We start from the raw sequence: 243,793 nt of genomic DNA on the forward strand, positions 1-243,793 counted from the left end.
TAATTATATCTTGAACTCCCACTATGTGCTGGGAACACCAATGTCGCTGCCTTCACGGAGCTTATGGTCTCATGGAGGACACAGACAAAAATCGAATAAATAAGGGCAGAACACATGGCAGGTAGTGCTAAGTGCTGAGGAAAATAAATAAATCAGGTTCAAAAGAAGGAGGGTTGCAAGTGCTGCTACCTTACACAGCGCAGCTGGGGGAGGTCTTTCTTAGGAAATGGCATTTGACCGGGGACAGAACAAGGAAAAGACAGTAAGCTGTGCAGAGGTGTGGGGAGAATTCCAGGCAGGAGTAATGGAGAATGCGAAGATTCAGGGAGAAGAATATGTCTGGGGGTCGGAGGGAGGTTCGGGGAATAGAAGCAGCGCTACAGCGTCTGCAATGGGGACAGAAATGGGAGAAGGGGTAGGAAATGACTGCGGGAAGATGATAGCTGGAGGCCACATAAGTCCTTGTAAGGTGTGACAAGGGCTACAGTTTGGGGGTTTTTTTCCAAGTGCCATCAGAAGCCATTTTGGGGAAGATATGATTATGGGTCCTAGTTTTTCACCTACCTGTAACAGTACACACTCACCCCCTTTGCCGTGTTTCTTTGCTATGCCCTCCCACGCGGGGTGAGTTTACTTCCTCAAAACCATTAATGCATGTGACTTGCTTTGGCCAATGGAATGTTAGCAAATGCGACTCAGAGGCCTAAATGAGACGTTACCTTGATTAACAGTTGAAGAGCAGGGTGTCCCGGTCACCGACCCTTCCCCAAAGGGCCCCAGAGCACGATTCCCACGGCACACAGCGGAGCCACCCCAGCTGACCTGGGTGACAAAAAGCGAATGCTTAATATCGCAAACCACTGATAGGATGGTTTGTTACGCAGAATTATTGAAGCGAGAGCTGACTAATACCATTGGAGGGGTTAAATCCAAAGAATAAAGTAATCTGAATTATATTTTCAAAGGACTACTCTGACAGCTGTTTAGAAAGTAGACAGAAGAAAGACAAGATACGATACAGGAGACCAGTTTGGCGGCGGCTGCAGAAATCCAGGTGAGAGATGGTAGTGGCTGAGACTGTGGGGACAGGAGGGGGACAGTGATGGAGTTGACAGCGTTTGTTGATGCACGGAACGGAAGGTGTGAGATAAAGAAGTGTTATAACATCGGCTCACAGCAATTCTGTCATCCAGCTTGTTATTTTATCCGTCCCACCAGCTCAGCCTACGTTTCTAAGCATAAAAATCAGCATATAAAGAGTGTTTTTGTCAACTGCTATATATCCAGGGACACAGTTGCTATAGCAGCCAAGCAATTCTCTTTGGGCAGCCAGGTGGAAACCAAATCGTCTTGAAGAATCCTAGAGCTGAACGGGGAGATGTTTCTCCAATATCACATGACAAACTTCATAATTGCCCTTTTTTTTTTTTTTTTTCTTTGTACAAGACTATCTAAATCAGGATGCTCTGGTCTGGCACATAATTATCTTTTCTGGAACAAAACTCTGTTTTTCCATTTTGCAGTTTGTGCCAAGGATTTCATGCATGTTGTGTTCCACCAGGCTAACTCTGTCAAAGGCTAGGCATGTCCCTCCTCAGCTGAATGAGTGCCGGTCCTTGGGCTTCTGCCATGGCCCAGCCCTGCATAGCCAGGGTTTTGCCTCAAATCTAGATCTTCTCTCCTCGCCTGGGAAATCAAGTCAGACAACACTGGAGCCTGAACTACCACCTGTCCTCCCTCTTGCCACTCTGACTTCCAGCTGAAAGCCGAACTAATCTTGCGAGTATGATCTTCCCATGCAGCTCACCTCGCTAAAGCCAAGATCTCACACCTGCATAAAGTACACCCAGCTCAAAGTCCTCCCCATCTGAATGACAAAGGAATAAAGACAGGCACCAAGACACCTACAAGTATAATCCCCTCACCTCTCCCATAGAAGCTTAAGTCTCTTACGCCCATGGCCTGAGGGACACGTTATCCTGTAGTGCATCCCAACACCACCTGCATGGGTATGTAACCCCCTTCCGTATTTCCATGTCTACTGCACCCACGTGGTCTTTGACGGACATTTGCGCTCTTCACTGCTCAGGAGATTGGAATGAGGGAGGACCAGTAGGTACCAACACCGATGAACTTCTCATTTCTATTTCTGATACCTACTTACATCATAGTAAATTAAGTACTTTTTACTGTTGTACCTTTGACATTCAGAGTCAAGCAAGTTTTTTTTTTTTTTTTGAGACAGAGTCTCGCTCTGTTGCCCGGGCTAGAGTGAGTGCCGTGGCGTCAGTCTAGCTCACAGCAACCTCAAACTCCTGGGCTTAAGCGATCCTACTGCCTCAGCCTCCCGAGTAGCTGGGACTACAGGCATGCGCCACCATGCCCGGCTAATTTTTTGTATATATATATTTTAGTTGTCCATATAATTTCTTTCTATTTTTAGTAGAGACGGGGGTCTCGCTCTTGCTCAGGCTGGTCTCGAACTCCTGACCTCGAGCGATCCACCCGCCTCGGCCTCCCAGAGTGCTAGGATGACAGGCGTGAGCCACCGCGCCCGATCAAGCAAGTTTTAAAATGCCTAGTATCCACCTACCAGCCTGCAAAGGGGTTGGTCTGGTGGACTCTAATAAAGAACTGGGCTCGAGAGCTCGTGGCTGTTCACAATAGAAAGCATTAACGCGAGAAATGACAAACAGCCATTAAATTCATTAAAGTCCGAAGAAACTCCAGTGCTCAAAATAAATTACATTTTGGCACAAAGAGTTTAAGGAGAAATCTCTTAGGGAAGAATTTGAAATTTGCCTGCAATCTGTAGGAGGGTTACATTTCCTGCATTTTGAGAAGAAATCTCACAAATGTTCTAGAGAGATTTATTGTCGGTGGTTTCTGTGCAGCCCGTGAGTGCCAGGTAAACAAGACGCCTTATTGGTAAGAGCTGTTACTTGTTCCTGTATCCTTGGTGAGTACAAACATGCTACCATAGGGCAATTGAACCCATATTTGGAGATGCTAATTAGGCACAAAACCTGCCTGATGCAGTCACACTCTATGGACTTCACAATTCTCTTTTCCTTCCTGTTCAGGGAAATGTGTGCCACTTTACCTCTTCAGTTGCATTCAAGGTCCCAGAGGACAGGTGGCCCTAAGTGTCTCATCTAGAGTCCCAGGAATCTATATAAACTAAAGGGCTAATGGCACAGGTTTTCAAGACAGCCCAACCTTCTCTGGAAACAATGTCATTAAGACATTATTATTAGAGCTTGCATGGGAGAGAAGAGATGGATTCTTCAACATGTTTAGAGAAAGTCAAACTATATTTGTCTGATGCTCTCTTGAGATAAAACTTTGTGGAATCAGACTATGTAGTTAAATTCCACTGTTAATTCCCAGAGGACCTGGAGCAATTTCCCCATCCTTGACTTCTGTGGTGGGGAGTGGTGTGCGTTTGTGCTGAGTGATGAGCGGGGTGTTGTGCTCCTTCTCAAGGAGGAGGTCAGAGTGCAGGAGGGGCGGTGGGTGCCGACGCCTTGTGAACTTAACTTTTCTCTTCTTGATTCTTACCGTACAGCACCGAGTACACTATGGTTAGATGGTACAAAAGATGATAAAGGCTACTATTTGTAGAAAATAAAGCGTAAGAAACGCCTCATAAATTTGTTCTAACACTTTTAAAATCAGCATACATATTTGGAAGAATGTTTTGAAACATGGAAGATATACACATGACCTCTGTCTCCAACTCCCTGTTAGACATTTCTACCAGCATGTTCTTCAGCTGTTCCATCTCAACATGTTCAGACCATACCTAGTATTTTTCCTTCATGCGCAAAGTCTTCCTTCTAAGGTCCCTGTCTCAACATTGATTTCACCCGATCAGCCCAGCCAGGAGCTGTGTCATTGTCCCGTACTCCTCTCTCCTCCACCTACTGTGTCCAGCTGCTCCATAAACCACGGTCATTCTGCCTCTAAGAATCTCTCACATTTAGTCCTTCTTTTTCATTTCTATAGTCATTGCCAGACTTTCGTCATCTCTCATTTGGATTATAAGGAAAACATGCTCAATAGAGTCTTGGCCACCTGTCTCTCATTTCTCTCCAACCCATCCAGCCCAGCTGCCAGAATTATCTTGCTGAAACGCCGATCTGATAATGTCATTCATGACCTTAAAAACTGACTTCCGTGACTGCCCGTTGCTTGTAGGATAAACTCAAAGTCATATCAACAACCATGTGTGAGTATCTACTGCTGTGAGCCAGGGGCTCTGCCCTGCAAAAAGCTATACCATCCACGGAGGTCCTGTGCTCACGCAGCCAACCTTGTGGCCCCCAACTAAGGGTCATTCCCCCGACTCCACCCCAGTGGTGACCTTCAGGTAAACTTGTTAGCAAGGGTTAAAATTTCCACTTCATCTTCTCCTGTGAAAAGAGTTCCCCTAAATCACAGCCTCCTCTTTCTGGGAGTGGCATCCACCCTCCTCCCCTCCCTGGAGATACCATGCCTACATTTAGTGGCTACAAGAAAACTCCATGGTTTACAAGTTAAAGAAAGAAAAACACATCAATTCAATCATGTTAAAGATCTTTTCTTTTTTTACAGTGCAAGAATATTTTTGGAATCTAATCTTTCTGTAGGCATTAAAAATTCTACCTTCATTTCCTAGACTCCCGTGTGCCCCCAGTTCCTCATGGGAACATGAGGACAGCAATAACTCCCGCTTGGGAGGAATGAATGACTTAATAGATGAAAAGCGCTTTGAGGCAGAAATGCCATTTTGGAGACTATATTATATAGACATAAAAGCACTAGTAAATGGTAACATATAAGGATGTTCAGTGCAACATTACGGTGGCAAAAAATAAAACTGGAATGAACATAAATATCCACCCAGCTGTGTCTAAACAGATGTGGTGCATACACACTATGGAACCTTACGCAGTTGTCTTAGACATCTCTTGGGTATCGTCTTACGTCCTTTCAGTCCACATTTTACCGCAGCTGTTGCTGTAGCAACCAGCTGCGTGCAGGTGTGACTGCCAGCGCTGTGATTCAAGAGCATGCACACTTCTCGCTTTATGCTCGAAGTCTCTCTGTCAACACTTGGGACATTGGTAGGTGAGCACGCAGCCATTCTAGCACACCTGCAACCTTGCGATTGCAAATTGCGTGGGGCATACTCGGGCCACGACAGAGTGGGAGCCGGAACATAAGTGGCTTCTTTTCTGTCTCCTGGGAAGACAGCCGCGAGACGCGTTCTGCACTGCCCCTCCAAAGCCCAGCAACCCCCGGTTCTGAGCAGCTGGGGAGTCAGCCACTGGTTGACTTTCCCTCCTCCCCTGCTTCACTCTTCCCAGTTCTCCACTCCTGGTCCTTGGGATCTATTTTCCAGAACAATCTTGTCGCCAGGCAAAGCCCTTATCTGAAGTTTTTTGGGGGGGAGGAATCCACATTTAAAAATGAGCTATTTTAATGAGAAATGCATCTGTCTGTTGACCTGCAGGGCCGTGCATAGTGGATTGTTAAATGAGGAAAAGCAAGTTGCAGATTAATACGTGTTATGTCATTTATAAAATCAAATAACACTAAAGTGTGTGTGCGTGTGCATGCGTCTATAATCTTGGAAGAAGGTTAAGGGATTCATGTCATCGTTGGCATTGGTCTCCTCAAAGAATCGGAAGGAAATCTTTAGCTTTTCCTTAATCATTTTTCTCATTGTTTCACTAGCTACAGTGAGCACACTTCAATTTCACAGTTTAAACTACTTGGAAAAGAAAAATGATGTTTAAAATTAACATCAAGTCAACATCCCAGGAAAAAGAACATCCACCCGGGTGATAAGGAAGATAACAAGACTGTCACAACTGAGCTGAAATACAAACTCTTCCATTTGCTTTTTTATTAACCTTGAACAAGGAAACAATTTCTTGCTTGAGGGTGTCTTTGTAAAACAAATACCAAAAACTACAGTCACAAAACTAGCACACTGCTTGTGACCGAGGTACACTCCAGAGATCACTGAAGAACGAGCCACCCAGCAAGACTGAGAATGATTAATAGATAAACCAGTGGAAGTCGGCTCCGGCAGCGTGGCCAGAGGTGTGTATAGCAGGCTCGGTTGCAGAATGAGAACAGCAATTCTTAAAAAAGAGCCTGAGGCCGGGCGCGATGGCTCACACCTGTAATCCCAGCACTCTGGGAGGCCGAGGCGGGTGGATCGCTCGAGGTCAGGAGTTCGAGACCAGCCTGAGCAAGAGCGAGACCCCGTCTCTACTAAAAATAGAAAGAAATTATCTGGCCAACTAAAATCTATATAGAAAAAGTAGCCGGGCATGGTGGCACATGCCTGTAGTCCCAGCTACTCGGGAGGCTGAGGCAGGAGGATCGCTTAAGCCCAGGAGTTTGAGGTTGCTGTGAGCTAGGCTGATGCCATGGCACTCACTCTAGCCCGGGCAACAAAGCAAGACTCTGTCTAAAAAAAAAAAAAAAAAAAGAGAGAGCCTGATTGCAAAAATTAAGGATCTCACAAAATAAATTTGAAAACTGCAGCACTGCTAGCATTATCTGCAAGATAAACTCCTTCAAACTTTGCATAAAGAAGCAAACAGTAAGATTCCATACGAGAGTTTATAAAAAGTTAAAATCTTATCTGAATAAATTTCCATTAGTCTCATTTGTTTTTACTCCTTTGTGGGTTCATTATGAATCACTTCAAGGGAAAGAACACGGACTGTATGAATGTGTTTTAAGGAGGAAGCTTTTGAATAATTCCCCAAAGGCTGGACTTCAGGCTGAGCATCTGGTTCCACTAGTTAAATATGTATGAGGTGAAGGGAAAATATCCTTTAAAATCATAAGGCACAAAAGCATGAAAGAAACATTCTCTAAAAGACATGCTCTGTCAAGAAATTGTTGACTTATGCATGACATGCAATTATAGGCATATTTTTCTATGGCACGAAATAAGTGACCCGAATTGTCAAACCCCGTGATGATTTACTACTGAATGGTTAAACTGAGGCTTCAACTTGGGTGAGCCACAGTGGGCAGGCATTTGGTCAAACATAATTATGGATGTTCCTGTGAGGGTGCTTTTGGGTGAGATTAACATTGAAATCTGTGGACTTTGAGTGAAGCTGATTGTCCTCCATCATGTGGGGGACCTCACCCCATCAGACGAAGGCCTGGATGAAACAAAATGCTGACCCCACATGCAAGAAAGAATCCTCCAGAAGACCACTCTGTGCCTTAGTCTCAGCTCTTCCCAGGTCTCCAGCCAGATGCCTTTAACTGGAACTTTCCTGAATTTCCAGATGGCCAGCCTCCCCCATCAGACTTTGGACTCCCCAGGCCTTCACAATCATGTGAACTAATTCTAAAATAAATCTCTCCATGTATATATGTGTATACACACACACACACACACACACACACCCCCTATTGGTTCTGTTTCTCTCCAGACCCTGACTAATGCAACCACAATGTATTCAAATGCCCTAGAAAGTGAATTTCAGCATTAATATAATTCATGTTAATGACAATAGCAAATACTCGTTGAATGTTGGCCATGTTCCAGGCATTGTTCTAAGTGCTCTACAGTTTAATTCATTTATTCATCACAATAATGCTAATGAAGCTGTCGTGCCCATGTTATAGTTGAGAAAACTGCAGCAGCACAGAGCATGTTGTTCATTGTTAAACTGCTCAGCAAACAGCAGACATGTACGAACTCATGGGTGGTGTTTCATTGCCTACACTCCTGACCCTGACAGTAATGATTGTCCCCCAAGACATAACTCTGTGCAAAGACACAATCCTAAAATTAAATTTGATAGCCTTTTTCTCTTGAATTCAAAATCCCCGGATTCCTAACATCAGTCTGATAGCTTTAGCCTCAAAAAGTAATATCCTACTTTGCAAGGAAACATATTTTCATTTCAGGGACTTTTTTTTTTTTTTTTTTTTTTTTGAGACAGAGTCTCACTCTGTTGCCCGGGCTAGAGTGAGTGCCGTGGCTTCAGCCTAGCTCACAGCAACCTCAAACTCCTGGGCTCAAGCGATCCTCCTGCCTCAGCCTCCCGAGTAGCTGGGACTACAGGCATGCACCACCATGCCCGGCTAATTTTTTGTATGTATATATTTTAGTTGTCCATATAATTTCTTTCTATTTTTAGTAGAGACGGGGGTATCACTCTTGCTCAGGCTGGTCTCGAACTCCTGACCTTGAGCGATCCACCCGCCTCGGCCTCCCAGAGTGCTAGGATTACAGGCGTGAGCCACCGCGCCCGGCCTCAGGGACTTTCTAAAAACAAAATGCCTCATCCAATGATAAGTAAGACTCCACACGCTGGGGTATAATAGACCTTCTATTGCCTGTACCTTACTTTCCACGCCAAAGAGCTCACCTCACAGGAGCCTTGCCCGACACTCTAGCAGAGTAAAAATTCTCAGGAAAAGCACAATAGGAAAAGAGAGCAGAATGTGGAATTCTCACCGCAGGAAGGAAACCAAAGGAATGCAATTGGACATTTTCATTTTAATGGCACTTTGGAACCAATTGTGTAAAATTCATCTCATAGTTTCTTTTTACATCTGTCTATGGTACTGTGATTTGTCCAGTGATGCAAGTTGAAAATGCACATTGATCACAGATTCCTCACTCTCCCTTGTAATTTCATGATTGATAATGAAATTGTGTCCAGGCACCGCATTTACATCTATCATCTTTCACACCCATTCCTCCCACACCGCCACACGGTAGACACGCTACCCTCACAGACCTTTGGACTCCATTCAACTGAACGTGCACAGCACTATACACTCTTCTGAGTTTTCTGATTCTTACAACTTCATGCATTGTAGATAGCTAACAAAAGCGCAAAATACATTTTGCCTATAGATATGCAAATAAATCCTGTCCAGTGGAGAGACAGTCCTCCCACTCCAAAATAACAGTTTTGCCTTCATTGAAACATGCATTTCAATATTCCTGATCAATACATGTGTCTTGCCCGTCTGTCCTTTGGATTCCCTTTTGAATACCTGCCTTGTCCCTTACTATAAGTTAAATAATCTTTAATGAATGGTTACTTTCTATTTCACAAGAGAGTCATGATTCCACCTTTCTTTAACAGGTATTTTTAACATCATGTCGGTTGTCCACTTACAAATTCTCAGTGCGTCTTTGATGCCTTAGCTCCAACTTCTTCAACTGGCATTCAAGCTCCTTTACTGCCCAATACCAGCTATGCTTCTCATCTTTCCTCTACCTTTGCCCTGACACACACCTTCCTCATTAGCCAGGAGGACGTATCTCCTGTCCTGACCAGGTCTTGATGTTACGGTTGTGCCTCTGGATTTCGTGAATTGTACACTAACCTCCTATTCATCCTCCATGGACAAGCTCGACTCTTACCTCTTCTGTTAAATCTTTTTATTTATTTATTTATTTATTTTTTTTTTTTTTTGAGACAGAGTCTCACTTTGTTGCCCAGGCTAGAGTGAGTGCCATGGCGTCAGCCTAGCTCACAGCAACCTCAAACTCCTGGGCTCAAGCGATCCTCCTGCCTCAGCCTCCCGAGTAGCTGGGACTACAGGCATGCGCCACTATGCCCGGCTAATTTTTCTATATATATATCTTTAGTTGTCCATATAATTTCTTTCTATGTTTAGTAGAGATGGGGTCTCGCTCTTGCTCAGGCTGGTCTCGAACTCCTGACCTTGAGCAATCCACCCACCTCGGCCTCCCAGAGTGCTAGGATTACAGGCGTGAGCCACCGCGCCCGGCCTCTTCTGTTAAATCTTTCATAACAATCCCAGACCAGTTCCTCTCTGTAAAACATTCAGTGTTGTTAGTATTCTTCTGAGACGCTGTACGTTGCCCATTATTCTTTTAAATGTATATGTTTTTGCCCCAGGAACCATATACTGCCAAAGTACCTAACCCAATGCCTTGTACTATGCCTCAATTATCGGTTAAAGAATTAATCGACAGGACATATTAGGGGGGAGCTTCTGTCATGTGTCCTCTGCCCTTCTCTCACCCTACACCAAAACAAAAGTATCTGTTCCACTTATGAGACCTAATACTTTTTATACTTTAGAAAATTACTTTAAAAAAAGGTAGGTAAAAGACACACAAATGCAATAATAGCTTGATTACACTCAACAGGGAATGCATCTTAAACTCCTAGTTATGAATATTTTAATGAACAGTATCAATAAAAGCCTCTTACCCCTTGGCCTATTTGTGATGCTAAGGATTGAGTTAGTCATAACAGCTCTTTAAGGACAGAGAGAACTTAGAATAATTTATTTTTCAAGAGCATAAAAGGCAAAGAAACTTCAGGGAAGTTTTCTAAGCCACTGCCAAATAGAAATAATTACCAAACTTTCTGAAAGTGTGGATGAATTGTTAATTTTGATAAAAATAGATTTTTAATAGATTTTCCATCTGAGAAAAAATACAGTAGACAGACTTCTAGAAACAAAATAGTTGCCATTAGAAAGAGTCCCCAAGTTCTACAGAACAGCCGCAATGCTCAAACAAGGCACACTGGAGTATCTTGAGGTTTTCCCATTAGTGATGGTCACACATCTAGATTCAGAAGCTCTTGCCATGCTTATTGTCAATGCCTCCCTCATGCTCATCTAGAAAGCTGAGCAATTAGAAGTGTGAAATTGGTGGTCACGTCATAACTTTACCACTTGTGTTACCTGGAGCAAGATACTCAACCTTTCAAAGCCTTAATGCAGATGGAACACGGAGCACAGAGCTTCCCACACGTAAGCACCTAGGAGATGTCGCCTGTTATTGTGTGACATCACACATCACAGGAGAAAAAAGGAAAATGCTTTTGAAGAAGTAACGGTGGTTGCTGAGATGTATGAGATCTACAAAGCCAAGAGTATTTCAGCATTTCCCTGACACAGAACTCAGAGCAGCCAGCAGGCTTAATGAATCAGGTGAAGTGAGAAGATTCCAGTATGAATCATGACATAAGTTTTGAGGCAGCTTCCTTTACAGGAAGTTCTACCTTCTAACAGAAAATGGTAAGACAGAACATACTGGAAAACAGTCGGATCTCCCTGAGGCTTTAGTTCATTATAAATGACTTTATTTAATGCACACATGTTATAAACTGAAATCTCTACTGAATAGAGTCCACTCTAGCACTGAATTTAGTTTAGAGACGTGGTATCTTAACCAAAGGTTTTTAGTTACATGAAGTTCCATAAGGACCTAATTAAAATGTGGTTACAACTGTCATATATCCTCGTCTCTGAGGGTGGCATTCTAGGGAAAATCAAATATGGTATGTGATCATAGAATCATATAATTTAGCAATTGAAAGGTTATAGCAGAACTTCTCATCCAACGCCTCCATTTTTAGCTCAGGAAACCGAGACACGGAGAAGCTAAGTGTCTAGTGATGTTCTTTCGTTTAAATTCCAAAAGATGCAATTAAATCCAAAGATGTAAGATCCAAAGATCCAAAAGATATGACTGATTGTGACACATCTTCAGCCACCCCTTAGCAGAGCAGAACAGGCCAAGGACCATGTAAAAAATTCTCGGAGAGACATAAAAAAATTCTTAGCCGACATATATCTGGTTTTCTTCTTAAAACGTAAAATGCGGACCACATGGTCTTGCATTTCCTCACTTCCCCATCCTTGCTCAGCCTCAGCTTGTGGACCCTTCAGTCAGCAGTGAACCCCACTACTCAGATGCTGAGTCATTCCTGGTACGGGCAGATCGCCCTCGAACAGCATAGACGCCACCAACATATCTGGAATGAAGCTTGTGGTTTTAAAACTTAGAGCAAGCCCTAGTTCCACCAGCCCTCACTAATCACAGTTTTCTCCTAATCACCGGCATGTTTAGCTTCTCTCTATGGCTGGTCTTATTAACAGGAATAATAGCAACAATAAAAATCTTTTGTATGTTCATATAATGCTATGTGTATATGTACATTTAAGTATGTGAGCTATATGTTTATTTTATATATGTCAAGAAATCTAAAAAACTTTCACCAAAATATAATTAGTGATGTAAACATGTCTGCAGCATATTTAGTCTTGTGAACTACTTGTTAATTTTCGTCACAGTGTCTTAATACTTTCCTTCGACATACACATGCGGTTGTGTTGAGTGAAACTATTCCTAAGTCAAATGGGCACCCAACTACATTGTTTAAGAGGGTGAGATGTTTTACCCTGAAGTCAATACCATGTATTTTGAATGAGCTGCGTGAGACTCAGCAAGGTAATCTGGTTGTGTCCATTTTACCCAGGGCTGACTTATTAATGCTTCTAACTGGCATGTCAGCTCCCCTGCTAATAAGCGAATGTGCTGGAAACAGCACCTGCCATTTTGTTGTTCCTGGCAATATTGTAAGAGCATCATATCAAGAATTTGGCCTGAGAGATAACAAATGCATTTAAAACTACTTGACATATGATTTTCATGCATATTTGTGAAAAGAGTGAGTAGCTGACATAATATTAAAGATACCTGCATAAAATAAGGTGTTGCCAAGAGTGAAAGAGAGAGGATGTAGACACTAGGGCAATTTGTTTGTTTATTTTTGTATGCTTCATTTTTGTCTATATCATACCCCTAATGCAACACTTTCTTAAAGAAAAAAAAATGATTGCTTTGAGCATTTGCTACATCCTTCCCTCTTATGTGAACAGATTAAAAACATTTAAGTCAATGCCAAGTCTAAAAGTGGTAACTGTTAAAAATATTTTTCCAACTAGACATTATTAATGTCTGCAGTTCTAAGGAAACTTTTTCTCTTAGATACTGAGAGTCCCTGAAAGTCACGCATTTTGCCAAAGCCATAATTCTTAAGATGGAGCAATAGGTGCTTATTCCTCCTCGTAGATGTATTTCAGCACAATTACGTAATCACTAACCAGGTTTCTCTCTTCCGAACCAAAGTGACCTTTCAGAGGTAGAATGTGTAACATTCATCATCGTCTTTAATGCTTTTACTGAATATCCTTTTCGGACAGACATGCAGTAAAAGGCTTTAAACTTAGCCAGAAAGGAAAGTTCTAAGAATACTGATACCCACTGCATATTTCTCCTTAGAGGTTAAGGTGAAGAATTGTTATTTTCAGTAGCATCATTTGTAAACCCCTGTGGCTTTCACCATAAGAGTACACATTTTTAAAAAAAAGAAAATCAGTGTGGTATTTAAATGAAAACCAAATAGCAGAGGGGTTCAATGCCCAGGGCAAAAATTATCAGTGAGGAAATGCCGGAATGCTATGTCCACCCCCCCCCCCCATGGTGATTATCGTGAGTAACGCCTCACACCCTGCGTAGACTCAGGGTAGGGCAGAAGGTATTTCCTAAGCCCTGAAGCAGCAATGAGTAATGGAAACAGGCTGAGATTTAGAGCCAGAGAATCCTACACCTGGACACTGGTTCTGCCTCTTACCACCTGTGTGGGTAACAGATAACACCGATCAAGTTACGTGTGCACTCTGAGTCTTCAATTACTCTCCAGTTTAACAGGAGTACATATGAAACATGCAACACATTTCACAAAGATATAATTTTGCTACTTATCTCTCTCTTGGCTTGTGCCAATCAAAACACCAGAGTCTTAACTGTCACAGCTAGATGTGGGTCATTCCATTTAAGAATCCACATTGAGGCCGGGCGCGGTGGCTCACGCCTGTAATCCCAGCGCTCTGGGAGGCCGAGGCGGGAGGATCGCTCGAGGTCAGGATTCGAGACCAGCCTGAGCAAGAGCGAGACCCTGTCTCTACTAAAAATAGAAAGAAATTATATGGACAACTAAAAATATATATAGAAAAAATTAGCCGGGCACGGTGGTGCATACCTGTAGTCCCTGCTACTCGGGATGCTGAGGCAGGAGGATCGCTTGAGCCCAGGAGTCTGAGGTTGCTGTGAGCGAGGCTGACGCCACGGCACTCTAGCCCAGGGAACAGAGTGAGACTCTGTCTCAAAATCTAAAAAAAATGTATAAAATTAAAAAAAAATCCACATTTAACAATATCTGTAAGACTTAGTTCATTGTGAACTTTATGAAAATGGCAAAAGTATTTATTTAAGTGAACTGAACCCATACTCTATAAATAAAAATACACCAAGTTGACTGCGCAACCTCATATACCTGTACATGTAGGAGATGTTAGTACATCCTCCTAAAGGACTTGGTATTTTTTAACTCATTGCTAAGATGGATCCGATTTCTATGTCACCTGTGGGTCACTGTCCAACTAAATTGGATCTGGGGTATATATTTCCTTCTTCCAGGGGTCTTATTCATGGGTTTTATTGTGTTTACGCAATTGATTTCTACGGAAGGCTTTAGGCTGAGCTGATGAGCCCTAACCTACCGGCAGTGTGGCCTGATGCCTTGTTCTCAGACCAGGATTAGCGTCTTCTGCTCTAATCATCCCATCCTCTCTGCAGGACCAATATTCCTCTCCATGCTGCGGGAACTTTACAAGGGTTTAAACACCTTTAGGCAAAAAAGTAATTTCCTTTTGGAGCATAAAATGAAATCAGACCCATATGCTCAGCACCATTATGCTTTCAGCGCGACACATGAAACACTCCTAGCAACGGTAGTTCAAAGTCATTTCTGTTTAATCATTTCACGCTCACTCTCTCTTAGCGGACATGAAAAGCGATAAAGAAAAATCCTGGTGAGATAATATTTTACTGTAAGTGCACAGCTTTTAATCCCTGTTTTTGCAACCAGACAGGCATTGAGTGGTGAGTAACAGAAAACGAACAGCTAATGGATTTTGGGTAATGTGAGGGAGGAGAGGCGAGGTGAAGGGCCTTAGACCTGGGGGGGCCACACGCAGAGGCCACGGGGATGTGCCCCAGTGGACAAGTGTGGCTGGGCCTGTCCTTCAGCCGCCGACCCCACGTGCGAGGCACGTGCATGAAGAAGCCACTGGATGACCCCAACCATGACCCCCGCCGTTGTGAGACATAGGAGAGCCAGCCTCACCGTGGCCCTTTCCGAATTCCCGGCCCACAGAGTCCACGAGCATAATGGAACTTTTGTCACTGTATGCCACGGGGTCTTGGGATAGTTTGTCATGCACAACAGATAACTGGGAAACGTCTTACATACAGCCTGTCGATGTACCCTTAACCGCTTGTTACTGTCTCGCTCAGGACAGGCGGGGTCACCCTGAGGTGGGTGACACCCCAGTAATCCGGGTGATCGTAGGTACCGAGGCCCGTGCCTCAGTCGCGCTGCGAGCCCGCCGTGGAGCAGCTGGAGGGTCGCCTCGTGGGGGGACTCGAGCTGACGGTCACTGTCGGTCGCTGCCCCAGAGGGCACACCGAGCTCTGGAGGGGCTTGCACGCCTAGCTCAGTGCTGCGCCTGGAAATGACACGTGTCACTTCTGCTCGGAGCTCATTGGCCGGAACAGGGGACGTGGCTCCTCCCACCCAGAGAGGTGCCGGAAGTCTACGTCCTGTCCCGCACTCGGGAGGGAGAGAGCGGGAAGGACCTGGGAAGCAGCGCTAATGACTACGGTCCGAGCTCTTCCCTCTCAAAGCCATCCGCCTGGGCTTCCAGCCGAGCCCTGCCTCAGACTCCCCTGCTGTCACCTGGGGCGGCTCTTCCCACCTCCCAGGTCCAGTAGCTTTTTTTTTCTTTTTTTTTCCTACCATTTCACCATCAGGAACTATATGGATAGCTAATCTTCATGCCTACCCTTCCTGCACGGTATCTGCATACAAAGCAGTGGCAGTGGGGGTCTCTATGGCAACCAAGACTCTAGTGCTTTTGCTAAACCCCTAATCATGGGGTGTTTTTTATTTCTTTTCTTTTCTTTTCTTTTCTTTTCTTTTTTTTCCTTTCTCGCTCCCTCTTTCTGTCTTTTCTTTATCAGAGCCAAAATCGGGCCTCCGTAGAGGGCTCACCATTCCTCTTTCCCCTCACATAAAAAGCCCAGCCTACACTCACCTCTCTGGCCTGCAATGATTCCTGCGCAAGGTGTCCATTAAAGACACTTACCATGTGAATAAAAGGAGGACTGGAATTAATAGAAACGTAAGAAGGAAGACAAGATGTTTTTAAATGAGAAGACAGAGACAGATGTCAAAGAAGGAAAGGGAGAGTCAATAAAGAAGGGAATGTTTTGGTGCAAATTCTTGACTCGGTGTTAAATTCAAGCCCCAACTCTTCCCTTTCTCACTTTTTAACATTTGGCAAGTTTAGGACCCTTGCGTAAGACCCTCGTCTGAGTAAAATTACATTCAATAGAAGTGCCATTCAGTTCCAAAGTAGGAGCATTATGTTCGTTTTAAACAAGCGTAAGAATGATGAGCAATGTTAAAGAAGCTCTGATGGTTTTAGGTTTGTAAAAGGTCTTAGAAAGTCTCGGCTTATCATGTGGCTCAACTCAAATGCTGGAGACTTCTAGGCCTGTGCTGGTGACTGACAAGCACAATTAGTACCATGGAATGGGATAACACAAATGAAACAGTTTGAGGGAAGTCTCGCCCAATGCCAAAGTCCAGAAACATCCTTCCCCTGTTAAATGCCTTTGAATGGTACCAGTGACCCAAGCAGTATACAGTAGGCTTCCATCCACCCAGATCTTGAGATTTTAGCAAAATTTAACTGACCCTGCTTACCAGTTCCTTTTGAAATGCACCTGTTTAGAAGTCCATGACCGTAAGCGTTTTTTTTTTTTTTCTACGTCTTCTGTAACGCATCCTTGTAACAAATCCTCTTCTTTCCTGTCTCCTAAATATAGGTACTTCCCTAAGGTTTGATAATCTGTTTCCATCCATTAAAACTACTTCGACTAGCCATGCTTCAAGGATGACATGCAAAACTCTACTTTTAGTCCTAGCTGCTCTAACAAGCTCTAAACTCATATTTCTTTCTGCCTACTAACAACAATATCATGAGTACAAATATTGAAACACATTATATCATGCCCCATGAGAAGAATTTTACATAAATTATCTCATTTAATTGACACACAAACCTATATTTAGGTGCCAAACTTATCTCTATCTTACAGATAAGGAAACAGGCTTGGGGAGATGAAGTAATTTACTCAAATACATTCTGGCCTAGGTGTGCTTACTTCAGAGCCTGATCCCTTTATTCCTGTGGTTTAAATTTGTCTTGGTAGACTCACTGGTTCATACCTGTAATCCCAGCACTTTGGGAGGCTGAGGCAGGAGGATCACTTGAGGCTAGGAGTTTGAGACCAGCCTGGACAACATAGCAAGACACCCATCTCTACAAAAAATACAATGAGCCGGGCATGATGGCACACACCTGTAGTCCCAACTATTCAGGAGGCTGAAGTGGGAGGATCCTTTGAGCTTAGGAGTTCGAGATCACAGTGCGCTATGATCAGCCCACTACACTGTACCCCAGCCTGGGCAACAGCAAGATCTTGTCTCTAAAAAGGAAAAAAAAAAAAAAAATCTTTGGAAGACACTGTCAGCATGTCAAAAATCAAGATACCTAAATTAAAAAATCCAAACCCCAAATTTTGTCCTCTCTTTGCTATTTCTGTCAGTGTTATGAATGTTTTGCTAATCACCCAAACTTTAAACCTAGGAATTAATGTAAACGTCTCCATTTTCCTTTCACTCCCCAACACCTCACACCAATACAATAAAATCTACAGATTGTCTTCCCAATATTTCATTCCATTCCTCCTGCCATCCGGCTCACGCCTGCATTCCCACCGTCGCCTCCCGACCGTTCACTCTGCCCCACGTCTCTCCCCGAACTCTGCTCCCAGACTGATTCTCCTCAAGCACCGTTTGGTCCTGCAAACCCTTTAGCCTGATGCTGCAAGCGTATGTCTGATCTGACCCCAGACTTAGTTTACAGCACTTCTTTGTAAGAATCCAGCTCAGGAGATGTAGTCACTATTTCTTGAACATTCCTTTCTCTCCTCTGCCTTTTTTTCATGTCACTCCACCATCTAACACCTCATCTCTACTTATGAAAATCCTACTCATCATTGGAGCTCCCGTCCTATACTACTTCCTCTGTGGGCCCAGCTAGGTCTTCCCAATAAGAAGAGGTCTGTCTCTCCTCTGATCTCTTGAATACTTTGTTTATACTACTATCAACGTGCTTAGTGATGCTACCTTTAATTCCAGTTCTCTGTGATTTTCTTATTCTCCAATACTGTAATTACCAGGGAGGAAAATGCCTTATTTTATATATATTTGTATTTCTTAGAGTCTGTAACACACAGTGCATCACACATAGTGGGAGAAAAACCAAATACTGCTTGAGCAAATGAGAAAGAAGAGTTCAGACATGGAGCGTATCTTCAGAAAGATATCCTATAAATCATAGAAATGAACAGCTTATAAAAGGCTTAAATTGACATTTTCATATGCCTGGTATATGCAGTGATATATGTATTAGTCATCAGTGACTGTGTTCAAGTATTTACCTTCCAGAAGCTATAACTCAGGCGGGAAGGGATTTTGTTTTGGAGAGTCTGTCTTAATTAAAGAGTATTTGCTAGATCTCCAGCAGTCAACATTGGAGAGAAAAAGAAGTAATCATTTCCAAATTTTTCTACATTGCCTAATATGACCGTGCTTCATGCCAAAAAAAAACATGCTGCCTATTCTGTGTGCAATGGTAAATTAATTTATTTGGCATACAATGGCGTTGAGAACTAAGCTTCTGCAAATTTCAACAAAACAAAACAGCCTTTGGAGCATCAGATGTTAAAAATAACATAAACTATTCTCTACTTTTTTTATTCAGTCTCCCAATTTCTTTGCTAAGACATCCCAGCATGTTCAATGTAAAGCCAGAAAAATCTATCACAGCAACTTCAAAATCAAAATGAAAGTGCCCAATATACCATTTTCAGTTGTATTATTATTTCTTAAATGTGTTATGGTTCTTTTTAGAAAATAGTTATTATTTCCATGCAAAAATATTTTTAAACCACTGTCCCTTTGAGATTTTTGTTGTTGTTGTTGTTGGAAACGTTCACCCCAGAAGTTGTAGAGCGGGAGGGAAACTTAGAGGTCACCTCATGCCTGGGATTGACGCGTGAATTTCTATGCGTCCCTGACAAAGGGCCGTGTGGCCTCAGAACATTTCCACCTGAGGTGCCTCTCAGGGTAATCTATTTCATTTTCAAACAGCAGCCACTGCCAGAAACTTCTTTATTTGACAAAATTCTACCTCTGCTCTCTGGAGTCCTGAACAATAAATAGGCCTGATAGTTCTTTTATTTGTAGCCTTTTAATTATTTGAAGACAGTTATCACATATTCTCTCTTGCAGACAAAGCGTTGTGAGAGAGGGGCTTACTTTTAGTTCAGCATTAGAGGATGTAATTATTTCAAAAGCTTTAAACAAGATCTGGGACCACGTGGTTTTGATAAGCCTTCACTAGGAATTTTGTCTGAATCACCTCACCTTCCCACCTCTGCCGTGGACACTAATCACATGTTTCTGCCTGCTCCATCCAGGCAAAGCTACTGGGATTTGTTCCCAATACGGGAAACCACTGGAATGCCCAGTGTTAGAATTCCATACATTTGTCGCAAAACATTACCATAGTTACGGATTCCGTCTTGCTGCTATTCCCACCTGTTCACCTGCAGACTGGCTCATCTCTGACCAGTTTCTTTGAACTCCTTCCTACTCTTGTGCCTGATCACAACTCACTATCCCACCTTCTGTGCCAGGGATCTTCCCATCTTGACATGGTGGCACGATGCTAGCTCATCCGACTCCAGATATCTTCCCATCTGCTTTACTAATACAGAAGGAATATACCTCAAAGTATTAATGTGTGTGTTTTCTGAGCATTGTCTCAGTATTTTGGAGGCATTTTTCCTAATCCTTGACTCCCTCCAACCAAAGAATGAAGTCATTAGCTACTGCTTGAAACAGGAAGATGGGAAATCGGTTTGAAGGCTGAATTTTTCTGCTCCTGGTAACAAGATGATTCAAAGGGCATAAAAGGAGACGTACTTGGTGGAGAAAGTGGAGAAGCAGCTCATAGGAGGGATGGGGGGGGTGGAGAAATCTGAGCCTTTGAAGTGTGAGCGGGGTCTGTGGATGGTAGGGGGGGGGAGGGGCGGGGTCAGTACCAGGCAGGAGAATACTGTTCCATCAAGGGGACGCAAAGTGACAGCCTAGCTGTGACAGTCACCAGCAGCCATCCTTATCCGGTGCTCAGAAAACTTCATCTGTGTATCTTTCATTGGTAACATTTGACGAATCATAATTTTTACATTTATTCATGCTTATTCGATTGGTGGATGCCTCTTTCCGCCTAAGACAATAGTTCCATGAGGACTGGACTATGGCTAGTTGCACTTATTGTCTATCCAGACACCTAGAACAGTAGGCATTCAGTACATGTTTATTAAATGAATGAAATATAAAAACAAGGGATGCCATTGTAGAGAGATTACAAATTAGTTAAGGATAGGTAATTATATGTGTATGCATAAGTTAACTATTAGGAGCACTGGTGTATGCTTGAATATAACGTTGTTTAGATTTTCCTCAACTAGTTATTTTGTTGTATTTGCCAATCCTTCATTAAATAACCTACTTAGGCATGGTACAACAAGCACATTTGTAGTGGATAGAAGCATCCGACCACCTGGAGGCCAGCAGCGTAGGGTTCATTAAAAGACAGCTACACCGTTGGCATCTTGGCAGGAATAACCGCACACATGGTCTCTAAACACGGACCATTCCAAGTGTGGATAAGTCAAGTGTTACATAATGAGCGAGGGTCATCCAACGTGGGCTCTTCCCAATCCTATCTCTAGATTGCTCCAAAGCTCATTTTTGAGCTATCTCAATAATTTTTTTAAATCTTTTTTCAGCCAGTTTGAATATTCAAAGTAATAGGAAAAAAAAAACCTCAAAGAAGTTGATTACATTCCAGTTTTTGTTATTTGAAGCACTTAATCAAGTGATTATGTATAAATTGTTTCTTTGAATGGGACTAATTTTTAAAGGAGATGTTTAGTTTATGTGGAGTCCACACGTACCTCCTTTGACCTTGAAGCCTGGCCAACCAGACCATTTTTTTTTCTTCTTCTCTGTTTGACAAAGATCAATTGGAATCTCAGGCCTGGTGTACATTTTTGGTAAAAAAAAAAAAAAAAAAAGAGAGAGAGAGAGAGAGAAGGACTTAACAGCAATTATTTTCTCTCATGTAGCAGTTGTCAGTACCATTTTTAACATTAGTCATGTAGGAGGGCATCTTCCCATAAGCTCTTCTTTAATAAAAGGTTTTCATTTTGCTGTTGTTTTGTTTGTTCTATTTTTTTCATTTTTTTTTTTTCCTGCTTAGATTTGAGATGGAGGAAGAAATGAACTAGAATATTGCACTTTCTGTCTGTCACAAGCCTTCTTAGCACCTTTGCCTCAAACCCTTTCCATATTCAGTCTACCTAAAGCATCACTGTAGGTTGGGAAGGAGCCACAAAGAACAGGGCAGGAGAACACAGGAGTCTTGTGGAGCGACAGTGACCGGGGTCTCCTGAGATTCTGCACCGGCTCAGCAGGGAGGGACGGATCTTGTTTAAGGCTTTCGAAATAATTATATCCTTTAATGCTCCACTAAAAGTCAGCCCCTATCTCACAACACTTCTTCTGGAAGAGAGAAGATGTGAAAGCTGTCTTCAAATAAGTAAAGGGCTGTACTGTTAGCAAACATCAGAGCTGCTGTCTGTGACCGGCATCAGAGGAGGGGTGGAAGGAAATGCTGGTTGCCTCAATCCCCCTCTGTTCTCCCTCATCTCATGTTCCCACTGTTTTTCCCCTCACTCATTCCATGGTTAAGCAACATTTGTCACATGTCAACCTATTCACAAAATAATCTCTCCACTTCTTCCTTCTAACCAAGGTCACGGAAGCCCCTGCAGCGGAGGCTGCGGATTCTCTCAAGCCTCGTGTGCCTCGCTGGCTAATGCTGCTCCTGCCTCCCTCTGCTCTGCTGAGATTCAGGCCGCACAGCTGTCTCAGCTTCTGCTCTTCGTTGGTCCTTAGTGATTGCCCTGCATTTCTTACTCCTTGGAACCTGGTTCATTCTGTTATCTACGAAAATTTCAGGGTCATATTAGATTGAGGGTTTTTTCCCTTAGCAACGGAGGTGGGCAGATCCTAGGGGGAATTCACGATCTGCATCTCCTGGCATTCACATCTTGGTGTCATCCCCGTCTCCCTTTAGTCACAGGTGGGGCCAGTGACTTCCTCCTAACCGATAGAATATGACAAAGATGGTAGGATGGCAGTCTGGCATTTTTCTCCTCGCTGGTTTGAAGTAAGGAGTCTTATGGGGAAAAGTCACAGGGCAAAGAGGTACAGGTGGCTTCTAGAAACTGGGGGCAGCCTCTGGATGGTGAGGGTTGACTCCAGGAGCTGAAGCTGTAGCCTTCCACCCACAGCCCGCATAGACCAGAGCCCTCAGTCACACAGCTGCAAGGAAATTCTTCCAATAACCTGAGTAAGCTAGGAAATGGATTCTTCAACAGCCAAAGGTCAGACGCGACCAAGTTCAGCCAACATACTGATGGCAGCACTGTAAGACCCTAACAAGGAGAGCTAGTTAAGCAGTAACTGGACTCATGACCCACAAAAACTGTGAGATAATAAATGCTGCCTTACCCACTGAGTTTGTGATGAGGTGTTACACAGCAGTAGAGAACTCGTGCAATGATTTTACTTTGCATTTCCTCCGATACAACTACTCGTTCTCATAACTTTATCCTACATCTTGTCATTCTCTGGAAACAGAAATTTCTGAACGTTTTGGCTAAGCTATGTTACTGCACAAACATATTTTTTATCTGTTCTTCTACTCTTCACTGCTAAAAGTTGGAGACTTCCAAGCATTTGGTCTCTCTCAGAAATCCATCTCTTTTCTTTACCAACTTTAACGATTTTCTCTCTTCATTCCCCACGCATCCTGGACCTGGCTGATCATCTGAATTTTTATCTCGTTTGCACAATTGATTCTTTCATACATCCATCCTTTCCTGTCCTTGTCAAATCAAATCATAAAAATGGTAAATTCCAGGTTGCATGATCATACGCACCTCTGCATGAATGAATGTGCTACTCAAAGAAATCACACCGGCATTCACACTGGCACCTCTACGGCTTTTAGGATCTTTACGAAGAGATTGCTTCTCAATCCCAAACTCCAATTCTGAGAATTCAGCTACAGACACTCACAGCATCCTTACTCATTTTACTTTAATTCCTCGTCTTGCTCTTTGTAAAACAAATGCCTTTTTGTAAGAAATAGGTAGATTATCCTGACTGATCCAAGCATTGTTTTTTGAGGGTTCTTGTAAATGTGTTATTTTGAACTTAGACTTTGTTTTAACTCTTAATCTGCTTATATTTGAGATACAAACAAGCCTTCAAACCCTCTATAAAGTCTCACTCCTGATATATTTAAATTCCCTGGAGTTCTTGTTTCGATGATACTTTCACCTTTAACAAAATTCTCCATAAGCTATTCCTAAGCTATTATTATCCTAAAGAAAATGTTAAATTTAAGGCAAGGAGCTTGAAGCAGAGATGTGAAAATCTATTGGAAGAAGACATCATATTCTCAACTTACTATATATTGTCCTATCAAGCTTATTTTTTTCCCAAGGAAGATTGTTACACTAATGTGAAAAAGGATTGATGTGATATAATTACTGAAAGGTATTAATACTATTTTTTTTGAGTTAGGGAAAAGATGTTAGATGATAGAAAGTCTTCTGAAACTGAATTAAACACTGTTAAGAATAATGAACTCATAAGGACTCTTTGAAAGAAAAGATGACTTGTGGTGTTTCTTTAGGAGGCATTTCGTGAGCATGGCCCATGGATGAGGAGTTTAACTCTCAGGCTGACTTCTAACACACCCTTTGACATCTGGCCCATCTTTGTTTATCTGCATTTTATCTTCAAGAAATGATAACTATATGTGCCCTACAATATTTTCCTAAATGCTTAATATCTTAAAATGAAGGAGTCTAAACAAAGGAAGCAATTTCATCACAAATATGGGTAGCGTATAAACACCAGAAAAATTGGGTATTTTCTAGCCCCAAGAATAGCATTATTTAGAAATTCATCACCTACAGATGGCCAAGAACAAATCTTATTAATGTATATTTTTGACACCGTTAACATCCATCAAGATCCAGAGGGTTGCATTCTTTGAAGTGACAGAATTGATATAGTACCTGTTGTCTATGTTAAAACAAGACAATTCCTTGATTAGTTAATCAAAGAAATTGCTGGGAACATTTTTAACTTGTTAGAGTTTAACTTCCCGTTGGATCTAACGATCAAGTAATATTATTCTCATTATTCTGAGCAATGTAACCATAGGGCACAGACATTTTGACCTACAACTTGTATCTTCTCTCTCCAATAAGTCTAAGAAATTTCAACAACGTGTCCGCAGTCAACAGTTCTTTTCTTTCTCTACTTTCAGGATGGCAACTTTAATTAAGTAGTTTCTCCTCCTACTTTCATCTGCTCTCTGTACAGTAATATGTTACTTGCAATTATTTCAGCCCTCCTACTGATTCCATTAAAGAGTGCGCCAGGAGCAGACTTTCTCTGACTCAAGTTCTTGGTTCCCCCTTTGTTTTTCCTGGCAGATACAGCTCCCTTATTATATACAACACCTACAGTAATAGCTGTTGTTCCAGAAAAATCTGTACACTCTTTTCTGAATGTTATTAAGATAGAAGGAAAAAGTCTTCGCAAAACTGTTCTGTTGGTTTTGTTTACATGCCAGCATTCTCTGTTAGGAAAAAAAAACAGTCAAAAGCTTTTCACCCTGGTGTCTCATTAATTCTGACAACACCCCTGGAGGCAGAAAAGTGCCGAGAACCATTATTCTTGTTATGGAGGAGAAAACACTGGAAAACCCAGAGCGGTTAGATATCTTGGTTGAAGGTGACACACACTTATTGGGAGGCTGGAGGGAAGAAAGCAGACACCCAAACCTCCTGTGTGTGACCCCCAGTCCTTTCTCAACTCTGCTCGTAAATATCTGTTTGTAAAGTTTGCTTTACTTTTAAATGTTGCAGGTAATTAGTTATGTGGCCAAAAAAAAAAAAAAAAATATGTATGGTAACTCAAAACCCAGAAAATCCAATACAACCCTGGACAAATGGTTCCATGTCCGGACTTACCAATATGAAGTATTCTTCCCAGCAAAAATTCAAGCAGGAAGTACAAAAGGCATCTTAGCATAATGGAATGGCAAATAGTAAACACCGGATTGCTAAGACTTTATCCTATCCTCCTGGCGTGCCGTCGTGCACAGGCTGGAAACCTGAAAGCTACATTTTCTCAGACTCCTTTGCAGTTAGGGTTCTGAGTGCAGCTTTGGCCCTGATAATAAGATGCATCCAGGTTCCATAGTTTGCTGTTGCTAGGAAACATCGTTAATGGAGATGTTTAGTGTTTTGCAGCAAGATACAGCATCCCAGACGTGGAGAGGTAGTTGGACTGGCAAAGCCAGGCCAGTCCTGCGTGGAGGAATCCGCTGCAAATCTGCCCGTCCTAGCAGCAGTAGCGTTTGTCACTCTCCAGCCCATAGAGCACAGCTAAATGTTTCTGTTTCCTGCTTACAGGACTTGCATGATGCAACTGGGAATGTCACTGACTTAAGAAGGACACAGAGTTAGAACAGACCCGTATATTCTGCCATTGCCCATTATTCACTTTCCAGGTATTAGCAGCTTAACTTCCCTGTGTGGGGGAGGCGGGGCTCAGTTCCCCTGTCTGTAAAATGAGAATGATGCTGCTTACTCTGAAGGACTATCACGAGCATTAGCGTGAATCTACACTGTTGGTGGGACTGCAAACTAGTACAACCTCTATGGAAAATAGTATGGAGATTCCTCAAAGAACTAAAAGTAGACCTACCATTTGATCCAGCAATCGCACTCCTATGTATTTACACAAAGGAAAACAAAAAGACATTTTATAAAAAAAAAAAAAGACACTTGCACTAGAATGTTTACAGCAGCACAATTCACAATTGCAAAGATGTGGAAACAACACAAGTGCCCATGAAATTCATGAGTGGATTAATAAAATGTGGTATATGTACACCATGGAGTACTACTCGGCCATTAAAAAATGAATTAATACTTTTTGCAACAATCTGGATGGAACTGGAGAGCATTCTCCTAAGTGATGCATTGCAAGAATGGAAAAACAAACAACACATGTACTCACTATGAACTTGGACTAACCAATCAGCACTCGTGTGCACAGATGGAAGCAAAACTCAACGGAAATCATGCAGGTGGGAGGGGGAAGGAAGGGATGGGTGAAATCATACCCAAGAGGCACCATGTACACTACCTGTGTGATGGGCACACTTATAACTTTGACGCAAGCACTACAAAAGCCATCCTGTAACCTAGACATTTGTACCCCTGTAATAGTCTGAAATTTCAAAAATAAATAAAAAATAAAAAATAAATTCCTGGCTCATTGAAAGGGGAAAAAAATGCATTGAAATAATTCTCCCAGAAAAAAAAATCAGAAAGGACAGGGGTACATTCCAGACTGGCAATTCAAACTTGGTCGAATGAACATGAAGTTTTATAAATATGAGATACAGCATTTAAAAACAGAAAAGTACATCTTGCCATAACTCTTGTAGCGAATCCACCCAGGAGGCACTCCCTGTTCTTCTCTCTTGCTTCTCTGTGGGAATATTAATGTTCTGTCTGGTTTCTACTCCACGTTGCCATGCCTACTTGCATACTTGAGCACGTTTCTATTTAATCGACAGAGGAATATATAAGTGTTGAAAATAAATAAGCAAACCCAGACCTGGAGTGACATACTCTTCCCTTGGAGAAATGGAATGTATTTTGTGAGGACTGATGTTTCAATTGCAGCATTCCCCAGACTTCAGTCAGTCTCTTTCCAACAAGAGACAGAAAATCAATGATAGAATGTTGTAACTTTCCACTTCAGGGGGCACAACTTGTGTTTTAATGCTAGTGTGCCAGAAGTCTTAATTCTTCAATGCTGACAAATTGTCTGCATCAACAGAACTATGATTCAACTTAATTTATAAATGTGTATAACAGATAGGCCCCAGTGTTCTAAAGCTGTTTTCTAAGCAGTTTGTTAATATTAAAGCATCTAGATCTCCTCTGGCATTGTAATCTTTTCCCTTCATTGTAATCTCTTCCTTGCTTAAATAGAACAATATAAACACCTTAGTGTTTGCTAACTGTCCCTGAAATACTACTAGTGTTTGTGCATATTTCTTCCATCATTGGGATGAAAAACCAAACTGTCTACGACATGCTGTTTGCAAACAGCCTGGACATAGTCTTCCTCCGGAGGTCTTTTTCTAAAAGACCCTCATCAAAACTCACCATTTAGATTTCCTCTGCTGAACTTTATTCTGGCTAGGTTTTCTCCAAAAAGAAGTCACAAGAAACCAGGAAGCAGAAGGTGTGAAAAGGGGAGCTCAGAGAATTCTGTCATCGTGAACACAGTCTACTCTGCATGGGATGGTTTTCTAAATCAGATTGATTTCTAAAGTTGGCAGAATGCTACCTAATCTTCAGTAAAAGCACCTCGAGGGCTATGTTTGAGAGACTCCCTAACAGGCATTTTGGAGAACTTTGATATTCTTGTCATCTTATGTCCAAAGGAAGTATAAAAGGAAATGTAATGAATTGGTTCTCCAAAGAGACATTTTTAGATTTATATGATAGCATAGGTAGAATAAAAATGCATTTAAGAAGTCCTGATTATATAATGCTCAGTTGCTTTGCCAACTATCTCTCTGAAATTCATTTTTCTAACACATTTGTTCCAAAACACTTTTCACACAATAAGTATTCATTTCACCCAATATGGGGATGACTCCGTGGTTTATGTATGATGTAATCATTCCAGGGTCTCTTCCAAAGTACTAATTTGACTCACAAAACATTTTATTTTAAGCAGATTTCAAAGAGTAAAGGTTTCATTCTTGGCTTTTGCTTCTAGCAAATAACATGGTTTAAAATGTATTAGAAATGCAATAATTAGATACTTTAATCTGTTAGTTCTTTCTTGTCAATTTCTTACTTAATTCAGACCATATATAATAACATGATAAAGAAGTGTATTAAAGTATTGGCTAAGACAAAAAAAAATCTTTTGTAAGCAGAGGATAAAGAATTAAGCAATACTTTTTAAAGCTAATAAATAGTGCTTTTTAATTTTATCTCTCAATTTTAAAAAGTATCCAATTGAATGGCATTGTTATTTAAGTTAAGAAAAATGATTGCCCATAAAAAAGGCAAAACATCATTAGTACACAAAATGTTGGTTCATTTTCTTCACCAAATTATTCCTACCAAGGTAATGGGCAAAGGGAAATTTGCATTACTAAAGTGAGGGCTTTAAAAAGCAAGCAGTGGAAAATGGGAAGAAAAGAAATTCTGACCGTCAATATTTGATAACTTAAAATTTCAGATATGGGAAAACTCTTCAATAATACCATCAAAGTTAAACACCGACTGTGTACAATGTGCAAAATCATTCACCACCAAAATGCAGTGTTTCTCTTAAGGATAGTACTCATTCCCAGAATGCAGTTTGATTCAGTATGTAGTAATGCCACCAAGAAAATAAATAATGAAGATTACAGCACAGCGAAATGATTCCAGAAGTTAAAAGAGCCACGCAGTTCATTGAAACAAGATTCCTGACAGTCAACAAATTTCACATCTTTCAATAACTCATAAATCTTCATGCAACTCATTGCTTCAGTACTAAAGCAAAGTAAAAACTATATAGCTACACTTAGTAGCACATCGTTGCAAATTATAACTAAACATTTGCAAAAAAGAATCTGTGGGTCAGGAACTTCTATTAATATCCAGATAATCACTGCTAATGAGGGGATTATTCAGTGCCATTGTAATGAGAACGGCTGTAATTTAGATTTTATGCTCACCATTTCTCAAAATCCTCAGAAGATTTTTTTGTTATATCTTACTCTACCGGCAGAAAAGATCTTTTCTTCTTAAAAAAAAATGAGGCATAAAGAATTCTGTGAAAATTCAAAAAAGGAATGAATTAGAATTTATTTTAAAACTTGATATCTATAACAATAACCCCTAATAGCTGTAATTCAGATGCTATGCTCTGAGTCCTGACTCATAGAGTAATTTATTCTAAAATATAGTCTTTTTTTCCTACATTCACCCACCTTCAGGTGAAAGGACTTGGATGAAAAAATGTTCACTGGAACATTATGCTTGTTGGTGGCCCTTAGAACTATTCCCTTTTAAAGGGCAACATTGGGGGGGAAATTGCAAATGCAAATTTGGTGTGGCAGATGAGACGCTTCCATGCCCAAGAAATGCCTCACGAAGATTATGCTAGTTTGGGGACTGGCCAAGGCTCTGAAGGTGTGAGGAGCACAGTGCCCTGCCTGGAGGTGATGTGACACCTGGTGATGTAACACCTCCCCCTTGGGCCCACTTCAGAGCATGACCCAGGATGGGGACAAGTCAAGCCACCTAGGCTTGCAGCAAGCAGCATTCTGTCTTTTTCAGCAGCAACCTTTCTTCCTTCTTGCTGACGCTTTTTTCTATTTCCCTTTTAAAAGGCAACACAGAGGGGAAAATATTGCCATAATTGACAGCTGCCAGCTAGGAGAAAAGAATTTTTTTTTTTTTTTTTAGCTTTTTTGATTGGAGTTATTTAGGTCACTTCTAAATCATACATTGTAAGCTAACATTTTGGTGATAACTGTGGATAGTTAGGTTATTTTGTTTGCCTGTTTTTTTTTTTTTTGTTTTTGTTTTTTTTTAATGCAGCTATCCTAGGAAAAACAGTACAGGGCAAGCAAAATTTATCTCTGCTTTCTTAGGGTTTTTGGTTGGGTCTGAGAATTAAATTGATATAAGATAGATTAACAGGAGAAAAGCATACAAATGTACTTAATATAAGTTTTACGTAACATGGGAGCCCTTATAAGGAAATAAAGACCCAAAGAAGCAGTTAGAGTTGAACACTTATATATTGAACTGGACAAAGAGTAATACATTATGAAATATGACAAGATGACAAGGTAAAGAAGTCTGGGCAGGACAGTTATGATGGGAAAGTAACTAGGAAGAGAAGGGTTGGTTTAACAAGGTTTGTTGGCACAGATTTTTCTCAGCTTTGAACCCTTATCCCTGGTGATAAGATTGCTAGTATCTTTTTGGTATAGAGAGGACATCTTCCTTATAGGAGTTTTATCTCCTGCTTTTAGGAAGATGAAGGAGAGTGAGAGTGCCCGTCTTGCACTTGCTGTGGTTTTGTTTTTTTGTTTTTTTTTTCCTTAGGTGCCTTTAGCTCTAAATAATCCTGAGGCTAAAGTGGTATATTTTGGAGTGACATATTCTGCCACCCTTAAACATTCTCTTTCATTTTGTTTCCCTAGATTTCAAAATCACATCTATATGAAGATGGTAAAATTATATATAAGTAATATATTTCACTTAGACCATCACTTGGAATCGGTATTTGCTTGATAAAATAGTTGAGTTATTAATTTAAAAACTTCATTAAAAACACTTGAGTTTTTAGCTGTGTCCTTTTAATTTTTAAGTAATTTGTGCTTTTTAAAAATGAATAGATCCTATGAAAACAAGACAGAAGCTTTTAAAGACTCAGATACATTTTAGTTTAGAATTGTATGTAGATGTCCAATTTTTTACATGATGAAATGAGATAAATGTGGATGATATGATCCATCATGGTGCACGTATGGTATAGCATAGAATGAGTACAGTAAGAAATAATTTGCTATCTGAACTCTCAAACATGCAGTCTGAGTTGGAATATGCATTCCAGAGAGCACAGATATTCTACAATTATCATATTTAGTATCCTTATTTTTTTTAGCTTTGGGTAAAGCTAACGCACTTTTCATCTTCATGGTGCAGGGACAGTGAGAACATGAAGACTGCTACCCTCGCTGAAGCCCTTCCTCAAAGAACATGCGCCCATCAGTGGCGCCTGTTCTAGGTACCACCCACCCATTACTCCTGGACGTCTCCAATGGCCTTATGTCTGTCATTTACATCCCCCACCCAGACCACAGCTTTGGCTCCACTTCTGGCCTCTGAGTGAGGACATCCAGTCTACTGGCTGAGAGACACCAGTCGGATCACTCACAAGAATTTCAGTGAGAGACAGAGACTGGGGTCTGTGCACGAACAGCCAATATCCTGACCCAACGCAGCAATTCCAACTCCCTGGCTGCAATCCTGGGTCCCCGCACTCCTGCAGTAGGGTTCTGCTAGTTAATTTATTTTTAATATGCTTTCAGTTGGAGATTCTGTTTAACAATGCACATTGCATATAGAAGAGGCCACGCTATACAAATCACACGCGGTAGCAGTCCTGAGTATGCCACAGGGGAAAAACAGACAGCCTAAAATGCTGCATGTCCCTGAAAATGCCATAACGTGGGGGCAGGGGGAGCTAGGGACCAGAAATATTCACCAAATGTGGAAATTGGAGATGGAGAGATTTAGATCACAGAGGGGCAGACTCCGCACCTTATCCCTGAAGGTAAATTCAGCAGGTAAGACTGGAAAAGCTGGTAAGAATGGCGTGATTTCCCCAAAACACTTTGGGGGTGGAAAGCACAAAAGAATAGGTTTTCTCACTGCTCAGTATGTTGTCCTGAGATTCAGCTGACAACTTGGGAGCCTGCCCTGGGATGTTTATGAGTGTTCTTTGAGCTAGAAATTTTAAAGAGAACAAAATTAAAGCTCACAAAAGTGTAGTGACTTCCTCTCCACCCCGAAGCTCATAATGATGGAGCTAAGATCCACTTTCTTTTCCTGCCTCCAGGTCTGATACTTTAATGTCCCCGCCATGCTTTTGCAGGGGTCTGGTGGGTTGTGGGGTGGTGGGAGACACCACATCATTATTGCCTTTTTCGTAGGAAAAACCCTTCAACTGTTCGGCCCGTGGCTGCCACATAATCTTATACAGCAAGATGAAAACATTTAATTGCTTAAATGAACCCAAAACTCTTGTTTTATACATGAGAAAAATAAGGTTTAGGGATGTTAATTGATTTGCCCACGTGGCCATAGCTAGACAATGGCCAAGATTAGAGACCAGGTGTCAGACCTTTTAGTCCGCTACCTGGCATTCACCTAGTTGACACGATACTAGTTAGTTGTAGTGACAAGCACTTCACAGATAATGTGTATATCTACTGCATTAGGTATATTTATAGTAAATAAAATGCAGAAAATGTGCGCTCCCTTCTTAAATATGTCACAGAAAAAGAAATATTGACATTTGGAAATAAAATGCAGATGGCATGAGAGGCTCCTTTGTTCTGTGTTTAGCCAGACTCAGGACAGCTACGACAGAGAAGGTTTTCACTGCTGCCATCTCAAGAGATCTGCAGGACCCTAAATAATAATTACGTACACAGTCATGTCATCTTCATTCAGATAAAATGCCATACGCAAATAATAACCTTAAATTGCTGGCTATTATATACTCTTATTCTTCAGCTAATCCAGATTATAAATTTTTATATGGGCAGACAGAGTTATAGAGGCATTACAAAATCAGGTTACTGAATTATAGTGATCTAATATTCTAATTTTAAAAATCTATTTTCTGAACTATTTAAAATGTCATGGAACATTGCCAGTACCTAGTTTTCTGCCTATAAATTAATTACTTTTTTCCATAATAACCAATCACGCCATAATCACTCATTGCATACCCATGAAAGATGATGTTGTGTTCTCGTCATTGTAATCATTTCTATGCACCGCTCTTGTACTTGCCTCGGTAAATTTATTAAGCTTAGATAAAACTAGTGTCACCTAAAATCCATTTTATAATATTCACTCCATTTAATTGGTGGCCCCCTAACATTTTAGATATTTTTTCCATCTCTAAGTCCATTCATCAGAGTTATCTACATGAAAAAAAGCATTAGTACAAAGAAGAAAGGTCAAGACATTTTAGCACATCATTGCTTAGAAGTAACAAAACTCAGAACACGTTACTTAAATGAGTAGGACTTTTGAAAAAAAATTTTATTCACTTAATATTCTTCAATCGTTAATTTGGTTTGTTGTTTTCTATGGCTATATTTTACTAGTGAAATGAATTGGTTCTTCCACTGTATACTTAAAAACATGCCCTCTCCGACATCTTACTAGATATCCATTCACTGGGCTATCTTTATCCCCCAATAATAATAACATCCACCTTTGAATGTTGTTTCTCACGACACATATGTATTTTTAACATTTTAAGTAAACATACGACTCAGTGAATTATCACAAAGTGTACAAAGCCATGTAACTACCAAGATCCAGAAATCGACATTTTCCAAAACCCCAGAAGGCCCCTCATGCCCCTCCACCCCACCAACAGTCATCACTATCCCAATTTCTAACACCAGAGACTGGTTTTTATTTCATTTTAATCTTTATACAGATGGAATCACACAGAATATATTCTTTTATGTCTGGGTTCGGCCACTTAATATGATGTTTGTAGACTCCTCCATGTTGTTTTGGGGAGCAGTGGTTCATGCTTTTTTCATTGTTATATCATTTTTATTTGCTCATTCTGTTGATGGCCATTTGGATTGTTTCCAGTTTGAGGCTATCAAAATGATACTGATATGGACATTCTTGGGTATTTATTTTGGTGCACATATTTCCCATTTCTGTTTGTCGTAAACCTAGATTTCTGGGCCATTAGGTAACGTAAGTTCACCATTAATAGAGAAAGCCAAACAGTCTTCAAAAGTGATTGCACCGAAGTATAACCCTTTCAGCTCACATTCTTGCCAATGCTTAAGATTATCAGTTCCACTTCGGTAAATTTTAATCATTCCATAATGTGTGGTTTTAATCTGCTTTTTCTGGTTACCAATCAGGTTAATCTCCTTTTCATACATTTATTCACCACTAGGTTATTGTCTTCTGAAGTACCTGTTCAATTTTCCTGCCTATTTATTTTTTAATGGATGGGGGTCTCTCTCTGTTGCCCAGGCTGGAGTACAGTGGCCTGATAGTAGCTTGCTGCAGCCTCGAACTCCTGGGCTCAAGCGATCTTCTCTCCTTGGCCTTCTGAGTAGCTGGGACTAAAGGCAACACACCACCACACCCCACTAATTTTTTTTTTTTTTTTTTTGTAGAGACAAGAGTCTCATTTTGTGGCTCAGGCTGGTCTTGAACTCCTGGCTTCCAAGCAATCCTCTTAAAGTCTGCCTATTTTTTTATTGGCCTGTCTTTTGCTCTCATATTTATTTGTAACGAGTTCATTATAGGTTCTAGATACAAGTCTTTGGTCAGTTGTAAATGTCTTAAATATCTTCTCCACTTTGTGACTTATCTTTTCACTTCCCATTGGTGTCTTATGATAAATAAAAGCTTTGAATATTACTGTGGTCCAATTTAACAATCTTTCCTGTGTGATTAGTGCTTTGGGGGTCCCATTAAAGAAACCTTTGCCTATCTCAAATTTGTGAAACTATTTTTCTAAAATTCCTCTAAAAGATTATTGCTTTACCATTCACGTTTAGATCTACAAACTGATATTTGTGTATGGTGTGATTCACTTTGTTTTATATGGATATCCAATTGAGCCAGTACTATTTACTGAAAAGACACTCCTTTCTCCATTGTTCTGAAGTGCTGCCATTATTAAATACCAAATAACTATATATGTGTCTGTCTGGTTTTTGGACTCGTACCTTTGTCACTTGTCTAAGCTGGCACAAATGCCAGATTGACATTTCATTATATTCACATTTACATTTATATAAATCCTCCAACTTATTCTCCTTCTTCCAGGTTAACCTGGCCATTCTGAGACCTTTTCACTTCCATATAAATTTTATAACAGTTGGTCAATTTGTGTAAACATACAAATTGAAAGCATTGGGATCATGATTTGGAATGCATTTAACCCATAAATCACTTTGGGAAGAATAAGCTTCTTTACAATATGGTGGCTTCCAAACCATGAGCATGGTATGCCACTCCATTTATTTTGGTCCTTTTAAATTTTTCTCAATAGAAGTAATAGTATTAACAGCTTCATAGTTTCCTGAGCATAGATCTTACCTATTTCATTGTATGTATTCCCAGGTGTTAGATTTCTCACTCCACTCTAAATAGTATTATACTTTTGTTTTCTGAACATTTGATGGAAATTAGAATTCAATTGATTTTTTTAAATTTTTGAACAAAACTATGAAATGTATTTATTAAAAATTACAATATTTATTTACAGGGTTCATTTGAAATATTTATGTATACCACCCTGTCATCCTTTACATTTTGTTTCTTTATCTTCTACAAATTCAAATAATACATTCTTCCTTGGGATGACCTCTTGAGTTACAACTCGGCTCCTTTTGAAAAATTTCTTAGTAATATTGATGCTTTGACTTGTCTCAGCGCTTTCCCAGATTATTTGAATGTGCTCTTCAAGTACTAGAAGAGCACAACGTGTTGCAATGTAAACACCCTGGGCTGTTACATTTACAATCAGACCTTAATTTTGATTCCAGCTCCCAAATTTACTATTTGTTTTGCTTGAAAATGTTATTAAAACTCTCGGAGTATTTCTTCATCTATAAATGAGCATATGGTGTGCAACCTCTAAAATAGCCTCTAAATAGCCCCCAAGGATACCCACCTCCTGGTATTCATGCCTTTGTGTAAGACCCTCCCCTTGTGTGTGGGCTGAACTTGGTGACTCATTTCTAACTCATAGCATATGTAAAAATAATGATATGTTGCTTTCAAACTTATGTTACAAAGAGGCTGGCTTCCATTCTGATGCCTTCTCCCGCTCTCCCACTCACTCCTTCTGAGGGGAGCAGCCAGGATGGTGTGAGCTTCCCTGCGGAGAGGTTCACGTGGCAAAGAGCTGAAGCAGTCAAGCAGCCAACAGCCAGTGAGGAACTGAGACCTAAGTCCAAAAGCCTGCAAGGGACTGAGTCCTGCCAACAACCACATAAATGAACTTGAAATTGGATCCTCCTGTAATCAAGCCTCAAATGAGATCACAGCTGTGGCTGCCATCTTGATTACAGTCCTGTTAAAGAGTTTGTGGCAGAAGCACACAGCTAAGCCACCCATAGATACTAGTTCTGACCCACAGAAACTAGGAGATAATAAATCTTGTTGTTTTAAGCCACTAAATGCTGAGATTATTCGTTACGTAGCCATAGATTACTAACACAGAGTATATCCATCACAGAATATATGACCCTCATCAGACATTCAATATTTCTAGTTAATCAATGAACAATTTTTGTTGATCTTGCACAACATATAGAATTCAATAAAAATTTCTTCAGGTAATTGGATAAATAATATCTCTGACCTCCAGAAGTGTTGAAATAACCCTCCTAATACGTATACTTTTAAATACTAGAGGAACTAGAAATGCCTGAGATAGAAGAAACTTACTAATTTTGAAGGAGTGAACTGCTCTATCAGCTCTGGGGGACCACCCGAGTCCCACCACTGAACACATTTGGTTGTGGTGTTTAACACAAGAAAATTTCCCCCGAGATTAAGCTGTAAATGGATTGTTCTTGAAATCTCATTGCAGATTCTCCGTATCACAAACCAACTGCAGAACCCACATCTATCATGACTCCCCATAGAACCTGATTAATAGTTATTATAAAGATAGCAACTCATAGCTCCTTCAGTCTGTGGTTCTTTTTATACATAGTAAGGCCATAGTTATTTTTCTATCAAACCGTTGACTATAAGATTTAAATTTAGTTCCTTTATATGACATATAGATTGGGGTTTCTTTCCTTCATGTCTGCCCAAAAGCATTTTGGTCCGATCACAACTTTATAGAGATTTTTTTCTTCCCTAAGCAATACTTCTAAGATAGAATGGTTTTTTTAAAAAAATTATTTATAAGTACCTAATTTTCTAGGCTGCTTGAAGATACTTTACACTTGTAATTAAATTTCTAGAATAACATTGATAAATGACAGTATTTAAAACATGCAGTGCATATGATTCCGGTGGAAGTTATGGGGCAGTTCCTAAGAGTATAATATAAGGGTGATGAATAAAACTGGAAAGGAAAAGTAAACACGAAAATTAGCTAAACTGCATATTATTAAAAATATTTATTGCAATGATTAAGATGTTTATATTTGGAATCATAAAACATAGCCATTTGATTTAATAGAAATAATTCTACCTAAAGCTCTGTATATCTTCTCACATTCTTCATAACTCTTGGAAAAAATATCATCTAAAATGAAAACCACCAATAAGTTCATTAAATCATGTCGCTTTCCTTTTCTTTGTCATGATTTTGGCTAATAAGCTTTTCCCTTGAACAAGGAAAGCAAAAGATACGTGATGTGTTCAAGGTAACAAATTTTGTCTTATAAAATATGTCTTTTGCTTTTGTGCCTTTTTTATAGTTTTGAATTAGATGTCTTCAATGCTGGCATAAATTTTTAAAAATATATCCATCATGACTCAGATCCGTTCTGAATTCGGGCCTGTGGTCCAGGCATCAACATTTTTCTTTCCTAGAACATAAGAGGTCTCGATTTTGCCCGTCTTTCTCAGAGCAGAGAAGCCAACCTGCCAGCCAGGCAGGCCCTGCCCGTGGACGCAGGAAGCAGGTCTGTTATTTGAAGGTTTGGCTTGTCATTACTCTGGCTATAAAATAAGAAACATCAAGACAAAGAAGAACTTGGACTGTATGCTGAACTTACTCCCCAGCTGCTCAAGAAATCATCAGGATTCATCATATATGAACATGTTGGGAAGCAGTATCAGTTCATGTTAGCGGTCAACGTTGAAAGCAGAGTGAATCATAACTTCTCAGTTCTACCAATGATTCCTCTAGCTACATGACACTCGTGAAAAATTTTAGCTGTGTCTCAGTTCACTTTTTTAAAAGCTGTCAGTAATTAAATGTGTCTTGCAAATGTTTTTGAACACTTCCCACAAGACGGGATTGCTTCAATGCCCTTAGTTCATTTCTGGCGCTTGAAAACCTGTGGTTAAGCACAATATATTCCTAGGGGCTGTTAGCGTGTTAAACACCCAGTGGACTTCAAGTGGGTATTTTTAATCACATCATCACACTTAACTTCTTCTATTTTCCTAATGTCTTGGTCTATTGGGTGCTGCCGTGACAAAATACCACAGAAGGGGTAATCCATAATGAACATACATTTATTGTCTTATAATTCTGGAGGCTTGGAAGGCCAATAACAAGCTACTGGCAAGTGACAGGGACTTTCTTGCTGCGTCATCACATGGCAGCGGGTGAAAAGGCAGAGAGTGAGATGTAACTTAAGTACCATTCTCAAAGAGGTTGTGACCCACAAAGTTAAATTCTAATTTTACTGGCCTGGTTTCTTCCATACCCTTTTAATTATATAAAGAAGAAACTGCTGCACACTTTGCCTGTAAAGTTTTCAGATATACCTATGGAGCACCGAATGAAGTGAAGATTTGCAGATTATCTGCCTATTTGGATATGGTCCACCCACTAAATAATTTAAGATCCTGTGTTTTACTGGTTTTAGTCATTTTACTGAATCATTTGATTTAACTGGACACTTGGACCAAGTTAATTAGGTAGATGTTTAAACTATTAATAGTAAGGACCTACCAAAACTTACAACCATCCCTTGTTTCAAGAAATACTTGCCGGTGCCAATGTTACTTCTACTTGTATCCTAGGTATAGTTATGTTATGGTCACGCATGCAATACTGCAACTGAATGTGTCAATCACTGGGTAACTGGAATACATTTCTCTGTCCAGCTTAAATGTGATGCTTCTGTGAATTCCCCAGAAAATAAGAATAAAGAAGTAAGAAACTATGCCATGCAAAGAATAATTACTCTTTGCAACTCTATGTTCCCATCACCACACGAGGAACTCTCCAGGAAGAAATCACAGAGCTCACAATTTGTGGACTCCTTTTTGATTCTGGAATCCACATTGCAATACACAAATATATGTAAATTCAAACATTGTATCTCCATGGCTGGGCACGGTGGCTCACGCCTATAATCCTAGCACTTTAGGAGGCCAAGGCTGGAGGATTGCTTGAGGCCAGGAGTTTGAGACCAGCCTGAGCAAGAGTGAGACCCCGTCTCTACAAAAAAATTGAAAAGTTAGCTGGGTGTGGTGACGCGTGCCTGTAGTCCCAGCTACTCGGGAGGCTGAGGCAGGAGGATTGCTTGAGCCCAGGAGTTTGAGGTTGCTGAGAGCTAGGCTGATGCCATGGCACTTCAGCCCTGGTGACAGAGGGAGACCCTATCTCAAAAAAAAAAAAAAGGGTTGTATTTTTTTTTATAGCACTCATTTTACAAGTAGAACATATTCAGTTAAGGAAAATAAAAAAAAAATCTGGAAAACATTTATTCATATTTCTGCCTCCATAGATAATCACAGTTAACATTTAGAAAGTTTTACTTAGAGAATTTAATATCTATCTATACAACCAAACACAAAACTGGGGTTGAAATATGTGAACTCTTTAACAACTTTGATTTTTAGTTAACATATTCTGACATTTCCTATGCCAATACTTTCCTACAGCATAATTTAATGCTGCATGATAATAGCATATATTGTATGACTACGTCAGTGTTTGCGAACTGGTTGTGTTTACATTGTTGAACTCCTCACAATATTTTTAGACAGCCCATTAATAAAGCTTTACAAACCCCTTCCAGCAGAATACCATCTTAACAGAGTTTTAGTGTTTCAGAAGGAAGTCAAGGGTGAGATATTTATAGAATTTAAAATATGGTCTCAAGTGGGTTCAAGAAGTCTTTCAAGAAGGGGAATTGACTGAAAATTGGGCAAAGTTCATGATATAATAGTTTAAAGTTGGTGGATTCAGTGAAGTCAGTCTCCATAGCCAAACAGCTATTTGACCCAGTGGCAGGTTACTGTCTCTAATAACTTGGCCTGAAGGAATTTTCTGAAGCAAGCAGTAAAGTTAGTCATTGATTTACAGTCTTATATTTTCCGGGCAGAATTTAAAAACAAAAAAAAAAAAAAAAAGAAAAAGAAAAACGTCTCATGCTAACATAAGCGGTCCACAATTTTATCTCCTTTATATTAACACAGAGGGCCTCCATTATCAATGCTTTTTATTTTAATATGAATTTTCCAGGTATATTTTAAATATTCATTTATACTTATTTCCACCACCACTATCTAAATTCAAGCTATCATTTTCTCTTACCTTGCCTTTAAGCCGATCACTGTAGATTGTGAAAATTCACGTTCCACGAGGCAGCCAGAATGAACCTCATCACACAGAAATGGCACATCCGTTCCCAAATCCTCAGTGTGTTTCCGTGCTGTTCTGCGTGCAATGTCACGTGCCCCGTGAGACCCTCCGCTGTCTACTGCCCCACACTCATTTGCTAACCACACTGGCACCTCTTGGGTTCCTTGAATTTGTCATGCTCCAAATTCTTTTTCCCGTCCTTCTCTTTCATCTGGCTAATTCCTACTCATCCTCTGCATCTCACTGTACTCATCCTTTCTCAGAAAAACCTTCTGCGCCTACTCTATCAAGAAAAACATTATACATTCTCATAGTTCTCCATATTCTTCACATATATTACTTAAATTTCTCATGAATAATTGATTTCATGTCTATTTGCCCCACTCAAAAGTCAATCCTATAAAAGTGGAGACACTATTTTTTTCTACATTAGAGTCTCAGAGTACCTGGCCTAATACACACACACACACACACACACACACACACACACACTTATGGAATAAATGTTGCAAAACTAATGACACCATTCTTCACATTTAAGCTGCACAAGTACTTTGTTTTATTTTTTATGACTATGTTTTTTGACAACCCGGCCAGCTTCCACCTTCAAAAACACCTTTCACTCTTAAGTTGATGACACTCTTTCCTTGCTAAACAAACAAGTCGTTGTGAAAAAGAGCTGTTGTTCACAAATAAGCTGCTAATGGAGGCTTTCTCCTCCCAGGGAGATAATAAACGAAACAGAAAAGCATTAAAAACCAGAGAGCTTTAAAGAGAAATGTGTGTGGCCCTTCGCAATGGTATTGTCATTGCTTCCAGAACTTCAAAAAATCTGTTTCCCCTATTGACTGGAAATCAGGGCACGGGGAGAAAGTGAGAAGGCTAAACTGGTTATTTTATTTATTTAACCATACAGAACATAAGAACAAGTCTTATAGGAGTTGGGTCATTCTCCAATATAGCTAACTCTCAGTAATTACTACCTTAATGAATACTGTCATAACATGGAAAAAGAAAGTAGGGCCATGATCCAAATAACATATTTCCATTCATTCATTAATTATAATTTTTATTCTTAAGCTTTAAGTTCTAATGATAACTTACATTTGTACCAGACTTTTGATTTTAAGATTTTTTTTTTTTAAACACACTTTGTTTTAGATAGGGTAAGCTAAATTACAGAAACAAATAGAATCTTCAAAATTCAGTTCCGTAAAGAACAGAAAGTTTATTTCTTTGGTCCAGAGCAGAAGTTGTACATTGAGCAGCAGCTCTGCTGGGCGAAGTCTATCCAGGACCCAGGCTGACATTGGCTCTGCGATCTTCAACATGATACCTACGAGATGCTCCTAGAAATTGCCGTCCCTGTCATTTAGAACCTGTGAAGAACATTAAAGAACATTCCTGGGAGGGTTTTAGGAACCAGGTCTGGAAGTGGCGTATGTCACTCCTGCTCCATTCCTTTGCTAAAGACTTAAATCTCAAGTCAGGGAAATCTGGTAGCTGGATTCTAGCTATGTGTTCAATCCAAACTTTATTTGAATAGCAGGATGGATGAGATCTTGCTGGATAAGTTTAGCCACATGCATTATGTCATTAGGCAGACACTTTTGAAACCTTTTCTTGCTTTCTGAAGGAATGAATAAGCAAGTCTATAGTCAACTTGAGGAAACAAAAAGTAGAATAATAATAAATATCAGGGCCCTGGATGATTTAGAAAATGAATAAGTAGTACTTAAATAATAATAAATTAGCTGGACCTCTCACTATGTAAATAGAGCAGAGGTACTATAATTCTATAGGTTTGATAGTCAATTAAGAGCAAACATTCTAAAATCTTTTTTGAGTTCAGTTTGTACTATCTACCTGATACATAGCATGAGTTGAATCCTTGGCATTAGCCCTTACACGGTGAAAAAATAATGTTCAACTTTTGACAAAGGTGATTTAAAGTCTAAGCCATTGGTTTTTAGACAAAGTTAAGTTTTGAAAGTGAAGAATGGTGAGAGAGATGTTGCCCTCCTCTAAAGCTGCATGAATTAAGAGACGGGTATTGTCAAAGGAATAGACAAAAAGATGATTCTTTCAGCTGTGTGTAGGAGATGAAGAGAGCACAACTATTCACGCAGTTAAGGAGGCAGTTTCAGCAAACCGGTTGAGAGGAGATGACAGTTTGGTCTAGAATGCTGGTGCTGAGAAATGGAGAGAACTGGCTAGACAATTCTAGAAATGTTTAGGAATTACTTCTAGAGTATTGAACCAGATTGAGTGCTGGGCCAGAGGAAGATGTTTTAGTGATCGACTTCCATTCTTTTAGTTTTCTCCCGTATAATTTTTCAGATCAGCTTGTTGTATTTTCATTGGGACGATTTTAATTATTATAGCTCTCCCTAGTATTAAAATTCTTTTTCCCCAAGATTGGTAAAATATTGATAATTGTTAAAGTTAGACAATAAGTAATGGGGTTTGCTGATTTGCTATAATAATCTCTCCTTTAAGATAAACTGAAAAAAAAAAAAAAAAAGAATTAGGGTATGGAGAGAAGGGATTAGTATGAAATTAAGCAGTGTCCAGACCTGGAAATACCTTGCTATGCTATAGACTAAAGATTCTGAACTTTTTCTGAGGACGTACGAGGAGCTCACAATAATGATATCCACACTCAGAAGAGACACATTATATTTCTTCAGTGTGGATCCTCTGGAGAAGGGTGACCAAGTGCCTGAACCCGAGTCAGAAGTGGCGGTGGCCTAACCAAGGCACTGCAGTGGGAATGGCACGAGATCTGGGGACTGTGGGAGTAAGGAAGGGGGGCCGTGACAGATGACTCTCGAATTTCACTGGTGCAGGGAGAGGGAAGGCAGATTAACGTCACACATGTTGAATCAGAGGTGAAAGAGCCACGAGGAAATTTCCAGCAGGGAGCTGGCAGCACGTCTCTGAAGCTCTGGGACAGATGTCAGCCGTTAACATCTTGGTGTCTGGCTGATTCTGTTGGCGCTTTGGCACCCCACTCTCTGCATTCGCAGTTCTGTGCCAACACCCCAGTTCTGTGTGCACACCCCACTCCTGTACTCTTTGCTAACGACAGCCAGGACCTTCACTTTGCCCGCAGCGGCATACCCTGGAGCCGCTGAAAGCGTTCAGCCTGCCAGGAATGAGGGCCGGATGCTGGCGAAGGAATAGGAAAGCCCTTACCTCGAAGGGAACAAAACTAGGTGTAACATATACCCCGGAGCTTTCTGAAGGTCAGGCTGATGCTGGGACTTTGCACACGAAGGCACACGCTGCTTTGCTTTCTGCTTTTGTCCTATTTCCTCCATCTATTTACTGACAAAGAGTCTCTCCTTGACCAAATTTCAGTGAGACTCCTCTCCATCATCTTCCCTACCCTTGGTCTCGGGACTTTCATGTCCGTCTTGCATCAGCCCAGCGTTAGCAAGACTCCCATGTTGGGACTTGGGAAACAATACCCTAAAAGGAAACCCTTAGAAGCAAAAGGTTTTTCTCCGACTTTCTGCTGCCCTCTGTCTCTCAGTCTCATCCTCCCCCAAGGTTAGCCATCGAAACTAGAACCCCTGGTCCCCAAGGTGGGTTATAAAAACCAGAACCCTTTTGCCCCAAAGCCAGCCGTAAAACCTGAAACTATTACTCTAAATTTCCCTCTACCTTTCTGTGGCCATAAAGAAATTATCTCACCTACCTTGTTTGACTGTAGGCCGTAAGACCCCCATTCCAGAGAGGGTCCTGCCCCACACCCAGAAGGAAGGAATGCATGCTTAGAGAGGCCAGGAAGAATCTAGACAGACAGGCCTTGCTGGGTTTCCCCCCTCCGTTTATTAGCATTAGATCTTATCCTTTTGGTCCAATCATATTTCTACAAGGCTGTCCCATACTCTGTGGGAGCTAAGCATAAAAATAGACAATTTCCCTGGATCTTTGCATCTTTGTTCTGAAGGCTCATAAAATTTGTCTGCTTTTTCTCCAATTAATCTGCCTTTTGAGAGTTGATTTTTCAAGGAACCTTCAGAGGGCAAAGGGGAAATTTTCCCTTGACCCCTACACCTGCTAAGTTGTTTTATCCAGAATCCTCCAGCCTGACTTCAACAAGAATCCATTAGGTTAGTTTAGCCAGAATACGCCCTTACCCCTAATGTTTCCTCTTAGTAATTTTCCATCCACCTGCCTCTCCCCTCTCCCCCCACCCCGTCCTTGCTATAAATTCCCTCTTTTCTTTGCATTCGGAATTGAGTCCAATGTCTCTCCCCTACTGCAAAACCCTATGGCAGTTGTCCCTATACGTATTGGGATAGTCCTGAATACCGTGCTTTAGCAAGTGTCATTGAATGATTGTTTTCCTTTAACATTGTCTTTGTTCCTGGGATCACTGCCTCAACATACCCTTTTTCTATACATTCTTGTCTCATGGTCTACATTTACAGAACCAAATTTTAAGACACACGATAAGACAGTGAGAGTTATTAAAGTAGCCTAGGAAAGGTATGTAAAAGAAGAAAAAGGGCAACCTAAAACAGAATCCTGAAAGCACTACCGTTTACCACAAGACAGAGGAAAAAGCGCTCAGGAATGATATCGAAGAAAAGAGGAAGCAGCAATGTTGTGGGTGTGGGTGGGCGAGGAGCTAAGAATGTGGAATGTGGTATGCATGTGGAAATCCACAGAGAGAATTTCAGCTCAGGAGTATGAAATGATGCAGAGAAGTCAACTTGCTTCAGGATCACGAAGGATCTATTAAATATAGCAACAAAGAGACTTCATTACCATCTATTACAGATTAGGCACTTTTAATATTTTGCAAGACAAAGATTGATGATATTTAGTTTTTTCAAAGGTTTTTTTGAGCACCTATTTTTGCAAAAACCCTGGGCTAGTGCTGCAGTTGGGGGGACTGAATGACAGTCCCTGTCAAGAATGGTCTGATGGTCTGATTACAGTCCTGGGTGATGAGTGTTACAAAAGCAACAACACTTGAATCTCAGTGACGATCGTTACGGGCATACATAAGAAGAGTCAAAATCTGCTAATTTTTTTTCTTCAGTTTTTTAATGACTCCACAATCTTTTATACAGTTATTTTGATTTATACATCTTAATGTCTTACTGCAATTCTTTCAGCAGAGTGTTAGGTACCCACGTATCTTATTGCTTGGAAGTAATGGGAAATATACTTGGAAGTAATGGGAAAGTGCTACTTCTTCATTGTGTGGACATCGCTTATTTTCTTGTTTATTTACACATTTATTTTTATTTTTAGGAAAAAATATAATTATTTTAGCACCTGATGAAACAAAGAACATCTTTTCTATTATTAGCTTTTGTTTTATGACTAGTTTATTTCCTTATCTGCAAATTCATCTTTCACTAATAGATGGTCTGGTGAATAGATTACCTGTTCATTGGTTGATTATATCTGCTTGGCTTTATATGGTTAAGTTATCACAACTTGGAAAGATTAACTGGAAAAAGCAACAGCAAGTTGCTCTTTCTCCCTTGCCTCCAAATCTGCAGTGCAGACTGGCTACAATAGAGCCCTTGCTCAATTTTTTACAGGAATCTACTTATTACTGATGGATTCTGCACTTTGGAAGCTATAGAGATAACATTATCTCTTCATTGTTTCTTATCTTGTAACATCATAGCAAGAGAAATCAATGAATGTTACTATGTCTTTGTTAACCTAAGTATTAGAAACTTGTCCCTTCTGAGACTACTGAAGCCTTGGAATTTTTTAATTCCACGCAGTCAGAGAAAGAAAATACTTAGTTTTAATAATTATATTTCCACTAAACCCCACCCTGTTCGGTTTATCTAAGTCCCCAGTTGTCCTTGTTGGGCCAGTTGTCCTTGAAAGCAGAGTCCAATCTCTGTTCTCTACGGCAAGACCAGGTTGCAGTAGTCCCTACTCCCTTACTCTTTGAGTAAGTCTACCTTACTGTCTTCAGCAAGTTTAATGAATAATTTTTTCCTTACTAACTCCTCCTCTTTGCCTCCCTGCCCTTTTTGTTCATGGCATCAATTCTTTAAGTATGTCTGATAAAATGTAAATACATTTGGCATTAAACCAAAGAATAATATGCAGTGTTATTCTGTTTATGGACGTCTTTTTCTACTTAACTCTATTTTATATAAATAATGTTGAAGTGGGACTAAAAAAAACAACTTTGACCTGATTACTGTCTTGAGATTCAAACTTGAGGTTCAAACTTCAGAAATAACTGCAAATATTTGTTTAAACAAGAAAAATATTTTAATGAGTACAAAATATAGATCAAAGAACAGAGCATATGTAGAGGAAGCAGTGTTTGCATAAAAAAGTACATGTAATACATCAGCATTGAAACTCGTTATGTTTCCTTTATTGTACTGCACAATTATCATAACCATTTACAATTATTGGTAGTTTAACAGATAAATACTGTACTTAGATTTCATTACTTGAATATTTAAAACACATTTTCTTCCCAGTTGTAAAATTTTGTATTACTGTTATTTATTGTTTTAATTTTACTTTTTCTGTTTCATTTTTAGATTCAGGGAAGAATATTAATTAGTTCATTATAACTGGAAGCCATATTCCTAAATATTTGAGATATATATTAAAAATCTTCAGTCAAGAACAAATTGTTTTGTTTTCATTTATAGCCCAATTATAGTTAGACACCATGTTTCTTTTATACAGTTTTTGTTATCTTTTTCTGTATCACTACATTTTACACAAAGTTATTCTTGCTTTTCATGGCTGTGAATCAAAATATTACATACATATAATTTTGTCATAATAGGCGTTAACATTTATGAACATTTTCAGTACTTCAATAAAAAGTCAAAACAACGGCTTTCCCAAATCAGGAAGTAAGGGAATTAGGATTATATGTGACCATGAGCAAGGTAATTTATTAATTAATAGCAGTCTCTGAGAGCAAGCAACAACGCCATTCAATCTCAGATTCTCTTTTACTGCAAGTTATCTTTTCTTTTTCAGCTGTGAAATTTTAAGGCCATGATGTAATTTAATACCTTGCCAGTCTGCAAGAAGACTGCAAGGTTTTCAGGGTCCCCTGGTGTGCTGTAGAACAAAAGGCAGGAATTTGAAAAAGACCCTTCATAACGCTTTTGTTTTGGGTCTGCGTCCAAATTTGCAATTACATCGTTTATTAAAGACCTAAAACTGGAAATAAGGCCCAGAAGTTGTTCCAGCAATAGGCAAAAACGCATCTAATTTAAAGGTCATGCATCATTATTTTTTCTATGTCCTGAAATCAACGGCAGATATGCTAATGAGCAGGGCAGATTCCTGAACTGCCAAGTGGCTTTTCTGATAGCCATTTACGGGGTACCCTCCCTGGCCACTCTGGCCGGATCTTTACGCCCTCAAGCAATGCACACACGACCTCTCCTTTCCTTTTTTCCCTTTGCAAAGCGAAACAGGCTGGACGCGTTCATGTGATGCCAGTGACGTCAGCCCCCACCGGGTCGCGTGACCGGCACCCAACCTTCCTACTACCCCGCCCCCGCCGCCCGGGCGGGAAATCTCGCGAGAACTCGCCTTACTATCAGACCTGACCGAGGTTACCCGGGAGTTACTCTGAGGGGATGGGAAGGTGTGGCCGCGTGGCGGAGTTTTTGCTTTCGTTCTGTCAGTTCAATGCCAAAGCCAAAGCCTTTGGGGACCGCCCGAGTCTAAGCCCCCCAGCCTGGGAAAGGGCGCGGGAGGGGGACAGCGAGGGGCAGTCCGATCTGAAGTGAAGTGAGGTGTGGCGAGCGGGCCGGCAGGAGGGGAACCCGCGCCGGTGCTCGGCCGGCGGCGGGGCGGGCGCGGCTTGGGCTGCGCGGGGTGCGACGGCCGCCGCAGGCTGTGGGAGGGGGACCCTTCTGTGGAAGCCGCAACTGCCCACATCTGGCCCCGGCCGCGTCTACACTGGGGGGCGCCGAGATGAAGTCGTTGCCCCTCGCCCTGCTCCCTCGGCTGCCGCGGCCCGGAGTGGTCCCCAGTGCCCGGCGCCCCAAGCCGCGGCGCGGGGTCCGGGGCCGTCCACGAATCGCCCCGCGCCCTCCCGCTCGATCGCCCCACATCTGGGCAGGCTTCTTTCCGCAGGTTCAAACTGGTCACTTTGATGTGTCGCCTCATTCGCCTCAGCCACCTCCAGGTTTCTCCCTCGCACGCACGTCCTCCACCGTCCACCGGGCTTCTCCCTGGACGGGCCGCTCGTCGCGAGCCCGGAGGCGGGAGCGAGCCGCGGAGGGACGGGGCTGGAGTCGCTAGAGGGAGGTGTGGGGCCGGCGAGGAGGGGGCTTCGCGAGGAGCGAGCGCGGGCGGGCGGGCGGAGCGGCGGGGGAGGCGCCGGGGGAGGAGACGAGGCCCGGGGGCGGCAGACGAGGCTTCGCCCGAGCCGAGCGCGCGCTCTGTCGCCGCGCCGTCTGGAAGCCGCGCGGCAGCGGGGAGGCGAGGCCGCCGAGGTGCCGCCGCCGCCCGCCGGAGGGAGGCCCGCCGGAGGGAGGCCCGCCTCGGGCGCGCACGCTCGGCCGAGCCCCGGCGCGCCCCGCGCGGCGCCTGCTGACAGCTGCCGCCGGGCTCGCGCGGTCCGCTCCCGGCTCCGCGGCCGCGGCCCTCGGCTCTCCGCCTCCGCCCCCTCGGACTCCCGCCCCTCGGCTCAGCCCGCTCCTGCCCCAGTGCGGCTCGTTTCGCAACCGCTCGCCGCTTGCCCCGTGCCCGGCTGTTTTTCCATCCCCGGCCCCCACTTCTGGAGTACTTTGCCCCCTGCATTTGGGGAGAGGGGCTGGAAGAGGGGCGGGTGGAGCGTCCTGAGGAGAAGGAGGAAGCGAGGCCCGCAGGAGGCGGCGGCTCGGCGGACCGTGGGGAGGGGACCCCACGCCAGCCTGTCTGGCCGTCGCCCCGGCCGCCCCGCCCCTGCGCACACTCCCTCGCGGGCGAGCTACTTTCGGACGAGGAAAGTGAGGGCGGCCCTGGGTGACAGCGCCGCGGGGCCAGTCCCGGGCTTAGCCGCGCGTCTGCTCGCTCTCGTCCGTCGCTCTCCCAGCCGGGGCGCAGCCCGGACCGAGGATGGCTTCGACCACAACCTGCACCAGGTTCACGGACGAGTATCAGCTTTTCGAGGAGCTCGGAAAGTAAGCGCCTTTGCTCGGCATCCTCACGTCCCCTTTCCAGCAGAGGGCGGGTCGGGTGCCCCCGGGCCACCGGCCTCAGCGGGGCGAGGGAGTTCGGGAGCCCCGAGGAGCGGGAGCAAGGCCCCTGGGTTGTCAGCTTCGGGGGAGGCGCCGTCTCGGGAAGGGGGGAAGCGCGGACAGGCCAGGACCCTCACCCCGGCTGCGGCCAGTCTGATAAGCCCTAACCCCACCTCTCCGCTGCCCCAGCCCTCCTGCACCGGGGACTTAGCGAATTTATGATCTCTGCAGTTGTAGCTGTCATCCTCAGAAGTGTGCATGCGTGAGTGTGTGTGTGTGTGTGTGTCTGGCAGGGAAACCGGAACCCATGTAAAATGCAACATAGGTCATGTTTTCTGTAAATAGAGATGCGTCCTGCTTAGCCGGCGCGTCGGCGGTGTGACCCACGTACGGATGGGAACTCGCCGCCTCAGACGGTGCCATATTTATCGATGCCGAAAGTTCAACTTGGCGTAGACTCGTATTTCGCATCGCGTAGTTGTTCTGTCCAGGAAAAGGGCCACCCAGCAGAACCCAGCCCCCTGCCCCATAGCCACTGTCATTCTGAGCGCTGGATTGCTCGTCACCAGCATTCTTCCTGGGATTGACGCGTGCACCTTTGCGTTCTCGGAGGATTTGTTTATTTATGCAGGCAGCGGAAAAGCCCTCTGGAAACTGGGATTGCACTTCCCGAGGGAAGCCGGGCGTTGTGTAAAACCACCTCCTGCACCCCCCTGGCAAAACTACCTGGGGGTGTTAAGGAAGGAGACCGGAGACCTACTGAGGACCTAGGGGCCGAGCCATGAATGTTGATTTATGCAGCATCAAACCCAAGCCCAATTCCTCTATTGCTAGTTTCGACTAGTACTTACGAAGGGGGTGCGTTTCTGTGCACGTTATTGGCTTATACAGTTGAATTACAGGAAGCGTAAATGTTCTCAAAGGTAATGAAAATTATATATTTATATATTGTCTACTGTTAAAACATGGAGAATATGTCGGAAGAGCAGCTTAATTCAAATCTCTCCCTTCCCCCAGCCCAAACGGGACATAGAGAAATCACCATAACCAGTATTTGGTAAACCCCACAGAGGTGCTCAAGATTTGTATTTTAATGAAAATAATTGTTGCGTTTACTTACTTGGAGACGCATTAATTGTTTTTCCCCACTAAAATAAATAGGCAGCAGATTTTTGCTGCTGCTCCTCAGCTCTGTTCTTTGCAGGGCTTTTCTCGTAGCATTTGGTGCTGTGAATTGTAAAATGTTTTCAAATTTCGTGTGCAAACAAGAGCAGTCATAATTGGCAGTTCCTTTCATTTTGTTGATTAATAATGTGTGTTCCCAGTCAAATAAAATTTATTTTTATTCTTCAACATTGAAGAAGGCCTGGGTTTTCATGAAGAATTTTTCATTTTCTGGATATTACTGTAGTACACTGAGAATTTGACAGTTCACTAAAATCAGTAAAAATGCTCAGATTTTGTAAATTTTTAATAGCATATCAGATCTGATCATATTGATGACTTGCTAATTATTGGTTTCCAGGGGGGCATTCTCAGTGGTGAGAAGATGTATGAAAATCCCTACTGGACAAGAATATGCTGCCAAAATTATCAACACCAAAAAGCTTTCTGCTAGGGGTGGGTATTTTTAACCACATGTATGTTAATTTTGTGTTTGTCTTGTTGATTGTTGATTCTGTTGTATGTAAATATATTATGTAGTTATAATGAAATTTTAGACTTAGGTATCATATTACATATTAAGATTATTTCCTTCCTGAATGCCTCTTGGTCTGTACAGTTTAAAAATAAATGAGCAAATATAATTATTATTTAATAAATTGTTTTTAAAATTCTATCTGTCCTGTGAGCAGTAGCATAAATAATTATACTCTGAAGCAAATTGTCTCTCAAGTGCATTTTGCTTTTAGCTCTACTGTAAAATAACTTTTAGAAGTACCCTTGAACGGAAAAATGTAAGTCTCACAACTGTCATTATTCCCTTTTGCTTTGAGAAGAAAAATAGGTCACAGCTCAGTTGAATCATATGTTTCAATTGTAGTTACACTTGAACTTAATTCATCAAGGTATATTTAACAGTAATGGCTTTGAGAAGAACACATTTATGATTGCTATATTCTAGGAAGTTTAGCTTGATTTTGATGTTTCTGTGTGCAGTTCAGACCTTTACTTGGTCTTCCGCATTAAGGCTTTACACAGACTCATGTAATGTATTTTACACATGCAGTTTATAGCCACAAAGATAATTCATACTCATAAAATAGCTGTTGACATAAGCAGAAAACTTGGAGGGATCTCACTGCATTCTTTTTAGTTTGTGGAACTCATGTAAAAGCACTTATACTGCAATGTGAGGCATTCCAATTATTGTGGACACGTGTCTGAGGTATTTCCATGGGAATTTATGGTTTGATGAAATAAAAATGAAATTAAAATGAACAAAATACCATAGTGTAAACCCATCTCAGTGACCTGGTTTAAGTAATGAGAGAAGAAATTCCATTAGAGTTAGTTTTCCTCATTTAATATGTCTTGTCAAAAGTGCTTCTTACTAGTATCCTGGCATCATTGCTTTTGGTCCCTGCTGTGATTGGTTTTCTGTATTTATTGCAAATTCTACTTTTAAGATATACTTTAGGTGTAGGTTGGCATTTCAGCTTATTCATTTGAATGGCATTTGTTGTAATTTCCTTCATCTGATTTTAATGCTTCTAAGAAAGATCTATATGCTAAAATACCCAGCACCACTGAATCCTGGTATGAAAACTAATGAGAAGCCCGTTACGCTAATTACGCTCCCATCTCGGCCTCTACTCCGCAGAAAGGTTTTGACAATGAAAAGGAGTTGCGAAACTATAAATGACGTTTTAATAAATAAAAGAGAAATGAAAATGCGTAGTCAGATTCTTTCAGTACTTATATTATTCTCTCCTGTGTGCTAGGTACTTTTGGCAATGATGTGGGCATCACTTCTTTTGGGGGCGTTACAACACCTATCCCAAATCTGTTAGCAGCTGTAAATTTTCTCTCAAATCAGTGTAGTGCTTCAATTTTTACTAACTTCCTTCATTAGAGTAATCCCTCTTCACCCATCCCAATTGATACTCCCCACATCAAAATGACAAATACGCTTGGACCTGTTCACATACGTTTTACTCTCTTCTGCCTTCAGTTTATGGAAGATAAGTTTTCTCTATTCTGATGGCTCTTTCTCCTCCCTGCCCACCCTGCCCCTGGGTGTTGAGGGTGCTCACCTCCTCCCACTCTGCTTCAGAGAACCACCTACACGCAAAACCTTCATGCCCCTTCTGGATGTAATGATTGTAATTAGTCCGCATTTAGGAAAAGTAGCTAGGGTGAAGAGTTAGAAGACAGGTTTCTCGTTCTTTCTCTGCAATTTTTTTTTTTTTTCCCTGATGACTTTGGGCACGTTTCTTAACCTGCTGTCTGTTAACCTGCCTATGAGGGAGCCCATGAAGAACATCACTGGCACCGGAATCAGATGCTGTGGGTTTGAATTCTGATTCCCGTACCTACTAGCTGTGTGATCTTGGGCACTTGCCCTGTTTTCTCTGACCCTCAGTTATTTTTTTTTTTTTCAGTCTGTAAAATGGAATAATAGAACCCTTCCTTATAGGATTTTATGTGAAGCGAATGAATTAATATAGTATAGAATAGAACCTGGCACATAATATGTACTCAATGAGTATTAACTGCTATTATTATCCAACAGTCGTTATAATGATCAAATTAGATTACTTATATGAAAGAATTTGAAACTTAGAAATCCAGCGGCCCCCTTGATTTAGCTGTGAGAACTCAATTTGAATCTTAGCCCTACTACTTAGTTTGTAAATTTCGTTGTCATCAATCAAATGGGAAAACACTTATGGGGTCTCATGGGATGTTCTGTGGATTCAGTGAATTTTATCAGAATCGCTTCCTAAATTGCAAAATGCTGTCAGTTTTACCTATTACTATTGTTCACTTATAAAAATTACAGTATTTTTCCTTCAAAATGTTCAACAACTGAATTTTATATTGTCACACCAATTAACGCTGGCCATAAGATATTTGTACCTTTGGATGTATACATTTGTTTAACCTATACTCAAATTGCCTTATAAATTCTTGAAGAAAAAATACCATGCTTTTATTTTTGATATAGCATTCCATAGCATTGAGGACTTAGAAGGGGGCCAGTACAAAGTGATTAGGACCATAGGATCAAATGTGCTTATCAAATGATTTGTAAAGGAGTTAAGTACAGAATTTTCTCCTAAGAACAAGCAAATACTGAAAGGAATCCATAAAGTAGAAAACATTGTGAAGTAGTGTATAAAGAGCATATGCTTTAAAGTATGAATTCTTTAAAAAATACTCCTTTCTGAGAATGTAATGATCCAAATTAACTATTTTTGCAGAAAAATTAAAAAATAATATATTCAAAGGCAAATGTAGAATGAAATGCAACACAGTATGCTTATTTTTTTCTATGATTTTTGAGAGTTGCATATGTCAGGTTTTGTGGAACACATAATTTTTTTGTGCAAATTTTTGTTTATGTTATTTAAAAGTCCATGCCTTTGTAAAACCAGGCCTTAAGCCTATTTGTTTTAAAGACCAGGCAGGTCCTTCAATTCAACTGATGTCTGTAAATATAACATTACAACTGAAAAAGAAAGGGCCATTGTTAATAAATCTAAGACCAGGAGGGAATTGCCGAAAATTTGGCTACATTCCTGCATAAATTTGCACGTGCAACTCTGCTGTCCACCCTCCCCCACCCCCGGATTTTAGTGGATTTCCAGCAGTTTCAGTTGCATTTCCTCTCAGCTGTTAGTCACACACACCATGTTTGGGAAACTCAGAGTCAGTTGAAGAATTTCTTACCTTTTGTGTTGTTAGCCTGTGCCTGCACAGAACACCCATTGTGCTATACCCAGCAGGTAGGTAAGTACATTCATCATACATGATTCGGCTTCTTCTGAAAATAAAAAATAGTATAGGAACATCTCAGACATCTGATATTTTGTATATAATTTCTGTCTTCTAAAAAGTTATTTTTGTTAGGAATAGAGAGCATGCCTAGTAAATGGTGAATAGTGATAATAGAATGTTTGCCTTCTATTTGCACCATGAAAATTAGAAATTGTACCATTTTGATCCCAATTAGGTCAGTCCTTAACAAATGTCAACAGCTCTGCTGTTTGGTATTCTGTCTGTTTTGACATGTTTAGAGCTGTAAACTGTTGTCAGGTTATATAAAGTCCATGAAGAGCTGTGATCAAACAGTTTAGAATCCAGAACTGATGGTTCTGATAGCAGATGTCTTTAGAGATGGTACAGGTGATTTATCTTGCATTTTAAAGCCTTCCAGTGGTAAAAATATTTTATGTGGTAATAATGGCTTCTTGACATTCATCTTTCAGTGTATTTCCTGATCATCAGAAACTAGTTATTATTACATAGAGTCTCATATGCCACAAGTCATTGTTTTTGTAAAATATTACAAGTGTATTTTACCTCTACTGCATAGCTAAAGTTGAAAAGGGGTTTTATTTTATATTTCTGTAAAACTTCAAATATAATGCAGTTAAATCATTTTGATAGTCTTTGATTTTACTGATTTTATTGATTCCTGAACTGGTGATATCAGTAGAACATGAATCAAGACTTTCTACTACTTGACCATATACACAAATTAGGTCTCAGCTATAAAATCTAAATGTTTTATAAATATCCCTAAGTATTCTTTTTTTAATGTTATAAAAGAGATGTTAAAAACTAACTCTTGCTACTTTTTTTTTTCATCCAGCTACTCAAGATATTACTGTAATTTCTCAATCTCATGCTTACTTGTCTTGAATTAGAAATAGAATTGAAGCTATATAGATAAATCAAGTTGTTATGATTATTGATTTAGCAATTTGGAAAAATTTGGACAAATTAATGTATGAAAGTTTCTATGCTAGAATTATGTCTTAAGAAAAAACTAGTAAATCATTTTTATTTTGGTACGTGGAATTTCCACAACGCTTCATTTATTGGGCCTGGAAGTGGCATTGTGCCATCCTTACTATTTTGTGTCTAAAAACTTTAGTTACATTTAGTCATATTTACATTCTTACATAGGCCTTGATATTAGACATTTATTTTCTTCTTTTGGTAAATGAGAATATTACTGCTATTTAAAACTAGTTAAGAGGTAAAAATAATAAAAATATATATGCACATTTCCAGGAAATAATAAAAATCTTTTCTGTATTCTAGCATTATTAAGTAAGGCAAACCTAATAAAGAATGTGGTTGTCAGGTACCTCACTATGTTATTTATAACTAGTGCAAAACTCCACCTGATTGTATGAGATCAGTATCCCAGAAACCTTTGATTATTTATACAATTAGATTAATACTTTTCATTTCTATTGAAATATTGAATAAACAATGTAAAAATTAAAATTTAGCAGTAAATCACCTTGTAATGGGTCCTTTTAATGTCAATATTTATCAATTACTAAAAATCACCTATTTACTGGGCTTTTCTTGGGCATTTAATTTTTTTGTTAACTAGAATTTTAATTTATTTTTTAAAGTCTTTTCCTTGAACGGATACTGAGGTCGACTCACAGTGTCTCTAAGACTTAGTTGGTATTTTTTTTAACATCAGTCTCTCCCTATTATTCGGGTATAGTGTGCACAGCATTCTTATAAATCATTGGCAATTAATTAATGATTGTTTACTTGGAGGATGCGTTAAAGATTTTAAGTTACAATAATATTATTTAGTAAGCAGTACTGCAGTGCATTAAATGGAATATTAGTATTTTAACTCTAAAAACATAGTATCTCTGTAATAGTAACTTAACTTTCAAGTCACTTTATAGATTATTAAGCACATTGACTTGTGACTTTATTTTATATGTATTTATGTAATAAATATTGAGTGATTACAATGGGCAGGGTGTTAGGAAAAATAAATCCTATCTACACAAATAGACATTGTAGAAGATTTAAATGGTATTACAAGTCGAGCATAAATAAAGTACTATGGGCTTTCAAAGGAGGAAAAGATTATTTCTGCTTTGGGAGACAAAGGAAGGGTTTCCTATAATATGGATTTAAAGAAATTATGAAAGCCATCCTGCAGATGGGGCTTACCTACCCCTTGGAAAAAAAAACTCGAACAATTTGAGGAAGTTGTTCAAAATCATATCTGATTATAATGAACATTTTATTTTATTCATATGGTAAATTTGTTGCAATTATCAACATAGCTATTTTTAGAATAAAATTAAATTAAGTAGGACATTTCTTAGACAAAATTTCTCTGCTTCTAGGTAAGGTAGCTATAGCAGTACTTAAGGAGAAATCATAAAGCTTTCATCTGTCATAACCTGTCTCTTATTCTAGGAGTAGGACATTGGTAGATTTGGAGAGAAGAGAGGACAGCTTTGTTTGTTGTTTGGTTTTGTTTTTAAATCTCTTAACTAGCACTGTAATTATACACCATCATAGAACAGCACATTTTTAGTTACCTGAAGCCCTTTTCCGGTATTACAGTCTCATTTTAACTCCTTAGAAGAACTTTGCTTATTAATACCAAAATCAATAATGCCATCTTCATCAGCAATAATAATTTAGAAAAATAGAAATAGTAATAGCCATTGTTTAAAGAGCACTTTTTCAGTGACAACAGGTATTTATTTATAAGACACCTTTATTTTATTTAATCCACACTGCAGCCTCCCAGATGAACAATATTCTCTTTATTTTTTAAAAGAAGAAACTGAGGCTCTTGTAAAGCTTCAAAATTAATAAGTGGCAGAGTAAGAATTTCAACTTAGTTTCCTCTGGCTTTAAAGTCCATCTCTTTGCAGTATCACATCCCATTGATCGCTACTCTAAAGAACTTATCTTTCCATATTTACCTGTGTGTGCTTGACTGATCTTGACCCCACAACCCTTCATAAAAGGCCTAAGGCTTCTGCATTTTACATTCTCATTGCAATGTAGGGAATTGAGTATTTCTTTGGGAAAATATATTTAGAGTTCCAACTTGTGAGAGAAGATAGTGTTTTAATTGTTGCAGTAACATAGAATGAAACCGAACTTTCACACAGCCCCTTCATCCTATTTTCTGGAAGGAAAACAATATAGTGAAAAATGTTATTATTATAAAATGGTAGGAACATGATTAAAGAAGAGGTCAGTGTTTTAATAAACTTACTCGTTAACTGATTAAACATATCTTACTATACAGTAAGTTCCTAGGATTACGTCTTCTAAAGGACACACCTGTTACTACAAAGAAAAACTCAGCCCTTTAACCAAAGTCCAGAGAAAGCTACTTAGAAAGCTATTTTACTACCTTGTTTAACCAGTGAAGAACGAAAGGCAAATTTTTGTTGCTTTATAATAAGTTTCTTCTTGAACAACACTGTTGTATGTGACAAATTCATATAAAAATGTGGAAATTTAAAGAAAAACACAAAATTATCAAGTTCTATATTTGCTGGAAAAATAACCCTAAAATACACAGATAATATGTTGTGCTATAATATTTATTTACAGTTAATTGCTCTACCAAAGGTTCCCTACTTTTCTTTGGTAGATTGATTACATAGGGATTTAAAAATGTTTTATAAAAGTTGCTATATGCAATTCTCATATATATTTAATTTTAAAACAACCTCCACTCGATAACTGGAATGTTCCTTATACTTTTGAATCTACCTGTATGTCCCTTGTTAATTCCCATCCCTTGCATCTCTCCAAGAGTTGATCACTATCCTAACTTTTTTAGGAGAGAAGCCGCTTTTTATTTCTCCATACCCTGGGGTTTTTTTAAATTAACTGGATGATCTCAGTTGATCAGTCAGTTACCAATGGAAAAATCTATGCTCTCGTTATCTAGGTAAAATGCAGTTTATTTTATTATTTGTTGTATTTGTATAAACTCATGGAATTGAATACATTACTTCTCATATATTAGTGTACAATTTTACCCTCTCCCTTCAGGTCTAGGAAAGATTTAAATTATGTGGAAGTTTTTAGTAACAGGAAGTTATTTTCTTCTTATGTGTTTTTGAAGACATTTCAGGAATTATGATGTATGCACATTGAAATAAGGCAAGAATAACTTATATAAAACTAACCTATTGAGTGTAAATATAGTATGTGAAAATTTATCAGTTTTTTTATCCTATCTTATAAATAAATTATGGATAACTGAGGTATGTCCCAATATGCCATTAGTGTTTAATTTAAATTTGACGCTTTGGTGAGGAAATAAGCACCTCTGAGATACCTGGAGGCGATATTCTGGGTTTGAATTTCTGCTGAGGTGTATTCATTCCTAACACAGCCCCAAACCCTGCGTGTCCCCAGCGGACTCACAACTTCTCCCTTCTGTGAATGGTGCCGTGATCCTCCTAGGCTTTCAAGCATGCCTTATTTCCTTATTTTCCTTACCCCATCTCAGCACCTTTTGCGTGTCTTCCTTGTTTTTCACCATCCTGATTTGAGCTCTCTTTCCCTTCTGCTTCGACTCTTTTAAATAGCTTCCTAAGCGGTTTGCTAGCTGAGAGCCGCCACACTTTTTATTCATTGATTCAGCTCATCACTAGGCCTTTCGTACCCACTGTGCTGGGCATCTTGGTAAGTTTTAGGAACAGAGAGGCGAAAGAGCTTCTGTCTTCCAGTATCACCCGGTCTGTGAGTGTGGAGGACAGTCTGGCAAACGCAGAGTTGTGGTAGAGGTATACACACAGGGCCTTGGAGGGCGTGCGGATACGGCCTGGGGAGATGGGTATCACCAAAGGTTTCCCTAAGGGGTTGATGTGTGAGGTTGTGTTTTGAATAAGTTAGTGAGCCTGGTAGAGGAGGGAGAAATGGTTGTCCAGGAAAAGCAAGCAGCCTGTTCACAAGAAGGGAGAAACTTCCAGCTCCGCCCTCCACATAGAGTGAGCGCTCCTAGCCCTGTGGCAAAGCTCCCTCCTTTGAGATCCAGTTCAGGCCCTTTCTCCTCCACGAAGCTGTCTCTGACTTCCTCTCCCACATCTCCTTTCCTTCTCTAGCCAGAGTGATTTTTTTTCTCTCATTCTTTGCCCTGTGAATAGCTCTTTTATGTTTCTTATGGAGCTGGTCACATTTGTGTTGCAGTCATATGTGATGTGGCTTTCAGGTATCTTGTGGGCAGTTCTTGGCTTATCTTTCAATCTGTGCTTGGTGCAGTAATCACGATATTGCAGATACTTGTAAATGTTTGTTAAATGGACAGGTGAAGAATGACCACATGAGATTGTGTCTCTCAAAATCCACAGATGCTCCAAAGAGAGACCTATGACAGGTGAAGTAAATGAAAATTGAGGCTTCATGTCGCATGGCATACACTAACTCCACAAATTAATTTCCAGTTCACAAATTATTTCATAAGTCCCTGATGACAAAGTCTGCCTTGTTGGAAAGAGTTTTAGATAGTTCAGTAATTTTTTGAGCAACTACCTGCAAATTCTTACTGCTGCTTTTTATTTTTTAACTGTGTATTATGAAGTGGCTCATTACTGAGGGGTAACGTTTTCATGGTCTGTGTGCCCATCAGCACCACTTCAGTAATGCCAGACTCATGGCATCAGTACATTATTTTAAAGTGTTTGAGTTTAAAATTTTTTGATCCATTCTACAGAGATAACTGATTACTTGCTTTTTCATTTATCTTTTGGCAAAGCCCGTTTTTAAAGCATTTTGGTGACACCTTATAGAGTTTTGGATATGCAAATCACGGATGTTATTTGTTTTGAGATTATTTGACATTTTAGTAAAGGCAGTTGGAGGCCAGCTGTGACAACTGCAGTGTTTGTCAGTTCAGGAATTTGGTAAAAGGAAAGTGTGCTTGTTTCAATGTTGGAAGGATCTTAAAACAGAATGCGTGCTGAAAAGCACTTATTTGTGTTCCCTCCTCAATGGAACTTTCCTTGTGTGCAATCTATCGCTTTACAGTGCTAATATGTATATTAAATTAGAGATATATTTTAATGTGTATTATGATATATTCTAATATATATGGGTTATATATTAGAAAATATATTCTTTTCGTAAAAGCATTCTAATCATATTTTTAAATGGTGACTTAAAGGCTGTAATAAGAGTGACAAAAGCAATTTGGGAAATCAGTTCAGGTGTATATTTTGGCCATTTTGTAGAAGTTTTATGCATGATGAATCTTTTATTATTTTAATAAAGTGAATTTTATATACTTTTATATTAAATACTATATTTGCTAGGTACAGAGAGGATTGTAAACTTTGGCCATAAATCTTAATTGTTTATTATATCTGAAATAAATCTTTAATTATGTATTATAAATGTGTATAAATACCTTTAAAAATAATTATATCAAAAATATATATTCCAATTATAGAATTTGGAGAAATGTGGAAAAATAGAAAGAGAGAAAGACATATTCCTAGTTTATTCCCCCCAAAGAAGCACTATTAACATTTTGTCATACTTCTTTCTTTTTTTAAATTTGTCAGAATACTGGATTGAAATATACAATTTTGTATCTTGCCTTTTTACTTAATATTATAAAATATCCCTATATTACCATATATCTTTTGAATTCTTAATAACTGAATTATATTTCACTGAGTGAGTAGAATATCAATTAATCATTTTAGTTTTGCTGGTTTTTCTTTTTTTTAAAAGTTTTGCTTCTTGCTCTGATGGCTGACATAACTGTAAACATTGTTTTGTAAGACATTTTTGTATTTATGATTCTTTTCTTAGGAAATATTCATAGAGGAGAATTGAGGGGTTAGAGGATTGAATATTATCAAAATTCTTGTTGCCAGATTGCTTCCTGCAAGTTTTGTACATTTCTGCCAATGACATTTAAGTATGCTAGTGAAATTCTAAATTTCAATTTAACAAAAAATGCTTATTCACCATGTTTTAGTCCCTCTGCTAGGAGCTGGATAAATAAAGGTACAAAGATAAGGTCCTTCCTTTCAAGGTGAACAGAGGTGGAGTCACGTAAATTACCGTACAGGTTGATAAGTCTTACAGTGGGAATGTTTACTGGGCTCTGAGGTACAGGGAACTGTTGGGTTGATCAGAGGTCAGGGAAGACTTCCTAGAGGAGCTGATGTTTGAACTGGGTTTCCAAAAGAACCAGTTTTGAACTTAAAGATAGATACAAAAGAAACAAGTTAATAGGATTTTATGAAAAAATATTCATGATAAACAAGACAATTGGAAAGTACTACTAAAGAATGAACTTGAGGTAAACACTTTCTAACCCTTGATGATTGACTTACTGTGTATAGAGTTTCATGAAAGCAAGCAAAAACTGATGAAAAGAGTTGGAAATGTTTCCTTCTAGTGAATCAGTAAGCGTGGCAAGATCTGTTGGACAGTATGAAATAAGGTAGATTGTGGGATTTTACAACACTGAGTTATTAGGGATGAACAGCTGATAAGAGAAGAATAATTAACTTCTCATCAACCTTGCATTTTGTTTTATGGAGCCTTGAGGCAATACGAAAAAAGATTAAGAGTGACTAAGTGGAAAATGAACGACTGGAGGATAATTAGAGATATTTTTTTTAGTCAACCAATATTTTAAAAGTGTTTTGAGAATGCTGTTTGTATTTTATAAACAAGGAAAGCTAGTTCCTGCAGTTGCGATATTAGATTAATGACTGTTTCAAAATGTTTGTCGGTTTCTGTTCAAAACCCAAAGTAAGACATCTAAAAATGGTGTTGGCATTATTTACTGTCTGAATGCTCAGCGTCTAGAATAGTGCCTGGCACCATCACAGAGGTTTATTGAATAAATGAAGGAATAAATGACTCTCAAAGTATATCATCTTATGATTAATGAATACACATTTAGGTACCCAGAACTTTTAGCAGGAAGATTTACGTACACTATACCCAACTATTGCCTTTTTTTTTTAATTAAAGGAAAGCTCAAAAATATACTATCAGATTAATTCTGTGATATAGTTTATAATTTAGCACAAGCTGGTGGATAGAAAATAGTCATTTCTTTGTTCTCATGACTTAATAGAAAAATCTTCTATTCACTTAGAAGGCAACTTCAATTTAAATAGTTAACCTCCTTAGCTAGTCTCTGCTGTGCAATTATTCTCCCTGTTTTTAAAAGTTTTTAGCAGCAATAAAAACATTTAATATGTAAGATCTCCCCAGATTTATTGGTACTAAGGACTGCATAACTTGTAGTTTAAAGAGAAAAAAAAGATTATTGTTATGCTCAATGTATATGTATTATTAATAGGAAAATTTTTTTAGAGTTGAAGTAGGAGCTTTCAGAGTGGAGCTGAAAGCCTTCTATTGACTTCAAAAATAGACTCAAGGTTGGAATTGTCACTAGAAATCAGGTTGGAAAAAGTCCTAATTCCAGACTACAAACAGAATCTTAGGGTCAGAGTTCACTTCTATTTGCTAAATGTAGATCTCCTCATTTCAGGCCATTTTTCATTCTAGTAGAATTGGAGAAGAAAAAAAAAAAATCTGTGTGGGAGAACTATTTGCCTCCTGTACATAGGGTTGAGACCTACCTTTCTCTAATTTTGGAAATTATTTTTGGAAAAAAACATTCTTTGGTTGACTTTCCCCTTGTTCTCTATACATCTGTACGATCAGGAAAAGGAAAAACAAAATTTAATTGTTAATCTTATTTAAGTCTATTTGAAAAAAAAATAAGTAATGTCTTATATTGATAGAAAACCAGTTACTGGATTACTTAGAGCTCTGTATCCTCCATTTAGTGTTGATAATCAAGAATGTCTACAGTCTGCTGATGACTTGCATAGTGAAGAAATGACTCAGACATGAACAGGGATGGCCAAAGGGTCAGTGAGATGGTTAATCTTTTAAAATAATAATGATTTTTTAAGATGATAATGATTTTTTAAAAGTAGAGTTAATATTTCTTGACTTTTTACAAACTGTAAAGAAATTATTTTAGGTAGGAGGCTCTAAGGTATATGTTTGAAATAATCCGAACCAAATAAATCCAAATTTAGAAACACCAGTATTAGAAATATACAGTGAATGCACACAAGGTCAGTTTTAAAAATAGCACCTGGCTTTGGAGAGATACTTTCTCCTTCGCTCTACATGTAAATGATTTATTCAGACCTGTAACAAGCTGAACGGGGAGAGAGGGGACGAGGAGTGAGAGATGAATCTTTCAGAGATTTTTGTAGCTTGCACTAATGCTTATTTAGCATCTTTCATTCAAGAATCTTAAGACATTCCTGTGTCAGTCCCACAGTACTTCTGGGCTGTGGGTGAGGGACATCCGAGGACTCCTGTGCCCAGTGAGGCCTGCCGTCCCCAAGTGGCATGTCGCAGCTGTTTCACAGCGTACATCATCTTCCTTCTCGGGCCAGGGAAGGGAGGAGACAGCATTACCCAGCTGAAATAGCAGAGGGATTAGGGGACCAGGTGGATAGGAATTTGGCTCCGTCTCTGGGTCAGTAACTCTATTCCTATAAAAAATGTTCTATCTTTAAAACATTTTATATCCTGCTTTAGCCCCAAGAAAATAAACTATACTTCACTCTTCATCTATAGGATTATATATTTGGGAGCTTTCCATTTAATAGTGAGGACTATGATCGCCTGTATCTACTACTGATGAGGAAAGAAAGGAAGGTTAGTATTTTGTTTAAGCGATCAGAAGAGAACCCACGTGTTATTCCTGTCCAAAGTAAGCTGTGGGGGGCGTGAATGAAATGACACGTGGCTGGTTCCCACAGAAACTTACAGAGCGGTTTGACAAGTGGGAGACCCACGTGGGTAACTACAGAGGAGCTGAAGCTGAGTACCAGCAACAGTTGAATGAGAGTGCAGGGTGCCCAGCAATGGCATTTAGTTTTGGAAGCAGGAAAAGTAATACTGAGGAAGTAGAAATTGTGGTGGATAGAAGGAAGAAAGAAGGACAAAGATGGGAGCGTGCAGGAGTTCACATACTGTTCCGGGAAGAACCAAAAATGTCCATTTAGGCAAAGGAGAGACAATCTGTGTGGGAAATAAGGAAAGAAAAGCTTAAAAACATGCAAAGGTCTTTTACCAAGTTGAGAGCACTGTCTTGAATATATTGGAGACACATTAAAGAGGGTCTCTAGGACATTGCTTGGCCGCAGTGAATAAATAGGAGAGGTTGGCATAGAGGGTGAGAGACCCTGAGATTCTGAAACCTTAGGATGATAAGGGATGAGGAGGAGCGAGGACACAGGGGGACTGAGGTTTCAAGGTTGAGTCCCGGACAGAACTTCATGTGACATGTAGTCTTCATGTCACAACGTGAGAAGTGAGAATCAAGACTGATTTTGATGACAGAAGGTGATGAATTGACATGTGTTTGAGGTATAAGCAGCATATTCAGGTTAAAATATCTAAACGACCATTGAAAATTGAGTGTATTATTCCCGTCTGAAGCAAGTATTGTGATTAATTTGCACAGAGGTGATAGTAAAAGCTGTGCTAGTGCGTAAGATCACAGAGGACAGAGTGTAGAAAGGAAAGAAAAGAGGGCCTGGGACTGGGGTATGGGGGAATATTGCATTTTAATGGATGAAAGGAGGAAGTGGGGCTAGTTTAAGAGAAATGGAAGGATGTGTCAGAAAGGTAGGGCGTAAACTAGTATAACGCAGTGCTTTGAACTCCCAGGGAGGGAATTTCTGCAAAGGAGGAGATGGCTGGTTATGTTCAATGCTGTGGAGAGAGAAGTAGAGAGAAATGAAGGCTGAGAAAAGGCCTCTGTTTTCCATAGAGCAGAATTTCGGTAACGTTCACGACGAGGTCATGAGAATTTTCACACCCACATGGCATGAAATATAATAGGTACTTAATGTTTGCAGAATGCATAGAGAATAAATGACTGTTTCTTGGGATTAAGGAATGAACGGAGATAACCTGTAAAAACTCCCTTGTTTAAGAAACTAGGAAAGAAAAAAAGGGAGAGAGAGATTTGGGAGTAATTTCAGTGATTAGTCAGGACAAGGGAATTAATTTGGGGGTTAAATAAAACTGAAGCTTATTTGGAGGAAGAGGAAAAAGAGTAAGTAAGGAAGAGAAAGACTGATAATGCAAGGAAAGGGGGTAAAATTTATTGAGCAGAGTCCAGGAGGTTGTTGAGCGTGAGTGAGAATAAGAGATTAGTCTGGGGAAAGACATTCTTTTTCCTCGGGGAGCAGCGGGAGAGTGAGAAGATGGCACCGAGTTTTTGGGGGTTTTGAAAGGTTTTGGGGGGGAGAACAGGACAGTTGCCGTTCGGCTGAGAATAACAGACAGAGAAGTGGGGCTGAGAGTTTGGGAAGAACAGGTATGGGATAGTCTTTGAGGACTGTAGAAAGGGGTCGGCCAGAAGCATTGTGTAGGGGTGGTTGCGATCTGATCATTTTCGGGTACAGTTTACATGGCCTTGAATCTAGCACCAGAGTGTCCAAAGAGGGCTCACGGAGCCTAAGGCCTGGCAAAGTGACACTAGGGATTCTGGCGTGTTTTAAAGGTGTTAGGAAAAAGGTGTCTTTTTTTTTTTTTTTTTTTGGCATTAATTTTTTTCTTAATTCATACAGCTAGTGAGTAAGAATAGAGCAGCTAGAATTTAAACCCAAGGTAGGTAATAGCAAAAGCCCCTGCTGTTGTCATTCCATTATGTGCTTTCCAGGTTGCATCTAGCAGGAGAGATGAGGTGCGGAGAAAGTTAGAAAGCAGGAAAATTGAGAGGAAAATTTTGTTTTCCAGGAGCAGCTGCCAGAACGATACCCTATTGGAATGTTTGGTAGCACATTTCTTTTCCTAGCTGAAAGCAAAGCCTGAGAAGTCTTCAATTCACAGTCTACATTAGCTATTTCCCTTATTTCTATTCAATTTCATTCAATTTCTCTGCATAAACAAAGGACTCTGCAGGCAGCTTTTGATGGTTCAGAGTTGCACATAGTTTTATCAGCAGGAAGGCACCGTTTATGGGGAAAAATTATTATAGATCAGGAACAGGTAATAAATATTGTAAAGATGTAAGCTGGTTCATCCTGGATGTCCTATTATCAGAGTTTAATAGGTTCGTCATCATGAATACTCACTTCTGTGCCCATCCCCACATCTCTGGTTCAGTGACTATGATGATAAGGACTTTCGGTTTGTAAATTTTCCCGATAGCATTGGTATGCTTCATAGTTTTATTTAAAAATCTGTCTCTTTTTTTCAATTTGTTTTCCCAAGTTGATTACAAAGGCTTACTTTGTAATGGGGGACTACTGATTAGGAGACAGTTGAAGTCGGTGGGAGATGTGAAGGTGGCAGTAGAAATAGTGAGAAGGGTGGATTTTCGAGGGAGAAAGTACAGGACTTGGAAAGGCTGTGAGGTGTGAGAAGGTGAGGAGGCATGACTGCTAGACTCACAGCCAAACCGACTGTCTAATGGTGGCGCTGTAACTGAGCTGGCGAAAAGTGGAGCAGAATTAGATTGCAGTGGGAAATCAGGAGTTTGGATTTTGACATGTTAAATGTGAGATTCATTACTCCCAGAAGAAACCCCTCGCCTGCTAGCAGCTCTTCCTCATGTTCATCTCTTCTCCTTTCCCCCCAAATCCAGTCAACCATTAAATCTCTCTGTCTCTGTAGATTTGTTTATCTTGAACATTTCATATGAATGGAATTATATAGCATGTAGTCTTTTGTGACTGGCTTCTTTCAGTTAGCATAATATTTTCAGGGTTCACCCATGTTGTAGCATGGTTTATTATTAAATAATAGTTCATTGTATGGGTATACCACATTGTATCTATCCATTCATCAGTTGAAGGGCATTTGGGTTGTTTCCATTTTTTCTGAGTAATGCTGCTATGAACATTTATGTCCAAAACATGGGTTTTTATTTCTCTTATGTAAATACCTAGCAGTGGAGGAGATACTATCCGTATGCACACACATTCAAGAAATACAAAGTAAAGAGTTTACGAAATAGTACCCCATAGTTTATGATATAGACAGTACCTGATACAGACTGCACTATAAGGTACTGTCAATGATTACTAACCTGATTAATTTGCATAACACGTGCATATAATTAATAGCTAAGAAAGTATTGCAATTTAGATACTTTAAAGTGTGAAAAAGAAATGGAAGTTGAGTTTCAGAGTAAGAAAGTTAAATATGACCATTTTCCTTTTGTGATAAAGAGATATCACACCATGGAGGAAAGTATTTATTTAATCATTATTTCAAATTAGCTATGCCCAGAGTTGAAAGGAACATCTGATTCATGTCAAAGAAACATCAATTCAACCTTTTTATTATTGTCTGATTTCCTTATCCATGTCGATTATTACTAGAAAGAGTTTGGCAGGGGGATCTTTATTTGTATGATGGGTTTTTGTTAGACTATTGATGCAGATGGGTGTTTTTCTTTTAATTGAATGGAAAGTTTCATAATATTCTTGTACTGGGCCCACCCTTCCCGTCTTCCCTTTGTTGGAGAGGGCCTGCTTCTGCACAGTCCTTGCCGGGCCAGGCTGTGGCACATAACCACAGCCTATTGACCCTGGCATGCAGTTTGCTGGGCTTTTGCTTTTGGCTTGGGAAGTTGTGCTAGGGAGTGATGGGGCGCGGGGCTGAAGTTGTCTTTCACTAAAACCCTGGATTAGTTTGATAATCGGTGAGAAGTTTCCATTTTAATCTTTTAAATTGGAGAGTAAATTTAGGATTCATTGAAGGCCTGATAACATGATACCCTGCCTTTTCCAGTGAAATCTGAATGTTGATTTCCAGTTCTTCTGCAGCATTGTATTTTCTTGACCTTCCTGATAAACAAGATTAACACATCTATGAAGTATTTCCATTTGCTGTGATTCTAAGTGCTATGGACAATTTAAGAATAGAAAAGAACAAAGAAAGTTACTTTTTTTGAAGGGATATTCTAATTCACAGTTAATATTTATTTGTACAATGTCAAAAACCCTACACTGCAGTAATGGCAGGACATTTTTGGGACAAGTTATATATTGTTGTGTATATATTTATAATTTGATGTATATTTCTAAATGAATTAGTAAGTATTATCCCCCAATTATATATCTCATAAAATACTTAATTTTAAAGAGTAGGCTGGATTAATAGCTTTTTGAAGCCTTTCAGAGTTGACTTTTCTCGAGAAATTTTTGGTGACGTGGAGAAATTCATGTTGGAAAAATTTGCCTTAATACGTGAAATAGTGAATATCTACTAATGTTATTTCATTATATTTTTAGTGTTACATTCATTATATGGCTATCCATATATATATATTCACAAAGATAGGATTCCTAAGAAGGAGATACAGGAATTCTGAAAAGTCCCAATTATGTTTTGCCAGAATCCACTGAGAAGTATGACAACACATTAAAAATATTTTTTGCAATCACTCATTGTGCAATATCCTATTTTCATTTTTAAAAAATCAAGTTGGTAAGTCTACTGGAAATATGAGACTGCCTAGCTTTCCCACACATTCTTTCTCCCTTGTGGGTTTTTATATGGGTATATTTAAACAGCCACATGAAACCATTATTTTGGAGGATGGATTGGAAGGGAACATTAACAGACCATCTTGTATAATATTTAGGTCTAATTTAGGGAGAACTTTCAGGAAACTAAGTAACTTTATAGATAAGAATTTAATTTATTGTTTCATCTAACTTAATTTTTTTCTCCTCGCCATAGTGATTTTTCAGAGAAAATACTTTGATTCTTCTCTCATTCCTGTGGGGTTGCAATATATAAACACGGTGATTTATCACTTCATTTACAGAGAGTTAGAAACTTTAATTTCTAAAATCAGCAAGATGACTTTAGGCAATTAGCTTAACTTACTGTGATTTGAATAAACCTAATTTGAGGTTGTGAGAAAGAACAAGGAACTTAAAAGGCATATTGTCTTAGGTGTATACAGAGCATGTGATGATGGCTTTCCAGATGGAAAGAATAAATGAAAAATGTGTGGTTCTAGACCTACCCAAATTTGTCCCAAACGAGATCTCTCCACTATTTCCTAGTGCATATCTTATTTATTAGAGAGTTTGATGTTTTGTATTAGGTATCTTTTCAATTTTATTTATTATTATAAAGAAATATTACCTTTAGAAGATGAATATTTACAAGAAGAAGACATGAAATATTTACTAAAGCATTATAAAAATGCTGTTAGACCTTAACTAAAACATAAAGGAGAGCAGAGGATAGATGCAGTTAATGTTTTGTTTTATTGTGGAAAAATATGTAACATATAATCTACCATTTTAACTATTTTTAAGTGTACAGTTCAGCGGCAATAAGTACATTCACATTGTTGTGCAGCAGTTAACACTATTCATCTCCAAAAGTTTTTCATCTTCCCCAGTTGAAACTCCATAACATTAAACAGTTTCTCCCTATTCTTTCCTCCCGCATCCCAGCAACCACCATCTTACTTTCTGTCTGTATAAATTTGACTACTCTAAGTACTCCATATGGGTGTATATAATATTTGTCCTTTACTCATTAACTTATTTCACTTAGCATAATGTCTTCAAAGTTTATCTGTGTTGTAGCATGTGTCAGAATTTTCTTTCTTTTTAAGGCTAAATAATAGTCCATTTTATGTATATACCACATTTTGTATATCCATTCTTCTGTCGATGGAGACTTAGGTTGCTTCCACTTTTTGGCAATTGCTAATAGTAAAGATTTTTCAGAGTTCTATTTACAGAGATATATATTACTAAATTGAACATGCTAATTGGATAAAATAAAGAAAAGGAAGGAAGGAATATAAGTTATATATTTTAAAATAGTCAAGAGGAACAAGAGGCATATTTTTACCTTTTTATAAACTCTTAGTTTTGTAATATATATATTTTCTTTTGCCCGTGGTCTGGTTTTCATAGTTATTTTTCATTTGAGTAGTTTTATCATATTAGTTTTAATATGACTCAAGGGCCATAGTGTCTTTTATGTTTTCAAATCTAAAATGCCCTGCAATGTTGTTGAAGCAACTTTGGTTTGTTAAGTACTGCGTTTCAGTGATGTGGAGAGCTCTCTGGGCCCCAGCCTTACGGGGAATCTGCAAACTTCTTTCAACTTTTGTAGGTAGTAAGTTTGAAAGATATTAATACGGAGCATATGCCATTGCATTACCTGCTTCTTCATTCCGCTTGTTTTAAGACAATAAAACAAACCTGAAACACACTTTGATGCAGTCCAGATGATGAACTTTTGCAGTAAATTGCCTTTCTAAATCAGTACCTTTTAAATGCTGGAATATATTGAAGTATGATATACATAGTTTTGGTTTCTGGAACTAACTAGGTGAAGACTATAGAGTTTAATATATTTCTAGTGTTATACTTAATGTATAGCACTAGATACAGTAAAACTAAATTTAAAATATACCGGCATTGAAGAATAGCATTAAAAATTATATTGGAATAAGTTGGATGTCTTGGAAGATCTGATTTTATGTGACTATTTGAAGTAATATTATCTGTCTTGGGTCATTTTTGGAATCTGTTTTATTAATTAAGTTATAAATTATAACAGACATTTGCGATATAAGATAATAAAATATTCCAGCTCATTTGAGTTGATTTTGCTGCCTCTTATTTTTTTTCCATTTTCCTGAAGTTGTTTGGAGCAAAATTGGTGAAAAAATTGTTTGAGGCATTTTAAAAAATTAAGTGTAATGGTCACATTTTGCTCTTTTTTTCCCCTTGGTTTTCCCTTTGTATTAATATGAAGGCATATATTGTATTTAGAGAAATGTGATCCCAGTAAAATGTGTCTTCCCATCAGCTTTTCAAATTTGTTGTATCTTGTTGGTTATGAAAGTGTTGTCATTTTAATAACCAGTCTTTCTAGACTGTCAGCTAGTTATTGAAATGAGGAAGCTGCTTTGGCATTAATGCTCGGATTTCCCACTCCCTTATTGTCAGTAGATGATACTGAACAATTTGAACTATTTGATTTGCATACTCGTTAAGTGATCTGGATATATGCCATCTATTTGGAAAAGTTATCTTAGAGAAATCCAAGAGATTACTCTAAGAATGAAAAAGCAAAGCAACATAAAACATTCTGCTGTATTAGAATATTATGTAAATTTGTAAGTCATGATTCAATAAGTAGTTCTTTGACCTTCCCTTCAGTTGTTCCTTCCAAACTAGATCAAGTGAAAATTGTCATAGGGTTTTCTATGCCCATGTAGTGTTTTTTCTTTTTTTTAGAAAGATCTAATGAGAAAAAAGTAAGTCAAAACAACTAATCTCTTGTAACCAACATTCAGAATAAGACTGAAATTACTCCTAATCTTCTGTGTTTCTTAAAGATTTCATGTGCACAGATTTTGTTTTATGTCCTCAGTTGAAAGCTAAAACACATCCACTACCCCTATTTAAAAAACAAATTGTTAAACAGGAGGATTTAAACCAAAATTCACGTTCTTTCATTCTATTACAGAACTCAGGTGAGAATCCTTCTCATATTTAAAAATGGAAACAATTTTTTCCTTAAAAATAACATTTTTTTTGTTAGTTCAGTTTAAAGGCAGAATGGAAACTTGTTCTCATTCGTACATATTTGGCCTCCCCTCTGGCTTACCAGTGGTTGACTCATGAGCAAAGTTAGTTTGTGTATGTATTTGAAAAGGCAGATGTCAAGAAATCACCTTATAAAGAGGCCCATTATAATTAGAGGTGTGCATCATAGTTTACTCATGAAGAAAATGCCATTTATATAATTTCATACTTTAAAAGCTACATGCTCGAGCAGATTCAATATTTGTGTATTTAAAAAGTGAAAGGCAGAGTAGAATGATGGATATCAGAGGCTGGGAGGGGTAGTGGAGAGGGAGGGATAAAGGAGGGATGGTTAATGGGTGCAAAAATATAGTTAAATGGATAGAATGAACAATATTTGATAGCACAGCAAGGTGACTATAGTCAACAATAAGTTAGGGTACACTTTAAAATAACTAAAAGAGTGGAATTGGAATGTTCCTAACACAGAGAAATGATAAATGCTTGAGGTGATGGATACCCCAATTACCATGATTTGATTATTACACATTGTTTATCTGCATCAAACATCACATGTACCCTATAAATATATACAACTTTTATATAACCATAATAATTAAACATTTTTTAAAAAGGGAAATGGCTTTTTATCCTTCTGTAAAAAACGTGTCAAGCAACTGTATCTTTTTCCCGTAGCTCTACTGTTAGAATGGTATCTAAGCTTTCAATAGAATGCTATTAATTTCTGATAATTTCAACATTATTGATATTTTATTTGAGTTCATGCTTGAGCCTGATAACTTGACTTTTCCCTTCATTTGGGGATTTTGAACTCAACTGAAAACAAAAAGTGGCTGAAAAAAAGCAGAGAAAACACCAGATGTTCAGTTTAGCAATTAAAAAAGGATTTGTACTTACTGAGAACAGTTTTTTAAATTAGAGCAGCATCTAATTACTCTTTGATCTTTCATTTGTGTGCTCATGCCTAGACATTTTAAAACTAACTAAAGAAAAAATACTTGGGAGAAAAGACATTAAGGACCAAGACTCCTTTCATAAATGCGAGGCAATTGTTATTACAGGTACATAGGAGAGTCACAAAGATTTGTTTTGAAATCATTCAGAAGCCTCATTAGATGCTACTTTTCCCTATTCTGGTTTGCCAGCTAACACCGTGGGTCAATAAGCACATTGCTTCATCATTTCAGTCGCTGTCTCTTTGGCATTATAACACTCACCACCTGAAGCTCTCCAATAGTCTACCTCATCTTTCCCTTCAAAACTTCTTCAGGGGGCAACTTTTTGTTCAATTTATCCTTCACTGGTTCTTTTATTTAATATTTTCATTACATATTTAAATCAATTTCCACCCTGTATCCATTGGAAATCATTTGGAAATTATGAAATAGCTACTCTTAAGTCTTTTTCATTTATATTGTATAATGCTTCTAATAGAGCATATGTGTATTTCTGATCTATATATTTTTTGATATGGTGCACTGTGTAGCTGAAATGATAGTCATGAACTTTTCAAGGAGTCAGAGAAGCTAATAAAAACGCAAATTTAGCTCCTTTTATTTGAATAATGTATGGAAAGTCACACTTAAAATGTGATCAAAGAAAGATTGCTATAAAAAGAAAAAATTTAGTGTCCTTTAAAAGGGATATATTAAATGGAAGCTCTAGGGGAACTAGAATTTGTTTTGAAACCTTCTTAAAATTATTCATTTTTGTTGAATTTTAAAAGTTCTTAGTATATTTCAGATTACAATTCTTTATCAAATATGTCTTTTGGAAATACTGTCTCAGTCAGTGGCTTGTCTTAGCATTTTGTTCATAGTGTCATTCACAGAAATTTTTAATTTTAGTGAATTCCAGCTTATCAATTATTATTTTCATGGATTGTGCCTTTGTTGTATTAAAAATTCATTGCTGTACCCAACGTCATCTAGATTTTATCATAGGAAAAATATCCTACCTTCTAGGAGTTTTATAATTTTGCATTTTCCATTTTAAGTTAATTTTTGAGAGGGCTGGAAGATCTGTATCTAGATTTTTTTTTTTGCATGTCATTTAAGCACCATTTGTTGAAGAAACTCTTTTCTCCTTTGTTGCCTTTGTTGCTTTGTCTAAGATCAGTTGATAGTATTTATGTGAATGTTATTTCTGGGCTCTCTATTCTGTTTCATTGATCTATTTGTCTCTTCTTGCACCAATACCAAACCTGTCCTGATTACTGTAGCTTTATGCTAAGTCCTGAAGTCGGGTAGTGTCTGTTCTCTGAATTTGTTCTTCTATTTCCATTTGGTGCTGGCTGTTCTGGGCCTTTTGCCTCTCCGTGTAAACTTTACCATCAGCTTTTCAATATCCACAAAATAATTTGCTGGGATTTTGATTGGGCATTTCTTTTTGAGTTTTAAATTTTTCTTGGTTTTTAAAATTTTTGTTGCAGTATAATTTATACCAAATTTATAGTGAAATGGACAGATCTTAAGTGTGTACAATTCAGTGAATTATGGCAAACGCATACACCTGTGTAATCTACATCTTTGTGAAGGTAGAGAACATTTTCATTACCACAGAACGTTCCCTAGGGCCACATCCCGGGCCCTCCTGTCTGTGCCCTGCCCTCCTCTCCCGCCCCCCCAGCCCACCACTGTTCTCATTTCTATCACCGTAGATTACTTTTCTCTTTTAGAACTTCATAAAAATAGAGTCACAGACTATATTTGCCTCTTCTGGAACTTCATGTAAGTGGAATCATACAGCGCTCTTTTTTATCTGGTGTCTTTCATTCAGTGTAATGATTTTGAGATTCATTCACATTTTTGCATTTATCATTCATTTTTAACTGAAATGTAGTAATATTTCATTATATTATGGCTTGGTTTCAGTTTTTGGACATTGTGAATAAAACTATAAGGAACACTCTTAAACAAGACTTTTGGTGGACCTATGTCTTTTGGTCAGTGTTTTTGGGGGGTAAATTTCTAGGATGAAATTGCTGCATCCTCAGGTATATATGGTTAGCATTTAAGAAACTGCCAAGTAGTTCTCCAAAGTTGATATACCATTTCACATTACTGTCAGTTATATGTGTGTCAAGTGTTCTAGTTGCTCCAAAATCCTGACCAACATTTGCTATTACCAGTTATTTTATTTTGGTGTGTATGAAATTATATCTCATTATGATTTTTTTTTTTTTTTTTTTTTTTGCGTTTCTCTGATGCCTAATGGTGTTAATCATTTCGTGTGCTTACTGGCCGTTTGTTTACCCTTTTTGTAAAGTATTTTTTTATTTCACTTTATTTTAAATTGAGGTGGTTTACTTTTTGCTGTTTTACATATTATTTTTATTAGAGTTCTTCATATATTCTGGCTACAAGTCCTTTATCAGATTAATGTATTGTAAATATTTTCTTCCAGTCTGTGTATTGCTTGTTCATTTTCTTAACAGTGATCTTGATGAAAATAAGTGTTAAATTTTCATAAAATCTAATTCAACAATTTTTTTTTTCATGACCAGTACCTTCTGCATCTTAAGAAATGTTTGCTTACCTCAAGATAACAAAGATATTCTCCTGTTTTCTTTTAGAAGGTTTATGGCTTTAACGTTTATGTGTAGATCGTCTATTTTTGAGGTAATTTTTGTTTATGATGTGAAATAAAGTTCAGGGTATATTTTATACTGTATATTATCCAGTGATTCTACCACCGATTTTGAAAATGTTTAGAAAGAAAAGGTCTTTTTTCTATTTCATTGACTTTAGCTCTTCATTCTCTTCTTTTTATTCAGTTTAGGATTAATATGTTCATCTTTCTAGCTTCTTGAGGCAGAAGTTTAGATCACTGATTTTAAGCCATCTTTTTTAATATTAGCATTTAAAAATATAACTTTCTTTCTAAACATTGATTTATTTAAATCCACATTTAAAAAAATTCTACCTTATTCGGAGGCAATTGTAGATGCACATTTGGTGGTAAGAAATACAGAGGGGTTGTCTTTCCCCTTTACCCAATTTCTTCCAATAGTAACATCTAGCAGAAACTGCAGAATATCACAACCAGGAAATTAACGTTCATGCAAGGTACCAATTTTATTTTGTCTGTTTTACATATACCTCTGTGTGTGTGTGTGTGTGTGTGTGTGTGTGTATGCAGTGTATCACTGTGAGCAGATTGTATCCACCACCACAGTTGACGTACTGAACAGTTCCATCATAGCAAGGATATTTCCTGTTAGCCCTTTATAACCACGCCCTGCATTTCTCCGGTAAACTCCCGCCTCCCATTCCTAACCCCTGGCAACCACTAATCTTTTCTTCATCTTTGTAATTTTGTCATTTAAAGAATGTTACATAAATAGAATCATGCAGCATGTAACTTTTGGTATTGGCTTTTTTTACTTACCGTAATTCCCTTAAGATTTATCCAAATTGTTGCATGTATTAGCAGTTTGTTCCTTTTTATTGCTGAGTAGTGTTCTTGGTATTGATGAGCCAAAGTTTGTTTACCATTCACCTGTCAAAGAGCATCCCTGTTGTTCCCAGTTTTTGACTATTAAGAATAAAGCTACTAGGAACATTTACGTATAGATTTTTATGTGAGCAGAAATTTTCATTTTTCTGAGATAAATGCCCAGGAGTGCAATTGCTGGGTGTGTGGTAATTACATATTTAGTTTATAAGAAACTGCCAGACTTTTTCAGAGTGGCTGGACCATTTTACATCCTCACCAGCCACATGTGAGTGATACAGTTTCTCTGCATTTTGCCAGCGTTTGTCCTGTTTTTTATTTTAGCCATCTGGTAAGTGTGTAGTGAGACTCAGTGTGGTTTTCACTTGCACTTCCCTAATGGCTATTGATGTTAAACATCTTTTCCTGTGTTTATTTGCCATCTGATTTCCTCTTCAGTGAAATATCTAGTTCAGTCCTTTGCCCGTTTTCTAACTGAGTTGTTTTGATTTTTATTCTTGAGCTTTAGGAGTTCTTTATATATGTGGTTTCCAAATACTTTCTTCCACCCCTGTAGCTTGTCTTTTCATCCTGTTAACAGGATCTTTCACAGGCAAAAGTTTTTAATTCTGAGGAGGTCGAATTTATCAATTTTTCCTTTTATGGATGATACCTTTAGTGTAAAGCTCTTTGTCTAGCCCTAGATTCTGGTGATTTTTTTCTGTTTTTTTTTCTTTTAAGTTTATCATTTGAAGTTAGTTTTTTGTATAAGATATGAGGTTTTTGTTTTGGTTTTTTGCCTGTGCATGTCTGGTTGCTCAAGTACCATTTGTTGAAGAGGCTGTCCTTCGAATTGCTTTGCACCTTTGCCAAAAATCGATGGACCGTATTATGTGAACCTACTCTGAGTTCTCTTAGCCCGTTTTATTGATTTATGTGTCTAACTCTTTGTCAATACCATACTGTCTTCATTACTCTAATTATATGTTACATCTTAATATCATATAGAGTGATTCTTTCCACTTTATTCTGTTTCAAAATCTTTTAGCTATTCTATTAGTTCCTTTGCTTTTCTATGTAAATTTTAGAATAATGTTTTCTGTACCTACAGAAGTTCTTACTAGAATTTTGCTAGGAATTGCAATAAATTTTAGGTCAACTTGAGGAGAATTGACATCTTTATTACACTGAGTTTTCCAATTCATGAATATGTATCTCTTCATTTATTTAGGTCTGTAATTTCTTTCATTGGTATTTTGTAATTTTAGCATATACAGGTGCTGTGCATGTTTTGTTACGTTTATCCTAGGTAATCTAGTTTCTGAGCAATTATCAATAGTCGTATGTTTTTAATTATGGTTTCCACATGATCATTGCTAGCTAGAAATATGATTGATTTTCTTTGTTGTTCTTGTATCCTGTGCCTTACTTTGTTTTTTGTAGATTTCTTGGGATCCTTCCATTATCTCACATATTGTTAAAAGATTTCTCTGGCTACTTTGTAGAAAATAAATTATATAGGAGCAAGGGCAAAGCCAACACAAACAGTGAGGAGGAAGGTATTAAAATAATCCAAACAAAAGATAATGGTTATTTGATAGTCATTCAGTAGAGAGTAATGGTTAGATTTTGATGTATTTTGAAGGAAGAACCCATGGGAATTTTTAGGGAGAGAAATAGAGGAGTTAATGCTTCTCTGACCATTCAGAATTTTAAGTGTGTTATTATGTCATTATTATTTTAAAATGTCTTCACTAGAGGTAAGAAAACATTGAGGTGTATAAATGTTCCAGGGTTTGAGGAGATGATCCTTCGGTTGTTTAAGAGTGGTTAGGGCCATTGTAAAAAAATTGTCAGCAATGCAAGTGCCAAAAACTGTATCCAGGGCTTTGTAGGCATTTCAGAAATGTTTGTTGATAATAAATTAAAAGTGATTTGTTTTAAGCAGATTAAACCTATTAGCAGCTCCTAGAAGCTACTTGTGAACTATTTAGGGCAACAGAGCTTCACTACACATTAGTGGCTTAGAAAGACAGAAGGGCTCGTTCCTTTTTATGCAAAGTAAATTTGATATACAGCAAACAGTTTGCATTCATATTTTAAAATCTATTTTATATTATTAAGAGTAATTCATTTTCATGAGTAAAATTCAATAGGCTAGAGTTACAAAGTGCAACTTAAGAGATTCTTCGTCAAACCCTATTTCTACTCTGCAATGATAGTCACTATCTGTTAGTAGTTACCTGTGTATCCTCCCAGAATTATAATGAACATTTATCTTTTTTATCCATTAATTTCTAAAAATATGTATACCTAGATTTATACAAGATTTTGATGCTACTCAGTCTGAGACCTTCCTCCCACTTTCTGTCTTCAGAATTGTTACCCAGTCTATTTTCGTTTGATATAGTGCATTACCAATACTATATGTTAAGTTTATTAAATTAAAGCAGGTGTTAATGCATTTCTACTTTTAAATTTTCTCAGAAATGGATCTCTTGTAATTTAAAAACCATGAGTGGGGAAAATAGTCTTTATACCTAAATGCAAAATAGAATAAAATGAATGGAAAAACAGATTTAGTATGTCAAAGTCTGAAAGAGCAAATAATTTTGACAGTATTCGTTAAAGAAATTTCAAAACAAAAAAATGATTATAGAAGAATGTTTATATTGATCGAAGCTGTCATAAAAAGAAAAGCTATGATAGTGTTGAAAATGCATGTGTTCAATAACCTAATAACAAAAGGGAAAAGATGTTATCTAACATTACCGTAGGGCTTCATGATAGAAATTGAGCAAGGAAAGGTAAGAGAAAGAACTTACAAAAAACAAAATACAAAGGTACATAATAGAAAAAACTCAGGGGTATTTCTAGATAAAAGTGAAAGATGAATATTTGAAACAAGTAAACAAATAAACAAACAACCAATGCCCTGGAGTAAAAAATCAAGAGATTGGGAGGCTTTTTCTCCTATTTTATTCCTGCTTTATGCCTAGAATCTGTAGCCGGGCCTGGCCTGCAGTAAGTGCCCATAAATATTTGTTGAATACATGAATATTTCTTACATATTTTCAATAGATTAATGATAATTAAAAATAGAAATGAAAAGGAGAATATAATAATAAAGAAAAGGTGAACTGTTATAAGGGAATATGTGTACTTTTATGTCTAAGTGAACATCTGGATTCCAAATACAATTTTCAGGGTAAAAAGGGCACAAAAACTAGTAAAACTGAATATACCAATAATCAAAAAAGAAAAACATATAATTTTAAGACTTGAATAACAAACTGGTATATTTTGATTTTATTGTCGAAGCCCATATTTTATATCATATAAAGTAATTCAAAACACATGAAAAAGTAGGAAAATTCTTATTTCATTTTATGAAGGAAATCTCTTTATTCAAAAATATTAATATTAATTATAGAAATAAAGCAATTGTTTAAAATACTTTAATCCTGATAACAATCCTGTAAATTTAGTATCTTTCAGTGTTTTTGTTTCCCATTCTATGTTGTCTGAATGCCTTATGTATTATGTCATAGTTATTGAAAATGTATAATTTCAATTGCTATAATTTCTCCTATTATATATATATGTATGTATATGTATTCACACACATATATGTAAACAGAAAATTTTGCACAGTTTTGAAATCAAGTTAATCGCTCAGAATTTCTAACACTGGCCAGTGAGCCCAGTTTAGGTATGGAAGATAGCATGAAACCTCACTGAGTTGTTTGATTTTGTAGGCAGAAATAGTTTACAATTATTTTTGGTAAAGGTGTGCATGAAATAATTAATATTGTTTAAGCTGGTTTTTAGAGACTATAATATTAATGATGTAGTAAAGTAAATCACTTGTAAATATCTTTGAAACTCAAAATATTTTTCACACATGTTTTCTCTTGAATCCTCAAAGCAACCCTTTTAAGAGTTATATTATTTTCGTTTTGCACATGAGGGAATCGGCTCAGAAATAATAAATTACAAAGTTGTTACAGAAAAAAAAATTCTTCATTTTTAATATTTCCTTCAAAGTGAAGGGACCTTAATGAGTGCAATTACCAACCCTGCTCTCTCTCTTCCACTCCACCTCCCCCCAAATTCTGCTTTGGTGAAGATGAAATAGCTTAATGTGATTGATGAATTTGGGAAGAATACTCATTGGGCAAGTCATTTGGGAACAGGCTTGTCTGTGAGGAGCACCTGTTGGACTTAACGTCCAGGGACAGGTGTCAGATCTGTGGAGGGAGAGCTGTCTCCGTCCCGGCTGGGAAGTCCTGTGACGAGCGATGTCCCGTTTTGCCCAGGCACTTGCACTTCCCGTCTCTGCCTCGCGTGGTTATTGACCGCACCGTATTTCACTCCTGTGAGTGCTCCAGTTTAAACGATAAGCTACTAATACATTTTCACCTTAGTAAGCCTGTGTGCTCCTGCGGTACAGTATTGAAAAGCACATTGCTGCATATAAAAACCCATGGTCCTTTAATTTTGTCTTTATAAGTGTTATTTTGGCCTCTGTCTGCCACTCCATTGTTTCATTTCTCAGTTTTTTTCTGAAGCTGGGCAGGGAAGAGGAGCATTTTTGAGATCTGGCAATAGCTTATGACCTAGATTAGATTTTAGGTCTTTAGCTTCTTTAGTCAGTGAACTTTCTAGCATACCGTGCTGTTCCATACGAGATGTCACGTTAAAGATCAATGTGGTCAATTTAATTTCTAAGCAAGTTACTGTTTGAAGTCATTTGGCATCATGAAGACAAATAGCTGATTGGCTGTTTTCACCTTTTAGTTGTTTTGGTTTGGAGTTTGAGACTTTTGGAGGCATGTTTGAAGGTTGAGTGAGCGTAGGAGAAGAAAAACTTTTCCTCTCACCTCTTTGGTCTGTACCTGAGGGCCTGTGAATTAAACTGACAGAAGATTGATTAGCAAGAGACAAAAGCTTATTTATACATGCAACACACACACACACACACACACACACACACACAGGAGTTCGGTAGTGTTAGAATACAAAGAAGTGGTTAGAATTTGGAGCTGATATTCCTAACTTAGTAGAGGAAAGGGAGTGGGGAGAGAAGGCTCCTATAGGAAGAACAAATAGGTTTCTTTAGGAAAGACAAATAATTTGTTTAGAACAAACAGAAGATAAGACAATTTGTTTTAATGCTTGTGTATACTTGTATAAGTGGTCTTTATGTCTTCTCAGGGCCAGAAAACTCCCCCAGAGAAGGGATTCATGGTGTTTGTTCTTGGTCTCTCTGCTGGGATAGAAGCCTCCCAGAACAGGGAATTTATGGCAGAACATATTTCTCAGAAGTTTTTGCTTTCAGTCAGATAAGAGAAGCCCTGAGAAGGCTTCTTTGTGTAGCTGTTGAATCTCAAACGTCTTGGGCTTAAAATAATATTTATACCATCTCTGAAGTCCTGAGTGGGTTTCCACGTGAGCCTTGGTGTTCGTTTACTGCACCACTCTCGCTTTCCAGCTTGGGAAAAGAAGCCTAGTAAGTAACTTACTAGAAGTGACTTTGACCAAGTCACATATTGTATTAGTGACACAATTGGCTGTAGAATTCACCAGCCCTCAAATTACTGGGTAAAGTGTTTTTAAATTATATCCCTTGCTTCCCTTTTAGGGTAAGAATAGGAAACAATGAATAAGAATATTCTCTATTTAGAGAGCTGAATTAGAAGAGTAAATCTGATGTTTTTATGAAAAGCTGTATTAGCTATTACTTGAATATCACCTTTTTAAATATCTCACCTTGATCTGTAGAATTTTGATTAGAAGTCACATTGCCATTCTCTTAATTAAATTTAAAATTCACCTCTGTTATTGTGACAGCCCACTGCAGATGATTATCTCTAATAAGCTCCTTAGTCCCATATCCTAGATTTATTCTGTCTTGAATGAGTAATGATATTTATAGAAGTAGCATTAAAGTGAGTAAGCATATATCATTCTTTTACATGTACCTAGTCAAGTTTGGAAATGCGGCTTTTAATGTGCATTTCTTCGCCTGTTTATCTTTGTAGATATAACTCAATTACATCATAACATTTGTTTATGACAAGCAGAAACAAAATATTTCCTTGTACTTATTGTGTTGTAGTAATGGGCATATTCCACAAAATATGGAGCTGTAATACAATCGAACATCGTATCGAATTAAAGAAATAGATACAGTATGATAAATATGGCCATTTTTCTGTCACAGAATTTCATATTGAGAATATGCTATGTATTTGGAAGTCAATATAATTGCTAGGATTACTTGCCTCTACTTGAAAGGATAGTAGAATTTTTTATGTTGCAATTATAGTTTTATTGTCTAAACTGTTTTTTGCTTTTGGATCTAAACATGTTCTTTCATCAGAAGCTGAATGAATCTTGTCTGATAATAACCCATTTCTGGCTGCTTAGAGATTAGGGGGTTTTTTGATACCAGGAGATATCACTTTAGCATTGTTAGATGGCCAATATCCAAATCACCAGTTTTATTAAGGAAGATTTTAATACATTCCTACTTTTATATATTTTTTCAGTATGTTTACTGCCTTAGCAACAGGATGTTTGGATTCTGAATGGCTAAATCTATTAAAGGGTTTTTGGGTTTTTTTAGTAAATCGTGTGTGTGTTTGTGTATGTGGTGGCTGATTTCCCTTACTAAAAATTAATATTTTGGGGATAGAAAATACCTTTGAGTACTTTTAAAAACCCAACTCGGATTTGGTTACTCCCAGAGTTGTTTAGCAGAACACTCTAATTGGTGGTACAAGCTAAATTGTGGCCAACAAGACATGTGGCCATCCCCAAATAGACTAATTTGTGGCCTCTTCAAATGTTACACATTTGAATTATTGCCTGAGAACTACTGATAGCAGCCTCTGCTTTGCACCCTATCATGAGCAATGTAGCTTTGCCTTTAAATTTGCAATTCATACCCAATGGGTACAATGTACACTATCTGGGAGATGGCCGCACTTACAACTTCGTCTCAAGCAGTACAAAAGCAATCCATGTAACCAAAACATTTGTACCCTGTTAAGAGTCGAAAATTTAAGAAAAAAATTGGAATTCTGTTGTCCAAACCAATATCTTACAGTTGATATACCCACAATTCTTAGAATGTTAATTTAGTATCATATTATTCTAATCAACCATCTGTGGTTACAAAAGCCTGAGAGGTTTTAATCTCCTACCTTAAGCTACTTAGCCAAGTATGCTTTCTAGTTTCTTATATCATTCTCTCTCTGTTCTGCTATATATTTCTTTCTATTCTGTTACATTTTTCCTGATGTCTTAGATCCCGTATAGATCGGTACCTTGAGTAAGTACTTGGATGCCTTACCCTTTTATTTAGTTTTGGGATCCCTTACAAAACAAAAAGTGACCAAATTTAGGATTTGAACTAGATACAAAAAGTGAGAACAGGGATTTTAGAAGTTTATTCCTTCCCCATCCCCCTAAGGGGGCCTTAAATTTTTAGAGTTAGCTTGGTAAAGTTTTGTGAACTGTATGTATTTAGCTAGCCAACTACCAGTTGTGTTGCTTTCCATTCTATTTCAAAATAGTGCTTTGAGGATTGTCAAAAGACAAAATTTCAACAAATTTAGTTAAGGTCTAATTGGCTTTTATTAGCAATTTGTGAATCGGGCAGCGTCTCCTCTAAAACTTTACAAAAGGTGCTCCGAAAGGCATGGCAGAATCGTCAGTCTTTATAAGGTAGCTTGAGTAGAAACAAGGAAACACCATAATACAAAAGGCAGGTTAACATCAGGTCACTTCAGGTTACTTACCTTGTAAGGGTAAAGCAGAGGGACCTTCTTATCTTGCTGGCTCAGACTGGCCCATTGGGGAATTTGGCTGGCATCTCTCTCCTGATTTCTGACCTTCAGCACAAGCGGTTTGGTCCGTTCTGCTCACCCTAGTGCAGGAGCTCAGACAAAACCAGTGGCCTCCCATAAATGTTATTCAACAGGATTCATGGACATAGATGCAGAAAAATTTCAAGATGATAGATGGATGAGTCTATGTAATCATTTTAATTGTCACAATCCTATATTTACTTTATCACTTTACTTTTTTTTTTTTTTTTTTTTTTTTTTTGAGACAGAGTCTCACTCTGTTGCCCAGGCTAGAGTGAGTGCCGTGGCGTCAGCCTACCTCACAGCAACCTCAAACTCCTGAGCTCAAGCGATCCTCCTGTCTCAGCCTCCCGAGTAGCTGGGACTACAGGCATGCGCCACCATGCCCGGCTAATTTTTTCTATATATATATTTAGCTGTCCATATAATTTCTTTCTATTTTTAGTAGAGGTGGGGTCTCGCTCTTGCTCAGGCTGGTCTCGAACTCCTGAGCTCAAACGATCCGCCCACCTCGGCCTCCCAGAGTGCTAGGATTACAGGCGTGAGCCACCGCGCCCGGCCTACTTTATCACTTTACTTTTTTACTTGAGAATAAAAGCATATTATTGCTAAAATTATCTGTTCCTTTTATTTAATTTGTTTCCACTGATTTTTCTTAATATTTGGTGTTAATTACCTTTCTTTCTAAAAAGAGGTAATATATTACTATATGTTTTTTTCTAAAATTGAATTTATATTCATTTTTTGTTTCTTATTCTACTTGAAAAATATTTCCCATAGATTTGCTTTAAAAATGTACGTCTTCTCCTAGCTGTGACACTTAAGAGCTTCAATTTTATTGAAGACTGTTTTGAAAAAGTTAATGGACATTCAAGAGCATGATATAATATCTAATAAATAACTGTGTTTTAGTAGGTCATACTCTTAGATCTATATTGTAACTAAGATCTTAATCTGAATATAACTTTAATATAATTATATAACTTTAAGGTTTAATTATTTAACTAAAGCTATTGATTTAACAAGGGAATAAAACATAGTTAAGCATATGAACAATTCTCTGTCCAATAATCAAAGATTTTAGGAATGCAAATTCAACTCTCCCCACCTCCTTTGTAATTTAAAGCCAGAACTTAGAGATTTAGTAGAGTCATTTAAAGTTATAGTCACAAAAAGACATTTGGCTTTACCTCAAAACTCACTTTTACAGATAAAGATTTGTTTTTCTTTTGCTTGTGCTCATCATAAAACTACAGTAGAGTATTATAACTCAAGTTTCAGGCAGTACCAAATCCCTGAATTTGAAAATTCAATCAGGAGCATGCTATAAAAATTCATTACACTAGATTCTCCAAAAGGTTCCTGTATGATTTATTTTATCACCTACATTTTTTAAACTCATCTTGGGTGGAGACCAGCAAAGACAAGTTTTCTGTTAGCAAGGTGAGATTCTTCTTGTTGTTTTCTTACATTTTACTTTGTTTAGGTATTTTCTTTGAGTATTGATACTATTTCTAACTGATAGTGAAAAGGAATAGAAAAGACAGACAATTCTGCAAAATAAAAATGACACACAAATTAAAATTGATTGTTCCCCAGAGTATGTTTTTGTCTGGTTTATCAAAGATTAGATGGCTATATGAGGATGGTTTTACATCTGGATTCTCGATTCTGTTCCACTGGTCTGTGTCCCTGCTCTTGTGCCAATACCAAGCTGTTTTAATAACCACAGCCTTGTAGTATAGTTTGAAGTCTGGTAAATTAATACCTCCCATTTTGTTCTTATTGCTTAAAATTGCTTTTGCTACACAGGGTCTTCTCTGGTTCCATACAAAGCGTAGAATTATTTTTTCTGTATCTGTGAAAAATGATGTTTGTAATTTAATAGGGATTGCATTGACTCTGTAGATCACTTTGGGTAGTATAGACATTTTAAGAATGTTGATTCTTCCGATCCATGAGCATGGTATGGTTTTCCACCTGTTTACGTGCTCTGCGATTTCCTTCCTCAGTGTTTCATACTTCTCCCTGTAGAGGTCTTTTACCTCCTTGGTTAAATGTATTCCTAGGTACTTTATTTTCTTTGTTGCTATTGTGAAGGGTATTGAGTCTTTGATTTGGTTCTCAGTTTGACTGTTATTGGCATATATGAATGCCTCTGATTTGTGTGTATTGATTTTGTATCCTGAGACTCTACTGAATTCATCAGTTCCAGGAGTCTCTTGGTTGAATCCTTGGAGTTTTCTAGATAAATTATCATATCATCAGCAAAGATGTTATATTATTTTTTACACGATTAAATGATCACAATTAAAATTTAAAAATTTTAAAGTATTTAGAGATTTAAGTTTTTGCAGTTTTAAAATTAGAAATAGAAGAGGAAACTTTTTTTTTTTTTTTTTTTTTTTTGAGACAGAGTCTCACTCTGTTGCCCAGGCTAGAGTGAGTGCCATGGCGTCAGCCTAGCTCACAGCAACCTCAAACTCCTGAGCTCAAGGGATCCTCCTATCTCAGCCTCCCGAGTAGCTGGGACTACAGGCATGTGCCACCATGCCCGGCTAATTTTTTCTATATTTTTTAGCTGTCTATATAATTTCTTTCTATTTTTAGTAGAGATGGGGTCTCGCTTTTGCTCAGGCTGGTCTCGAACTCCTGAGCTCAAACGATCCGCCCACCTCGGCCTCCCAGAGTGCTAGGATTACAGGCGTGAGCCACCGTGCCCGGCCAGAAGAGGAACCTTTTGCAGTTGATCACTGTGGCTAGTTCCTTGATGTTTGAATGCACCTGAAACTTTCAAATTGTCTAATTTAAAGTGGGAGAAGTAATGGCATCCATCTTTTGCTGGTTCGTTATGTCTAAGTGAGCCAGTAGCAGCTAAATTCTTTAAATAGAAGAATATTTGTGCAATATCCAGTTTAGCATCCAGCTTGTGAAACAATTTCTCATCCGTTTTAAAGCATAACTCTATAAAGGTATGAATCTGAACCTAACTCTAAAGATAACGAGAAATTTAAAATAACAACAAACAACCATAGTCTTCCTGGGTCATTCTTGCCCACATTTTCGAGTAGGTCATTGTCAATTGTTGGCTTTCCTCAGGCTTGCCTCTGTCCGTTAGAAATTGGTGACTACATCCTTTCCTACAAAAATTGACTGTCATGAGAAGAGCTCGCAGATCCTACAGAGTAAACTTAAGTGACTGAGGATGCATCATGAGTTTCATTTCCAAGTGATATTTACATTTTAAGGAAGTTCAAAGACACTAAAATAATGAATTTATAAAAGTGGAAGTTGAGGCTTCCTTCAGGAGTGTGGGTGAGTAGGTGTGTTGACAAGGGCCTTCATGAGACCTCTGAAATCCATCCCCTAGAGCAGCAGTCCCCAGCCTTTTTGGCACCAAGGATGGATTTCATGGAAGACAGTTTTTCCACAGTATTGGGGAGGTGGGGGGGGGGCGGGGGTGGAGGCGGAGCTCAGGCTGTGATGTGAGCGGTGGGGAGCTGGGGAGCAGCGTAAATGCACGTGAAGCCAGATGGAGCTTTGCTGGCCTCCACCCTCTTCCTCAGTTTCCAGGCGTGGGGGTGAAGACCCAGTGACAGGTTTCCCCTAAGTTGACAGCCGAGTCCATTTCGGTGCCGTAGCCATTATCAGTAAATTCCTGGATCATTTATTTTCATGGGTCAACATAAAGGCTAGTTCCATGATGATATGACTCTGGGGAAATAATCATTTCTTTATAAATCAGTATTACTGTGTTATTTCAATTGAGTTCTGCAGTTGTTCTGAGGCCAAAGTTTATCAACTCATAGGAATTTCTCTTACAGTTCAAAGAGACACAAACCCCTGTGTAGAAATAGGTTCACATCTATACAATATAGCTTTGAGCATAGATTGTGAATTTATTTCTCAGTGTTGAATATTTTTTTAAGCTTGTTACAGTTTCCATGGAGACAGTTTGTATTTAAAAAATGGAGATTCAGTGGCATTATCCATGGCTGTGTTAGTATAAAATACATTGCAAAGGATAAGTTGGGAAATTCCAAAATGTGCATATATTACACATATATACACATATATTCAACTTTATATATGATAAAATAGATAGTATAAAACCACAGATGTATATAATGTGTTTTACATATTTATAAATATATAGAAGTAACATTTATATTTAATAAAATATAATAAAGATATATTTTTTATAAATTCACTGAAATCTAAAATTCCAAATAGGTATCAGAAGTTACACACTATTACAAAACTTTCTGGCAGTTTTACAGGATCCAGATTTCAAAGAGTTGAGCTAGCAGTAAGTATGTACAGCACATTCCAGAATGAGTCCAAAGAAGAGGCGCGTTAGAGAAACATTCAGTCCTTTACCGTAGGAGTTGTGCGCTTGATCAGTACTGAGTGCTTATAAAGGCAGTTTCCCATTTCTCAGTATGAACTTAGCATATCTTAAGTCAGCAGTTTTGATTCTGTATTTTCTCTGAAAATAGCCCAAACTCACCTTCCACTTCTGGCGTTGCCTCACGTCTAGTTGCCGCAGTTGTAGCGGCGGCAGCGGAGACAGCAGCAATGTGTCAATAGAAATAGTCCGCAGGATGGGGCCGCAGCCACACACAAGCTCTCAGACTTGTTTGAGGTTTAACACAGGCACATTCTGCCAAATCTGCTTTGCTGAATCAATTTAAATAGTTGTCTCTTAATTATAATCCCTTTATTTTCACTGTTCCCTGCATAAAAGGAAAAGGAATAATTGATTGACACTTAAGACTGATGGGAGGATGTGTATGTGTGTGTTTTCAACAGTATTTTCAGGTAGGTGCCAAAGAGAAGGTGTTTATTGCCTTTGTCGGGGAGTAGAAACACATGGCCTCAAATAGTCCTAGGAGCCCAGAATGGCTCTGTATTTATAACTTCGGTTCCTTGGCTTTTGTTCCTCCAGCCTTAAGGAGCAGTTTGCGTATCTTGAGCTTGTGCCAGAGACCTGATGTGAACATCCTCTAAGTTCCACAATTGTCCCCTTTCACTGAGCTCCTTAGTGATGCATTTCTAGCTTATGGTCTGTACTCCAGGAAATAAATATAACTTAACCTGCTGTCGTCTACATATTATGTCATTGAGATCTTTTGACTTTTTTTAAATGGCAGAAATTTATTCACAAATTTGTGAATAAATTTTGTCAAAGTATCCTAGTTTTTAAATATTCTGAAATATAAGTCTTAGAAAATCTGTAGTTCTGAGGTTTGGTGAACTCAAAAAGATTGGAGCTTTGAACAGTTTCCTTTCAAATATCACAGAAAAATCGGTACCATTCTGAAATCTGAGGCTGCTTTTGGCATAAATGAAAAGGGAGTTCTGCCTAATTAACTCCTGTTTATTTTCTGGGGCATTAATATTCGTATCCAAGTGCTCTCAAATATATCTCTGTATCTCTCATAGCTTTTAGCTTTTTGCTCTCCTCATGCAATAGTCTCCTTGAAAGCAGAGGAGATTGGACTATTGTTTATTTATGTAGTTACCCTGTGGTATTTGGTCTTTTGGACACTTTGGAACTAGGGATACATGGTATTTGGATAGCTGTCAGACTGCCGTGACTCTCTAGTACACCCTACAGAAATTCAGGTGATCAGCTCCCAAAATATTTAAGTCATTTTGCCCAATACCTTTCACCTTCTAGTTACATATATGAATATTTAAAAACAATCTTCTCTACTGGTTCTTCTGCTTGCCCTGTGTTGTAGTTGAATTGGAAGATGTAGGACAAATATTTTCAATACTTTTTTTTCAATTCTAAACCTGATATAATTCAGTGAATATTAATAGATTTAAGTTAAAAATACATAGCATTCTTAAATTGCAAAAAAAAATGATTATCAATCTTCATTTCTCGGGAATTGAGAAAAACATTTATTTTTCGTTAAATGTATTATAAAATTTCTCTGAAGGAAAAACTAGATTATAATGTATTAATAGATATTGAGAGTAATGAGATGATTTTGAGAAAATGTAATTTGTTTCATAGATGATGGGGTGATTTATTTTTAAAAACTAAACAAAAATAATTTTCTGTTTTATAGCCAAGTCAACTTGCTATGTTAATATTTTTCTGTCCTTAAAATTTCACATAGTTTGGTTGCATTAAAAAAAAAACCTTTTATTTTAAAGGGAATAAAACATGTTAACTTTGATAGCACATTTTATGAGTAGAGTGTAGACTGTCAGATTGGTTTAGCTTTTTCAAAAGATTATCCCTACAGCTGAGGAAAAAAAAAACTTTCTCTCACTCTTGATGTGAAAATTACTAGGTGATTTGCATGCAAGAATAATTTAACTGTAGCATTTATGAAGTGGTCAGAGTGAAGAGTTAAGCCCCGTTACCAGGCAACAGCAGCCTAAAAGATGTGAGCAGTGCCTAATATCACTAATTCTTCATTCATTTAATTGTCACTTAAAGAGACTCTCCAGCCAGACAGCCTAACTCCTGAGAGGAGTTTATAGAAATTGCTTCTGGAGAAACCTGTTGTCAAATTTTGTTTGCTGAGTGCTGAAGCACTTTAGAAGTCTTCAGAGTATGCCAACATTGACCTTGTCGTGGACCACTTAAAAAGTAAGCCACCAGGAGCCCTTTTGTACTACCACGATTTGCCTGTGATACAGTAACATGGTGATATTTAAAATAAGGCTCAAACCTGTGAACACCAGGGAAAAAGGGAGAGACAGGGAGGGGAGAGAGAATGCGAAGATGGGAAATTATAGACCGGAGAGAGGACTTTTGTGCTGGGTTGGTGTACACATACTTTCCCACTTTTCAGTTGTATGAATACTATGAGCAAACATTCAGGGAAATTTCATGGTAATAGTTTTCTTTATGCATTTTAATATAGTTGTAGAAAGAATATGTAGAAATTAGGGTTAAAAAGCATCTTGTAAATCAGACTATAGGTTTTACTCCTGTACCTTAACCACCGTAGGTACATTAAATACCTGTCTAGTTTTAAATAATTCTGGAAAAGGTTCCACAATTTTTCTGAATAACCTAAATCTGTCATTGCCTTGACTTAAGCCATTTTCTTCTGGTTTGTCCTAAATAGAGACAGAGAACAGCTGGTTGCCAATCCCAATATAATAACCCATATATTTGTAGAACATTAAAAAGCATTCCCCTAGCTTTTTCTTCACAGCCTGAATACTTCTCTCGATCTTTCTTCCTTTTCCAACCCTTTCATCATCTGTGTGGGCTTCCTTCCTTTTCATTTCTCTGCCTTCCCTTTCAGATGTGAGGATCATAACAGGGCATGGATATCCAACATGAGTCAAGCAGTGAGGAGCAAAATAGGAAGCTTACCTCAGAGTTTCTAAACTACTTTTCTATTTATGAACCCCAGTAATGTGCTTGCTTAAAACACAACAAGAATGGTGCTTGCTGTCATGTTTCACTTACAGATCTGCTGTGGGACAAGGTGTTTGCTGGTGTGGTTTGTTTGTTTTTTTTTTTCTGCTGTGTTTCACTTACTGCAATGGCCAGACCTTGCCGTGTATGCTGTATCTTATATTCTAAAACATATTATTTTGTAAAATTACAGAAAAGACCTGCACAAGTATGGGGACTATTTTGATGGGGAGAAAGGAAACTTTTAAAATATTTAATGTGTTGAAAATGATTGTGTTGTTAAAAATGCTTCGTTATTTCCACGCAATAGGAAATACTTCATTTATACCTAAACAGTTAAGGCAACTGTCGCAATTATTTTATTAATTACATAAGGGTTTTCTAAATTACCAAACCCATTTTTGAATACTATTCTAATCCACCAAAGTTCTTTCTTTGTGTCTATCTTATTTACTAATGGGAACCTGAGAAGCTTGCTGTCTATTCCATTACTTACTTTGCTGAGGAAATGTTAAATCATCCTAAATACCAAACCAAGTTTTAGTCACACCGTCTTTTAAAGCTCACTCCAGAATGCACATTCTTTGTTAAAATAGCCTTTTCCTTTCCACTTCAGAACCCTTGTAGTTTATAAAATCATGTAGCTTCTTAGGACATACTATCATAATACCCTTTTCCATTTCAGATTTGCTTATTTTGTTACTCCAGTTTATGCCAGTAATTTTCCTTTTTAGTTGTGGATAAGGGGTCAGAGTTCATCATTTTTATTTAGCCAGGAAATGTCTTGTTTTCATCTGACTTTAATGGAATAGTTTCTATTAATGGATCTGCCATTTTCATGTTGTCTCTTAGAGTGTTGTACGTTTGCAGATTTAGAATTTGCATTTTTCACACGTGCTTTTTTAGTTTAATTAAAAATTTATTCTCAGCAAGTTCTACATAAAGTACTTGACAGGATATTCATCGCTGGTTTTATAGTATTAAACCAATCCTCGATAGACATCAGCTTCTCTGTATGAGATGTGTCCCTATAATTAGCCATTTCATGTAGGAAAAAAAATACGTAGCTAAGCGCAACTCTTGGAAAAGCACTTCAAAATCTCTTAACTTCCCACCAGCTAGTTAGCGTTGTCTTTCCTTATGAATGACCCATTAAGTTGAATAGTTTTTCTCTCTTTTGCCTTCATCTTCAATGAGACAGGCTGCCTGTGTCTGGTCACTTCTGTCCCCTGTCGCATCACATGCAGCACTGGTGTATTGTGCCACAGGTATGATAGCTCTTCCTGACAACCGTGCGAGTCCTCTTTGCTTTCAGAAGGCCTCATTTAGAGACTGATAGAACCGTTTTCTCCTTTGTATTCTCGACACATAATTCCTTACTTCCTTTTAATGTGTTGGGGAGGCGTATTAGTAAGACAAATATATTTCTTCCTTTCAAAGTCCATTCACTATCAACTTTTAAGAAAATTCAATCTCCAGTCTAAGCAGTCTATGGAAGAAACAAAAGCTCTTACTGAATAGTCTAGTCTCTCTGAAGAGCACCTTTGTTAAAACTTTTTATTAATATTTTGTAATAATTCTACATTTGCAAGAGAGTTGCAAAGATAGTATGGAATGTTCTCATAGACCCAACACTTAGCTCAAAACTAAATCTTTTAAAGGCCCACTAGCTTACGTTGTCCCCTGCTGAAAGGCCAGATACTAGCTACCTTTTAAAGGCACGCGCAAAGGCCTTCGGGTGGTCCCGTCTGTAGGTGGTGGTGGTGTGGACTGTCTACCTGCTGGGCAGAGAAATGAGAAAAGTTGAAGCATCTGAGCAAGCTTTGAAGTAGGGAGTGCTAGGCTGATCAATCAGTTTTTAAGAAGGAAGAGGTATTTCTGGAAACCACCCTGGCTTCTGATCCAATATAGCCTGGTAACAGCAACTGAATGCCAAAGAAATCTGCTTGGCATCGTTCGTTTTACCTGCTATGGTTAGTTTGACCCTGCTCTAAACTCTTACTTTATTGAAACGACTTAGTCTCATGCAACATTAACTTACGGTAGCATAAAAGCCTTATTAATAATACTTTCTTGGTCATTTAACTTCAGGGCTTTATTCTTCACTGCTAAATTTGATCTACTTTATAGTGAAAAGGTTCTTATCTTGGAATAAATGAACTTTTGTGGATTTACGGTAGGTTTTATAGTGTATGTGAAAATTTGTGAATTTTTCTGAGAAGAGGATCCATAAGTTTTATGAAATTTTTCAAGAATGAATGCAATCACTCCCTGCCTTCCTCCACCCTCCCCAAATTAGTAACCTTTCTGCTCAGAAAATGTCAAGTGAATTAAGCTGACATTCCACGTTGCTAATGGGATTTTAAAGGTATATTTATCCTCTGTTAGTATATGTGACAATATATACATTTCTGGTAAGAATAAAATTTAGTTATGGACTTGCTTTAAATAAAATTACTTTGAGATAATAAAATTTAAATTGCTAGTCAAGAAAATTAATTTTCTCTCTCTTTTATTATAACAATAAAGTTAATTTTTTACAATTACTAAAATACACCAGAATAGCCCAGTATAATAAAATAGCTTCCAATCATGAAATTTCAGTAGGCACAAGGAAAAAAAAAATTGAAGATTAAGTTAATTTCATGCTAGAATTGTTAAGCACAAAATGTCTGGGAAGCTTGTTAGATTATTGGGGGTAAAGTGATGGAAATGCTAGTCATGTACATTTATAGAAAATATTCAAATTTAATGAAAGAAAGATATCTTTAAAATCTGAACATTTTAAGTTTTTAAAAAGAATATGATTTTAAAGAATCAGTAGGGCATTGGAGAAGTGCTCACAGGTTTGGTGACCAATTAAGACCTAACCCCTTTTTAAAATTTTACTGTAGCACTTTCTCTAGACCCCTGATATATCTCATTGTCATGATGTCATGTATCCCCTCACTAAACTCTGAGCCGCTTGAGGCAAAAATTGAATCCTACTGAATCCATAGTTCTCATATTTAGTGCAAATCAATCTGTATTCTCAAAAGCGAGAATTCAAATGCTGTTTAAATGAACAAATTCACATTTATGGAAACATCATCCCTGTATTTTTACCTGTGCTGTCCAATATGGCAGCCACTGACTACATTTAACTGATGAGCACTTGAAATGTGTCTATCTGAATTGAGATTTGGTGTAAATATGAAACACACTGAAGATATTCAAAGACTTTGAATATAAATAACTCATTAATATTTTTATATTGTTTCTTTCCATTTAGACATAAGGATATTGATATTGTTAATTAAATAAGATATACCATTAAAATTAAATTCATGTATTTCTTTTTGCTTTTCTTAATGTGGCTACTAGACTATTTAAAATATATACGTGGTTTACATTTGTGGCTTGCATTAAATTTTTGTTCAACAGTGTTATTAAGCAAAAGTGGGCAAAGGATGGCCCTTTTGGCCATATTTGGCCTGTTTTAATATGGTCAATGAGGTAAGAATGGTTTTCACAATTTTTAAAGGCTGTAAATTTTAAAAGTATATGCAGCAGGGGCCGTATGTGACATGTAAAACCTAGAATATTTACTGTCTGACCCTTAATATAAAAAATGTGCTTACCCCTGTTCTAAAGAAGTTATGAGGAGAGAACTCAGGGTCCTTACCCTCTAGCAGCTTACGTTTTAGTGAAAATAACATTTTAGAACTGTTATATGACACAACTGAAATGTTATTAAGTGATAGTGTTATGCATGTGTTCAGGCTATGTGATGTAGAAGTGACTACAGGGGGACTTGAAGGATGGGACAGTGTGGTCAGGACGAGTGGTGAATACAGCAATGACTCCCCAGACCCCTGTCTCAGCTGCTTTGTAAAGAGCCACCTTGTCCAAGGTCATACCCTTCCAGAGTGGCCCATATCCAGTGACTGGCGATGGGGAAGGTATAAAGACCTCACCATTTCAGCTAACCTGGCTGAACTCTGAAGGGCCATTTTAGTGCCGGAGCTCCCTGAGTTGTTGGCCAAGACTGTCCTTGGACCTGTGTCGTGGCGCAACTTCTCTCTGCCCAATTCTGCATCCTTCCTCTCCTTTCCTCGGGCTTTGGTCCCAAGGGCATTCTCTAATAAACTCGCATGCCATGCCCCATCTCAGCCTCTGCTGCCGGGAGCATCCAACCCGTACTGGGCAGAAAGGTGAATAGTGTTCCATTTGTTGAGAATTAAGTACACAGAGAGATGGAGGAAAGAATAAATAAAAGCTCCGTTGGGGGTTAGTGAGATTAATTTCCTGGACAGTGCACAGTGTTTATATTTGAAATTATAGGCTGTAAGATCGCCCAGAGGGCTTTATCCTGGGGAGAGCAGGAAGCTTTTTGAGCAGGGATGTAATAGGAAGAAAACAGTGCTTTAGGAGAATTAATCTAAAGCGAAGTATGGACTATAGGGAATAGAAACTATTAAAGAAAAATATATCCATTTCTCTGTTAATTTTTCATCAGTGCCTGATTTCATACCTCATCAGTAAATGATGATTGAATACATTATTTAACTAAAACCTTAGTTAATTAGTTGAAATTTGAGAATTTGAAATTATTCTGGTGATATATTGTTTTGGATCTTTTCTGAGGGCTGGATCAGGTCCCCTGCCTTTCGTCTGTTTCTGAAGAGGGTAGGAAAGGTGGCCCTCAGGGGTGTCCCTGGCTCATCCAAAGAGCTGCCTGGCATTTTACTCACTCCAATTTTTCCCAGTGCCAGCGAACACACCTCTGCCAGTTTGTTGTGGCTCTTTCTTTTCCTCTTCCAGGGGAGAAACAGAGTGGCCCACAGCCAGAATCGGAGGGGACAGCTGCATTGTGTGGTCTTCCTGGAGAGGGGGATGAAGCAGTTGACCCAGGGCCTCCTGTGTCTGTTTCCTTCACACTTTTACACTACTCCATCTGTTTGAGGGGAAGTGTTTTTATTTTTGTTGTTGCTGTTTCTCAATCTGAAGGAGCTGGTTATTGATACTACTATTTAAAGCCAAGGAGGAGAACCCTTTGTCACTAGGGCTGGGAAGTGTAGCACAGGACTAGGTTTTAGAGTCACGCAAACAGAGCCAATGTCAGTGACTCTTCTGGAGCTGAAATGGCCCACTCTCTTACCAGTGCTGCAGCCTAAAGAACCAGGAGGAAAAAGAAATATTACATCTGTGCATGGTAATTTTCTCAGCCTGATAGGATTTATCCTCCCTTGGCCTTTATTATTAATATGAATTGGCAGAATATACCTGACATAAATTTCGTTGACAAAAGCAAAGATGGGCAATATACTATTAGGAGCTTCTTAAAAATAACCCCATGACAGGCAGTGAAATGGTTGCCTGTTTAAAGTTGGCAGATTTTCTTAGGGTGTTTTATAAAAAGCAGCCTCAGTGGCTTTGGTCAGTACCTCTGAAGTAAACTCAGTTTCAGTGGCCCATTAAATATTACATACTTGTGTTTCCACAGAAACATTGGGTAAAATTCGATATTCAGAAAGTACCAGAGTTAATATTATAGACAAGTAGGATGCTTACATGCATAGTCATTTGAAATTAAATAAGCACATAGTAGAACTAGCTTCTTAGCATGATTCATATCCCAAGGAACATTTGCATTATGAAAGTACCTAGTAGGTTTTTAAAGAGAATGATTGTCTCTTGCTCATAAAATTATTTCTAAAAGTTGATGCCTTTGGTTTATCAAAATAATAAGCTTATATATATATTTTTTAATGAATTCAGATATATAGGTTTGAGTTTCTCAACTTAAATTTGCATCAGAACAATTTTGTGTCTGCATTCAAAATAATGTTTGATGTATACTCTATATATATACTGTATTGGAATTCCAAAGTATGTTTCGTTTTATTTTGATGAATGGCTGTTTTTTTATTTCCCATAAATTTTATTTATTTTTGTTGAGGATGGGAACAAGATGATTACAGATTATGTAAATCACTGATTAGACATAGAGAGAGATTGGAAAATGGGCAGAATGGAAGGGAGTAGGAATGTATTGTAGTAGTGTCATCTGTTTTCTGGTGCTTCTAGACTGATGTTAGATTAGAAGTGACCTCTTAGTAAATCTTAGATTATATGCTTCAGGGTCCACAACATAATGTGAAAAAGAATCAACATTACTTTAATATGTCATTGTTTTTCTGAGAATACATTGTCTGGAAAGATAAAGTCTTAGTAGTTCAGGTATGTGGGTGGTGTTATGGATAAAGGAGAAAGGGATGTCAGATAAGTGGAATAAAAGCAATATTTTTCATGATGGGTGTGGGCATATGAGAGAGAACCATTTGCCAGCAAATATCTCTGCACCTCTGGTCTGTGTGGGCTGGTTCCCTGGTCAGTCCCCTGTAGCTGCCTTTCCAGTGGATAAGCCCAGGGATCATGCCATATTTGTTCTTAGTTGATGGAACTCATTTATTTCTATTCTTACTAGATTAATGTAACCGTTAAGACTTTAAAAATATACCGCGGAGGCACGTCATTTTTACAGGTAATTTGGCGATATCTATCCGACTGAAATACGGATCTAGCCATTCATCCAGCAGACACACTTCTAGAATTTATTATCCAGACATAGCTCCAAAAGAGTGTGTGTGTGTGTGTGTGTGTGTGTGTGTGTGTCTGCCTGTCTAGGGGTGTGGGTTGCAATTTTAAATACGATGATAAGGAAAGACCTCCCTAGTATGGTGCATTTGAGAAAAGTTCTGAATGAGGTAAAGGAATAGTCATGTGTGTATCTGTGGGAAGAGCTTTCCAAGCAGAGGCGTGATGAGAAGTGGTTGGATTCTAGTTATATATTTTGGTTGCGTATTTTGAAAGCAGAGCCCACAGGAGCTGCTGACAAATTGGATATGGAGAATGAGGGAAAGAGTGGCACCAGGAATAGTTTCCAGCCTGAGCATGTAGAAGGATGGAGTTGTCATTTACTGAGATGGGGACAACTACAGGAACAATAGGTTTGGAGAGAAGGAACAAGAGCTAAGTGTACATGTTAAATTTGATGTGTGTTTTAGACATTCAGATGGATATAGAGAGCTGACCCTTGGATATAGTCTGGAATTCAGGGGAGAGGTCAGGGTTGGAGATATAAATTTGGGCTTGTCAATCTATAGTTTGCATTTGAATCATTGAGACTGGGTAGTGAATTATTTGGAAGTTCCTTCTGACCTTCTCACACCTTTTCCCCCCTTAGTTTCTCTTTCTTTATTTTACTTGTTGTTCTTGTCCGTCTTCCCATCCCGCAAATCCCAAAATGGCGGGTAGTATTGGCGGTTATCATCTGGCTTGGGAAGTGTGGAAGAACATTCTACTTTTCTTACCTTGAGATGTAATCAGAGTAAATACTTATTTTAGTGAGGTGAAGAGTCTTCTTGGTGACTGTCACGTTGTGATCAAATCATGTTATAAATAGATGGCTGGAAACTTATTCGATGTTCCTTTTGTTAGCAGAATTTATTTTTGGATCAGTTATCTGCTAATAATTCATGAATCAAACCGTAAGCATGTGTAGAATACTGTGTGCTTGTACTGTGGGTAAAATAAGTACTAAAAGTTTCTGGCCTCAAGAAATTTGTTAATTAGTAGAGAGTCCGCCTCACACAGGTAAAGCAATTAGAACACAATGTAAGACACCATTGAACTGTGCCTTAGATTGTAGAGTATGGCATACAAAGGAAAGCTTATTAAAATTTATCTTTTGAAAATTTTGACAGTTTCCTTTAAATGACATTCTTTTCATCGTGTGTGGATGGGATGGAGCATAGAGCGCACAGTAGGGGGATCTGCCCCTCCTGTCTGTCCCTTACCCCACAGATTTTGGTGATACCCTGGGAAGGGATTAGAGTCACACCTGCTGTTCCCTTCCCACTAAAGTCAGTGAGCATGTGACCCACATTCCCCAAACAAGAGCCTCCTGTAAGCCCGGAAGTTGGCTTTTTCATTCATAGAGATGTCTGCTTTTTGAGAAATAGACAAAACATTTTTTAGTGATTTGCAGGATGCTTTTTTTTTTTTCTTGATTGTTAACTTCTCAAAACATAAACACATTGGTGGCACTTGAAGGTCAGCTCCATTGCAAGAGCTGAAAGCATTAATGAAAGTTTGTATTAATGCTTCATTAATAAATCAGCAGTGGGTAAGAAACCGGATCTTCCTTTTCCTGAAGTCTTTAATGTATCTTCATGCTCCATTGGTCTAGGGGTCAGGAAACTCCTAAAGTTTGAGGTCAGATGATATCATATGGTATTTCCATCCTCTGGACAAATGGGCTGATTCTTACACCTACTGATTAATCCACCTACTCCCAGATAACTAGTTAGATGATGTGGATAATGAATGCATCTTTTATTTTCATGTAAGGCTTTTAACACATTAACTGCCATGTGAGTTGTATTCAATTTATGCTAGTTTTGAGTCCCAGACCTCGTGAAGCAAAACCCTACAGTCGGTTTGTGAAAATCTTACTTGTTGATATTCTTATTGTTACAATAAACATTGACTATTTAATTCTAAAAACATGGATTGCATTGCATATAATTCACACACAGCAAACAATAAAAAATTAGAAAGGATCGTTCTGTTTTAATAAAACACTGTGGCCCCAGGGAAAAAATTGTTTTCTAGTGTGGCAGTCAGTGCGCTAAAGAACAACAAACATGAGAAGCTTGTATTTAGAGGAGGAATTTTGGCTTTTGCCTGATAGCGCTCCTCTAGCGTGAATAAGTGAGGGAAAGTGGATACATTAAAACTCATTTTCATTTAGCTTTGAAATGTCTAATAAAAAAGTTTGTAGCAGGTATGTCTTCCTATTTGGGTTCTTTTGATAGATATTAAAATTAGAAAATATTATTTATGTAGGGTAAGAAAGTCTAAAATGTTTCCTTAGGAAACATCTTTAGACAAATGAAAACATTTTTATTGATAATAAAAGATTGTTTTAGTTTTATACTTGTATCTGGTTATAGCCGTATATGACCTCAGACTTCACAGCACATCCTTTAAAGTTATCAGTCTTGAGCAAAAATTTCCAGTGAAACCCCATTAACCTTTCCAGAACCAGACATTTCCATCCCAGTTGGAATTTAGGGAATATGAGAAACAATCAGACACAAGGAGAAGGGAAACAGGACATTCGCTCTTTCTCCTTTGGCACTTGCTGCCTTTACTTGGTTTACATTTTCTCTCTGAGGATCAGAACCAGAGGAGTATTTGGATCTTAGCAAGTGAGTAGCTAATCTTTAGCCAGGGCTTACCGGAAGCCAACCAATAAAAGGTAGTATTTTATTGGATCATCTCCAAATACCGTACACCAATAAAGTCTCAAAAAAAAAAAAAATGTTAGCATTTTGGAATTTAGCAGAACTAGCTAAGGCCCTCTTGGCTTTCTTGACTTCCAGGCTGGTCTCCTAGGAATTTTTTATGGGAGCTTTGGAGCCCGTAAACCTTACAAATGTTGCTTCTGACAACATAATGAAACCACGCTGGCGGGGACTGCTGCTGGAGCAGATTATTTAGGACTGGCTTCCTTGTCCTGCCCCTTAACCCAGAACACTTCCTGGCCCGTCGTTCTGTAGATGGCAACCTTCAGAAGTGTTAGCTTAGTACCAGCCTATGGTCGGCTGCTGCAAACCTGTTTTATTTATTTTTCACATTTCCTGCAGGTCAGAGGGAGCATGAATGGCTTCCTGTGGGTTCCTGCCTGAATAGGGAAGTAAAAGTGAAAACTTTCATAACCCTGTGACTTTATGAAAACCATTATAAACAGTGCTACGGATAAGATCAGTAGAACTTGAAGACAAAATTTGCTTTAAATGACAGTGAAGATAAATAATATTCCTAAGAATAATATAAATTCATATACTTGTGTTCAGGAAGTATATCAATATATATATGAAATATATATATTCTCAAATGTTTCATGTATGTATGATTTTTATGAATATTTAGGGCAGCAGGAATAATCTTATAAATGTAAACTATATAAATGTAATTCATCAAAATTTAATATTACTCAAAATGTTCACAAACTTTGAAAGATGGTAGACATATTTTTATTTAGTGAATGATATTATCAAATTGATGCTACTTATTTTAAATATATTTTACCAGGAGGTCTCAGGATAGTGGTTTACGTCCTCCCCAGATGGGGTTGAATTGATATTTTGATCTATGCATGGAAGAAATATGGTCAACAGAGAATTCTGATGCAGGGAAAAGGCTCCTGGGATTTATGAAAGAACCTGGAGTATTAGAGAGAATCTTTTCTTGGGGAAAATGAGGTTGAAGATTGAGACACTTAGGAAGGACTCTTAAATTACGCAGCATTTTAATTCTTGCTCATGTAATTGTTTCATGGTTGACTTTATTCTTCTCATGTATTGCTATTTTTCTTTGTCCTTTTCTTAGGAGTAGGAAGAAAATTTCATTATAGCACACACAGAATTATCTTCATTGGCCACATCTCATGGAAGATTCATTGCATCATTGGGCCAGTTTCCCTCACTGCCCATTTAAGCAGTGTGGCAAATATAATGGAGATTTCCCCAGCCATTCAGGAACGTTTATTCCTGTTAAATGTGGATATATCCATGGAATGACTGTAGCTCAGGAAAACCTACTCAGCCTGCTGGCATTGCCTTTATTCCCACCCCGGGGCTTCGTTCCCAACACTTTGCAGCCAGTTTTTCCATTTAGGAGGCGCAGTTATCTTCAACCTTATAAAGTATATACTTTCGTGTTCTAAATTATTGGTAGAACAGGTATGATGTCTAAATCTAGGAATCTATGCACAGTGTAGGATTTTCCGTCTTCGGTTTTTCAGTCAAAATCTTGTGATGGATGATCTATGTCTTTTTAATGCCAACAGAGAGTGTTACAGTCTGTTTTTTGTGACAGTGACGATGGTGAATTGCCTTAATGCATTTGGGTTGTTATAGACCGAGAGCATTTTATTAAGGAATATTCTGTGTTGTAAATCTCAAGACACTCATGAATCTTAATCATGCTCTCCTTGTAAAAATAACTTTTTTAGTGCAATAAATTAATCTTAGTTTACGTCTAAGGGTTTTGAGTCTCACGACATTGGCAAACAATCTCTTTCGTATTTCCTATGCCGTCTATTACCAGTATCAATAAATACGTCTTCAGAAAGAGAAGACAACTGACCCAAGACTATTTGGAAACTAATATCATATACAGGACAGCAGTACTTGAATTTTTATCTCACAGTAGCTTATACATCTAGCAAACTGCACAGTGTATAGTGAAATCAGTGAACAGGTATTGATTAATTCAAATTAAAACTTGCTTAGGATTTATCTGAAAATTGTTCAACATTAGTAAGACAACATTAGGTATTTTAAAGTGGGGGAGAAGTCTAATCATCATGATGTATGACCAAAAGATAAGGCAGTTGGTAGGAAATGCCCAACAATATAGACATCATTCAGTAGATATTTTGAAAAATACAACTTCTGTTATTAAATAGTAATTGCATTTCTAATTAAGTAGTATAGCCTCAATTTCTCCAAAGTGATACTTTTTTGGCAGCATGATACCAGAGATCAGTGTAGGAACACATCTGCCCGGCAAAGCCTCTGTTCCCACAATTGGGAGTTCATTTTTCTTTATTTCACAGATCACCTAACATCACTTAAACATCCTGGAACCTTCCCCTCGTAGATTTTTTTTTTTTTTGCTAGATGCTATTGGCATTCAGATGATATGTATTATTGGTCAGGGTGGCAGGGTTTATAGACCTATGGCCTTGTATTTTCCTATCATAATTTATCAACACCTTCACCAGTGTGAATTCAGGAATGGAGTTAAAGTTGCTTTGGAGGTGAATTCTACATCATGTTAAGTTGTTTAAGAATCTCCTGTTGTTTTCCTTGGTCATGGCATTTTGAAGTTTTCAAGGTTGGGCTCTTTTCTTTATTTTAACTCTGTTTTGTTCATGTTATCATGCTTGATTGGGCTTCATTTTGTCGTTTTGATGTGTGGTTTCTCCCGTGTCAGCTCTTGCCCCACCATGGCATTGGTAGTCTTCAAACTTCATGTAAATGCTTACGTAGTAGCTTAGCCATTTGTTCAAAGAATATTTATTGGGCACCTATTATGTGCCCGGCACTTTTGTAGACTTTGGAGAAACAGTGGTGGACAAGTTCCTTTCCTTCAAGAAGTTAATTTTTTAGTGCTGCGGTCCCCAACCCCCGGGCTGCAGCTCCGTAGCGGTCCCTGTTAGGAAATGGGCCACATATCACCGCCTACACTCTGCACCACCTTCCCCCAACCCACGACACCCCACCCTCCCACCCTCGGTGCATGGAAAAATTGTCTTACATGAAACCGGTCCCTGGTGCCAAAAGGGTTGGGAACCACTGTTCTAGTGGGAATGGAAGACTGGTGGGGGTTAGCAACATATTTCTTTTATGCAAGCAACCAAATGTGAAAATTTCAGGTTGTGGTAAGTACCATGAAGGAAATAAACAAAGTTATGGGACTCAGATGAATAAGATGATCGCGGGGCTGCTTGGGAAAGAGCAGGGAGAGCACGTTGTTAGCCTCTGAGCAGAGGCCTCCTGCTGCTTTTGGATGGCAAGCGTTTTGGACTGCTTTGGAACAGACATAGTTTTGGTAGATTACATTGGAGTGCAGAATTTTCTGGAAGGTTTTTTCAGATTTAGCAGCTATAAGAAATCAATCATTATTTAGTAATTAAGAGAATTAATTGTTCTTCCTTTGCTGAGCCTGATCCACCTAATGGCTGTTTTATTTGTGTGTGTGTGTGTGATTTTGCAAATGTAGACATTATTCGGTCATAGTGTTTTAACTCATACATCCATACATCATTTTGTAACAGAGACCTGTCTGAAGATTGCAGTGTTTGCGTGAGATTCCTGTGATGATTGAGACCAGAAGGGATGTACCAAACAGGGAGAGTGCCTGATGATTTAACATTTCATCTTAAGGACAAAGGAAGAATAAAAATAGCCCATTGGTATTTGGCTCCTTTTATGTTACTGACAAGAACAGTCCAAAGCTACCCATTTTCAATTGGTCATTGGGTGGCCAAGGAATTCTTGAGTTTCTTATTTCTTATAAAGCATATACCCGATAAACAGCTTTAGAAACTGAAAGTTTCCTGGTTTAGCCACAGGACAAACTCACTACTTTCTTGTAGTAGACTGTTTTATTACCTTTTGTCTGACTTGATTGGTGATTCTGAGTTGGAGGACAGTGCCCATCATCCATTCCAGTCACTAGTGCTCCTAATAAAGGGTTTGACAGATTTTTAGGCTAGCAGTGTTTTCGTGCTTAGTTAAACCATTTGAATTGGATTTGATAGATGTCCTGGCTTGCCTTAAGAAGATGGTTTGTGACCACAGGCCACAGAAATGACATGTGAGGCCAACTGATGTGTAGTCAGTTAAAAAACATCCTATCACCCATTTTGTGCAGACATTGCATTGCGAGGGGTTTTGCTACTGTTGATTATAATTTAGTAATGATTTGAAGCAGAATATGTGGGAACATACAAAATGGTCACTGCATGTTCCAAAATATTAATATATTTTCCTCCACTTCAATACCATATGGCTGAAAAAATCTAACATGAGGACTGATGAAATTAATTCTCTCAAATGGGGGATGGGAGGGAAGGTTAATAATTTCCTGTGTTCAGATTAGGAATGGTCACAATTGGTATAAATTCAAAGAAAAGAATGTATGTGTTCCTGGCGAGTTCCCAGGTGAGTTTTGCAAACATTTTATTATACACATAATGGATTTTTTTTTCCTTTCTGGGAAACTTCTTTACGAAATATGGAGTTTTGTATTTTGAAGCTATTCTTTTTCCCCCCTTTCACTTATGTTATTTTTAAAGGTACTTTTATTTTCAACGATAATCATTATTTGAGCAATTTTGGGTGGGTGTGTGTGTGTGTGTGTACCTGTATTGTAAACAAGAAAGGCACTTAATAAGTTTGTAGTAAAACCTGTGAAGCGTCACATAAAATCTCACACCACACTGACCAATATGGTTTAGAATGGTTCTCTTATTGAGAAATCAAGGATGAATGCCTTTTTTTCAGTGATCATATTAGAAATATTTCCAGAGCATCCTGGGACTCCAGATATTTGGGTTGTGTGGCTCAGGATTTTTGCAGATTTAATTTCCAAATTACTCAGGAAAGAAAGCGATTCCAGAAGTAAACTGTGTGCTTCCTTCTCAAGTATTAAGGTAAATATATCAAAGATATAGTAAAAACATCTCTTAAAAATATTAGAGATCCTAAGGAAATGTTGGAATAATTGTGGCAATTAGAAGGATAAATTAATTAAGATTTGGGCAATTTTGTTCTTAGCAAAAAGAAGTAAAAAGTTATGTACTGTTGTAAATTTCACACAGACAACAAAGGAACAAAGGTATGTCTCTGTGCCTTTTCAGATACTACTTAAGTTTGTTTGTTTTCTCCAATTTTTCATAATTCATAGGCTTAATTTACTGTCCTTCATGGACTTGTGAGTTTCCTGTCTAGAGTCTGAAATGTCAGTTGTATCTGTGCAAATGATGGAAGGCAGTATCAGGGATTCCTACACGTGATTATGGTCTGCGAAACTCATCTAACAGACACTAGGAGAGACGCTGAGCTGCCGGTTGGAGAGGCTGCTTCGTTTGGAGACTGTCCCGTCGTGGGTTTGTCCTCGCCAGGTGCCTTACTGCAGAGAATCGGCACAGAGGGGGACGTTGCTTAGCCTTCTCCGTCTTGGAGGCCTGTCTGGAAAACTGCAGCCAGCTGTCTGCAGAGAACTGGGAGGGGAAACAGGCTCACGCTCGCAGGGAACCCCCCACCCGCTGTAGGGGAGCCTCGTGCCACTGCTCGTGTCACTGTGCCGGCACGTTATTCGACCCTGACCTCAAGGCTTGGATTTGCTGAGCTTGTTTTCAGAAGTAATGACAGTATAGCACTTTGAGGGCTAGATGTTATTTCTAGACTGAAGAGTCATATTATTTTTCTGAGAAATAAATTTTTTAGAATTTTAAATGGATTTTTTTGGTAAAGATTTCTGAAGCTTTTGCAGTAAGTGAGACTTTCTGCAAGATGGGAGGCAGTGTGGTTCCCTGGTTCCTGCTGACCTCGGTCTCTGAGAGTCTGACCGGACAGGTGTCACAGAGCTGGCCCGTGGTCTTCCTCTTCCCTCATTCTGAGCAAGTCCCGTTACACAAAGAAGAAGAAAGCATTTGTTCTTTCCAGTCATTTACCTTCCCACTTATTGAATTTGAAATTATAATTGTGCATACATCACCTACAAGGTTGTCTATAAGGGAGTACATTTGTGTTTATAACTTGTAACCTGACATATCTATTAGTTTGCCTAAGAGGTTTAAACACACACACACACACACACACACACACGTATCTGGCTTTTTAATGTGCATATATTTTGGAGTTTGTATTAATTTATATGTTGCATATTTATTCAATATGAATATCTATACAGAGAAATGCCTACTCACAAGTCCATGCATCTAATTTTTACAGAAACAGTTTTCATTAGCCTCCTAATTGAAATCCCTGCCTAGAGTCTTTCCTTCTCTGGTTCTGTACCTCAACTCCATTTTTCTAAAGTAGCAAGGATAGCCAGCACTTTGGTGTTGCTTCCTATGTGCCAGGCACTTTCTGACTTTTTATGTATAAATCTCTCAGCAATTCCTTAAAGTGGGAGCTATTAATATCCTCATTTTCTAGAAGAAACTGAGGCACAGAGCGTGTCTTCTCTGTATGTCACCTCTAGCACTTAGAGACCCCGGGCAGTGCAACTGTAGAGTCTGTACCCTTCACCACGGTACTGCACCGCCTTGCCACCAGATCTGCCTGCCTCACCCCTCTGATCAAAGCCACATTTCCTGTAGCACAGAGTCCTCACCTCTTAGCGTGGGATTAATCTGTCAGCTCTTTATGGTTCTTCCCAGCTCACGTTCGAGGTTGTTGTCCACAGGCAAGCACATCAGACTATTTGTTGTTCTCCAAAACTTCCAAGTATTTTTTTTTCCTGACACTATGATGTTAATCATGCTATGCCTTTTATCTAAAATTTACTTCATCTTTGTCTAATTGGACAACAACTAGTTATTCTTCAAAGCCCGGATAGAACTTCGTATCGTTTATGCATTGTAGTAAAATCGTATTTTCTCTCGTCTGTGTTCCCACAGTACTTAATAAGTAACTCTGTTTCGGTGCTTCTCTCGTCGTATGGCGTCGTTTATCTGTGTTTTCCTCCTTGGCCTGCAAGCCTTGTTGAAGTCAGAGATCCTGTCCTCATCTCGTAGCCTCAGCACACCGAGCGCAGTGCCTGGTTCGTAGATGGCGCTCATCAAACACTGTCGGTGTTGCAGTTCAGCGTCGAAGCAGTTTGCATCCTGGAATTGCGAGAAGAGAGAGGCCATCAGAAAACGGCTGCAAACCCTATTGACAAGAAGCAGAGTCATGTGCCCTACACCGGAAGCACCGTGTCCCCTCTGTGGATTTCACTCAGCCGTCTAATGACCAGAGTCAACTCTCAGCCATGCTCTCGTGCCCTCCGTGCTGCTCTGGGGGGGCCCCCGTCTAGTTTTCAGTCACAGTTTCCTGTGCAGGTGGTGGAGGATTTTGAAATGCCTGAAACGGAACCATTACACCCACTTGAAATAGTTTCTCGTCTGTGTACGCGATAAGAGGTGGGTGGGGAAAAATCGGTGCTCACAGCCCATTACTTGGAGTTGAGATCACCAATTAAATGCCACGAATGGGGCAAAAATAACACATATTAGTTGTGTTTAGAATATTTTGCTCCTCAGACTTGTATTCACTTTAATTTATAGTGTCAGTTTCCAGATGTTGGATGAGCGTCTCCTAATTCCCCAATACCCTCTCTTATTCTGTTTTCTGGATTATAGATCATGTGACTTAAGTGTATTCAGAGTAACTGGCAGATGATTGGACATGGTGAAACTAAGAGCCTTTTATTTCTCTAAGTACAGCAGTGCATTCAGTCAAGTTTATTATGGTCACAGAACCCCATGAATTTTAGCCCTTCTTTGATCCAGCAAAACTTTGATGACTCATTTTTGCTTTAATTGAAGAATGTTTCTCATGTTTACTGAACTAAATGCTAAAATGATGTAATTCCCAATTTTAAATAATATGAATACCAAATTAAAGGTTTTTGCATGATTTCAGCAAAACAGAGGTGGGAGAGATGGAGAGTATTTGGGGATTCTAGGCACCTGAGTTGGAGTAGAAGAGTAAAAAGCAGGAAAGATGATAAACTTGGCCTACTCATAATTGCACTGTAATTTTCTTCAGTGTTGGCTTGGAAGTTAAAGTCTGAATGGCACTGAAATAAATTAGAGATTTGAATTAAAAAATATAAATTTGGAAGGTGCATAAAAATGGCAAATACTAATATTCTAGAATTTAGAAAAATTAATGAAGGTATAATTTTTAATTCCATTTATAAAAATATGAGTGTGTATTTTTCCCATATACCTTCCTCTGCTTTTGAAGTAGTTTGTATTTGGAAATTCTTTAAAAAAAATGAATACATTAAAACAAAATATGGCTTTTCCTTTTATATCAAAATAGCTAAAACATTTAGCTCCTATTCTGTGATACAAAGTTTCATGTATGTAATCTAATTTAATTCTTGCAGTTACCCTGTAAAGGTTTATTGTCTCCCATCATGCAAGGATGGAAAAAGCTCAGCAAATGCCCCAGAAGGGAAAAGGCGGAGTGGGATTCAAACTCAGGTCCACTGCTCCTGCTTCCCAGGTTTTTTCTAGCATATTGCTGGGTAGAGAATTTCAGTTTTGAGTACAGATATCCTTTGAGCTAGGGAGATAAGCCTATTAGAATTACAAAACTAATCAAATAACAAACTGGAACTGGAAAGGGCTGTTTTTTTTTTTTTTTTTTAAATCAGGTATGTCATCTGACATATAACAGAAGTCATCTAGATAAAATATTTATTCATATTTCATTTATCATTTAAATCTCAGTGGAGGGTTTGATTCAGTGGTGGGTCACACAGGTATCTGTCCATGATTTTTGCCCCTCGGTTTATTAGCACTTATTTCTATAGCATGGAATGAACTCTGCATAAAATTCAAGGTGAGATATTGTTATGCAAAACAGTCTTGAAGTTTTCTGTGGTTAGTGAATATTCTCTTGGAAATAGTCCTTTCACTCGCTATTTTTGCACTGAACATGAACAGTATACAGTATATCTCTTTTCATTTTTTTTACAGAAGTATCATACATAATAGATGGAAAGGAAAGAAATACAGCTCAAATATAGCTAGAAATAAAAGGGAATATTTGCTTCAGGAAATACAGTCAACAGGGAGCTGAGAGGTACCTGGGTCTTCTGTTACTTCCTTAATTTAATGACTGATTATAGGAAAGTTACCGAAATCCTTTTTTGCACTTCCTTCTTCCTGACTGTTAATTTAGGGAAATGCTCTTTGCAACCTGCCTATCTCACGGAGAGATGGCGAAGATTAATTAGCCCATGCCAGCCGGCTGCTCAGTGCTGCCCCAGAGAAAAGGGTTGCATAAATCAGACCTGTCGTTAAGAGGCTTTCATTTGTCTCCAGTCCTTGCCCAGGATGGAGCCATCTCTCCGTAGCCTAATGGGGGTCACCCGCATTCAGGCCAAGGACAGGTTTTCCCAAGACACAGAGAACATTCGTCCCTCTAGTTCTGTGTGACTGGGAAGATCGCCTCTTCGCCACAGTGTCCTCGTCTGTCAAAGCAGTAGCTCGTAGCCAGATAATTCCCAAGGGGAGCTTACTCGAGAGTTGCTCTAATTTATACGTCTTTCTGCGTCTCTTGTCCCGCCCCAGCTTCTTGAATTTACCAAACTATTTTTTTAAGCTCGTGTTCTATTGAAGAACCATGGCAGACGTGGAGACAGGCCATTCAGATCCCCTCTGCGGAGGGAGTCGGCGGAGCATCCGGTCGTGAGGGCCAGCTTCAGCTGAGGAGAGCCGGCCCTGCTGAGGGCATGTCCCTCCTGTGGTCCCCTCCTCTGGTGACCAAGCTGAGAGCCAACACGGGACAACTCTGATGGACGCTGTCTGCCCCAGAGCAGTGCCCTGGAGTGAGACATGATTGGGTTTGCCCCACAGTTCGATTTCTTAAGCTGCCTGGTCTTCCTTCCTCCCCCTGTCTTTCATGGGTCTAGTGACAGAATCTTACAGGTTTGGCTGTAGGTATTTTGTACCTCACATGCCATCTCCGCACCTGCTTCCACAGAGCCTGACCGATGGCAAGAACTTGAGCATAAAGTGAAAAAATGACTAATTAGAAGGGAAGCCCTCAAGCCACAATGAATAGACTTTTTGAATAATAGGCTTGTTTCATATTCTGTAATTTATTACTTTGGAAATCATATTTTCATATCACAACAAAGTGTGCCCAAGAAGGAAAAGTTCAGTCACTTTAGGTTTATGGTAGGATTTTTGTATAGGACAGTTGTAAGGATTTTTCCATAGGACTTAAAGCCTTTGATAGTTAAGGTTGTTAGTGCTATTCGTGGCATTTGTAGTTAAGTTTTTTTCTTTTTTAACCGCCATTCTTGATCTCTAAGTAAATCTTTCTTAACCTTTTTGTTTAATTGAATTTTTTTCAGTCCTTGAAAAGTAACATCATAGATCAAATGTTACCACTTGTTTCCAGCATATATTAGAGATGCCTACGCTAAAGTGTTCTCTAGCTGCTATTCCAATAAATTATTATGAGTGTAACAGAGAGAATTTCCTTCCCTTTCTTTCTTTTTTCCCCTTTCCTTTTTCTTTATTTCTTCCTAAATGGTTTAGATTTGGTTATCTTTGTTTAAAAAGCTGGGAAGTCCGACAGCTGCTATGAAGTTGATTTTATAAAGAAAGTTGTATGCTGAGTATTTCTCAGAAATTCGATTTTATATTGTAGTGGAGAGCTAGTATTTCCTTTCTTGTGCTTTAATTTCCAGTTTACATTTAGATATTTGACTTAAAATTATTTTATGTTTTGAAGTGAGAGTTATCAAAACTCAATTTAACTTTTTAAAAATTTGATTTTTCCCTAGCCATGGTTAAAGGATATGACTTAGTATTTCTTTTTTTTTTTTTACATGTTATTGATTTTTTTTTAATCTCAGAGTAGCAATATGGTAGACATCTAGGGACGAATTAAGTAAAGAAAAGGAAATGGGCTGGGGAAAGGCAAGCATTTAAAAACAACCACACGTATCAGTAGGAAGAGTCAGGGTCAATTTTGACATGTGTAGGTTAATAAACCTAAACTGGTTTTGACTTTACCCACTGTTTACTTGCATTGTGCTCATAAAGTAAATGACATGTGTTACAACAAGGCTTTGAAAGTTTGATTAGCTCTTTAGTACTAACACCATTTCATACTTCCTTATTTGACTTTTCATCTATCCAGTCATCCGTTTTAACAAATTTTGCAGCTCTTAACGATATTGCTACACCAGAACCCAAGAGCAGCATTATGTGAATGGAATGTGTTCCAGGGGTAAAATAGAACCACGGCACAGTACAGAGTGTGTTTTTCCTGTTACATAAAGTATAAAAACAAGCTACGTCTCTGCTACTGGAAGTCAGGATGGTGATTGCTCTGGGGCGGGAGGTGAGGGCTCGGGGCCTCAGGGGCTTCTGGGTGCTGGTGATGTTCTGTTTCTCCATCCGCCTGCTGGGCACGGGGATATGTTCATTTTGTGAAAGATCATTGTGCAATGTGCTTATGACATGTGGCATTTTCTGTGTGCATTTTATATTTAAATGAATATTTAAAAAAAATATTGGGCTAGGGAAAAATGCCCTTGGGTTAGATGTACTTTTCCTCCACTTAGACCTTTAAGAATCACAGAACCATAGCTAGATGGATTTAAGTTCTAGTGTTCTATAGCACTGGAGGATGATTGTAGTTAATAAATTATTGTATATTTTCAAGTATCTAGAAGAGAGGATTTTGACTGTTCCCTATACAAAGACATCATAAATGTTTGAGGTGACAGTTATATATGCTAATTACCCTGATTTGATCTTTATACATTGTATATATGTATTGAAGTATTACTCTGTAGCCCATAATACTTAAAATTGCTATGTGTCAATTAAAATGAAAAAACTGGAGGGAAAAAAAAGAATCACAGAACCAGGTATAGAATCATAGAAATGGAAAAGGTCTTAGTCTAACCCACTGATGGCGTGAAGAATAGATGCCTAAAAGGTGTCGTCGTCTTGCAAGTATGTGTCCTGTGACACTAAGATTTCGTATTTTACAACTGAGGAGACTGGTGGTCAGTGAAATTAGGGAAGTTGCCGAGGGTCCCCCCAGAGCCCACCTCGCTGGCAGGTTCTTTCCACTGTGAGGCACAGCCTGTCTCCTAACAGCAGCTTCTGCACAGACGGTTCTTTATCAAAAAGGGGTTTGGGGTTAAAACCTAGCTTACGAGGATTGCTAATGACAACTTATACAAAAAGCATTCATTTAACCCTTGGGGAACCTGATTTTCAGCTAACCAGATACTATTAAATTATAAAATATTCCAGTTAATTTGAATTGTCACCATAGCTTTAGAAATCTTTACTTTCCTAACAGTTATTCTGTCAAGTAGCCATCATTGCATAGATACTTTAAAAAAATGTTTGATTGATCTTTGAAGTTTGCCTCGAGATGCTTCTCGATACTCTTCTACACATGTTTATGCATCTTTTCCACTTAACACTAGTATTACTATGATATCCCCTTCAGAGTTGTATATGTTCTGCCACCATGAAAAGCCACTTTTTTCTCTGTATACAGGAAACTATTTTTCCTTGACTGATTTTTCTCTTTAATTAAGGCCTGTAGTTCAGATTATATCATATATATATATATATATATGTTTATTTTAGTTTTATGGCAATCTAATGAGTAATCCCATCTTTGTCTATCCAGTAAGCATTGAATTTTCTAGAGTCTACTCAGTTCTTATCCAGTGGCCAGTGCTGACATGGGGCCGTTTAACTCAGATGATGCTGTCTCGTCTGACTCCTGCAGCAGCTTCTAGGCTGAGTGACCAGATTCTCCTGAGGTTGGAGGGACGTAGGACAAGTTCCCTGAGGAAGGAGTTAAGCCAAGTTGCGTCACAAGCAGTCTCCATTCTGTTACTTCCACTTTCCTGTTTGTGGCACCGTCTTCCTACTTGTTCGTGAATTCATTTAACCAGTACTGATTCAGCGTCCTCTGTATCCCATGCGCTGTCTGAGGCACTGGTATAAAATGGGGAACACAGAAAGCAACACAGAGCCTGCTGTCCTGGGCCTGCCTTTATCACAGAGACAGACCATTAAAGAAAAAATCTTACCACTGAATGGAAGTCGCAAGTGGGATGCGTACTATAAAAAGTAAAGTTTGCGCTATGTGTGAGAGCAACGAGGGGGTTTGACCACCTTGGCAATAGCTTCGTTAAAGAGAAGATGCTTGTGTTAGAATGTGAAGAGTGATTAGACAGAAACCAGACAAAGAGGAGTGGTGCGTGTTCCAGCAGCCGGGTAGCATGTGCAGAGGCCTGGCTTTTTTTCCATGTGATGGAAGTTTAAAAAAAAAAAAATTGAGGGTGGTGGGGGAGATGTCCACAAGTGAGCCGTGGTTTCCAGTCCGTATAGAATCAAGGCTGGACTGACATCATAATTCACGTTACATTCGCATGGACTTCCTGCACAGAATAGACTCCTTAGAAGGGTTGACTTCTAAACTAAGAGAGATGAACTTTCAGCACATATATCTAATGCCACTTTACCACGGAAAGGGTGACATTTGCACTGACTTGTCCAGGTCACTGGTTTGTCCAGGTCACAGTAGGCAGGCAGCAGACGTAACAGGGAGTGACTGATACCTACCGTCAGAAAGAATGTAGGTGAAACAATTAAAAGTTCAAATTTATGGTATGGGGTAGTGCAAAATAAAAGGGTAAAATGAAATACTTAATTGTGAATTGTTAAACTTTTTGTTAACTGAATATGACAGCTTTAGATCCATATCCATCCTGTTCAGATGTTGGAGTGAAGTGGCTCTTCAAATAGCTCCTTCTAACTTCCAGACTAGTCTGCTTTTAAATGTGACCTACTTAAATGCACAGGATGTATATTCTTTCCAAAGGAACACTGCATTCAGTGACACACGGTATTTCTAACAAGAAAAATGCATTCAGAATGTAACTCCAGAACCTCCAGGAGTAAGGCCTCTGAGGGCACGTTAGAGTGTTCCAGAATCCACGCACTAGCAAGAGTTTCTGTCCTTAAGGAGGGTCTCTTCAGGTTCTCACTTCCAGGTTGTTCGTGACTATGTTTTTACACCCTTGTTTTCCGTGGTTCTTAGTTCACTGCACTTGTGAAATAAGGGAGGGGCGGTTGTCGTTCATTCGCTTTCATTCCACGTTTGCTCCAAGAGGGTTCAGGAGGCCGCAGTTTCTTGGAGAGGGAAGAAATGTGAAAAAATTGAAAATCAAGTTGGGCTGGTTGTAACAAAGAAACCAGAGAAGCAGGATCAACCTGTCCTCAAAAATAGCCAGATCTGAGGCACCGATCGCAAACCGGAGCATAAAAGGCCAAGGAAGGCAAAGGACCAAGGCGATAAGAACAGGGAACGTGGCAGCTGAAGCCGGCCTGCCGACAGCCTAGCAGGACAAAAATTAGTGAAAGAGCAGGATTTTAAACACTGCATTTTGACAGGCATGAGGGGCAACTCCTCCATGATTTCAATATGGGATTATTGAAATTCAGTGGGATTCTCTTTATGGGCAGGGGGAGGTAGAAGAATTAAAACCTCTTGGCTGAGGCAAACCCCAAGCCTTCCTTTGGTTGTATGTGTACATTCGTGTGTGTGTGTGCGTGTGTGCGCGTGTGTTTGGGGGGAAGGGGTGGCAACCGGCCAGTCATGGCAGCAGGCCAACCTCCTGCCTTTGCCCCCACCCTCCCTTGGCATTGCTCATGCTCAGAGGGTGATTCCACACAGAAGGGCAGGGGGCAGATTGGGACCTGTGGGTTTTCACACCTCTGTAGCCTCTGGGTTATAGCAGAGTAATAATTAACGCTAATAATGATGACTCAGCAGTGTCAAGAAAGATTAAATTATTTTATATGTCATCCCTGTTAGAAAGCAACAACTGTTGGATTTCCTCCCCCAAGGTTAACATTTTAATGCTTTGGTCATTTGGGGGGGGGTAAACAGTTACTTTTCAAATTTGCTTATTGATAAAAGCCCATTCCCCGATATTGCCAGGTAAGTAAGTGGTTGCTTTGTGTAGCTTTAGTGATCCTCCTATTGCTGCGTGGACATGGTTCAGGGCTAGCACTTTTATCTGCATTTGTGATCAGAGTTATTATTTTGCATAAAGATTAAAATTTGATTTGGGACAAGAGTGAAAGATTGACTTCATTGGCTCTGAATTAACATTTTTCACTTCATTTGAAATAAACTGTTGTATAGATTAAAAAAGTATCTCTCAAGCTGAGAAGAAATAACTACATTTCACCCACATGCTCAGGAAATGTTTTAAAATCTAGATGACTCTGTACTGAATGATATTATTCCCCATTGACTTCTTGTCAAAATTGATTGATAATATATTTTTCTTAAGGCATTGTGTATACAGCAGGTCTTAAGCCATACATTGCTAACAGCATGTACCTTATCAGACCTGACGAGATTACAACCTGAGTGGTTATATTTTTATTCATATGAGAGTATGGACTTGAGCTTCAAAGGAGGAATAAAGCCAAACTATTATAGTTAAAGTACTTTGATAAATATTAAATGATAAATGAAACTGGTTCTACACTAGCTTCGAGCCTGTGGATAATAAAAGGGAATCTTCACATGGTACACAATAGTGTGATGATGTCTTTCCTTCTGGAATGTCTTTGCCTCTTACCACTGTAGTCGTGAGAGTTGGGAATGATGAGGTAGGATGTATGATTTTTGTGCTTACTGGATTAAAAGTAAAGAAAACTTTAAGTGTAAAACTAATTCATCTCTTTAGCAGGATAAATACAGAAATGTGCTTTTTGGTGATACTGTCATGGGTACTTAATCACTCCTCCTCACCTACCTACTCCTTCTAAAAGTAAACCTGTGAGCTTGATGTTCCATGGGAAACATACCAGGTGGTATGCATGTACATTACTGTTAAAACTAGAATTTCACAGTTTTCATTAAAACTGGAATCTGGTTCTATCATCATGTTTGGAATGTCACAAGATGCCCTGCTGGGAAAGTGCAGAATGCCTTATGATTCATACGAGATCATTACATGATGTGATTGTCTGGAAGGAAAAGCAAGTGAAGCCGCTTGTCAGAGAGAAAACTCATTAGCACTATCGTGGCAAAGTCCGCTGTGGCAGACAAACTCCAAGATGTCCCAGTAATCTTTGCCTCCTGGTGTCCACGCCCTCATGTACTGAAATTGGGCCGGCCTGATGTCTTGCTTCTGACCCATTGGATATGACAACTGTGATGACATGTCACCTGCACGATTGGGCTGGATAAGATAGTGGCTTTCCCTTTTGCTTCCCAGACTCTTTAGTGGCGTTGCTGAAACAAATTGCCATGTGGGCACTTGCAGGGGACCGAGGGCAGCCTCCAGCCAGCAGCCAGCTGGGGACGGACACCCTCGGCCCGACAGCCCTTGGGGACTGAACACTCAGTGAAGCAGATCCTTCCCCAGTCGAGACTTTGGATGAGACCCCAGCCACGGCTGACCCCTCGATTGCAGCCTTGTGCGAGACCCTAAAGCAAAGGGCTCGGTTGAGCTGAGCCCAGGTTTCCGACCCACAGAAACTGTGAGATCATAAATGCGTGTTGTTTTGAGCTTCTAAGTTTGTGATATTTGCTACATAGCAAGAGAAAACTAATAGGTAGGTGTATTGGTTTGCTAGGGCTGCACAACAGAGTTCCCCAGACTGGGTGGCTTAAACCACAGAAGTCTATTTTCTTACAATTCTGTAAGACACGGTCCTCCCCCGTGGGTGTCAGCGTCCTATTCTCCTTTTCATATATGGACACCAGTCACGTTAGATTAGAGCCCACACTAATGACCTCACTTTAACTCAGTTACCTCTTTAAATGCCCTGTTTCCAAATACTGTCACGTTCTGGGGTACAGGGGTTGCGACTTCAACATACGAATTTTGCAAGGAAACAATTCATCCCATAACAATAGGCTATATAAAATTCTGTAATTATTTTTCTCTCTATAGCTAAAACTCTGTAGAATTTATTGTCTGTAAATGTCCTTTGCTTCCTTTTTTCTTTACTATAATTATATATGTTTCAGATGATATATATGTATAATCACATGGTTTAGCACATATATTTGCATGTCCCTGTCTCTATAACAAAATTATAATCCCTATGAGCAGATGTCTTTCGTATGCTTTACATGTAACACTTTATAGTATTTGTTTAAGATAATGGTGTTAAGATAATGATAATGCATTCTGAAAATCTGGTTTCACTTTTTGTGTTTGTTGCATACTTCTAAATAAGAATATGCTAGAAGTCGCTTGTTTTAAGAGTAAGGGCTGTTAAAGAGATAGGGGACTTGACAAATTTATATTTATTTTAAGTATGTGTAGTTTTAGATAGAGGTGAGGGCAGAGGATATCAGTTACGTTTGGCAATCCAGACATAATAGATACAGTTCTAGAGCCTATCCAACGCTGTGATAATTCACCAAGACACTGTTTTGGACACTTTGAGCTATTAATAACATTATATATGTTTAAACTGTTTCCTAAATTGCCAAAAATGTCCATTACATACAACAGTTCTTGATAGCACAGACCAGTGGTTCTCAGAGTGTGACCTGCAGATCCACAGAGTACTTGAAACTCTCTTACAGGATCTTCAAGGTCAAAACTATTTTCAAAATAAAACTAAGACATAATTTGCCTTTTAAAAAAATCATGTTGACATTTAACGTGTGTTGATGTGAGTGGCATCATAAATGCAAAAGAAATGTGGATAAAATTGCTGGAGCCTTTGCATGAATTAAAACAGTGACATTAAACTATACTGTTAGTCTTTGTATTTTAAAATAGGGATAACCATATTGCCTATCTCAGAGGGTTGTTGTGGTTTCAATTAGAAATTCCATGTAAAGGCTCTCAACTAATGACCAGACTGGACAGGAAACACCTCTCCCTCGGGAACACACTGCAGGTATCCTATGGCTCTATTGCTAATCCAGTTTCCAGATATGCATCCTCTGCTCTAAAGGAGTATGTCTGCGTTAGGTTAAGTCGTTGGTACAATGTATACCTAAGGTAAGGAGAAGAATGCATAGTCCTGCTTTGTTCTGTTTCTGTTTGCCCCAGCCCGAGTCTAAATTCAGCTCTGTTTTATACCTCCCTCCATCCACCCTCAAGCCCATGAAAAATAAAATTAGATTGTTGAACTATGTGCTCTTTTCCTGATTCCACATTCGAATGAGCACTGTTTTAAAAAGAAGTCAAAGGATAAGTAAATGTAAAGGCTTTATGTCATTTTGATATGCTATTTATTGTGTTTTAGTCTTTTATGTTTTACTGTTATTTATTTTTCTCGTTTTTTTTTTTTTTTTTTTTTAAACAGATCATCAGAAACTGGAAAGGGAAGCTAGAATCTGCCGTCTTTTGAAGCACCCTAATATTGGTGAGAAAATATTTTCAATGTATTTTAAATGTTACTGTTATTTTAATTTTAATGTTAATTTAAAATTTTATGTTATGCATAATGTACCACAATAAAAATGTTAATTTAATAATCTAGAATATTTACAGCTATCACAAAACAGGTTTATAACTTTTGTCTTGGTTACATTTGATTCTTTAAATTTTTTTATGTTTATTGTTGGTTTTCTGATGCAATCTTTGAAGTAGGAATTTTAGTATACAGACAAGGAATCCTAGAGCCCAGAAAGGTTACACAGTTTAACCCAGGTCAGGCAGCTAGTAAAGGAGTTGGAATGCAAACCTGCATATTCTATCATCACAATCTCTGCTCTTCAACATTGCACTGTATCGGTCCTAGTTTCTGTGTAACTCTGGATTAGTCATACTGCTCTTTAATAAGTAGAGAAAAGAATCTTAAAGTTTTATGAAGATTGCTTAAAATAATAGTAGACCAAGATCTTTCCCTAGAGAAATTATATAATTTTACTGTTTATTAAATAGTCCTTTTTCCAGAGGGAAATATTAGCATGAGCTTATTATCCAAACACTTATGGCAAATGCAGATATTATAGAACTAATTATATTTTAATTACAATTTTTAGTATCTTGGTGAAAAACTTGGCTTATTTTTTAAGTGGTCATATTTGACCTTGAATTAATTATTTTCATGCTGTAAAATATCTTTTACTTTCCTCTCTTATTGATCAGGAAAATGAATAAAATCATTGTCAGAAAACAATGAAGGCTAAGGAAACAAATAGTAATTAATGTGATATTGTGTAACATATGACAAAACAAATTTTAAAAATTATGTTTTATATTGTCAAAAAAATCAGGATCAGATAGTTATGCATGATGAGTTTTGGATGAATTCTCAGATCAGACAAGCCCTCAACTGTTTTTTTAAGACAATCATTGCTTATAACTTACTTAAATGGAGTATACAGAGGAATACCAATGTAGAGTTTTGAGATAACTTTTGAAAGTCTGTTTCAGAGTTCAATTATAGCATTTATTTCTATTATTTGATGATGTTAGCTATAGTTTAGTTTGGTGAAAAAGTTACCACATTAGGAAAGGTAGCTTCATATTATTGTTATTTATAAATTTGAACATAGGAATGTTTTCTTTAAAAATGTTCCATAGGTAAAAGTGTTTTTTCTCTGAATTTGACTTATATTTGCATCTGTTTAACAAAATCAACCTGAGCTCTAATGAAGTTTAGCAAGGATTTATGATTATGTCAGGTTATTATTTTATATAACATATTAATTTTGTTGATTATTTAGTTTAAAAAGCTAACAGTCTATGTTGAAGGAAAGGAAATAGATACATACAGTGATATGACTTCAATCCTTCTCTTAAAGTATTTTTTCATATTTTCCACTTCAGTGGTAATTTTAGCATATTTTTTGGTAAATAACAGAAACCCTATGGTAAGATTTTGCTCATACTACTGAAATTCAGTAGTTTTTATAATTCGGTGTCCAAAGGTTACTTTCAGTTTTTAGTAATGGGTTTATTGTGTAAATGTTTTAACCAAATGCTTAAAATAACAGGAAAATTTCAGTAGCCTACAAAGTTGTTCACCAAAGAATATGGCAATAATTTTTGTAAGCACATTATTTTGAAATATAGGATATCTTTTCTTTCTTTTGTTGTATTCAGAAAGTGAATGATTTTACTTACAAATATCTATATGGAATCTTATATAAACAATATCCTTGTAGAGACAGCCATAATTATTACCTCCTTGAATAGTAGCAGTTTTGCATAGTCAGATGAATTTATATCAGATATTTGTAAAAAAACAAACCACTTATTTTTCATCAAGAGCAAAATTCTTACTTTCAAACTGAAGTGATGAAACAGTCTTATCTTTTGATTAGTTTTGAAAATGTTTCTTAAAACTTTTGAAAAATGTAATAAAGGACATATGCTGACTTAATTTCTTTCCACTCATTATTTTTTTTCTTCTGATTTCTTAAACAATCATCAGATGAGTCTTACATCCACATTGATTTTGGAACTAAATAAAATTACATCAATCTGGGCAAAGGTAAAATGAAAGAAGATGAGAAAAATAAAAGTATATATAATTGGGAAGTTGTCTTTTATTTTCAGTGATTAGTATCAAGCTTGTTTGAATCAAATAGTTCTAACACTAACTCTTTTGCAGCTAAACTACTGAGACTGCAGAGATGAATGAGACACATTCCTTAACCACAGGAGTTCACAGTTCAGAAGAGCAAATAGTTGTGTATGCAACTAAAATAAAATATAGTTATACACTATAATGAAGCTATTAATAAGGTGCCGTGAGAACATTAAAGTATAAGCTAATAATTTTAACCGAAATACATTGGCTGTTGAACAGAATTTTGCCATAAAGAAGTAGAGACTGAATTCAATAGCCTTATAAAAAGACAGACCAACAAAAGAAAAATATCAGATGTAAAAGTCCTTGGCACCTAGAAGAATGATAGAAAACCTGGAATGATTAGAGTATTATGTGTGTGTTAGCCAGAAAGTTTGATCAGGGATAATAGTGGAGAGTCCATAGAAAATTGTTAAAGAATTATCTAGTTGACTTACGTGATTATATCCGTGTGTTAGAAGGACAAATTTAGTAGCAATAAGCATTAAGTGTTTGGCATCAGGAGAAACTGGTGTTGAAAGAGCATTTGGAAGCCTCTGGAATGAATCTAGGTGAGAGAAATGATGGCTTCTGCACCATGGCAAGGGGAGCCATGGTGGCCAGGAGGGCAGAGCTCCCAGAGACGCTGCTGTAGAGTCGGGGGACCTTGGGCAGCTGTTACCAGTTGCAGCAGATGAGCTAGAGGGAGGTTTCTCTGAAGTTTCTAGTTTCAGTGACTAGAGAGATGTTGATCCCTCTAATTGAAAATAGGGAACCAAGGAGGAAAAGAAAATTGGGAGAAATTAGAAATTTAGCTGACTTGAAAACACGAAATTATTTTCTTAAGGATTGGAAAATACCCATTTTGGGAGACCATAGATGACAAAGAAAAAAAAAAAATAGAAATAGCAAATGACACTACCCAAACCCCTGGTCTTTCATTTTTGGGCAGAAATTGTAAATTTCTTACCACTTTGGCATTTCTCTTCAGGACAGAAGTGGTTAACAATGACTATGGTCCTCCCTCCCAGACTAAGATGGAATGTTGCCAAGTTCAGGGCAGTTAAGTGGGGTTCTTAAGTATCTTTTGGAAAAGCAAGATGATGACTGCAGCAACTTCATCACTGAACTGTGGTTTAGCATTTATTTCTAGGGTGCTCTTTCCCCCGTGTTCTGTCCATTAGAGCAAAGCTCACTTCTCATTGGTCCCTCCTGCCTTCGCCAAACAGGTGTCTTTTATTGGCTTAACTACTTTAATTTGTGTATATCCCATCTCACTTGCATGTGGGAGCTCTGGAGAGTGTTAATTTATATTTTGACTCCTCTGCATGTAGATAGTGAGAACGGATCAACCCACCCAGCGGTATGAGATCATCAAGAAGGCCACAGACAGCATGATGAACGATGCTTACTTGTAAAAATAAAGAAATGTTTTTGTTTTGTTTTAAGAGCAATAACAGAAATAATTTTCTTAGATTATTTTTATTCTGAATGTGCTTTAAAACATATTTTATGTATAAATAGCTAAATTTTTATTCTCAATGAATAAAAGGAAATTATATTTGGAGATGTACAAAAGTGTGCAGTATGGGCTGCTTTTCATTTTTAGCAATAATAGTTCAACTGTGTTGATTTTAAATAGGGTTACATTAATTTGCACTCATATAACTATAAGAGAAATACCAAGACTATGAGTTTTACTAACAGGCTTAATTTTGTTGAAGCTATAATGAAGTTACTATTTTGAAGATCATTTTTTTTTTCTTCTGCCAATTTCCATCTCCCAAATAATTTCTCATTTAGAAGCCAGCAGTGCCAAATATACATTTAAGCTTGTTTGTTAGGAACTTTCCAAGAGAAGAACTCTCATAAAACATGGTTTTCAAACGTCATTCTCATATGTGTTAATTATTCCAGCAATCTTTCCTTTTGACATTCCTTATAGAAATCTGCCCTTCAAAATTAAATTATTAATACATCTTCTGGTCATTTTCTAAGAATATATTCATAATATGAACAAGAGAAAAAAAGACAGGATCATTTTTCCCCCCCACAGAAAGGCAGAGTCATTGATTTAAGGGAACAACCTTGGGTAATGTTGCTCCCTCCACTCTCTCTTCTGCCTGGGGACATCTGGCAATGTTGGAGACATTTTTGATTGTCACACCTGGGGTGTCTGGCATCTATTGGGAAGAGGCCAGGTATGCTACAAAGCATCCTACAAAGCACAGGAGAGCCCCTCACCGTAATGAATTATCTGGACCAAAATCGTAGTGCTAAGGTTGAGAAACGCTGATTGAAGGGAAGAGTTGCAACAGTAGCAATGAAAAGAGAGTAGCCAGCGTTTTGGTTTAGTTCTGGAGGCATGCAGTTTCCTTCTGCTAAAATAAAAAATAAAAAATTAGTCAGTGCATCTTCTTAAATAAAGGACAAGTCTCTCTAGTGAAGAGAATAGACTGCTTTTGAAACAATTTATAATTATCTAATTAAATGGAAACAGAAATCGCGCTGTAAGCAGAAACCAACGTAGCATAGACTGGTGCTGACCTATGCTAATTACAATCCTTTAAAAATCTGTTCCTCAAAACAAATTTTATTAGGCAATCTTGGCAAGCCTGATTCCTTCCTTCATGCACAAAAAAGCTAATGAAATTTATTTAAATAAAACAGAGTAATTCAGCCTTTAATTTTGCCAGGTCTTCTCTGCAATGAACCTGAATCGGCGATGGGTTACTATGGTGTAACAGTTGCAAAGCATCTGCCCAGAAAATTTTTAAAATGACATCAGTCCATCATGAGGTTTTTCTGTAAAGTAGGAAATGTTATTTTTTTGAGACAGTAAATGAGCTGGGTGTTTAGGATGCAGTTATTCAGTTACTTGTTTTTCATTTGAGAAGGTTTGAATGTTTACATAGAGAAGAACAGTATCCAATTTCGTGGAGAATCTGAGGATGTGTCTCCTTGCTCAGCAGCTGAGTGGGGGCTTCCCGCAAGGCAGGGGGTCGGCCTTATGCAAACAGTTTCTCTGCTTCTGCTCTTAGCTTCTCCCCCTCCGCAGCTCTGCTCCAGCCCCTCGGGGCTCCTTGTGCTTCCTCAGCTGTTCTGAGCACCCTGCTACTGCAGGGCCTTGGCCCAGGGTTTTTCTGAGGGTCCTGCTGCCCCCACAGTGGCTGGGGGGGGGTGCTGCTGGCCACTTCCTTCGGCCACGGCCCAGCCATCGCCTCGTCCAGCAGGGGAGGGAAAAAGAGCTTCACTCCCCCTCCCACACCTGACCTGGACAGACTCTGTGGATTCTTTTTTTATTTCAAAATACTAAGGCAGGACAAATGTTTTTGTTACATGGATACCTTGTATAATGCTTAATTACTGGCTTTTGGTGTGCCTGCTAGCAGGTGTTCACGGTATCTCATGGGTAAGTCTTATCCCTCCCCTCGTCCCCACCCTCCCCCTTTCTTGATTTCCAATGACTTTTGCATCTCTTTGTGCCCAGCGTACCCACCATTTAGCTGCCGCTTACTGGTGAGAACGTGTGGTATTCAGTTTCCCATTTCTGAGATACTGCACGTAGGATAATGGTCTCCAGTTCCGTCCAAGCTGTTGCAAACGACATCATTTCATTCCTTTTTATGGCTGAGCAGTACTCCATGGTATACGTACCACGTTTTCTTCACCCACTGGGGATTCTGAGGCAAATTCCCTTCTAAGTGAGCCCTTTGGTGTTGGCCTGGGTTTGGTTCAGCCTGAGCGTGTCCCGCTGTCCACTGCTGATGGTGCCTGCAGGTGTGAGGAAGGCGGGAGGCAGGGGCGTGGTGGTGAAGGGAGGTTCTGATCGTATCCAGACATGCCCTGATTTTCTGCAGCCCCGGAAAGGAGTAGCTGGGGAATCCTGCCTGTCTCTCCATCTGCCGCCCCACTGTAAGAACAGGGCTTCCTTGAGATACAGGTGACTCTGTACAGCCCACCCTGAGTGGGAATCCTAATAAACATTAATCATTCCAATATCCAGTGAAGCCTCCAAACTTATTTCCTGATATCTTTGGAACACAGCAACTCTGAGCAAAATACATTCGGGGTGAGGTGGACTTTTAGAGGGTGGTTTGGAAGCCCTAAAGCCTTCCGATGTGTAAAATCCCCTCCATAAAATTGCACATTCTTGGGCTTCAATACTACAGATTGACCTGGCATGGGTTCTAGGAATTTAGCACTTATTTATTTTTTGTTTGTTTGCTTGTTTTGTTTATATAGCTTTTAAATTAAGCACCCTAGGTGATTGTGATACAAGTTTTCAAGGACCACAGTTTACAAAAAACGTTGTTCTAGAGATGATGTTATAAGGAACTAATAAACCCCCAGTAAAGCTTGGGCCAGGAACCTTCTGTTCAACTCTGTAGTTGCTTCAGTTGCCTGTCCTCCTTATCTTTTTCATACCAAGTCTAGAGAATGAAATCTGTAAGGAAGATACATTCTCAGATAGTGCTAACCTGAAATCTATTGCATCTAGACACTTAACATTATTATCTTCTTTAATTTTTCCAACTACTATTAAGGTATTAATATTATCTCTATTTTTTGACTCCGTTCAATAAATATTGAGCATTTACTATGCGCCCTGTGCAGAAGAAGAAGCTGGGTCTCAAAGAGAGTAATTTGACTGAGGTTGCTTAGTTTATTAAGGGAGGAACCAGGATTCAAATACATTTGTTTGATTCCAAAGTTCACGATTCTGCCATACAAGGGTTCTGTTCTTCACTTCCGCATCTGCTCAAAGCTGGGAGAGCTCTGTGGGCAGCTGTATCACTTTTTATTTAAATAAAGCACTAGGGGCTTCCAGCCTGTTCGAAGTTAGGACATTTGCACATGAAAATACTCAGCATTTCCAAGGAGCATGCAATTAAGTGCCCAAATTAGATACATAGAGAAGAGAGAGGCTTATATTGTCCTTGGAATGTTTTCTGCAGGGTACTGGACAGACGTGAGTATCTGGAAGGACAAGGTTTAGGAAGGAAAGAACCATGTTGACCCCAAATCACGAAAGTTGCAATGAGTCCATCTGTGGACTGTGCTGGCTAATCATCCTACATTTTAAAAGTCGTGAACACACGCTTGGCTGTGAAATTCCCGCTCATTCCCTTCCACGCTCTTTTTTCATGTCCTCGGTGCCTGTTCATTTTCCAAGCCTCCACGTTCAGGCTCTGCTTGTGTGTCCCAACGAAGTGGCTCTCAGAATTATCACCACCACCTCCTCGTTACTAAGTCCGGTGGAACCTTCTTGATCTGGTCTTACTGGGTGCCCGTCTGTAGTTGAAAGTGTGAGTCACCTTCTTTGGCTTTTGTTACACTAGCATTTTCTAGATTTCTTCTTTATCCCTAACCACGATTCCCCTTCTCCTTCATGAGTTTCTCTTCTTCTGCTTTCCCCTTAAATCTACCCAGGGCATCTCAGTAATATCGGTAATTCCCAAATCTGTTTTAGAGGGTTTAGCATTTCTCTCCAGACACACTTCCCACCGCCTACTGGAACATTCACCTGAATGCTCTACTGGGACCTTGCTAATAGTACTATGCATAAAGTGGACCTCATTTTCCACCCTGCCCCACCCCGCCCCCACCCAAACCTGCTCCCCTGCCTGTGTTCCCTGCCGCGCTGGAAACTGGTATCATCTGTCTGCCTGTCTCTTGCCAATTTACATCATCTCTTGGCAGTTGTCACTTCAGCTTCCTCAATGGCATGTATATCTGTCCCCTTCTCCTTAACCCTCATGCTCTAATTATTAGCCTTTCCTCTTCTGAATTCTTCACTTTGCTAGGATGAAAGGGGTACTGCATTTTATTTTCGTTTATTAAGAGATGGGGTCTCACTCTGTTACCCAGGTGGTCCTGAACTCCTGAGCTCAAGCGATCCTCCTGCCTCAGCGCCCCAAATAGCTGGGACTACAGGTGCGTGCTATGGCACCTGGCTAGGGGGGCTTTTAAAAATGCACATCTGATCTACCACTTTTCTGCTTAAAATCCTTCCATGGCTCCCTGGTTCCTCAGGCTGGATTCTAAAAGCCTGACATTGCAAAGCCCTTTGCATTTTGAGTCTCCCATTTGTTCTCTGCTCTCTAGCAATACAGACACCCTCCCAGCCCTGCACTTTCTAAGTTTTCCATCTTTCCTTGGTGCCTTTCCACTTAAACCCTCTTGGTGGGAAATGCTCTTTCTCTTTCTCTCCCTTTGTCTGGCTGATCTTTTTTCTCTTTGGGCCTCATCTCTGACACCACCCCAGTGGGTGTTGCAGCGTAAAAGATGCCTGGCTGGAGGGGGCCGTCGAGGGGGGAAGGGCTGGGGCAGGGCTTCCCCTTGGATTTGCGCAGTGGCCCTGTGCAGGCTGCTGTGGCTCTGGGGCCACGTGACTTGCTCATATATCCTCTGTTCTCCCCAGACTTAGCTGCTTGGCCTCAGGGACCTCATTCACATTTATCTTCAGGGCCCATCACGCAAGTTTCATTAAATCTACCACGAAGCATAGCATAATCATCTCACCTGTTCGTATGCATGGCTTTCGTAATTTACTATACAATTTTTATATTGATTATATTTTTTCTGATTCGCAATAAGGCTCAGTCATCAGCTGCCTGAGAAAGGGAGGAAGCGGAGTGAAATGGTTCTTTGTCATTCACACAGGAAGCCCTGCCCTTACCACCCTTGGCTCCTAACACATCTCTGGGCTGGGCCTGTATTTCTCTAAGTCGTTTTTTTTTTTTCCTAGTGGCCGAATTAAGTTGGGGGCGGATTTGGGGGATATTTGAGTAGTGCTTTCTCTAGAGTTGCTTGAACGGAAGCTGAGTGGGAGCATTGTGCTAGGGAGTTTGCTTTATAGAAGCAGGTACCTGTTACTGAGGGTGAAGTTCCTCTGCGATTTTCCTCAACCCCACTTTGCTGAGGTCCTGAACCTCTTACCTCCAGCCTCCAACTCCAAACTGTCCTCCTAAATGCGTACCTGGCAGAACTGAGAGCACATTGTATTCTGCACCTCATAAGCACCTGCCCTGCCCTCCAGAGGGCTGGGTCCTGCAGGAATCACACCTCGGAAAGGAAAATGATACACCTCCTGCCGGTCTCTCATTACTCACAGCCTTGTGTTCCCCAGACACCTGCCTCATTTTTTCTTCTTGTGCTCTGCGGTTCTCCCTCTCACTCTCATATTCTCTCTCTGTCTCTGTCTCTCTCTCTCTGACACACACACACTCTCTCTCTCACAGACACCCCTACTCTTGTTAACATACTATGTATTTTTGAAGGCCAAGAACTAATTTGAAAGTAATGACTTTCAAGTACAAGAGACCTGTGTTTGAGTCCTGGATTCTCCATTTTATACCTACTTTGGCAGAAACAACTTCCTTTTCCCTCCTTCTTCTGAAAACAAGTCTATAAAGCTGGAACTACGACTACCTTTATAAGACATTCTGTATATAAAGGATTTATCACAGTGCCCATTAATTGTAGTATAATTTTCCACCCAAATCACATGATTTGAGAGCTTGAAAAGACCTTCGCTTGGCTTGTGCTCTTAATATTAGTAGGAACTGGTCAATTCAGTACAACAATATTCATGCAGTCTGTGTTGGATTTAGACTCTAATCTAAATACACACTTAGACACTCCTCTTATTTACCAAGAGGAAATTGAGTGGTTATCAAGGAAATAGTGGTTTGGATTAGTTCTTTCCCACAAGTCAGATTGGAAAAAATCCAGCGAAAAATGCTTTCTCACGTAGCATTAGCTATCAATGATACCTTTACATAAATATTTGCTTGTTACACCTTCTCCAAGGGACTTGCTAACCCCTCCCCTTTGCTAATAAGCTCCTATAGGACAAGGGCTCCATTTCTTTCTTGCTCTGACCTTTTGGGGCCTGGCCCTTGGGTGTGGATAATTACAGGGCCAGGTAATGCGTGTATTGGGTAAAGGAGAGTCTGGCCTTCCAGGCCTCTGAAGATCCCGTGCGTACAAGTCCTTGGTCCCTCTTTGTTCTGGGCAGATCTGGAGAGAGAGAGCCTTGGCTGCCTTCCCAGATAGATGGGAATATAAATTCCATGAGGTTTTCTTTCAAGACTGTTTTGTTTACTGTCGATTCCCCAATGCCTAGGAAGTTGCCTGGCACAGAATAGGTGCTCAGGAAATATTTGTGGAATGAATGCATGGAAGCAAAGTACTACAGTGCTAATCAGTACCTCAGTGTCGCATGGAATTCTGAGGGAAGCAGATGGAGATGCTGAATGAGTATCCTATTTCTGTGAATGCAGCTTGTCATTGATTTACAAATGACACTCCTTGGAGGTGTGACGGCCAGCATCGGACTTGGTGTCCTTTCTCAATATTGTTCTTTTCTCTTCTCCTCATTAAATGATGGGTTTTACTTGCCATTTTTATCTCCCCATGAAAGAGATATAGAAACTCCTATCCCCTCCATTTTATTAGTGGTACCATATTAAGTGCCAAATTCTTTTCTTTGAAAGAGTTGTTTCCTAGAAGGTGTCTCAGTCTCTTTTTTAAAATGGATGGCCTTTCCAGTTTGCTAGACAAGCCTGAATAAGTATGTCAGAACCGAACAGTGGACAGAGTCATGAGTGATTCAAAACTGTCTGTTCCCTACAGCATGGAAGCGAAATCCTGGCCAGCCCTCGAGGCTCAGAACAGGAAAGAACAGGGCAGCCTGGGAGGCTGCTCTTCTGTCAGCGACACTCTGGAAAGTTGGGAAATGATTCTCTGTGTTTTGTAGGATTGTGCTGCAGATTGGACTATGCTTTCTACTTGTGTTTTTTATCCTACTTTTAAAAACAAATAAAGACTTTCTGCAGAAATATTTTTGAGCAGTTGCCCTTTCCAGCTGTCAGATGATTGTAAATTTTTTGAACCTAATTCTTAAAATGACAAGAACTATTAAAAATTTGCCTGAGTGAAGTGGCTCATGCCTATAATCCCAGCATTGTGAGAGTCTGGGGCAAGAGGATTGCTTGAAGCCAAGAGCTGGAGAACAGCCTGGGCAACATAGCGAGACCCCCATCTCTACAAAAAATGAAAAAAATATATTGAATGTCCGTCTTGTGCCAGGCATGCTGCTGAATGCTCTGTGTGCATCTTCTTGTTTTATAGTCACAGTCACCCTCAGCCTAGGTACATTGTATTATAAATATTTTTGCAAATGAAGGAAAGAGGGCAGAGATACCAAGCACCTCGCCAATGGTTCCCCCTGAGTGGCCAAGCTGGTCCTGCCTGCCTGACATCCTGCCTGTGGAGTTGACGCCACTTCTGTGCTGTTTCAGTGACAGCACAGGGATTAGTTTGTTTATCCCGTTGGACATGACGACTGCGGTAATGACCAAATACACTGTGACATTCATTCCCCCTGGCAATGCAATTGGATTATGTTTGGTAAACTCAATGAGTGTCTGATATCTATGAACGCAGCTTTTAATTGATTTACAAATGACATTATTCAGAGCTGTGACTGCTGCTGTTGGACTTGATGTCCTTTGCACTCGCTGTTGCTGTTTTTCCTTCCCTGCACTGATGTTGTTTTCTATGTTAGGCTATTTGAATCATGTCCCTCGTAAGTAGCCTTTAACTGTGGTGAGGTAGCCCTCAGGTAGAGATAACCAAAACCCACCTGCAATGGGAATCACCTTTGCATGACTTGCTGCGTTGTGTGTTTGTGGGCAGGGGGAGTAGGAGTGTTCCAGAAGTCCTCAGTCTCATGGGCAGTAACTCACAAAATCATTGCCTGGGAGAGTCTCGCAGGTGAGGGGAATGAATTTAGCTGGATATTGCAGGTGTAAACTGCAGCCAGTCTGCGCGCTGTTTAAATCATAAATGTATCGCCTTAAACATAATTCCCTGCATTTTCAGCTAAGCCAGTTTCTGCTAACCAATAGCACTAGCAATAGAAGAAACAGAGAGTGATTTTTTTTTTTTTTTAAGGGCCCAATAAAAAAACTACCTGCTTTCAAATACCAATTTGTGGCTCTGGTTTAAATGAATAGATAACCCTTGGACTGCATTTGTACAATAAAGAGGCTGAAATGTAATTGTTTTCTAAGGTCCCCTTCAGTTCTGAAATTTGCAGCTTGATTTGTTTTTTTTAAATATGTTGTGTTCCTATGTTACACAAAACACAAGTGTGGTAGACAATTTCCATATCCCATAATATTTTGAGTGGCCTTTCTAATTCATGCAATTACAACATTATGAGTCCTGTCTTACCAATTTAGAAGTCAGACATCAAATTCCTGGCCTCTCTTGCAGCCAGAAAGTGGGCATGTCATTCGGTTTATAGCCTTGTCCAGCCTAACAAATGTTTGCCGTACTTCATTTGGGGGTTGATCAGTGTCAGGAGACAGATCTTGCAGGGACTTTCTGTTTTTGTCAGTGAGTGTGGTGGCAGAGGGCTCTGGTTTAAGGGGCAGGAGCATAGTATCTAAAAGTCCATGCAGAAGTGACATTGATCCTGGTGGCCTTGGCATTTGGTGCACACTATTGGTACCACTGGCAGCAGATGAGGTAGCTGTTTTCTCATCAGGCTAGTTCTGGAGCTTGGTTTGGGGGTTCTTTTTTTTTTTTTTCTTTCCTGCAAACTTAATCTTGAGCCCTCGCAACAGTTCTGGAAGGCACCTGATAATGGTTTAATAAATTTCTTAGAAAAGATGGAGTGAATTCAAGTGTTTCCAGTCAATAATCCTAAGAGCTCTGAACAAATGGGTCAGTTCTCAAATTTGTTCAGCCAGACCTTCAACCTAGTTCGAAAGCATTTCTTTGTAGGAAATATTAAGAATGGAAACTTTTCCAAAGTGAAACAGAAATAATTTCATTTTCTAAGATTGTATTGTCCTTAAAAAAATGACAGAAAAAAAAATGAAATTCACTTTTACCTAAAAGAAAGCATTATGTTCATTTTTCATTATATAGTAAAAGACTTTCTTTTCTATCCTTTTTATTTGCATGCATCATCTTTAGAGAGTTGTTTCTGCCAGGGAGCCCCAAATATGTCATGAAATGATGAATAATTCGAATGCCCAGCGGCTTTATAGCAGGAAAGATAAGTCCTTTGAGAGGATCAAAGAGCGAGATAGATATCAAACTCACTTCTGACTTCACTGTTTCATGGCAGGAATCTAGAAAAAAGGTCACCCAGACTTCCGATTTTTCTGATCATTTTAAAATATAATTTTCACATTGTTGTTAATCATAGTTCATGTTAATATTAAAGATGGCTTTTTAAATTAACAAGGCTGTCTCTCTTATTCCTTTCCTATTTCTTTTTTATTAATATTTCCTTTCCTGAATAGAAGCCAGTCTTACAGTAGGTGATAAACTATAGCATCATTTGCTAATGCAGTATCTAACCCAGCATCATCATGTGTAGACAGTCTTTTAATAGTGTTTAGGATTATACATGAAGTATTTAAGATTTAGGAAGATTGTATCCAGAAAACGTAAGCTTATAAAGTAGATTGATTTAGGTAATTGATTTATAAGAAGTTGTACTTTATAGTTAACCACATAGGTTTGATTTCCTCATCTACAGTTAAGCAGTTGTGTTTATTAATCAATAATATCTCAACAGTAGTTCTGAAGAGCAAATAAATATTATTAAAGAGCTAAAAGCCATGATCAATTGAAACTGATTTAAAAAATAAATGCAGTTGATCTTCATTATTAGCAGTTTCTATATTTGTGAGTTCACCTGCTCTTAAAAATTTATTTGTAACCCCATCAATACGTGCAGTGCTTCTGTGGTCACTTGTGGACATCCACAGGCACGTGCCGGGCGGTGAGACATTGAGTTACTCTGTGTGTATGAACGTTCCCAGCTGAGGGCTAACAAGGCCACACTCCGCCTTCGTCTTTCAGTGCTCATGCACTAAGCAAATGTCCTTTCCACTGTCTGTGTAATGCCACGTCTTTGTGCTTTTTGGGGGTAATTTTGCTGTTTAAAGTGGCCCCCCCCCAAGCATCGCGCTGAAGTGCTGTCTAGTGTTCCTAAGTTCAAGAAGGTTGCAACGTGCCTTACAAAGAAAATCCTTGTGTAATGTGAGCTTCACTCACACGTGAGTTACAGTGCCGTTGGCTGTGAGTTCAATGTCGATGAATCACAAATTTGTATTTATTGAGGCCTCTTTAAACAGAAACACACATAAAGCAAGGTTGTATATTGATTAGCTGACAAAGATGTTGCAACCAGCGGCCTGCAGGAAGCCAACCCTGTCTTTCCCCCGGGAGCAGTGGCTTAATATTTGCTGATTCCCTGATCACGCTGACGTTCTAGAACATAACTACTGTGAGGAATGAGAATCGCCTTCCTTAAGCAATCTGAAATTGATTACGGCGGAATATGTTGGGAAAAAATGATTTGAACTGAAAGAATCAAATTTACCTTTACTTTTAAGGGAACACATGTTTATATAGAGATGTAAGCATTTATTAATAGTATAATTATTTTGAAAGGTATTTTTCTCTGCTTCCTTTCACTGCAAAGAGAGTATCACATGGCAATTGCCGATTAAAGAGAAATAATGGAAATTTTCCAGGTGATAATTTGCTGCTTTATTCATGGGTAAAACTAAAGCCTATTACGAACAAAACATTTTTTATGAATCTCCACAAAAAAAAAAAAAACTTCTGTCTTCATTTGGATAGTCAACGTTATGAGAAATGTTGTTGAAAGCTAGACGCAGGTAGATTGTTCTGATTGCAGAAGACAGCTGAGATCCAGCCAACTCCAGCCCCTAATCTGCAAATGAGGGGTGGAGGCCCAGATCCGTTCCACACTTCTCCGGGATTGGAGAGCGAGTCGGGCCTGAGCCTCCTGGCCCCGTGGCGTTCTCCCAGGCTCTGTGGTCGCCCATCCTGAGACAACTGCCTCGTTGAAAAGATTTATTTCATACGATATTTAATACCATAAAAATAAATTTATCAAATGCGCGTAACACAAAATTTAAAACAAACTTTTAATTCGTAGTAACATTTTAAACATTTAATTTGATAATGAGTCATTCAGCTTAATAACCAGCATACATGGCATTCGTTCCGTGCTTGTTTGTACCGTGCAGCCTTTTAAGCTCTTCACGTATATCATCTGCGGTAATTGTCGCAAGTCAGTGGAGGAATTCTGTCATTATCCCCATTTTCCAGTGGAGAGACTGAGGCACAGAGAGATTAAGTGTCCAGGATCACGTGGTTAGTAAGTGACAGCCGGGATGAGAGCATCAGGACTTCAGAGCTCTTGCTCTCAAACGCCACGTGTCCTGTTCCGATACCTCGTTTCCACGTGATGTCTTGGATCCCATTCCCTAAAGGATGAACTCCGGCCTTCTTGTTTCTCCATTAGATGATAGATTGGGCATTTTCAGTTTGCTCCCATCTCCTCCATCTGCTGCTCTTCCGTCCTCAGCTATTCGAGTGCATCAGCCGCTGGGCAAAGCTTAGCAGTCAGGCTACTGCTCTCCTCTCACACCCCACGTGCTTTCCAGCTACGCCCAGAATCTGACCACACCTGCGCCGTCAGCGCCGCCACCCTGGTGGCAACGAGGGAGCAGGAAAGCGTTGCTGTTGCTGGAGGGACCTGGCGGGGAAGGGAGGAGGCAGGGCCTCGTGGGTGGGGTGGCCACACTAACCTCTTTTTCACGGGCTGCCCTGGTTTACTGATATGAAAACTAATGACCCTCTTTCACTCTCAAAGTGTCCCAGTTTGAATGATAAATTATGCGATAAATGGGTCATGGTGAGACGTTTGCTCCTTAACATAAAATCAATAGGGGAAGCATCGACGAATTCTAAGCAGGGCCAGTGTGATGTCGCCAGATCTGCGTTTCGAAAGTGCGACTGCGCTGTGGGTCATGGATTTGAAGCCAGGCACAGGGGGTGTTAAATGATTATTGCTCACCAGGAAATTTGTCTTTCAGGTTAAACAGTTTATCAGATTTCCTCCGTAGCAAGTCAATTCAAGACAAAAGAAAAATCAGGGAAGTAATGTGTTATGAAAACAGTTGGTCAGCGGATAAGGACTGTTGATTTGGTAGCTGCATCTACGTGAAGATAGTTTATAGCGCATTTAGTTATAACCTACTGCTTGTTTAGACTGTTGGCCACATAGCCTTGTTGTGTTCCTGTGCTCGCGTTGGCGTGGATAGTAAGAGCATAAAATGAAATTATTGGGTTACGCTTTAGCTGAAATCCAAGAGTCTAGAACAGAGAACCCAAAAATCAGCAAGAGGATTTTGTCCCAGTGACTGTGAATGCCGGTACCCCATTCACGGTCTCGTTCACAGTTACATCCCCAGCATGTAGCATTCCGGAAAATCTGCTCAGTGAATGAAAGAATAACCACCAAGAACTTTATTTCTTCCAGAGACCGTGCTCTTTCTTCTTAAAAATCTTATGTACAACCATTCATAAAGTTTCTTTAACATTTATCCCCTTGGCTTAGAATCTCTGAATGAAGACTCTAGTCCACACTATAGAGGTGAAAATATTTGCCAATAACATTGAAACATATTTCCTATTAATGTTTTTTCTTGTTGCTGTTCAGGGTGGAAGGACAGTTGTACAAAATATTTTGCTAAAGAGCAGATATGGCAAAACCAATTTCCATCAAAAATAGAATTAATGTCACGTGGGTGTTTTCATTGAGAACAAATTAAAAGTGTATCTTGTTTATTCGTTTTTACAGTATGCCCGTCTGGCAAATAAGAACCAGGAAGAAAAGTTAATTAAAATGAGCATTCAAAGCAAGTATGAAGATATTAAAATCTTCATAATATAAATGAATAGAATCACAGTAACTATTGTTCTGTACATAATTTAGATGCTACAAATATAAAACATATGCATAAACATTCAAAATCACAGTGACACATTAATAAGGTTTATAACCTCTCAGGAGTGTGAAAGTAATTAAATGACAGAAACTTATTTCTTAAATTTGGTCCTTAAAAATGAATATATTGACTTAAAATGTCTCTTCTAAAAAATAGAAATAAATAAGAAAATGTGTCAAATATGGGAGAATCTTCAGCAATCCGAATAACTTTTGGGTTAAATACCCAGGCTGTAAGAAAATTGCCAACTTTTAGCATCTTTTATTAGTTTTCTTTTTCCCTTTAATTGTACACTAACAAATCTGATTTCTTAATACTTAAAAACTACCCTGTGTTCTCTGATAGTCTCTAAATGTTCCCTTCCTCTGGCCTCTCTGTACCACTGAACCTGGGGGTGGGCAGGTGTTTCCCTGCTCTTCACGCTTTTGTAGGGCGGCTGCTAACACCTCCTCCCTCAACATCCCCCACCCCCATCCTCCCCACCTCCTCTTAGCACATTTTCTGGTTCTAACAGCCTACACTTCCTAGTGCCAGCAGTTTTCTACCATTTTCTCGGTACTTCCCCTCATTTGTTTTATTATAGTCACTGACTTGCCACGTTCTCTGCCCCCCACGTCCGCCATTGTTCTTCATGGCGTCAATTAGCCACGTCACATGGATTATCCGTGTCACACACACTGGCCTTTCACAGCACTCCTCACGTCTTTTCCACAGTCCTGCCCTCTACTCCAGGGGCCAACACGGTTTTTCTGTAAAGGGCCAAATAGTACATATTCTCAGTTTCCTGGCCACAGGTCTTTGTGGCAACTACTAAACGCTGCGGTCCCAGCTGGAAAGCAGCCGTAGGTGATTCATCAGCAAGTGGATGCAGCCGTGTTTCCTAACCTGTACTTACAAAAACAGAATTAGGGACTTGGAAGAGATTAGGTAGCGAGCCACGTGAGTATCTGGGGGGAAATGTTCCAAGCAGGGGAAACAACAAGTGCAAACTCGAGGCAGGAGCTTTCCTGGAGTTCTCCAGACGCAGCAGGAGGCCAGGGTGGTTGAGCACAGTGGTGGGGGAAGGGCAGTGGCAGGAGGGGCTGGGAGGGGGAGGGGGTCAGGTGAGGGGAAGGGCCTTTTAGGCCATGAATGGAATTTCGGCCTAAAATTTCGGAATTTCGTTACTCAAAGGTGGTGGATGGGCAGCCTTTGGAAGCTTCTGAGCTGAAGGGCAGTGATCAGATTTGAGTTTTGACGGGGTTGTTCTGCCTGCTGGGTAAAGAGAGTAAGAGAGCAGGGTAGAAATAGAGAAATGACGCAGGAGGCTCCTGAAATACGCCAGGGTCAGGCTCCTAACAGTGGAGGAGGTCAAAAGTGGTCGGATTCTGTCTGTCTCTCTCTCTATATATATGTATAAGGATTTGCTCCTAGACTGGATTTTGCTTTCACAGAAAGGAGTCAAGGATCCCACTGAGGTTTTTATCCTGAGACACTGAAAAGAAGGAAGACCATAGCATGGGTGGAGCAGGTTTTAGGGGAAGATCGTGAGTTCTTTGGGCTTGTTTGGTTCGAGATGTCTGTGAAATAAGCAAATATACCCCATGTTTGAGCTGTCTGATATTCACTAGGACTTCCTTGATTTCATGATACATGGACATTTCTTCTTCAATTTAAAAAAAAATCATTGACCTAGGCTGAGCTAACTGTTGGAGCGAACTGTTTTTAACTAAAAATATATTACCAGCTTAACCTGCTAGACGCAGACTGGTGTAACAGTGGCTGCAGCTATATTTATCAATATCCTTTATTATTCCAGTGGTATCTAATTCATGAATCAGTTCATAAATAGCTCTCATGTTTGTCCTAGATTGTAGTCTAAGATTACAGAATTTTTTTCATCATAAAAAGTGCTTTCAGGCCGGGCGCGGTGGCTCACGCCTGTAATCCTAGCACTCTGGGAGGCCGAGGTGGGCGGATCGTTTGAGCTCAGGAGTTCGAGACCAGCCTGAGCAAGAGCGAGACCCCATCTCTACTAAAAATAGAAAGAAATTATATGGACAGCTAAAAATATATAGAAAAAATTAGCCGGGCATGGTGGTGCATGCCTGTAGTCCCAGCTACTTGGGAGGCTGAGGCAGGAGGATCCTTTGAGCTCAGGAGTTTGAGGTTGCTGTGAGCTAGGCTGACGCCACGGCACTCACTCTAGCCTGGGCAACAGAGTGAGACTCTGTCTCAAAAAAAAAAAAAAGTGCTTTCATCGTAAAAATAGTTATAGAGAGAAAAATGTTATTAGATGATATAATATAATAATAATACAGCTACTAGCTCCAGTTTTACATTGTATTTCTTATCACTTCAGTAGGGGGTTTGAACACACAGATCTCCTGCTTATTGGACAAATCAAGTTTGGAAAAATGAGAGAAATTAATTTTCAAGAGAGGGTTTGAAAGATGAGAGCCTTTGGGCTGGTGAGTCTCTAGGGAACACTGAGCCGCAAGTGTTAAGATAATATGCTAGTGAGTTACGAAGAGAGGATGATGATCTAATAAGTTTTTCCATCCACTCGATTCTCTAAGGGCTAGCGTCAGGAAAGCAGTTCATCTGCTTGGTTAACTTTTTAAACTGAGCATATTGTTTTATGGCGAGATAAATATTCTAAGTTTTCTCTCTAGTTATTCATTAAAAGCAATTCGAAAATAAAATGAAGTGTGTTTTAAAGTTGGAATGTTGAGGAGGGAAAAGTCTCACACTTAGAGGATCGTATTTGTGTTGGTAATAATTGTATTGTTTATTTTCCTTACTGTTTATTAGCCGTAATCATCTAAAAATGTAGAAACCTAGAGGTGTAAAGGACCTTAAAAGATCCTCTTAGAGAATCATTTACTCCAGTGCTTATCAAGTATATTTTACTGTGACCCAGAGTATAAAGAAGATTTACTGTCATGACCCGATGCATATTATATGTAGATATAATACATATGCACATATGCACATATATATATATATGACTTGAGCAGAAGTTTCACCAAGAAATAGTTTCCTTTAATATGAAATACACTTCAGTATGTTCTATTTTAGTCTAGTTTTTTTTTTTCCTTTTTAAAAATAAGTTTGTTCTATTTTTCATTGCTGATGCTCTTCATCAGCAAGGGATTTGCCATTTCAGGAATACCTTTGCCTTCCTGTACGGTGTTGTCTGTCTTCCTTTACCTCTTCCACACTCACCAAAACTCCTGATAAGGTTTAGAGCGCAGAGCGACATGACCAAGACAGCAGGCCTCTTCCTTTTTGAATATTCCTAATGGCTAAGTATATCCATAAGCGATCACTGATTAGTTTGGTATAAATAACAGAAGATGTAATAACAAAAAGATAAGGCAAGAAAAAAAGGAAATGAAGAAATTTGGAACCACTGATAGAAATATATAAAATAATTGATATTGATGCAAAATTGAAAGAGAAAAGATTTTTCTAAATAAAAGCAACTTGAAATGAGTACTAACTTTTCCAAGAAATGAAATCACTTTTCCAGAAAACAAATTATAATAAGAAGTGGAAGCATGTGATTAAATATGCAACAGGATAAGCTCAAATTATTTTTCAAAGAAAACAAAGAACATTTCCAGATACTATCAGGTCTATGATTTAATTTCTCATCACGTATATACTTTTCTATTAAAAATGAGCAGGGCAGGGTATTAAGTCTATTTACTTTTCGGTTTTATTTTAACCATCTCTGAGCTTCTATATGTAGCCATTGATAACATTTATTTATATCTTCCAAGCAAAAGAACCAACTTTTCTCGTGTTCTTTGTGGTGTCATGATTGGTGTGACTGATACCCATAGAGTCAGCAGTCATTAATTATATCTCCCCACTGTCTAATTTCTTCCCAGGTTGAAATTCTCCCAAGTAATAGATATTTTGTCCCGTCAGAACCCGTCTTGAATAATCTGGGCGCGTAACTAGCTCTGGCCTGTTAGAAGACACAATGATTTTTTTCTAGTCAGTCCTGAATATTGCTAACCTGATCCTATAGATGTTGAAGCCAGTATAAACTTGGCTTTTAATCTTGAATCAGGAATGAGGTGAGGATTTGGGAATAAGGATGGAGACTATGGTCAGCAGAGTTGGTATGTTGTCACCTTCAGGACTGATCATGGGATCTAACGACTTTGTACACTTGTGGAATAGTTTTTAAATTAATATGGGTGGCATTCACCACTAAGTTTTTATGTAATAATTAGATCTGTTGTTTCAGAAAGTGCTTAATTAATATTTATTCCTCATTTTTAAGTATACCAGTGAATTGTTTTTAAATATAACTTAATGTTAGTTAACATTAAGTTTAAGAAGTAGATCTTCTTGTCACAACTGGAAAAATATTGGAAATTTTATTAAAATAATTTTTTTTTTTGATTTCTGATCTAGAAGTTATTTTCATTTGTGTGTAATGAGTAATGATTTGTTTGGCATTTATTCATGGGCATACTGCTAAACAGGTTTGTCCAAAATATATATCGCTTATGTAACTTTAGGAATTTATGTGTTCAAATATCTAAAATTAGAAGAGACTGTGGTGTCTATGCCCTACCAGTTTGTTTGCCTCAGCCAGCTAAGTCAGACTTCTAGATTTTTTATGCCCAAATTTTAAAAGTGTCATGTTAAGACAAATAAAGACGATCAAAGGATAAATGTCATATAGGACTATTGACTTTAACGACAGCATAAACAATGACCATCTATATATCTATATCTGTCTATATTTGTACTCAATTTAAAATAAAATGAACAATATACAGTTGAGGCCTGGCGGGCCCCGGCCTGTCTGTGGCTTGGGACGGCTCTCTGCTTCATAAAGCAAAGCGAAGGGTTTGTCTTCTGGAAAGACAAAATCATTTCGTCCTCTGAAAACAGCTCCTACATAGTTGGCTTTGCCATTTGCCAGGAATAGGGTAGAGATTGAGGCCTCATGAGTCTGGGTTTTCAATTGTGGTCAAGAGAGAAGACAGATTATAACCAGAAAATTCGGAGTGGGATGTAGTTACCTCCAGAACTCAGCATTGTTAACTCAGCGTGGGCTGACAGTCACAAAAGTGGATTCTTTAGAAATAAAAAAACAGCCCCTCCCCCAAAATGAACACTAGACATGGATCTATATTTCAAAGAAACAAAGAGCATATATTTTTCACCTGTACTCAAGTTAATATATTTTATTATGGGAAGATAAAAAACAAATGATGTCATTTTATTAGCTGTATTACTTGTGTTACAGGAAATAAAGATAAAAAACACATACGCAGATTTGCTTTCAGTTTTCTAGAAGAGTTAGTTTGATTTTGAGTTTCGTTTTCAATACTTTTGTGTCTTGTATTTGAAAAGTCATCTCTCTAGAAATGACTAGCTTTGTCACAAAAAAGCCAAGAGTAATGGTTGGGCTGGAATTTCTCTCTAGTGTGGCGCCATTTGACTGTTAAAATGTTCTAATACTAGTATAATTTTTCTTCCTTCCCCGAATCTGCAAATGAACTCAATGTTGGCATCCTCTTTGGGGGAAGACTTGGCGTGTTGTGTGGCCTCACTTGGCTAGTGTTTGCTCTAGCTGTGAATTATAATTAACTGCTGATGGGAATATAGAAAGGATCTGACTCGCAAGCTGCCATTTTTACATCCCAGTATGTGAACCAAATCCAACTACCTCAATCCTTGCAACGCAGCAAGGCTAAAAATGCAAAATCTGCCTCATTTATACCCAGGACTGTTGCTCAGAGCTGACAAACAATGATTATGGGAATGCAATACAATCTGTTCTGTATGAATTACTCTATTAGTATTATGATAACATTGGCAGCGTTTCTCTACTGTGTTCAGTCTTAGCGATTTATACTAATTCTTTGATATTTTCTGAGGCCAAACTCATTCTTTCGTTCCTAAAAATTCCCTTATGATATTGAAAGACTTTTTTCAGGACAATGTGGTCACACATTTCAGATTAAGTCTTTCCTGTTTTATTTATCTATTCTTAGCTAACAGTCGGCATCCCAGACTTCGTGGCTTAACACATCGATTTATTATTGATGATTCTGTGAGCTGACGGGGTTCAGTCAGATGGTTGCTGTACTCACGTGGTGTAGCTGAGGTCACTCAGGCCATTGCAGTCAGCTGGCGCTCCGCTAGTGATGGAGTGACAAGATGACCTCCCATCCTCCACGGTTTCTCTGCATGTGGCTGCTTATCTCTCTGGAGTCCAACCCAAACTCTACTTTTAGCACAGCATGTGGTTTCCAAGAGCACAGCTCCAACGTTCAGAGCTTATGAAGGCTTTGCTTGCATCGCACATGCCGATCACCCGAAGCAAGTCACCTAGCCACGCCCAGGGCGGTGTGGGAGAGGGCGGCACAGAGAAATGAATATCGATAGACACAGTCCACGGTGGTCCACCAGGGTCATCGACCACCCCATCTCCATGCTCAATTTCAGTAAAGAACAGCACGTAGTGAGTCTGGGTTGAATGGACAAGTAAGAATCAATGTAATTTGAACCCAGTAATATATTGTATAAATAATTTCACAAAATTATCTTAATCACATTGATTTTATTTGGTGTGTGTGGGCTACCATTAGGAAACGGAGGGGTAAGGAAGCAGGACTAGAGTTGGAAGAATTGAGTTTGTATCCTGTGAGCCTTTTTGGGAAGATAATAACTCCCCATAAAAGAATATATCCACTTTCTTTTGACAGAAATGTTTCTAATGTGTGTCATCAAAATGGATAAAATGTGCCTAATAAGCAACTTCCGCATAGTTTCTATTTAAAGTTTAATTTTCCTACTCTTTTCTGCCTTCCCCTTGCCCATCCGTTTCCATTTCCCGTCACACACACGCACACATGCACACACACATACACGCACGCACACACCTTTTTTGCCCTGCTGGGACCCTGAGGAAAAGTTGCTTGGAGTTTTAAAGGGTAAAAATGGTGCTTTTTTCCCCCCTGCTTTAGCAGACTGATAACAGAAACGGTGAAGCTGTTGTCAGTGTTCTTTGTTTTTCTCTTTTCTCTGTGAGGCTGGATTATCAAAGGTCCTTGAAATCTGGTCCTGGGAGGAACTGAGGCAGAGAGTGGGAGTGGGGGGTTTGCACCCCTACTGTCCACTTAGGGCTCCTCAAGGCTACGGAAAACCTCTTGGAGATAATGAGTTAGGCCACTGGTGTTTAATTAAACCAAACAAAGGGCAATTGTACTGTGAATTTATTTCTCTTAATTTCTGTGTGATGGTTTATTTTCCTCTGTTAGGTAAGTTATTAGTAAGGCCACTTTTCAGAAATGTTAATTTTTACAAATCAAAATAATTTAAATTTATGATATTTTATATGTTATGTCAGCTTTCAAGACTCTTCAGTTTGTTAGGATTTTTGCTACAGTGAATGTTCCCTCAAGTAAAATAGTTGAATCACTGGAAATTCTCCTATTCCTAATTTGAAGTGGGAAATTAGCAATTTTCTAGGGATTTAGGAACCGAAGAGAGAAAGAAATGCATCTTAGACATCATCTAGCTGTCTCTATACCCTCAAAATTATAGCATCACTTTTGAAACTGGCATTCAAAATGGTTTTCTCTTCTGTTGGTAATAGTTTTTTACTTGGCACTGCTTTTCTTTCTCTAGTCACCATAACTATTTTTTCCTCTTTTGTTCTCTTCTGAATATTATCTTATCCTGAAAATCCAATCCATATGCTACAAGCTATTTGGCAAGTGGTTTGTTGACAAATGTATTTTAGGGTGTCTGTATGGTATTCTGAGTAAAAACAAGGTCTTTGGAATCATCCAGCTCTAGATGTTGGTCCTAGCCTGGACAGTCACTGGCTTTTCACCTGGACGTTTCCTGAATGTCTCCAAGCCTGTGCACATTCTTTTATAAAAGGCAGTGGTAAAGTATCCTCATGGTGTTTGTATACATTAAATAAAATAATTCTTGCAAAAATTATTTGCATTATTCCTGACATAGTAAGCACTATAATTGTAAATTTTATTGTATCCTTTAACCCTTTAAATGAAACGAAGTATTAAAAGGAATAGGAAACTTTTATCATATTTAAATAAAATTTCTTTTCTCAGTTCGTAGAAGGACCACGATCCTATTTGGCCCCTTCTTTGTGGAGCTAATGCTTAGCTAGAAACTGCAGTGAAATCATGCAGGAACATAGACAGGAAGAGAAAGTTGTGATCCTCTGATAATTCAAATGCAAACTACCAAATCGATAATATATATGGGAGCGAGAGAGAAAGAATTAGGCCGTGGGTCAACTAACCTTTAGAAATATTTTAGCTTCAGAAGCACTTTTTTCCACCTTATAAATTTCATACTTAAAGTTCTAGAATTTTAAACTTACTCCAGATAAGCAATGTTATACTATTTCAGTTTATAAAAATTCATTTATACGTAGACTCAATTTTAACTTTGAGCAAACTGCAAAGAATGACTACCAAGATGTTTTATAACCTGTTTATTCAGATGCTCTTCTCATTCTCATCTGTAAAATTTCTCTCTAAAATGTTGCAGGGACAACGGTCAGTAGGCTAATTAGGTGCCCCCATAAGGCATTAACAGAGCAGTCACAGCAAGAAGGTATGCAACACACTTCAACATACAGAAGCCACAGTGCTTTCAGGGCTGGCCATGCAGTCAGTCTTGGGCTAACAACTGTGATGAACAGAACGTCTTGTAATTCCTTTAGTGTGAAAATGAACTGACAGTTATTTATAGGGAATAGTTAATGTAACATTTTGCAAAAATAAACGCAATTTCTAACCCTTGAGAAACTGTTAGAAAGAAAAAAGGATGGGAGACTAATACTTTTGATCAACAGAAAAGGCTTGAAGAGAAACAGATGACGTCTGTGACTGTGTAAGACACTGTCTTCCAGACTACACAGATATATCATCAACTCTGAGAATCATAAAGAGTTAAAAATTTAAAAAGAAACAAACCCATCCTCAGAGTAATCATAGACGTGTGGAATATCTCTGTGAAGAATATATTATGTTGTTTTGTTAATACAGTCAGTAAAATTGTGATGATTTCATGTAGTTCTGTTTTTCCAGTTTCTTACTTTAAAAAGAGAGTGGAAGGAAGTAGGGAGAGACGTAAGGAAGGAAGGAAATGTGTACATAGTAATTCCGAGTAAAAATTATGCTGATTTTTTTTCTCTTACATCAGTAACATCATTTATTCAGAATTAATCTCACATGGTCAAATGGCTGGTTAGACATAGTAGAGATTATTTTGGAATTGTTTGACACAAAAGGAGTGGACTTGGCCATTGGTTTGTCTTGAACCATTATCACATGCTTGGTGGTTAAATGCTTTTGTGTATCGTATATTGGATTCTCAGGCTTGCATCTGAACAACTCTTGTTCAAAAAATAATCCATTTCTGAATGAGGATTATTTAACATTAATTAGCATTAGCGAGATAGTGGTAATTATACTAAGAACATTTCATTCCTAGTATAAGTAGAAATTAGTGCTGCTTCTCCAGTTGTGCAAGAAATAGCCTATTCTGCTTCACTCCGCAACTCTGAACGCCTGAGGTCCCACTTCCTCTTGAAGCTTTTACCTAGAGACAGTGGAAGGAAGTAGTAATGGCTTCGTCCTTTTCACACTGTGAATTTTACTTTTCACTTGAACTTTTCTAGCACGGAACTCATCTTGTTTTCCAGAATAACTGCATGAGTTCTTTAAGTAGCCATACCACGATTTAAACTCATTTACATACAGACTGTGTATAGCTGCTCAGTGAGGTGTCTCTGTGACTGTCATTCCAGAAAGCCAGTGAATTAGTAGCTATGACCTGGCTCTCTTTACTGTGCTGAATGATCATGAGCAGAAGATACATAATCAAACCAAACTCTTGACTTTCTTAGGCAGCATATGTTTATCTATTTATTTATTTATTTATTTTTGCTTGGAGACAAGGCCTTGCCTTGTTACCCAGGCTGGAGTGCAGTGGTGCGGTCGTAGCTTACTGCAACCTCAAACTCCTGGGCTCAAGCAGTCCTCCCATCTCAGCCTCCCAAGTAGGTAGGGCTACAGGCACGTGCTACCATGCCTGGCTGGCTATTTTTTTTTTTTTTTTTTTATTTTGTAGAAACTGGGTCTTGCTATGTTGCCCAGGCTGGTCTCAAACTCCTGGCCTCAAGTGATCCTCCCACCTTGGCCTCCCAAAGTGTTTGGATTATAGACCAGAGCCGCTGGCATCTGGCAACAGCATAAGTTTAAAAAAAGGTAGCAGGCATCTCTGATATTGGCAACTTAAAGAATATTCTTCACACAATTAAAGTGATGGGAGAATTGCTCACACATCAGTAGTTTCGTTTCAGACATATATAAGTATACTGAGTTTTGGTGAAAATTTCCCTCCAAAACCTGGTATTTTTTTGTTCAAAAATGATTTAATGAAAGACAGTCTGCTACGTACCAGATCTCTGCGTGGGATGCAAACGCTTACAGAAGATGATTCCAGTTTGGTGGTACTGAGAAGGACAGTCTGTATTGAAGACAGGAAAGGTATTAGGTATAGTTGATAAAGTTAAAATATGCTGCATCAACTAAACCAAGGGTGAAAAAAAAATAAGGAAGGAGAGATTGCAGTGTGTTTACATTTCATGCACTCGAGAGCTAAATGGGGTAGAGAGGGCCTGAGACTGAATTCAATTTCCTCCACTGTAGGCCTCCTCCTCCTCGTGTTAATGACAATAGAAAATCCAGGCGTAACAGATGATAATCTATAGTTAGCGATGAAGCACAAGTCTCTCTTTCTCCACTTTGAGGAAATTTCTGGGGAGGGATTTGAAAAAATTTTAATAGTGGGCCAGGGATAAGACCCAATGGGAATGGAATTGGAATAACAGAGAATGGAGAGTCTATTCATTCCACAAGCTTGGGGATTTCATGGGTACTACAGACTCCCTCTGTAGATCGATGGTTGTAGTTTGGGTGATGAACTAAATATTCTTGTAAATTCATGTTTTTCACGTGCGCGTCATGACTGCATGAGGAACATACGAAGGGCAGGTCATAGTAGAAATCGTTATCCTCTTGTGGTGACTTCTGTGAAAGCAGCTGTCTCCTAAAACTCTGTTGCTTTCTCTGCCTTCTGTTGCCTCGTGAAGGTCAAGCCATCACGTTAGTCAATTTGGATAAATGGGAAGAATTTGCCATTTGGGGGGGTGGGAGGTGACTGCGAGGAGATGACCGAGTGGCTTCTGCAAAAATAAATAGCAGACAAAGCAGTATGTAAATTTTACATGTGTGATTTAGTTTAGAATTACCACTAGAAGTCTAGCTCGTCTGAAAATTTAAAGTAATTAATTTGAGGAACTAGCAGATTATTTTATTAACATTTCTCGCTGTACGTTTTTGGCTATTGAGTTGGTAAATGAATTTCAGTGACTTGAGTAAATAAATAACATAATAAAACCTGTTTTGGCAGGTTGGCCGGGGAACGCCATGTAGAAATTGTTGGACAAAAGGTGGAGCAGAGTCAGGGAGACCCTTCACTAGACTCACAATGGTCCCTCTTGCTGCCTGTCGTAGTGATCAAGCATGAGTTGGTGGAGATTCGCATTAGCTTGATAGTCAAGGGGAAAGCAAGGAGGTGGAAGAACTGCTAGAACCTGGCAACTTTGGCTATACATTATAACGATCATCAACATTTATTTAGTATTTACCTGGAAATACGTGCATTATTTTACTTTTATTTTCTTTCATTGTCTCATTTAATCTCAACCATTTAATGAAATATACGTACTGATATCATTACAAGTTAGGTAATGTTTTTAAGATCACACAATTAATAATTATCGGACCCAGAGCCCAAACCTTGGGTGTGTCATTTGCACCCACGCCGTACCGTAAAGCACACTGAGTTATCAGAGTCCAGAATGAAGCGTCCTGCTGACATCCGTGGGTAGGAGACAGATGCTCATTAGAAATCTGGTTTAATGTTGATCATTGGTGTATTTATAACATGTATAACACAAACTTTCTTCTCTTTTTCCTTTTATTTTCTCATTCAGTGCGACTTCATGACAGCATATCAGAAGAGGGCTTCCATTACTTGGTGTTTGATTTGTAAGTATGCGCTTTGTGTTCTTTTATCTTTGCAATCTATTTGAAAACTGTTTTGAATTAAACATGATTTTTCCTCATCGTACATTCTAAATTAGGGACCCCCATAATATTTTTAAAATGTTCTTCAAGTAACATTCCACCCTAATTCTTCTGAAAGGAGTTTACCACCCATCAATGTTGTGTTTAAAATTCACATTAACCTTCAAAAGTAAAACAGTTATGACAGGTCCCTTTGCATTGTCCATTGTGATGTCATAAATAGTTCACAGTTTTCCCTTGGGGGACAACAATGTCTGACATAAGCAGAATTTCCAGTGAATTTTTAATAGTATGTATAATTTATTATCTTGTATAAAAAGAAGATTCAAGGTAATAACTGGGATTACCAAGATGGATCAAAAGTAATCAGGACTTAAACCAAGGTTCTATCAACCAAAATGAAGGGAAAATAATGGTTGTTGGCAGGGAGATAGGAAAACAGGCCACACACAGATGGCTGATGGGAGTTTAATAAGAACATACTTTCTGGAAATCAATTTGATAATTTTTGTATTTATCAAGAGACACAAAAATGTTCATATCATTTGACATACTAATTTAACTTCTAGGAACAAAATTCACGGAAAGTATATCCTAAATTCAGATAAATGTTTCTGTTGAAAGATATTCATTGCGTCATCCTTTATAATGGGAAAAAAGAAAAGGAAAAAAACAACTTGCAGATTCAATTATAGAGAAATAGGTACATAATTACAGTACATTTATATAACAGGCTACTCTCTAGCATTTTACTATGATGATCATGAAGAGATTTGGGATAAATAAGAAAAAAGTATTTCACATAATGTGAGTCTAAAGGTAGGTTAATACTAGGTTTGTTCAATGAAGCCGTTCGGTGGTATCATTAAGAAACCACGTTTTTTCCATCTTTCTGTCTGTTTTGTGTAACATGTGGGTTTATCTTCATGCTCAGCCTCCCCTTGGGGTCTGAAGTTGACTGCCTCATTTCAGATATCACAGTGACTTCCGAAGGCAGAAAAGAGGGAATAATAATTCTACTGCATGAATTTTTATTCTGGTAGAAAATCTTTCTCAAGAGTCCCTCAGAGGTTATCTGTTAATGAATCCTGATTTAGAATTGCTTCTTAAGCCTATGTCTAAACCAGGTAAAGGGATTGGAATTCCAACAATTGGCATTGACCAGTCACAATGTCGTCTGCAGGTCTAGTGAGGGAACTGACGTCCTCTGAAACATATGAGCCCAGTGAAGAACTAAATTGTGATTTTGTTATTAAGGAAAAAGGGAAGGCCAGTGTGCAGTGGCTCATGCCTATAATCCTAGCACTTTGGGAGGCCAAGACAGGAGGATCGCTTGGGCCCAGGAGCTTGAGACCAGCCTGCAATAGCGAGACTCTGGCTCTACAAAAAATAAAAAAATTAGCTGGGTGTGGTAGCGCATGCCTGTAGCCCCAGCTACTTGGAGGCTGAGGCAGGAGGATCGCTTGAGCCTAAGAGGGGGAGGCTGCACTACAATGAGCTAGGATGGCGCCACTACAAGTCTAGCCCAGGTGACTGAGTGAGACCCTGTCTCAAAACAAAAAAAGAAACAAGGAGTTTTGGCTGCTGTGTAGGCAGCCAAGCATGTCTGCCATATTGGTGATCCACGTGTGTGCTGTGAAGTGGAGACTCGAGTTCTGCTCATGCGGGTCCTACTGTCCAGCTCCTCCCCACAGTGCTAGTGCATCCGTGGCTTTCACACCTGGCTGGAGTTTGGTGCCGCTCTCTGTGTTCTAGTAGTGCTTCCTCTTCAGTCTTTCCACAGAGTTCTTATTTTTACCTTTTCCATTGTTTGTTCTTCCCTCCCGATATTCCAAGATCCCCTCTTTCATAATTTTCTTTCTTGAACTTCTTTTAACCAGCCATGCTTTTAGGGTAGGTATGCTAGCAACAAGTTTTTGGTTTTCCGTTTTCTGAGAATGTCTTAATTTTCCCTTTATTTCTGCAGTGTATTTTTGCCAGATATAGAATTATAAGTTGACAGTTCTTTTCTTTCAATGTTGGGCCACTTCCTTCTGGATGTTTTGGTTTTCGATGAGAAATCTTCTAATTGTTTTTCCCCTAAAGGTAAGGTGTTATTTCTCTCTGGCAGCTTTAAAGATTTTTCCTTTATCTATAAGGTATGTTGGCTTGGATTTCTCAGAGTTTACTTATTTTGAATTCACTTAGCCTCCTGGATGTGTAGGTTTGTGTGTGCCCAACTTGGCAAATTTTTAGACATTGTTCCTTTGAATACTTTTTCAGCCCCACCTTCTCTGTCCTCTCCTTTTGGAACTCTGATGACATCAGTGTTGGATCTTTTGTTATAGTCCAAAAGGTGCCTGAGGCTCTGGGGGTTTTTCCCCTAATTTATTTGATTTCTGTTATTTGGATTGGGTGGTTTATAACGTTCCGTCTTCATATCTGACTGTCTGATTCTTTGCTGCTTTTTTTTATTCTACTGTCAAGCTAATCTATTGAGTTTTATTTTTGTTATTTTTTAGTTTTATAGTTTCCTTTTGGTTCTTTATATCCTCTGTTTCTTTGCCAAGATTTCCTGTTTGTTTCAAGTGTGTTTATAAGTGCTCACTGAAGCATTTTTTATTATGGCTAATTAAAAATTCTTGCCAGGTAATTCCAATAGCATCGTCATCTTGGCGTTGCTGTCTGGTGATTGTCTTCTCATTCAAATTGAGATTTTCCTGGTTCTTGATAAGTGATTTTGGATTATATCCTGGACATTTGGGGTATTGGTTTTATGAGACTCTGGATTTAATTACATTTTCTTTTTAGCAGGGCTTCTCTGACATTGGAGTAAGGAGGTGCCGTCTTATTACTGACAGGTGGGGCTGGAAGCCCAGGTTCCGCACTCAGCCTCCATCAATGTGCCTGGGTGGTGTCTTCTTACTGCAGGGCAGGAATTGGAACACAGGGATTTTTTTTCTTGCTGTATTTAGTGGGAGAAATGCATCTAACCTCTTTTCTTTAAGAATCAGACCTGATACTATATTATTTTCAATAGATTTAATTTGTCAGATCTCCTTTGCTATGCAAATCAAGATATATTATAAACCGGGGTATCCTTCATGCTATGATGAATGCTGGAATAAAAACACTTTTGCTAGTTCTCATTATTTAAGTAATATCATTTAGAACTGGGTTTGATCACAGCTCTGTCAGGGAGGAAAACCTTTTTCTCTACCTTTTTATGTTCAGTGTCTGGGAGCATGAAAATTAAGACAGACTAACAGGAGAAAAGGCACACAATCTTTATTAATATTTTTGTGCATAACCTTCTTCAAAGGGAAATTTATACCCTGCTTTTAGACAGATAAGGGGAGGGCAGAGAATTATTTCTGCATCTGTTGATTCTCAATGACCTGTAGCTCAAAATGATCCTTATGCCAAAGTGGCGTCGTTTGAAGTGGCATCTTCTGATCCCCTTCAGCTGCAAGGAGCACTTCAGTGTTGGGTCAAATCCTTCTATTGCTCCAGTTTCCCACAGTCATCGAGTTATTTATATCTACATTGCAAATTTTATAGATTTCTTCCTAAATTAAGGGAATGATAAGAATCACATCGTTTATTTTTCATGCACCATTTTTTTTTTTAAATTCAGCATAATAATTGGTGAAGAACGTACAAAGAAAGCAGTTCACATGAAAACAAAATATGATTTTCAGCTGTAGTGGATCATGCCTGTAGCAATAATTCGTTTGTGTTATTAATGTCTCTGAAACCAAAGTGAAGAGACATCTGAGGGTGAAAGTTTGCGTACAAACTGTAGTCATTTGAAATATGCAACACGAGGCAACTGAATCTCTGCCTGTAGAATGAAGAGCTCAGAGTCTTTGCAATTGTTGTTTAGTATTTAAAGCTCAAGAGGAGAGTCACCAGCAATTTTCATCAAAATGCTCTGCCAGTAAATGAGATTATTAAGCTAGTTAAGCACAAGCCAATGAAGCATCCAGCTTTAGAGACAATTGGAAGACAAAGGTTAAAAGTATATATTTTCAATGACTAAAAAAAGAACATAAGCAGATATATAAGTATATAATTCCACAAAATTGGATAATTGCTGGTGGTGATAATCTACAAAAAGAAAAAGTAAGTAGACTTAGAAGAATGCACATTTCAAATACAATTAAGAAAATATGGTCTTAAAGATATCAATGAAGTACTCATTGGGAAAATTGGAAGCCACTTAGCCAATCAGTTCCCAGATAAAATAACTACTTGAATTTCTAAAGAAGGAACGTTCCTTGTGTTCCTCCTCTTGATGCTGGTTTTGGCAGTGTGGTGCTTGTGCATACCTCCTGTGGAATGTTAGCTATTCAGAATCTAATGGAAGTTCTATTTTTATAGGTGCATTGAGTCTTCTTCTAATGGAATACTTTTCACTTTCTAAAAAGCAAAACAGAGGAGGTCATGAGTTCTGTGGGGAAAAAAAGTTTCTTCTTGCTATTTTTAATTTATATATTTTTATTCCGATATCTAACCGCTTCCAACCACAAAGCATTACTAGTCCCTTTTCCAGACAGACTCAGGGATCAGTGGGAAAGGCCCTCATGAAGCAAAGTCATCTTCACAGCAAATAATGAACTGCCCTGATTTGTTTTGAATCCTCCTTCCTCAGAGTTTAGCAGGGTTTTCAGGCATGTCCCAGCAGCTCTGGGAAGCAGGAAGGGCTAAATACATAGAAATGTGGATTTCTCTGAAATCTAAGGGGAGACAAAAAAGTGAAGAAACAGAGCTGGACTGTAGTGTCCAAGGGAAGGGCCTTCAGGCAGTGACTTTGGTGTTAAGCAGATCAGGCAGATCTAGTCCATTTCTAGGGCTGACGCCGCATCAGGCCTTGACAGGGGCAGTCATCTGCACGTAAGTGCTGGAATGAGAAACTGTTTCCCTCTACTCATCTTAGCTTCGTTGGCTGGGGCCTTGTAGGTTAGACCCACAGAAGACAGACCAAGAGCAAACACAAGTTTATTAACACAAATAGCGTATGTTACACATGGGAACATTCAGAGATGAGGAACTCAAAGGGGTGATCAGAACCTGAGCTTATATAGCATCTTAACAAAAGAACAGTTCATTTTTAGAGAAGCAACCGAACAAAAGAAAAGGACTTTCAGTCTCTAGGGACAGCACATCGTGGGAAGGTAAATCTATGAGGAGACCCAGTGGCAGAGAAGGGCGGGGTTAGTTTCATAGAATCCTTTGGCTCAGTCTCCAGGCTGGTAAGTGTCTAGGGCTGTCTCCAGTGAGTAACTTCCGTCCTCCCTAGAGAGAGGGGAAAGGGGGTATCTTTACACATCTGTGTCCCGCTTTTAGGCAAACAGGGGGAAGGTGGAGATCTTTTCCCATATCTGCTTCTTCTCAGTGGCCTTCAGCCCAGAAGAATTCTTATGACAAAACGGCATATTTGGGGGCAGCATATTTTCATTAGCAGCAGATATATTTCAGAACTGTGTATCAGAGAAAACCTTTATTTTGTGTGTGTCGTATGAATACTTCCCTGTTCAAGAGACAGAAAAATAAATTGATAATGGCAACATAGTACAACTCATGCCCTAATACTGTTCTGTGTACACAGATTGAAGCAAAGAAAAGACTGAGACTGGAGGTAGCCAGTAGCCTAAACATTTGTACCCTCATAATATTCTGAAATTATATATATATACACACACATATATATATATGTGTGTGCGTGTGTGTATGTGTGTGTGTGTGTGTGTATATATATATATATATATATATGAGGTTGTTGAAATGTTGGTAGGAATTTTTGAAAAGGACTAAAAAGTTTATAATCCCTTTGAAAGTGCTTTTTAGAACAAAGCTGAGTCTATGAATTTTGTCTGTAGTTGGCAATTTGTATTCAAGAAACAGTCAACCAGCAAGTGAGCAATCAGTTCTGCTGTGGGCAATCCAATTCTGACACTACAATGTCAGATCCCTCAGGTTGAGGGCTCGGTCAGTCCCCAAAACTGCCCTTCCCTTAGACACCAGTGGCAAGTCGGGGCTTCCAGAACTTCTGACCAACTGGCTTCAAGGTGGGGGTTCCCACAACCCACTCCTGGGGTTCGGTTAGTTTGCTGGAGTGCCTCACGGAACTCAGGGAAACACTTACAGTGACCGGTTTATTAGAAAGGATGTTACAAGAGATACAGATGTGTAGGTCGAGGTATGGGGAGAGGGCCCAGAGCTTTCACGTCCTCCCTGGGTGTGCCACCCTCCGGGAACCTCCACGTGTTCAGCTCCCCGGGAGCTTTCTGTCGGGTTCAGGGTCGGTAATCTTGTCTGTTCTCGGTTCTTGGTGTGCTCCTGGCCCAAGAACAACCAGACACATCCAAAGCAAGGCAAGCGTGAAACAAAGCTTGGGGCTCCAATTATGGTCTAAAGTCCTCATGGTTCGTGCGTCACCACAGAACCACTCTGATGGACAGTTAATGACATTATCATTAGCCTTAGGTTACTCTAGGTCACTTTCCAAACCCCATCGTGTCTGGGCGGCCCGGCCTGAGGGTGGGATCCCCTGCCTGCTTCTGCAGATGAGCAGGGCTTCCTCCTTCCCCAGGTGTGGCAGCTGCTCAGGGCACGATTCAGGTCGGGGCCCCACCCTTGTCCTTCTTTCCAGGTGGGGCAATTGCTTGAGGCGGCACCGAGGAAAAGCACCCACTTTTGTCCCTAGGAGAGTCTCTCAGAGGTCCCTTGCTAGCTACCTGACATCTTCATGAAAGCCCTTAACGTATGGTTTATAATTTTTAAAAATTTCTGGTCTGATAATCCCAACATTCCTGTTATGTTTGGCTCTGGTCCTGGTACTTGTTCGGTTGTTTCAAACTTGTTTTTGCCCTTCAGTACTCCTTGTGATTGGCTGAAAGGTGGGCGCGACATACTGGGTGACGGGAACTGTGGAAAATGAACCCCCGGGAGTGGGAAGAAGCGAGGAGCCCTGTGAGTAGATGTCACTCTTTAGGAGAGCCTGGGTTCCTAGACTGTGCACCTCATGGGAGCCTGAGGCTAGAGCTGGGCATTTCCATTCCCCAGGTCTGCTAGGCTCTGATGAAACCCCAGCAAGTTAGGTTCTATCAAAGTGGTTTCTCCTGAAACCAGACCTTGTTAAGACAAACAGAATTCTCTGCCATATTTCAAAGTTGATCCTTTTATCATCCCCTGCTAGAAGCAGGAGGGAGTTTTTGCCTCTGATACTCTCTGGAGATAAAACTCACGAAAGGGTGGGGGGCCCTCCTAAGAGTGGTCCCCCTGGAGTTTTCATGTCTCAGACTGGCCTACACGAAGCCTTTGGTAATTCATAAATTAAAGTTTCTGTTTTCCTTCCTCACACTGGTTCAGAGGAGGTTTGTGCTCATGGATTTCTGCCCTGGTAAGCTGTGATACTGTGTATTTACAATTCAGTCTCCAGTTCTGGGGGCAGCGGTTTACACTATAGCTTCACTTCTTTGCCAGATCCAAGAAGAGTCGTTCATTGTTCAGTGTGTTCAGCTTTTTACTTATTACAGAGTGACGACTTCTAAACTCCTTACATGCTAAACCAGAAACCAAAAGTCCTCACAATGTTTTTTAAAAATCTTAAATTTTATAAAATCCTGTTCAAACTCCTGAATTGTTTGGATTTGAAGATACAAGTATTAGCTGGCGGTCAGAAATCGAGTCTAGAAATTTAATTTCTTAAGACATCTTTAAGATAATTAGTCTGACCTAAGTGATTCTTACAGACTCTAGGTAGCCAAGGCCAATAAAATAAGTAGTTTGATATTTCTTTGAAAACAACTGAAACTTTTAAAAATCATACTGCATTGGAATTTGATGTCCAGATTCATTAAAGAGATTTACTACCTCTTTTGTTCAACCAGATTTTGATAGCACCATTTTCTCAAAAAATTAATAAATATAAAATTATGGGCACTTATTAAAGTGCTTTCTTATTAAATAAATTCCTCTCAGCCCCTGAGAGTCAGATGGTTCTCCTTGACAAAGGCTAGAATTGCTATCTTGGTTATTAACTGTCATTTTGGAGACAGTGTCTGTGGACTGTCAGTGACGTTCTGCTATGAAAGAGAATCTGGAAACGTTACAATTTACAAGACGTTCCACTCGGTTCAGCCGTCAACTTCTTCAGTATGGGATGGTATTTTCTGCCGTGCGCGAGTCCATTGCATCGCTCGTCCCGGCCTTTGCAGGCAGGAAGCCCGACTCCCACTCAATCCCTGCTTGCTCGTCACTTCTACTTGAGACACCCAACCTGGCAGATTCTGCTGTCGGCTTGCAGTTAACCCCAGCCCACCCCCACCTGTGATATTTTAGACATTCTCTGCAAGTAGGTTTCCTGTTAAAATACATTCATTCTATGCAGACTAAGTGCTAATTATATGTAAAGCACTTTGCTAAATACTAGAGAAAACACCGTGAATGAGACCTAGTCCCTGCCCACAAGGAGCTTTCAGCTGATGGGGACAAGAGACAAGAAACCATGGTGAGCCCTAAGACAGGACGAACTCCTGGAAAGAAATGAGGTCTAGTGAGCTCTGGGTTATACACACACAGGGGGAGACTCCACGCTGAGATTGGAAAGATGCGCATAATTTACTTAGTCACAGATTCTAACTCCGTCCTGGAATGCCAAGAGGAACGTGTGCAAAGGCCCAGAGAAGAGAAACTATGGAAAATGGTAGAAACGTATAGTTCAGTGTGGATGAACCGTTAAACTTGAGGGTAGGAGGAGAGCGCTGTGAGGCTCTGAGGCTGAGCAAACAGGCTGGTGCCAATTCCCAAAGCACCCTGCAGATCTTATCAGTCCTTGCACTAAAACTTGATCCTGATTTTTTTAAAAAGAGAGTTGAGGGAATCAGACCTTAGCAAATAATGGGGGTTTTTTGGTTTTTAAAAGAGAGCTCTAAAGAAAATAATTTTTTCATCTATGCCTGATACATGTGTGTTTAATGGCCTGATGCTGCCATTAGCAAGAAATTAAAACAATGTGCTATCAAGTTAACCAGCCTGTCTTCCCTATTGGTGAGGTCTCTATTTATCTGTCTTTGTTTTCTCAGTGTCTTGCTCAGTTCCTGGAACCAGAAGATGTTCTGTAAATATTTGTTGAGCCAAACTGAATCCTCAAGATCTTGCATTCATTTATTCATTAAACAAATACATTTAGTGTTTTTTATGTAGCTGATACAGTGCTGGTCCCTGGAGCCTACGATGAACAAGATTTTTGTGCCTCTCTTCAAGGCATTGGAAGTCTTCTGAATATTCATTTAACATCATCAGCATGAATATATTCACAATACCATAGACGTGATTTCCTTCTATCCTTCCAGGCCTTCTTTGCTAGTTCTTGCTCATCCCCCAGACAACTAAGCATCAGAGTGCTACAAGGTTGGTCCTTGGGCATCACGTATTTTTCATTTACACTCTCTCCCTAAAAATCGCATCCAGTACCATGGCCGTAAATTCCATCTGCAAACTAGTGACACCCACATTTATAACCGCTGCTCAGAACTCTACCCAAATTCCAGACTTGCAAGTTCTGTTGCCTACTCACTCCCTGTGCTTGGATATGTCATTAGGATCTCAAATTTGAAACATCTAACCCAGGGCTGCTCATCTCCCTACGGTCAGACTTGCTCCTGTCAGTTGGCAGCAACTCCGTCCTTCCAGTTGCTCAGGCAGGAAGCCCTAGAGTGATTACTCGTTTCTCTTACTTACCTTACTTACCAACAACTCCTATTAGCTTTAAAATATATTCAGAATCTGGTAACTCATCGCCATCTCTGCAGAACCACCTGGGCCCGAACCATTGTCGTCTCTTGCCTGGATCACTGTAAAAAGTGTTCCGACTGCTTTCCCTGTTTCTGCCCTTGCCTTCCTGCGTCTACTTTCAACACAGCAGCCAGAGAGGTCCTGGTAAAAGCCAAGAGCATCCTCTGCTCAAACTCTCCGTGGCCACGTTGCCTCCTACTCTCCTGCTGCCCCACTCGAGTCTGACCACGCTGCCTTCCTCTTCGCCTGGAAAGCGCTCGGCGTGTCCCGACTCAGAGCGTTTGCGCTTCCTGTTCCCTCGGACCTGAGCGCCTCCCCCAGACACCTGCGGGTCTTCCTCCTCCCCTGCTCAGGCCTTGGCTCATGGCCACCTTCTCCAGGAGGCCTTCCCTGCCCACCCAGTCTAAAAGCTGCTCTTCTCTCCTCTCTGACTCTTCCCAATTGCTTCCTTGCCTTTATTTTTCTTTTGTGACACTTATCACTACCTAACCTGCTATTAATTAATTAACTCACCTGGTTAATGATCTGTATCACCCACGAGAACGTGAGCTCCATGGACGCAGAGACTTTTTCCTCCTTTGTTCACTTGTACCCCCAGTGCCTAGAACAGTGCCTGCACATAGTAGATTTTCAATCAGTGTTTTTGCAGAACAACATGTGAGGAAGCTTCTGGCAAGATATAAAATTGTTTTGCAAACAGTTTAGAGAGTTTTAAGTGAGTATTTCAAGTTTTCTTTCACCTACTCGCTACTCTGGGTGCCATAATGGTGCCAATGATTGCCTAAGTACTAGTTAATTAGCATGTTCAAGATCATAAAAATTGATGTTTAACCAATACTAAAACTGGAGATTTAGTTTAGCTAAATACCTAATTTTGAAGAAAACATGACACATATTTTAAGAAGTGAATGTGATTACAATTACACCTTTATGGTCAGAATAGATGCAATGTTGTTAAAAACTTAAATTCAGATACTGGTTTTTCTTGACCGTTACAGTGCTTAATTAGCGGAAGTATCAGTATGTACCATTTACCTTGACTTTCTCTTAAGGACATTTTGACTACTTATTTTAGGATGTTCAATTACCCCGCGAGCCCAATGCTAATGACTATAGTTATTTAGGCAATTGAGGTCATTCCTGTCATTCTCTTTCTGAAACTTACAAGGTGCCAAGACTGAAACATGCAACATATACATGGCCTGATATATTTCTTGAGTGGTCGCATTATTCACTGGAGTCTTTGGAAAGAAAGACTCCTTTGTTTGCTTTTTTAATCTCTTATTTTGCAATTTGAAAACTATTCAACCCTTTCCAGAATGTTGACCCAACTGGGGCATTTTTATGGGCAGTTAAGAAATATTTTCTGCCTGCTCCTGCTTGAACAAAGAAGCCCACTGATCTGGATGAACGACATCATCGTATCTGGTTTCTTGTCCTGGCATTAGTAATGATACGGACTTCTTCTAAGGGCATGCCCAGCTAATGGTTGTAAAACCCAAGACATTTGGGGACTGGGAACAGAAGTGGAATGGTGAATAAAAGGCAGAGTGCCTTAGGAATTGCAAACTTTAGACCCTTAACATTTATGCCTAGAGTTTGGAAAAGCTTTATAACTGACAGTTGCTGATATTCCGGAGAAGGCAGAACACTTTACATACACGCCTAGGCTTAAAGCTGTGTCTCTGTAACTTTCTGTTCCAGCAGTAACTGTTCCTCTCGGGGGCCACCTCAACACGTCAGTTCTCTTTGATTGTGCAGGTCGCGTCTTTACCTAAGAAAGCGGAAAGGGATTAAAAGGAAAGAGCCTGCTCTTTCTTATGAGCGTTGCAGTGTACAAGAGAGTTTTGGGGACCATGATGTTTAGTTGGTTTCTGCCGAATAGTGGTCTACACTATGTGAATAAAACTCAAGAATGAAAAAGACATACTCATATGAAATTTGTCTAGGTGAATGTTCTTGAACTGCCTCTATCGACACATTATGTTCTTGGAAAGCCATTTGATTTTGTTTGTTTGTTTTGCTTGTTTGTGTTTTGAGACAAGGTCTTGCTCTGTCACCTGGGCTGGAGTGCAGTGGTGTCATGATAGCTCACTGCAACCCCAAACTCCTGCTCAAGCGATCCTCCTGCCTCAACCTCCCTAGTAGCTAGGACTACAGGCGTGTGCCACCATACCCGGCTAATTTTTCTGTTTCCTCGCTCTTGCTCAGGCTGTTCTTGAACTACTGGCCTCAAGCAGTCCTTGCTACTCGGCCTCCCAAAGTACTAGGATCGCAGGCGTGAGCCACTGCACCCAGCCCCATTTGATTTTTATAAAGGAATGTCTGACTTTCATAAGAGTGAATATCTGTCAAGTACTTACCGTGAACCCCTCCTTCGCAAACTGTGACAAGCATATTATTACGCATTGTCTCATTTATGGTAACTCTATGAGGATATAGTATTATTATTCTTCTTCTTTGAAGATGAAGAAATTGAGGGAGGAGAGGTTAATTACTTTGCCTAAGAACATAGAGTAAGTGGCTGTGCTAGGACTTAAACTTAGATTTGCCTGACATAGGATATGAGAGACTGTAAAATATTGCTGTCTATTTACTGCTTAGCAAAATTTAAATGTGGGGTATTACATGCTTGCATTTAGTTTTGAGTGATCTGTTTTTATTTTCTTCTTCTTCAATCTGAATGGTTAACAGGGGGACTTTCTGAAGTCTGTTACTATATTTTTTGTTCAAACTCTGTCCACCTTTCACACCTTTTCCCCACTTGATGGGTCCACTCTTAACTGCATGTCCTGAACATGGAGCTAACAGAATATCAACTTTATCCCTTTATTACTAGAATCAGCAAATCTTCATAGAAAGAGGCCTTTCTCTAAGCATGTAGAGGTTACAGACCTTCAATCAATAGTATCGAAGAGAGTTCATTTGTTAAACACAGAGAGAAACCCTAGATTTATGAAAGTTGGTCCTATTTGGACTAAATCCAAATGAGCTTTATCAGAAGGGAACACATTCTAGGCTGTTCTGTTGAGAAAAGCAGTGAGAATAAAACCTTTGGAGCTAGAATCACATGGTAGATTAGTTTGGAGAGTGTTTTGCTGGAAAGTGGATGATAATACCATGTAGAAGTTAATGTATTCTTCAAAACACTTTACATTGCAAGGGACAGAAATCCAAAATAGCTTCAGCCAAAAAGTAAACTTATTTCCTAAGTAACTGAAAAATTCGTGGGTAGACCTAGTTTCAAGTGTGGCTCAACAGTGGCCCAAGTTCAGCAGGCCCCGTATCCCCTTTTCTGATTTATTGTCACATTCTCCCAATAGAGTGGCCCCCAGAATATCCAGGCTCACATCATTCTTATAGCAATAAGTCTCTTGCAAAGAGAGCCTTTTTCCAGTTAATTCCAACAATTATACTAAAATTGAGTGGTGTTGCCCATCCGTGAACAAATTACTCTGACCAAGAGAATTGCATGCTAGCTTGAGGAAGTGCAAAAGGGTGATTGTCAAGCCAGAATAGGCCACGTGGGTCAAAAGTCAGGCAGAAGTAGTTTACCAAGGACAAAAGGGGTGTGGTTATCAGAGGAGAAGTAAATGCCAGCCAGGCAAAAACAACACAGCCGAAAGCAAAATGGCCTTAGAAGGAAAGGAAACACTGTGGCCAAAAGAGAATAGTCTGGGTGAATAAGAGCAAGGCTTGGTACATGCTAGCTAACATGCTTTTCTTAAATACAATTACTTGCAGTTTAATACTAGAAGCGATATTTAAAAGTTATCTTTACATGGCCAGGTGCAGTGGCTCACACCAGTAATCCTAGCACTTTGGGAGGCCGAGAGCAGAGGATTACTTGAGGCCAGGAGTTTGAGACCAGCCTGGGCAACATAGGGAGATCTCATGTCTACAAAAAATAGAAAAATTAGATGGGCATGGTGGCACGTCCCAGCTACTTGGGAAGCTGAGGCCGGAGGATGGCTTGAGCCCAGGAGTTTGAGGTTGCTGTAGGAATGGACTCATCGTGTTGGGGATGCCTGGGAGAGACACACGTCCTGCCTCCTGGAACCAGGAAGCCTCTCTGGTTCAGGACCACCGAGCCTGATGCCGTGAGCTACCCCACAACCTGCCTATAAACCCTTTTCCCTCCCTCACAAACCAGCGTTGGTTCCTATGGCCTCTAGCCAGAAAATTCTAGTTGAAACAGAAGGAAAAGCAAGGGGAAGAAGAGATGAGGACAGGAAGGAAAAGGAGGAAGAGAATAAGTAAACTGAGGGTATTGAAAAAAGAAAAGAGACTAAGGCCTCAGCCTGTCCAGTCTCAACAAACGATCTTTCTTTTTTTCTCCACTGATGCTTTTGCAAACTTCAGTTCTGACCTGCCCGTGTTGGTGTCAGCCAGGTGGAGAGGTCGCCACAGGACCCAGCCTCTGAAACCCATGTGCTGAGATCTGAGCCGGTCTCTGCCAGTCCCTTCCTGTGTGTCTTTGAACAAGTTGCTGAGCCTCTCTGGGCCTCAGCTGCCTTGGCTGTTCAACAGAAATAGCAGTGCTGTGTAACTACTGGAATTGCTGTAAGAATGAAATTATGTCATTGTTGAAAAATGTACAGAGCAAGTGCTTGACAGAGGAGGAACGCTTAATAGGTGTTATCTGTAATTATAAGTCTGAGTTCTGCCTAGAAAGAAAGAATTTCTATTGTATCGACCTCATTCATATCTTAGTGTTTTGGCCAGCAAATATTTACTGAACATCTAACATGTGTTTTTTCTGTTCTAGGTACTATAGGGAATACAGAATTGCACAAAACACTTTCTATTGTCAAACTGCTCACAATATGACTTTGGTGGTTGATACAATTATACATAATCCAAGACAGAAATATGTCATTAGAACTGTGCCAAATGAGCTCAGGGAGCCAGGAGAAAAGAAAATTTTTTCCAAGTAGAGGATAAGAAACTATATGACCTATACTTAGTCTTTAAGTATGTATAAATTTTCACACATAGAAAATAAAAATTCTAGACAGAGATCAGAGTGAGCCAAAGTTAGAGCTGAGGTGTGTTTTATTTGGGTGATAATTAAGAACCTGGCTTGGCTGAAGAGACTGCTTGAAATGCTTGAGGTACCCAGGTGGGCTGTTAGATGATGTCGGGGTTTGTAATGCAAATACAAGCATCAGATTCCCCTTCTCCCAACCAATAATTAAGCTTCCTGGAAGAGCAGTGTAGGTTTTTCATGTGTGGCCTTTCCTTCCGAGTCAAGGCTGTGGTCATCGTAGGGTAATGGTGGCCTCGGCTCAGGCATTTCAGTCTGTCCACACCGTACACTGAGCTTCTAGAACCTTAGTCCACAATGTGAATAAAACGCATGGCCAGGTGAGGTTAACCCGCAAGAAGGAAGTTGAATTCCATAACACACAGAGAGAGAGAAAAAAGAAAGAAATTGACGGGTAGTTGGTTATATGAGCAAGTTAAGTAACTGCATCTTTGTAAGTACATGCTGCTTGTACCTTTGTCTTACATAAGTTTAACTGTAGCAAGTAAACTGGAAATTTCATTTTTTTAAAAGGGGCCCCATCTCAAACCATAAATGCTTTACACAGCAATTACGATTCGGATTTTCCTGCTGGCGCTGTCGGTTCCGCACAGTTATCTGGAAGGATCCTGCGGCCTCGCCTTTTAGGGGAGCGAGTTTCGTAGCGGGCGGTCCCTCCCACTGTCCCGCTGGAGTCCGGGTGGCCACTCGGGAGGCTGCTGCAGTGCATCGCGAAACCCTGCCCTGTTATCCCAGGAAAGGGCTGTTTCTGGTTTAAATTTCCCCTTAGTGGATTCTGCTAGCGCAGAGAGTGCTGTCAGCAGACGTTAGTTATTTTTGTAGGTTAACTTCCGCACGCGCACATGCAATACATATCAAAAGCTGGCAAACGAGGCTTTTATTCAAATTCTTACTCGACTTGCACTGTTTTGTGCCCCGTGCAGGCTGTGTGTTAGACAAGGCACGCTGGCATTCACAGCCCTGGGAAATTCTTGTCTAAAACCCGTGGTACATCTGAACAAACCGGGTGGAGACTCAGGGCGACACTTAAGATAAAATTGAGCATGACAGCAATTTAAAATTAGAAGCCCTTGATGAAAGATGAGACCGGTTTCGGGCCACTTGGTGAGCCCCACCTTTTAAAGGCAGGATTTGACTCCGCCGCAGGGCTGAGCAGTCACGGGAGAACGGACTGTCTCGGCCCGGCAGGGAACGCCTGTCTTCCTACTTGGTGTGGGACGGTGTTAAATAAAACTGTGACCTTTGATTATCTCCCAAGCATTTCCAGCCCTGCACTGGCAGGATGCCACGGGATAGTGTATATTTATCAGCAAGCCGTGGTCTAAATTCAAACGTCGCCTACAGCTTGTAGCAATGCATGTCTACTGTATATACCGTGCAGAGAGTCTTCGCTGCGAGGGACTCCGTCAACCCCAGGTGGCCGGGACCTCGTATGCCTTATGTGTCTCCTGCAGTCCTGGCTTAGAGTAGCCCCTTCAGTATTTATTTAAATAACAGCCTGCAGTAGATTATGAATAGAAATAGCCTACATTTTCTGTTTTTCATGTGATACAATCACTCAAGTCTCAGTATCAATATATATATTATGTTATCTCTTAAAGGCAGATTATTTTTCTTAAATGAAAGCTCGTAAGTAATAGCTTATCATCTTGCTTCTTTAAAGTGAAAGGAAGGATACCTAAGATATATAATTTTGAGAATTTTTAGATACCAGTTAATGATGGAAACATCCTTTGTCTTGATGACGTATGATGTTGACACAAATATGTGTTTGTCAAAATTTATAGAACTGTGCATTAAAAAGGGTGAATTTTGCTGGATGTAAATCATACCTTAAGAAGTGCAGATCAGAGAGATAGCTCTGCTAAAGAGAATCATGTGTCCTAGATAGAAATATTTTTATTTGTCTGTGGCGTATATATAAATTTCCTTCCTCCTCTCAATTCTATTCTTGGAGCACGAATCCTACCCACACCCTAGAATGGGCCACTCTGCATGTCACACGAATCTGACCTTCTGTGCACAGTTTATTGGATCAGGTGTGAACACCGAACTGGTCAACCTGGATTTGGAATCCAAACAGACTAAAGTTGTAAGGTCTTGGAGATTTGGGGCCGGAGTCAAAATCTGCTCTCTGAAAGCCATGGTCAGGTGAGAGTTGCAGGGAGTTGCAATGGTGAGTTACGCAAAGCAAACCAGGAAGGAAGGAAGGAGAGTTGAACAGGCCTATGAGCAGCACGGAGCAAGAGTCCTTGTCTCTTCGTGGAGAGGGACATGCACATAGAACCCTGGTGACTTTCCCGTTTCTCAGAGGCACAGCTGCCCTTGTAATTAAGTTCTCTGACTGTCCCCTATGGATCTACTTTTATTTAATATGTAACAGCTGCTGTGAGTTCTGGTTTTCATGAAAAGACCAGAAAATTACCCAATGACATTTAATGTTCTGAATCCCCAATTATAGTCAACTATCAAATTTTTGCCAGGCTTACCTCTTTAATTCCTAAAATTCAAGGCTCTAGAATGGGAAGGAAGAATCGACTCTTACAGAAGTCTGGGATATTTCTGTCAACTCTACTTTCATCTGAAAATTTCAGACCTTTTTTTTAAATCAAGTACCTTCTAAGTAAGAATTTACTTGGTCTTTCTTTTTTTCTTCCCTCCTAACCAGTATTTAGGTACAGAAAAGGTAAAATACACTCATAGTTATTGATTCTATCTTCTGATATTAATATAATCATTCTTTTGTGTAAAAAAAAAAATTCTGCCTCTACTTTCACTCTGAGTTTTTGATGACTGATATACTTTTTAAAAAAAACAAAACCAAAAAACCCTCCCTTCTGAAGATTGAAGTATAGCTTTAAAAAATAAATATAGCCGACTTGAATTAAGTGCTGAAATACGTACTAACCACTGCACTAAGAGCTTTGAATACATTATTTCATTTAATCCTGATAATTTTATGAAGTACTTGCTATTATCATCAGTTTATAGATAATCAGCCTTGGTGAGTTAAGTTACCTATAGCTCCAGAGTAGTAAGTTCTAACACCTGAATTTGCCACTAAACGGACTTCCTTCTAAGTCTTATCTCTTCAACAAAGCAAAGAGTATATCGATGTATTAGAACTAATGAAGGAATCATCAGATACTTTTTGGATTTTAATTATTTTTCTAAATCTCTTGTCTAACTAGAGAGAGAGTTATATCCATGTTTAAGAAAATGTGGTACCTATCATTGAACCAGTACTAAATTTATCATAGTATATTTATGGTATGTTTAAAATGTTAATATATTGTAGCACTCTAATTAACACAGTATAAAAGACCATTTCTGTTTATGTCCCTGTGTGGGTATGAACTATGTAATGTACTTGGAGAACACCAACTATGGCACCATAAAATATTCCAAAAGTTAAAGAACCAAACCAAGAAGCATTAAGTTATTCATTATAATCAAACATGTCATTCTCTACGGCTTTTTGAATTGCCTAAATGTATCAAAGTTTGAATGAAAGAGTTTAATTACTAAGGTTATAGTATTTGGCTTTAAAACAGAATAGAATGAACAGGAGATCACTCCCTTATTTTGGAAAGTAAGATAGTACCTTCCATTGTGGATTCTGGGACCTAGGAGGGAAGGAAACCAAATAGGTATTTAAGCAGCTATGCACGTCAAATGTGGCCTCAAATACGTGTAGGGTAAGAAACTGTTGGATGAATAGTCAACTGGAAGTCTTGGGATGGGAAACCTGTAGTTTGACTTTTAAAACAGGATCTGTATTTTCAGTAAATATTTTAATAAAATTTTTTCTGGTTTCTAGTAAAGTTCTGGTTGAAAATGTCAGGCTCTTTGAAACATGCTAAGGGAAAACTTTCTTAAGGAAAAGTGAAAGGAAGAGCGTGAAGTTGCTTTGAGAGTGGGTGTGGCAATTTCAGAGAAAAGGAGTAGCCAGACCTGGAGGAGAAGCAGCAATTCTAGGAAAGACTCAGCCACCGTACGCCACCTGTGCAGGCGCTCATGCTTCCTGAAAGTGTCTCTGCAGAGCCGTTGTCTGCACAAACATTCCATGGAATACAGTTTTCAAATTGGCCTTTTGTTGCATTAGATTTAGGAGAGAAGATATTGTAAGCGCCGTTTTCTTTTTTTCCATTTATTCCATAGTTAAAATTAAGAGGTATCCCCTGCTTATTGGAGAAGGGGAGTTTTTATTTTCTAACCTATTCTCTTTTTTTAAAAAATGTTTGTCATTCTTCAAATGAACTCAGTTTTACAGAAGAATTTGATCGTAACAGCAATTAAGTCATTTAGCAATGGTAGCAAACTATAGTTCAATGCTGCTTTCTGCAAAAGGCCAGGACAGGCCTCTGCAAATTGCTCTTCACTTCTTAGGAAGATATGAAGAATTCTGACTTTTGGAGAGGGTCTTGTGTTATAGTGGTTTGGATTAAATATTGGCCAATTCTCTCGAGTTACTGTGTGAGATATTTAGAAGTGAATTACTTAAAATTCTGGTGGCAGGTATATTGTTTGGTTTTATAGTCTATATCTAAAGAAAACTTCAAATGCATTTTTAATTAATCTCTATAGATGCACAAGTTGTAGATGGCTCTTTCGGCCATTATTCTGCACTGTACCAAAATCATTAGAACAAAACTGGATATTCCATGCAAAATAATGAATTTGGATCCTTATTTTATACCCTATGCAAAATTTAACATAAAATGGATCCAAGACCTAAATGTAAGATCTAACACTACAAAACCATTAGAAGAACATATAGGAGAAAATCTTGATGACACTGGATTTGGCAACAACTTTTCTTGAGTATGACTTAAAAACACAGGCAACAAAAGAAAAAATAGATGAACTGGACCTCATCAAAATTAAAAACTTTTGTGTATCAAAGGACACTACCAAGAGAGTAAAAGACAAGCCACAGAATAAGAGAAAATATTTTCAAGTCATACATCTCATAAGGAATTAAAATCCAGATTATGTAAAGAACTCCTATAACCCAGCAACAACACCAACAAACAAAAACCCATTTAAAAAATGGACAAAAGACTTGACTAGACATTTCTTCAAAGCAGATATACAAATACCCAATAAACACATGAAAAGGCACTCAGCATTACTAATCATTAGGGAAGTGCAAATATCACTTCCCACCTACTAAAATGACCACTATAAAAACAAAACAGAAAAAGGAAAAAAAAAAAAAACAGAAAATAACAAGTTTGGACCAGGATGCAGAGAAATTGGAACCCTTGTACATTGCTGGTGGGAATGTAAAATGGCACAGTGGCCATGGAAAAGCCAGGTTGGTGATTCCTCACACAGTAAAACATAGAATTGTCACATGACCCTGCTATTTAACTCCTCAGTATATACCACAAAGAATTGAAGGCTGGGATTCAAGCAAATACTTATGCTCCAATGTTTATAGCAGCTTTATTGACAATAGCCAAAAGGTGGAAACAACCCAAATATCCATCAAGAGATGGATAAACAAAATGTGGCGTATGTGATACATACAAGGGAATGGTACTCACCCTTCCAAAGGAATGAAATTCTGACACATGCGACAACATGCGTGAACCCTGAAAACATTATGCTCAGTGACATGAGCCAGACACAAAGGACAGATACTGTGTGGTTCCACTTACATGAAGTATTTAGAATAGGCAAGTTCATAGGGACAGAGAGCAGAGGAGAGGTTAACAGGGGCTCGAGGGGAAGGAGGAATGGGTAGTTTTAGTTTAATGGGTACAGAGTTCTGTTTGGGATGATCAAGTGTTCTGGAAATGGTCATCCAACACTATGAATGTACTTAATGCCACTGAATCATACACTTAAAAATTGTTGAAAGATTAAGTTTCATGTTATGTGTATTTTATCACAATTTTAAAAACATCACTTGTCTATAAAAAAGACACCCGAACACACTATATGGTTATATTCTATTTATAAATCTTACAGTTTAAGTAGTAAGTTATTGTTAGTTATTTCTCCTACTTCTAAGTACATAAACCTGAGATCCAATACAATGATGTCTAGGGTTGTGGTTGCAGTATATTAACAAAACCGGACTCATTGTACTAAAGAAACAATAATTATAACTAATGTTCTTTGGGTACTCACCATGTACTTGACACTGTTTACATTTTTCAACTATTGTAATTCCTTTAATTGTACACCAATACTATATAATTTTTTTTTACCATTTTATAGAGGAGGACACTGAAGTTCAGAGAAGTTAGGTTACTCTTCTAAGTCACACAGCTAAATAGCTAAGTAGCACAGCCACAATTCTAACACGAGATGGCTGACTTCTAAGCTTGTCATTTTAAACAATTGCAAATTTCATCCAGTATTTGCTTTGAGATGTACCATAAATCATCTATTTCATACAGTTTAATTATAAAGTTTAGAAATGTGAAGTGCTACTTGGGGGTCTGAGATTTTCCGCCATATAACAGAATAATAGATGCGAGATCTAAAAATCTCCTATGACGTTTGGGGCCTGAACATGTGTAATGTTCACCCTTTGGCTCTGGTCTGTGTTTCTGCTTGTTTGATCTTCATGCCAGGGCATCTCATTATTCATTAATTAATGCAATCAGTAGGCATTTACTGCATGCCTGTCATACACATATGCTCCGCCAAGCCTTGGGAATACGGTGATGGAATCGACAGAACTTCCCTTGTGGCAACTGAAGGAGGAAGGGACAGCTAATAAGCAAATAAACAAGTAAACCCAGCAAGATAATTTTAGCTGTTCGTGCTGTGAGGAAAATGGTGATATTTGGTGAGCAACTGGTGGCCAATGGCTGATTTAAAGAGGGTGAAGGGGAGGGCTGCCATGAGGCGTCGGGGGCAGAAACCTAAATGCTGAGAAGATCTAGGAGTGAGATTCCGCCCAGTGTGAACTACCAGGACAGCCCCAAGCAAGAGCAGCCTCGGTGAGGAGCAGCACAAGGGCCAGTGTGGCATAAACGTCACCAAGACCAGGGCGCAGAGATTTGAAGTGCCTGCCTGAGACGGGCATGGGCCAGAGCTCAAGGCCTCGTGGGCCAGGAAGAGGAATTTAGATGTTATACCCTGTGCTCCGGGAAGCTGTGGGAGAGTTTAAAGATGGGAATGAAATAATCCGATTTCATTTCACAAAGCTCTCGCTTGCTGCGGTGTGGCAAAGGGATTATAGGAGAACAGGACGCGAGTGGGGAAACAGATATTGCAAGAGCGAAGGAAAAAAATCACCGTGATTTGGGCGTTGGGTGAGGACAGGGGAGAAGGAGAAGACTCAAGTTGCATCTCCACCAGGGAAATTGGACTCATTGAAGTGACTGAACTCTACATACATCCAGTGCAAATGTATGAAGAATGTGGGACATTCAGAACTTTAGGGAAAAATGTGGATTTAAAAGAAAGGGATTCCTGCTCCTTGTGCTGGGCCAGAATTGTCAGACCTGACTGGAGGTCATGAGGTGACGTCATTAGCTAGTACTAAAGGGAGACTTTCCTCCTCCTCTTTAGCCTGAGTCTCTCCTGTTCTTAGTGGGAACTGAAGATAATACTGAAAAGAAAAAGTAATAACTTCCCAGAATAACTAATAGAAGTTAAAACATTTTGTACTGAAGAAAACGCATAGAAATTCTGATTGGTGTTTCAGGATATCAAATAACACAACAAAATCTTCCAGCGGTGCCTGTGGGCTCGTTACCAGCCCCTGCTCCATTTTTGTCCTGTTCTGTAGGAAGCCACGCTCTTGAGTTCAGCAAAGATCTCTTTCTCTGTCTTGTCTCGAGTTCAGAAAAGATCCTGCCTTTCTATCTTGTCTCAGCGTGTTTCAGCATTCCCAGGAGGGATTCGGACCTCAAGAGTCAGGCGACCGTGGCATTGGGAGGCAAAGCTCATGATCCGTGCATGGCGTCTGGTCTTATACACGTGTGTTCATTCATTCACTTATTACATGGAAAGCGTTGCGCCAGGTATTTGGCAACCAGAAAAGAAAAGCGTTGCACGGTCTTTTGAACGAGCCCTTTTAACTGTGTTATAGTAGATGAATTTACAGGATCGTGGCCATGGAGGTCCATTTCGGATCAGCAACCCCCACACCCGGTCTGTTCTCTTTGACAAACCAGTGCGCCGTGGCACTGGCTGAAAGCGTTTCTGATCGTCACCTTCTCTGTAGCTGGTGACATTGTGGCAAGATACTTGCGGTCCGATTGGGGAGTGACCACATCCTGTGGTTAACTGTTATTTTTTTGAAGACTCTTTAACCACCTTAACTGCTTTCGTTTGTTGTTTCAACGGACTTATTTGTAGCAATAGCCAAGCATTTATGCTTTGAAAATTTGAATCAATATCCCTTTATGTGTCCCATGGATATTTGTTATATCTGATGTTCTATTAAATTATGTATTTTCTAGTTTTTTTCTTAAAAATAGGGACCCTTACATCCCTCACCTTACATAGGTTATAATACATAGATACTTACTATATCCTTGTTAAAAGGATAAATGTACAAATGACTGGAAGGATAGCAGTTTCAAGTCCCCCTTTTAAAGGAAAGTGTTAATAATAAAAATTATCCGTATTTCCACTTCCCTATTTTAAACTGATTTCATATTTGTATCTTCCCTTTCACAGATTGTTTAATTCAACTAACGTGTATTGAACTACGAACAGGTCTCAGGAATATGTTAGTTAGGGTCGCAGGTTAGGGGTACAAAAAATGAGTTAGCCATGGTTTTTGCCTTTCTTTATCTTGAGGGTTAGTAGGAGATACACATATATAAGCAGATGATCTCAGGGTCATGTGAAATTTAAATCAAACAAACAGCATACTGAGAAGGCACGGAGAATGGGTTTCAGAGAAGAATTTCTGGAGGAAGCTTCGGCTCTTTCTTGAAGAATGCATAGTAAGCTCAAGGAAAACTAAATCAAGATTGTCTAGACATTGCTGGCAAGGAATTGCTTTAAAGATGCACAGAGAAATACACAACTAACCAAAGTCCAAGGCGATTTTTGTGGAACTAAAAAGCTAGAAAGCTCAGTAAGTGCACGCCAGCTCACGGAAGGTCCACAAATGTTATGGTAAGGACCTGAAACTATATACTCTAGGTCCCCAAACCGCAGACCGAGGACCGGTACCAGTCTGTGGCCTGTTAGGAACCAGGCTGCACAGCAGGTGAGCAGAGGGCGAGCAAGAGAAGCTTCATCTGTATTTACAGCCGCTCCGCATCACCGCGTCATTTCTGCCTCCTGTCGGATCAGTGGCGACATTGGATTCTCATAGAAGCTCCATCCCTACTATAAACTGCACATGTGAGGGATCTAGATTACGCACTCCTTATGAGAATCTAATGCCTGCTGATCTGAGCTGGAGCTGAGGTGGTGATGCTAGCGCTGGGGAGCAGCTGCAAATACAGATTATCATTAGCTTGAAAGATCCCAAAAGCATTCCCTCCTCCCCCACCGGTCCGTGGAAAAATTGTCTTCCGTGAAACCAGTCCCTGGTGCCAGACCGGTTGGGGACCACTGCTCTAGGCCATTCAAGTGTTAACTTTTTGAAGAGGAGGTCACTGATGCCTTGAAATCGCACTCCAAGCACATATATGCAAACGAAACTTGTAAAGTTGCTTCACTATAAAGAATTCTTAATATAGGAAATATTTTATAAATGGAAAAGTAGATATTTACTAGCTACAAATAGGAGTTTAAAAGACGCTTAGTGATCTGCATGAGGAGTTTCTATTGCAGAGATTCTCTAAGGATTTTCTAAATTCTAGGCTAGCTTCCTGCAGCACCACCACAGTCTGTAATATTTTTTCACTTAAGTTTCCCCCTCCCCCCTTTCCCAAGGACTGCTAATGTTATAAGTTGTTTAAGCAAAACATAAATCTCGATACTGAGTATAACTTTGGGAGACACGAGACTGTACTGAAGTAGCTTATTCTTACTGTTCTTTTTTTTTTTTTTTTTTTTTTTTTTTTTTTTTGAGACAGAGTCTCGCTCTGTTGCCCGGGCTAGAGTGAGTGCCGTGGCGTCAGTTTAGCTCACAGCAACCTCAAACTCCTGGGCTTAAGCGATCCTACTGCCTCAGCCTCCCGAGTAGCTGGGACTACAGGCATGCACCACCATGCCCGGCTAATTTTTTCTATATATATTTTTAGCTGTCCATATAATTTCTTTCTATTTTTAGTAGAGATGGGGTCTCGCTCTTGCTCAGGCTGGTCTCGAACTCCTGAGCTCAAACGATCCGCCCACCTCGGCCTCCCAGAGTGCTAGGATTACAGGCGTGAGCCACCGCGCCCGGCCTCTTACTGTTCTTTGTACAATGAAGAGTTGAGGACAGATAGAGTCCAGACTTGAATCATTTAGCTAACTAGCTTCCAGGTGACCAACTAAAATAAAATTTTGCCACCTCTTCTCCCTTCGATCCCAAGAAGTGCCCCCAAGAAAACTGCCTTTCCTTCTGCAACCCCAGAGATCTGGGGGGTGACACCATCCATCAGTCTGTCCGTCTGTGAAACTACTGTCCTGCAGCCACGATGGGACAAGTCGCTGAACCATCCTAGCTCTTCCTTCCTGGAGTCCGGCACAGTGGTTCAGTGCGTGTGTAACCCCCTCCCTGCAGGGCTGGTGGCGGGGAGAGGGGAGAGAAAACACGGGAAGAACCAGAAGTGCAGCTTCTGCGAGAGGCAAAGGGAGGGAAAGCTCTCGCTGAAAGAAAACCCACACGTTAAACCTTGAACTCCTAGATCCTGAGTGTCTGTTTGTGATTTCCATTTGGCAGCGTGGACGATCCGGTTTGCGCTGCAGTAGCTTAACATTCGTACTCCAGGGATGAGTTGCCGTCAGTGATGATGCCTACAAATGCTGTGTTAATATATAGTAAGGATACATTTTATTTTTAAGTCCACCACTAAAGATCATATCGTCTTACTGTTGAATAGTGATAAAAGTACTACTACTGTGAATAAAGAGTTTGTAGTTCTGCGTTAATGAATTAAATTATGTAAAGCCATATATTCCTAAGAACCTAATAGTCTATTAAAAAAAGAAAACAATTTATGGAAACTAATGACTAAACCAAGCTTCAGTAAATTAGTAGCTTGCACATAATAAGCAGCAAATAAATATTTTTGGATTCAACAGCGATATATTATTAAATTCAAGCACATATTCTCTTATGGAGCTGTTACAATTATAAAAAAAATGGAAGCAATCTAAGATTGCATAGATTTTTATAAGCAGTAATTAAGAATAAATCTGTTACTCCTTTTGTATGCTAGCCTAAAAAACATGCGCTTAGAGTTCAGATAGGGAAATTTGATAATTTAGATAATTTGAAAGATGATAAGCTGTCTCAAGTCTTTTTAAGAAGATGCTAGAGAATGAGTAACACACAAATACATACATAAATGAACAGTTTTTAAAGTTACAATAATTTGAATGTTCTAGGCTTGGGTCAGTCTTTCTATTCTAGGCAGGCAATACGCGAAGGGAGTATAAACAGGATTTCAAATCGGTACTTAACACAGTAACTCACATGTAGCACGCTGATGCCTGGCTGTTTCTTAGTGCAGGTCTGGGAGAATTTATAATTTGGGAAGGAGTCAAATAAGATTTGATTACGTTTTCTTTAAAATAAATATAGTTTCATTTCCTTAAAAAAGTATGCCATAATTCAGAAATAGGGCTGTTCAGATTAGCCTTCTCTTTTCTAATTAAACTGAATGCCTGCAGCTTCACTGTGATGCTTATTTTTGAAAAATCCGTTGAATATTTTATATTCAGATAAAACAGATGATCAAATTGCCAGAGCAATGGCTACTGACACTTACTAAGCGGGTGCGTGCTGGCGTGCACATGCGTAATAAATCATTGAGTGATAGTCCAGAGACCCAACGAAAATGCCAGTAAAAAATAGGGAATGTGCTGTCCAATAATATGTGTAGCGCATTGGTGTTCTGTTGAACACTCCAGCTGAATCAGGGAGAGCTTGGGAAGATGAATGCCAAGCCTAGAAACAGTGACTAAGTTACTTACCTGCTGTTGACTCAATCAAAAGGCTGGGAATAAAACCAGTACTAATTCTTGGTTATTTTCTTTAAAAATGGGATTGCTAACCTACACATCCCTTCAGGAAGCATTGTTTCTGTAAACCTGTGTGATAATTAATTAACCCAGCGTTATATTAAAAAAACCAAACTGGGTTGAGGTAAGCCTTTATTCAGACAAATGTGGGGTTGTTGTGATACTAGAAATGAGCCACTGGGTTCCAGTGTCCAAGCACAGTCACTAGAGCACCCCAAAACGAATGGTGGCAAAAAGTAAGAAGTTGGGAGCACCTGGGAGATGGTGGATTCTGGAAGTCCCTTCAGTAGGTAGGTACATCCTGAGGATGGTGAGGAATGGGGGGAAAGATTGGGACTAAGTAAGGACAGACTGAGGTTCCTAGTTCCGATCCTTTTGTTCTCGCTCTCTCTCCTCTCTTCAGTGGAACTCCCATCTCTGCCCGGACATTCCTGTCCCCTGGAAGGTCCTCCTGGAGCAGCACGTCCTCCGTGGCAGTTTCCCTGACCCCCAGAAAGATTCTTTATTCTCGTCTCTCCTCTAGCTCATCTCTGAGCCTTTGTGACTCTATTGCTCCCTCCTCATTGCTTGCTTACCCTTTGTTCAGTGTAACGTCCTGAGTCTACACAGCAGTGGTCTGGAACCCTCTGTGAAGCGTGGAAACTGGAGGAAGTAACAGAAGTTCTTCATCATCTGCAATACGTGACGCGCTGCGACGGGACTCCAGCCTCGCTGGCTGGCCCTGGGCACGGGTGGGCGCGAGGCCACAGGGTGGATGTCACTTACTGTGTGTCCCTCAGTGAGTCCACACGCACGGAGCACACGTGCGTCCCATTCGTGCTAAGTTCTCTTCCTTTCGTCACGCCAAAAAGATGCGTTTTGAGTGAAACGTCTTACTTACAGGTACACATACTTTCTCCATAAATGAAACGATTCCCTAGTCTGGGATTCGCCAGATCTTTCAGATATGTGGAATCTCATCTTTTTATGGTTCTAGAACTATCTTTTTTTCCCTGTAATCCCTAATGTTCCAGAGATTCATAAATAGTAATTAATGCTTCAAATCTATAATTGATATACTTCATATCAGAGCAGAACTCTGACATCGATATATTCACAAAATGTCTAATTGGTTGATTAATCTAACAGTTTATTCCTGAGTCTGATTTAATTTGTGGCATTACATACAATTTCACAGAACACACTAAAAATTTTAAAAAATATGTAATAACTACTGCTTAATTTTGTGCTCCATTAAACAATCATGTGAGTATAGAAATGTGTTAAAGTTAGAAAATTCAATATCTTTCTTTAAGGCAGTGAATTAATTCTATTATCACTTCCTTTTTTTTTTTTCCCTTTTCAGACATTTATCATACATACATACATACAGCAGAAATGATAAAATGGTTTCACTTGAATATTTTTCCTTTTCAGACATTTATCATACATACATACATACAGCAGAAATGATAAAACGGTTTCACTTGAATAAGGATATTTTTAAATCATGGGAAGGATGAATGCTAGAAGATGAGAGAGAATGTTGTCAAAGATAGTTAACTACATCATCCAAAATTCAACATAAAACTCTGCATCCTTTCAAATTTGCGTAAGGCTATTATAAATCACTGGAAACTGCCACCATGCTAGGAGTCCCCATTATTGTCAACCGTAGCTAAACTTTGGTGTATGATTTTTTTTCCTTGTTAAGCTCACATAAAGCCCAGACTTACAGTAAACGAAATGGATAGTATGATTATCTAACTGGGTTAATTCATTTAATCAGTACTCCAACAACCATTAATTGAACAAACATTGCGTGTTAATGCTGGGTTAGGTACTAACCTAACAAAGATCAGTGAGTCAAGATTCCAGTGAACCAGAATCTGACAGTTCTCACGGGGCAAAAATATATGTTTAAGGAGCTACTATAAACAGAAGCAATTTTATTAGTGATAATAGACTTTTTAATCAATATTTATTAAACATTTTAATAGTCCCAAATTATTTGTAATATATGCAGGTTTTCTAGGTATTTAAGGTCAAAGACAAAGATAAACATGATTATATATCGTATCTAAGGAATAATATATTCAAAGGAAGAAATCCCACAAAACTGTTATCGTTGTAGGGACAACAGTGGATTTGTTGGAAGTACTTTTTGTCTATTTAATTATTTTGCATTATAATTTATCTAGGGCACATTGTGTGATTACATTATTATTATAGATTCTAATTGGAAAAATAGCCATGCTATTGAACGAAATTACACGGACACGTAATCATGGCTTTCAGAACAGGCCTGCATGAAGCTTTACATGATAATTTTAGGTACACATTTTATATGTGAAAGTCATAGAATTGGACATAATGACAGTAAAGGACTTTAAAGTATTCAGAGTGCAATGGAGGTTGCATAAACGTTCAGAAAAATTGATAGTTTTTAGTATCATACCGTTATTTCTGAGAGAAGGAGAAGAGAGAAGAGAGTAATAGCTGGTGAGCTCTGGAATGTGCTGTCCTTTGGTGATGTTGCAGAACTTGATAAAGCATAAGAGCAAACGAGAACGAAAAAGAAAAACTGAGTTGTTTTATCTCGCTCTGTAATATTCATAGATGAAACTTTGTATCTTCCCGTCATGCATTTTCAAATGACTCATGCTGTCTAACCTGGACAAATTGGCAACGTAATTATGGGAAAGGCCGCACTGCGTAATGGTTGAGGGCATGGTCTGTGAAGTGGATGCCTTTTCTGTGCCACCAAAGCTCTGTCATTTTGGGCAAGTTAGTTAATCTTTCTCCGTTTTCTCATCAATAAACTGGGCTAACGATAAAACCCACCTCAGAGAGTAAATGTCAGGATTTATGAGTTAATATAATGCTCAGTACACTGAGGCACATTATAAGCACTCAGCAAATGTTAGCTATTATAAAGTTAAAACCCAAAGATGCAATTTCCTTTTAAAATCAAGCCAGATCACAGTAGAGGAAGAAATGGTTGATAGATACCTAAGAAATCGGTCCACCTCACTAATAATCAAGAAATTCATAACACAAGATTACTTTTTTTCACAATCAGGTGTTTTTATTGATTGATAATAACTATTACTAGTCATGATTTGGACCTGTGGGTACCTTCAGAGTGTTGGGGTACAGCCATTTGGAAAGGCAATTTGCCCTGTCTTCCCAAGAAAATTTTAAATGTGGGTACTCTTTGACCCAGAAATTTTACTTGTAAGAATATCTCTTCTAGAAATACCCCCACATATGCAAAAATACATATGTGCATTCATGCACATACACGCGCGCCTCCCTCTGCTCATTGCTATGTTGTGTTGAATAGGAAAAAACACTTTTGATATGAAATGGTGTCCATGATTTAATGTAAAATGAAAAATGTAACCAGCTTAATCATTTACACTTTGGTGAGAAAAGTATGTATATGTATATGTGTGTTTGCAAGGGGAGAAAATGTATGTTTAAAGATACACACTAAAAAGGTGGAAAGATACGCAGAGAGGTCGGCCTGCAAACTCACACTCAGCAGCTGTGATTTGCGCCGCGTCCTTTTGTTCAGCAAATGTCTCTAAACTGAACTGTGCATTTTGTCGGACATCAGTTCACATTTGGAGAATTGAAACGAAAACTTTTATAACACCATTTTCTGTAAAAGATCTTGCCGACTATATTTATGGCATACATAGAATTGTGATTTCAGGATCTAGTGATACACAGACAGACAGAAAAAATGGAAATGTTTAGATTTCTAGATTTGATCTAGCAAACAGTAAGTCTCATGATGTTTAAAATACTTTGTTTTGATCATTTTAAGACTAATCTAAGAAAAAAATTCTTTATGAACACTAGCTGCAAACCTATGGATGCCTAATTTTTTCTTCTTTTTATATGTTGATTATCTTGCTTATCTTCACAGAGTTACTGGCGGGGAACTGTTTGAAGACATAGTGGCAAGAGAGTATTACAGCGAAGCGGATGCCAGGTAAGTGACCTGCTCTTGGAAAGATACAGGACTCAGCATTCAAACGTTGTGCAGTATGTTTCTTTACAGATGCGTCATGACAGTTAAATATATGGGAATTTCGTAAAGCCATCTTGGACGACTTCCCCCGATGAGTCCCTTTGAATTGATGTTTCTCTCTTTCACCATCTCTAGGATGATTCTTAGAGGGAAAAAATTCTATGAATCTGGTCTAAACTTTATTTTTATCGATCATCTATTGTTAGAATACATGTTTAAAGAAAACAATCACAACAACAGACAAAAAAAACCCCACCTAACTGGAATGACTTCTGCTAAAGAAGTACTTTTTTTGGAAAAGATCAGAGATCAAAACTTGAGATCCACTAGTCCCACTGTCTGGGACTGTCCAGGTGTAGCAGTCACTAGTCACATGGCTATTTCTATTTCAATTCCAATTAATTACAGTTAAATAACATTAAAAATTCAGTTCTTAGTTGGGCTAGCCACATTCCAACTGCTCAATAGCCACAGTGGGTGGTGGCTACCAGTTGGACAGACCAGACACAGAGCACTTCCATCATCACAGAAAGTTCCACTGAACAGTGAGTTATCTATTCAGAAAACAGGCTAAGAAAAGCCACAGTGGGCTTTTTAAAGCATTCTTATTAGCTATTTAACTCTTTGGAAATTTCATTAAAACCCTTGGAATTCTTACTTGAAAAATATTTGTTTAGGTATTTCAGAGGTTCAAGAGTAATTTTCCTAATCTTGTTAATGGGCAAGAATCTTTACAGAAGTTTAAGAAAGGCTAAGATTTTGTCTAATTGGAAACTTCTTAAGCTACCCAAAAGCAACATGGAAGTAACACTAATGCACTTGCTTAGATACTACTTACAGACCGCATGGTGTTAATTTTCCTCAGCCCTCCTTATACATACCCTGTAATTGTCATTCGTTTTGAAAAATCTCATCAAGAGCGATTAGCTCCTTATTAGCAATGAAAATGGCATGTTGTGAAAATTCAGTAAATGACCCTCTGTGCCCATTCTCTGATGTTCTCAGAGCTCCCAGAAGTTTGCTAATCCCACAATAGCCTGACCCTCGGCAGCTACCGAGGTGCCCCAGCCCTCCAAGCAGCACCTGCATACATAGACTCACTTCTAAATTTCTAATTTTTCTTCTTGCTTTAGTGCTATTGTTTAGGGCACTCTGTGAATCTATCTATACAGGACTACACTCTAATTTTTCAATGGGCTTTTTCTTTTTTTTACTGCCAAAGTCAAAAAGAAAGTTCTGCGTCACTAATGCCATGATGAGTGACTCACCACTTGCTCAGCTGTCCCCAAAGCCTCACATTAGGGCCCCTTAGGGCAGCCTTGGAAGGAGCTATTGGCCCATCTGTCAAGAGAGAATAATCATTTTAATCAAAGTGGTGAACAAGTTAAGGAATTTCGGTTATTTTGCCTTTCAAAGTTATGTTCAACAGGATGTTATGCTTGAAAAATATGGGTTGAAATTAAAATAAAGACTATTTTCACTGTTAAAGAGCCCAGTAGATAATAGGACAGACCTTTTGGGTTGGATCATTTAATATACATGTTTATATTAAGTTTGAGAATTAACCATAGGATATTTTTAGGATAGGTCCCCCACAAAATCAAGGAAAAGAAACATTCTCTTCCTAACTGCAAGCATAAAGAGGATATTTATCAAAAAAATTGTAAAAGTCTATTTTCTTACTAGTTAAGAATTTAAGAATTGAATCCATCCTCACTAGTAAAACATGGTAACGTTGATTTAATCTGAATTATTGTTTACTTCTTTATTTTCTGTTGTTTCCTAGGCCCAATAATGTATGCTTGTGGTTTGAGAAGAGGAAGAGAAATATTCTTAAAAAGTAGTATAAAGTGAACATTATTGTAAAGGGAAAAAGAGTCAGTCCTATGGTTTAAAAATAAACCAATACTCTAATAAGCTAAGTAGTCAACAACAACCAATGTGAGGCTCTTTTAGTGGTACTGTTCATAGAGCTAGAAATCACAATCATGATCAATTTTGTGATATTTACATTGTAATAAATCAGATGGTGATTTTTTTTTAGTTCAAGAATTTCCTTTAGAGTAATATTATTCTGTATGTTAAATGGTTGAAAATGTCCTTATTAAAACGTTTGCATCATCCTTGATTGAATAAATTTGGTTCTGTCTGTACTTGCATTTGAATTGCATGGTGAAGTCGTACAAAATTCATCAGTGTAATGTTCTACATTATTGTGTGTCAGATGACAACTCGTGGGACCTTATAGGTGCTGATCAGCGATTTCTCCTCGAATGTAATTAGCAATCTGTTGACATCAGTGACCCTTTCATAAGGATAGCATAAAATGTGCATTTTGACATAGGAATAAGCACAAGTTTGCCTTCACTGAAGTGCACGGACGTGGGTCTAGCTATCACCAGTGCTCCAGGGGATTTTGAGATTTTATTTATTTATCCTTTGTAAGCTTCCTGGCCCTTGCCTAGAGTATTCTTATACAAGACAGGGTTTATTTTATGTACAGGTTTACTTTAAATTCCCCCTGTAATATTGGAGACTTGTGTTAGTTTTCCTATTATATATTTTCAAAAAGCAACACTCCGAGTCAAAGTGGTCAATGTGTTCCCTCCATTTTTTTTTGACCCCTGTTTCACCTGCCACTTCATCTGTGTTTACCCTCTTGTTTCAACACCTATGTTTCATTGTGACCTCAGATTTTAAACAGTTTAGATGTGTATAAGAAATACGCGGACATTTTAATCTCTGAAAAAATTTCCCAGAACACTATGGGAATTATACATTTTTCCTTCTAGATATGGAAATTGCAACGTCTGTATCGACATGATTTGATCTGTAAACTTACAATGAAAAAAACACAGCTCAAATTGTTTTGTCTGAACATGTCACAAATTCTATGTTGGTTGTCATTTTTGTTAGACCCAGAATTAGCTTTATTCAGCATTATTTAATTCCAGTGTAAAGCTAAAAAAAAATTGTGAAGAACATAATTTTTGTTTGTTTGTTTCGTTGGAACTTTCATTTTATTTTGTACTCAATGTGATTATGTGCCTTTAAAATGTTCTCCCTTCCATTCTGCCCTTGTATCTTTGCAGTCATTGTATACAGCAGATTCTAGAAAGTGTAAATCATTGTCACCTAAATGGCATAGTTCACAGGGACCTGAAGGTCAGTATATGGAGTCCATAAATCTGAATCAAAGGAGTTTTATTTTATTTTTTTCTGGGGAAAGGGCAGCGGGTGGGTATTGAAAATGGTTCCCTTGCCTTTCCCAACTTTTTCCTAAACTGAATAAATGATGAAATGATAATGCATGATGCCTCTTTCAGTTTGCTCATCTACAGGCTAAATATACATCATAGCAAAAAGGAAAGAACGATATTACGAACACAACCTGTTAAGTTTCCAAACAGCAAACTCCCAGAGGAGGTGTGGGGCCGGCTTCCCTGAATTGTCCAGCATTTGCCTGGAGATGAACCTGGCCTGTGATGTATGTGCGCCTGTAGATCTCAACACCACTTCTGTTCTGAGACCACGGGTCGCTGTAGCAGAACAACTGGTTACGCATTGCTCCATTGGAGTCTGATGAACCCTCAGGCAAGAGATAATAATTGCCAGCTAAATTAGAGTACCAGAAGTTAATGATTTATCAAAAATTCATTATGCATCCTAATTGAACCTGAACGGTGCCTTGCTTGCTAGCGTGACAGCTTGTGGAATGATACTGGAAAAACGGGGCGAGGATAGGGAAACAGTTTTTGTGCGTGGGGGTGGAAGTGGAGCACAACAGCTATAGCGATTGCATCTGTGTTCCAATTCATTTCCTGGAAGAATTTATAACCAGGAAATGAGCTGCTGAATGAGATGCAGTGGATTTTCGTAGGACAAGTGAGTCCACGTTCCGGCTCCCGTCTGGCATAGACCCTCACTGCTCTGGGGTAGTAGTCACTCTCTTTGAGCAATATGTTCACGTTCCCGAAGGTGGTACGGTACAAGCCCAGTTGTCTGCCAGCGCTGCCCTTGAACCCAGTCTCTCGGAGGGTGTACAGACAGTGAGTGTCGGCTCGGAACTAACACACGCCCCCTGGTGTTTGCATGCAGTCATTGCATTCAGCAGATCCTGGAGGCTGTGCTCCACTGCCATCAGATGGGCGTGGTCCATCGCGACCTGAAGGTGAGTAATGCCCTTGGAGAAGACACACCTCCACGCAGCGCCTCAGGACTGTTCAGCTGCAGTTATGCCTGTAAAGGTAAAAATGTAAGCAGCCCAGTTGTGTGGACTCACTCCAACACATTATCCCTCACCACAATCCCTCTTCCTTCATCGCCGCTCTAATGCACCCTGGAGACGTGGCATATAAATCCCTGCGTAGCCAGAGAGAAATAACCTCCTGATGTTCGCAGTAAATAGGTTGCTATATTTTCTTCCTCCTAAGAATGGAGATAGGATTTAATGTGACTTCTAGCAGGACTGTTGATCTCTGTTTCATTCTAAATTTGTTCTGTGGACATTAATAAAACATAGCATTTTATATCCACACTGTATATACCCGACATAATGTAAATGCTCATCAAAATTAGGGAGTGATTAGAAATTAAAGTTATGAAGTAGACTTTAAGCCAGAGTGATTGAGTGCTAAAAACCCCATTTTTAAACTCATATTCTCTTTCCCTTAACGTTAGTCCTAGGAATTCTGAGGGCACTTAGGGTTCTTAGATCTTCGTTTACTCACATTCCTAGGGGCCAAGATACTAGTGCCTTTTAAAGATGCAGTTAAAAAAAAGTGAAACAAATTTTATCATCAAATAATATTTATGTAGCAAGTACATATTTCCATCCCTGTATTTATAATGTTGTTTGTGTGCCCACTAATACTTTTAAGAAATCATTTAGAAATGAAATAGTTCACAAAAAGAATACATTTTAAATTAATTTTCTGGGCCCTTTTCCCAGCATTCTAGTTTTACTTTCGGAATGTCAGAGAAATAGTGAAGGGCTAGAAATGTCAGTGAAAGCAAGCTAGTAGGTGAGTGAAATAGCAAATGTGAACACCATATAGTTTCGATTTTTTTGTTTGCACCCTCAGCATTTTCCAGGCATTGGGACAAAGCTGCTAATTTAAAATGTCTAAAACTGCGTGTGTTCTGTGGAAGGACCTAGACAGTTTTCTCACGAGCAGACTTTTCTAGTTATAATAAATTATAAATCTATAGTTTCCAGTCATGTAATATTCTAGAAGAGTATATCTCTAAGCATGCACAGTTAGTTACATGAAGCTGTGATTCGAAAGCAAAACATTGCCTTCTTTTTCTGGAATGTTCTTTTGATTTCAGTTGATTCCGAGAGCTTTAATGATTAAAAGCAAAGATGTGGTTACGGTCATATTCTTTTGAAGAGCCAAAATAGGACTATGTGTATCCACTAGCACTTATCAAATTTACCCATTAGGATAAAGGAAAAATAATATGTTCCTTTGAAAATTCATGTTTTTTGCAATCACCTCAAAAATCCCTTACTAGCCACGTTTAGACAGAGCCCGTTTTTGTCACTGCTCAGAACCCACAGTGCTACTTTTTTTTTAAGTGAACATATGTGGGTGTCCATATTATTTGTGCTAGTTTATCAAATACTCTATTTTAGCAACTTGGCACTTGAAATATTTTACTCCATGCTGTATAACCATACGTGTGCTCTAAAAGCCAAGCATGAAAAATGTGACCTCTCTTCTATGACTTCACAGTTGTGTTTTGTGGAGTCCTAATACAGGGTCCTTCTCTAAGTGTCCCGACTCCGCTGACCCCTTCACGGACTGGAACTTTAATCAGAGATGTCAGTGGGCCCAGGCCTGGGCTGCGAAGAAAAATATATTTTCTGTCATAGGAGCTAAAGTCACTGATTAAAAACTCAAGCAGGTGATTTCTAGGGAGGCTCAGCACCGAAAGAAAGAGCTTCTTCATTACCTATCGGATTTCTTTCAAGGGGGAAAAGTAGTTTTGCTCTCCATTCTTATTCTGATTTGGGGAAAGGACAGAAATGAACTTTCAAGAGAGCTTGTTGTAATTTTTGTAATCGTTTTCCTAGTTTCTGTCAAACTGCTGCCTTGGGTAGACTTCAGTTGAACCTGGTTCTCAGTGCTGGCTTCAGGAAGCCACTTCATAAACATACTGAGAGAATCCAAACCTTGCACTTGAGTGGCCGTTCACGCGTACCTTGAGAGTATTAAATCTCTGGCTTTGTTTTGTGCCTTTTATACCCATCATGTGCACTCTGATAAATAGATTGCTTGTAATAACATATGTACCATAGAGTACAGTGAAAAAGGAGATCAACTGCTGAAATGTCTTATTACCAGGATTTAAAAAGAAATTACCCTGAGTATTTTTATGCCATGTGGTTTTATTTCTGTATCTCAATTCTTACGTTAATTCACGTGCAATTCGGATGTTTAATGCACATAGTTTGATTTGTCCATATCAGTGAAAGAAAAACGTAAGAAATGTTATGTTTATCATCATCAAAGTCACCCATGAGCGGATGGGTGCTGCACAATCTGGGTATGCGCCCCCTGGGAGTGTGTCACCCCCCAGTCCCTGAGGCAGGGCCTTGCACCCAGCAACGCTCGCAGTAGTCCTTCAATTTAGGAATGAATGAAGTTCAACCAAAAATATATTTATAATATAAAAGACAATATCGGATATAATAGATTATTAAATATGTTGCTATTTGAATAACATAAAGGGGCTATGTGTATCTTCAGAATAAGGGTCACTATTTGAATAACTTCAACTCATTAGACAGTGGAAATCACCACATGGAAAACTATGAGGACCTATAAACAAGGCTGAGGCACAGCAGGCAATTTGAGAATGTCCCAGAAACAAGCAATAGGAGGAGATTCGGGGTAGTGGGAAATCAGCGTAAAGCAAGAGCATCAGTCAGCACCAGGCGGTACCCAGTGTATACAAGGACCACAGCCGTTTGCCCAGGGTGTAACCCATGGCAGCCCAGTTGATGTGGATGCAAGTAATATTGGGAGATCTAGCAGCGGTTGTATAATTATAGTGCTGTGGTTCAGGGGTACGACTGCAGTCTTTGGAAAGGTTTGGATCAAGATAGGACCTTAATAATAAAAATGGTAAGAGGCCGGGCGCAGTGGCTCATGCCTGTAATCCTACCACTCTGGGAGGCCGAGGTGGGTGGATCGTTTGAGCTCAGGAGTTCGAGTCCAGCCTGAGCAAGAGCAAGACCCCGTCTCTACTAAAAAGTAAAAAGAAATTAGCTGGACAACTAAAAATATATAGAAAAAAAAATTAGCCGGGCATGGTGGCGCATGCCTGTAGTCTCAGCTACTCGGGTGGCTGAGGCAGGAGGATCGCTTGAGCCCAGGAGTTTGAGGTTGCTGTGAGCTAGGCTGATGCCACAGCACTCTAGCCTGGGTGACAGAGCGGGACTCTGCCTCAAAAAAAAAAAAAAAAGAAAATCTTGAATCACATTGGAAGAAGTTTCCACTGTGTCCATATGGAAGTGCAGAACCAAACTCGCAAACAGTTGCTGCTCCTTACAGCTGATATGCTATAAATGGTTGTTGACACCGAGACCAGATGTCGTGGAAAATCCTGCATCATCCCGAAGCAACGGCAGTAGGGAAGGGACCCGTGTGTGAGAATGTCAGCAGGCTCTGTTTGGAAACCAGCCTAAAAAGTGATGGCTTTGTAAGAGTCTAGAGATAATCTCGGTATAAAAAGACGAACCTAATAGATTGTATGTAAGCTGTCATCATTAACACAGACATTTCTCAAGCTATGAGCGTTCATTGCAGATATTAAATATGCTGCACATTGAAGTGGCCAGCTGCAGTGGAATAGAATAGCTAACCGCTAACGTGTGTACCGTCGCTAGCTACAGGGGACAGAGATCCCACCGGATTCTATCATTCCGTAGACACTGATACAAGATAGAATTCAGTAGCCTTCTGAGGTTCATTTGAGAGATGAAAGAACTAATTAATTAGCTCCAAGAGTCTGTGAGTTGCCCAAGTCCACAGCCAGGGCGAGGACAGGAACCCACACGTCCGCATTCTTTCCAGACTGTCGTGCTGCGTGTTCCTTTCCCAGGGCCCTGCCCGTGGTCAGCTGTAGCTGTGTCGGAAGCCCTGAGCTTCTGCTCTCACCTGTCTCATTCATCTTAGAAAATCAGAAGAGCGGAGCAGTAGCAGATAAGCATGTAGGGGTGACCCTTTCCAAGGAGGTTAGTCCCAGATGAGGTGAGAGATTCTGTTCTTTTAACTTCGGTGCAAGAGTAGACAGATTATCGTCCTTTCTGTAGGCATTCAGAATTTAAACTAACGTTGCCAATGAATTTTTGCAGTACAACGTATTTCTTAAGTTGGAGGCTATATGAGTGGTAGTGAATCAAAAAAATCAGAACTGCCTGTCCTGATTAAAATGTGACTTTAGGAAGTCTTGGTGGTTAAGCCTCCTGTACCCTCACAAAACATAACAGGACTATTCCAACTGGTGCATTCCAAAGAGCAATATAGAAATAAAACTTACGACACTTTTAATGTTTTCTTGGAGCTGCCATTTAAAGCAATCTTGTGACAAAAACATCAAAAAGCAAATAATCCTTTAATGAAGTCAACGAGTATCCGAATTTTTCAGTTTTCATTCCGTAAGTCTGTATTTTAGGGTTGCCTAAAAGATATACATAAACATGAAATCATTTCAGTGCTATTAATTTTTCAATCTATACGATCCCCTTGAAATAGCCCTTGCCTTTTCCTGTGCATAACTGCAGCTGAACAGTCTTCCTGGGTATAAAGTAAAACACTAATCCAGATGGATTTATTATTTTCCTGGATGACTCACAGGCCTACAGTGAAGTCTTCTAGGTCATCTCTAGTTACGAATACTCGTCCCAGTCATTCACAGGTTCACGCATGGTAAAACTAAGGCATTCCACTTCTTCTGAATTGGCAGATACTTGGTGTTTAAGGGCATCATCCACACAGCACTGCTCAGAGCTTTTTTATTTAGTGCTAAGAGTGAAAACACGTTCAATTTTTTTAAATGCTTATTCACTAATGACACTGGCATTTGCTCAACAAACTTCGATAACGCTTGACTTCAAAGACCTAAAATGGCTGTGATTTCTAAAATGATTGGAACTTTTCTTTTTAATGAGTCTATGGTTGACAAATTAGGACAGATGTGTATTAAGAGAAATCCGTGACATCTCAGTGCTTTTGAATGGGAAGGTCACAAAGAGATACAATGAACTGTTGCTTACAGTTTGGTGTAGTTTTTCCAAGTTATTTATTCCATAAATTAATGGTTGGAAATTACTTCTTGATCAAGGTCGAAAATGCATTGATAAATAAATGGGGCAGACCATAAATTTTAGTTGCAAAAATAAAATATCAAATGTGAATCATTCAATGTGATTAGATACTACGGTATATTGAAAAAATAACCAAAGTTCCAAATAATTTTGATTGTTAGGTTTTACCAAAAGTTATTTCAGCGTGGAGATCTTTCGTATTCTTGAGACATCATTCCATACTCCAAATTAACTTACGTGTTCAGTGCTGAGTTAGTTCAAAACCCCTATCGGCCCTAAAAAAATAACAAAAGTTTTCTTACATTTACTGATCGTCATAATAGTGATGGATCTGATGGCAGTGAGCAGCAGTAGCCTGAAGAAGTCTGGTACTCGATTAAAACCTGTTTGCCCACACTCTGATTTCTTGTAGAGTTAACCTAATTTCTTCCCAGCTCTGGTTATGGGTCTCTGCTAATTTGCATGGCTGGCTTCATTAGTAAGTTAAATACTGGTTTAGGCTGTGTTTACACAAGGTCAAAACAACCGACAGAATTGACTAATCAAGTAAGAAAAAAATAGCCAATGTGATATAAAAAATACATAAAATTATTTGTCTACCTATAAAGAAAATTAATCTGATTGACTGAATTTCTAGATGTTCAGACAATCGTTTTGGCACTTGTAGAGTCCATTGTTCCCCAACTTTTTCAGTCTGAGACACACTTCTAAATTCGCTTGTTCTTATCCCAAAGTAGGAAGACTTCGAGCGCCTCTCCCATATAGACACCAATCCAGCCATATATGCGTCCAGATAGCTGGGATTGTATACCCTTGGCTGTATATATTAATCAGCCTTCTTTTCCTCACCATCTTCTCCCGTCATTTCTTAAAATCCACAAAGGGGATCCAGGGAAATTGAATTCTTTTGCCCTGGAGCTTACTTTCAAAGTATAAAAGTGTCCTGATGCACTGGTTGGGAAACAGTGGTGTAGACACAGCCTCATTCCAAGCCTGAACAATCAGTCCTTGAGTGATGATAAATACCCAAGAAAATAAAAATGTATCTTTCTCATGGTATTCTGAGACGGGAGCATAAGAATATAAGTAATGCTTTGAATCATCCTTTGAAGAAATGTAAATTATGTTTCAAAAGCTGGCTTGTAAAGAAAAAAAGCTAACTATAACATTTGGCAAATAGCAGTATCCTCTCCCTGCCTTTAAGAATAAACAGATTCTTAAAGACAGCAATTTTAATTCATAATTCAAAGTGTCCAAAATCTGTGCAGAAATTGTTTGGAAACATTGAGGCATCAAAATCACTACATTTGGGTCCAAGCTCTTGAAGTTAACTAGGATTCAATTTGCAAGTTTCATTTGCCAAATGTCTGTAGATTGGTCCAACTCTTGTTATCGTTTTGCCAAGTTCCCTTCTGCTGAAGCTGTCTGTTCCGCGTTCGGCTTCTAAGTCAATGTCTGTGGCCAAGTGTGACGCTCGGGCGGTCGTTGGAGCATGTGTGCAGGTCAAGACAGACGCTGTCATTCATCGGGTCTCTCCCCAAGTGTATCCCATCTTCTATCAAGTATCTCCCCAGTCCACGTACGCCTCTGTCTGAAGCCTGCACACATGATCACTTGGAATCATTTTCTAACCACATTTTCCCCGGGATTTAGGAATGGCAGTCTCTGGGAGAGACGACAGTGCATGACTTTTTTTCTTTTCTTTTCTTTTTTTTTTTTTCTTTTTCCTAATCCTATAAAAATGTTAGTTTTGAATAGTCACTTAAAATAGGTTCTCACTTCGGTCTCTTTCTTTTTTCTTTCTAAATAAAGCCTGAGAATTTGCTTTTAGCTAGCAAATCCAAGGGAGCCGCTGTGAAACTGGCCGACTTTGGCTTAGCCATAGAAGTTCAAGGAGACCAGCAGGCGTGGTTCGGTGAGTAGACCTCGCTCTCCTTCGTCCTGCCTGTGGCCTTCTGGCCTCCCACCTCGGGCTCCCACGCCCACTGCCCCGCCAAATTAAAATGGGAAAGTTCCCTGACAACAGTTGGACTAATTTTAATATACCGAACCTTTATAAGCACTTAATTTTACTATAATTAAAGGATATGTAATCCAGAAATAATTTACAAGAAAGAATTAATGGGAGAGCAAGAACACATATACTTTTTTCCTTAGAGGATGGGTGAGAAAATGGATCCTATACGAAGAATTAACTGGATGATTGCAATATTCCAAGAGTATTTTTTTTTTAATTTGAGAGAAAGTTGATTGTTTACATACAACCTCACATGTTGCCAGAAGCTGCTATGTAAATTGTAGGTACTCAGGAATTAAAAAAAAAATATTTCACATACAATATTTTGTGATTAGTGAATTAAAGATTTTTTTCTAAATGTTATAAAGCATATACTTATGTGTGTGCTTCATTTTAATTATCTTCTGTTTCTTCAACATGCCGGTTCCCTCTCTAAAATTCTGATGATTTTGAGATTTCCATATGATAAAATTTTTCTTTGCAATTAAGGAAGAAGTTAAATAAATTTAAATTATAGTGTTTCTAACCAGCTTATGTATTATTTTAATATTCAGACTAAATTATTTTACCTATTGATTTTCCTGTTTCTCTCCGTGCCATTTCTCAGCATTTACCCATTTCTCATGCAGAGGTCTAAAGTGTAACCTCTCCCAAGCCTGCGTTACTTCTCTTCTGACTTTCAATATGTTGCAGTTAGATAATTTTTTAAAAGATAATTAGCCAAAGCATCGTGGCTCACACCTGTAATCCCAGCACCTTGGGAGACTGAGGCAGATTGATCACTTGAGGCCAGGGGTTCAGACCCGCCTGGGCAACATAGCGAGACCCCCATCTCTACAAAACATTTTTTTAAAAATTAGCTGGGTGTGGTGGTGTGCACCTCTGGTCCCAGCTACTCGGGAGGCTCGGGGGAGGATAGCTTGAGCCCAGGAATTACAGGTTACAATGCTAATGCCACTGCACTCCATCCTGGGCGACAGAGCGAGACTCTGTTTTTGTTTTTGTTTTTTTCTTTCAGCTCAACAACAAACAGAGGACTCTAAACATGCTTATTTCATTTGTTGTATGTGCAAATGCTCCTCTGTGTTCCCAACACACACATCTCCTAATGCGCACACGTAGCCCCCAGGATTCACCGCGTTGCTCTGACCTGGGCCAGCCAGTGAACGGGGGTGGTTGGCCTGGTGGCCTTCCAGGTGGCCTCATTTAGGACCTCAGTGTCCGCTGCCTGTCCTGTTTCAGGGCTCGACAGTCATCCTTGTTTGCCATCCCTCCCGGGTCTAACATTACCTTCTACATTGACTCCTTGCTCTTTACCCCCGATGAATCTAATGCCTCCAAGCTTGTCATTTGGTTTGTCCTGTTTTGACGTTTGAATAAGCTTATTCCAGTTAACAGCAAACTGAAAGAAGGTAGGAGCTGGCGTCACTCCTGTAAATTGGAGATTCAGGTAGATCTCTGTCTCCTGGCAGAGAGTATAGTTGATATAAATAAATAATACACAGGAACAGGAGTTAGGGGCTCAACAGGAAGTCACGGGGCTGTCACAGAGATGGGGAGAGCAAATTATCAGAAATACATAAATTAAACAGGAAGTCCTGACCCTCAGGGAGCTGAGGCTTCTGTATCAATAACTATTTACTGTTCAGGGCGGGAGTTTCTTAACACAGGCCCACATGAGGTGCTCTGGAAACACAAGGGGAAGCACAAAATCCTCCCTCTGGGGAGAGGGTCCGTAATTGCCTTAACACTTACGTTGCCTAAAGGATGAATGTGAGTTTGTCCACTGGCGCGCACAGAGATTAAAGCATTCCACACAAAGAGATGTGCACAGGCATGAAACTATTTATTCTGTTTTAAGACTATCAAGAAGATTGATATAGCTAAAGTATAAAATACACTGGAATAAGTGTTCGTTAACAAAGCAGTAAAGGACTATATGTCTTTTTGAAGGGTTTGGCTTTTATCTTAAAGACTTTAGAGATTTAGTAAAAAGTTCTTAGTGGACAGGGACACAATTGGGCTCATGCTCTGTAATAATGATTTCAGAGTGGAGGATGGTTGAAGGAAATTCACCCTGAAAGCAAGGACCCAGTGAAGCTAACGCAGTCGTTCAAATTATGCAGGATGACAGCTCGAACTAGGGAGCGCGTAGAAGGAGGCACATTCCAGATGACACACAGAGCAGGCAGCATCTCTGAACTCCACGGGAATCTGTCGAGAAGAAATTAGAGTCCAAGACCTTGGGTTCGAAGACAGGACTCTGGTTCTGTCTAGAGCAAAGTGGGATCCCGGTTCATGAATGACTCGGGGCAGGAGGCAGGTACTGAAATATAGGGACTGACTCAGCCCGGAGACATAATTTGCAGAACTGGGCACAGGTGCTGATTGGTATCCGGAGGAAAGCAGAAGTCTTTCTTATCAGAGCTCAAAATCTACATCAGCAACTTGGCGTGGTGATTCCAAGAGTGTTGGAATCAGGCTCCTCACATCTCTCCCGCTTTTGAGCCGTATGTTGTTAGCTCCTGTGTGAGGCCGCATGTAGTTTTGAAGGCAGGACTGGCGTGTAGTGAAAACAAATCCTGCTTTTTGAATCAGACACCTGAATTTCTATCTTGGCTCTGATTCTGCATAGCTGTGCGACGCCGCGCAAGTCACTGCCTTTGCGAGGTCACGGTCCTCTTTGTAAATGGGATGAGAAATGCTCCTTTCTTTTTCTTTTTTTCTTTTTTTTTTTTTTGTTGAGACAGAGTCTCTCTCTGTTGCCCAGGCTAGAGTGAGTGCCGTGGCGTCAGCCTAGCTCACAGCAACCTCAAACTCCTGGGCTCAAGCGATCCTCCTGCCTCAGCCTCCCGAGTAGCTGGGACTACAGGCATGCGCCCCCATGCCCGGCTAATTTTTTCTATATAGATTTTTTTTTAGTTGTCCATATAATGTCTTTCTATTTTTAGTAGAGACGGGGTCTTGCTCTTGCTCAGGCTGGTCTCGAACTCCTGACCTCGAGCGATCCTCCCGCCTCGGCCTCCCAGAGTGCTAGGATGACAGGCGTGAGCCACCTCGCCCAGCCGATAAATGCTCCTTTACGGGACTGTTACAAGACTAAGTGAAGTCGTCTACAGGAGCACGACGGATCTGTAAACCATGTCTAGTAAAGTTTTCAGAACCATCTGGATACGAAACGCAATGTCACCGTTCTTTGCCTATTCGGTGAAAGTATTTTCGAGCGAAAGACTGAACATCAGGTCAGGGAGAGCAGCAGCATCCAAACAAAAGTACACAGATTTGCAGATTGTAACCATTCACTTCTGATGGCAAGCTGGTCCCAGAGAAGCAATGATAGATCAACAGTAGAACCCCCACCTCCTCTGTATGGCACTATCCACAGCAGAGTTCTTGTTAATGTACCCATTAGAGCAACAATGTTTAAAAGCAGGTGCATCTGAAGTTCTCAGGAAATTTAACAATTCAGAAGTTTCTAACATATAATTTCTAAGCTTAAAAGATTACACTTTTTCCCCCCTTTTTCTTTTCTCAAGTTCAAGTAAATTCTCATGGGTAACATGAGGGGAAAGAGGCATGTGGTGTACTTCATTTCTTTTGGGTGTACTGCCAGATCTATTTTAGGTTATTAAGAGTAAAAGCATGTTTTACTATGAGTGACTTGTTTTGATATTCATTCATCATTATCTGCCAGCATCGTCTCATGTATTTGACTGATTAATTTTATCTTCGAAAATGTAATGTCAATGTTTAGTGAAGAAAAGCCTTGTTATTTTAATAAGAAAAGAGCAGAATTTTTTTTCATTATGTGTACTGCCAGAGCTTCAGGCTTTTGCATAATTTTATTTTAAAAATATGAGGCCTGTGACAAATAAGGAAAATATATAATGTGTGCAAAACAATACAGTATATAATACAAGGCATTATGGAAGCTGTTTATTGTATTCTTTTTAATTTTCCTTTTCATGTCCAAATATGTTTGGGTTTTTTTTTTTTTTTTTTTTTCCATTTTCACATCTCACTTCCTAGCCCTGTTCTATTCAAATACTAGCCGAAATTGCTAGGAAAAAACCCTTAAGTCACTACACCTGATAAGATGGCTAGAAAATTTACCAAAGAGAAATATCCAAATAGAGCCTGTTTCTCCTGTGGAACTAGAGTCGTTATTTGCAATACATTTCTAGCATTTTATTGCTGCTGGAAAAAAAGGATCACTACCAAGATCTTGCTTCATGGAGAATTACTTTGCTTAGTTGCTGTTACGTCTCTTTTTAAAAATATTAAGGTTCTTCTCATGGCAATATGTTGCAATGGATACATTTCCAACAGTAAGTAATTCTGTTTTCTGCTTGTTTTATCTGTGTTGATATTCCTATTGGTTTTTCAAAGTAGGAAATGTATCCTATTCCTAAAGCAGGCAAGCTCTCATTGATTGACCTGCTGATAGCATGTATCGTGATAATCCCAGATTCTTAAAAGTGTAATCTCCCACTAAAGAAGGCTTTATCCAATTTGCCCCCAATATTTCTGTATTGATAAGGTCACATCGATTGTTTCTTAACGTCCATGAATTTAGATGCACGCTTCAGTATTCCCGGGGCAAGGATCTCACTGACTGCCCAAATGGTGGTTGTCACGACATAAGAACGACTATGATGATGTTCTCTTAGCATTTTAGTCTCCGGAAGAGATTCATAATAATTTACATTTAAAATAATCTTTTCCTTTTTACATAGTGGCTTCCCTTTCCTTAGGGGAATATCATTAACATTTCCTGATCTTGGCCATGTGTTCTACGTTACTTAAATCATACATTGAAGTTTACTAATTTCAGGTAGGGTGAGTACAGATTGTATATGAAAAAGTTGTCGACATTCAGAGTGAGAAAAGATCACCGAGACTACAGGTAGCTAACGAGAGCTCTGAGTAGAAAATAACTTAGAGCCACCGTCCTTTAGAGAAAAAAAATTGAGAACTCAGAAACAGAAAAAGTGGCATCAAGGGTGAGAATGAGAAGTCCGTTTTCAAGAAACCCTAAAGATTTTAGTCGGGTCAAGAGCTCAGAGGAAGGAAATCACGTTGGATGAATGAAGGAGAACCGGGTGATACAGGATCTGAACGTGCACACTCAGGATTTGGGATTTAGTCTCGACGTTGGCATCAGTTTCTCTCTGGAGTCTCTTGGCCTGGGACTAGCTGGAGAGCAGCTGGAGAGAGGCGGGGGGGGGGGGGGGGGGGGGCGGGCGGTGGGGATGGAGGGGCAGGTACGGGATACAGAAGCACCGGGAAGCTCTTTCAAACAGGTGTGCACATCCCTACCTTGCAATTAACAGACTCCACGTAACTCCTTAAGGTCATCCTCAAATTTTAGGCAGTAGAACCACCATTATTGCTCAGTAGTTCTTTTCCCCTCCCAACTACCCATCCAACATTTCTTTCAAGTAAAACCTTAGGCAGAGGCAGATGAGCTGTGGTCCGTGTAGAGCTTAAACTACAGCATACAGGTCTTTTCTTGGCGTCCTTATCATTGTTGACCCCATCTTCCTCCGAAACAGACACAGGAGAAGGAAGGGAATGAAAATTTAAAAAGAAAAAAAAGAAAGAAAGATTGAGCCCCAAACTTTTGCCTCATTTGCTAATGGAATCGTGTTGAAAGAATTAACTATATTGCTGTGTGTGTTCCTTTATTTTATACTTCCTTGCACATTGTTTGTACTTAATAAGTATGAATTTGTTGGAGAAATGAGAAGTAAAAGGTTTTCTTGAGCACTTTGCGTTCCAGTAAATGCACAATGTGTTTCTTTAGTGATTTGTAGTTGGAGGAATTCCTGATTACATATCCTTTTAAAGAAATGTTTTCTGTTTATTTGTGCTTGTAAAGAAAACTTCCAAATGAGAAGAGTTATGTTTAGTACTTTCAAAGCAATTATTTTTATTTAAAAAGCCATTATTTTCAGAAATAAGAACTATTGCATTGTAAATGCTAGCTATAAATTGATCATTATTTCAGTGTCACTTACTGAATTCTATACTGATTGATTTAACATGAAACTTTTATCATTTAGTTTCAGCACATTTTCTTCTTAAGTTGAATGTCTAGTTGATACTTGTTCAATAGTGATTCATCTGAATATCCCTAAGTCTTTAGTTGCCAGTCGTAAGTACACTCCGATTATTTGTTAGTACACAGTGAGCTCTTTGATGGATTTTGGAATTATTTCATCTCCTGGTGAATAATTCTTCTTATTTCTTTTCGGGTTTAGTTTTAACTCCTATAAACCTAAGTGCCAATAAGAACTGCCAACCAGAAGAGGCCTTAAGTGTACACAGTGACTGTGACACACAATAGATTGGCCTCCATATCCGGAAAAAAGATGTATTTTTTGTCATTTCACAGGGCAGGGCAGACTAATGTTGATACTGCTATAAATAAAAACTAGTCTACATTATTTTAGAACTCTGGGTGCCTTGTTTGATTTTGACAAATACATCACTAAAGAAGCCTCCAGAAACTCTTCTCTCTTCATTTCCCATGTCGTGTTGATTTTGTCAAGTCAGTTCTGACTCGGTGACTTCTGCTTTGCCCAGGTTTCGCGGGTACACCTGGATACCTTTCCCCAGAAGTTTTACGTAAAGATCCCTACGGAAAGCCAGTGGACATGTGGGCGTGTGGTAAGGAATTATATTTTCAAGCAAATTTTGTAATCCACGAGTGGCTTAGTCCATTTGGTCTACCATAAAAATCATAGACTGATGTCTTAAACAACAAAGAATTGTTTCTCACGGTTCCGGAGGCTGGGAAATCCAAGATCCAGGTTCCAGCAGATTCAGTGTCTGAAGCGAGCCTGCCTCCTTGTGTGTAGGGGGCTGTCTTCTCTTTGCGTCCTCACGTGGCGGAAGGAGTGAGCGAGTTCCCAGGGTCTCCTTTGCAAGGGCACTAATCAAGTTCTTGAGGCCTCCCCTCTACCAAAGGCCCCACCTCCTAATACCGTCCCATTGGGAGTCAGGATTTCAACACGTGCATTTGGCGGGAGGGGAACATTCACTCTATAGCAACCAGTATTGTTTCAAATAAAAATACAGGTTGAGCATTCCGAATCTGAAAAGCTGAAATCCAAAGTGCTCCAAAACCTAGAAACCATCTGAGTGCCAACATGATGTCGCAAGTGGAAAATTCCACACTCTGCCAGATCATAGTCGAATGTGGTCAAAACTTTATTTCATGCACAAAATTGTTTTGTTTTTTGTTATTTTTTTTTTCATTCAGAATCTTCTCCCAGAGTGATCGTGCACAAAATTATTAAAAATACTATATAAAATTACCTTCATGCTATATGTATAAAGTGTATATGAAATATAAATGAATTTCACAATTCGACTTGGGTCTCATCCCCAAGATATCTCGTTATGTGTATGCAAATATTTAATCTTAAAATCTTAAAAAATCTGAAATCTGAAACACTTCTGGTCCCGAGCATTTTTGATAAGATGTACTCAACCTGCAGTATCTTTTAGAGTGGAAATTCTCTAAAAGATGTGTCTAAAAGACACACACTGCATTTATTGATTAAATTTGCCATCTTATGTGGGCACAGTTTGTGGCGCCCCAAAATAATCACAAGAGTAACATCAAAGATCACTGATCATAGATTACTATAACAGATACAACAATGAAAAAAAATGTTGAAATATTGTAAGAATGACCAAAGTATGAAACAGAGACACAAAGCGAGCACAGCCTGTTGGAAAAATAGCGCCAATAGACTTGCTCACTGTGGGAATGCCGTAAACCTTCAATCTGTGAAAAATGCAGTATCTGCAAGGTACAATAAAATGAGGTGTGCCTTTATCTAGAAATTTCTAGATCCTACATGGGTCCTCCCCTTTGGTGGATCTGGGGTTGAACGTGGGCAACTGTATTTTTAATATCCTATGACACATCATCAGGGTTTAGACTCACTGTCTTAGACCCACAAAACACACTATGACTCATTTTAACATTACTTTGGTACATTTGCGTTTCCTTGGTTTCTAGATTTTCTGTTTGGGTACATTTCTGTAATACAGTTTCTATATCTAACCTTTTAAAAGAATGAAACATCTTATAATCGTAGTATTTCACATCTGTGAAATTTGAGCTAACTTACAAGGTAGAAGCTCTACCTTTCTTGGCTGGAAGAGGGAAGAAAGACGGGTGGAGAGTTGTTTCCTTCCTGGTTGTCTGAGCTCTATAACATTTTTTAAAAACTGTAAGTATCAAAGACTGTGCATCTTTTAACTGCGTGTCTAGACATGCATTTGGGATCACACAGCTAACTAGGAATGTGTCTTAGGGATTCTAATATCACATATTTTGGGGACATCACCACGCCTGGGAACATCATAATCAATTCTTTTGTTCCATTTCTTGGTCATTGCCATTGGTTTGGAATTGCTTTACCATTTTATTATACGTCACCTCACTCATGTTACATGAAAGTCTCTTTGTAAGATGATGTCCCCTTACTCATCGCCTTGTGATCACCACCACAGTCATGCACACGTTACTTGGTTGCTTATGGCTTGATGGACACTCTCCTCCAGCTATCCATCCATCAGCGCTAGCTCTTGCCAGGTAAATAGCTACTTCTTTTCAAGAGTAGACACTGGTTGTGTGGTAAGAAACCACACTGCTCCGATAACAAAAGAAACGCAGAACAAGTCATTTAGCAAAATGGCAGCCAGTCTCACAGGGGAATTAAGCTATGCACAGTCATTATGGCAGATTCTTTGTCATTTTGGCAGTTGACACAGAACTGAGCGAAGCACAGCACTGGCATAATGACTAAAAGGAATTTGCACATTATTTTTATTAGAAACAAGCGATTATCTGCACACAGGAAATCTCAAATACCAGCCACCATTACCTTGCTTTTGTGATCTCACAGAGTATGGTCTGACCTGTGCTCAGTCTTTGAGAACAACTAGTCCATTACTGGAAAGTAAATAATAGACATTAATGAAGCAAGAACATAGCCCCGTGTTCTGCCATTAACAACAGTAAATTGATTTTTATGGCTTTCCTGTATCTATAGCTGCCACCATAATTCCTTAATGGGATGAGCAAATGTTTATAGATGTCACCGGATCACTGGTTTCTAACAGAGCTTCTTCTACACTTTAGCTGAAAAAGAAAAAAAAACAAATGTGAGCCCATAAACATAGGCCCCTTCCCGCCCACGTACGTATGTGTTGTCTCACTACTTTTCTACCTTATTTAGATGTCACTCTGAACAGTTAGTTATGAGTCAGAGTAAATTAGTGGCTGTCACAGAATGTACCATGCCTTTGGACAAACCTTTGGAATTTTATGGAATATGGTTTTTCTCGTCTTGCACAGGGAATTTAGGTTCAGAAATGGTGTGATTGCTGGGGCTTGGCCTTGGCATATTTCAGCTGGGCCAAGTCAGTACCAGGCACTTTTATCACTATGAAATCCCAAGCCTTTTGGACGATAGATTGCTGTTACCGATGCTGGGATTACCTTACACGGGGCCAATCTGAGGTCTGCCTCCAAACAGAAAGCTTTCTGCCTCCACCCTTTGATGACTCGCATTTCCAACACTCTTCAAGTCCTGAAGCCTTCCTCCCAATCACAGTCTTTACCAATCTCCCCTTACTCTCAACTTACACACTTGTTAACTCTCTCTAGATTTATAGGTATGGTTTCCCCTGTGACCCACAGACCACACGCTCCAGAGGGACCCGAAGTACTTCTCAGCAATGCACTTCCTGGGATCCAGCCCAGAACCATTGAATAAGACTCTCTAGAGTCATATGATCCAGCAATCCCCCTGCTGGGCATATATACAAAGGAATTGAAAGCAGGATTTTGAAGAAATGTTTGCACACCTGTATTCATAACAGCACTATTCGAAATAGCTGAGAGATGCAGGAACCCAAATGTCCACGGCCATTTGGATTAAATGAATGAACAAAATGAGGCATAGACACACAACGGAATATCACACAGCCTTAATTCAGGCTGCTGTGACAAAGGACCATAGACGGGTGGCTTATAAACAACAGAGGTTGATTTCTCACAGTTCTGGATGCTGAATGTCGAGACCAGGGTGCCAGCTTGGCCAGGTTGCCTTCTGGGAGAGCCCTCTTCAGGGTGCCAGACTGCCACGTTCTTGTAGTATCCTCACATGGCAGTAAGGGACCTCGCTCACTCTCTGGCCTCTCGTTATAAGGACACAATCCCAGTCATGAGAGGTCCACCCTCATGAAATAATCACCTCCCAAAGGCCCAATACCATCCCATTGGGATTAGGGTTTCGACATATGAATTTTGGGGAAACACAAACATTCAGTCCATTGCAGATGGCGCAGATATCTTAGCCAGACGTTGGTACCTTCTATTTTTGGAGGTGTTGACATTTATTATTTATCTTTATTTTTATTCTCAGGAGATGGCTATGAAAACTGTCAGTTTCTGGTTTCTCTAAAATAATCAAAACCAAAAGAACAAATGACACAGTGCTTTTGTTCTTAGGTAGCAGTTGTACCTGTCAGACAGATGGGCACAGCCATCTACCTGGTTCACGCTCCGCCCCACGCACGGTGCAGCCGCAGCCGGTCGCCTCTGCCTCTGCCGGGAGGCCTGGCAGGTGGCCACTCTTGCCACGGGGCACAGGCAGCTTCCATGCCCTGCAGAATGACTTGCTGGCGTGGTCTTCCAGCTCTTTGTCTACCCATTGGTTGAGCACTTTCTCTGTTTGAACTGTATGGTGACCTTTTTGCTTGTGGTGTTACAAGGCAAGAGAGAAATACTTACCACTTAAATAGTTAACTGTGCATTTTGCTTGTATGCTCATAGCGTACCCATTATTGACTGAGAACATTAAGTGGATGTCTCAGATTGTTCCATTAACTTTATTTATTATTATTGTTTTTTTTGAAACATAGAGTCTCACTCTGTCACCCTGGCTAGAGTGCCATGGCATCAGCGTAGCTCACAGCAACCTCCAACTCCTGGGCTCAAGCAATCCTGCCTCAGCCTCCCAAGTAGCTGGGACTACAGGCATGCACCACCATGCCCGGCTAATTTTTTCTATATATATTTTTAGTTGGCCAGATAATTTCTTTCTATTTTTAGTAGAGACGGGGTCTCGCTCTTGGTCAGGCTGGTCTCAAACTCCTGACCTCGATCGATCCTCCTGCCTCAGCTTCCCGAGTAGCTGGGACTATAGGCATGCACCACCATGCCCGGCTAATTTTTTCCATATATATTTTTAGGTGTCCAGATAATTTCTTTCTATTTTTAGTAGAGACGGGATCTCGCTCTTGCTCAGGCTGGTCTCGAACTCCTGACCTCGAGCGATCGTCCCACCTCGGCCTCCCAGAGTGCTGGGATTATAGGCGTGAGCCACCGTGCCCGGCCTGTTCCTTGAACTTTCCACTAACTTCTCAGTTTTCCAACATCCCTTCTTTGTCTCTCATTTTAAAGAAGAGCCTTCAGAATGTTTCATCATTAAAGTGATCATTCACTTTTATTAAAATCATTTTTGAATATTGTTGATACTGTAGTCTTTCTACCTAATCAGTCATCAGTGCTTCACAAAGCTCTTATTAAACATAGCTAACATCTCCCAAGCACAAATACATACATAAGATAAGGAAAACGAGTTCTAGTGTCTATTTTTAAATGTGTCCCACGCCCCGCTCATCCCTATCCAAGGTTATCTCAATCAAATCCAGACATCACATCAGCACATCTAAAAATATCCTAATGTATCTCTAAAAGAAAAGGACTCTTTTTTAAAAAAAAAGTCTGACAATAATACCAACTTTAAAATTTAATAATAATTGCTCAATATCATCAAAATATCCAGTCATTTTTCCTGTTTGCCCTCGTGTGTCATAATTTAGTTTGGTCTCTTAGGTCCCTTAAGTTTCTTCTAGTTTGTGGTTTCCATTCCTCTCTGTCTCCTCTCTCATTTCTCAATTTATTTATTTATTTTTTGGGGGAGAAACCACAGAGCATACTCAGATGCCTGATTTTGGTCTCTAGATAACCAAAAGGTCTCGGTTACCACTAAAAGGAAGCGGAACTTCTTGTCGTGGCAACTGATTCCATGTCTGGATCAAGAAAAGTACAAGATGATCCAGGAGAAAGAAAAGAAACTATCAAAGGCCACTGGGTTTGTATTAACAGGACTCGGGAGCCAACTCGAAGAGGCTTACGCTGATCAAAGATGAGACAGTTAAGAGGATCAATAAGAAAAATAACCTTTTTCTTAAGAAAAAGTGACCGTAAGGAATGTTTAGGGCGTCCCCATGGCGGTCCTGCTGGTGGCTACACAGTTACTGAACCTCTCCGCCTTGTTTCTTCACCAGTGAAATGGAGATATTAACAGTAGCAATATTCGCCTCATGGCGCGGTACCAGGATTAAATAAAGGAATGCACGAAGCACACGTGGCTGCTCAATTAATGTCACCTATGATGAAACTTACTAATGTTTCATCATCATTATGCCCCAACGCTCCTAATTCTGTGCTCTGAGAAAATAGAAAGTTTTTGAAATCTCCTATACGTATGCTATTAGTTTTTAAGTATTTTTTTTTGGTAGAAATTCCTCACTCAAATAATTGAATTGCGGGCATCTGTGTCCGTATCAGCTGCTTTTCTCAGGGAAGGAGGCTTCTGGCAGCTGTCCCCTCCCCGAGAGGCAGCCACCAGGTGTCACCTGCACACATAATCCACAAGAACAAACAGCCCAGGTCCAGAATGCTAAATGTCTCAGTTGGGAGTCTTTTCTATAATTTTATAGTAGCCGAACTCCAGCTGTTTCTTCGGAAAATGTTCACACTGGATGGAGGCGGTTGCCGTCACAAAGTGACTTTGCGTCTTCACCCACCGACACACCCGTACCGGAGGGCCCAGATGACTGAGACATCGCCTCTTCTCTGCTTGTGTCCCGAGAATGCAAACACGCACCTTCCTCATCATCCTCGTCGTCACTGTCATTGCCATTAGATGCATCTGTTATGTCAGATGCTAAACATGATATGAAAATAAATTTAAATGAGTGCACATTGATCTATAATGTATGCAAGATGGAAAGATTACTTTTATGTTGCAAAGATGAGGTAACAGTATATTGTGATTTTCTTCATAGTCTTTTTTTTGTTCAACTCCTTTATGGTAAAATAACGTTCAGTCTTGATTTAAGAGCCTCAGTAGTTTTGTTTTGTTTTTAAAAACGTTGTTTAAAATGTTTTAGAGATACAGAAAAGACACAGAGACCAGGAGCCCACCTCTGACAAGGGATAAAAGGCGTCCCCAGGCCCGGGCGAAGTGTCACCTGCTTGACTCTTCTCCCTCAGGGTTTCCAGCTTAAGGAAGCACAGAAAGAGAAAAGCAAGCAGGAGAGGTCGGAGCAATGACAGCCCTCCCCTGGGATGATGAGCTAGAAAAGAGCCCAGAACCCTTCAGCAGGGAATAAAGTATTTGAGAAGCAGCGGGAGGGACACATGATGACGAAGACCATGGTGTCAGGACAGCCCCAGGAGATACACAGGCTGCAGATACGATTGCAGGGAAAAGGCAAAGCCGGCGAATGCAGGACGGTTTTTAAATTGTAAACGTTAAATCAGATGCTGATTAAATCAATTTGTGATTAATTACAGCTTTATGAAAAGGATATGAAATTGCATTACAGCTCTGAGTTACCTGCTTTGAATCTCATATGCAATCGCCCCCTCCTCTTCCTTTTCCCTGTCCTATCGTACATACTCCTCTGTCGTATGGTTGGTTTAGTTGTTGGATTGAAGAAACTCTTTTTTTGAAGACTACCATCACTGCAAAGAAAAGGATTTTGTCTCTTTATGGGGCATCCACATTCCCAGGGATTCTGGCTCTGTAGAGCATGAATTTGTAACCAGGACACCATCACTCGACAAAGTGTCCTCATTCCCAGCAAAATGCCTAGGAGGAAATAAATAACACGCTCAGTTTTTTAGACTTCCACCTACACAGTGACTAAAACCACAACACTCGTGTAGACAGGAGCAGAGCGCAGGAAGACCGTCTATAGACCAGAGCTCAGGGAGGCCAAAGAACGTGTGACCCCAAATGACAGGTGAGTTTTGTCTTGAGATGTTGCCCTGCCGTGCTGCTTTAGAATTCTTTGGTCCGTGTGTTAACGGACACATTGTCAGAGCTTTTGAGCGTAGGAAGAGGAGGCTTCACCCTCCACAGAGTGCTCTAGAAGGGATCGTAACGCATCTCTCTGAAGTTTTCCAACAAGCCAGTTTCCTGTGCTGTGAGTGCAGCTGAATCTCATTGTGGATCGGCCACATTTAACTTACGATTGTCTGTATGACTTGCATTCTGTTAATATGCTAATCTCCTGCAGGTGTGATTCTCTACATCCTCCTGGTGGGGTACCCACCTTTCTGGGATGAAGACCAGCACAGACTCTACCAGCAGATCAAGGCTGGAGCTTATGATGTACGTAATTGGTATTTCTGTACCTTCAGATGCGGGTTTTTTGTTTGTTGACCCAGAGCCAGATTTGTTTCATTGTTCTTTTAACCGTAAGTTTCACTAACTTCCCTTATTATTTCCCTCTTTCTTAGGGAAAGGGAGATGAAGAGGAAAAAAATGCAGATATAGATGTATTCAGTTTGTATTTCCTCTTCGCTCACTGTCTCCTAAAATTGAAAGAAAAGCCCTTTGAATTCTCTGAGGCAGAGAATTTTGCTTGTCAAAATTTTCAGATCTTAGTGCATTTTAAAACATAAAAGTCAGAAATGATGACCACCTCTTTAGTTGAATTCTATTCTCAAATGCCTATTACATAATTTTAAATTATATATCAGTAATACTTTGCAGCAATCCCTATATCAAATAGAACATCACTCCACTATATCAATTTTGGTGGTGGTTTTGTTTTGTTTTTTGTCTTTATCTAATGGCCTACTGTGCAAGCTTCCGTTTGAAGAGTGGGTTTCACGATTGAAAAATAGCTGAAAATCACAATTCTATGAAATACATTTAACTTAGAATATTTGAAAGTAAGCATATATACACATTCATGTTCAGAATCTGAAGAGGAAGGATTTATCTACTTTCTGTTTACGGCTTACCTTTGTGTGCATTGATATCATTTGCTTTCCTCTGATAAATATTTCTGCAAGTACGATTTATCCCGTGCTTTGGTTTCCGCTCATACAGCCTTCTGAAAGTCAGAGCGCGGGTCTGGGGGTGCCTTCCGTGTATTCAGTAGGGCACCTGGGGAGCAGGCGGTATTGGTCCACCCTCTGTGCACGAGGGAAAAGCTTCCTGTGGACGTGAAAGGAGTAAATATAAAAACTATATTATGATATATTCTTTCGGGTCTCATGAACTTGTCAATGCGTTTCTCTTAAAACGTTCTATTTAGGGGGCTGTGTATATCAGTTGTCAAGAATTTAAAATGTAGTTTGAAGCATTCCATTTTTCCCAGACTGGCAAATGGACCAAATCATTATTTACATGGCCACAGCTAGTAAGTTCGCCGTCTTTACAGACTAGAACCAGACCCCTGTCTGGGCAGACGGAGCCCTGCAAATGCACTTGAACCTGACCCTAATTTGCTATCAGAAGACCTGCACAGCCTTGCAAAGCAGCCTGGAGTGTTTCTTCAATAATTGTTAATAGTTAGCAAGTTTTTACACCTGTGAAAGAGAAACTTCTGGAATTAAAAAATGCCAGTTGTTAAACTGGCCAAAATTACAAGTATTAAAGAGTCGATATCGTTTTTCTCATGTTACATTTTGCCAGTGGGTCACAAGTACCCGTTTAATAATGACTAACAGTGGACTAGTTTAATTCTATGACACAGTAACAACAGCTTTGTTTTTCAGGATTGTCTATAAAAATTCATGAATTGGGAAGAGAACCTGGTATTCTGTTATTTAGCAACTAATGTGATTTAAATTTCTCTTAAGCAGTGAAGAATAGTATTTCTACTAAATATGCTAATTATGTGAAAGTAAGGTTAAATAATTATCTGTTCAGAAAAAAATAACTAAGAAAGTTATGATAAGTAGCTTCATCATATAGTTACTAATGCAAAATGGATTCCTGTTGAAAGCTATGAAATTTGGTTACTTTCGTATACTTTGGTGAAATTGGTAATTAGGTAGATCAGCCTTCTAGAGGTGTTAAAATAAAACCTACTCAAGCCCTTAGAGTCTCGAATTCTTCTCACTCCAGGTGGCCACGATTAGTGAGTCAATTTTGGCACAGGAATGAAAGCTGTTTTATTATCTCTTCTGTTACTACCCATGAACTGTGACAGTGTATAATACCTCATTTTCAACCTCGGTGTAAGAGCATGATGACATTGATACACATAATAACCTCTTAGCTTCTATTGAGTTTTGCAAACAACTCTGACAAAGATGACATAAAATTTCATCTTCAGATCAAAGCCAAGACACTCTGGAAGGAATAGAACATTCTTAAGTTATTTTTCTGAATTTTAAAATGTATTTTACTATATATAATATTTAATTTAGTACATATGTTGGTCCCTGGTCAGAGACTCTTTAATATATATAGTTATCTGCATGGGGGAGGAATATATCTGGATCAGTTTATCTAGTTTAGATACAATTTAACTCATACAAAAGGTAAATTTCTGAAGAAATTCACCAGCAAGGAAATAATGTATGTATTCGGCTCTTCCCTGTTTTACAGAGTATGTCTATTTTTTAAACTCTTTATAAATTTATATTTTTGAAGTTTCCATCACCAGAATGGGACACAGTGACTCCTGAAGCCAAAGACCTCATCAATAAAATGCTGACTATTAACCCTGCCAAACGCATCACGGCCTCAGAGGCGCTCAAACACCCATGGATCTGTGTAAGTGACAGCTCTCCAGAAACCTCAGCAGCGAAAATGAAAAATAAACTCTCCTTTAATATTTTTTTCACAGCTTAAAAATAATTTTGCAGGAAAAAAAATGAAACTCAAAATGAATGAATGTTTGTGACTCACGGTATTTAAGAAAATGAATTTTATCATGGTGAAAAATGCCACTTTAAGTAGCAGTCTGATTTGCATATGCCATTAAATAACTATTGCCTAGAATAACGCAAGGAATGAGGATTCCCCATATCAATTATTGACAATACTCAGGAACAGAGGTTAAGAAAATAGCACCAAGATTAAATGTGTCCCAGAAGAAAAGATCAAAGTTCATTTACCATTAGGCAACATTAGAAACACGTTTGAGGTTTAGAAGCTGAGAGTAGAGTTTCATTGCATAAAAGAATGGCCACAGTAGCCTGAATATACTTTAGAAGTACTGATAAAAGTAATGAGAAACTTGAGGGTGGAGCTGAGGCTTATGTAGAGACCTCAGTAAATTTCTAAGGATGAGTATCAAATGTTAAGACAATAAATACAGTGCTAAGTAAATGAAAAGCAGCCCAATAAAAAAAGCAATTAAAGCCATTGAAATAAGGATAATTTGGGAAATTGTTGACATTCATTTCTATACTTTATATACATAAATTTTGCATCGTAGTCCCCAGTCATCTTGGCAAAATCAGTCTTTATTTTCAGATAACTTTGGCAATTGAATACTTACAAGTTGATCGTATGGGGAAGCACCTCTAACAGAGATCTGATGAAGTCCAGGACGCTGTTATTCTTAGCGCGTTGTAAATATCCTCAGTTAAGCCGCTTTTTCTCCTCTTCTTCCAGCAACGCTCCACTGTTGCCTCCATGATGCACAGGCAGGAGACTGTGGACTGCTTGAAGAAATTCAACGCCAGGAGAAAACTAAAGGTAAAACGTTTTAGATTTTTGTGGGGAAGTAGATTTGGCGGAGTGAGAAATGGAATACCATGCGAGGAAAGGAACTTTTACAAAGGCTATTCAGCGTGTAGACCCCGATACTCTTATTATGCTTTTTCTGGGGCTTGGGAAAGTGGGGTATACCCCAGAATCAAACCTGTGATGGAAACTGAAATCAGCGTGGCGACACGTGGCGGTCCCTGCTGGCAACTGGATAATCTGAGTGTGGCCCACACACTCGGGTCCCGGCGTCACATCACGGGAGTCGTGGGCCCGTGCCTCTCAGGAAACCAAAAAACAAAAACAAACCATTAGAATCCCCCTAAGTAAACCTAAGGCCAGGAGAAGCCTCTGTGGTCCAAGACCGTGTGTGTGTGAGGTCGAGGATTTGCAGGGGCAACACTGATCTTGTATTCTGACTTCCCCGACAGGGCGCCATCCTGACAACCATGCTGGCTACGAGGAATTTTTCAGGTACCTGCATGAAGAACTCTGCTCCTGATCCTCCGTGCTCCTCTTTAAATTGTCCTTTTGGAATTAAAAAAAAAAAAATGTAATAATTAGAAAACCCCCATTGCTCAGAGGCGGCAGATGTGTGGCATAGGTTCCTTCCTCGCCTGGGGCTGCCGTGAGCAATCCGTCCCGGTGCATCCGAGCCCCCCAAGCCTGCCCCCGGTAGTCGGTGCCAGTGCACGGCTGCAAACCACTCGTCTGACGCTGGGGTGTGCACAAGTGATGGGAGCATGCACTCCCTCGATTTTAAGCTCAGCATTCTGAGCCTAGAATTTATTAGCTGAAATTTCATAAAGTAATAACTATGAATAAGGAGTTTGTGTCTCCTTTTCATAGAGAGTCCCAATAAGCAAGATTTTTTAAAAGAAGACCATTCTTGAGGATCCCGGTTCTCCTAGGCAGAGGTTCTTGCTATGAGAATGATTACAGCTGTCGAAGGCATCTAAGTCAAGAATTTACAGAGAACCTTCCACTAGCGTAGGATACTAAACGTTCCTCAGAACGATTTCATGGTAAAAATAAACATGTTCAATAATGGGCTAAAAGAAGCCAAGGCGCTTCTTTCCTGGAGGAGTGACTCTCCAAAACAGAGATAAAGGATGCATTGCTTCCACAAATTATTTGAGTCTTGGAGGCTCCTTCTTTGATAGATTAGCTCAAAGGTCCAGGTTTCCAAGAGTCAAATTTTTGTAAATGCTGAGCTGTCTTGTGCCTGGGAAGGAACTGGAGCCGCCGTGAGGCTGCACCCGGTCGACTCCCTGCCTGGCGCCTCAGACTCAGAACACTCGGCAAACTTCAGTGCCCAAAATGCTGCTGCTGTAGTGTGCACACTGTTCACACAACAGGGACCTGCCCCGTCAAATTATCTAGCATTCCTGCCATTCTTTACTCTACTTTCTGCTACGTATTTAGCCTGGGTGGTATAGTGCTATCAGGTGATGTTCCGTTATATCCTCATTAAATGTCCTTCAGCCAATTTCTAGTTATTATTTACTATGGTATGAAACGATCACCTTTTCCCCCACTTTGCATTTAGTTATAGGTGACGTGAAACCATAAGAGGCCTTCGGAAGGCTGCTAAAAAACAACAACAATAATAATAGTGCAATGAATAAGGCGCCAAATCGAGGGCCTGTGTCGGTCAGTTGTTTGTATGTTGTCCACTTTGTTTAGTGTAATAAAACCTCGTCGCTCGCTGCCTTGGTCAAGTCACCTGTTTTATAAACACTTGCTTAATATAGTTGACATTTATGTGAGTCCAATGCCGTGCATTAAATATTAACTGATATATACAATATTCAAATAAATTACTATATCACCGTGGCCCAGGCATTAGTGACTCACTGCAAGGTAGCATCAGTTATTATAAATTCACATAGCATCAATTGTTAATGGCAAACTAACTTGAAAGAAAAATCTCCAGGATTAAAATTGTGTACTTCATTGAAGTGTTTAATACACTCTTTAGGCATAAATTGGGCCTGTGGTCATGTCCGTACCCATACATGGAAGCTTTCTGTTGACCTCCCATTTTCCTGTTCATCATCCTGTGAACTAAAAACTCATGACTAATATGTGGATTTTATATCATTTCTGAATGTCGTAGCATGAAAAGCAAACTTTGTTTTCAGTTCATCACTTCCAAGTCAACTGAATGACATCAGAGCCAGTGACAACATCTTGTCCTTGAAATCGAGTTTTAGTTTTGGGTATTCTGTTCATTCTATTTCATTGCCGAACGTGTTCTTGAAATTTGTCCAGAAGTGTATGGTTATAAAGCTGTTTTTGTTTTTTCTTTTCTCCCTTTATGTGGAATGTATTTCTTGTGAGGTAAGGTGACCAGTAACCAACAGGGACATTTCTGCATCGCCCAGGCCCAAACCCTGCTTACCCTGAATCATTGTCTTCTCTCTGCTTGCTGTTGCGACTCCAGTTATTCTGAGTTTGCTTCCTAATCTATTAACTGCCACGGGATGTACTTAACGTTGCTTTTTAGCTCCAGGCAAGCAGTACTATAGCTAAGGCAACTATTTCTTACAATCGCAATTAATAATAAATTAATAGCTACGTTGCTAAAAACTAAATAAAATTAACGTTTTTTTGTACCTTGTATAAATAAATTTAAAATTTTACCAAAGTGCTATCAAAATAACGTGCCGGATCAAATGAATGTCAGGAAATTACATGTTCATGCAGTTCTAGTCTAGCCAGGTCTTTCCACTTCTGATGCCAAATTCTTTGGGGATATTCTTAATTATACACAACTAACATTAAATGGGATCGTAAGTGTGTATTTGTCCTGCATATTCATGAATTCTCCACCTGGCATCCTAATTGTCATCGACAGTTCTATTATCTGTTCACTGTGTGTGTACCCATTCATAAGAATATATTTTGAAGGGATGACTTCACCTTTTTAATTACACTAAAGAAGTTCAGTAACAGAAGGAATGATAAAAACTCCCCACCAAAAAAAAAAAAAAAATGAAGTTTCATAATTGACCATATGCTTCAGGATTTCTCTGATTTATTTGAAGATTGCATTTTGTTTTATATCTTGTCTCAAATTGTATGATTTTTACCTTTTCAATGTAAAGGCTTTTTGTTTATGAAGCCTTTGTATTCTGATTTCAAAGTATAAGAGAATACATAAGGCCGTTTTCTTTAAAAGGTCATGTACTGAGCATTTTGAAAATTTGCTCTAGGTCAATAATATGCCATTTCATTTAAATACAGTTAATATTTTTTTTTGTAAAACTGAAATTGCCTGATTTCAGAAATAAAGAGGTTCTTTAGTCAGAGCAAATTGTTACAAAAGAGATTTCAGCCTCTAGAAAGGGGGTCTTAAATGGCAGAACTGACGTGGTCACCATCTTGTGGTGTGAATGAACATGTAATACCATCCGTCAGCTGGTGTCTCAAGACTGAGACCAACTTTCTGGATTACAAAAGGATAGTCCAGTTAAAGTCCCAGTATCCTTTTCGCAACCAACGGTGACACAAAGTCCACTGACACACCTGGCAAACTGTTCCAGTCATACCCAATGAAGTCCCTAAGAATTTAATTCTAAATTTGTTGTGGCAAACCAAGAAAAGGGATACTGTGTTTCAATGTCCTGTAAGCTCGCGCTCATCAGTGTGACCTTGATAACCTGGCACATGTTGGCCGTAACTCAGCAGAGGCGGTAGGAGGAGACCTCACTGTTTTGTTGCCTGGTTGTGGGTTTCCATGGAGAACTCACTAAGCTGATTTTCCTCTCATTTTGCAGCAGCCAAGAGTTTGTTGAAGAAACCAGATGGAGTGAAGGTAAGTGAAACAGGTGCTGCCAAATCCATTTCTGACTTTCAGATGTTGAATAATTTTTACGTGTTAAATATAAGTCTTAATTAAGTCTGTGCAACTTGTATTTTTTATAGTTCCTGATAAAGGATGCAGGTTGAAATATGAAATAATTTAATACACAAAGATGACTAACATTTATACCAAGACACATATTTTTCTATCTGATTATATAGTAAGTAATCATGAAAAAAAGCACTCTTATACAGTATAGAGTTCCTATAGTAAATGAATGTCTACATCTCTCTGCCCAAACTGCCATGGTGACCTGCAAATCTATAAAAACCAAATGTTTTTGCAAATTGTTATGCTATGTTCTTGGAGCCCTGCTGAAGTGCATAGCCTTTAAAAAAAAACTCACACCGGATATGGAAAATATAACATCAAATGACTAAAATTTCTCTGCTTGGGCATTTTTTGTAAAGGTCCTAATTGTTCCTATGTTTCTCTCATAAGGTATTGAGAAATATTCAAGGTCAATATTGTGAACAAATCTTATAGAAAACTTCCAAGAAAAATAACAGCAGGATATTTTGACTTTCTTGGGTTTCTAAACAAAATAATGCAATTTATTTTCTACTGATTGTAGTTTGCTTCAAGGGGATTTGCTTTTGATGGAATGTAACCTTATATTTGCATAATGATACTTGTTATCTTTCCAGAGTAATCACCTAAATGTTTTATTTCTTTAATCCTTTTCTTTCTCTTTCCAAGGGCAGATGCATACATTCCTCATCAACATTTCAACATTTTTGGGAATTAAGTAATATTCTAGCATTTGAACTTGACCCAAAGTCAAGTGGTCAGTTCCTATCGAAAATATAACATAAAAAATCATTTGTCACTGCAAATGTTCATGCCCGGTCATTTCTCTACCACCTGTCTGTGTGAAACGTGGAAATTTCCCCAGTGCTGGTGACCATGCACCTCTGGGATTCCCATTAGGGTGGCATTTCCAGTTGCTTTCCTCACCCTGTAATTTTACCTTCCTTCTGCTTATTCAATTCAGGTTTCAATAATGACAGTTCGTATCTGCTGCCTTTTCCCCAATAGTACGTTGGTGGAAATGCGATGTTTTAATTTTCCAAGTGTTTTCTTCTCCTGGGTTTTTCTGTGCTGTTTGGTGATGGAGAACTCAGAGTTCCTATGGAATTTATTTTCACCACTATCCTGATATAAAAAGAAACACGTCCAGAACTTTTCTTCTTCTGGTCCACTTATGCTCCTCTTTACAGACAAAATGATTCTGTGCTCCGTGCTTTGATACTTTAAATTCAACCGGTCACGTGTTTTTCTTTTCCTTTCTCTTTGACTGGTCAATTCAGAAAAGGAAGTCCAGTTCGAGTGTTCAGATGATGGTGAGGATCTCCACCTGCCAGACTGCTCCTCTTGGGAAAACTCACGCTTAGGAAGAAAACAGTCTTACCCATCTAAGCTAGTGTCAGTAGAGAAAGTGTAGGACCGTTTCAGGTCGGTGTTGGTCAGCTGTCGCAGAAACACAGCTCTCCACTTTCACATTATAATGTTTTTCTCTGAAACTGAATTTTTAAGTATGTAAAAAGTTCAACTCACACTCATACGCTACAGACTGATTTGATCTTTGACAAGGCCAAAGTCCAATTTTCTCTTTGAAAATAAAAAGACCATGACATAATTAATGTCTGTTTACTGATAACGGAAGGAACACTGTATGATTATTTTTAAAATGATGTTCATGTTGCTAAAATAGAAGTGAGTCTCAGTTCAGACACACATGGTACATTCACCATGGAGTTTACAAAGAGTGCGAAAGTGATTCCACAATGGACCCACCCTCGTTAAGTCCTTTTATAGGAAATGTTCAGTAACCTCAAAACTTAATAAATTCAACACTTGAGAAATGGGAATATCGTACCCATGCCTCATAAGAGTAATTCAACAGTGCATCCTATAAATATCTGGTTCAATTCAGTTTTTTTGAAAACGAAAAATACTCTGCTTCCATAATATAAAATAATTACATTCACAGACAAAAGTGCAGAGTTCTTACATGTTCAAAAGACAGCTGTAGTTGAACCCATACTCGTATCTGACTCTTTGAAAGGAAGTTCTTCTGGCCTTTTACTTAGAAATTCTCTTACCATTTTTTCCATTAATTCACGCTACCTATACCTCCAAAAGATTTTTTTACATTAACCGAAAAGCTTTCAACTGCACATTTAAACATGACTGAAGGTGATGGTCGAGGCACATAGACTCATGTTTCCCATCCCTGACCATAAAGCACGACTCAGCTAGACACAAGGGCTTTCATTTGGAAGAGATGGTGGTGTGTGTATGCCATGTATCTATGTGTGAATGTGTGTAGCAGTGTGTGTGCCTGTGTGTGTGTGTGTGAGCATGTGTGTGCTTGTGCAGGTAAGTGTGTGTGAATAGGTGTGCACTGTGGGACATTCTCACTAAAATAAAGCAGTTCTTGGCAACTACATCCCAGAAAAGAAATCAAGTATCTTATCTCCAATCAGAAACGAAAGCGTCTCAGAACATTTCTCTTTCATTTGCATTCACTGATACAAGCTAAATACAGCCCATCACACACACGTGGGACCTTAATCATAAGGGCCCATGATGACTGGACAGGAAGCCAGCTATGATTTGCCAAGGACTCTCCTGAATTAGAGGCTATTTCTGTGTGCCTCCCTCCCCTCTCTCGTGTACCCCATACTAACATAAATACTGAATTGTGACCCCTCTTCCATAGACTCCATTACCTCTTATCACTTTTTGGCTCTTGCACAAATTTTATGTTCATTTCTGTTCACTTTGATGTAAAGAAAAAAAATGTTTCTATGGAAAGTATAGATTGATGATTTTACATTTAAAGAGTTTTCCAGTAAAGGAAAATTGCAAAGTTTTCTCTCTTTTTCTGCATGTCACGGAGCACAGTGTTACAGTTTATTTAAATAATACTAACCCCAAAATCACACAAATGTGAATGAATGGAAAAGCAAAATATTCCGTGCCTAAATTAATTTCTGTTACCCTCTATCTTCTTCTCAGTGCTAATTTCAATATGATAAATAGGTATAAAGTATAGACTGCCCCAAAACACAAACAATTAAATTGGTGTCATCACTTGTAAATACTCATTTGCTATTCATTTATTTTATGCGGTATATGTTTCTCATTAAGTCCTTAAATACATTTATATTAAAATGATGGGAGTGTATTCCTTTAGAAAATAATATATAAAGAAAATACGTGGATGATAAAGTATAAGAAAATGAATGTTTAATTATTATTTGGTAACCATAACATAAGTTGTCATGCATGAGTTTAAGAGAATGTTGATTATTACTTTTTTGTCTTTGATTCTTTAAGACTCAAACTCAATTGTAGTTTCAAGTCGCCACTTGGCTACAGAGAGTCTCCTCTGTGGCCATTTCAATACTTACCCTCTTTGTTGCTTTCGCAATGTGGCTTCCACAGCGGTAATGACATCCTCTTTAAAGTCAGATCCGATCGTTTTCAAGCAAGGGAATAATGTCCACCAAATATATTCTTCAATGATAGAAATAGCACTTTGACAGAAAACATAGTATTTTCCTCCAAAACAATTATTTTTAAAAAAGTCCTTTTACATTCAGCCTACAGTAGAGTTTGATTTCCTCATTTATAACTGAAGGTGTAACTTTTAGAGGAAACCTAGACTTACCATTTTTTTTTAAATGCAGTAACACCTGCATCTATCTCATCAGGAGATCTAAGTTTTTAATTGGATACCTACTAAAGTAAGGATGGTCCTCCCAGAGAAAGATGGTCTGTGTGTGACTTCAGGCTCAAGAATAAAGTGAAAAAGCAAAAGGAATGTATTCGTAACAGTGAACAATTGGAAGCCGGGACACAGAACCCAAGTTGAAGAGTATGAGAAAGGGTCATGTTCATACTCCAAAGCCTGATCGGAGCTCCACGGAAGCAGCCCTTGGTCTGTCTGCAAAGGTGGCACAGCCAAAGCAGCCAGTCCGTTTTGTCATTCTCCCATCACAGACACGGTCCCAGCCTGTGTGTCACCACCGGACACTAGAAGTGATCATTTCCCATCAGTCATCACCGTGTCCTTGACGGTCATCTCCAGTGGCTCTTTATTTTCATGTCTATATCTCCACGTAGACATGCTGCGTGTGGAGACCTTGGCTACCAAGGGGTTAAGGCGTCTCTGTTTCTATTTTCTGCATACCCACAGATAAACAACAAAGCCAACGTGGTAACCAGCCCCAAAGAAAATATCCCTACCCCGGCGCTGGTATACCTGGACTCTTTGTAACCTTTCTTAATTAAGTTCTTTACTGTTTTTTTGTTGTTTCTCTCATTTGCTTTCACTTTATAGATACATATATAAATATTTTCTTCTGTTGGGTTGTTTGTTTTTATTTTTGCTTTCTAAGATGTGACAAAAGTTCATTTCTTTTTTTTTTTTTCTTTTTGTTAAGACAGTTGTCGAGCAGTGTGTTTCTAACATGAAATTATCTCATTTCATTGTTGAACATTGTACCAATCAGCTGTGACCTCTGTAGTTGAAATTGTTGCATGCTGCCTTAGAAATACAATAGAATGCGCTTTGGTCGCTCTTAGCTCTTCTTCTGATGATAGTTCTAGATTGTGCAAACAATGGTTTCTTCTTTTCGTGACGCCAATGCTGACATCAAGGAGAGCTAACGGGATTCTTGCTACACAGCATAAAAGCTGACCTTATTCAGCTTATTCCTCTTTCCCTCTTATTAAAAAACAACAGGGCTTTGTAAGACCTCACTTTCTGAGACAAAGAGGCACTGGGTAATTTAAAGCTTTTGTTTGTTGTGTTTGAAAATAAATTTTTACTGTTTCACTTTAATCCAAAGAATGAAATTGCATAGCATAGAACTTTGAATTATCGATAGAAACCGGTTTTGTCCATTACAATCAAATCCACCCAACGAACACCTAAATCAGTTTCATACTTTGAGATGATGTTATGTTAAAATTCGGCATCTGAATACTGGAATTCAGTGCTCCAAGTTCCCTAATATTTTCCCCAAACTATTTAATGTTTTGATTTATGATTTTAAAAAAATGTTTCCAATTATTTGCTATTCTCTTACTGTTCATTTTAAATGATTAAAAAATGTTAGGGGATTATTTCACTTGGGTTAACCAGAAGGCTCCATTTAAAAACACTTAAAGGAAGGACACGTCAAGATAGCAGTTTATCTGCCAGTAAAAAACAATGTTGATCATAGCTGAAACTGGATCTTTTTTAATATCAGTTATTTGAGTGTTACTTTTCCACTTGGAAATATTTCTTTGCTTTTCTGATAGAAAGCAATAGGAAAAATAACATTTTTTTCATGGAACAGCATGACTTTACAGCCAAATACTCTGTACGTATAGTCCATAAAGCAGAAATTGTTTTTTAGATATGAATTAACACAGGGTTTAACAGCTACATGCCTCACATCATGGTGATGATGTGATTAGTGCTAGAACCCTTTAAATGTTCCTTAGAATTTCTTACGGACCTTTGAAATACATTCTTTAGAATAAGCTGTTTTTAAAGTGTGGTCCGATGGTTCTAGCTTTTCCAAGGGTATTCAGCTATGTATTCATTATAATGACACCATAATCAAGTCCGAAAGCAATGCAACTGAAAAGCATCTTCTCAAAGAATTTGAGATCATCTCAAAGAATTTTCTCTCCAGTGCCCTTGGCCAGTTTTCTATAGGATAGACATTAGCAACTCATTAAAGAAGAAAGAAAAGCTCTATCTGGCATAGGACTTAGTGAAACAGTGAGTGCCTCTTCTCGTCTCTGGACTTCAAAGCATTGTCTGTGTGCTGGTGGCGAATAAGGTCTTTTGCATGCTGCTTCCGGGCAGGGAGGGTCGTAGCTCATGGCTGGAGGGGGAGATCTTCATCAGAGATCTTGTCCTGCTGCAGCTTCTGACGGCCGGCCGTTACCATCGCTTTAGCTCTTGTCACTATTGACTTTTGTCAGCCGGCTCACTCTGCCCTGTCCTTGGCACTAGAAAGAATGTACTTACCAATGCGAACTGTTTCTTTCTCTATTTTGTTCTCACTCAGGAGCCCCAAACTACTGTAATCCACAACCCTGATGGAAACAAGGTATTCAGAAAGAACCAACATCATCTTGCTTTCACAAGATTACACATCTCATCCACTAGTCAGAGCAAAATTAATCCATTATCTAAAAACAGGAAAGACGATTCTTACCCTTTCCCTACCACATTGCTTTTGGAACCTAATGCGTCTGGAACGATACACACACTTCCCATAAAAATGAATGACATCTTGAAAGAGAAATGAACGTTAACACTAATCAGAAGTCAGGCTAAACATTTGTGAAGTCTTTATGTCAAGATGATTGTGTATCTTAAGCAATTCCATCTGGTCTTTTTATTCCCCCCAAGACTGTTTGTGCTTTGTACTGTAGACGTGTTCTGCATGAAATTTTAGAATTTCTTGCGATATCATTCCATTGTCTTCAAAATATCAACTTGAGTTCATAGTTGTTTTTTTTGTTTGTTTGTTTTAATTTAATGTTGCTTTTGAGTTTCATCCTATTCTGTTGTGAAAGTGGTTTCTTGTTTTTTGTTTTTAATTCCTTGTTATGATGATGATGTTGGTGTCGCTGTTGCTGTTGTTTGGCATGAATCTGAGGAGAATCAGGGAGTTTCACTTCTTGTGAAACTTGTGTGTTGTTGAGTTATAGACATTTTGGTAACAGACATTTAACTACTTACACTGAAAGAAAACTAATGTTTTCCATCCATTGTCAATTATTTGCACAGCATGTTAACTAAATAATAGCACTGAAATACATGACTAAAAGATGAAAGGAGATATTTTCTGAATATATTCCATATTTCCAGTTTATTACTTTCCATACATTATTTTATCTCTAAGGGGAGGAAAAAATACTTTTTTATACTTTTTTCAAATATTAAGTATAGTCATCTGTACTCACGTCAACAATATTTAAGACTTAGAAAACACACTTCCTCTCTGGTTGAACATTTAGTTGATCGATATTGAAATCATTAAAGTGAAAAAAATGAAATGTTTTTATATATGAGATTTATTTTATAGTCATGACACCAAAAATGTTCTAGCTCCATAAAAGACTGAGGCAGGCAGTGCCATCACATGTGAGAACAATTTTTCAATAGCATTACCAAGTCTAACTGCTGGAGTGGACACTTCAGTAGTTCTCACTATATATATCATGTGTAAGAGTTGCTGCATGGTATTTCTTGCTTACATAAATCAGTTTGTTTTTACAATGCATGGATTTACCTTCATTTGGGGTTTAAATTTGAATACTAGGTCACGTTAAGAAACGCATGAAGACTCTTTTTTTTGGTTTTGTGTGTATGGAGACTCTGGATACATCTTTAATTAGTGTGTCCCTTTGGCTTAAATATCGTATATGATAGTTATAGCAATTGATCACTTTTTTAAATATTGAATCTCTAAAAGGACCCTGATTTTGTTACTGAGCATATAGCTATTAATTGGAAGTTTGTTTCCAATTTTTTTTTTTTTTTGGCTCTAGCCTTTAATCATTCCAAGTAGAAAATTGTATCTTTCTTATGAATATTGTAAAATTTCTTTGCTAGAAAATATTTTGTTAGTACATTATTAATGGAAACATTTATCAAATCATTTTAAGAAATGTATCTTAATACTGGCAGTTACAGTGTACTTTTAAGTGTGCTTATTAATCTGCAACTTAATTTGTAGTTTTACGAAGAAATATCTTTGTCTTTTCCTTATGGAAGCAGGTTTCTTATCAATGGCAGCCAGTTGCTAATTTAGAAAAGAATGAAAAAAAATCTAATAGTCCTTGAAAGTAAATTATTCATTATAATTTCATTGTGCTGATGGCAAAAATGAAAATTCTTTTTAAAAGTACCTTCATCACATCTCAGCTTAATATCCTTAGCTTCTTCATCGAATCATGCAATGAAATGCTTTCTCTCCCTACAAAGGAGTAAAGCAGACACGCTTCAAATTCAGTGCTTGACATAGTGCCTGGCACAGAGAAGGTACTATTTGTTGATTAATTAATTGGGAATAAAATTATCCTATTTTAAGATTGGAATTCATTTGACTAATGTATTCAATTGCTCATAAACACACATACCTTACGGGGCACTATAATACCAGCACATCCTTACACAGTTCTTAAAATAAACTGCCTACTTCCACCGCTTCTCAAATCACCTAGATTTATACTGCTCCAGAGATTAGGCAACCAGAGTGCTCCCTTTGTGAAATGTTTGCAGCATTTGACATATTTTGTTTCTGTTAAAAACCACTTAATGTATTTGTCCATTTGCATGTCAGCATATGCACACAGCCTGCTGAAGAATTTTGCATGATAACGTATATCACGAGCCAATTTTTGAAGAAGGAATTATGCTGTTCATGGTGTGCAACTGAAAAATATGTTTTCTTCTCAACAGGAGTCAACTGAGAGTTCAAATACAACAATTGAGGATGAAGATGTGAAAGGTAAGATTTAACCAGAAATGGAAAATTCTAACTCGGAGCGTCATATATATATGAAAAATATATATATTTGTCTCAAATAAATAATAGATTTAGGAAGTAGACCTACCCTAAAAGACAAAAATAATTTCCTTTTTATAAGCACGTAATTATTTCAATAGCATGTATTGATTTTGTCAAATTTTTTAACATATTCTTTTATGTATTTTAAACTATAGACAACGTGGTATATTCAAGCACATGAAGGTAATGACAACTAGTAATGACAGTTTGAGAACACAACAAATTTTAAATATATGAGTCAAAAAGTAATATAAAATGTATAAACATTGGGTACCTTAATAAAACCTGTCTAGAAAACAATTTACATTCAAGGATATGGTATAAAAATAACATTTTTTTAACTTGCAGTGGTAAGTATCAACAGAATTCTGTATTTGGCACCCTTTTTATCCCAGGTTTTCATGTAATTCCCTCATATATTCTTGACCTCCATTCACTTTGTTGCCAAAGTTCCTTTAGCTGCATATGAGTCATTGGTAGCGTTTCTGATGACATCTCAGTGCTTCTGCACACACGTACTCAATGCACATTTGCAGCTAGGTGTCTTCCTTTTAGCCACCTCACACTGTTTCAGAAGTGTTCCCTTTGCTTCAATTGCATTTGCAGTTTTGTGTTCTTATGTTTCTAATTCCGTGTACCTAACTACAATTTCTATAGGCCAGTTGTCTAGAAGACATTGCAAAAACAAATGGTAACAATAAGGACATTTAAAACAGAAATATTAAAGAAAAAAAAATACAAGGTAAATTGGGAGAAACGATCCATAATCTGGAAAGATTACCTACCTAATAGTATCACCTTGGGTTTAATTCTATAGGTAGCCTTCATAAGATATAGTCTTAAAAAGTTGTATTCACGTTACAGAACGAAGAACCTGAAAATTCTCAGGTCAAGGAGACATATGGTCAATTTAGGAAATAAAAATGGCTATAGAACCAGACCACAAGTTGCTAGTCACCTCTGCTGACTTTTTCCTTTGTGGTTGACTAGAACAGCTGACACTATTAACGTGTGCTCTCTATTTATATTACTAAGCACACTGACCTAACTCTTCTAGAGGTGGACAGGCGTTATTCTTTACAGTGGAAAGGGGAATAACTGTGTCAAGGGTTTTATTTAGTACGTCTGTTCATCTCACTCTTGCCCTTGAGCTAAAATTTGAACTGAAGTAATTTTATAAATCGTTAGATACCAGTCATATTAGATAAAGGGATTCTTTGTTTTTTCTATTTTTTTTTTATTTCAGCATATTACGGGGGTACAAATATTTAGGCTACGTTATTGCCTTTGCCCCACCCAAGTCAGAGCTCCAAGCGTGCCCATCCCCCAGACGCCACTTGACCGACGTGTATTTGTTTTTCCCATTGCCTAACAAAAATGGTCCAATTTAATAAGCTGCTAAATGTAAAGTTGTGTGTAGGTTTTTAAATATTTTATTACTTCCTCTGTTTCTTTTATCTTTTCAGATTATAGCTTTATCACTCTTTCTTTTTTCACTGCTGTAAAATATAAAATGTAAACAAGGGTCTGACTGGAATCTAGAATCTGTGCTCTGTTTTTAGTTCTATGCTTTGAGCAAGTTGTACAACTTCCCTGTGGCTCAGGTTTCCCCATAACGGCAGAATTTAGGTATTAAAATCTATAATATAGACTTGTAAGCTTGTTCCTGCCCCACTGTGATGCAATACTGTTAGTAGACTGTTAGGAGGTCCTATAATATTTTTTAAAATATCTACCATTATACATTAGAAGATAGTATGTACTATAAACTCATACAGATGTTAATAATATAAACTATTCAAATAACCATAGACATTTAAGTCAAAGTTGAAAAAGGGAATAAATTGCTATGGGTTTAGAGAATAGTATTAGAATTGGAAAAAAAAAATAGTGTCCACTAACCTCCGTATCCAAAATGTTATCAATAGCACTACTGAACTGTAAAATAGTACTTTAAACACATTCCAGTGAGAATTATTAAAGGCCCATATTCCATGTTTTTAAAGTTTCTATATAAAAATTACTTTAATATCTAAAATTAAATTAATTTGACCCCATTTATTTCTATCCAGAAGTTAAATTCTAATTATTTGCTATGTTTTCATTAACTATGAATTTTATATAATTCTGAAATTATTTATTAAAATAAAATAATTACATGGATAAAATACCATCTCCTTTGCTGAGTTTATATTATTATCTGCCAACAAATATATCTATAAATTATGTAAAATTATATGTCTATATCATGATTCTTGTAGGTAAAATGGCCTTCATTTTTTTTTTCTGCTGTAGATTTCTGCTATAATACCTTTGACTCGCTCAGGAAAAATTAAGTCTAAAGTAGCTAAAAAATTAATCTTAGTACAATAAATGTTTTGCGGGCACCTACAATGTATGGTATACTAACTAGACCCTAGCCACGTTTCTTGTGCTCGCGAAACAAATCTAGAAACGACAAAGATGATTCTGCATGATAATGTTCCAAGCAAAGAGACCAACAAATGTGGTTAAGAGCATTGCAAATGGATTGATTCTAAATAGACTATGGGGACCGTGTTCCAGAATAAACTAATAGAGAGTGAATTATGATCAATAGCACTTGAGTAAACTGCAGGAGTATGTACAGCCCAGAAAGAGAAACTCAGCAAGGAGCCTTCGTAATATTTCCAAGCTTTGGAATGGTGATACAAGCAATCAGTTTCACAGCATTGGCTGCGATGTAAGTACAGTATCAGAAAGAAGCAAAGGTTGGGTAAAAGGAAAACATAAAGGTGTTGTGGGTCCAGGTTTAAAATCCTTGTACTTGAGGTGTTTTTGGCCATCGGGGAACGACGTAATGCACGTCTTAGACTTAATGGCACACGTTTTCTGCCCGTATCTGTACTGCGAGTTTTCCTTTCCAAGGTTCTGTAACACTGAATAATTGAGCTTTCCTAAGAATAGCTTTGAGGTGAGAAAAGGTTAAAGGAGGAACTACTTCGTTTCTTTTTTTGTGCTTTTCTTCTGGAAACTGAGTTTCTAAAACACTCATCTTTTCTTTCATTGATTCTGGAAGCTCTGGATCAGTATCTGGGTTTTAGGATAATTTCTTGAAAGCATTTTTGAAAAGAAATGTGACAATTGCCAGGTCTTATGTTTGGATGAAATATCATACCTTATTCAATCAATCAACTTTAGAATCTTTGATTGGTTTGATTTTAAAAGCCAAAATAATGGAAATGACTCTCTCCAGCGTTAACAATTACATCAGGCTTTGCCACACACGAGGTACTATTTTTGCAGCTGCTCAAGACAGGAGTAAGCAAGAAAATACACGAGTGTGGTGACAGGAGATGCATCACCTTGGTGCCACCATGAGAGAGAGAGAGACACCCCTTAAGAATTCTTAGAAGTTTTCTTCTCATGCAAATGTAAAAATCTTAAATCCAAGCAGATGATGTGAGTCTTTGACCAGTTTCTTCAAGTCTTTTTCTTCCATGTCATCAACGCTTAACTGGAAGTGGAGCCACACCTATCTGATTCATGGAACATCTTAACACTTCAAGTACTCATTGGTGTTCACAATGCTGTGCTGTTTCTAGCTTCTGCCAGTCAGCTGGGGGTGGCCAAGCAATCATCCAATTACCGGAACGTGGCCAGGGTGAATTGTTACACATAAGCAAATGTTCTGTGTAACCATAGTGTCTTCAAACTCTAAAACATTTACTTAAGTCCTTTTTTCTATAGAAGTCTTTATAAATACTTTATACAGTCCTTAATTTTTTAATAGCAAATACTTGATTTCATCTTGAGATCAAAGGTGATTTTAGGAATAACATGATCGTGTTATGCTGTAACCCGGTGATGCCTGTACAAACTTAAATCTAAACCTATTTGCATTTACCCTAAATGATCCCAATCCTAGATCTTTCTGATTTTAAATATTTGTTAATCATTTATTTTTAGGCAATAGCAATTTAACGGGGCAAAGACTAATACTACTTCTTCCCCAGTTAACTAATACTTTTACTATGAAACTTCTCTGCATTATAGAGCAAAGTTTAAAGATGGTTTCAATACTTTAAAAAAGTCCGAAGAGCCTCTAGTGATTAAAGGTGGCTGAATAGTTGACGTTATTGAACAGGTAACTTTGGGTAACTGAGTTTGAGGATAATTTCTTGAAAGCATTTTTGAAAAGAAATGTGACAATTGCCAGGTCTTATGTTTGGAGGAAATATTATACCTTATTAAATCAATCAACTTTAGAATCTTTGATAGGTTTGATTTTAAAAGCCAAAATAATGGAATTGACTCTCTCCAGCGTTAACTGTTACATCAGACTAGTGAAGCAGAAGTCCCTGAGAAGCAAAGCGTTAATTGCACCAGGAATGCCAAGCATAGCTGAGTTGATAGGCACCTTCTGCTGTAAAACTACCAAGAGTATGAAAATGCCCCTAATTTGTCTATTTGCCTAAAATAATTACTATTCCCAAGGGTTAATTTTGTTAATGGCAGCATGGAAAAAGACAATAAAACCATGGGGCACCCAGCTCTGTCAAATTGGTATAATAATTAATCGCAACTCTGGCCCAGTAATTAGTCACTCACCTAGCCAGGATAAGTTCAAAGGCGTTTAGGTGGTTCATGGAAGTTTATGATTTCAAAATATTGAATAAGACACTGTGGGGAGGAAAGGAACATAGATCAATGATTCACAGCAGATGGGACCTTCAGCCCAATAAAGCTCTGACCCCGGTACAGTGTGCTGGGTGACCTGAGCAAGTCACTCCACCTCCTGTCCTTCCAGCCCCTGGCAGGCAAGTACCCACCACCTACGAGAAATGGAGAGGGAAGAAGTTAAATTAAATAGAACTGCACATATTGTGAAAGAGTGAACGAGTAGAATCGCTAAGGTGATACACCCAAATAAAGATAAACAACAATTTTAGGTGTGCAACTTTTGATCATCGAATGAGTAATCTTTAGGCACAATTCACTAAAAGATTTCCACACGTGACACCCTGTGAACACCGAAATGAAGATAAATTTGCAGGTATGAATTCAGTTCATTCCCTGGTCCAAGTTTCAGTCTAAGCACCTAGACCCCTGAATAGGGTTTATCATCAAATAGTTTCACCTGAATAACTGATTCATCCAAAATCTAAACAACTGAAAAGCTCAAGCTCAAATAACTAGGATATTTCTTTGCACTCAAGTCTCCTGAAAAGAAATATTAAGTGTAAACATTCACTAGAAATATCTAGTTTATCTTACTAGATTTAGATTTAAGATTAAACCTGCTGTTACTCCATCATCTAAAATACTGAAGCCTCTCGAATTGTGGCCATTACGCCAACTCTGAAATAGCCAAGATCTATGATTGCCTTCCCAGTTAGTGCAGTCACCTCCAGACTGTGATCAGACATGATCATCATCTACATACTTGGCATTTACATATTGTTTTAAATTGTACACAGTATTATATATGTATTGTCTATCCACGTATCTATTTATTCATACAAACGTGCATTTATAGACATTGACTCAGTAGATGTTCAAGGTAGAAAATGGTCAGGTTCTGGTCAGACACATCAACACCCTGTGATAAGGCAGTAAGATCACAGTAAGACAAAGTAGCCAGGTCTGGAGCACCAAGGAACAGCAACACGGAAAAGGTGACATTTTAGCAAAGTATCGAAAGAAATTTTCAGGCAGAAGAGGGAGAGTTTCCAGCCAGAAGGAACCATGGAAGGAAAGGCACAGAGTTATTGAAGAGCCAGGTCTAATTGAAGAAGAGCGAGCCCCTTGGGGTAGCTGGATTACAGATTATATTCTGGGGGAAAAAGTGCACGAGATAAAATGGAAAAATAGAGTAGGAGGATCTTTAAAACAAAGAAGTTCGGGCTTTGGCTTCTAGACGCAGGGAGAAGGCACTGAAAACCTTAGAGGTCAGAGGGTCATATTGGCTCTGTGGTCTGGAGGGATGATCTGCAGCGGTTAGTGGCAGGAGAGGCAGGGGTGGGAGAAGACCTGGGAGCCAGAAGGGTCTGGAATTTCTGGGAGCCCGCGTCACAGCAGGGGCAGGGAGCCTGGAGAGGAAGAGATGGCTCTGAGAAAGATTGGAAAGAATGTGCAGAAGCTGATGATCAACTGTATGAGGAAAGGAGGCATCAAGGCTTGGGGTTGGGGCAACCTAGGAGACGACCACGCCGCTCTCCAAGATGAGCAAGACCAGAGAAGCAGCAGGCTTCGTGAGGAAGAGCTGAGGTTCCTTTGGGGCACACCGGGTCTGAAATGCCAGCACGACTGGAGATGTGTAGATGCAGTTAGAAATAGGGACATGGAGCCCGGGAAGACGTAAGATCTCAGTGCTAGAGAAGTGTCTGTCTTCAGCAGGTGGCCAAAGCCAGAGGAGCCAATGAGATTGCCAAGGGCGAGCAAATGAAATAATTAAGGAGCTGAGGATGTACCTGGGAAACAGCATCGTCAGTGCTAAGGAAAAGTAATGATTCGTGGATGATTGGATGTGGGGACACGGGGGAGAGAACAGTCCAGAAAAAACCCAAGGTTCGAAGATGGGAGACTGGGAACATTGTAGTTCCATGAGCAAAAATGAGGAAGTCGGCAAAAGAAGGGAGTTTGCCGATCAGTTTCAGACAAATGAAACAGAAAAATATTTTCTTTCATTGTTACTAAAACAGTAAGACATACTGCTTATATATCATTTCTGGTTACCAATTTTATATTTCTTAAAGGCTATTAGACCATCGCCAAATAATGCAGTATTATGTATTGAAAAAGCCATTGCTTTGAGAATCAGAAACCAGTTGGGTTTGTTCTGGACCCACTGTTGATTCACGTCTTTATTGAACATTTCCTATATGCCACGTGCTGTGTTAGATGCTGGGATTGCATTGATTTGGTACCCGGAGAGAAAACGGATTAACCAGATGCACACAAATAAATATGCAAATGCAAGTGTACTCAGCACTTTTAAAAACCCTGTGTAGGATACGTGTGAATTTATAACATCCCAGGGACCTGACCTAACATGACGGTCAGGGACGGCTTCTTTGAAGAAATAATAGTTGAGTTAAGATCTGATAAAAGAAGCAGAAGCAAAAAGAAGGGACAGTTTTCCAAGGAGAGGACAGTGTGCATGAAGGGCTGGGACAGAAGGAGGCACGGCCACTTTGAGTTGCTGGCACCAGGCAGCCTGGGTGGCCTGGAGAGGATGAGCCTGCGACGTGTCTGGTGACATGGGCAGGATACAGATGATGCGAGGTTTTATAGTCGCTCTTCAGATACTGAATCTGAGAACGATGAGGTTTTGTAAGAGTTGACGTAGGAGATTATCTGAAGAGATATGCATTAAAAAGAAAAAAAAAAGAAAGATCTGGCTGCGTCATAGAGATCAGAGTGGTGCTGACAGAAACACCGGGTGGGAAGGTGTTCGGAGCCAGGACAGGAAGCGGTGTGTGCTCGCTTGTATGTGCTCGCGCCCAGGGGGTGGTGGAGACGAAGGGACGCAGGTGCATACGGTATTTAAAAGGCAAAATCGACAGAACGTGATGGATTGGGTGGGCGGGGTGGGGCGAGGGAGTCAAAGATGGTCCTCGGGCTTCTTTCTGGTCCGTGGGAATGATGATGACGTTGCCATTCTCCACGATGGAAATCCACGGGAGAGCAAGGAGGTTGGCAGCGGTGTTAATAGAACTTCTTACGCCCCGTTCAGGCTGGGTTTGAGGTGCCTTTGAGATTTCCAAGTGGCGGTTCCAGAATAGGTCTTGACACCCAAATCTGGAGGACAGGCCTAGGAGGCGGGTCACAATCTGGCAGTCATTGGGATAGAGATGGCAGCTGCCGACACTGGTACAGACAGGACCATAGGGACACAGTGGGAGGTGAGAGGAGGACGTCACATGGAGTCTTCAAAAGGAATTGAACCAGTTAAATTCCCGGTAGAGGAAGATAACCTGGCGAAGGAGAGTGAGAACTCGTGATCAGACAAGCAGTAAGAGAAACAAAAGGGTTACAGGACAGGAAGAGAGTTCCAGGTGGGCAGCAGGAGAATCCGCCAGCCCCACACCGAGCAATGCCTATAATTTCTGTACTTCTCCGTTCAACAAAGAGATCACGCCTGTCTGCCTCTCTCAAAGTATTGTGATCATCAAATCCGATAGTGTTCGAGGAAATGTTGAAATCTGTAAGTTGTTTTGTTACATAAGTACTCCCAGTTCTTGGGTTGGGCTTGGTATTCAAACGCTGGGACCATTCACCCCTTATCTTACTCTTCCAGGCTTCTTTAGAACAATAACTGAGTCCAAAGTCAATGAATTCGAATGTGAAAATGTTCCCGATTCTTTTGCACAGTTGCAGTGGGAAGCCATTGCGCTCAGCGTCGGGAATATCACTCCCGCCTGCCTCTCTCTCCTCTGTTTTCCCCAAGAACTTAGAAGTCCCCAGAAACCACTTTGTGTCCTGTGCGTCTAGGTTGGAGCACTTTAATTCTAGAAATAAACCCGCTGGGCAAGCAGCTTCCTGTGATTCAGTGGCCAGCTATGGAGTGGAAGACGCTTCTGGTATTCAGGAAATGCCTTACTAGTACACTCTCTTCTTATCTTGGTGTCGCGGGTGACACATCACAAGCTCTGCCCGCCTGTACTTCTGAAGTGGTCATTCCTGTTATTGAGGGAGAGGGAAGGGCAGATGAGAGTGGACCTTCCCCAAAGAATGTGTCTACGCGAGCAGGCACGGTGGCTGTCCTCAGCCTCAGAGCTACTAGCACCAAACCCTCGCTCGTCCTCCAGGCCAGATGCTGGCCTTGTGGCAACAGTTGCAACCGCAAGCTGCCTGCTATATACAAATGATTCATTTCCAGCCTTCTGCTTTCCTTTAAAGAGTCAGCTGTCCTGTGATGCCTGTGACTCACTCGAGCACCTTTGCCCCAGGGAAGTAAGCGCTGTTCCCGCGTTCCGGGCCCCTCCCAAGCCGAGGGAGTCATGTTGCTTTCCCGATGATGAAGCACACAAACCTCCCGGCTCAGACCCCTTTGCAGTCCTGCCAGCTAACGCACCATTGCTTCTGAGCATAAGAGCAATTTGCGTTGCTTTGATCATGGAGGACAGAACTCAGGCCAGCTGCGGCATGCAAACTACTGAAGAGCTAAGGCCGCGGTCCCCAGCCTTTTTGGCACCAGGGACCAGTTTCATGGAAGACAGTTTTTCCACTGACCAGAGGTGGGAGATGGTTCAGGTGCATCACATTTATTGTGCGGTCAAACCTCTCTGCTAATGATGGGCAGCTGCTCCCCAGCGCTAGCATCACCGCCTCAGATCACCAGGCATTGGATTCTCCCAAGGAGGGAGCAACCTAGATCCCGAGCATGCGCAGTTCCCAGCAGGGTCCGCGCTCCTGTGAGAATCTAATGCTGCTGCTGATCGGACAGGAGGCGGAGCTTATGCGGTGATGCGGGTGATGGGGAGCAGCTGTAGATACAGATGAAGCTTCGCTTACCCACCTGCCGCTCACCTCCTGCTGTGCAGCCCGGTTCCTAACAGGCCACATGCTGGCACCAGTCCACGGCCCTGGGTTTGGGGACCGCAGAGCTAATGTATATTTCCATAGTGGTTCGGAGATTCAGAGATGGCCATCTATTAATACACACGCTGTTTCTAATTCCATATTATGCTTACAGGGGAACACAAAAGTTTCAGAAACTTCAGAAAGTGATGCTGAACTTTTCACACTCTATCAACTAAGTCTTAGCCTAAGGAAGCTCCGCCAATGGCACTCATCTTATGGACGTTTTTTTTTTTTTTTTTTTTCTTCTTTGTGTTAGTTTTTAAAAATGGACAATGTTTTCTGAACTGTAGTTTTTCCTATCAGGCCTCTATCATCCTAAAAAATCTGTTAGCTTTGAACGAAGATTCCATGTGAGGGGACGTGCTGGTAGCTACATTTTTGTCATGTCATTTTCTGAGTTCGTCACCAATGTCCTTGGTGTTCCAGAATCGGGTCAGCTGTCGTGAGCTTTTGCCAGATGTTCATACTGTTGAGACCACAGACAGATGAATCACCTATTGCCTAACTAAATTAAGCTAAAATGTGTCATCGGCAGCACCCAGTTACACAATTACTCCTTACCGCCACTCTGGCAGTATGGTTTGATGTTGCGTGGACCATTGGTATTTATCAATCAAATGAACAAGGGCGCAAGAAATGTTCTAGATGTGTGTAGAAGCTAGGAAATCCCATGTCATGCTATTTTTACATACACGAAAGGTAATGATGTCGCTAAATATGAATTCTAACCCATAGGGTGATTTTGTTATATAACAGATCTTGACGTTGTTTGAAACCATTTTATGGGCTAACTTAATCCCATTTTATAAGATAGTCTATGATTTGTATTTGTTATGAGATAGTCTCATATAGTCTCAATGAAGTAAAATTAGGTTTCAAGAACATTTATTTTTAAATAAAGAATGGCACAGACTGGATGACCTGGAGTTTGAAAGTGAATGTCAGCATTTAAGTTTGTGGTTAAAATCTGCTTAATGAAGATCAGATTCATAAAATATGCAGACTGGTTCCTCTGATCAATAAAGAACAAAACCCAGAGGTCAGCTTTTTCCACGATGAACAGCAGCCTCTCTGCCCTATTAAGATAGATTGGAAGTGCTTTGAAATCAAGAAAGGATCATTAGTCTCAATCAATCAAGTCTATAAACTTTTTGAGTTTTTTGTTGATTTGTTTTGAGACAGGATCTTGCTCTGTCACCCCTGCTAGAGTGCAGTGGCCTCATCATAGCTCACTGCAACCTCCAACTCCTGGGTTCAAGAAATCCTCCTGCCTCAGCCTCCTGAGTAGCTGGGACCACAGACACGCACCACCAGACCGGGATAATTTTTCTATTTTTAGTAGAGACGGGGTCTCACTTTTGCTCAGGGTGGTCTCAAATTCCTGAGCTCAAGTGATCCTCCTGCCTCGGCCTCCCAGAGTGTTAGGATTACAGGCATGAGCCACTCCTCCTGGCCAAGCATGTATTTTATAAAACAGTTGTCCCCAGCCTTTTGACAGCAGGGACTGGCTTCGTGGAAGACAGTTTATCCACGGACCGGGGTCCGGGGCATCAGGTGTTGGATTCTCATAGGTCCTGGATCCCTTCCATGCAGTTTGCAGTGGGGTTCGCACTTCTGTGAGGGTCCCATGTCCCCGCTGCTCTGACGTGGGGCCGGGCTCGGGCCGTGATGCCGGCGACAGGGAGCAGCTGTGGGTGCAGCCACCTCCTAATGTGCGGCATGGCAGGGGGACGGTTGGGGACTGCAGTTACAAACGACATTGACACTCTGGGAGGCCGAGGCAGGAGGATCGCCTGAGGTCAGGAGTTCAAGACCAGCCTGAGCAAGAGCGAGACCCCAACTCTACTAAAAATAGAAAGAAATTATCTGGACAGCTAAAAAAATATATATAGAAAAAAATTAGCCAGGCATGGTGGCGCATGCCTGTAGTCCTAGCTACTCGGGAGGCTGAGGCAGGAGGATCACTTGAGCCCAGGAGTTTGAGGTTGCTGTGAGCTGGGCTGACGCCACGGCACTCACTCTAGCCTGGGTGACAGAGTGAGACTCTGTCTCAAAAATAAATAAATAAATAAATAAATGAAAGACATTGAGCAAAACTTTTTAAGGGATTAAAAAAAAAAAAACCAACATGTTCTGTGCTCTCGGGAAAGTTGTAAGTTAACGAGGAAGACATGCACACACACACAGACACACACACACACTATACAAAGTTTAAGAAAAATGCAAAACGAGTAATAAGGTGGTTTAACTAGAGAAGGGGTCAAGATCTAACAGGCACAAGTGCCAAATGAGCGACACACACTGCAGGCGTTCCCAAAAGAGAAAGAACAGTCGAGGGAGGGAGATGGCATTAGAAACAAGTTAACTGAATAGAAGGGATTCGAGCCAAACTGTTTATATCTGTAGCAGTTGTGGGCTGGGAATAGAAACGAATGTGACTGTTGGTGCGTTTGACAGCTGTTCCATCTTTTACCTGTCTACATGTACAGTATTGACATGTCGCCTCTCCAATTTACAGAGCTGACATCTAAATATGACGGCCAATCACAGCGCTGGCTTCCTCTTCTGTAGGGTTAGCTGAGCTGAATACTAAGACGATGCAAATAATCATAGAACGTCGAGTGTCTCAGTGCAAGATATTATCTTCACTCTGAACATAAACATACACGGCTAGAGAGCAGTACTCTGAGATTATCATTTTTAGTTACATGTGTTAATGGTGAAGAGAAATACGTTCACAAATTCAATCAAGTTGGTTAAAATAGTAAGACCTAATTTTATAAACAGCCTCGACCTTTCAGATGCCTGTTGTTTGCTAATAAATAGAGAGCGGCCGTGCTTCCCAAATGTGACCGTAGCCAGGAGTCACTCGAGAGTCACGTTCCAACGCGTATTCTGAATCCGTAGGGCAAGAGGGAGACTTGGGAATCTGTTTCTATCGTCACAGCTCCAGAGAGCGAGGTGCCTCTGGTCTGTGCACTGCGAGCAGCAAGATTGTGCAGCAAGTAACACCACACTGGCTTCTGTGAGGGACGCATCTTAAATATTAATATGCTGTTTAAGGGAAATAGCAATATTATTAGAATAATATTTTACGTGGCCTTTGTCTTTTTTTTCTCACCTACCTCTGTATCTTTGCCTTTAGCACGAAAGCAGGAGATTATCAAAGTCACCGAACAACTGATTGAAGCCATCAACAATGGGGACTTTGAAGCTTACACGTGAGTCGAGGACATTTGGTTTCACACATAAGGCGAATGTCATTTTCTATATGAATGCATTCCTAATTGTACCCGAATTCATGTATGTTTAACCCCAGCTTTGAGATGTTCACAGTAGTTTTATTTCAAGGTATAAATGACTAAGCGTCCCCAGGAGAGAAATGAATATATTTAAGATTTCAGGCCGGGCGCAGTGGCTCACGCCTGTCATCCTAGCACTCTGGGAGGCCGAGGAGGGAGGATCGCTCAAGGTCAGGAGTTCGAGACCAGCCTGAGCAAGAGCGAGACCCTGTCTCTACTAAAAATAGAAAGAAATGATCTGGACAACTAAAAATATATAGAGAAAAAATGAGCCGGGCATGGTGGCACATGCCTGTAGTCCCAGCTACTCGGGAGGCTGAGGCAGGAGGATGGCTTGAACCCAGGAGTTGGAGGTTTCTGTGAGCTAGGCTGATGCCACGGCACTCTAGCCCAGGCGACAGAGTGAGACTCTGTCTCCAAAAAAAAAAAAAAAAAAAATTAAGGATCCAGGGACTGGAGGTTTCTTTGTAGACGTGAAGATGTGTAGGTCCAGCAGATCTAGATGAGAGGAGAACATTCCAGGCAGAGCAATCCATATGAGCAAAAACACAACAAGCGAAGAGCACATAAAATGCGCCTTTGCTTTAGGAAGTGTTTTCCTTCACAGTTCTGCAGAGGTGCTGGGATAAAGAAAGAGATTAGGAGACGACATCAGACGATGCCTTCTTTCTTCAACCAGTACAGCTCAACTGTATCTGCGTCTATTTTGTGTGTTTGTCACTTGAGGAAAATTTTATTTGAAGAAGGGGTTCTCGTGCTTAAAGTTTATAAACTACTGGATCATAGGGAGTATAAAGGAAATTCTTTTGCTCAAGTGAAAATAAATCATTCAGTTTAAAAAGGGCATGAAGGCTTATTGCACAGAATATGGGGGTCAGTAAGTTAGCTATTTGGGGGTCAAAATCCACCCAAGTCTTTTCTTTCACTAGACAATTAAATGAGTTCCACTTGAATGATAGAGTTAAATCCAAAAAGTGATTGAATCTGATCTCTGGTTATAAAGATCTTTCTAAGTTTATTTTATTATTTTTTATTTTATTTATTTATTTATTTATTTTTTGAGACAAGGACTCATTCTGTTGTCCAGGCTAGAGTGCAGTGGCATCATCACAACTCACTGTAACCTCAAACTCCTAGACTCAAACGATCCTCCTGCCTCAGCCTCCCAAGTAGCTGGGACTACAGGCACGCACCACGACTCCTGGCTAATTTTTCTATTTTTAGTAGAAATGGCCTCTCACTCGTGCTCAGGCTGGTCTCGAACTCCTGAGCTCAAGGGCTCCTCCTGCCTCAGCCTCCTAGTGTGCTAGGATCACAGACATGAGCCACCTCGCCCGGCCATGTATCAATTCTTTAACATGACCTAATAAAGTATACTTGGAACAAAAGAAATAATAAAAAATGGAGTTTAAAAGAACACTCTTTCTTGTCAGAGAAAGCAGTTTCCTATTAAATAATTGTTTAGCTCTGTGCCATAGAAGCTGCTCTTTTTTATTCTTTTTGCTGTTATAACTTTGTTAGACATATGATTCTCCAAAGAATAAGAATATTCTTCCTAAAAGATCTTTTGCAATGGCATTCCCCAGTGGAATGGGCAAAAGTTGCGTTTTATTGTTGTTTTTGGTTCGGGGACAGGGAGCAGTTGTAGCCAGGCGGAAGTGGAGTCTTTCCTATGTTCTTACACAGCTTAAAGTAGGGTATTTGAAATAATGAAAGAACTTGGGATCACATCAGTTTACTAATTTTTTTTTTTTTTTTTTTTTTTTGCATTTGGAGGTCTATAATCTGGCCTGATTTTTTGCTTTCAGGCCCAAAGATAATCCAACAAGACTTCCATCTGGGAGCCTTTCGGATGGTGGGAGGTACTAGTATAGCTCTGTCAGCCGGCTCTCAGAACACCTGTTCAGAACACACACCCCCACAGGTCAGGTGGCAGCGTTGGGAATCATTTATTAATTTGAAGCCTGTTACAGGAGATGGATAGCCAGAGAGGAAGGAAGGAAGGAAAGATGGTGAAAGAAAGAATAGATGAACAGACTTTCCAAATATATTGACTCTTTTTATGGCTGGGTAGTAAACTCCATTTACAATGGATGTTATAATGACGCTGGTGCTGGTCCTAAGAAATTTTGGTTTCCAGATATTGACAACCAAAAACCATGTTTATAGAGGAAATAATAACCCCTGACAGAACAAATTCCTGTTGCCATAGGAACACTGTTCTTCCCATTTTGCTCCTTAGAAAGAGATTATATATATTTGACTTTAAGCTTAAAAATACCTGCCCAGCAGCCAGTCCGAGGTGAAGTTGATAATCCCTACCCCATCCCCCGCCTTCAAGGCTTTCTTTACCACAAAAGACAACCACTGCGATTTCTACTGTAAAAGTGTTCTTTAAAAAACACCAATTCCACATTCTGTAAACGGTACTGTGCTTGGAAGAACCATAGTGAGTCAGACTCGTGGAATTTGTATTTCTGTTGAGCAGGTAGGAAAGTTTGCCTCTCAAATGTGGAATTTCCAGATGAATTAGCTGTGGCCCCCTTCGCTGTGTCGTCCTTTGGGGCAAATTAATACTCAGTCCACCGTCGTTTGATGTGTACACCTTTTACCTACCTGTGACCTCCCACTAGTTCTTCAAATCCAGATCTTGTCACCTTCTCTGAGCAGCCTGAACGTAATCGCGACAGGCCCAAGGAGATATTTCCTCGTTTCCAGGGGCCCTAACACCCAGCCCAGTGACCAGCGCTCACCACATTGCATGACTGACCACCATTCTCCAAGCGACTCACCGTCCCCTTGCCGTCCCCCTCCTGCCCAGCGCCTGCCATGCCCCTGGAAAACTCTGACGCATTCTTACCAGCTCAGCTCAAATTTTCTTTCCCTCCTAAATCTTTCCTGTCTCCTATCTATAAGTGATCTAATGTTTCAAGCACTGTGCATTTCCTTCTATTCTAGTATGAATTATTTTGCTATAATTGCTTGTTTGGAAGAATAATAGATGTTTAGCAATTCTTTACTGAATAGATTTCTCCAAAGAAAGCCCATTGGATTTCTCAGAATTTTTAAAATCGTGCACCCCTTTGTTGAACCTGACTTTTAGGATTAAAAAGAAAACTTGTGTGTGCATTTGAACCTTCTGTTCATTTTATTTTAAAATTAAACCCAGCTTAATTATGGTGAACATTGCCAGGAAGTATAGGATGTGATACCTTCCTTCAGCTCAATTAGAACAGAGATGTCTGACACGCACACAGAAGGTGTCGTACATCAAAAAGTATTCCAAAAATACTTCATTTCAGAACCAAAAATGGTTTTTTCGGATTTGGAGAGTGTCTTACACTTGGATTGTAGGACTTGGAGAATATTTTTAGAAAGTAATAAACCTAGGTCAAGAGTTAGAAAAACTGGGGAAAACTAGAGAGTTCACCTTGGAAATAAAAAAGTAGAAATTTTAAAAAAGAGATTCCTAAAATATTGTAGATTATCAGCTGCTTGAACTGGTTAAATTAGTTTGTCCTGTCAGGGTTCTCTGCAAAATGCCTTTTTAGAGTCCTCAACCCACCTTGCCAAGGTCTAAGATAGAAATTTTACGTCTTTAATGTTTTTTTTTAGAGGCTCTTTCCTTCATTGACTGATAAAAATGTTTACACAAGAAACAACAAAATATGTTAAAGCATGTATTTATTGCTTATTTTCATTACTTTTCTTCCTCCAGAAAAATCTGTGACCCAGGCCTTACTGCTTTTGAACCTGAAGCTTTGGGTAATTTAGTGGAAGGGATGGACTTTCACCGATTCTACTTTGAAAATGGTACATTTATTCTTAATTTAATAACATGCCTTTTCCAACTTCTCTTTGACTTTTCCCCAACTTGCAGAGTCTTTGGCTGTTTTCTACAATGAGGATTTTTACCTCTGTCCAGTGATTTACACCACATGATTTTTTTTTTTTTTGTATTTAAAATTGAAAAAAAAAAATGACAGGCTTAAAAATTTTAGTGTGTTTTTAAAAATATCTGACTCAGTAGAAAAGGTACTGTTGATTGAATACACTCCACGTATGGCCCGGTGACTGTATAAGATATGTTATAAAATGAGTTACCAAAAAACATGATTTCTCATTTTCATAAAACTATTTATATCTGAAAAAATAAAAGGAACCACAGCATACGCCGGAATAGTCCACATAGAAGAGGCTTTCAGGGGTATTTCGTGCTTATTGTCAAAGTCAAATGTAAGTGAATGCGAGTAATCCGATAAATATCTCAAATCAACTTGCAAAAATTTTAGTGATCTCAGAGGACACCGTCACATTCCAGAGAAGGTGACATTAGAGTCCCTCCCGCAGAAATCTTTCAGGTCACCAGAAAAGCGTAAACCAGGAATTCCCTTTACCCTTTTCCTTACATCTGATAACCTTAGACGTTATGTTGCGTTTACATGTTGCATAAAGTGAATTCACTATTTTTGCAGAGAGATCTTGTTCAATTAAAGGGAAATTGTGCTGATGATTAGAATTACCAAGCTCACATTCAGTAATTACAAGCATTGATAAGAACGTCTGCCTCGGCGTGGAGTTGAGAAGTCTTGAATGAATGACTCTTCCTTGTACGCACTAGGCACTTACAAATACGCAAACAGCCGTATTTAATAAATTCACTGTAACAAAGCTTCACGGTAGCATTTCACGTCGTCCCCCACTGACTGTCAATCAACACCCGCCCATCTCTCATAACAACACGTATCTCTTGGTGTGGAGTGACGAGAACGGGCAGCTACTGTCAGATCACAGAGGCGGGAGCCTCAGTCCCAGGGAAGAGCTGAGGGTCAGAACCAGGCTGGGTGCCCAGCGCCACATCTGGGATTTGTACCAGGTGGTCACAACCGGGCTGTCATGGGATGGACTCTACAACGTGGAGGGGTCACAGGATGAGATGCAGAAACCAATTCACGCTGGACCAGCCTTTTTTGGAGACGGTGACCTCCATGCTTGATCCTTGATACATTTCCCTCGCCCCATGTGTTTCACCAACTGGCAGACACAGACCCCACCACGAGGTCCCCTGCCAGTTGCCCGGCAGGTCCCTCTGTGAAGACAGGAGCCACCTGGTGCCCCCGGGCCAGGCCAGCCCCAGCTCTGCCCCTCTTACAGCTTCTGTTGCTAACCACCTCCTATGATAAACACACACATCCCTCCAGCTTTTTCCTCCAACCAATCAAAATTTCTAGAGTAGCGTGCAAATTTGCCCGCAAAGGGAATCCGAGAAAATAAAGACTGTCTCCACTTTCGCTTTTCCTGTTACAGTATTTGATGAGTGCGGATAGTTAGTAGATGGATTGTTTCCTTAATGAGCGAACGAATGGCGTTGCATTCCCCGCTCCCAGCTGAAGCTGTTACGGGTTTCAGTTGACCCAGAAACTCACTTTGGCTCCTGTCGTGTTCTCTTGCAGCGTTGTCCAAAAGCAACAAGCCGATCCACACCATCATCCTGAACCCGCACGTGCACCTGGTGGGGGAGGACGCGGCCTGCATCGCCTACATCCGGCTCACGCAGTACATGGACGGCGGCGGCATGCCCAAGACCATGCAGTCGGAGGAGACCCGCGTGTGGCACCGCCGCGACGGCAAGTGGCAGAACGTGCATTTTCACCGCTCGGGCTCACCCACCGTGCCCATCAAGTAAATATCTGCGGGCTGTCGGCTTTTTGCTGACACCCAACCCCCAGGGCAGCCCCTCCCGCGTGTCCCGTGGTTGGTGGCAGGGCGCGTGGGTAGCAACGCGACCGGTCGGTTACGCGGCTGGAAACAGACCTTTGCGGGAAAAGTCTGCAGATCTCCGGGGAGATCAGCCAGACCAGCCGCGGAGCAGCAGGCCATCGTTTTAGAGAGAACCGGGGCCTGCCCGATCAAGGCGATCCCCCCCGCAGGGTTAAATCCGGGGACTCGTGTCATCAGACAAAATAGCTGGGACTTCACCTTCACAACTGGCAGGGGAGGGGGGTGCAGGAAGAGAGCACAGGGAGGCGGTTCTAGAATGGCCAAGGTATTACCAGGGGCGGCATTTCATAGGTTCTCCATAGATAGTAGGGAAAATGTATAAAAGACAGCATTTAAAAGCAAATATCAGGCCAGGCGCAGTGGCTCACGCCTGTCATCCTAGCAACTCTGGGAGGCCGAGGCGGGAGGATCGCTCGAGGTCAGGAGTTCGAGACCAGCCTGAGCAAGAGCAAGACCCCTGTCTCTACTATAAATAGAAAGAAATTATCTGGCCAACTAAAAATATATAGAAAAAATTAGCCGGGCATGGTGGCGCATGCCTGTAGTCCCAGCTACTCGGGAGTCTGAGGCAGGAGGATCGCTTGAGCCCAGGAGTTTGAGGTTGCTGTGAGCTAGGCTGGCGCCACGGCACTCTAGCCCGGGCAACAGAGCGAGACTCTGCCTCAAAAAAAAATAAATCAATAAAAGCAAATACCAGGTATTATGGTGCCTTTCTCACCTCCCCACTCGACCGCAGATGCTGCGCTTGCTCTCAGCCAATGTCAGACAGATATTTATCGCCCGTCTCGCGGTGCGTCACCTGTGCCAGAGTCAACGCGAGGGACAAGACGTCACCCCCAAGGAGTATATATATTCTAGTTTAGAAAGCAGCTAATTATTGATTCCAAAGGAAAAATAAAACTATATAAGAAAGTTTATAATCGGCTTCAGAGCAGCGTGGAATGTTTATGGCAGTTTGGAAGCACACTGCATGCGTAAGAGAGAATTTGTAGACAAGGTCTTAAATAACGAGTGGAATTTGGAGACGTAGAAAGATAGAAAAATCACAGGGAAGACACAGTCCCAGCTAAAGGAGAATCGTGAAGACCAGTGCGGTGTTTTGGGCTGTGGGTTTCATGCGAGGGGACGCTGTGGGTGAGGAAGGCTGGCTCCGACCAGAGCAAAGGGAAGTGGCGGAGCATTGGTGGCATCAGTCGAGTGGGGTGACACGAAATGAGAGGGAAGCGTAGACTGGGCTAGGGGCAGTGTGGCCCACTGCCTCTCCTCCGTCACTCTCGCACCGGGGTCCCCTGTCAGCATCTGGGGCGTGGCATGGGGACTCAGGTTCATCCAAGCAGCCACCCGCCCCCCCGCAGGGGATCCACGCTCCTCTCTTAGTTTGATAACACACCCCAGCGGTTTGCAAAGGCCTTACTAATTCTGTAGCACTGTTGCCTTTGGAAAAAGTGGGTCAGTAAGAACGAAAGCCAAACCAAAACAACAGCAACAACATAGATTGAAATTCATTCCAAAAACAATAGCTATGTAATAAAGAGAAAGACACAAAAGGAATATGAAGATGACGAGGACACCAGTTTGTGTGTGTGTGTGTGTGTGTGTGTGTGTGTGTGTGTGTTTCGTGTCCCAGAGATGTCCAGCGCAAGCTGCCAGGGACTAGAGAAGGGACCAGAGAAGGGACCGCGTTCAGACAGTAGCAGAGGGTGAGGTTTTGCTGGAGTCCCCTGAGGTGTGGACGGGCTGCAGCCTATTTAAGAAACCTTCATTTTACGCCGAGTGGCTTAAATGGGGCTTCTCTTAATAGGCCACCCTGTATTCCAAATGGGAAAGAAAACTTCTCGGGAGGCACCTCTTTGTGGCAAAACATCTAAGGCCTGAAAACCATTCCCATGTGGTCTTGTAAGTACCACCCTGCTCCGAGCAGTCTGATCCGAGTGCACGGCGGCAGAGCTCCAGGGCTCGTTCTGTTCCTTTGGAGCATTTTCTCGCGCGCGTGATAGTCGGTGAAAACATGCAAGGTCTTGAGAACGCACAGCAAGTTTGCATGAACTCTTGAGTCTGGCGCTCAGCCTTGTTCGCTAGCATGGCCCTTTATTTTAAAGGTAGAACTTTTAAAGAAGAACTTTTTTTTTTTTTTTTTTTTAACATATGGATTGTGCCCTTTTAGAATCTTGGTGCTCTCACAGCAAAAGGAAATTATATTTGGGTCAATTCAGACAACTCTAAATCACCCAGACCTCATGGACAGTAAGCTTCAGGATCCTCTCGTACCTGTGTTTTAAGAGGTTGCAATTCCTATCAGCCTTTGGCAGAGGTGAATAGGTACATTAATTTGCTGTGCGTGACTGAGTACGATGGTACTCGGCCATGAGCACGGGCCACAGGAGGAAGCCAAGCTGAAATTTAAAATCCACCAAGTGGGTATTCCAGACGATAATTGAAAATGGACTGTAATTAACTTCACGCCTGTGTTGTTTTGGTGATTTGTTTCTTGCACTTGGGTTAGAAGCATTCAGATACGTGTGGTGCTGTTGTGAATATTTGCCCAGTTCAAAGCACTGAACCTTATCAGAGCCTTTAAGAAAAACACAGCCTCCAGCTGTTGCTTTAAAGACGGGAGACCTCCAATTACATAAGAACAATCAGGTTTTCTCTACTTTTGATGCTGCATTCCTTGTTCAATTGACTTCTAGGTTTCATTTCCCAAGGAATCTAAGTAAGAATAATGACAAAAGCTAAGGATGAATTTGAACTTTGAGTCTGTTTCAATTCACCCAAACGATCATTTTCATTTATTAATTTGTCTAACAAATACGAATGCTTAAAATGTATATTTAGATCTAATGACGTGATTGAAGCCTGTGTCCCTGTCACTTTATTTTTAGCTTTGCTTTGTGTGAACAAATAGATAATTAATACCGATTTCTTATTTTCATATTGTCTTTGCTTCACATCTTGGAATTTTTCTTGTAATGATCGCAAGCAAAGATCTCTTAGACACGGTGTTTTCCATCTGTTTGTTAGCTGTGTTATAAAATTGCAACCTAGTCACAACTATGGCAAAACAATTTGATGTTTTATAAGACAATATAATTCATTTCTTCCTCCCCCTTTTTCCTTGCAGCTAAATATCCACAGTGCCACTTCTGCGTTCTCTGTTCTCGAGGCACCTGGAAAGTGATCCTGGGCCGTCCTCTCCTCCTCTTCATGCATGTTTCTGAGTGCATGAAGTTGTGAAGGTCTTCATGTCACGCATATGTGATACATCATCTTATCATGTTCCTTCCTATACGTTGTTTACACTTCAATTCCGGGGATGCTCCATGCAAACTTAAATCACTGTTGGCGAACAATAAATAGGGGGAGGTCAGACAAAAAATTCCACAATATTCCAAGTACAACGATTCATCAGGTTTCTCTGTTTATGCCAAGACTTAACAGACTTAACAACTATTGTTTTCTGAATGACAGTTTGTAAGAGAAATGTAAATTTTTTTAGAACTCTTGCTGTTAATCTGTTTTTGGTTTGTTTGTTTGTTTTGTTGTTTTTTTTTTTTAAAAAAGGATCCTGGCGTGATCCTGGTTGAAGTGGATGATTTTTCATTGAAAGCTTTGCTGTTTAACAGCTGAACTGGGTTGATATGTGGGCAAAATCACTTACGGATGTGGAAGCAAGAATCAGGTGGTTTGCTAGCATCTAAAGCCACGTGGTTTTTGGTCAAACTATGTAAACTGGAAAAATTCACATCACTTACGAGTTTGATC

General features: G+C 39.4%; 1 protein-coding gene across 10 annotated transcripts; it reads left to right on the plus strand.

The window, feature by feature from the left end:
• The first annotated feature begins 48,771 nt into the window (after nt 1-48,771).
• CAMK2D (calcium/calmodulin dependent protein kinase II delta) lies at nt 48,772-243,575 on the plus strand. 10 transcript variants are annotated; one of them, XM_069459184.1, is made up of 21 exons: nt 49,069-49,495; nt 51,078-51,172; nt 119,543-119,602; nt 148,679-148,733; nt 179,621-179,686; nt 183,824-183,896; nt 190,875-190,977; nt 197,668-197,751; nt 205,483-205,577; nt 207,858-207,980; nt 208,827-208,910; nt 209,351-209,393; nt 212,702-212,739; nt 216,995-217,054; nt 218,868-218,909; nt 221,273-221,321; nt 234,094-234,169; nt 237,969-238,063; nt 239,704-239,932; nt 241,833-241,927; nt 243,153-243,575. In XM_069459184.1, exons 1-20 carry the CDS (start codon nt 49,431-49,433, stop codon nt 241,897-241,899), a joined length of 1,602 nt encoding a protein of 533 aa, XP_069315285.1. In that variant the 5' UTR covers nt 49,069-49,430; the 3' UTR covers nt 241,900-241,927; nt 243,153-243,575. The 10 variants fall into 10 exon arrangements, with proteins under 10 accessions (XP_069315286.1, XP_069315285.1, XP_069315288.1 ...); XM_069459187.1 differs by lacking the exons at nt 241,833-241,927; nt 243,153-243,575 and adding an exon at nt 216,706-216,736 and having other exon boundaries at nt 217,008-217,054; nt 239,704-239,936; XM_069459189.1 differs by lacking the exons at nt 241,833-241,927; nt 243,153-243,575 and adding an exon at nt 216,706-216,736 and having other exon boundaries at nt 212,705-212,739; nt 217,008-217,054; nt 239,704-239,936.
• The last annotated feature ends 218 nt before the right edge of the window (nt 243,576-243,793 follow it).

The sequence above is a fragment of the Eulemur rufifrons genome, chromosome 26 (assembly GCF_041146395.1).
Source record: "Eulemur rufifrons isolate Redbay chromosome 26, OSU_ERuf_1, whole genome shotgun sequence".
Taxonomy (NCBI): Eukaryota; Metazoa; Chordata; class Mammalia; order Primates; family Lemuridae; genus Eulemur; species Eulemur rufifrons.

Excerpts from the sequence above, each read along its gene's own strand:
- CAMK2D (XM_069459184.1), top strand. The coding sequence starts at position 49,431 with ATGGCTTCGACCACAACCTGCACCAGGTTCACGGACGAGTATCAGCTT. Across the intron at positions 49,496-51,077 it reads CTTTTCGAGGAGCTCGGAAA|GGGGGCATTCTCAGTGGTGA; the intron begins GTAAGCGCCTTT and ends ATTGGTTTCCAG. Across the intron at positions 208,911-209,350 it reads ACGCCAGGAGAAAACTAAAG|GGCGCCATCCTGACAACCAT; the intron begins GTAAAACGTTTT and ends CTTCCCCGACAG.